General features: G+C 37.3%; 7 protein-coding genes and 1 long non-coding RNA gene across 18 annotated transcripts; 4 read left to right on the top strand and 4 right to left on the bottom strand.

Moving 5' to 3' along the window:
* The first annotated feature begins 16,897 nt into the window (after positions 1 to 16,897).
* LOC117394991 (calbindin-like) lies at positions 16,898 to 37,417 on the top strand. Its single transcript, XM_033993798.3, has 11 exons — positions 16,898 to 17,043; positions 17,700 to 17,776; positions 25,925 to 25,999; positions 28,531 to 28,611; positions 29,560 to 29,616; positions 32,372 to 32,449; positions 32,907 to 32,962; positions 33,111 to 33,150; positions 33,267 to 33,320; positions 34,840 to 34,911; positions 37,054 to 37,417. The coding sequence occupies exons 1-11, from the start codon at positions 16,965 to 16,967 to the stop codon at positions 37,165 to 37,167; spliced, it is 783 nt and encodes a 260-aa protein (XP_033849689.1). The 5' UTR covers positions 16,898 to 16,964; the 3' UTR covers positions 37,168 to 37,417.
* Positions 37,418 to 39,483: 2,066 nt separating this feature from the next.
* decr1 (2,4-dienoyl CoA reductase 1, mitochondrial) lies at positions 39,484 to 59,732 on the bottom strand. Of its 2 annotated transcripts, XM_034058588.2 has the most exons (11): positions 59,644 to 59,732; positions 59,159 to 59,308; positions 58,404 to 58,606; positions 57,913 to 57,970; positions 57,227 to 57,313; positions 55,005 to 55,152; positions 49,442 to 49,541; positions 47,531 to 47,603; positions 41,317 to 41,463; positions 41,035 to 41,097; positions 39,484 to 40,917 (listed from the first exon to the last, which is right to left on the bottom strand). In XM_034058588.2, the coding sequence occupies exons 2-11, from the start codon at positions 59,243 to 59,245 to the stop codon at positions 40,858 to 40,860; spliced, it is 1,026 nt and encodes a 341-aa protein (XP_033914479.1). In that variant the 5' UTR covers positions 59,246 to 59,308; positions 59,644 to 59,732; the 3' UTR covers positions 39,484 to 40,857. The 2 variants fall into 2 exon arrangements, with proteins under 2 accessions (XP_033914479.1, XP_058868569.1); XM_059012586.1 differs by lacking the exon at positions 57,227 to 57,313.
* A 62-nt stretch (positions 59,733 to 59,794) lies between these two features.
* On the top strand, positions 59,795 to 77,521 carry LOC117394840 (nibrin-like). 2 transcript variants are annotated; one of them, XM_033993474.3, is made up of 16 exons: positions 59,795 to 60,022; positions 61,241 to 61,374; positions 63,891 to 64,039; positions 64,271 to 64,430; positions 65,498 to 65,601; positions 68,355 to 68,472; positions 69,415 to 69,605; positions 70,196 to 70,293; positions 70,420 to 70,552; positions 70,988 to 71,299; positions 71,613 to 72,054; positions 72,444 to 72,533; positions 72,628 to 72,780; positions 73,502 to 73,615; positions 73,855 to 73,904; positions 76,615 to 77,521. In XM_033993474.3, the coding sequence occupies exons 1-16, from the start codon at positions 59,989 to 59,991 to the stop codon at positions 76,646 to 76,648; spliced, it is 2,316 nt and encodes a 771-aa protein (XP_033849365.3). In that variant the 5' UTR covers positions 59,795 to 59,988; the 3' UTR covers positions 76,649 to 77,521. The 2 variants fall into 2 exon arrangements, with proteins under 2 accessions (XP_033849365.3, XP_033849367.3); XM_033993476.3 differs by lacking the exons at positions 68,355 to 68,472; positions 69,415 to 69,605.
* On the bottom strand, positions 77,218 to 88,013 carry LOC117394841 (oxidative stress-induced growth inhibitor 2-like). 2 transcript variants are annotated; one of them, XM_059012585.1, is made up of 6 exons: positions 87,724 to 88,013; positions 84,482 to 84,621; positions 84,053 to 84,189; positions 82,462 to 82,653; positions 81,901 to 81,992; positions 77,218 to 79,674 (listed from the first exon to the last, which is right to left on the bottom strand). In XM_059012585.1, exons 2-6 carry the CDS (start codon positions 84,546 to 84,548, stop codon positions 78,621 to 78,623), a joined length of 1,542 nt encoding a protein of 513 aa, XP_058868568.1. In that variant the 5' UTR covers positions 84,549 to 84,621; positions 87,724 to 88,013; the 3' UTR covers positions 77,218 to 78,620. The 2 variants fall into 2 exon arrangements, with proteins under 2 accessions (XP_058868568.1, XP_033849369.1); XM_033993478.2 differs by lacking the exon at positions 87,724 to 88,013 and adding an exon at positions 85,703 to 85,770.
* A 3,124-nt stretch (positions 88,014 to 91,137) lies between these two features.
* On the top strand, positions 91,138 to 112,505 carry LOC117394309 (cilia- and flagella-associated protein 69-like). The gene is made up of 23 exons (XM_059012584.1): positions 91,138 to 91,481; positions 91,908 to 91,970; positions 92,301 to 92,366; positions 93,284 to 93,393; positions 93,770 to 93,846; positions 93,937 to 94,035; positions 94,879 to 95,031; positions 95,273 to 95,450; positions 97,018 to 97,141; positions 97,849 to 97,897; positions 98,225 to 98,346; positions 99,356 to 99,572; positions 99,699 to 99,863; positions 100,159 to 100,274; positions 103,086 to 103,204; positions 103,718 to 103,799; positions 104,034 to 104,226; positions 106,116 to 106,253; positions 106,979 to 107,055; positions 107,387 to 107,584; positions 107,864 to 107,950; positions 110,163 to 110,264; positions 111,385 to 112,505. Exons 1-23 carry the CDS (start codon positions 91,371 to 91,373, stop codon positions 111,559 to 111,561), a joined length of 2,823 nt encoding a protein of 940 aa, XP_058868567.1. The 5' UTR covers positions 91,138 to 91,370; the 3' UTR covers positions 111,562 to 112,505.
* Positions 112,506 to 113,125: 620 nt separating this feature from the next.
* On the bottom strand, positions 113,126 to 116,468 carry LOC131710325 (uncharacterized). Its single transcript, XR_009312202.1, has 3 exons — positions 116,353 to 116,468; positions 114,628 to 115,041; positions 113,126 to 113,669 (listed from the first exon to the last, which is right to left on the bottom strand). It is a non-coding gene; the product is annotated as an uncharacterized LOC131710325 (long non-coding RNA).
* Positions 116,469 to 129,014: 12,546 nt separating this feature from the next.
* On the top strand, positions 129,015 to 142,749 carry LOC117394217 (GTP-binding protein 10-like). The gene is made up of 6 exons (XM_033992298.3): positions 129,015 to 129,056; positions 130,007 to 130,204; positions 134,917 to 135,021; positions 135,824 to 135,892; positions 138,626 to 138,746; positions 141,949 to 142,749. Exons 1-6 carry the CDS (start codon positions 129,015 to 129,017, stop codon positions 142,164 to 142,166), a joined length of 753 nt encoding a protein of 250 aa, XP_033848189.3. The 3' UTR covers positions 142,167 to 142,749.
* A 630-nt stretch (positions 142,750 to 143,379) lies between these two features.
* Positions 143,380 to 256,795, bottom strand: LOC117435478 (disintegrin and metalloproteinase domain-containing protein 22-like). 8 transcript variants are annotated; one of them, XM_059012583.1, is made up of 32 exons: positions 256,215 to 256,795; positions 255,792 to 255,949; positions 253,807 to 253,883; positions 234,783 to 234,849; positions 222,079 to 222,161; positions 213,484 to 213,547; positions 204,108 to 204,159; positions 203,789 to 203,856; positions 202,666 to 202,740; positions 202,102 to 202,173; positions 201,775 to 201,941; positions 200,304 to 200,388; positions 199,713 to 199,803; positions 199,307 to 199,358; positions 187,907 to 188,006; positions 186,010 to 186,081; positions 185,568 to 185,660; positions 184,463 to 184,543; positions 183,530 to 183,580; positions 183,369 to 183,432; positions 183,132 to 183,237; positions 181,341 to 181,460; positions 179,702 to 179,867; positions 176,822 to 176,936; positions 164,977 to 165,067; positions 162,568 to 162,585; positions 159,979 to 160,179; positions 156,684 to 156,784; positions 155,938 to 156,004; positions 154,143 to 154,229; positions 146,385 to 146,508; positions 143,380 to 145,391 (listed from the first exon to the last, which is right to left on the bottom strand). In XM_059012583.1, the coding sequence occupies exons 1-32, from the start codon at positions 256,300 to 256,302 to the stop codon at positions 145,371 to 145,373; spliced, it is 2,877 nt and encodes a 958-aa protein (XP_058868566.1). In that variant the 5' UTR covers positions 256,303 to 256,795; the 3' UTR covers positions 143,380 to 145,370. The 8 variants fall into 8 exon arrangements, with proteins under 8 accessions (XP_058868566.1, XP_058868561.1, XP_058868560.1 ...); XM_059012578.1 differs by lacking the exon at positions 154,143 to 154,229 and having other exon boundaries at positions 255,792 to 255,946; positions 256,215 to 256,788; XM_059012577.1 differs by lacking the exon at positions 154,143 to 154,229 and having other exon boundaries at positions 256,215 to 256,787.
* Between the last annotated feature and the right edge of the window lie 488 nt (positions 256,796 to 257,283).

Genomic DNA, 257,283 nt, shown 5'->3' with positions numbered 1-257,283 from the left:
CAGCAATTAGTATTGACAGAATACATACAGTACAGAAAAGCCTTCAGGTTAAGACAACAGTGTTGAGGAGAGGAGTTTACTATACAGTACCATATCCTTGCTGAAGAAATAATCTCATCTGAAATCCATAACACTCCCTGTGTCTCACTGTAGTGCTTCATGATTTCCAAATCAAAGTATACTCCGATGGCCTCATGGAAGTGCAATGTGATAGTAATGAAGATGTAAACCTCTACACATATATTGGAGACTGGACAAATTACAGTTTTGAAATCATTGCACCAAAAGTAATAACAACAACAATATACTAAAGAATTACACAACATGGGTCTAATACGTTTAGAAAACCACTATCACAAATCGTATTTTGCCAAGTTATGTGTACAAACATCATACAAAAAAAGAAATAAAAAAAATAGACAGGATACAAATTATGACAAAAAAAGAGCAAAACAAAATACACACTTGTCCCATCTGGTGTCTGTACGTTGGCCCACAGTTGAGAGTCCAGTCTGTCTATTCGTAAAACATGTGAAAGGTAAATATTGATCATTTTGAAATGTTTAACATTTTCTGCTATCATATGTATACCATATATTTTTATTCGTTCATTTTCAGTGTTTCTTAATTTCACCTGTAAACTTATACACTAGTGCAAGTAAGGGACATTGAACAGCAAAATGTTTTGTTCGTAATGTTTATTTACACGATAAAGGTTCCTGCACTAATGCAGGAAAACAAACAATGAAGCTTTTCTAAATGATACAGCAATACATTGCATTGTGAATAAACAGTATGGCATGAAAGGGTTCTCACATTACAAGCCACTGGTTTTCAAGTATTATTGTCTGTCATGAATTAAAGCAAAAAATAAAACTCAGAATGCATTTAAATAATACATAATGGAACTTTTTAAAATTGCAGTGAGTAGGCTGTTTGTGTTCTCATATCACATGTGCTGGTTTAGCAACACTGGCAACTACTGTACTGTCCTCCATCTGTTCAAGTTCATCTCCCTTCCTGCTTCTGTAGCTTGTCTTTTTGGTTAAAAGAATACATCAATTTACACAATTTAATTTAATTTAAGGTTTGTGAGATTGCTGTAATACTCCTAGTTTAAAGAGACTAACATTCAAAAGGTACATACAGTTATATCACAATGTTTTTAATGGCTCAAATAAAGACGCAGAAGCTGTGTTCAAGTTTTTGAGGGAACCGTTATTAGGCAGTAACATAGTACAGTGGGGACCAGAAATCAAAAGGGGGGAGGGGGGGGGGGGGGGGGGGGTCTTAATCGTAAGGCTGGATTCATGGGATTGATAAAAGACAGGTTTGTTTTATTGCTCCAATCCCTGCACCCAGTCAGTAAAGCAGTGTTTGTGTAGGAGTCCCAAACAAACAAAAGGCTCAAATTATTCAAGACTTTTTTTTTTTTTACACTTACCGGTAACTGTCTTGGTCATTCACATTTCACACTATAATCTAATATTTTGAGAATGGTCATAGATCTATTAGAAACTTTTAAGTATGTTACATAATATGTAACCAAACAAACAAAAGCTAAGAAAGTTATGAAAGTTCACTTGATGACAATTGCTCTTTATTGTTGGCTTCAGAGACAAACAGTCAGTGAACCTCATAGGAGGCAGAGGAGGCACTGCCTACTAGAAAAATGTTATGTATGCATTTATTTATATGTAATATGTAATATAACAATAAATATATAACTTTAATGCAGAGGCAGCCGTCGAATCCAAATTCTCCACTCAGTCACCGATGCATGTTCGTAGGAGGCAGATACGTTCTTGTCCCCTCTGTAATTATGATTAGCATGTCTATTAGCCAATCATATACTTCCATTTCTTCAGCTGGCTTGCATGGAACGATGAGTAAAGCCATCTAAAAAAATAGCCAAGGGTGGCATGCCTCCCCTCCCCTTGTGTCTGTTTTAGCCAATCACCAGACATGTGCCCTCCCACAATGATGACCTTGGATATTATTACTGACAAGAGTGAAAGGGTGAATGCCTATAGATTGATTAATTTACATTTTATACATTTAAAAAATATGTATTATTAAGAATACTGTGTGTTTGTTTCTTCGAATTGTGATGTACCTTGCTCAGGAAATAAAATTTGGCTGAATTGCTTCCTTTTTATTAAATAGATACGTTTCATATATAGAAATTATATATAATTATTTTGTTGATAATTTATTTAAATTTTGCAAATTAAGTCGATAGGATGTGCTTGATTTTTGTCTGCTTTTCTCCTGCCTTAACAACTTTGTTTAGAAAATATTTTATGCAAAGTATGTTTAAGTGATGTGGTCTTGAAACCTGTTTGAAGTTATGCAGTTATGTAAATTTTATACATAAAATCTGTCTTTAAACAAATCTAAAATAAACTTTTTTTTCCTGTGAGGGTACAGAATGCAAAATGATGGGGATGTACATGTATATGCTCTATGTTTTATTGAAATATTTTTAAATAGACTAATATATGATTGCTAGTTTATTGTGCATACTGTATATGAAGTACCTTTCTAATTTAATAATCGAATCAGTTTGCATTATGCATTAATTGGGCAACCACATTTAAAAATATATAATCTATTAGGAATAACATTTGTACAAACAAACATACAAAACTAAAACAAATTTCTCAATATTTTATATTTTTTAACAGATTAGTCAATTATTTTAGCTTTATACATTTCACATTTAAAGTTACTGTGATTGCAGATGAGTAAGAAGAACCTTGCATTATTTCAGTAGATCAGTCTCAACGTGTGTTATTTCTAAACCAATAAGGAAAGGTTAAAATAAGAAATACTGTACTTTTTAAAGCAGCAGTATATCAGTATATTATTATTATTATTATTATTATTATTATTATTATTATTATTATTATTGTATCAGATTCGGTTTATAGGGATACATCTTTTTATTTTTCTAAACCCTGACATAAAAGTATTGAAGTAATCCTTTTGACCATTTCAATAGAATAACAACATAGCCAGCACAATATTGCTTTTTGGAGACATTTCATTGGGATAATGCCACAGAATAGATAGTACTGTCCTTCAGCAAAGGTAAATGAGATGTTCATTAACCAGCCACCAGTCTGTATTTATTTAATGTGATACTGGAAATTCAAATGAATTGAAAAATGGCAATGGTAATGTTCTGATATTAGAAACTAAAGTTCTGTAGTAGTAAAATGGCAATGCTATGGTTATCTACTAAGGGGCAATGGTAGCACAAGGACATATTGGCATTCATATCAAGCCGAAAGGTCTTAGGTAACAAACAAACACTGCCAGGGATGGATTTGGACCCCTCTTGAAAGCATTAAGGTTTTTACTGGGAAAAGTAGAATAAAACTGGCCATGCAATAAACAATACTGCTACTTAATCTCTCTTAATTATATAATTATTAACGGCTGGGCTTTTTCATGATGTGTTGTTCTATCTTTATATAATGTGTTGATGCATCATATTTGTTGACGGCATGCAAATTGAATGACATTGATTTTACTTTGCTTCCTCTCTTTGCATGTGGTCTGCAGCTGTTTGGACCTATGCATCCGCTTGACACTGTTTTCCACCATTGCCTCATTGCTTACCTTCTGGCTTACCTCCTTACAAAGGCTGTGCAAACAGCAAGTTCTGCTATATATATATGGTATGATCCATTCTCTGCTTCTTACCATTAGTATCAGGGACTCTTCCCAGTATACTTGCCTGTATCCTGGCTATGCTATTGTCCCGATGAGCTGACTGCACAAGTGTTTTTGTGTTCCTAAGGCTTTTTTTTCTTTTTACCTACCGCTGAAGGAACCTAAAGTGCAATTTTGCTTTATTCTGGTAAAAAGTACAACGTAAATAAATAATGTGCCTTTTTATAAGCTCCTGCAGGCTAATTCCATGCCATTTAAAGATGATGTCTCCTCATGTCCCTTATAACATTTCAGGCAGGTTAACATATTACTTTTTCCAGGACCTGCTTTTATTTAAACCAGCCAAACAGAACAGATGACCCAAATGACCATCAATGCCAATGCAGAGGCACTCTGCAATGGTCCTGTAAGGCGCAATGGTAGTACAAAGACATATTATAAACAAGCAATGGTTTTAACTAACAGGGAAATCCATTGCAGTATCATGATACAGAATCAGTATCGGTGTGCTACTAAATCTAGATCACTGTGAAGTGTTGGTTCAAATTCCACTGTTTTGCCATTGCTGGTGTGTTTTACTGGTGGTCCTGCTAGGCATTCTTCGGGATAGTACACCAGTATTATAAGGATATCCCCATGTTTTTTTGTCAAACTTTTCTGAAGACTAAGGCTTTTATGACTATTGCTGTCACATCCAGCTGTAGAATGTGTTTTACTGCAGACAGTGAGTCTTCTGTTTAAAAGACTCCATAAGGGCAGCAGTGTGGAGTAGTGGTTAGGGCTCTGGACTCTTGACCGGAGGGTCGTGGGTTCAATCCCCGGTGGAGGACACTGCTGCTGTACCCTTGAGCAAGGTACTTTACCCAGATTGCTCCAGTAAAAACCCAGCTGTATAAATGGATAATTGTATGTAAAAAATAATGTGTAAAAAATAATGTAATTGAATGTACAAAATAATGTGATATCTTGTAACAATTGTAAGTCGCCCTGGATAAGGGCGTCTGCTAAGAAATAAATAATAATAATAATAATGATGATTGTCTGTCTGTGCACTCATTTTTTCATAGCCATCTGGGTTGAAGTCAGCTCAGCTCACAGCTCACAGCTGACTGCTTCAAATATTAAAGTTTTTAGTGTTCAGCTGTGTTTACCATTTGTAACACTTTCCCAGACAGTGATTCTGATTATTTATTTTTAAATAACAGAATAAGACAATTGGACCTAATCTACTAGCAGATGAGTACATTTTGAGTCTTGGCTGGGGATCCCATTGGGAGTGTTGTGAGGAAGCCTACTGACCTTCAAATCACCTGAGCCATTGTGGGGAGTTTTGGAGAGGAGAGAAAATAATTGCCCATTGTAAATTGGATGGTAAAATAATTGGACGCTCTAATTTTAAAAATAAATAAATAAATACATTTGTAAAACCACTTTTAATTGGATGTGTACACAATTAATGAACTTTCATGTTTTAGATGACTAAAGAACACTTAAAGAGTTGTTGGAAATGTATTTCTTACATTATATACTAATTGCTAGTTTTACAATTAAAATGAGCTGTAATCTGAGTGCTCCACCAACCTAGTGCCATCTTGCTGAAAGATCTTCATTATTCAAAGTGGAACAGGTTCATTTCTTCAAAAGCAGAAAATTATAAAGACTGCAGTATCCAAATTAATATAAAGCTTGCAATGTTTTCAGGCAGGCAATCTATAGTATCATTTTATACAATTGCCTAGTACATGCATTGGTCAATCTACAAGCCAATTACCGGCTAATTCCCATCAATTTATAAGGTATTAAATCTACTTCACAAACTCAGTCCTGTCATGCTTTAGAATTACCACCTCCTCCCCAACCAGCGCCACCTCACTCCCCAACCAGCACCACCTCCTCCCCAACCACCACCACCTCACTCCCCAACCAGCACCACCTCACTCCCCAACCACCACCACCTCACTCCCCAACCAGCACCACCTCAATCCCCAACCAGCACCACCTCACTCCCCAACCACCACCAACCTCACTCCCCAACCATCAGTACCTCACTCCCCAACCACGAGCACCTCACTCCCCAACCACCACCACTTCACTCCCCAACCACCACCACCTCACTTCCCAACCACCACCACCTCACTCCCCAACCACCACCATCTCACTCACCAACCACCAGCACCTCACTCCCCAACCACCAGCACCACCTCACTCGCCAAACACCACCACCTCACTCCCCAACCAGCACCATCTCACTCCCCAACCACCACCACCTCACTTCCCAACCACCACCACCTCACTCCCCAACCAGCACCATCTCACTCCCCAACCACCACCACCTCACTTCCCAACCACCACCACCTCACTCCCCAACCACCACCATCTCACTACCCAACCACCAGCACCTAACTCCCCAACCACCAGCACCACCTCACTCCCCAACCAGCACCACCTCACTCCCCAACCAGCACCAACTCACTCCCAGCCTTGATTCCTCTGCCTAATATTTCTTGTTCACTGGGATGAACATGTCGCATAGATTTATTATTATATTCTTTGTTTTTTAGCAGGCAGCACCAGGATACTCCAAAAGATGAGGCTGTGCTCCAAGTATTTTTACTCTATTGCATTTTCTTCACCCATTGCTTGGGTTCAATGTTTTTGTGAAATCTGTAAGATTTTGTTTTATAATAAAGGTGGTTATTTAACGCAAGATTGTCCTGATTGAAAATCATTACAACGTGTACTGTGTACAACACTTTTTAGTATGTGGTTAATGTTAGTTTTTAACTTGATAAACTCACCTTACCATGTCAAAATGACATTTTCATAGTAGACGCCTTTGAATTGAGATGATAAAACTGACCCTTTATCGGTTTCTCATTACAAGACGGAATGCATTAAATTAAAATCAGCTTGATATTAGTGGAAGTGCATTACACAAAGTCTTCAGGCTCACTTAGCCACACAGCAGCTTCAATCACTTATAATGATGTGCAGTGGGGGGGGGGGGGGGTCATTTTTGTATTTAAAATTATTAACTTACTGAGATGAAGCATTTAGCTTTGAGGGAATAATAAAGGTTGTAGTATTAAAAAAAATAACAAAACTCATACCGGCCATATGTGTACTCTTAAAGCTGTCTATATAATTTTTTTAATTACATATCACCTGGGGTACATTATTTTGTTAATACTTTAAATTAAATGTTTTGTATTTAATTTAATCATTAATGTATTTTCTTATCTATGCATATATTTTCTCATTTATGTACTTTTTACTTAATGTAAAGCGCAATGAGCCGCCTTTATTGATGTGAAGTGTGCTATAAAAATAAAGATTGACTACCATTTTTTACTCCTATGTTACAAAAGGAGAAGCTATTAGAGATTGCTAAGTGACTGAAGCTAACACATTTGTTTCCACAAGTCCTACTTGTCATGCAATTTAATTTGCTATAGAGATCTCAAATGTGCGGTTGTGAAAGAGACATGTGCATTTAAAAACATGATATCTAATGCTACACTTGGTTAAATAAATCTCTGTTAGCCTTTCTTTCTTGTAATACTGCACCTCCTTGGTCATTTCATATGTGAAATTGACTCCACCACTTCACACCATCTTTACTGTCATTCACCAACCAGCTCCTTCCCTTATTGACTAACATGCATTGCACCCAGTAACATGCTTTGATTCAAAGACACTGCTTAGGTAAAATGATCTAGAACGACCAACAGACTTCCTGAGAGTAAGCCAAGGAAACTGAGAATTTTCTTTAGCCCATTGCACTGGCAGACATCTAGATGAATGGATGTGTGTGAAAGGTAACATTTTGGGAATGTTGTTGCTTTCTACAATCACTTTAGGAGGCCTTGACTTACACTACTTTGCTGTTTGTCTCTACTACCTTTCCAGTACAACAGGTATAACAACTAGAGAAAATCTGGAATTCGGCATCATTGTTCCTGCGAGGGTCATGTCAAGCTCATGTCTAGTATCATGTTGTTTTCCTGGTATCATTGCCTCTTTTTAAAATTGGAAATTGCAACTTTTGTTAGAGCCTCTTGACATTACAAGATAGCGGTTTAAAATGGTCACTTTGCCAAGCAATGATTAATGCCACAGTGGCTGTGACTTCTGTGTAAAAGGTACCACCACATTTCCCATCTCCACCCCCACCCATGGGCTTCAGTCAGGTCATTGATCAAATAGAACTGTAAGCAGCTGGTCCTGTATATCTACAGGAAGCGTCTTGATGTAGAAGAATAATACCTGATAAGAGATGAAACACAGAAAGCAGACTATCACAGTAAAGCAGCTTGCAATCTCTCTCTATCTGGAATAGAGTTTGCTACCCCAATCAGATTAGCCTGTAATAAACCATTGTTTTCCTACACATGTTCAGGACTAAAGTATTTCTCAGTAGCTCACTATATGGTGCACAACTATTCCTGGTTCCATGTTCTGTGCTCACACGAGTGCATAAATAACCCTGTGACAGAGAGAGAAGGAATTCGAGCTGTAAATCTCCCTCCCAACCAGAAAGGGCTCTGTGTAAGGTTGGTGGTATGCTTCCTTCTAGATGGGCAGATTCGACGGTAGGCAGAACCTGAAAGATGACCATATTTGGGGGACTGCATAGCTGCTTGTACCCAGAAGGACTCCATTGCAATCAGCTATGGGGTAGACAACGATTGGAGAAACCATGGCACCGGGTTGATTGCAGGCAGGAGTTTAGTGGTACAAAGGGGAAGCAGCTACGTCAGTACGGCCCCTTATGCTGAAACGTAACATACGGCCGGAGCTTTGTTTTATTTTGGTGGGTTAAACGTTGTTTGGTTGTGCATTGGAGAGGACTAAGGATATAGGAGCTGCTGCCACCGTGCCAGCATTCACCCCTGAGCACTAATAACGAGGTACCTGTTTTTTGACATGATACTGGTGGCTCCTTTGAAAAAAAGAAAAACTCCCCCCTCTTTGTAGGTACCCAGTACAGTATCTTATCTATAATGCAGTTCTTTTTATTGCCATTTTACTATTATGCTGGTAATAGTTCATTTCCAAACAGATGTTTTCAGAAGTGCATGTTTTCTGTTGTTTCTTGTGCTGAAATACCAATCTTTCACATTAATGAGGTTTGTGTTTTTTGTTGCATTGAGACAAAATTAAGGCTTTTATCACCCTATTATACATCTAAAGTAGTAAATTCTCAGTTCAGCGATTATGCTTTCCCCAAGGGATTGCCATTTTAAGCATAATTTGGAAACAGGTTATACCATCACTGATAAATGTGTCTTATTAGTTTCATTCAGGAATGTGAGACTCTTAACCACATTGTTTGCTCAGCTCCTATGGAAGTGGTAGCTATGGATTACCTATCGTTAGGGCGCCCTGCTGACACAAACCAGTACATCTTAGTGATGACAGATCTATTTTCTAAATTTGCTTGGGCGGTTCCCACACATGATCAGATGGCACATACTACGGTACGTGCATTGTGGTGCACTCTCATCGAGCCCTTTGGTTGCCCAGAGAGGATTCTTTCTGACCGGGGTGCTGGATTTGAGTCCACCATAATGCACCAGTTGTGTGAATTGCATGGATGTAAGAAGAGTAGGTCTTCCCCTTACCATCCTCAGGGTAATGGAACCTGTGAAAGGTTTAATCAGACCCTGTTGACTTTGTTAGGAACACTTGAGGAGGAACGACAACCTAGATGGGCTGATATTCTCCCTGAGGTGGTACATGCTTCTAATAATACCATACATAACAGTACCGACCTCACCCCATTTTTCTGTGGTGTTCAGGAGAAACACTAGGTTATCTGTAGACCTGATTATGGGAGCACTCCCAGGTAGGCCAAAGGGAGATTTGGATCAGTGGGTACGTACCCACTGTCAAACACTGGGCCGTACTTATGAGGAAGCAGAGAGGCGGGCAGAGCGGCAATGGGCGAAAGATAGGTGCCTGTAGGGAGGCACCCTTATTACCAGGAGCAACGGTTTCACTCTGGAGTTTCCATCGCAGAGCTAAAGGGACGTTAGCTGCAAGGTGGAACTCAGATCCCTGTATAGTCATTGCCCCATTGAAAGTTGGAAGTCTTCTTTATAGGCTTCGCCCTGAAGGGAAGGAAGGACCGGAGCAGATGGTCCATTAAAATAACTTGTGAGCATGCACGTTTGTGTTACTCCAAACCACACCTAGGTTAGAGACGGCTTCTAGGTCAGAACAGCCTTTATTTCAGGCTATGGATTGGCCCCCTTTTTGGAGATGTACTGTACCCCAACAAAACCCTAATGTGAGGGTAGACCCAGCTGAACCTATCCCTGACTTAGTTGATGCCCCTGAAGCTGTATCCCTTAGATAATCTCAGAGAGAATAGAGGTAGATGTCCAGCTAGATATCAAAACTAAATCTGTATATTGTTGGGACGACAATCTAAAAGTGGGGAGGAATGTCACCAGGTGACAAATCACTGTTTGAGTCTTTTTTTTTTAATTACATTTTTTCTGATCACTATATGTAGTTTTCGTTTTCTTTTTGTTTTTACCATCTGACTGTACATTTTTTTCACAACTCACTTAATTATTGAAACTCTTTTGACTGTTTGTTAACTACACACCGGGACAGAATGAGAAATGAAGAATAGCTTGTGTTATAAAAAGGTAGTTTAAGCAAATGGAAAGGAGAGCTGGAATGAAATGCTATGAGCGTGGAATGTAATGCAGTAAGAAACGAGAGCTGTGCAACGCAACGTAGTAAGCAACAAAAAAGCAAAGAAAGTAAAGGAATGGGGTAAGAACTGAGAGGGGAAACGTTTTAAATGTGGATGACTTGTTTAAAGTTTAAGGAAAGCTGAATCAGAAAACCTGCAAAGTAATAAGTGTGAGTGCTCAAATTTGAAAGACTGGTCTCTTGCTGGATTGGATTACTTCCCTTTTTTCATTTTTGCAACTTTTGCTGTTTTAATGCTGTTGTACTGTTTTTAATATTTTTATACATTTTTGTGGACTGAGATCTTTGCAGTGGATGTGTTGGTTTTTTCTCCTTTCTCTTTTTTGAAAGCGCTTTTCACCAGGCAGATGTGCTGGGGAAGCTGATAGACAGAAAACAGAGAACCAACACTGCTCTCCTATTCAGAGACCATTCCTGAAGCAGGCTACAGTGCAATGTGGGCTGGTTGCAGTGTTCTTGTTTATTTTTTTTCCTTTGAGGATAGCAACACATAAGATCTGAATTGTTTTCTTTTTTTTCTCTCACAGATTCTGAAGGACTGCATACAAGCAGTGATTGGGGTATTTGTTTTGTTTGTTTGGACAATTGTTTTTTTGATCCAGTTATTTTTACCATTTTTTTTATTGTTTTTTATTATTTTTTTCTGCATACAATGTTTCCCAGTTTTAATCTGATTCCCTCTATTTAAATTAAAAAAAATAATAATTTAAATTACTTACCTGTGTTGTCTCTCCTGTTCGATGCCTAAGGTGTGGATCTAGATAAAGAACCTGAAAAGAGAAAAAGTAGAGGTTAATGGTAAATGTTAAGAACTGTACAGTCCCTGCAGTGTTTGGTGGGAAGTATTTTTCCCTCCATACTTTAATGGGACCTGGTGCCCGTAGTTTCTCCACCATGTGGTGTAGTCTGGCTTTAAGTGGTGACATTTACTCTACCACACTGTATGTTTATAAGGGAAGTTTCATTGCAATATTGATTTTAAACCATGTGCGGTGATGCAACTTCTTGTGAGACCAAACAGTTGTTGTCCTGCATCAGAAGGTCAGTAACGTGCCTCAGTTCTGCTATTCCGGTTTGGGATCCCAAGATCTCACAGCATAGGATGCGCATCTGCTAGTGACGTGTGTCTGCTGTCTCTGTTGTTCTGGCCCAGCAACACTTCCAATCCTGCCTGTACTAGCCCTGGCCCTCTCCTAGATAGGGAATACAAGTACTGGATACAGGTAAAGAAAAAAGCCAGACAGCAACATACAGTAGTATTTTATAGAGTTTAGCACTGAAGAATATTGAGAATGGTAATAGATTTTATTGAGGACAGTATGAGATTTATAAATTCAGAGCCCTCGCTAAAACTAGACATTGTAAAAGTTCTTCAATAAAAACTCCTGATCATCTACTACAACTAATCATACAATATTTAAAAATAGATCTATCAAAAGGCATATTTGTACTGAATACATGTTTTGCTGTTTTTAAACACAAAATGATGCACTTCATTCGTTTTATCAGAAACAACTTACAGAGGTGATGTTGTAATATGTGAATTATTTTTGTAATTTGTTTTTAGCTTCTGTTTTGTTTTCTTTGACGTATAAATGATATTTTAAGTTAACAGTCTTGTTTTCTCCATGACATTTTTATGTGTGTTGAATATGGGCGATGCTCTTCGGAGGTAAGATCCTTCAAGAACGGCTGTGAATCCTAATCTCAACCTGTGACAGAGAGCGAATGAATCCTAGTCAACAATCTCCCTCCCGACCTGTGAGGGCACGGTATAACAGGAACAGTGTGCCTCGTACTGGATTGTTTGACAGTTCATTCCAGGGTCAGTTAGAAGTCGGCCATCCAGAAAGAGGGTGGAGCCATAATAAGATAACCATGAGTGCTGTATTTTGTTTGTGTTTATAGCTGTTTATTTGTAATTATTAGACGGCTAAATACCTGGGTGCTGTCGCTGTCAAGCCAGCATTAAAACCCAGATTACAACTACTGCACCAAGTCACTAATCACTGTGTATTCACCACCAGCACGGGAGCACCGCGAAAGGATGCTGAACCGTGCCTGGACATTGCCTTTGTTTATTATTTCGCTGTGCAACCTACACATTGCTGTGTAGTTGCCAGTGCTATTATTGAACGGTGCAAAACCAGGAAAATAAAATAACTGTTTGCACTGTAAACTCTGTCCGTGTGTTATTGTTGGAGGACCTCATCACCTCAACACCTGCACACTACAAACCACTTTGCCACACAACCCTATTTAGTAATAAACCACTGCAAACAAATTAAATCCTCCCAAACTGCCAACTGTATCAGCCTCTGTCAAACTTTGAGTAGTTTAAAAGAAGAAGGTGCTCAGAAGTTGAAATACTGTTTTCTACGGGTCAATATTTTAGTGTCAAGTGCAAGTTTATAATTGCAAATATAAAACATGCAACAATACTCTTCTCAGCTATTTCTTAAGCATTACTTCCTGCTTTACTTACTTCACTTACTCTATACAAAGGCAAACTGTAAGCTATTTTCATAAATGTACCTATACAGTAGGTACACAGCTGCCTGCCAAGAAAGTGGTATGAATCATGTTATCTTTACCCTTTGCATGCAGGTGTACAGCTGTCTTCTATTAGCACAGATACAGTCTTCATCATGATGTCTGTCTGAGATTTTACAGACAGCCGATCTGATTGTGAGTGGCCTACTGAATGGAACATTTTCAAAAATTGTCATCCATTATATGGGCTAGTCACCTACTAACCAACTCTCAAGTGCTGTAGGTCATTATCAAAGATGTATAGTGATGATCAGTACCACAGTAACAGAGTAAGGTAATAAACATATTTGTAGTAATAGAGAAAGTATTTTTAGTAATAGAAAAAAATATTAAAATCCCAAAACAGCTGTAATCAACATCCACCTTTATTTAACTTGACTTTGCTCATGTTAATCATTCTGTTGAACAGATAATGCCTGGCATGTATCATTTAAAACCATAGTAACACAATGCTGTTCATTTGCCTGTGAAGCGCAATATGAAGATTCTCAAGAGGAAAAAAAAAACATTTAGTGCTGGTTTTTTCCTGCAGCAAATTGAGAATGTTGATCATGATGAATGACAATTGAAAGCAAAAGGAAACTACATCAGCATGTCTGTCAAGGTCACTGTGTTGTTGAGTTAGCCATGTAATTAGCTTGCAATTGCCCAAAGATTTTTAGTGTTTAGATATCTGCATGTGGTTATGGATATGTTCCTAAATGGTTATTGTAAATGGATAGCACAGTGGCCAAGGCTTGTTGCCTTTTGGAAGGAGACTCAGAAACGGGATTGCTGAAGTTTAAGAACCGGCGCGCACTTTTATTAAACAAAAATAAAGAGTTTAAACAAACAAAACAACAATACAAACAAAAAGAAACCTGTGCCCAAGCAACCCTATCTCTGTGTGATAGCAAAGAGCACAGCCTCTCAGCCTTTTCTCCTAAACTACCTCCTCCTAAATGGAGCATTTGGCTCCCCTTTTATATGTGTGGCCATTCCCCAATTAGCACTATGATCTAATTCAGGAATGGCCACATTCTACACATGTTTTTAATGAGCATAATGTAAGGTTGTTAATTACACTAGTAAAACTGGTACTTTTATTTGTGTAACAAACAATATAAAGCACTTTATAGTGCCGAAAAAGTACTGAAAGTTATTTTAAGTAATCCAGGAAGATAGGAAACAGCACAGCAAGGTCCAACACATCTTACAGATATTGTTATAACTTATATGGACATAATACTGGCTCTTAAAGTGAATACTAGGAAAGGCCTTAATTCTGAATATGTCTGTAACTTAGATTTAAAGGATTCAGTATAATAAAAGATGACAAAATGGCTATGTTTACAACAACTTCTGGCAACCACAATGGAACGTTCTTTTTCAAGAATTCTGAACGTATCCATCATCGTATTATAGTTTTCTAGATTTTGGAAATGCACATTCCAAGTGTGGAACACCTGGAGTAAATTAATTGATTTGAACTTAAGAATTGTACATCTTTTACCAGTTATATTTTTTATGAAGTTCATGTTACAGTCTAGTGATTTTGAGTTATGAGGGAATCTTAATAGAAACATTTAACAAATAATTACATGTAACCACCCTTGGATATATAAAGGAACAGAGATGACCAGTAGAATGCTCCAGTTATATCTGCTGTAAACACAGATGACCACGATTAGGTAAGTAAAATTGGAACGTTTCTGTAATATCATTCTAAAATCTGTAAGCACCCTTTTTAATGCAATGCACGTTTAATTGTTTTTATGTTCTTATGATGCGTGCTGTATGAAATACTAGCATAGCCCCTCCATAATTACCACAAAATGACACACACTGGCACAGCACTTAGATGTTTGTTGTAAACCCATGTCAAAATAATAAGAACAGGGACATGTGCATAGCATGCTGCTTCTATTTTATTTGTAAATGTTACCATTGTGTAAATCATTGAAAATGCTTGCTTGTGACCTGGAACAAGGAAGGCTGCACATTCATAGAACAGGTTTCTGTAAAAGACAACAAACAATACATTCATAGACAAATACCACACATAATCCAGGTAGTGTGCAAACACAAATCACAAATACATGATAGTTCACATTTCATTAATGCTCAATCCATCCAATCAATACATAACAATCCCAAGCTCTGTCCAAATAAATGGCTAACTGACTTTCAACATTTGAAAGCTGTCTTAAAACCACAGAATTATCATTCCATTGGGAGGGACTAATTATAGGCGAGGAATTAAAATAATAAAACGTCCTAGACATTATACATTCTGAACATAAATTGGATTGAGATAAATGGTTGAGCTAATGCCATCATCACTGGTGCTAACACCTCACCCAAACAATATAGAAATCTTGATGCTTTTTAACCAGATTATCCCAAAATCTTGAAAACTCTGATGAATGATTTTGTATTTGTTATCAGATGTGTATGTCTTAAAGGACACAAGTGACTTGTATAACATTGTCATTACCAGTACTTATTATTTTTGTTGATGTGCTTATGCAACATTTTCATGCAGATCTTTGTAGTATATTTGTATCCACTTCCTGGGTCATTAAACAGTATTACTTCAGCTCCTGGAATCAGTTTCCTGCCCACCACTCCACCACTCCAGTTTATTGTCTTGTGCTTTTATGCAATTATGCAGATATTGTTGAGACAGAGAAAACAATTGTTTGTGTAAATAAAAAAAGAAAACACAGAAACCCCCCAGCACCTGGTAATGAATAATGTATCTGTATGAAATATGAACTTAATTTGTTCCTGTTAGTTAAATTGCTAAAGGAAATTAGACGTTCCTAGTTCTTTAACTCTCGTGGCTGGTGTCACGGACCCTGATTAGCACTAATCTTGGACTATTTTACCTAAGGTAAGATTAAGTAGATCAAGATTAGGGCTAATAAATCAGGGTCAGTGAAAGCTGTCATTAGATTAGCCAAACCATTGTCAGAGGGTTTTCCCTTGTATTCCTATTATTATTATTATTATTATTATTATTATTATTATTATTATGTTTATTTGGCAGACACCTTTATCCAAGGCTACAATATTATAATAACTTGATTAGCGTACTGTAAACTAAACATTAACTTTTATATTTAATTTTGCCTGTATTTATCCTTTTATTCTCAACTGTGACCAGGATCACAGTCTTGAAAACACACCTCACACTTGTCATTTCCAATACATGTCATGATGGATCACAACTGCTAATGGGAATTATTGATGTTTTAATAGTTTTTGGACATATTTATAATCCATTAAAATGATAATCAATAATTACCCTATTGTTTTATTAGATTATTTTGCGACATAATGCATCTACAATACTGCATATGACTGTCAATTACAGCTAGGTCACTCCCACATCCACTACCCTGCTTACAAACAGCGGTATTAAATATGTGTGCATTTTTAACAGAAATTGCTGCATGTGCGAAAACATGCGTTTATTTTATTCTTTTGTATCTACTGTTCACAATTTGAACTGGATTGGGTTGGTATTTAATGATGACAACACTTACCGGCAAAGATTAGTCCATTAGTGAAACTGGGATTTAATTCAGTAGTTACACTGTACATAACTACTAAGTCAGCCTTGTGCCACACAATCAGCAAAATATTGTCAATAACGCGGTCACTTGTGGAACAAAAATATAAATGGCTCGCTTATTGTTACTGCAGCTAAAAGTACTACAGCTGTTAAAGGGTTAGGGATATTATATATATTTTTTGTGTTTGTTTGTTAGTTTGTTTTTTAATTAAGCCATTTTCACTGAGGTTTAGACACAGTCTGTACTGGTAGCCCTACCTGCTGAACGCACCAAAGCTCTAGTAGGCTGTGGTCTGGCTCGTCTGTGCAATCCTCGCTTTGGGAGGCGGGGCTCTGAGAAGGGACGGGGTGTTAAATACTGCGCCCCACCACTGATCAAAACACACCAGTCTCAGAGAATCTGCTCAAAGTCTGTTCTGCAACATCCTCCAACTGTAACATCATGGCTAACGCTTACCTGCAAGGTGTTGAGATCTCCGCAACACAGTTTCTGGATATCTGGCGCCATTATGATAATGATGGTAACTATTAGCTATTTTCACGAATACTGGATTCAAATAATTCAGTTTATTAGTGTTTAACGTTGTCCTTTCATAACGTTATTCACAACTTTGTATCTTGTCAATGAGATGCTTATCTCATTGTTTTTGTGTTTTTGTTTCGAAGTTTATTTGTTTATTTTGTTAAGTTTGGTAGTCAGGTCATGCTTGTTTAAGACGTAAGTATAACAACAGTTACATCTGTGGTTTAATTTTCTGTGTTTGGGGGCTTACTAAAGCTATTGAAGTTTTAAAGAATCGAGATGTTCTGCTGAGGACGTATTTAAAATCAAGAAACTATTTCTATGACGCTATTTGATTAACCTCGCATGTAAAATGATAATAATACATACTCACAGAAATACCTAATTTGCTATTGTTGCTTGAGTTTTTCTTACCCAACTAACAATGTATGTTTTCAATATCTTAACAACGTAAAATATTTTATTTTTGTTAAGACGAGATTTTGCAATCTTAATGCATGAACAACATTATTGATACTATTTTTAAATGGGTGAATATTGGTGTGGTTGCTTGCTGCGCTACATATCGAATTTGTGTTATTGGTTGATTATTTATGTATTTGTTTATGTATTTATTTATTATATCTTTTATTTTCTTGTATTATTTCTGTTCAGGTAATGGATATATTGAAGGGAAGGAGCTGCAAAATTTTATCAAGGAGCTTCAAGAAGCTCGAAGAGAAGCTGGATTAGTAAGTACAGAAGTACCTTTTTCAACATTTTCTGAAGTTTAAAAATGTTCTCAACATAAATAGTCAGATGGAATAGTGTAATTGAATTACTGGAACCTATCATCGTATATGTTAGGTTGTAGGAATCAGATTTGTACTTCTTTACTTTTTTTATATATAATAGACTGTCGATCCGCTGCCTGGGGTTTACCTTGACTTGAGTTGTATATGCGCAGTGCATGCCGTTATTATTGTATAACGGTAGTAAGTACACTGGTTGAATTTATTGACTCACACTCGGCAGATGGCTTAATTTGCAGTTTGTGTTTTCCAATAATACAAGCATGGGGTTAATGTCAGCTAGTGGCCAATCATCAGATTTGCAGAAACACAGCAAATGTGCCGAAGCCTTAATTGCATACATTCAGTGTGGGGCAGTAAAGATTCGTATTCTGGCTGCGCGTCTTAATGAAAAAAGGTTGATAAAATGTCATAAAGAAATAAAATAAACCAGAAACACATGAAAATGAACACATTACATGTTCCTTAACGTCTGGGCTGAAGGGGGAACAAGCTAAATATTATTATTATTGTTGTTGTTGTTGTTGTTGTTGTTGTTGTTCATAATAATAATAAAACATTCTTATCGATTAGCCCGTTATAAAAGCCACGCTGTAAAAACCCATGCTTAAGAATAAAACAGTAGCTTAAACATGTTTTAAAAAAATGTAGTGTTGGAGAATGCATTTTAAACGCACAAAAACAAAACTACCAAAATGAACATAAGAACATAAGAACATAATAAAGTTTACAAAGGAGAGGAGGCCATTCAGCCCATCTTGCTTGTTTGGTTGTTAGTAGCTTATTGATCCCAGAATCTCATCAAGCAGCTTCTTGACGGATCCCAGGGTGTCAGCTTACACTTCTAAAACCAGTTGCTTTACATGTATGTTGAACATTTGGACGATCCCTATATATCAGTGTAACCTACAGTATCCTCTAATGAAGTTCACTTGGCAGAGAGTTGTATGTTTAATTGTTTTGCGCAACCTTTAATGATTTTTAAAAAATTGGAATTTCAATGAAAATAGGTGAGGTGTTAGCACCAGTGATGCTGGCCTTAGCTCAACCATTTAACTCCAAAACTTAACATTAGGCAGTCAGTTAAGTTATAGATCTGTAGCAATTATATACCAGCAATTACCAGTTTATATATATATATATATACCAGTATATTTTCATATTCGCTCAGGAAACGAATTTGGTTATATTAGTAATTTATCATGTTATGCAGATGATACATGCAAATTCAGGGGATTCAACTACAGTGCTTGAACAATAAACAAAAAATATGCAAATAATCATGCACTGATTACAATTAATGTAGACTACATCGTTGCCTGTGAAATATGTGGGTTTATGTGTCTGGTATCCTTTTCGGTACAACATGCAGTGTACTGTGAAGTGCTTTAGTAAATGTACAACAATGAAAGTAAAAATGCAGAAGAAAGTCGATATGTCAGAGTTTGAGGGATGTTATAATGGTGGCCATGTTGGCTGAAACCTCCATTATGAGAATATCTGTTGACTGGGAAATGAAAGAATTGTTGAAAATGTTCCCCATTTAACACAACTTCCATCTGAAGAAGGTCCTGTTGTCAGAACATTATCAGCTGTGGCAAGAAGCCTGCAGTACATTTAATAGAATGGGTCCAGCACCAGTTATCACAGAAGAGATTAACTCTGCACTATTAGCTGTCTGGCTGTTCAATTCAATGGGATAATTCAATGGGATTTTACACCAGCTGCTTTTCTGTAGATTCCAGATGCCAACAGGATTGTTCACGTTCAGTGGTGTAACTGGCAGGAGACATGCACCATCTTTGGCTGACTAAGAGGCCAGTGTATTCGTAGCTGCTGAAGCCTGGAGTGCAGGCTCTGATATGGTTGGGGGAGCATTCTGCTGACAGACTGAGTCCACTGATTACTGTGACTGTTACTTGTGAAGCGCATGATAAATCTTTTCTTCTGGCCACTCCTGTCTATTAATTTGAGTCAACTGTAGGTGTTACCAACTTCCCTCACGGGGTTCAAATAGCAGTAGTGTAACAGAAGAGTTTACAGACTACACAGTGTAGAATATTTTATAGATTGCAAGCACATGGAGAACCAACGACCCCACATTAATAGTTATCAAAATGTTTATATCCTGTTCTATCAATATAGATGCATGAAGACCTCCAATATGCAGTAGGTATCAAATGCCTATATGCATATATCATAGTTAAATTTGTATTTATATCAGTATAACTTTTTGACCAATTGAGATTATTCTTAGTAACACAATTCCATAGCAATATTCTCGCAGGTGTCAGAATCTAGGTCACGGTGACCTTCTTAGAATGTTTGGCCTTTGATTGCTTCTGCTAATGAGGGTTACCGATGTTATCGTGACTTTTTTTTATAGCATGGACACGTGATTGTCTGAGCTATTAAGAGCTATCTCTTGAGAATGCTTCTCCAGATCTGATGAAACTTTGCAAGCAACATTTTAAGTTAATCCCCATACTGGGATTCTGGAGAAGCACCTGGTTTTGATGGCAATGTGCATGGGCATTTGTTATGAGATGTTCATCTATGTTCTGTGTGCTGGTCATGTCATAGTTAGCAGTGTTATATATTCTTGGTGGGGGTTATGTACATTATGTTACTTACTATTTAATAGGATAGTGTACACATTTTTAATAGACAATGTTTTTTTAGTACCCCAAATATGTATAACAGAAAAAATACAACAGACTTTTTTATTGTGGGCCAGAATTATAGTCAGAACAGGATACATCAAAATGATTCCCCGAGATATTATTATATACAGTTTGAAAGTGTCAGGATCCACTATGTTCAACGACATATGAGAAACTGCATGAGGAAAAATCTTAACCAGAAGAGAGATCTATTTTAAATACAGTTGTAATGGAACTAATATGTTAAATGTCTTCTATTATTAAACAGCTTCATGTACCATCTGTGTTTTCCATTGGAGACTTCAGATTGAAAAACTAAAAAGTCATTGTATTATTCTGAAACGTCTATTAATTCTAGGATGTTTTTAATGTGTGTGGTTGTACCGGTTTAAGATTTAACTATAGCCTGAAAATGACTGTTGAGCTAATTATGGAATTTCTATTTGAACCCCTCTATTATTAAAATGTACTATAAATCACATTTTATAGACTTCGATATACCTTGCACTTCCCAAATTAGAACTTCAGCATTGGACCGTAGACGGAAATGTTCTAATACTGGTCGGTTCTCATCATGTGCTGAAAATGGAAATGGTTCCCTTTGGGGGGCTATTTGGTGCAGAGGGCTACTACACTGGTATTTCATGCCTTTTACCTTTGGAGGCCTTGGGTTCAAATCTGTCTCAGGTCACAATACAAATGGATGTGTTGGTTTGTACAGCCTAATGTAAACAAACCAGTCTTGTTTCTTTAGTTTTAACATGGAGCACTTACTTGCTAGAATAAATTAGACAGGATAAAGGTTTACTGTGACATAAAAAAACTTTTTTTGTTTTAAATACATAATTTAGGTACAAAAATTACCCATGTCACTACCTATCTTTTTGTCAAAGTATTGATATTTGTCCTAATCCATGTTTTGTCATTGCTTCCATTTGTTGTGATCTGCTAATGGTTCTGCCAGGATTTTTTTATTGAAGGAGTGTCTTGGTGAAATGACATTTAAAATGGGAATCACTCATTTTGTTCAGAAAATTATGGTTCTTCACTTGAACACTTTGCATTGAGGGAAAATAGCTATATTGGTTCCACCAACAAACTTGGGGTCAAATTCTATAAACCTCTACGTTCCCTCTAAAGCTGCATCCACACTGGACGCGAGCGACACAAGCAAATAATTTAGAAGTTACTGCAGTCAGATGGGAGTGTCCACACCAGCAGCGAGCGATGCGAGCAACGTCGCTTTGAGAACATTTTGCGTCACTAAAATATAACCTGTTTCTATTTTTTTTTTCATTGTGCGACTGGAATGAAACTGACCAATCAGAAGCAAAGTTCCACCTTTTACACACGTGACACGCGCCTCAAAACACATCACACCTCAAAACAAGTTAAACATGGACAACGAAAACTTAATTTATGAGCTGCAGCAGTAAGTGGGCGGCAAAGAAAGCTGTGGAAGATGCAAAGGCTGCCCTTCGAATTGGTGATATCATGGGGCAAGTTCAGCATGGAAGAGGGGGTCTTGGTTTCAGTTCAACTCCTCCTACATGGCACAAGGCGGCCCCAGCTCAAAGAAGGAAGCTGGTAGTCAACGAGGTGCAAAAGCAGGAGGAGAGGATGAGGTGTATAAAGGCCATTTCCCAGGCCAAACAGGGAGAATGGATGAGATGGGAGAGTGTGGAACAACGCAAGATTGGCTGGCAAGACCTATGGTCAATGGAACAGAGCAGGATCAGTTTCCTCATCAGGTCAACATATGATGTTCTCCCATCACCACAGAACCTAAACCTCTGGGTAGGAGAGGATCCCTCATGTCCTTTGTGTTCATCACCTGCAACATTAAGGCACATTTTGACAGGATGTAAGGTGGCTCTTAGCCAAGGACGGTTTACTTGGCGCCATGACCAGGTGCTGCGATGTTTGGCCTTAGCATTGGAAGACAAGCGTAACATGACCAATAAGTTGCCACCTGTTCCATCAAAACATTACACACAAAAGACAACATTCCTCCGCCCAGGAGAGCAACCACCAAGAAAAGGTGTTAAAACCAATCCTCGCCCAGGACAACTGGAAGCTGCTAGAGACTGGAATATGCTGGCAGATGTTGGTCAACGGCTTATTTTTCCACCTGAGATTGCCACCACTAACCTTCGACCAGATATTGTCTTGTGGTCTGGATCAGCACGCCTTGTTCACCTGGTAGAGTTAACAGTGCCATGGGAGGACGCTGTAGATGAGGCGTATGAGAGGAAGAAACTGCGGTATGCTCAACTAGCCACTGAAGCGGAACAGCGAGGATGGAGAGTTCGGGTTTACCCAGTGGAAGTGGGTTGTCGAGGATTTGTGGCACACTCTACAACCCGGTTTCTCAGAGACGTCGGATTCAGTGGCCAAGAGTTGCGTCGCACAGTGAAGAACTTATCTGAAGCAGCAGAGAGGAGCAGCAACTGGCTGTGGTTGAGACGGAAAGATTCTGGCTGGGGACAGGTAAGTAAGCTGGGCTGAGTTGAGTGGGGGACGGAGGGGGGTGATGCTGGGACGCCAGAATCACCGTCGAGCCCTCTTGAGGTGTCGTGGGCTAGTCGACGAAACACTGAGGATGGAAGGTGCCCACTTGAAAACCCCAGAGATGTACCCTACTTAGCTCAATCCAGACGGTTGTCATGCTGATGCGCTGGGGAGGCCGCACTTTGGTTGATCCCCGGAGCCAGCATCGCAGCCGTTGTGTGTGCTGATGCGCCAGGGAGGCAAAATAAGCTGATCCCTGGAGCCAGCATTACACTTCAGCCATTAACACCAGACAGAAGGATATCTACATCATCATATGGAAGGAAACGTAAATGGATGGAGACGCATATGGATCACATTAGTTTACTGTAAAGCTACGTCTTAGTTGGTGCTTATCTTGGCGAGAGCCGAGTTCAAATCAGCATGAAGTTTTAACATCTACTCTCGTGTAATGGAAATCATGATTGCAAATTGAACGATTACAAAGACATCCAGAAGAAAGTGAATGCCTGGGTGGCTCGCAGGTGGTGCATTTAGCAGCACCGAGATATTTTCTTTCCGATCATGCAAGTTGTATAAAATAGGTTTATTAATAAGCAAAAATAAACCGGAGCATACATGCAGTCTACATATCCAGCATTTAAATGAGGTCCTACTAGTCTATAAGTTGTAAAACAAAGCCAGCAATACGTTTGTATTCTATGTGACTCATCCCAACATCACCAAGCTCATACATACTGTAGTTTTGAAGATTATGAGCCACATTTATAAAGCATTTTCTGTCAAGGTCACTGGACTGTTTTAAAAGGAAAAAATAAATAAAAGTAAATAATAATACAAAGTAAGTGGTGACCTGCGCATAATAACACAGATTTTAATAATAATAATAATAATAATAATAATAATAATAATAATAATATTTAGCTTTTTCCCCCTTCAGCCCAGACGTTAAGGAACATGTAATGTGTTCATTTTCGTGTGTTTCTGGTTTATTTTTTTTCTTCATGACATTTTATCAACCTTTTTCAGTAAGACGCGCAGCCAGAAGACGAATCTTTACTGCCCCACACTGAATGTATGCAATTAAGGCTTCGGCCCACTGGCTGACATTAACCCCATGCATGTGTTACTGGAAAACACAAACTGTAAACTAAGCCATCTGCCGAGCGTGAAACCCTACCCTTTACAATACACATGAACAGTATATTTAAAGTGCACTATGATTCCCATTTAATAAATGCCAAACTTAGTCCCACATGAAAAAAACATCATTACAAATTTCCAAAATTATGAATAGGTTTGCAGAGATATTCATGTACTGAATAATCATTTACATTATTTTGACTGTGGCGTGGTTTTCTTTCCACTGAAGGACAGTGCTAGTGTATGTTAATATTAATGCCTAACTGACCAACCGCAGGTCTACTTACACAAACTTGTACTAATGTGATTAATAATATTAGTAGGATTGTACAGCCACTACTGTGTTTAAAAAACTTTTTTTATTGTTCTTTCACCTGGGACTACTGGCAGTAATATTGCACCGATTCTGACATTAAAACTCAATATATCATAGTGAGACGAATCCTTCTTTTTAAAACAATAATTGTGTTTATTTTTTTTACTAAATTGTTCCTCTTTCGAATCCACTCTGTTTCTATTTCCAAAATATATTTCAACACATTTTAAAGGCAACGAAAGCAAACAACGAAAAAAAAAAAAAACTCAGCTGTGATCTTTAGAAGCTGTGTGTTTCTGGCTTGCCGTCGGTGAAAATGTTCTTTTGGGACCAGAGGGTATGTTTGAAGCCATGACTGCTTCACCTCCGTGTGACTATCACGCTCATATTTTAGTTGTGTGTACATGGTTGGTATTCCTTGGGCTACATCTTTCGGAACATGATTCTGATAATTTGTCTGTACAATTTTTAAAAAAAAATATGTCAAGAATTTTTCTGTTTAGATGTTGTGTTTTTTAAAAAATATATTTTTTACAAGCAGCGCCGTCTGCTGACTGTTTCTAATTAGAACCTCTGTCCTCCTGCCAAACACAGCGTTTGTGGCATACATTTTACATGACCAAGCTAAAGGGCTTTGATTGAGCGAAATGAAATCAAACTAAGCAGTCTGTATTGATTCATCTACCAGCACATGTTGAAAGTAATCATGCTGGCAGTCTTACCCAAGTACATTTTTCAAAGCCTTTGCCACCGTGGTAAACTTGGTGAAAAATAGTTGCGGCACAAGGGAAAATGTTACCTAATTAACTTACCTAATTACCTAATTGTCTTTCTTCCTATCAATATTTCCCCATGATGAGTGGCATGGGTTAGTGCTGTAGATGCAATTTTAAGGTGACTCTTTGAGGACATGGACACAAACAGCACAGAGATTACCAACAGTTTCTTAAATTCTTAACAACTCCACATCAAAATGCATCTTAAAACAACACCACACTGTAATTATCTTACTTTATTTATTAGAAGAAAAAAAAATGTTCTGACTTTAGATTTAATGTCATTGTTTCAAGTAAGAACCTTGGGTTTGTCGGATTTGGTTCAGAAGGCATAGGGGATTTAAAATAGATGACAGGTATAGAATAGACTTATAAAATGAATACAATGTCTATGACCGTCTGTCTGTTTAACTTTATAAATTTGTAGTTGCTACATGAATTTACAATTTTCCCCTAACCAAATCATTTTGAGCACAGCAATTTCCTTAAAGTCTGTCTACTTGGCAAAAAATACAAGGATCATGTTTATGCCCTCTATTATAATTCTGTTTTTCAAAAGCAATATTGAATACATGTTGATAAACGAATACACCATTGAAAAGCTTCAGACGGCTTTTCAAGACCATTCATTTTAAATTATTTAAGAAGTAATACTGTTCTTTTTAATAACTGTTACCAGGAATTAACAGAGGCAATGAAGGCTTTTGTGGAGACGTATGGACAGAATACAGATGCCAAGATAGGTATGGTTGAGGTAAGAAACTGAATTCAAATATTACTTTAACGTATTGCTGGCCACTTTTAGTAAGTAGCTTCAAATGTCTTTTTCATTGTTTTTTTTTTGTTATATTTCACCACCTGATACATGGTGATTGCAGTCATTCTCAATGGTTCTGGGTTCTGTTGCCCTACACAATTCAGTTATCATTTTCTCTAAATATGCCTTTACATGGCTTGGAGCTTGCTTTGAACTTGTCTATAGAATCCTAAGTCTCAGGACTCAACATCCTTTCACATTCCAATCAAATCATGTGACAATATGACCTTTTAACTCTTCCAACCAAAGGTCATAGTACTACATTTTCTTAATTGACAGAAGGCGGCTCAAAACCTGGTAAAGTTAGATTTAGGGAAAAATATTTGGAGCAACAGGTCCCAAAACCACTCATATTGATTCAAACACCATAACATACGAAGAGAATTCTAAATAACTACAAATAAAAATAAAAAACAATTCAAATTTGAACCTACTTACTCTTTTTTTTATAATAGCCTATTTGAGAGGAATGCTGTAGGCTTCTTAACATACATTCTGAGCTACCTGACACAGTCAAACATTATGTAACAAATAGATACCCAAAACCTTCCAAGCATATATCACATTTCATTTCATCAAGTGAATTTTGCTTTTCATGTTTTTATTGTTTACTGTACGATATCTGATTCATAACCAAAGAGAACTCACACCATTTTGAGCATTATACCAAACAAATGTCTTCTAACATAGGGGTTAAGATGTAGTGCAGGTGAATCGACATGTATCATGGAAAACAAAGCATGAGAATAAAGCTGTTCAAGAACAGAATTGACAGGTCCTGCTCACCCTGCTATGGACAGACTTGAGTTATTATAGCTGTATCTTATTTGTGGGGAGCAGTCTTCATACTTAACCTGAATGGCTATATTAACATTACTGCACCCGTTGCTCTAGTTGCTGTTTATAAATGTTGCCAGTGTAGCTACATTTCCAGCCACATCATTTTTACAACAGTGTTGCTAGTTTGGGATTTGTGGAGTACTTGGACTAAGGCCAGAAATAAAGGCTTTATTTCATTCTGTAGTGCACTCCTATCTTTTTAAAGGAGAACAAACACTTTTAATTGAATAACCCCATCCTGGGTTCCAGGGCAGAAATCTGTTAGCACTGTCCAAACGTCCTAATTTGCACTATAAACGTCATAATTTGCACAATAAATGATATAGAAAGAGCTGAGAAAATGAGAAATACAAATAAGGAATATAGACCTGGATCGAAGCTTTCTAACACTGTATGACATTTTTGTGTTTTTCACATAGCATGCAGTCTGTTAAGTTAAAGTTTGAACTTTATCCAAATGCGATATAGAAAGTGATATACAATAAACTTCTTGCTGGAAAATAATAATAATAATAATAATAATAATAATAATAATAATAATAATAATAATATGTTGTTGTGTGAATCATGGCTGAAAAGCAAATCCATGCAAAATAAATGTAACTTTTATTTCACCTTTTTTTTTACAAAAAATAATCATACTTGGCAAAAGTACCCAAAAGAAATGAAAAGAATATTGTGAATGCATTTTTTTATAATTCTGTTGGTGACAAAATCAATTTTCAATGCCTGTTGAAATTGAGAAAGTATACCTTGTGTCAGTATATATGCACTATCAACCTTTCACTTGTTGATAATTGTATATATTGTTCATACTGTGTGCATTATGTAACAAGTTTGAAACAAAAGTATTTTAAATAGATTATATACTGTACAGATGCCCAAATGTAGAATGAAAAGGTTGATTAAGTGTCACAAAAGCAAGCTGTTTGAAGTGTCCTTGGTATTGGCTCAATAATCTATGTAGCTTGAAACTCATTGTTCTCGTAAGAGATGTTCAGCTGTGTAAGAGATGAAACTGTGTGTAATCATGCGGTTGGCGCTGCTATAGAGTTTGTATTGTCACTATGTTTTATTTCCGTTCTTGTTGTACAATCATTTACTGCAGCTCAAACAATGCTGTAAATAAGTAAAGGGTGCATTAGTCTACATTTTAATATTCATACAATAAACAACAATTGAGCCTTATTTTGTAAGTACCATGACATTTTTAAATACTTATCTAAATTAGTTTGGTACACTGCTTTTTTTCTCTATTTTGAGCAGCCGGTTGAAAGCCTAAATCACCATCATTTTTAGGTTATTTAAATGATCACAAGAAACATTTCCCCTGTTTAAATCTTTAGCAGCTTACTGTGCTCTCTATTATGGAGAACAATATTGAGACAAAAATGAGAGACAGGACATCATGGGAGAGTGTATTTACATTGGGCTAAAGTAATTTAAGGCATGTCCTCTGTGTAACTGATTGATTAGACAGATTGGTCACCATTTCTGAAAGGTGTATGCATGAATGGTTTTTAAAGTGCAATCGAAATCAAAATGTTATTTAAGTTAATTGTAAGGCATATGGGGATATAGTAGAGATATAAAACAAGGATGTTTTATTTTCATTTTTTTCTGTACAGCTTGTACAGATCTTACCCACAGATGAGAACTTCTTGTTGTTCTTTCGGCAACAGCTAAAGTCGTGTGCAGAATTCATGCAGGTATGTGAAAAACAACACTGGACCTTACACTGTTACACCGGTAGGGTGTTAAGTAGGGAAGAGTCAAACAACGGTCAGTCCCAAAATTATAAATTGTGTCTCAAACTTTTAGGGAAAATGTAGCTGGACGATATCCTTTTATAGTTTTACCATCAAAAAGAAGAAGAAAAAGCACCTGCCTTTCAGCAAAATCTGCGGAATAGTTTGAAACTTTTTTCTTGTGACGCATCAGCAGTTCATGCAATCTTGAATATGAAAGCAGTGATCTGCTGTTTTACACATTGTAACCTAAATGACTTACAGCAGGGAGACTCTACTTTTATATACAGTCAGGAATGCAATTTATATACAGTCAGGGATGCAATTTGTATAAAAATGAGTCATTCGAAGCACAGTTAATTTACATGCAAGTGTTACACATTGCAGGTCTTTCTATGTTGTTGTCCAATCACTGGACTTCTGATACTTTCTGGATTTTTTTTTAAATGAATAATGGTAATAAAATAGCCGGCGGGTTCTGTAGCTCAGTAAGACTATAGTTCAGAAATTGATAGGATCTTCTGAGGTTCACACATTTTATACTTAGGGCTTCTGTTTTTCTGTTTTTATTAATTTCATTTTTCGGTGCTTATTTTTAGCTGCATGGTGAGTCCGCAGTGTGAAAAAAAGCGGTCGGCTGACGGCACACACTTCGGAGGACAGCGTGTGTTCGTCTTCGCCCTCCTGAGTCAGTGCAGGGGTGGTAGCGGTGAGCTGAGCCTAAAATATAATTGGCCATTCCAAATTGGGAGAAAATAATAAAAATAATTGGCAACGACTAAATAAAAAAAAAAAATAAAAAAAAGTACATGCTGTGTCCCTATGATGATGGAGTCTGAAGAACAGCTGAGATGTATTCAGCAAATTAACAGATACATGCAGTAATTCCCAATGTGTCCTCTCCTGCAGGCCTGGCGAAGATATGATGCTGATCATAGTGGCTACATCGAGGCAGATGAACTGAAGGTGATTATCTATTAAGAGATTGGACATTATGGGAAGATTGCTAGTACAATTAACAACTAGTGGTGGGAATACATTTTATAAAATGGCTTGCAAAATGTCCTCCATCCTGAGTCGGTGCTGATATTCCAATGAAGTATGGTTAAAGAAATACAACAACCAATGGCTCAGATCTCATTTTATTCCAGCCATGCCAATCACAGTTTCAAAATAACAATGACACACACAGTATTAACTCATCATGAGCGTCAAAAGACTGTATTCAGAAACTGACACCTGTCACACCAGAGTATTAACTCATCATGAGCATCAAAAGACTGTATTCAGAAACTGACACCTGACACACAGAGTATTAACTCATTATGAGCATCAAAAGACTGTATTCAGAAACTGACACCTGACACACACAGTATTAACTCATCATGAATGTCAAAAGACTGTATTCAGAAACTGATATTAAACATCAAAGGTGTTTTTTCATTTTATTTAAAGTTTTACAATAAAGTGTTTGTTACGCATAAATAAAATACATTTAATTTTTTTTAAAAGTTTGCAATATAAACCCTGTGTGGGAATCGAACCCAAGACATGCTTCTAATGCTGCTTGCAATGCAGACGCCCTAGCTTTCATGCCACAAAGTTTGCAAACTATCATAATAAGCTTAATCCTTTCATTTAGTATATTGTAACGTTTTCATGTTTAGGAAGTAGTACTCAGGAAGACGGTGCTGAATTCTCAAAATGTTCGTTTTATTTGAAACTACAGAGAATTCCTTTCAGGGGCCGGAATTCACGGCACCAAATTAATAACTGTACATTTTAGTCTTGGCACTTTCACTGCATATTCTCTCCAGTCACAGCTCACAAACTCGCTCAGTCACACCCACAGTTTCTCATTCAAGTTCAACGCTGGACTGTCTCCAGTCCCCAGGCTCATGCACCCCCTTATTATTATATAACCTTCCGTTGTTTTCCTGCCACTGTCCGGCTCATCAACCAGTCACATCTATGCTCTGCAACCCCTGAAAACAGCAACGCACATTCTCCCCACTCATTCACTCACTCCCCCTTCCCATGCTAAGTAATGGCGTGACCCATTCCCCTTACAATACATGTAACATAAAAGAGAGACGAGACAAACTGAACAGACAACAAGTCCTGCAACAAAGCAATTGTCCGGGTTGTTACAATATATTTTTTTATTTGAAAGTTAAAATATATGAAAGCATGACAACCTTTATGTACAAAAATCTTTACTAGCATGACAACCTTTATGTACAAAAATCTTTACTAATATACAATTGAACAAGAACTATTGAGTATTTATTTTCGTTTCATACATTATTAAATGGCGGTGTTTATATCTGATAGTGAAAAATAAATAAATAAATAAATAAATATCAAGATAGATAAAGAAAGAAATACATGTCTGTGTATTGAGTTGTGTATTAATTTATTTCAATGTTTATTGTTCAATGTATATGGTTTTTATTCCCCTTAGGAGTATGTCCTTACTTAAAGCACTCACCCCAAACGGGGCTCGTGATTTACTGGGACATCCTCCTGCGGTGAATCAAAACCATATACAACGAACGACCATTCAGTGACCTCTATAGATACATATACAGTGCCTATAGTAAGTATTTACCCCCCTTGGACGTTTTCACAGTTCGTTGTGTTACAACCTGAAATCTTGATGTATTTAAATGGGATTGTTTTTCCTTTGATTTACACAACCTACTCAACACTTTGAAGAGGCAAGAGATTTTTTATTGTGAAACAACAGTTAATGAAAAATAAAAAAAACTGAAATGTCCTGGTTAGATAAGTATTCACCTCCCTGAGTCAATACTTGGTAGAACCACCTTTGGCAGCAATTACAGCTGTGAGTCTTTTGGGGTAGGTCTCTACCAGGTTTGCACATCTGGATCGTGCAATATTCGCCCATTCTTCTTGACAAAATTGTTCAAGCTCTGTCAAGTTGGATGGGGATCGTTGGTGGACAGCAATCTTCAAGTCTTGCAACAGATTCTCAATCTCCCACATGCCTTTTTGCAAATTCCAAGCTGGATTTTACATGGGCTTTCTTCAGAAATGACTTCCTTCTTGTCACTCTTCCATACAGGCCAGATTTGTGGAGTACCTGAGCTATTGTTGACACATGGACAGTTTCTTCCATCTCAGCCATGGAACACTGTAGGTCTTTTAGAGTTGTCATTGGCCTCTTGCTGGCTTCTCTGACCAATTGAAATCTTTCTATACCCCTCCCCTGATCTGTGCCTTTCTACAACTTTATCCCAGAGTTGTTTTGAAAGCTCCTTGGTCTTCATGGTAGTATCTTTGCTTTGAATGCACTACCCAACTGTGGGACCTTACAGAGACAGGTGTATTTAATCTGAAGTCATGTGAACCACTTTTATTGCACACAGATGGACTCCATTTAACTTATTGTGTGAATTCTGAAGGCAATTGGTTGCACCTGAGCTTATTTAGGAGTGTCATAGCAAAGGGGGTGAATACTTATCTAATGAAGACTTTTCAGGTTTTTATTTTTAAATGATTTGTTCCCCCCCCCCCCCCCCCATTTTTTCACACATTGAAAGTGTTGAGTAGGTTGTGAAAATCAAAGGGAAAAAATCCCATTTAAAAGCATCAAGATTTCAGGTTGTAACACAACAAACTGTGAAAACGTCCGGGAAGGGTCAATACTTATTGTAGGCACTGTATATATACTGTATATATATTGTTTCCAAAACAGAGTTTTCTGAGAGATCTACTACAGAAGGCCAAAAAATCATATGATGACAAGAAATTAGAAGAGTATACAGAAACAACGGTAAGTCTGTCTTGGATTTAGATTCCTATTTTCAGTCAGCACTCATTTTTAGAGGAAGCATGAACTTCCTTCCATAGTGGCTTACATAGGCTCCCTATGAGTTTTCAATCTTGGCTGGGGACCCATAGGGAATGCTGCATAGCCTTTAGTATCCTGAAAGCACCTGGGGTTGGTTCATCTCACTCCACCACAGCACCCCCTACTGATCAGGAGGAACTCTGCCTCATTAAGTATGAACTGAATGTTACACAAGTTTATCCTTTAAATAGTACCATTTAAATAATTAGCATGCTGTGGTTCATGTGAAATGGCCTTTACACCCCTGTGAAACAGAGAACTGACCCCCATATAATATTGTATTTCATAAGCCTCCTTGCCCAAATAGCCCATATTTAATATTTATGAATATGTATCGTATTTTATGTTCATTTTATACTGAAAGGTTTCTCTGTTTCAGCTGAAAATGTTTGATTCCAACAATGATGGGAAGCTTTGCTTGGCAGAAATGGCAAGGTTTGTTGTTCAAAAATGTTATTGGATAAAGGCGTCTGCCAAATAAATAAATAATAATAACATTTTTTTCTTTCTTTCTTTTAGTATAGTTTTACATACAAGTTAAATGGTTGATATAATTAACTAAAACAAAATGTCCTTCTGACAGATTACTACCTGACCAGGAAAACTTTTTACTCAAATTTCAGGTAAGTGCAAAATTAAATAATAATACTAAAACAGATACCTTTTGGTCATTTTTTTTTTATTCTCTGTCCTCCGATGAGTGTCAGTCAAATTAAAGCTCTTATCTTTTTCTTCATAGAATGTGAAAATGCCAGCCAAAGAGTTCAATACAATTTTTGAATTATATGACCAGGTAAGCCTTTAATTTTAATTGAACCAGACATTCAGTATATTAGTTGGACCACCCTGACCCCAGTTTTGCAATGATGGTGACATAGTGGATCTGCCATATGGACAACATGTCAAAACGTTAGTTAATATAGACATTCATTATACAATCATAACATTTAAAGACATTCGTGTTAAAAAGTTTGTCTAATTATTAGAGAATTTTTTGGTGTACTTTTTCACAAGTTCTGTCTTGGGTTTGACAAATGGAGACAATGTGACGTGAACCACACACCGAAATGGAAATACAAATATGGGCAATTGATACAAAAAGTTATTCCACATGCTGTGGCTATACTGAACTACTGGCTGTGACTTGATTGATTCTGATGAACCTGTGCATGGACATCCTTCTCCACCTGCTGTGGATCTAGGGAAAGGGGACCAGTTTTCCATGATACTGACACCTGTCATGTCTTCTTTATATTCTTGGCAGAGGATGTGTTACTTGCCTGCCTTGTGTCTGTGAAGTAAGGTTGTGGCAGATAGTACAGTATGTGATTTGGACCTCTTTGTTTTATGGAAATAAGCATAGCTAAGATAATTAATTCATTCAGGAGATATACATTCCATTACCTGCTGAGAATATCTAGAAAATAAATATTTAATATAAAAGTGTGGTAAAAAAAATATCAAGAACGAATAACACAGAATAAAATATGTTTTCTTCCGTCAAGGTGCTTGTTAACAAAAAGCACAACTGAATTGAACATTGGATGACCTTTATTAAATATGTGTCTCTTTGTCATACAACACCAGTCAGGTACTTGGCCTCAACGCTGTCTAATCTATTGCCTCGTCCCTGAATGGGATGGATTCTGTGGCACAGATGACAGTCTCGTTGATGCATATTGATTAGCAAGTTCAGGTTGCACACAAAGTCAGACAGTTGGGGCCATGTTGATAAGCAAATACTCAAAAAGGTCATTGACAGAGGAAATTTCATTTGCTCACATTTATGAAGCTGTTTGATGTGTATAACCCTGCAACCAACAGTAGGGTGACATCTCACAGCTTTTAATATGTTCTATAATTATATCCCCACACACACTTTTAATAGTGACGTTTTATGAAACATACATGTTTACTTTTGAGGAACAGTTTATACTTTAAAAAATAAAATAAATAAAAAACACTCATTTAGTGTCAAATCACCCAAACAACAATTCCATAAAAACAAAGTGTACGTTTCTTTAAAGATCTGATAACATTCAGTGTCAAAAATATGCAAAAATGTAGAGTAGAAAATCAGACAGGGGGCAAATACTTTTTCACGGCACTGTGTGTATATATATATATATATATATATATATATATATATATATATATATATATATAGCTTGTATCTCATTTTGTAACACAGAATTTTCCAATAATTAAATATTTAATAAGCAAATCTCATTCTGTTACATTTGCGTGTACAGAATTGTGTTTTGTTTTTTTGCTGAACGCAATCAACAATCTTTGCATTTCAATGTTTTCAGGATGGTAATGGATACATGGATGAGAATGAACTGGATGCCTTACTTAAAGACCTTTGTGAAAAGAACCAAAAGGTAACTGTTTTTCTTCATCATATTTGTAACATCACACTAATTCACATAAGCTTGTGGCCATTATGTTTAAGTTTGACCCATTTGGGAAACTGCATTACACTATGCAATACGTGGTGGTTTTAATACAACATAATTTTCTAATTCATTAGTATAAATCTTATACTTTTTCATGGGAATGCATTAATTCTGTTGTTAAAAGTGTTGGCAAAAACCTCTTTAACATTTATTTTTGCTGCTGCATCCAGTGTTCAACCTGTTTTGGAAACATATTTTTTTAACACAGACGTGATTGTTTCATCCACACTTCCTGTAGGTTATTTTAACTTAGAAATCTCTTCCAAAGCAGTTCCACTGCCTGCCACTGGCTCTGTCTTTATAGAGCATCTCAAGTTTGGGTTGCTGTCGGCTTGTCTGTAAATTAAATCCTCTCTTTCACAATGGTGTCTGTTTTAACAATAGCCACTACTTTTAGGGATTTGGATTGTTTGACACAGTAAACAGTAATATGACAAAGGCAGAAACAGGTTGGGACTAAGCATTCTAAACAATAATGTTTTTTTTTAAAAGTAAGAAGTAACATTGTTGTTCAGTGTACTTAATATGTACATTGGTACATATTAAGTACCAATCATTTTAATTGCAGTGTACAGCTATGGCCGGAAGCTTTGCATCACCCTATAGAATTAACATATTCTGCTTCATAAAGTCAAATGAAACCTGCTGAATAATGTTACGTTAACATATTGAATTACATACCGCTTTGTAGTTTCCCATATACTAAACGACAAAAACTGACAAAAATAGAAAAATGTGACATTTCCAAATCATACATGAAATACTATACTACTGTTATGGCTTCCGATAGACGTTTGCGATATCATTTTGTAGTTTATTTAATTACATAATGTTAAATAAATTATCTAAATTGTGTGTGTGTGTGTGTGTGTGTGTGTATACAGTGCCATGAAAAAGTATTTGCCCTGTCTGATTTTCTGCAATTTTGCATATTTTTTACACTGAATGTTATCAGATCTTCAACCAAAACCTAATATTATATAAAAGGGACCCTGAGTGAACAAATAACACAAAAAATTGATACCTATTTCATTTATTTATTAAAGAAAGTTATGCAACACCCAATGCCCCAGTGTGAAAAAGTAATCACCCCCTTAGACTCAATAACTGGTTACGCCACCTTTAGCAGCAATAACTGCAACCAAACGCTTCCTGTAGTTATTGATTAGTCTCTCACAGCGCCGTGGAGGAATTTTGGCCCACTCCTCCATGCAGAACTGCTTCAACTCAGTGACATTTGTGGGTTTTCAAGCATGAACTGCTCGTTTCAGGTCCTGCCACAACATCTCAATGGGGTTTAGGTCTGGACTAGGCCATTCCAAAACTTTAAATTTCTTGTTCTTCAACCATTCTGATGTAGACTTGCTTGTGTGTTTCGGATCATTGTCTTGCTGCATGACCCAGCTGCGCTTCAGCTTCAGCTCACGGACAGATGGCCTGACATTCTCCTGTAGAATTCTCTGATACAGAGCATAATTCATGGCTCCTTCAGTGATGGAAAGGTGTCCAGGTCCTGATGCAGCAAAGCATCTCCAAACCATGACACTGCCACCACCATGCTTGACCGTTGGTATGAGGTTCTTACTGTGGAATGCAGTGTTTGGTTTTCGCCAGACATAACGGGGCCCATGTCGGCCAAAAAGTTCCACTTTTGACTCATCTGTCCATAGAACATTGTTCCAGAACTCTTGAGGATCATCTAGGTGCTTTTTGGCAAACATATATATATATATATATATATATATATATATATATATATATATATATATATATATATATATATATATATATATATATATATAATATTTGAATTATGTCTCAACCCTAAAATTCTGGGTGATGAAAACGTTTGGCCATAGCTGCATTTATACTTACTAGAGGGTAAAACAGGCACAGGTAAGAGACTAGAATTTGACACTTTGATGTCTCAATAAGGTGGCTCTCAGGTTTTTAACATAGCTCATTTAATGTTGGAAATTGAAAGTTTATGCAACATTCCCAAGAAAAGAGACACATGCATGTTTAACTGACTGAAAGAATGATTTGTAACTTTCTTGTTACTAACAGGTATTAGACATCAACAACATTGCAACGTACAAGAACGCCATCATGGCTTTATCTGATGGAGGGAAGCTCTACAGAACGGAGCTGGCGCTTGTCCTTTGCGCTGATGAAAACTGAGAAACAATCTTCTGAAATCTCCGCTCACTAGTGATCTGTGTAAAGATAGCTGTGTAAGGGTGTAGGGTGTGTTATTTATTTATTTATTTATTTATTTATTGCTGGTCTGTAAGTTTAACTGACAGCGTATAGATACATCACTGGGATCTGTGGCATATACTTTTCAATCTGTTGTTTCTATACTGTTTGTAATGTACAGCTTTTGTAATTATGAGATGAATACAATAATAAAGGATATATGCCTTCACTATATTCTGTGATACAGTTACATTTTTTTGTTTCTCTATTGCTTTAAGATGGGGTATTGGAAAAGCTATGTGTATTGCTGAATACTATATCATCGGTAATATCTGCTGTATTTAGAAGTTGTATCTTATTGACACCAGTAACAATTTTCTGCCTGAGAATCTTTTAGCCAAAGCAATAATATCTTAAAAATAAAATGTAATTAACAGGGGCATCTGTGGCAAATATATATATATATATATATATATATATATATAAGTAGCGGAAGGTTATGTAAACTGACAATATTATGTATTTTGTAATGCACAGCCTTGCCAAAGGTTAGGCCTAATCAGTAATTATTAATTAGTCACACATTCTCATAAATATCTGAAGAATTGGCTATGACATGTCACCTATGAATAGCCCAACTTCCAAAGTATTGTCAAACCATTTGCACTGTACCGAGTGACTAGCTGCACTATGTTTTACACCAGACTCACTGTGTAACCTGGAATTAAATATTGCTCAACATAACATTACAAAGTCTGTTGTGTTTTGTGGTGTGTCTTTACTATTTTCTTTTTTTTTTTTAAGCATTGATTGCTTGAACCTTGATTCTTGTACCAGTGTGGAGTGTGGTTTATTTATCGAACAGAGATTTAAAAAGTGAAGCTTCAAAGGACTTCTGAGGTGTATATTTACTTGTTCGGTCTGAGTGTTCTACACCCACATATTTCTTTATCTGCTGCATCTGTAGCTCATTCATTAGCAGTTCCACTTCCAACATCATAATGGAATTATTGAATTAGGTAATATACTAAGAACTTGGTATGACTACAGAAAACAAAACACTTACACTATTATTGAATTAAACATTACTAACCATTTGTACAGGACACAAAGCCAGCTGTAAATGTTTTAAACAGTAATCACAGAACTATGGTATGGTTTTGTTTTCTACAGCTGATATCAATGTGCATTTCATAGCAACAGCATGGTTCAGATGATACAGAAGTTCAATTTGGTTTATTGTGCTTCGGATTAGCGTAAATCTGTAATAATCCTTATTCTGTATCATGGATATGCCTGTTCATGTGCATTGACCCCCACAGGATTTTACTGTGGGATCACCTTATCATTCTCCAACACTAATAAACAATTACTTAAAGAATGTCGGACCTGTTTATGATTTCTGCTTTTGAGCCAGGGTTTGTGTGAATGAGTTCTAACAACACCCCTAGACACACAAGTAACAGAATGTAACAGGCTTATTAACAGATACAGAACGACACGATTTTTAATGGAAAAAATAAACTGTTGTTTCAGTAAAATGCAAAGAAAGAAATTAGGCACACTATTGCAAACTTCATTTAAGATTTTGAGTTGCTTGTTACTATTTATGTTAATGTTTTATTTTTCGTTCCAAAAAGTAGTGAAAATGTCTCTGTAGAGAATACCTTGATAAATCTGGCTCAATGTTCAATCAAGCTTGTGTAGAACTTCAGGACAATGACCCTTGATAACCAAAAGAACCCAAGCCAAAAGCAGTATAATGGGGAGCTCTGCCAAAGAGCATGATTATATAACCTGACTAATAGTATTGCAGCTTTTTCTGGGGGACACAAGTACTAAAACTACAATTATGGGTTACAAAACAGCAAGAAGAAATATACACCGACCCTGCATTTCACTGGTCCAGCTTCTCTGTTGTGGACATGTAATAAAGTACTAATAAAAGGACTGAGGATAGCACACATTTTTGTTTGTGTTGCATTTTATAGTTACTGTATGCTGCCTTTCAACTGTTTTCTATTATAAACTGTATGATATAACAAAATATTTTAATTGTTTTTTTAAGATGAATAAAATAAATTTAACCATATACAACAAGCAAGTAACATCAAACAACAATTATTTATAATTTATTTAGGACCTCCACCAGTATAAACATTTCTCCAGCATGATTTGTAAAATAGAAGCATTGTGTGTATGACTTTTGCTAAATCCTGCCTAACTTATGGTGCTTATTCTCTCAAGCATGAACTTTAATACAACAAGAAATAACTATGTCAGTCACGACAACTCCTGTGATTTTAAAAACAACATTTTATTAGAAAATTCATGGTACAAAGATATGACAGTTTCAATATGTAATAGATAAGGTACTCATCAGAACGATCAAAAACAGCTGTTTAATATTGCAAACTTTTATCACATTATATATATCACTATTTAATAGATTTAATCCCATGCCTGTTATTTTTTCAAAGCTAATATCATGTCACAAACATCTAGCCAGTAGAGCAGAGGCAGTTCCTCCTTTTTCAATAGGATTGAATGAAGTGAAATACAACCCAATGTATTACTTGTTTATGCTTGTTTGGAGTCCCCAAAGCATGCTTGCCGATAGTGAAATAAGGGGGTCAAGTAAGTTCTGAGAATTTTCTGGTCAGTGGTTTGTTGTTTTTTGTGATACTCAGTGTTGACTTTGCGAGTAGTATACCACAGGTTAGGCCATTAGGCAGGCCTGATAAAAACAGCTTCAAGCTCAGCCCACATTATATAACTTAATGAGGCCTGATGACACTCATGGCAATTGAGCTGTGCCAGAGATACTGCATCTTACTGGATCTAACCAGCATAAACATCGAATGCACACTTCATAAACCATGGTTCTGCCAAACAGATATGAAATGGTAAAATTCTACATGTTTTTTTGTTTTTTTCTCATCATGTTACATTTTCCCCACAGAAACCATATTATTACATACTACACAGCAACCAACTATTCACTGGTAAGTTAAAAAAAAAACAAACAAAAAAAAAAAAACAAAAAACATATGAAATGATAAAGGCTTCAAGAAATGTTTGAAAGTACCAGTTTTGGGAAAATAATTAACAGATTACAAAGTGTTTCCCAGTTAGGGTTATTATTATTTATTTATTAGCAGACGCCCTTATCCAGGGTGACTTACAATTGTTACAAGATACCACATTATTTTTTTTAATACAATTACCCATTTATACAGTTGGGTTTTTACTGGAGCAATCTAAGTAAAGTACATTGCTCAAGGGTACAGCAGCAGTGTCCCCCACCTGGGATTGAACCCACAACCCTCCGGTCAAGAGTCCAGAGCCCTAACCACTACTCCACACTGCTGCCCATAATGTTATGCATTATGTTCTTAAAATAATAACAATTAGTAGTTTAAAACAACCTCCATTTAAAAGTTAGTGGCTGACATGTTAAATGTAAATCAATGCTTACTTTCACACAAAAAGTAAAGAAGCAATCCACAATTATTTAACAAATATGAGGTTAAATGAGGTTCTTATTTAAAAAATAAAAATGTTTTAAAGGTTTGGGCCTTTGATTAAATACACACAAACAAAAGAACAATAATCAGAAAAGTGTTTATTAGTAACATGATGCTCTTCACATAGATTAAAAAGGCATTGTTCTTATGAGTCCTTGGTTTTTCTGATCATTTGCTCCAACATAGCCCACTGTTCAGTCGTTACCTTAAAAAAACAAAAAAATTAAATAAAATAAAAGCACAAACAATATGGTTAAAATCTCATTACGTCTGAATTGAAATTGAAGTCATTTGTGTATAATACAAACAGAAACTCCATTACCTTTCTAAGTTCATTGAATTCACCAGCCATGGAAACATATTCTCCACCATCCATTCTAATCACCTATAAAACACATTACAAGTCAATGGTATGCCATTTCCTGGAAGCATATAGTACAGCTGTCACTAAAAATATGCATAAGATGAGTGTCAAGCAATGCTGTCAAGTGAGATAAATATCTGAACTGGAAAGAACTATTTTAGAATACACCTTATTCAATTTCTTTTTAATAGATAATCAACGTGATCAAATCTTTCAGGAGGAAAAACAATGGGAACTTACTGCTCCAGACACCCAGCTGGCATAGTCACTGCAGAGGTATGTAGCCAGGTTTGCTATTTCTCCAGGAGTACCCAAGCGCCCTGTTGGTATCCTATCTATCATTGTCTTCTCAAACATTCCAGTTGGGTCAAGACGACTAAAGGCACCCTTCCAAACAAACAGACAATCCATAGTAGTAGTAGTAGTAGTAGTATTAATAATAATAATAATAATAATAATAATAATAATAATAATAATAATAATAATAATAATAATAATAATAATACTTTTAGAATACAAGTCTTTCTTATTGTTTTCAATGACAGTGAGAAAGACTTCATGTCAAAATAGCTTTTGAACAATTGTATAAGTTTATTTTAGTATTACTATATACACACAAACAAAATCATTGATGTTTTTGTTTTTTTTATAGTTCTGGATAAATAAATAAAAAGTTTAAAACACAAAAATGTAATGAACTGATATTTGACTTAAAAAAATCTAAAGAAATACTATATAAAAGTAATAATTAGTCTGTATATAGTATCCAGTAATATATACTGCTTTCATGCCATTAAAAAAATATATCTGTATCCGTATACTTCATTTGTTCATTTGTAAAATTAAAAAAAATTAAAAATAAATAACTAACTGTTCACCAAAAAAGATATATATAAAATGTTATTCACTATGGCTATCACTTGGCCAGCAGTATGTTACAGTCTTTGTAATTAGAACGAGTTGGTACTGGACCCTGTTCTGATCACTAATCTGTTCAGAGTATTGACTCTAATCTGCACCTTACTCAACAAGCCTTGTCTAGTTTTACACACTCATCATAGAAGGATTTTGTTGCTACAGCATCTAAAAGCATGCATTTAATTGAATTGGAATGGTTTAGAATGGTTTAGTCTATAGTTTAGTTTGAGACTACTGTGGTTAGGTTTACAGCAAATTTCTATACTTTCCATAGGAAATTCAAGGATCTGAATCTTCCATTTGATTAGCATTTCAATCATGGGGTACCCATGTGCCATGGAGTGGCAGTCTACAGCTATGGCCAAAAGTTTTGTATCACCTAGAATTTTAGGATTGAGAAAAAAAATACAGACGTGCTCAAATTTGTTGGTACCCCTCCACAAAAAACGAAGAATGCACAATTTTCTCTGAAATAACTTGAAACTGACAAAAGTAATTGGCATCCACCATTGTTTATTCCATATTTAATAGAAATCAGACTTTGCTTTTGATTTTTTATTCAACATAATATTGTAAATAATAAAACAAATGAAAATGGCATGGACAAAAATGATGGGACCGCTAACATAATATTTTGTTGCACAACCTTTAGAGGCAATCACTGCAATCAAACGTTTTCTGTAGCTCTCAATGAGACTTCTGCATCTGTTAACAGGTAGTTTGGCCCACTCTTCCTGAGCAAACTGCTCCAGCTGTCTCAGGTTTGATGGGTGCCTTCTCCAGACTGCAAGTTTCAGCTCTTTCCATTGATGTTCGATAGGATTCAGATCAGGACTCATAGAAGGCCACTTCAGAATAGTCCAATGTTTTGTTCTTATCCATTCTTGGGTGCTTTTAGCTGTGTGTTTTGGGTCATTATCCTGTTGGAGGACCCATGACCTGCGACTGAGACAGAGCTTTCTGACACTGGGCAGTACGTTTCACTCCAGAATGCCTTGATAGTCTTGAGATTTCATTGTGCCCTGCACAGATTCAAGGCACCCTGTGCCAGGCGCAGCAAAGCAGCCCCAAAACATAACGAGCCTCCTCCATGTTTCACTGTAGGTATGGTGTTCTTTTCTTTGAAAGCTTCATTTTTTCATCTGTGAACATAGAGTTGATGTGACTTGCCAAAAAGGTCCAGTTTTGACTCATCTGTCCAAAGGACATTCTCCCAGAAGGATTGTGGCTTGTCAATATGCATTTTAGCAAATTCCAGTCTGGCTTTTTTATGTTTTTCTTTCAAAAGTGGAGTCCTCCTGGGTCTTCTTCCATGGAGCCCACTTTCGCTCAAAAAGCGACGGATGGTGCGATCAGAAACTGACGTACCTTCACCTTGGAGTTCAGCTTGTATCTCTTTGGCAGTTATCCTTGGTTCTTTTTCTACCATTCGCACTATCCTTCTGTTCACTCTGGGGTCGATTTTCCTCTCGCGGCCGCGCCCAGGGAGGTTGGCTACAGTTCCATGGACCTTAAACTTCTTAATAATATTTGCAACTGTTGTCACAGGAACATCAAGCTGCTTGGAGATGGTCTTGTAGCCTTTACCTTTACCATGCTTATCTATTATTTTCTTTCTGATCTCCTCAGACAACTCTCTCCTTTGCTTTCTCTGGTCCATGTTCAGTGTGGTGCACACAATGATACCAAACAGCACAGTGACTACTTTTCTCCATTTAAATAGGCTGAATGACTGATTACAAGATTGGAGACATGTGTGATACTAATTAAAGAAACTAATTAGTTTGAAATATCACTGTAATCCAATTATTTATTATCTTTTCTAAGGGGTACCAACAAATGTGTCCAGGCCATTTTAGAATATCTTTGTAGAATAAGCAAGAATTCATCTCTTTTCACAGCTTCTTTGCTTTATTCTATGACATACCAAAGGCATGCAAGTATACATGATAAAATAGCTTTTAATGTCATCACTTTTCAGGAGGAATGAAGCATTATTTCAATGAGCTGTAAGGGTACCAACAAATTTGAGCACGTCTGTATATATATATATATATATATATATATATATATATATATATATATATATATACACACACACACACACACACATACACAGTGCCTTGCAAAAGTATTCAGACCCCTGACCAATTCTCTCATATTACTGAATTACAAATTACATTGAAATTTCGTTCTGTTTGATATTTTATTTTAAAACACTGAAACTCAAAATCAATAATTGTAAGGTGACATTGGTTTTATGTTGGGAAATATTTTTAAGAAAAATAAAAAACTGAAATATCTTGCTTGCATAAGTATTCAACCCCCACACATTAATATTTGGTAGAGCCACCTTTCGCTGCAATAACAGATTTAAGTCTATTGGGGTAAGTATGTACCAGCTTTGCACACAGTGTCAGAGTGATTTTGGCCCATTCTTCTTGGCAGATTGTTCAGGTTGGTTGGACGACGCTTGTGGACCGCAATTTTCAAATAGTGCCACAGATTCTCAATGGGATTGAGATCAGGACTTTGACTCGGCCACTGTAGGACATTCACCTTTTTGTTCTTGAGCCACTCCAATGTTGCTTTGGCCTTGTGCTTGGGATCATTGTCCTGCTGAAAGGTGAATTTCCTCCCAAGCTTCAGTTTTTTAGCGGACTGAAGCAGGTTCTCTTCTAACAAGATGCCCAGTCCCTGTTGATGAGAAGCATCCCCACAGCATGATGCTGCCACCACCATACTTCACTGTAGGGATGGTGTGTTTTGAGACATAGGAAGTATTAGGTTTGCGCCACACATAGCGCTTTAAGTTTTGGCCAAAAAGCTCTATCTTGGTCTCATCTGACCACAAAACCTTTTCCCACATCACAGCTGGGTCACTCTCATGCTTTCTGGCAAACTCCAGACGTGCTTTCAGATGGTACTTTTTGAGTAACGGCTTCTTTCTTGCCACCCTCCCATACAGGCCAGTGTTATGCAGAGCTCTTGATATGGTTGACTGGTGCACCATTACTCCACTCCCAGCCACTGAACTCTGTAGCTCCTTCAAAGTGATTGTTGGCCTCTCTGTGGCTTCTCTCACAAGTCTCCTTCTTGTTTGAGCGTTGAGTTTTGAGGGACGGCCTTTTCTTGGCAGTGCCTGGGTGGTGTGATGCAGCTTCCACTTCCTGATTATTGATCCAACTGTGCTCACTGGGATATCCAAACACTTGGATATTATTTTGTACCCTTTCCCTAATCTATGCATTTGTATTACTTTATCTCAAACTTCTGTAGAATGCTCTTTGGTCTTCATTTTCCTTCAGATTCACAGCCTGACCAATGATCCTTCAACAGTGGGGTTTTTATCCAGAAAATGTGACAGCAACTTTAATGGTTCACAGGTGGAGGCCAATGGTAAGGTAATTGTGTCCTCGTTAGGGCAATTTCTTTCATCGGTGTAAACTGGGAGCTTCCACAGCACAGGGGTTGAATACTTATGCAAGCAAGATATTTCAGTTTTTTTTTTTTCTTAAAAATATTTCCCAACATAAAACCAATGTCACCTTACAATAACTGATTTTGAGTTTCAGTGTTTTGAAATAAAATATCAAACAGAACGAAATTTCAATGTACCCTTTGTAATTCAGTAATATGAGAGAATTGGTCAGGGGTCTGAATACTTTTGCAAGGCACTGTATATATATATATATATATATATATATATATATATATATATATATATATATATATATATATATATATATATATATATATATACATATATATATATATATATATACATATATATATATATATATATATATATATACAGTACTGTGCAAAAGTTTTAGGCAGGTGTGAAAAAATGCTGTAACGTAAGAATGCTTTCAAAAATAGACATGTTAATAATAGATTATATTTATCAATTAACTAAATGCAAAGTGAGTGAACAGAAGAAAAATCTAAATCAAATCCATATTTGGTGTGACCACCCTTTGCCTTCAAAACAGCATCAATTCTTCTAGGTACACTTGCACACAGTTTTTGAAGGAACTCGGCAGGTAGGTTGGCCCAAACATCTTGGAGAACTAACCACAGTTCTTCTGTGGATTTAGGCAGCCTCAGTTGCTTCTCCCTCTTCATGTAATCCCAGGCAGACTCGATGATGTTGAGATCAGGGCTCTATGGGGGTCATACCATCACTTCCAGGACTCCTTGTTCTTCTTTACGCTGAAGATTGTTCTTAATGACTTTCGCTGTATGTTTGGGGTCGTTGTCATGCTGCAGAATAAATTTGGGGCCAATCACATGCCTCCCTGATGGTATTGCATGATGGATAAGTATCTGCCTGTACTTCTCAGCATTGAGGAGACCATTAATTCTGACCAAATCCCCAACTCCATTTGCAGAAATGCAGCCCCAAACTTGCAAGGAACCTCCACCATGCTTCACTGTTGCCTGCAGACACTCATTCGTGTACCGCGCTACAGCCCTTCGGCGAAAAACTGCCTTCTGCTACAGCCAAATATTTCAAATTTTGACTCATCAGTCCAGAGCACCTGCTGCCATTTTTCTGCACCCCAGTTCCTGTGTTTTCGTGCATAGTTGAGTCGCTTGGCCTTGTTTCCACGTCGGAGGTATGGCTTTTTGGCTGCAAGTCTTCCATGAAGGCCACTTCTGACCAGACTTCTCCGGACAGTAGATTGGTGTACCAGGGTCCCACTGTTTTCTGCTACAGTTAAATATTTCAAATTTTTTGTCTGCCAATTCTGAGCTGATGGCACTGCTGGACATCTTCCGATTGCGAAGTTTTGAAGGCAAAGGGTGGTCACACCAAATATGGATTTGATTTAGATTTTTCTTCTGTTCACTCACTTTGCATTTAGTTAATTGATAAATATAATCTATTAACATGTCTATTTTTGAAAGCATTCTTACTTTACAGCATTTTTTCACACCTGCCTAAAACTTTTGCACAGTACTATATATATATATATATATATATATATATAATATATATATATATATATATATATATATATATATATATATATATATATATATATATAAAAACATTTAACATCATGTAAACTACAAAATGATATTGTAAGTGTCTACCGGAAGCCATAATTGTAGTACAGTATTTTATGTTAGATTTTGAAATATCACATTTTTCAGTTGTCATCAGTTTTTCTTTGAGTATATGGAAAAGTACAAAGCAGTATGTAAAGCCCCTTTCACACTGGCACTCCTACCCGAGTCTGGCCCCAGGTTCTGGCTACATGGGTCACAATCTCTTGTAGTATGAAACCACGTACCTGGGTCGTACCCAGGTCCCAGCGACCCACCTCAGGGGTTGACACGCTTTGAACTGGTTGACGGAGATTTAATATGTTAACGTAAAATTATTTCAGCAGGTTTCAATTAGTTAATTTTATAGGGTGATGCAAAACTTTTGGCCACAGCTGTACATACTAACAATAGTATACAAGTAACATTGACATAATTGATATGATCAGTTTAAAGTGTGCACAGGAACTCTTAAACATACCTTGGTTGGGATTGGCCCAGGCTGTATCACGTTAAACCTCATACCATACCTCCCCCATTCTGCAGCAAGTGATCTGCAACAAAAATACAAAAACATTCAGTTTTTCAAACTTTTCCCCCCCAAAGTACTTATTATTGCACTTGTCAGCAGAGGCAAATAAAGATTGACAAAAAGGGTCATATTTTCAAAGAGTATACCTCTAGTCTTTAAGGAACTTTTTTTTTTTTTTTTACAAAAATAGTATCAAACGTCTATGTAATGTAATTGAAGAGTGCAGTAATCACTTAGGAAATATTGGCTGCAGGCCAAGATGCAAATCCAAAACTTTTCAGTTTAAAATAACAAAAAATGTACTGTTTAATCCACTTGCAATGTATATTTGTGGTGAATCATCAACTGGGTTCTTGATCCTTAGGGTTTCTCAGCACCATCTTAGTCCCCCTCAACCTAAACTACCAATTTACCTATGCCAGAATGCTATCTATTGCTATAGCAATATGATCAATAAGCAATACAATATTATCATTCCTTTATTTACATTAGTGCAGTAACGGTACAGTTTTAAAAATATGTTTTTGGAAAGAGAGAGAGAGAGCACAAGAGACTAAGAAAGGAAGATTTACAGAAAACTATAAAAACGAACAGCCTAGTACTAGTGGGAGGAGGTTCGGTGAACGCAGTCGCAGCTAACTGCATCGAGAGGAGAAACTTCGCAGACTCTAACATTATTAAGGCAGGACTAAACGGCTATGAAAAAGACATTGTTGATTTTTTTTTTTTAGATGGAAAATAAGGAAAGGTAAGTTTTTATTATAAGATCAAGCTTTTGTACTGTAGTTCAAAGTAACATAGCAGTTAAAATGTGAGGATGTAGTTAATGCATACCCCATAAGTTAGCATTAAAGTATGTACAGTACTTATTGAAAGTATTTATGTCTTCAAGGTTGCATTTTTACTCCCCCAAAATAAATTTTACTCACATCGTGTCTAAATTGTAGAGTAAATTACTCAATGACCCAAAACCTTATCTGGAGCACTGGGTGTGATACAATGTTATATCAACTTTCTCAAACTCAACATGTTTAAGATTTATAGCAAAATATCTGTATCCTAATTATTTTTTTGAGGCATAGGCAAAATCCCAATTTATGGGGACCAATTTACCTTACAACCCCAAAAAGCCTAAATGTAACCTTTTCCACCTTTATGCAGCAGAAACCTGTCACTGATTTCCTCTAAGGAACAATTTGATCAGGTGTGGTAGATATGAGAAAAGTTGAAAGTGTGTTTTATGCTCTGATATTTTTTTTTCCTCTTAAAATGTAAAGTAAATATCAAGCACGTCTACAAAGAAGCAAAACATCAAAGATTACCTATTTTTTCAGAAGTGAGGATGAAAAGGAAAGAACCCAGTCCTTACTTCTGTCAGGCTAAATTTATCTCACTCTATAAGGTGTTAAACTACTGATAATAACAATCTCTTTTCAATATCTAGTCTCACCAGTTGCCCCAATCCAAATTTAGCATACAAGATAAACTGTAATTCCCAAATGAAAGTTCAAAACCTTAGCTAGCTAATGACTGTAAATGTGACATTAAGTGGACTTCAAATACAGTCAGAATAAAAAATAATTTGGTCTTGTACACATCTTTGGTTCTATGAATAATCAGTACCTATTTTGTGAAGTAGATTTACTCAATTTTAGACATGAAAGAAAGAGAAGCAATTGAGCACATGTTATTAATAAGGCTCTTATTGGATGAAGTTAACACACGCTTCCTAGAACTTACTCACATCATTAGTTTTATGTGTTTCTTATTTAATGACACAGAACATATGGTGACAAAGTAAGAATGAAAGAGATTAAAGTAAAGCTATTAAATATTAGTGTTTATTTGTTCAATACATACTTGCACAGACTTTCAATTCCTGCTTTTGCTGAAGCACTAGGTACCACAAAACCGGAGCCACTCTCTGCATAGATCGTTGTTATTGCCAAGAAAGCTGCACCTACAAATCATAAAAATCAACAGATGTACACTTTTCCCAATGAAAAAAAAAAACCCTCAATACATTTGGATTGATTTATTATAACCTTACGCTGTAGCTAGAGTACATTGTTTGATATATGTTTATTTTAAATAATTCGATACAACAGCAAATATTCCTGTGCCAATGTTTTTAATACTCTTTTCTAATATAAAGATAGGAGTTAAGCAGTCACATCCTTTATCACTTAGCTGGCTTACTTTCATTTTTTTTTTCCAGCAAATTAGAGTAGCTTTGAATTGCAACCCCCTGGACAGTAGTTGTACCTAATAAACAAAACCTGTTTCAAACTCAACAGAAATATTAACTGAAATCCCCTTACACACAGTTATTGATTTCAGTGAATAATATATCTGTATTAAAGTTTAAATAGGACCACTTTGTCATTACTTGAAGAGTTTATTTTAGTGCTTTCGTGGTTGCTTATTAAAATGGGGAGCACGATCTCAAAAAAAGTTTAAATAACACCATTTTTAATGTGTGAGTTGGTGTCTAGATTAGGTTTCTTTGTGAATGTTGCACTGCAATTAGTGTAAATATTTACTAAAAATGAAAACCAAAAAATCCCTACTATTAATCTGAAATATGAGTGCTGAAGAAACTTGTAGATTGTGGTGTTGTTCCAGAGGGCAGAAGCCAAAATCCATGGCATACGAATACCTATTTTTTTCATCTGCAATCAAATTAATTCCATCCTAACCCCATAGTAAATCCGTGTTCAAATAAAACTGAACTGCTTAAATGGAACTGGCGTGTGTGTGATGCATATGTCAGAGCATTGTAGTAGTTTTTATTACTTGCGTGTTGACGCATATGATATGCTTTACTTCCTATTGTCATAATCATGCTGATAAGTTAATTCAGGGCAAAGGCTGAAATTCATGTTTGGAAAAAAATCCAGCAGATGGAAACATAACCCCAAGTTCAACTCAGGATCATGAATGACTTGTGGAAAAAGGCATAAAGGGGTCAGCAGATGATCCAATCTCAGGAAAGACAACAGAATACAGTAAAGAAATAAAATCATGCAGAGCTGGACTCTCCGTTGTTATTTATCTGGGCTGCCTGTGGGAGATAAAGGAGCCCAGGTCACTAACTTTGAGTCACTAGTGCTTAATCATGGTTTAAAAAAAATTAAAAATCCCTGAAACTGATATTCTTATTTGGCCATACTGAAACATTAGTTACTGCTGTTATATCAAATGCGGTAATCCTAAAGTTCAGGTATCACTATATACACAGACACTGGACTGAAATCTAACAGTCGCTGCTACAGTACAAGCTTTCACCTAAAAATAATAAAAATAAAAAAACTCTCAAACTTTACTGACCTCTGGTTGTATAAGAATATTCCCAGACAAAATGTATTACAGTACACCAATTGAATCCACCACCTAGATAAAGGAATCCAATGACACACGAGCATTCCATGACCTACACACAGCATGTTGAATAACCTTGCCCAGGGTTTTTTCAACAAGGGGTACGTGACTTCTAAGGGTCATAGGGGGTACGCAGGACGACTCAGAAATGCAAAAATAAAAATTAAAGTAAAAGAAAAGAATTATCTTGAATGTATTTTAACTATTTCATATTATCTCTAAACCACTGTGCATAAATATTTCATTTTTGTTTAGCAGCTCATAGTTTAGTATGACTAGTTTAAGAATTAGCATCCACTTGTATGCATGTGTGATTCTGACGGAGTGTTTCTGATATTATGGCGCGGCTGCATTTTAGTAACAGTAATAGCGGTTGGTTGAATTATTTTCTTGTGTTTGATAGAGTAAATCTGTGTACAAAGAAAAAAAAACAAAGAAAGAAAACACAAAATAGCCTACAGAAAGTGCAAAGTTATATCGAGCCTCTTTGGATCACTTTTATGATGGCTTTAATAAAAAGGTTATTATTGTTTCATCTTGAAGTAAATGTTTTTGATGGAAACATTTTCAATAGCACACAATTATGTTCAGATGGGAAGTAAATGGTAACGTAATAAATATTTAGGCTACAGCGCAGACTGTTTTGGATTATTTATAACTTTGCTGAACAGAAAGCGAATAAATGTGTTTCCGAAGAGATTCCCAAGTACTGTCTTTATATTCTGTGTGTCCAAGGACTTGTAATTAAAAGTATTAAGAATTACTGTTTGGTATTCTGCCTTTTATTGAAACTGTGGTACCATTCAGTAGAATGAAAATTGTACAGTTTTAAGAAAGGTTAAACCACTGACCCAGCCCAACTAACCACAAGCGAGATCCAGTTACTAAAGGAATGCAGCATGGTTAGAAACTCACACTAGCACTGCATAGAGTCCTGCAGAGAATAAGGTATTTCATTTAAATTATAAGGACCAAAGAGTTTAAGCAAACTTGCCCCCTTTTTAGTTATTCCCTATAGCTGCATTTAAAACACCTAATAGTAACCCTGCAGACTCAGGTAAGACACACTTATTCACACTCAAACATAGGGAGTTCTAGAGCCCAGCACTGGGTATGACTAGTGTGAGCTTCTAACCCCAGTACAGTATATGCTATGATGTATGTGGCAAATAAATCAGTGAAAAATATAACAACATTTTCTTTAGCTTTGTATCTATATGTTATACGTGACAGGTTTGGTTTATTCCATGCATAAATCTGGAAAGAAAAGTTTCCATCCCCCTTCCCACTCACAAAACCTGTTCTTAAAGTATTATAGACCTTTAAGAACAGGTTTTGAGTCCTGCCAAATATTTTGTTTGATGTTGACAGCCTCCAACCTTTTAAGGCTGTTCGGAAGGTCATCATAATCTTTCAAAGCAGGCTATTTTTCAAAGCTATTTTGATCACTGAATTATTGTTGCATTTTATAAATGAAAATCATGAAAGCCAAACAGTTCTAATTTATTAATTATCTGCTGTATTCGGAAATGTACAGCATGCACACCACTGGCCAACAAGCATTGGGGAGGGTGAATGCATTGGGTTGAGCATGTGTTGCCCATTTCTCCCATTCAAACCAATTTTGTATTCCATGTGTTGGTATGAAGACAGCAGTCTGAAACATGCAAATTATTTTAATAAGCAAGCTGTCTTTCAAGTGCAGCGGTACCTCCAAAATGTGTTGACGGTATGCAAAACACCTGGGGGTGGGGAATGTATCAATTTTGCCATTTCTACCCACTCTGACCCAGAACTTAAAATGTGGTTGTAGTTGACAGTCATCATTTCAGAAGCACATTTGTCACTGTGTCTGCAGTCTCAGCCTCTATTTCTCGCAAATGTAGACGAATAAATCAAACCAAAAAAGGCCACTTTCAAAAAGTTAACACAGCATACATAAATCTACACAGTGATGATACCCTTCTATAATACTGATTAATGGAAACTGGAAATTTGTATTCCTCACTACAATGCAAGAGGCTGTCAATGTCATGATGCCTTCTCAGACTTTTTTTTTTTTTTTTTTTTTTTTTTTAATAGAAACTGACAAATGACACTGATAAAAATGCATTTTCATACAAAGCTGATGCAGAGTACAATCACTATTCTAATGGTCCCAGGAGAGAGCAAGACATTCATAACTTCTAACACTGTTAATCACATTCTAAAATTCACATTTGGTGAATTGTCTTTTTTGAATTTGCAGACATTTTTTAATATGCAGTACACTGTACCTCTGAAGAGGTCTAAGAAAAATAACTTGGTTATGGTAGGGCGGTATTTTTGGTCAAATATGAATGCACACAAGGGTAAATTAAATCCTACCCCAATTACGCAGAAATGTTTCATAAATTATTTACAAATGGGTTTCTTACAATTACTGGAGATATACCTTTAACCCTCATAAGGACATGTCGGAAAACTGACTTTCTTGGTAACCTGGGGTCCAACCGAACCCCAGCAATAAAACAACATATATCTAACTGGAGTAAATGAATGAATGAAAATGTATATATGAACACTTTATTTTGCTTTTTCTTTACTTCTAGCCATCGTTTGTTATAATGTGTTGTTCATGCTATGCAAAATGGATAAGACGCCCAATGCGCACAGCTGTCTCCTAGCAAGTGAAGGCACCACTGTATTCTGGACGCTGTAGTTTATTCTAGGAACATGTCATCCAGGCACATGAGATATCATTGGAAAGGACTGTGTTCCTAACTCTATTTTGGAGTTACAGGCACTTGAACACACCTACCGATTTGCTGTGCGTCACAACGTTGGAGCACTGAAGCACTGGATGAGGGGGTGGTAGAAAATATGCATACGGACATGCCTGACATCAATGCCCGCCGATACACTACGCCTAGGGTCCATACGGACCCCAAACCTAAAACAATTTGAGAAATTCAACCAGGCTACCTGGACTAGAATTATCCTTTGCATAGTGTAACTGGATGGGTACCTGACAACTACCTAAAAGGAAGTCACTAGATCCACATAATAACTGATACTAAAGCACCGTGGGGGTTGAATGGACCCCAGGTTACCTTATGAGGGTTAAAAAAAGATGTAACAAAACCCTGTATTTTTTGGAAAATGTGTCAAATTTGGAGATTAATGCAATGTTCATTTTAACTGGTCACGCTTAAATACAAATAATATTATGGGTTGCAAGGCTGCAAGGTATCACAAAAATGTATTTTAGCAATAATTAACTAAAATCTTTTTAAAAATCTGTTTTTAATAAATTTAACAAAGCTTGGCAACCAAAGTCTGGACTTGCATGAATTTCAAACTTCATTTAATCCAACAAAACAGACATACATTCTATAAATCTATAAACTCCATGAATGTAATCCTTGTGAATAGATAATAGACAATACCTCAAAACCAACAACAACATTTTTTCAACAGACTTGGAATTACATGTCAGGAACTCATGTATAACCAAATTGTAACAAAAGATAACTTCAGGTCCCTACTGCATCATATTGGTTTATAATGTAATCCAGTATCATTCTACTGCAAAACAGTGATTAAGGATCTGCACACACACACACACACACACATTATAAAATCGATCATTGTCTTCCCCAGTAAATATGTTTAAAACTGTATTACTGCTGTCATTCTTATAGAATTTAAGCTAGCGCTATAGCCCACAATCCTGTCAAATTGAATATTGGTTTAGATATAACAAAACAGAACATTTTTCACAGGATATTTGCTTTCATGTCACTGTGTGGGAGGCTGTGTGGTCCAGTGGTTAAAGAAAAGGTCTTGTAACCAGGAGGTCCCCGGTTCAAATCCCACCTCAGCCACTGACTCATTGTGTGACCCTGAGCAAGTCACTTAACCTCCTTGTGCTCCGTCTTTCGGGTGAGACGTAATTGTAAGTGACTCTGCAGCTGATGCCTAGTTCACACACCCTAGTCTCTGTAAGTCGCCTTGGATAAAGGCGTCTGCTAAACAAACAAATAATAAAATAATAATTTACCTTTTTTAGCTTTAATCAACTGCTTTCCTATCCCAAGTGTTACATAAGCAGTGCCATTAAGAACAATATCAGTGATGGTTCTCCAAGCATTTGGGGAGAGTCCTTCAGATGGGGAGATGAAATTGCCAGCAGCATTATTTATCACCACCTATTAAAACGAGGTATAAGAATTTAAAAACTGAAACTGAATAATCAACACCAAATATGAAGAAACAAACTATATATGAAAATAAAATTTAAAAAATTACAGATTATATAACTAAATAAAATATTAAAATTGTAAGGCACTCTTATAATATTGGTTAAAAAAAAAAAAAAAAAACGCATCTTAAACATTTTGGATAGTTCATCCTCCCCGTATCTATCAGTGTAGCGACTACACAAATGTAAAGGCTGGTTCACACTGGGCATACGATTCAGACTGACGCAACGAACGCACCACCTTGCATTCAAATCGTAGACGCTGCGGACGAGTTGGTAGATTTCAACTTCTCAGCGTCACTGTCACTCGAGTTCAACCAATCACACACCTTTCTCCTTCCTTTAGAATTTTACAAGTAAAATACAATTTACTGTTTAATATTTGAAATAAATTATAATTGTATAGATGTAGCAGTAAATGTCTAAAGAACTAATAATTAAGCATATACGGTATCATAAATAAACAGATAAATAATCGGAATGAAAACTAACAACTCAGAAATTTAAACTGTGTTTGATGTGTGTCTCTCAGCAGCCTACGTACAGTGTTTACTGAAAGCGGGATGGTTAAATTGAGCAGGTCAGCTCAACAAAGTCTGAGCGAATGTCAGTGATTTTACCATGAAACTGAATGGTGGTATTTGCTGTCAATCACACAACAATTATTTTTTTAGGATCAGCTGTTTATAAAAAAGAGGCGCTGCAGTTATACAGTGTTAAGTTAAATGCGGCTGTGTGCATGACTATTAAACCAATGAGAATGAACTAACGCAGGGAAAAGATCACTCAGTGTGAACTACAGCCTGCGTCCATTCATAGCATCTGTCTGAATCGTATGCCCAGTGTGAACCAACCTTAAACGTCACACACTCCTTCAATTTTTATACTGCTTAGCAGTTCTTGTGTGAGTATTCATTTGATGATGCACACCGATTTTTTTTTAAATTGTCAAAAAACTCTGGTTTGAAGATCACCAGACTAAGCCTTAGTGGTGTTTTACCCGGTGTTTATAACGTAAAGCCCGAGTCATAATTTTTGGTGCCGGTGGTGTTTTATCGAGTTTACAAGTTAAAACCGAAAACCCTAATTGTAATTAGAAATGTTCCTGTGTAATACAAAGCTATAGATAAACTACTGCAACATGGTCTGACTGCAGCTGAACCACTGAAGTGTGTTTACCAAACAATACATTACGTGATTAGGTACCAGGAAGTTTTGATCCACAGCCTTCTTTTATATACTGTATCTGCATATTCTAAATTGAAGTATACAAGTCTAGAAACATACCAGACGATATTATGGTAGTTCGAATAGGTAAGAACATTGATTTGAAATTATTATTTTCCACATGGATAACAAACATGCAGAAGTATTATTATTACTCTAAGATATAATTGCGGTTAAATCTATTCTAAACGGAAATCTGTTTTAATGGCAGTTAATGGGTTCCATTAGTGCAATTAGGCCTATATATGTGGATCAACACCTTAACATAAAATGGCATGATCTGCATTCATTAATACAAGGGCAACAAAACAATTTAATGTACAAATTTGAACAAACTCCATTAACTTTTAAATAAAGTGGCAGTTACATTGAGGGTACTGATTATTAACACTTTGGTTGTAATTAGAGACACAGATTGACTGGAAAAGAAAACTGCATATTAGAACAGCTTTTACAGTCTAAGCACCATAAATGATAACCCAGTGATTTGAGTCAGATATGTTTCATCATTTGCACATATCGATCACATAGGCAAGAGTGGTAAAAGGCAAAGTAGATAGATAACAAAAAGGTAGAAATAAATAATACAAGGATGAGAAAAAAGTTTGATAGAAGAGGGAAATAAAATTAAAGTGACAAGATGAGAGTGGGGTAGGAGGAGATCGTAGATAGTGTGAGATCTTAGGTGTTAAATATTTTCTGATACAACCTGTTTATAGACAAACAGTGGTTTCAGCAGTCTTAAAACGTATTAAAAGCAAAAGTGTGACATGCTAAAACACATCAATACATACATCAGGAAGTCCCGCAACCTTAGTGAGTTCAGCTATAGCAGCTTGTACAGAATCTGGTTCTCGCACATCACACTGAACTGCATGAACCTAAAATCAAATAAAATCCACACATATAAAACAAAAAACAAAATACTAATTTCTCAATGCACGTTTCTCAAATAAGACACAGAATAAGTAAGATTTGGAACGGATTCCAACCTCAGTAGTAAGATGAAGCTGTGAAGCCTATGGCAAAAAGCACTCTCCTGATACCAACCACAAAAATGCTAAAATATGGCAATATAGTGGTTAAAGTTATTACTACGTACAGGGGTAGCATATACTATACATTTACTACTTCATACATATTTTTGTTTGGATGTTTGTTTCTATTCATTTCATCCTACATCAACAAGGTGTCCTGAACACGGATTTACCCTGGAATGAGAATTTAAAAATAAATAAATAAATAAAAATACAGCAATGGGAATTTTACTGTGTGTTCAGAGCCACCTAGTGGCTGAATATTATAATGTACTATTTTTAAAATATACTTAAATCTTTGGTTAACAATCTAGTTATTATTAGCGAGTGAAGCCATGTTTGTGTCTGGGGGAAGTTCAAAGTTTTCTTATGACAGTTCCCTTTTGTTTATATGCATGATGTATATAAAAAGTTTGGCCTTTTTATTCATTGAATTATTTTACTTTGTTTCCCGTCTGCTTGGAAATTTCCTCAGCTGTCTGCTTCAAGACATCCAGTTTTCTAGAGAGGGAAGAAAATGTTTTATACTTTTGACATTAAAATAACTATTACAATTACGTAGATATCAAATATACCTGAACTACAGCCCCAAATAAAACTTAAAGTGTAACTCTGTAAACTTGAAACTCAAATCAAGCTATTGCCACCGATAAAGGTTTAATTTGAGCTGAACAGTCATGATATATTTCCATTTCCTTTTTTGATATTAATGCTCGAGTCTAGCGTATATATTTCTATGTGAAGTTTAATAGGTAAATTATTAGAACTTAACATATAAGGCTGTATCTGAATTTAAACTATTTTTTCTACCAAAAAAATAAGAAAGAAAGAAAGAAAGAAAGAAAGAAAGAAAGAAAGAAAGAAAGAAAGAAAGAAATGATGCGGGGTCCACAGAGCTCTCTCCTCAGTGCCTTAAAAGCGACATTTTACCCACCTACTGGCAATCACACACTCTGCACCCAAACTGGAGAACGCTGTTGTCATTGCCTTCCCCAGCCCTGTGCCTCCACCTGTGATGAAGGCTACTTTATTCTTGAAAGCCTGAGCCGGCAACATAACTCCATCCGCAGGTGGAAAGAATCTAGCTTGGGGCCGGTCATTGCTTTGGCATGCAACCTGTGTTCCACTGCTAAAACACTAAGGACAAAAAAAACAAAAAAAAAAAAAAAAACAATAATAATTGAAACGCTTGTTAAAAAAAGCTTTTGCTGTCAAAATGTGTGATACAGTAGAACCAGTACTGTTGGGCCATAGCAAAATCAACTTGGACTAGTGGAATCACCGGCAGACATTTCCTTACGCAGACAAAGTAAGCCAAATTCGTACGACTAACTACAGTATACAGAAAAGTTTGTCCGTTAGATATCACAGTTCTACATTGATCTGGAGGTTTCCCACAATCTTTTTATGATCTAGACCTCGTTTGTTAGATAGAGTATAAGGACACCCGGGAAGTACTTCATACAAGGGGGTTAAATTAAAATACGACTACGACTACGACTACTACTACTAATAATAATAATAATAATAATAATAATAATAACAGTAGGGTGCAGGGAGACCAAGGACAGCACTGACTTGACTTTGAACTTTAATATTGGCACAGCCTACGACCTCACTGTAAAACGTTTAAAGTGTTAGAAACCTTTAGCTTTCATTTTTGGGGGAGACGTAATACTTAAAACGTACCTTTTTGTTACAGATAATTCTTAATCCTGCTGTTGAATTTACATTTAATGAACAACTCGAAATCCTTCCAAACAACATCGCTGCCATGTTTTTAAACTGTTGATGACTTTTCCCAGAAGCCTTCAAATTTGTAAAGCTTTATTAGCAACACTGATGAAACAAAAACACAGATTAGAAATATTATGCTTTGCACAGCTGTAGCAGTATTTGTTACGCGAAAAATAATTATGAATATCTAAAGGAAATTAGGTTTCCATTTTCAGCCACGTTTAAGTTAGTGTTTCCTGTGGAAATCAACAAACTCAATTATTGAGTCAATATCAGCTAGTGGCATAGGCTCTTTTATTCGGCGCCTCCCCATGGGCATAACAATTTGCACAACAATGGCGTACTATAACCAAATGTAACCTTTATTGTTAAAAACTGTTTACAAAGTGTTTGTGAGCGAGTGATTTTTGAAATCCAGTAATTTATAATAAAATTACCTTGGGAACATTGCATTGTATTGCTCTTGCCTGGACATTTTGCATTTTTCTTCCAGCAAGCGGCGCTGTCGAATTACTGGAGAGTTGTTGGAGATCACCGGAAGGAGGAAGCCAGGCCCCTAGCATATAGAATAAACTAAACAAAAAAAACCCGCGGCAAAATTTCTGGTGTCCACAATATTGTGTTGGTCAATTGTACAATGTATTACTTAATTTAGTATTATTCAATTAAAATATCGGTTAAAGAGCAACTCGTGTAGCAGAGCAAAATATAGACATATAAAACTATGTGGGTTATACGAGTACATTTCATTTGGCAAATCTGACTGACTTCCTGTGCATGAAATGTGGAAATTGATTCCTTTGGCCGCTGATGGAGGTATGAGAAAACATTAACCGGTTGATTAATCGTGGCCTCGCCTCTTATCAATCAATCTTTATTTTATATAGCGCCTTTTCATAGTGGACCACCACCACAAAGCGTTTAATAGCTCTTATTGCAGGTGGACCTGTGTGTAATTTAAACAGCATGCAAAAAACAGTGAGGTTATTTCATATCTGATAACACAGATTGACAACTCTGTAGTGTTATGTTGTTCTTTGGAGGTTTTGTAGATCTGTTTATTTATTATCAACCAAGAACAAGCACCTGCAGATTCCCCAGCGACTATGAGGTTTACAAGTGTGTGTAGAAGTGGAATGGCACACACCACCCACAGGCGTGGGGGCATATTTTAATTTCAGTGGTTTTCTTAGCAATTCCAGGAACACTGATGCGACTTCGATGGACATGTTCAGCAATGCAACAACTGCAGTGAGGGAAAAGTTACTTGCAAAGACACATCATACCCCTTGTGAAGTTATTGAGATCCTTCAGTTTTTAATATCATTATTGTTGCTGAATAGTTGCACAGGCTGTCTTGTATAAGCTAAGTGGATCACATGACACAGGTCTACAAAAAGATTTTCACACGTTCTGGATATCCAATCACTATCATATGGGGAGAAAAAAAACTGTAGGGCTCTATTCACTGAAATTTAAGCAGTGTTTTAAGGATTTTTTTTTTATTATGATATATACAGATTGTTTTTTGTAGTGTTTATAAAAATGCTTTGAAAAATTGGATCAAACTAATAAACCCTTTTTTGAAACAGTAAACTTTCTTAAAACAGACCTTACAATGTTGTGAACAGGGCCTATGCTTATCAATATCGCGTTCATTTAGATGCCTTGTCAAGTTATTCATTATGTATTTTATTCTTCTAAGCAAACATTTTTACTATAAGTTTACTGCTCTTAGTCAAATTCTCTCTCAAGTGTAATTATTTACTGTATCCTTTGTTTTTCTGTTATTTGAATTTGATCTTACTGTACTGATTTTTCTGTACTTTATAACTGCTTGTATCTGTAATGTGATATTGTGTAATGTGAGATTTTGCAATGTGATACATTGTATTGTGATATTTTGCAACAACTGTAAGCCTCCCTGGAAATGGGAGTCTACTCAGAAATAAATAATAATAATACGTAAATACATCTAAAATCAGTTTTTCAGATTTTTTTATGAGTCTGTTTTGTTGTTTGTTTTCCTTACAGGAGAGCCCTATTATTTAACAGTGGGGGTGGAGTATGTGGTTGGCCGCAAAAATTGTGCAATCCTACTTGAGAGTGACCAGTCCATTAGTCGAGTGCATGCTCATCTGTCAGTTAACACCCCTGCTGTCGTCCAGGTGAGTACTGCACTGTGTACTCCTTAATTACAGTATTCATTTCATAATTGATGTGTTTGAACACTTATCTATCAGCCTAATAATAATAACTTGTATAATACTGTGAAAAGTACAAGGGTGTATAATATTCTGTGTTTATACCACTCATGTAACTACATTCCCATGACTTATTTTTATGTTATGTTATCTCATGAAAAGTTCAGTGACCGGATCGCTGAAATAATATGAATGTTGGGTATAGTGCTCGTGGACACTATGCACTGGCTCCTCACTGCTTGCTTGTAGTGACCCACCCTGAAGAAGCAATGAGTCGACTTGTCAAAACCTAATATCGTCTGATTATGGGCACTCGTCCTCACTGATGTTTAGAGGATACCTGTCGCTGGAGATCTTCGCATCCTAGAATTTCAATGCATGCTGCTAAAACAAGCAAATTGACAGAAAGTCCTCCCTGTCCCATTCACAAGGTGTCATTGTTGCCTTACTTACTGCATTTGCAGCCTTGTTTTGTTGATTTGTCCACAAACATAGGGGCTGACATATTGTACAGTATTTCAAAATGTCCTTGATGTTCATATGTTCACTCAGTATGAACAAATGCTGACTTTTTATTTTTAATACTAATTGGTATTCTTATTGTAAAAGTATACAAGATGCATGTAAAAGGTGGTTGTTCAGTTGACCACTTTACAATACCCCAATCTAGCCGATTTGAAGGATGACACCCATCAAGAGGTGTTTTCTGGGTCCCTGTGAAAAGGCTCAGAGATGGAACCCTTTAACATGGTGCCCATATTTAACAGTTCTAATAATAAAAGTGAGTCACAGGGCCATTTATGACCCACTGATACTCACATATCGCTCTCCATTGAATAGTTGTTGCATTGCGAAGGGGCCAGTTGTCTCTGTAACCATCCTGTACATGAGTTATTCCACAGCAAACAGTTTTTTGCCAATACTCAGGGCAGCCGTCTAGGGCCCCCACTGTTTAGGGGACCCCGCTCTCAACCGGACTACCTCGAGATTTAGTGTGTTCGTTACATGCGCGTCAAACACTTAGGGGTGCATATTTAGTTTACGTCATATAGCGCCAGCACCATTAAAATCTGGTGCCAGTAGACAACCATAGAGGATGATAGTTTCTCATTGGGTCTGGACTACTCACATGACCCACAAACACTCATCCACATACAAAGGAGAGAAGGTTTGTGTCGTGTGAGAAAGTGGTAGCAAACATGTCGTAGTGCACTTTTATAGTTATCAATTCAATCTTTGTTCAGCAAGTCAGAAAGCTATGTGGACAAAAGTATACTTAACAGTTAACACAATACATTGTAAAATAATTCGCAAGCCTTCATTTACCATGAAAGTTAAGCTTTGCTAGTTTATAATAAACACAAAAAATACTCATGCTTTGGTTAGATGCATGTAATCACAGATTTATGTTAAAACCAAATCAGCTGTTGCAGCGAATGTAAATCGAATCCATTAGTACAATTCAATGAATTCATGAGCTATGTTTCGTTAATATGTCGAACGTTTGGGCTACTCAGAGCAGCTGTTTTAGGTTTCTTAATACTGTTGCAATTTTGGTGTTAAGCGATTATATAAATATACAGCACGATTGTTTCTAATACCGGTCGGCATGTTGTGAATTTTTTTTTTTTTTTTACCCAGTAAAATACCCTATTTCTAAATGGAATAATATAATAATAATAATAACGACGATTAAACTACATCAACCCAGGAGCTCCAGAGTGGCGCATCCAGTAAAGGCGCTCCACATGGAGTGCAGGATGCGCTCTATAGTCTGGACGTCGCGAGTTCGAGTCCAGGCTATTCCTTTGCCGACCGAGGACGGGAGCTTCCAGGGGGCGGGGGGGAGGGAGTGTTAGGTCGGTCAGGGTGTTCTCGGCTCACCGCGCACCAGCGACCCCTGTAGTCTGGCCGGGCGCCTGCGGGCTTACCTGTAAGCTGCCCAGGGCTGCGTTGTCCTCCGACGCTGCAGCTCTGGGTGGCTGCATGGTGAGTCGGCAGTGTGAAAAAAAAGCGGTCGGCTGACGGCACACGCTTCGGAGGACAACGTGTGTTCGTCTTCGCCCCTCCCGAGTCAGCGCAGGAGTGGTAGCGGTGAGCTGAGCCAAAAAAATTGGCTCTTATATACTAACTTTAAGATACGGTTGCTACTGTAGCATTCATTCGATGTTCTGGACCCTGCGCTTAATCATCACCGCCTAGGGCCCCGCACAGCCTAAGGCGGGCCCTGCCAGTACTGGATTACAGGCTGTAGATAAATATGGAGGCAATGCCAGGGAAATGTTACCAAATGAGAAAGTAAAGTGGGTTCAACAGAATTTGCCGTCATTCATTTTAATATTTTATCTACCAGTATTTTCATTTTACATTAGCTAGTCAGTATTTTTTTCACTATGTTTTTTGGATGTAAAAATTCGAAATGTAAAAATTCGAAATTGCAATGATCTGTATTTTTTTTTTTTTTTTTTTTTTTTTTTAAGAGCCAAGCTTCAACAACACCAACATTAACACTAAAGGACACTTCGAAGTATGGAACATTCGTGAATGAGGAGCGCCTACAGAATGACACTCAAAGATTATTGCAGCCTGGAGACAGGGTAACATTTGGAGTCTTCCACAGCAAATTTCGGTGAGGCGTGCTGCCTTGGATGCACGGTTTATTAGTTCTTTCTGCAATGTATGTGTATGTATATTATATAAAAAAAATTAATTACAAAATTAGATCTAGTAGATCTTTGGAGTTATTACGCAAATAATTTGGACACTTTTGAGTTATTACCCAAATAATTCCCCCCCCAAAACCCCCAACACTAATCATTTCTCATTCCTGTTAAAGTATAAAATGTTTCTGTCCCTCCAGAGTAGAATACGAGTCTCTGATTGTCTGTTCGTCCTGCCTGGATGGTCAGGGGAAGATCACACTCAACCAATCAGTCAAGCAGCTTGGGGGTTGTGTTGTTAACAGCTGGACACAGGACAGTACTCACTTAGTCATGCCATCAGTGAAAGTTACAATTAAGGTAAGTGAAAATAAATCTGCATTTTTTTTGGCACACTTTCTTTACTACTACAAAAAATATTTTGCCATGAGTTTACTTACCGCCAACAAATATGTTTGCCATAGCTTAAGTGAAGTGTAAAATTCCAGGGTATTACAGTTGGAAGTGTGTCCAAATTTGTGAATGTCCTAAAATATTTTGCTCTTGAAATGAAAACAAAAATCCACTCATGTACAAAGTTTGGGACAAAGCTTCAGTTACAGGATTTATCCGAGGTCATTTTTTACTTTTTATTTTGCAGATATTTAGTCTTTTATTGTTTTTAATTGGTGTGCAGCCCTGTAAAAGGGGAGCTCATACGTTTTCGTAAATCTGCTGTCACTTCCTCTTCAGCCATTCATTGGCTTTATAATTTCATTATGAAACCTCCTTAGGCAGAATATGTATTCTGGCTGCCATATTGTGGTCATGTGACTTTTTGGTTTCCAGGTGCTAAAACTAACGGTTAGACACATAGGCTTTGTAATCGGTACACAGCTGTATACTATGATTCTCTGTCGTAGAAGAAAACGTTTGTGGCTGTAATTTTACAAAGCTGACGCCATCACCTTGTTTCTGTTCAAACTGTCAAGTCTATGTTTTGAACAATGTGTAGTTTTCTAGCCCACATTTCTTGATGTAGCAATTTGTCATGGAGACCATATGCTTTTATGTGATCCATTAGGAAAGCTTTAAAAACTTACAATAGAAATGCACAAAAAATTATAGCAATTCCTTGATGTACTCTCTTTCCATCTTTGATTCATGCTGCTTAACAGTTCACCCAGGTCAGAAGAACACAGACTTTCACATGTTCTATCCCCAAATCACTCTGGTAGACTATAGAAGTAAGACTGACACAGTAAGAAATACTGTACCAGGAAGTTTCATTTAATTTCTAAAGCAAACAAACTTTAGCATAAATATACAGGCATCAGTGGTCATTTTTAAGAAAATTGATTTTAGGGCTTAAATTAAGGAGAATAATACAGGTAGTTGAACATTTTTTGTGTGTGTGTTGGTTAAAACAGTATTTTTCCTTGTTTCAGACCATCTGTGCCTTGATTTGCTGCCGGCCAATCGTGAAGCCTGAATATTTTACCGAACTCCTAAAAGCTGTGCAGTTAAGACAACGCTCACCTAAGACTGATGGGTACTATTTTTTGTTTAGTTATTGTCATAGAAATTGAAATTCCATAGTTTGCCTTAAACTGGCATGTAAACCCTTTAAATGCGAGTTACATACATTGTTGTAGGGATTCTTTTTTTAATATCCAAATCCTGATAAAATGTAATATGTCGTAATAGAAATATATTATGAATGGTTCATTGTTTCCTTACTGTAGTTTACTCAAGTTCAGTGGTACTCAACTGTGGCCCTCGAGATCCATCCCAGTCCTGCTCTTTATTCCAAGAAGTGATGAAACGATACGATACATTTCCACAATACGAATAGTTGTGAGCCCACTCTTTCACGATACACTGATTATCACGATAGTAGCAGTTATTTTTCAATTACTTTAACTGAATAAAAAGAAAAAAATAACAAGTTATGTTTTTTGTTCTCTGTGGTATATGGTCTGCAACACAAGGAAGCTACATACTTTAAAAAAAGATCAAGATTCTAGCAAGTAAGAAAAAAATTACTAGCACACAGGTGGAAGAAAAAGAATGTCCTTATATGACCATTATTAATACAGTAGATGCCGGTTATTAGCAACCCTGATAAAGACAACTTTCGGTTATTAACAACATTTTCACGGGAACCAATCCCATCCCAGTAACTTTAATGTTAATGGATTTCGGATATTAGCAACTGTCTGCCGTTTAATGACAACTTTTTTTACAATTTCTATGGCTACGGCACGCACACGAATACATCGCGTGCACGTATCGCAGCGTCTATGTATTTGTTTTCATAAGGCAGCTGTACATTTAATGAGTCTGATTGTCGTCTGTCATCGTGTAGACCTTTCTATAGCCGATAAAGTTCGGATTCTGGAGGCACTACGTGAACCCGGTGCTAAACAAGTACGGGTAGCAGAAAAGTTTGGCATCTCAAAATCTGTTGATCCCGCATTTTGAAATTGGCTACGAAGCTGCACGCAAAATTGAGATTGACTTACAACTGTACGTGTAAAAAAACATTGGACAACTACTTCTTTTAAAATGATGACTGTATACCAAGTTTGTTCACTGTTTTTAAGGATATTAATAGTATGTTGTTGTAGTACTATGTGTACAATACAGTACTGTGTATACTTTTTTGTTTTACACATCCGTGTAGTATTAGTAAACAGTTGTTTGTTCTGATATTTGGTGTTTTTCGTGTTTATTTTTTAATACCGTTAACTACAACTATAGTTTACATCATTTTTCATATACATACACTTGAAAAAGTAGCTTTTTGCTTAATAACAACATTCAGTTAATAACAACTTTTTGCTGGGAACCGAGTGGTTGCTAATAAGCGGCATCTACTGTAGTTACAAAAAACGATACCTTCATTTAAGTCTGTCAAAATGGGACTGCAAGCTTTTTTCTTCCTTATGCTTTATTTACACATTTTATTTATTTAAATGTACTTAGAAACAGTACATAATTACAAAATATGAAGCATCTGTATTAATTTCAGTTCATTTAAAGTTATTGCTTTCTGTAAGGCACACACATATACTGCTAACTATTCTCAATTATTTTTCAAGTAGTCTGCAAAATAAATAATTTATTTTGTACTATACAACCTGTGAATATGGAATAGAGCAGTATGGGCATGATGTCCTTTTTTATTCCTTTTTTTTATTCCTTTTTTTGGTATTATCTCATTTATAAAATGTAAGAAAACACATTTCATTTGACCCGTGGTAGCCTGTTTTTCTGGTGGCATAATAGCCTATAACGTGTACATTTTAACGTATTTCAATAACGTATTGAAATTATATACTGATAATTGAGGGTGGAATGGAGGACAGTATAGAGAGGGCGCCACACTAAAAAAAAAGGATGTTATTAAAGTTACCTTGTTGACGTCTTTTAACTCCACTGGGTGGTAAGTATGTAAGGGCATGTTTGAAGATGTTCCTGCTTTCGTTGTGTTTTTGCCACATTCTGCGGATTGGATATACATCCTATGGTATTTCCCCATTATATATATTTTGTACACACCGATGGTTTGACCCTTATTTGGAGAGAAAAGCATCTGTTCTGTTTCCAGACATGTTTAGTGAGTATGTGACTATCGTTTGCTACTATGGGCAGCGGTGTGGAGTAGTGGTTAGGACTGGACTCTTGACCGGAGAGTCGTGGGTTCAATCCCCGGTGGGGACACTGCTGCTGTACCCTTGAGCAAGGTACTTTACCTAGATTGCTCCAGTAAAAACCCAACTGTATAAATGGGTAATTGTATGTAAAAATAATGTGATATCTTGTAACAATTGTAAGTCGCCCTGGATAAGGGCATCTGCTAAGAAAGAAATAATAATAATAATAATACTATCGTACTATCGTATGTTCAGGATACGATTATCACGAATATTCTTAATCACGATATATCATACTATCAAAAAATTGTTTCATCCCTAATTCCAAGCAGGTCCTAAATTAGCAGCTTCAGTTAACTACATTAGAACCTGTTTGGAGTAAAAAACCTGGACTGCACTGGATCTTGAGGACCAGGGTTATGTACCACTGTTCTAGGGGATACTTTGAAATACTAAAAGTGTAGTTTTATTATTATTATTATTATTATTATTATTATTATTATTATTATTATTATTATTATTATTATTATTATTATTACAGAAATAACTGTTGCAAATGATGGTCAGCATTATTATGTGTTGATTGTTGCCCTGCAAATTAAGGCAAGAAATATAACATACAGTAACAAGGCTTCATCTGTCACAGTTTTCACCCTCCAGTTGATGAGCCCAGTATAAATTCAGGAGACCTAGATCTAAGTGCAAGGCCAGTCCGTAGAACTGTGTTCAGAGGGAAGACTTTCCTTTTCTTAAATGCCAAACAGGTACAAATTTTTGTTGTTGTTGTTGTTTTTTAAACCAATTAGGACGTTATCTCACAAACCTTTTATTGGCTTGTCTACTCTTCCAAATAAAGCATTTTGTATTACTAATATATATTTTTTAATTGTATTTATTTATTTTATTGTACCATAAATAGTCCTGTCACCCTGAAGCTGGCTTCTTACACTGTTTTATGATTTTTTTTTTTTCTTTTAATTATCGTTATTCATATTTTATTTACCTGCCATCTGTCCAAGTTTGCCAAATGGGAACATTTGCTTCCCAACAGGTGTCCATTTTGCCAAAGAGAGCATATTACTTAGGCTAAGAAAAGTTGTTTATTAAAAACTATTTTCAGATGTGTTACTTTAGGAAAAACTAAATGATTAAACATACAGAAACACTCCCCAAAATGTTTAGATAGGTGGTGGTCCTGTTCTAGTTTTTACTGTTTAACGTTTTTTTTTTTTTACATTAAGAGAACATCATTAAAGTATACTGAACAACAAAGTCTTAAGGAAAATATTTAGATTTGTTATTAAACTGTAGCAGAACAAGAAATTTGGACTTTTGAGGTTAAGTGGAGCAGTCATTCTGCAATAGGAATCGATAGGTTTTGTGGTTCTTTGTATTTTATACTTCAATATGCAGATATTTCTAAGACAGTGCTGTAGATGAAGTTGCTGCATCTTGTTTTTACTTTGTGTGTTGTTGTTCAAACTCACTTCAGTGGTCTAGCTGCAATCTCTCCATGTCACCTACAGCAAAGGCACAAGGATGCAGCAATTTATCCATAGCATTGTATTTGAAAGATGTCCATATACTAAACTAATCGTATAACTTATTTTCTATAATGCTTTTTGATGGCACTTTCAAAAATCTGTATTTCAGTAATAGAGAAGGTTCTGAAATGCATCGCCCTGATCTGTCCAATTTGTCTCCAGCACAAAAGACTGAGTTCAGCAGTGGTTCTGGGGGGAGGAGAGGCCAAACTTCTTGATGAGGGCATTTTGAATACATCTTTACTGGAGTCAGCAGGAAACTGCGTTATTGATGTGGGAATGGCAAACTCACAGATGCTTGTCTCTACATCATTAAAGAAGTGGATTGGTTCTGTAACACAGATTGTACAGAGGTACAGTAGTATGCTTAGATAGCAACATCACAGTGCAATTCTATATCAGTGATTTTCATAACTCTAGTGTGTACTTAAACTAGGAGTTTGCTGTTTTCTTGGACTTGGATTTATTGCTCAGGTATAGTGATGAAATCACATCATTAGTATTGTCACTCTACGCTTATTATACCATAATTCACGGTAACAGATTGTGAATGTAGTGCTGATTGCTTATGTGATATGGCCTGTATTTGTCTCCCAACCTTCTTGAAGTATACAGTGCAGTTATGCACCTTGAGTAAAGGTTGTTGAACTTGTTAGGTATGTTCATGGTTTGACGTAGACTGGTAGATTGACCCAATACCCAGTGTATTCTCTTTAATTTAGCAGGGCAGATGACTTGTTACTATGTTTTACAGCATGAATAGTTGAATTGAGAATAATGGTGGGGGAAAAATGGGAATAAAATAAGTACTTTTTTTTTTTTTAAGTGGTATACATTAGGACAGAAGCAACACACAATGCTGTCTCTCTGTTTGGCCCCTCAGCTTTCAGTTAAACTTGCCATCAAGTGCTGCAGCTAATTTATTTACTTGTGTTTCAAACAGAAAAGGTCTAAGGCTCATATCGGAAGCAGAAATTGGGCTAGCAGTCATTTACATGTCAACAGATACGTACTGCAACCCACTCTCTCAAACGGATACAGGTCAGAATATTTCTGAATAAACTCTTCAAATGTGTTTGTGTTTAGAAGTATTGCATTTCTTTGCATACCATAAGCTAGTGATCGAGTAATAATATTGCAATAATTATTCATTATTTTATTTTATAGAAAGATCCAAAACAACCATTCCTGGTGCAACACTTTCTCAGAGCATGGCAGTGGATGAAACTGTAATGCCTGCAGCGATGTTAAACATCACAGCTTATGCACCTGATACGGAACCCTCACAGCAGTATACCAGGTAACCCAGAGTTAGAACTGCGCATCTGTATAATTAAAAAAGATAAACAAAGGCCAACATGCACACTTACAAAGGGAAAAATGTGATTTGTTAATTAAGATGAATAGAATTAGGGCAACACCTCGCAAATCTGTAATTCATGTTTCGCTGTGCAGTCATTATTCATTTGTTTTCATAATTTAAGGGACTCAATCTTACATTGGAAACATTTATTTAAGATATTTTTAGGAGTTTATGTATGTCATTTTAATTATTTTTTTTTTTTACCTTCCTGCAAGTAACTGTTTTATGTGATGCATGTTGATTTCAAATTATGGTAACATAGGTATCTTTATGGACCCCTAAAACATTTCAATACAATTTAAACACTGATGATAATTGAGCATGGCGATGATGAGACTCCTGTACCGACTTCATGCTTTTATTTGTCTATAGAATGGAAACCAGTGGTGTAAGGCAAGTAAATGAAACGCCAGAAAAAGACTTAAGAGGCCGCGGACAATCACGGCTGAAGGAGACTTCTACTGGCACATGCACAGTGGCAGAGACGGCAGCAACATTATTCACCACTGATTGTGGCTCAAGCACTGTGGACGAGAGAGAGAAGACAATACCTTCAACTAAACTGGGCAATAAGAATAAACCATCTGCAAGCAACACCGCTGTGACGAGTGGAAACAAAAAGTCTTCTTCACAGCAACAGTCAAATTCCCTGGCAAATTTCTTTCAGCCACTGAGTAAAAAAAGGTGAGCGAAAAACTAGACAGTAGTCACTCGCTAATATGAACAAGTTGGGAACAGACCAGGATCAGATCAGTGATTTGTTTGGAATACTGATCATAATTTGTATCATACTAAAAATGCCTCCTCTAGCCTTTTTATTTAAAATGGAACCTGATTGTTATCTTAGGGTTATGCTACTTTTGTGTATTGTATGAACCCAGATTCATCAGTCCTGACGGTTTATAAGCTATGCAGAAGTAAGTCCAAATAAATGTGGCAAATAATCAAATACACATATTACACTATTGTATACATTGGTATTTCCATTTTGTTGCAGGGAAAGAGAAGAAAATGAAATGGTTGACTTGTGTCAGGCTAAACAAGCAAGAACAGAAGAAAACCAAAAGAAAGTACCAGCATGCCCAGCGTCTCAAAAAAGCCAGACCAGGCCAATGACTGAGAAAAGACAGTCGCAGATCCAGTTTCCTATGGAAACCTCTCTAACAAAAAGCATCACAGTGGCAGAACACTCTGGGATGGTCAGTACCAGAATGACAGAGCTGACCCGTGGCTCTGGGGATTCCAGCCCGAGGGCAGCACCCAAGAAGAGAAAGGACTTGGATGAGTTGTTTGCAGAGACAGTAGCAGGGATTGAGGACCTTGAAGACATCATGTCTCAGCCCATGGAGCAGGGCCAGGAAGAACCACAGAGCGTCAGTAAGAAGAAACGGATAGAATCTGCTGCTGAAGCAGTGCAAGTCAAGCAGGAAGATGTAACTGTAAGTGAATATGGACTCAAGCCAGCGATAAGCACATCTCGTGTCTGCTGATACATGGGAATTCTCTTATTAGCTAATCATCTCCTCAATGTGAATAAAAACAATGGGACAAACTATAAAGTCTTGGTCCTCAAATAAACTGAATAACACTATGTGTCGCAATAAAAGTTGTCTTTTATTATACAACCAGACATTACCTTCTGCAAAATCATCTGTTGTTGTGGCAGCCCACCATAGCAACAGGATTGAGCGTGGTTATTTTGCAGTTGGTATTGCACATCCTTGTCTATTTTTATATTTTCTGTAGATCAGTGAAATGATTTAACATGCATCTTGCTTTTTACACTGTATGTATTTATTGTCAATATTTGTATTCTGTTTCCTCATAGGGTTCTGTGAGAGAAACTGCTGATCAAACACAACAAAAGGAATTTGAAGCCAAAGAGAAAATCCCATCGTCTCTAAAGAAAGAGAGTCACGTATGTTATGTTTTTTTATTGTGTCTTTATGTAACATTGTGCTATGTGTTGTGACTTTGTTCAAATCTAACGATTCCGGTTTGGTCTGTTCCAGCCTTCAGGCTTAATGCTTAAAAGTGATGACAAAGATGACATCCCCCGCAACCTCATACTGACAGAGTTCAAGTCCTTGGTTGTTAGCGTGCCCGCGCGACCAACTGCAAGGTCAAGCCAAGCAAATGTAAAGAACTTTAAAAAGTTCAGAAAGGTAAGTCCTGGTTGTCTCATAGTAGGTAGGTGTCTATCATGTAACATTATTATTTGTTTACTTAGCAGACGCCTTTATCCAAGGCGACTTACAGAGACTAGGGTGTGTGAACTATGCATCAGCTGCAGAGTCACTTACAACTACATCACACCTGAGACGGAGCACAAGGAGGTTAAGTGACTTGCTCAGGGTCACACAATGAGTTAGTGGCTGAGGTGGGATTTGAACCGGGGACCTCCTGGTTACAAGCCCTTTTTTTAACCACTGGACCACACAGCCTCCCAACATGTTCTAGGATTGATTCATGATTTTACTCACAAATCGTTCCTAATAATATGACCATGCCCTGTACAGTGTAATTTTAAATTAACAACATTCAGTCATTTCTCTGGTATTTTGAAGTGTGTTAAGGGTTAACAATAGATAAATGCAATGTAATAACTTCAACTGAATTATGTTACTGTTGCAATCTATAAACATCAGTAGAATTGCTGTATTACTACTGGAAGAATTAATAACTTTAATATAAAAGCAACGGCAATACTGGTGTTGGTGCTGGTATTGTGGGCTTCATAAAATCAAAGTAGCAGGATTTGTTATTCTGCTGTTCATAAATAAATACAAATAAAATAAAAAAAGGTCCCATGGTAATAATTAATCAAATCAGTATATAAATTACAGCATCGTAATTCATATTTACAGTGATGCTCTCGCATTGCAGATCCCTTTTCCTGGAGCAGTGGGGCTCCCCAACATCATTGGAGGCTCAGACTTGGTGGCACACCAGGCAAAAAAGAACTCTGAATTGGAAGAGTGGCTAAGGCAGGAAGCTGAGGTGTGTACTGTGCATGGGGTTGTGGGAAGAAAAATACAATTCAGGTTTTTTTCCAGTTGCCCATAATACCTTGCATGCAGCAGGGTTCCAGTGTTAAAAGAATTATGTAAAATCTCAATATTATTGCTCTGAAAAAAGTCTATTCCAGTGAAAAAGTTAAAAAAAAAAAAAAAAAAAAAAAAAAACAGTCTGGCACATAAACTTAAAATGTAAATAAATGTATATTGTTTTCTTTGCAGGAACAGAGCCAGTGTGCCAGAGAGGAGTCCATTGCAGATGATTTGTTCAGGTATGGTTTTCAGTAATCTATGTGAAAGCGCAGACCTTCTGTTTTGTGTGTTCTGTTTACTACATTTGTGGCACAAAACCCTTCAAACCAGAAAGTTGTAAGATACATTTTAAGTTATTCAAATGACAGGTGTGCAGATAATTATGCACTCCAAAATCACAATTGGACAAGTTGTTCTCTATGTATATAAAAAAAACTTCTAGCGACATACGTATAGGCTTGCGAATGTAAGCAGTTCTCCACTACAGTGTATTCTGGTTGTTGGGGATATGCATCCGCAGTGGGGTAAACTAAAATGTTATGCCTTCTATATAGAGATAATTATTCCACTGTGTTTTGCAAAAATTATTGATAGAATGTAAATCATACAGCATGTTAAACTTGTTTTTAAAGTAAATACAAATGAAAACACATGCAGTTTATTGTTATAAAAGTTGAACAATTGAATATCAAAGATTTGTTGGATTGTATTTAATTAGACATGCTTGTCAGAAATTGACTTGTATGGCAGAGTTTAAAATTGTTTTTAAAGTAAATACTAATGAAATGCATGCAGTTTATTGTTATAAAAGTTGAACAACGGAATATCAGAGATTTGTTGGATTGTATTTAATTAGACATGCGTGTCAGAAGTTGACTTGCATGGCAGATCCAGCCATGGGAAGGTGTATTAATAGGATTACAAAATGGAGCACCAATGCAATCCCCATCTCAACAGTACAAACACAAGCCAGACACTTTGTAGGCTACATTATACACCCAGAGGCATGTAGGGCTCAGTGAGTAGGACAGTATTTCCATTGTACAAAGTTATTTCCCAAGGTATTTTTTAAGCTGTCTTTCCCATTTTACATGCTACTTGTCGCTAGACGCATATGGTGGAGCGACAGCATGGACAAAAGAATTGGGGCAGACAGTCTGGTTTATCCAACCCTCACTTGATCACAGACTGCAGTCATCGGGGCATATAATCAAACTGTGTACTGGGACATGTAGCTATGGACTGGATTTCAGTTTGTCTTTAATCACTTGTGGCAGCTCTTGTAGGGAGCTGACTGTCATGCAGCAGATATTTGAAGAGTTTTCAGTCACTTCTTTCTCCGGAGGGGAAGTATGTTTGTTTTTTTTATGTTAAAAAAATGTAAACCCCAAAATGATTTTGTAGTAAAGCTTGTATGATTGACTAGGCAATTTGGCGGAAACAAAACATCAGAATCTATAGCCCTGTGTGGCTCAGAAGTGGTGTGCTGGGTGAGTCATGCAGTCAGGGGAGTACAGATCTGTGTCCGGGCTGTGCCAAGTTTCTGATCTTGGCTGTGGATCCCATGTGACGCTCCACCTGTGCCTGACACTCACTGAGGTTGGGAGGGAAAATCAGCAGGGACTGCTCTTCCTCACGGTGATCCATCAACCCCATGCTAACCAGGTGTGCGGTGAACTTGAGCTGACACTTGCATGGCTGGCCTTTGTCCTCCAGGGTCCAGAAGCTCTCTGCCATCTGCTGTTGAGCTCCTGGGGGTAAGGAGGTCATTGGCTTGGTGGGGATTGGAGGACAGCCACTAACTTTAAGATTTCCTGTGCCCCTGTGAAGAATACTAGCAGTAAGAAAATGTAATTGGGCATTCTAAATTGAAAAAATGCGGTTGGATGCTGAAAAACTTGCATGGCAGTTAGAAATACAGTATAAAACAATTGATTAAAATGTCATGTTATGCAAACTGTTAAAAAAATATATATATATACTGTATATATATCAGAAATAACAATTACATCTTAGTATTCTGATCCTTGTATACATTTGTCCTGCACCAGAATATTTCACTTGGTCCATTTGAATTACAACACAGAAATTGTAATTAAAAATCATTTTTCACAAATATAATCCTTTTTTTTCCCAAGGCAGTAAAAAATAGAGAGTACTAATTTGCGGCACCGTTCAATTTCATTCATAAATAAAGGAAAAGTGTAAGTAAGCGTCAGCCATGAAATATTGCTAAAGAATATTTATTCTGTTTTACTGAAAACCTAGGTCATTTCAGATACTTGTAACTAAAATAGCTAATGCAGTAATTGTTGCTTTTTATGTTGTAGACATTTACACTGCACTGATTGATTTATACTTATCCTTAATATCTTTAAGCAGATGCTGGGAAATTGCTAGCTGTGTACATGTGATTTCTTCCTGTTCTATAGGGGATAAGTGAGTTGCTTAGATACAGTGTTAGCTTACAATTGGAGTTCCAGTTAGACGGTGATGTCATTTGGCTCAAAGGCTGTGACATTTTCCTGCCAAAAACATGTGAATGGCAGTGAAGCAAACATGTTTGATTATTGAGCCGTAGTTCCCAGCCATTCATGCATGAAGAAAATATAACACTGGAGTTTCAAAGAAAAACAACATACTGTGTTTTTGTTTTTGCAGAGTAAAAACATTTAACACTACTGTATTTGGAGGGAAGACCTTTCCTCCTAAACCATCAGCTATTTAAAAAGAAAAGATGTTTTAATCAATCATTTTTCCTCTAAAATAACAAAAACATTTTGACCAGTAAACTTTTTTTTAATAACTAGAACATTATGCATTTATTTTTATGTCAAATTTACAATAAACTAACTGAAGTAGACCAGCATCAACTTGTGTTGCCTTCAGGGTAATGACACTTATTTTAAATTTCAATATCTTATTAAAACTCCTTTTTTTTGTATACAGGTACAACCCCAAATCAACAAAACGAAGAACATAAAAGACAAAATGGACCAGCACTCCCATAAAAGTTTTTTTTTTTTTTGGTAATGGAAAAAAATAAATGTCCTGTTGCAATTGTATACACACAAGGGCTATAAAAAAGTAACATATTCTTGTGTAAATTAACTACATCAGCATGTGTTAATATACCCCCATCAGACTTTATGCTAGCCTTGTATGTAGATGATAGTCATGATGGGCAAGGCAGACACACTTTGACTGACAGGAGGTGTTTGGTTGGTAGATGCCTCTGTACCTCCGAGAATAGACTTTTCTGCATAGTTTGATCCCACCTTCTTTGAATGAGTAATTATTGTGTAATAGTCAGTATCCCACCAGAAAAATGTAACCTTTATGACAGAGTGCTGTCCTAGACAATGCTGGCAGTGTTCTGGCTGGTGTTTCAAAAAGAAAAATCTAATATGTTTTTGCAGTAGTGAATGAGGAAAGGGTAACACAAAGTTGTAATTGAAAAGGAATGTGTTCATGTTGCATGGAGAGATTGGGATAAAAGGCTTTTAGTTAATCCAGCTCCCCTGATGACCAAATGTGGGTGTAATGATCTGCGTGCAAGAAAAATGTTCGAATGGAAAAAAAGTTTTGTTTTTTTTTTCTTTAAAGATTTTATTTGTTCATCATAATAATTAAAAATATATATATACAAAACAAATATTTGCTGCTTCTTTTAGCATGTTGCAGTACCATTAAAAATGAAAATGTATGACAGTTTCATTTTTGTCATGAACACTTTTTGCATTAAAAAAAGAACTTGTTACAAAGCAATCTTGGTAAACTCTTAGCTTGTTAAAGTATTTTACACGCTTCCTAAAAGGAGAATTAAGCTTTTCACTAATAAACTAAATTTATGCAACCTTGTCTTGCAGTTTTACTGTCTTTGCTAGATTTATGTATAATTTTTACCTCGGTAAGCATTAACTTCAGAGCTGATGTTTCCAAACATTTACATGGACAAATGGCACACCTCTACAAGTAAAACCTTTTTTTGTTTGTAGATTTCTTTTTTAAAATAATGTTGGAACAAACTACTTTTCAGATTAAATTAAGCAAAAAGCTATGGATGTATAATGCTATGGAAAGTAGACATTGTACATTAATATTAAACTTAATTCTGTTATTTATATCAAAGTTACAATACAAATAAATAAGTCTACCTAATAATAATTGTTGAAGCCTCTATTGTGTACTGTAGCTATTTCAGCTTACAATTAACTATTGAGGACAAAAACATTATTTTTCAAATTTCAGTATGTTTGATATAAATATGTATTCCCCATTTAAGAAATCTATGTCAATATGATATTTCTTGTTTATAAATTTTTTCAATAGGTTTTGCATAGGAAGCTTATTCAGTAATTATTTGAAGCACTACAACTGTCCATTTTGAATGAGTACAGTGAAATGTACAAAATACACTGGAGCTTAAGATATCAAAACACCATCATGAAATATTGGTTTTATGTTGTTATGGCACTGATCATGTTTAATAGACTTTTGTTAAGCATGCAAATCAGTTTTTTAAAAAAAAGTGTCCAGAATTTATTTTTTCCCACCAAATAGTTAATGTTTGGCCCCTATATTTTCAGTTGTTTTTTGTTACAATTTAGATATTAAGCTGTTCAGTGATACATGTTAAACAAATATAACTTTCTCATTAACATACTGTAGCAATTACAGCATGGTTTGGTTCCCATACACCTTTGGTCTGATCAAATAAATGTATTTGAAAATGGCACTTTTTATGTAATTTTTTTTAATAGCAGCTGAAGATGAAGAACCTGTTTTAGTGCATATTTGTCCCCATTATTTTAAGTCGGTGAACAATTACTAAAAAATGTAAATGTCTTGTAAAAAATACAGTATAGCTTGTATCACTGAGTGCAAGAACATTACGTTACTGCAGTTGACTACAATCAAGTATGCCTCATGAATAGGCAAGAGTGCAATAGCCCTTAGGCTATTCCACCCCCACCTCCCCCATCTGCAATCAACTTCCCCTTCTTCTTAAGCCTTTTTACCAAACAACTTGTGATGCCCAGTGCACCTCCTTTAAGAAAGCGTACAAAATTATCCCCAATCAGTGGGCCCATAGAGAAAAGATTTGCCTCTTTTGTGCACTCAAACGTGTAAGGATGAATGTCTAAGGGATTATGTTTACAAGAGATTGCCTTCTTGGTGTCAAGGCCTAGGTATTTCCCTTGATCTTTCATGAAAAACAGGTTGGGATGGGTGCCGATCAGCACCAAGGCCATGGAGATCTTGAACACCTGAAAACTATTGGCACTTTGAAGGACACACTTCATGCCGGGTTGAAATGAGACCACACAGTGTTCAGGGAAGCTGCTGTAGTCTGGATATAAGATGGAAGCGGCAGCAGGAGACTGCGTGCACATCATGTGGTAGACCTTGTGGTACTCTGGATAGAGCATTTTTGGAAGCTGCTTGAAGATCAAGCTGGGGTCATCCACCCGTTTTCGAAAGACATGAAGGATAGAGATGTTATTGTTGTAGGCACATAATACTGCATCTGCTGCGCTGAGTCCTGCCCCAACAATCAACAATGGATCAGAAGACTGGCTTAGGCTTCTTTTGCTAATGGCAGCTCCCAAGTCAGTGATGCAGTGGGATACAAAAGGTAAGTCTTCTCCTTCTACATCCAGCCTGGTGGGAGAATCGGAAGCCCCTGTTGCAAGGACCACATTCTCAGCACAAAAGCAGAAAGGCACGTGTGAACCATCTTGAACTCTCTGATAGCCTCTCACTTCCCAGGTGGTCTGAGAGAACTGTGTTGGGCCATTGTCCTCTTTCTCTGCCAGTTGTGGTTTGGACTCAACTGCTTCTCCTCTCCTTTCATTATCAATTTCTTCCTCCTGACCTCGATGAAGTTTCAGGATAGACGTGACATAGGTGTTGTTCACAAAGTTCTTCTGGAGACCCATAAGCTTTATGTAGTTCTTGTAGTAAGATGAGATTTCCTCTGGAGTTGCTCTGTCATTGATTACATTTCTACAAAATGAAACAAGCAAGGATTAGCCTTTAAATAATTACACATATCTATCATATTTCCTACCAAAATTCCACTGGTTTTACAAAGGGTGTTGATTTGCTAATAAACGAATAAGGCAATTTTTGATTTTTAAGTCCCCATGTTTGGAAAAATATATTACTTGCTATCTGCATTAATGGAGTGCAGCGATGATTTAGGCCCTGTCCACACTATGCCTTTAAACTGTATTAGTTGCCTTTAAACCGGCTTAAAAGTGTTAAATACGGTTAGCGTCCACATTACGCAGTGTTTAATACCGTACTCGAGGGGGTCGTCTCGAGTCCGGTTCTAAATTAGATCACATCAGGTAGTGCGGTTTGTCACAAGTATGGATGCTGTAATACCGAACTACATTTTTTGTGTATCCTCCAGTATCCCAAAATGCTTTCTGATATGTTTGGTGAAATACTCAGAACAGAAGCCTGAAGGACTTGCTATCAGTGTACACTCCGCACTAGGTATTTATTTTTATGCTTAAAAAGAAAATTGTGTCAGGACATCTCTGTTAAACTAGTGAGGAAAATAACAAAAGCACAACATTAAATTAGGCGATTAAATGTGAGTTAAAAGTAGGATCGGGAATGAACTGTAACCAAACTATTTTAATAGTGTGTGTACGGATTAAACTGACTAAACATGACATGGTACTTCAGTGTGGACAGTTTTGAGTACAGCTCTCGAGATCGGTTATGTAGTGTGGACAGGGCCTTAGATACAGACTACACGTGATGTTGAAAGACATTAAATTAGTTATGAACATAATGTAAAACCTGCTAACATCACAGATGGATATAAGATTTCTATTGCATTGCAGTTTCCCCCATTCCAGGTTTTAATATGAGCTTGGTTAGGTAATAAGCTCATGTGTGTCTTCTTAAACTCATAGTTTACCCCGTTACACTGTTTCTTTGTTAAGTATGCAACTAACATATTTGTTCATACACAGTGTGTGTGTGTTTGTGTGAAATTTAATTATTGATATGAATAACTCGTGTTTGGTTGTGCCAATCAGTACAGTACAGTGTTTTAAAACCTGATTTCATGTCTTCTTTCAAATACCCGGTAATTTAAATTTGACCAAATAACTAATCTATTCTGAATTTTTTCTAATTAGTCTATTTTAATTTTAAATCTTACACAACAGGCAACTCTCTAAATCTAAATATTTTATCTAAAAAAAGCTTTTTTTTAAAAATCAATCTGACCTATTTTTCTGTTGCTCTAAGAGAATGGCTTCATGACAAAATATGCATTTTTGATTTATGGTTTATGACCTGCAGGCAAAAAGGTTGTACAGTTAGGATAGACAATTTACATACATGTTGCATGTTTTTCTATTACAGTTTAAGTCTCTGTTGAATACCATGTATATTAATAGCCATAAATATATATGGTATTCATAAAACCTGTGGTGGTATAAAATTTGAATAGGTGAGTAAAACTTATCATCCAGTTTTAACAGACCTGTAACCTGCTCGACATTGTAATTCTGTTTCAAATAAAAAACTATGTGTATTGTATCTGTGCACTTGTTGAAACAGTTACAATTATATGTCATTTGAATTTGCTCAACATAAAATATTTTTTTTAAGAACCATGCCTTCTTTGGCCTTTGTAATGTCTTTGTTGAGAGGTCTCTTCATTGCACTCTGTTTTGTGACAATGAATATGAAAAATGAATATGTGTTTTTAAAAATACACTGCTGCTTTGTGGTCACGTGGGCTCTCATTTTGATCTCCAGTTTTAAGTTGTAATCTCACAGCAATTTGAGTTAAGGCAGGTTTAAAATGTAAATGCAGATGGAAACGCAATGTTACATCTGGGGATGTATTTTTAGAAGATGGCATCAGACTGATAACTGTATAAATGTATGAAACGCACTGTTTCTGAAACTCAAGATCCAAAACATGCGCAGGTACAGTGTGAAAAACTCTTCTGCAGCTACTGTTTCTAAAATCCAAAATGTGTATTTTATCACTGTTCCGTAGTGTTTTCCCATAGATTTTAACAATTATAGTCTGATATTATGTGCGTGTAAAATACTTTAACAGTGATTTTAATAGAAGCCTAAAAAAGAAATGCAATTTGTACAGTGGCACAGCAGGCACCACCGACATTCTATGTACATTACAGTCAAAAAGTTAAAAGCTCATGAAGGGTTATAACTGCATAACAGCTGCTGTACCTTTGTTTTCCTTGTGCCAGGTCTCTGTAGTTGAAGCCAGGGAGCTCCATCCAGATACCCAGACTAATGGTCAACATGGAACCTTCCATTGCCTGCAAACAGAGAATTGTTACATTACAGCTGTAACAAATGCAATTCTGATGATTTTCACCAACTAATGGGGTTGGATTAAAATCCAGTCTTGTTTTATGATTTCCATATCTCTGTCCTCAGTGAGAAATTGTGGACATTGCTTCAAAAGTTTCCTGCTGATCGGATTTCACAATTTGGAGGCTGGAACTACACTAGGACCTACATGCTGCTTGCTTCAGTGCAGTTCTATGAAAAGGTTTTAGCATGTTTTCCTGGCTACGTAAAACAAGGTTGTGTCTAGTTCTAATAAGGAAAAAAAATCTGATATTTATTGTTTATATTAAACCACCGCTACTATGTATAGAGAATAACATGGGCAACATGTAACTGCATTGCAAAGCAGCCAGCCTGAAAACTGTAATGACTTCATACCCCAGTTTGGGACACACTTTAGTCACTATTCATTGAACATCAAGTCAGAGCACTCACATGCCAGGCTCCTCCGGGAGTACCTTTCCCCAGCACCAGGTGAGGGATGTGTTGCTGTTTCTCCAGTCTCCACTGCAGGACTGACGGGTACTTGTATCCAAAGTCAGCGTTTGGGTGCAGGAGTGTGTCAAAGAGTACAGCCACAGGATTGGACGACCGGCCCTCCAAGCCTTCACTGAGGTATTCTAAATCCTGAATCAGACACTGCTCGTTAGGAGATCAACTTTATTGAGATCTTGAGCAGAGATGTTAAAAGATTTGTTAATCAAATTTGATCTTTTAAATACCACTGCCTAAAAACTGGGGGAGCGCTGGCTGACTCACCAGATAATGCTTTTGATCATTCCTCTGGTCTGTATCACTCTACCTGTTCAACCCTTACACCTGTCAATATTAGCCATCCAAATGCAGTTGAATTATGCAAGAACAAAATGTCAGGTTGAAGATGCCTTTGTGTTTGTTGTTGTAATAGTGTATGAATTATTAAATAGTTGTACAGGTGAGTTGGTGTATAATGTTAAATTCAACAAAAAGTTTTAACAAATGAAACATCGTTGTGACAAGTGTTACAAATTACATACGGCTGTTTTCATAGGCTCTGATTGGCAGGCTTTCAATATGAGTGCTTTCTGGGGGTTTTGAAACCAGCAGGTTGTATTCTAAATCTTTTTAAAAAATTAAGAAATTATGTTGAACTTGAAATTCTGTTGAACAGAGATAATGGATAGGGTGGCTTGGAAATGGAAATGTTGAATTGAGGAGGCTCATCAGAATAAACATTATCAGCATAAACAATACTGGCTTCATTGGTTAGTATTGATCCCTATTCTGGAATAATTACACTCATTTGATTTTTCAATGTCAAGCTTGCCAGTAGCAGGTTGCCATTTGAGCCCTCGTCCTTTGTAGCACTATAGGAGCTGTCACTGAAGACAGTGTGTTTTGTATTTTGTGCTGTGATACCATTTGAGTCATTATTATTATCACATTGCCATGTTTCTTTGCAGTTTCTTTCTGAATATATCCTTTGACATTCACTGTAAGAGGATTAGAGGCTGGTGTCAGTATACCAGCATAGTGATGTGTATTGTGTCATTTTATTTATATCTATTATTTTCGTTGGCTCTGGACATGCCAGTGAAGCAAGTCCTTTCATGAGAGAGGGAGGCAGGATACCACCCATCCACATGAATAGCTTACTTAAATGTATGGTACATACTGTACATGAGAAGAAAATCTTGTCATAAACATCCAGCCAGTTAAGCAAACTTTATCTTGTTTCAATGGGCAAATCACAACATTACAGCTCACTACCTGCCAGTATTGTTAAAATAATATATATTTTTATTATTATTATTCAGTAAAAACTGAAAACTTTAATGTATCCTATACAGACAACTCCAGGGGTAATAGATGGTAAAGGGAACCATGTTTATATTTATGGTAACCTGTAATTACCACATAGTTATTATTATCTACATACAGGTAAGTGAATGCAGTTAGTTGTTATTCATTATTATGTTATAGTGAAAGTTAGAATGTAAAGTTTTACTGTAATTTATGTTTTGTTATAAATATATTTATATCTTACCTGATCAATAATAGAAAGATGTTTAGCTTCTTCAAGTTTACTCAGGAGAATAGGGTTTGGATGCACAGCTCCTGCAGCTAAATAGGGCCGGTACCCAGAGAGCAAATAAGACAAGCTTATTCCCGATGGACCATTGCCTTGAGAAGAACAAATATGTACGTTAATTGTACACACCAGCTTATGTGGTTTTATCTGAAGCACCTCAAATAGACTTTAGAGGAATTCCTAGAAACAATAAAATGAAAGAACTAGAGACTGTACTGTTTACAGGTTGCAAGTCTTGTCTGGCAAGCATGTGAGAAGCTGTCATTAATAACTACAGCCTCAGAGGTGTGCAGGTAAAGTAATACTTGATGTTGTAAAACACAAATGCAAGTCCCAGAGAGCCTGTTTATATTGCAGATGAAACAACACCACCACCACACTCACCAATAATCACAACAGGCACAGTCAGGGGCAGGTCCCTGGGCAGAGGGTTTTCTTCCAGGAGAGGCATTGTAGCAGCCAGAGCTGGAACTGTGAAATACTGATCCAAGAAGCTCCTGTGCTTCTGTCTTTGGACTTAGACACTGTGTGCACAAGAATACAAGCTCAGTTAGTGATATATCCTTTATCGCCTTAATCCTTAACAGGTAAAGTGACACAACCGTTCTTCTGCTGTAGTTGAGATGGATTTATGTGTTTCTGTAAAAAGTCAATGTCCTAAAATCCCATAAATCAGTCCCAGATAAAGGTAATGTTTTGAGCCTCTGGTGACATTCAGTCACCATTTCAAAAACACATTTTGCGGGATAAAATTAAGAACAAAAGTTCCACGCAATCATTCTGTATTGGTAGTAAATAGATAATATTTAGGTATCACTGCACTCTTGTATGTATCAAATGATAAGACCATTATATATTCAAGAATATCAAGGTATTTAGTAAGAAAGTGTAAGAAATGTACAGTATCATATTCCCCTAGTGTATGTACCTATAAAATTGTGAGAGAGAAAAAATGTAAAGAACAAAGTGGTCCTTAGATATGTGGATATAAATGGAACTGCCCCTAACACAGTTGACAAATTGGCAATTGACAACTGAAAATCACTTTCTAATAAAGATGCCAGAGAAATTGTTACATTAAATCATTTTTTTAAATTCCAGCTCGAGGTACTAATGCTGATGCTGAGATACTAGTGTGCTAAGCCTGAAAAGTGGGTCTTTATTTGTGGAGCAGACAGACATGACTTTATATAACTTAACCTAGTCAACTAGCGGAGAGAGTTGATTAAATACCCACCGCCCCCCACACACTTTAATAAACTTGTCCCGAAGGAAACCTCGCTCTTATCCATGTCCCATGGTACACAGTAGATTATGATTATACCATTGTGTGCCATGAGTCTGATTGTGCGGGTAGAAGTATAAATGACCTCTACAGCTAAGATGAGGCGATATAATGTGTCTAGCTTATAACTGCTCCTCTGGACAGCACGGCACTTTTGTGCAGTGATTAAATCCTCTGGTCTGAGCACTCCATTATACCGAAAGAGTCAGGCTCCATTTCTGGAACAGACAGACCCGACTTTATGTTACTAAACGCTGATTACACTAAAACTCTTCCCTGGTCCCTCGTGGTCCCTGTTGTTGTTTTCAATAGTTGCTGACCTGTGGCAGTGATTGAATTACTTGGTCCGTTGTTGTCCATGACCACTAAAGCATTGTCCTTGATTCCCATGGCTCTCTGTTTATCTTCCTGTGCTAGAGTTCATTAACTCAGCCGTCGCTCTTTAACAAAGGCGGATCTTTCAAGGCTCAGATTTTTTACACTCATGGTTTGTCCCATTGTGCCATGACAGAAACAAATCCCTGTGCTCACAAACTGATTTGCTGGATAATCCTCCCTGTGGTGTTTATTTCTTTTTTCTTTTTAATGTACGGTGAAAGTTTGTACAAACCCAATGACAAGTGTTTTTCTTTGCCCAGTTGTTTACCTTTTTCCATTCAAAGGAGGAGGCTACTGTACATGTAAAAATGCTTGGAACTGCATTATCGATAATCATTTGTAAAATGATCATCCCCACATTTAAATATGAGAATAATGTGTTATTTAATAAAACTAAACCCAAGTTTGCAGTGTATGTGATATATGCAGTATATCAGTTTCTAGAAACTGGACGAAAATAATCATAACTGTGTCATCTAACCCCAACCAATAATACAGTCAAAAATTACAATGAACAATTACACCCTTGTATTAAGAACGTCAAGCTCAGTTTCAATTTGTATAGTGTTTTTCACTATTTAACATTTAACTAATACTGTTTATTTTAGAACCTCCTATTTTGGGACATTGTCTTAAATGTGTAATATTAGGAAAACACATGGTGGTGTCTTAATTTACCTTTCTGCATACTGCTAACATTTGGAAACTGTTCAGCGGGATGCTCGTCTACAGAGGGGGGGGAGTGGGAGGGGGTGAGGGGAGGAGTCATACGCAAAAAAACACTCATTGTCATATAATAGACGTATCCCTGTATCATGACAGTAAAAATACACATAATAAAGTGTTTTTACCTTTGTATAAGTTAGTGATCAGCAGATGTGTCAGCCGCACGAAGAGAACAGCGTGTGGTTTTCACTAACTCTACAGTGCAATTATTATTATTTGTTTATTTAGCAGATGCCTTTATCCAAGGCGACTTACAGAGACTAGGGTGTGTGAACTATGCATCAGCTGCAGAGTCACTTACAAATACATCTCACCCGAAAGACGGAGCACAAGGAGGTTAATTGACTTGCTCAGGGTCACACAGTGAGTAAGTGGCTGAGGTGGGATTTGAACCGGGGACCTCCTGGTTACAAGCCCTTTTCTTTAACCACTGGACAACACAGCCTCCTATATATATAAATATCGGCACTTTCTTCCTATGCATCAGGAAGCGGGACATTTACTAGGAAATCGGGACTGTCCCGGCCATATAGGGACTGTTGGCATGTATGTTTCTGTTGCTCTTCTGTAGTGTCTATGAATTAAGTTTTGTTTTTTTTGGTTTTTTTTTGGGGGGGGGGGCAAGCAAAATAACTCAGTCAAACGTTTGTTTCCCTCCAGAAAAGTCTAGATTTTAATAAGTAAGGTGGATCTGCAAACTCGTCAAAACAATCGTTATATGTAAACTATGTGCAATGTCAACGAGAATAAAAAAAAAAAAAAAGCCAGATGAACGTAGTCATTTATTAATTGGGTTCCTCTTAATTTCATATTAAATTAAGAGTCCCAGACTCTTTTTTGCATGCAAGTTTTTTTTTTAAATTATTTTATGGAATAAAGTATTACAATTATTTGGATTTGTTTTTTAGTACAGCAAACTAGTACTCACAAACTCATAATAATAATAATAATAATAATAATAATAATAATAATAATAATTACAACACACTCCAGTGCTAACTTGTCATCCGATTGCATTTAAAAGAAACACGGAAACAGACAAAACAAAATATATCTATTAAATATTTTCAAATAAACGTGTAACTGTGATTCAATTATCATTTTTTTAAAAATCGATTGCCGATATTAGTCACCATTTCTACACGATTCAATTTAGGTCACGTTCACGGTCACCCTCCGCTATGATTTGCAATCGAGTAACATAATAAAAATGATGCTCTCAGTCTTATCCACTTACCTTGGTAGTATTTATTTCCTTGCAAAATCCAGGTATCCTCTCAAACTAAGCCTCTCATCACAAATTCTAAGCTGTATAAATAGGCATTGTCATTAGTGGGTGGACCTATTAGAAGTCATGAGATGACAGCTCTTCTTGAAAGAGATGGTTGTTCCGGCGGTGTGCAGCGCAGTGACTTACAAATTCTTCACCTACACACAATATTGAACAGAACCAGGGGTTCAGCGATCCAGGCAAGGGCATCAAAGAAGGACAGGGCCCTGCATGTTCTTCTTTACGAATACAGAACAATTAAAACGGGGATATGGTGCTTTAAATGAAGGCGTTTCACCAGCAGACACCAAGCATGAGCACAGATTCACAGAGCTCTGTTGCGGTACTGCAAACACCAGTGCATCAGACTTTTCGAGTTCTCACTAGTATTTTGATTCTGCACATTTGTCTAAACCCTGTTATTAAAATTTGAACGATCCCATCCCGGTGCTAGGATTGAGTTTAATACACATAAGCGTTTAAACAAAAATAAGTGGTTCAGGAAAACGTCAGCGTGATCTGTAGCAAAGTCTGTTATCTAGAGAAATGTCCTATAGTTATACCGTTCTTCCTTTAATAATAGCAGTCTGGGGTGGGGTGTGGAAGCATCTGCCAAGCGAGCCCCATCCATCAAAACCCGCCAGATCGCCTATCTTGTCCATTGTTACTGATAAATACACCTCTTGTAATTATAGGGGATAAATTAACTTATCAGTGGGAGTAGTATATATATATATATATATATATATATATATATATATATATATATATATATATATATATATATATATATGTTCATGCCTTCAACCACAATAAAATGGTTACATTGTTTTTGGCTGAATGGCAATGAATGATAATAGGAACAATCTCACTAATGTCCATTAGATGGCAGCATTAAACTTCTTCAGACCCTCGGGTCTCCACATGGCCAAAAGTTTTGCATCATGATTTCCATTACACGAGAGTAGATGTTAAAACTTCATGCTGATTTGAACTCGGCTCTCGCCAAGATAAGCACCAACTAAGACGTAGCTTTACAGTAAACTAATGTGATCCATATGTGTCTCCATCCATTTACGTTTCCTTCCATATGATGATGTAGATATCCTTCTGTCTGGTGTTAATGGCTGAAGTGTAATGCTGGCTCCAGGGATCAGCTTATTTTGCCTCCCTGGCGCATCAGCACACACAACGGCTGCGATGCTGGCTCCGGGGATCAACCAAAGTGCGGCCTCCCCAGCGCATCAGCATGACAACCGTCTGGATTGAGCTAAGTAGGGTACATCTCTGGGGTTTTCAAGTGGGCACCTTCCATCCTCAGTGTTTCGTCGACTAGCCCACGACACCTCAAGAGGGCTCGACGGTGATTCTGGCGTCCCAGCATCACCCCCCTCCGTCCCCCACTCAACTCAGCCCAGCTTACTTACCTGTCCCCAGCCAGAATCTTTCCGTCTCAACCACAGCCAGTTGCTGCTCCTCTCTGCTGCTTCAGATAAGTTCTTCACTGTGCGACGCAACTCTTGGCCACTGAATCCGACGTCTCTGAGAAACCGGGTTGTAGAGTGTGCCACAAATCCTCGACAACCCACTTCCACTGGGTAAACCCGAACTCTCCATCCTCGCTGTTCCGCTTCAGTGGCTAGTTGAGCATACCGCAGTTTCTTCCTCTCATACGCCTCATCTACAGCATCCTCCCATGGCACTGTTAACTCTACCAGGTGAACAAGGCGTGCTGATCCAGACCACAAGACAATATCTGGTCGAAGGTTAGTGATGGCAATCTCAGGTGGAAAAATAAGCCGTTGACCAACATCTGCCAGCATATTCCAGTCTCTAGCAGCTTCCAGTTGTCCTGGGCGAGGATTGGTTTTAACACCTTTTCTTGGTGGTTGCTCTCCTGGGCGGAGGAATGTTGTCTTTTGTGTGTAATGTTTTGATGGAACAGGTGGCAACTTATTGGTCATGTTACGCTTGTCTTCCAATGCTAAGGCCAAACATTGCAGCACCTGGTCATGGCGCCAAGTAAACCGTCCTTGGCTAAGAGCCACCTTACATCCTGTCAAAATGTGCCTTAATGTTGCAGGTGTTGAACATAGATATTTAGCATTGAAACATCTTTTTTTTTTTTTAACTATATTATTATTATTTATTTCTTAGCAGACGCCCTTATCCAGGGCGACTTACAATTGTTACAAAATATCACATTATTTTTACATACAATTACCCATTTATGCAATTGGGTTTTTACTGGAGCAATCTAGGTAAAGTACCTTGCTCAAGGGTACAGCAGCAGTGTCCTCCACCTGGGATTGAACCGACGACCCTCCAGTCAAGAGTCCAGAGCCCTAACCACTACTGCACACAGCTGCCCTAGTATGAATACAGTGTGGAGTACGGTTAGGGCTCTGGACTGAATACAGTTGAGATCTTTTTATAATGTCTGGTGAGCGTTTTATTCCTGTCAAGGTTCAAAAGTTCTGTGTTGCTTGTTGTGGATTTGTGGAATTCCTTTTGACAGCTCAAGCAGGGGTCGCGTTTTGTTGCAGGTGTTAATGAGTGTGCTCACCATTTGCAATATGACCCGACAGGGTGGGTGGCATTGGACCGCCCAAGGGTGTAATGAGGCCCGACGCCGGGAAGGTCCGGTATTTATCAATACCGCTCACCCTGGAGGGTCTTATTGTGCTTAGAAAATTGCAAATGTTAAGAAAAAAGATAGAAACAAGTTTTGTGGTTTAAAACTCGAACATTAGGTCGCTCGAGGATATCCAGGTGAAAAGGCACTTATGCTGGTATTTTTTATTTCCTGGTTTATTATCTATTGGAAGTTAACGTACCCCAGCCATGGGTAGCCAATGTGATGCCAGTAAATAAAATAAAAAAAAAACATTTCAAACATTTTTGAATGCATGGAAATTAGGTGGTGATGTTGAGAACTTTAACGATCATCATTTTTTATGAAATTGCTGTTACTTCTTTATAGTAAAGCATGGCTTTTTTTTTTTTTAAATTGCTCAGCAGTATGTTATTTTTAATTTGGGGCGGGAAGGAGTTTTTGTTTTTACAAAACGTTTTCCCCATATGAGCAAAGGATAGTAAAAAGCTCTGTGTAAAAAAGTGCCACCTATTTTCTGTTCTGAACGCCCCTTTATCTAATCTCCACTTGTGACCCCTGGTCCTTGTTTCTTTTTTCAGGTCAAAAAAGTCCCTGGGTTGACATTGTCAATACCTTCGACAATAAACTAATAAAAATACTGAAAGAATAAGTTGATTTTTAACAACTCGCCTGCTTGGCTCCGCCCATCTGTGACATCATTGTCCTATCCTTCTTTTTAGTATCCTTGGATCGGAGCCGCCTTACGTAATAAGGTATCCCAGGAGCCTTCTCTCCATAGCAACGCGACGCCGCTTGTGTTGGTAACGAAGACAGGAAAAGCAAAACGCTCTCAATTAGCAAATACTGCAGATTTTAACCACCGGATTTTAACGTCTGCCTAACATAAGGAGAGATGTATGTCTAAGTGATTGTATCTGTTCCACTGACAAAAGTTTTTGCTTCGAGATTAAAATAGACCAGTTTACTTTGCGTTTGAGTGGTGTTCGCTGGTGAGACCATGTTAAACGCTAGTGCCTCCTTCACCGTTGGGACTAAAGTGGAAAGTAGGAAGCAAGTTGCTCCAGTCGTAAAACACATCATTACAGACAGTGATTTAGGAATACGTGAAGTAAGTGTTATTATTATTATTATTATTATTATTATTATTATTATTATTATTATTATTATTATTATTATATTGCCTTTGTTTTTGTAGCTGTTATGAATAGTTTGTGAATACTATCACCTAGATACAGCATCTCAATATAAAAATAGTGTGAATTTTATAAATAATGTGTTTATTTTGCATCCTGTTATTTTTAGGTACGGTTACATTTTCCCATAGGTAACAAATGGTTCATATTTCCAAGTAGTCTATTACTGTGTTGATTATTTCAGACAAATTTACTTGAACATTTTTGATTTTTTTTCCTCCCAGTCTTTTTGCACATGAAAACGTGCTCAAAGTACTGCAATACTCCATGAAAGCCTGTCATGACAAAAACAAAATCTGGGTATGTGATTCAAAACTGATTGTACTTTCATTGTAAAACAGGGGGTTCCCCTTAAAGCTTTGGAGCTCAGCCATGTGACAAGGCTAATAGAAGATCCTTACTCTGTGAGTATAAATGTGCATATGTGGTATACAATTTAAAAGGAAAATATGGCAGTGTGGATTAGTGGTTAGGGCTCTAAACTCTTGACTGGAGGGTTGTGGGTTCAATCCCAGATGGAGGACACTGCTGCTGTACCCTTGAGCAAAATACTTTACCTAGATTGCTCCAGTTAAAATCCAACTGTATAAATGTCTAATTGTATGTTAAAATAATGTGATATCTTGTAACAATTGTAAGTCGCCCTGGATAAGGGCGTCTGCTAAGAAATAAATAATAATAATAATCATTTTGTACACAGACAGTTTACATTGTATTAAATTGCTTTTTTTTAGTGCAATTTGAAGGAAAGACATCTTATTGTGCTCAAGAAAGTAGTAAAAACATATCAAAATGGCATTGTATCCTTTAAAGAAAATATTTAGATATGAGAGCAGCTTTACCACCTTTCTAAGTTGTGTTTTTAATGAAGAGATTTAGATTTTGTGGCCTCATTTAATTTAGACGTACAGTATGGTTATGTTATCCCTACTACTACTACTCCTACTCCTACTACGACTACTACTACTAACTAATAATAAAACATATAAGTACCTGATTTAAACTTTAGCAAAATGTCAGAAGCCATCTGGTTCTGTGTTTTTGACAACATAAAATAGATGGAAGAAAACAATGGAAAATTATCCACCACCTTTATAATTATGAAGTGACAAATCATATGACTGGGGAATATATATATATATATATATATATATATATATATATATATATATATATATATATATATATATATATATATAAAGCCACGAGTGAATTTGATGAAGATCTTTTGTTTGCTTCATTCAGAGTTATGTTGATTCAGATGGGATGCAGCAGTGATAAAGTGCTTCTCATTTTTGAATAACCTGGTTGACATTATATGTTTCTATACAGAATGTCAATGAGAATACTGTCTTATAAGAAATAAAGAGTATTAGTTTCAAAATAATTTTAGTTTCCAATGATTTTGTTCCAATTAAGTGTTATATGAAAAATAACATATGGATCCTTTATGTTTACATTTTTAGTGCTCTTTCTTCATAATTGCAAGTATGTTTGTTTGTAGGAACTAAAAATAATTTAAAATGGGGTCATCTTTAGGGTTATTTAGTTCAAACAAACAGGTAAGAAATGGTTTGATGTAAGGTAAGTGTGTTAGCAATAAACTATAATTATGGTTTTTGGTAAATAAACTTTTTAAAGATGTTATATTTTGGATATGTATTTAATCATACAGCTGTTCAACTTAAGTATTATTTCCCTTAACATATTTTTAAAGCCTCTTAAAGATTTGGTAGAATTCTTTAAAATTCTGAATCTCTGTGCAGAAAAAGTTAAGGAGCACCCTGACTACATTTTCCCTCTTTGTGAATTACTTAAATTGTGTGGGTAAGTAGCTATGCCAGTTCCTTACATCAATCTTCAAATTGTCCACCTGGGGCACTGGCAGCATGCAAAAGTAATTGTAAAAAAAATCCAAGGGACATAAATGTTGGCTGGTGTTGAAGTGCTTAAATATAATAATGTTTTTTTTTTATACATATATAAATATTTTGATTACATTTTTAAATACTCTACATGCAATCTTATAGACAAACATATTCTCAAATATGTCACTTTAACATTCATATATATATACCCACAACCCATACGTTCAGTAATAATTATTACAAAATAACCATGCTTTTAGGTGCACAATTTTGCTTATATCTTTAATAATATGTATACGTATGTGAACCTTTAACAACTTACAATATTTTATCAGGTTACCATTTCTAAAGGAAAGGTCTTCAGAGGAGACCACCTTTGTCCAAATTGTGACAGAATCAATTTCACAAATGGGTATGATTTAAATCATTATGAAAAAGTAAACATTTGGGGTAAGCAAAGAAAAACAAAACAGGTAAATAATAAAATGTTGGTCTTTTGCAGGTTTCTTGATGAGAGTGCCAAGTAACCAAGTGAGAATCCAGATCTGTGATTCCATTATTAGTTTTTATAAGCCAAAGATTTCAAAACAGCATGTTGAAGGTAAATAACACCAACCTGCATGACATCTTTGCTTATTGAGTTGATAATCAAGAGTATATTTTAGACCTATGGCAATTGTCTTCATATGATCAACAGGTACTTGATGTTGAGTTGGTATACCTGTGACTATCCTGTATAAACAATAGAAAATAAATACACCCTTCCATAAATATCATGGATAGAGGACATCTTCAACTCTTACCAGTGTTAAAAGCAAGATTTCTTGACAATGTTAGACACTCAATCCTTTGGATTTGTTTTTTAAATTAATTACTTAACCAGGAAGAATCTTATTGCACAGGTGTCAAGAACAGGCAGCAGTTATAACAGTCATATATTACAAAAAAGTACATAAAACATGACAGCAGTAAAATCAGTACCACAAACAATGTTCACTATACTTTTGTTTCTCTAGTTACATTATATTAATACATTATTTTGATGTTTTCTTCGTCATTTCATAATTGCATGATGGAAATTTCTGCTTAGCTAACATTCCTACTGTAAAGTGTCACCTATGCTGTATAAATTAATAGTGTTAATACAGGGTAGGATAGATACAAAACTTAAGCAAATAAACCACCTGCTGTAAATAGAAACATGTCTTTAGTGCTGCTCATGTGTGACTCATTGTGATTTAAGTAATTTGATTTATAATATATGTCTCACTACATATGTTACAGCACATACTTTTCTTTTTTCCTGTCCACTGTTTCAACTTTTGTATTTTTTGTTGCTTTCTTTACAATGTTATGTTAGGTTGAAAATCAAAAAACAAAAACCTATATTTTAAGCTTATTTGTGTACAATATGTTGTCAATTTTCTTGTGTTTATTTTTGAAGGTTTCCTTCCTACCAACCCAAGTTATAAGGTACAAATGGCTGAGCAGAGCGGTTTGGCAGAGACCCTGGTGTTGTCTCTGGCCTTACTGGAAAATCAGTTTGAGGTGAAACTCAGAGTACTTCAGGCATTGCAGATGCTTTCTGGCTCTTCTGGTTGGTAATCCTTATCATAGTCTGTTTTCAAATTAATTATTCTCTTATTATTTCTAACCTAGTTAGGTTTTCACATGTGGTCCAGTTTTGATTCTGACAAACACTGACATGTAATGATCTGTATGTACAGTACTTTTCATAGAGAATTGTGTACTGGTATTTTAGATATTTTTTGTTTTTGTCCTATAGGAATTTAGAATATTGTTTTTTGAAGTCTCAGATTTTTGTTTTTGTTTTTCAGAGATCAACTGTAGCCTAATGCTGAAAGCAGAAGTTGCAAGCAAACTTTGTTCTCGACTGAATGATCGTGATCCTTCAGGAGAACTTTTGTTTCTTTCTTCTGAAATATTGTGGAACTTACTGGAAAAAGGTTGCAAAGAAGAAGTAACTTCCCAGCTTTGCAATCTTGACTGTATTAAGTATGTATTTTTTAAAGTAACTTCATTGAATTTTATTTACAGTGTCTAGAACAAATATTCTTTTCATATTCCTGCAAGTCTTCACTGAACAAACAATTCTAGTGCAGTGATACCTCAAATATTGTTATTTACTACCAATACAGAACAACAGGAAAGATTCTGGTGATTGGTTAAAAACACATTTCTGAAAGAATGGCTACCAGACATCCCTGAAGGGACCAGTCAGGTACAAACCAGGCTGGAGCTGGTAAAACTTAATCTAGAAGATAATATTCAAATTTAAGATAAACCTAAATCTGAGTTTATTTTTTTAACCACTAGAGGGTACCATTAACTTGCTAGGGATATAAATGTCACACTACAATTAAAGCTGGGAGGTGCGGTATGCTAAAGTCCTTGGCTTATTTGACTTTAAAGAAAGAAAGAAATGGATTATGATGTTTGAGCTGTTTTTGATGGATATAGTGTAATGATACCAATCTGATATCCTTGACTATTTTGATGACTTATTTTACAACAATGTTTTTATTTTTTCTACATTGCCATACTTGAGAACCATTCTTTTAATGTTGATGAATGTTGTATAGGCATACCTTAGCACTATGAATGTTGCAATGTTAGTTATACCACGTACTGAGAATAAACAATTGAGTAAAGTCCCCACACTGTTTTTAGATGGAATTACTATTAAAGCTAGTTTTACTGTTAGAAATTTGGGTGTTGTTTTGGACCCTTCTCTATGCTCAGTGTTACTAAGACTGCTTTTTTCTACCTTCGTAATATCGCTCGTATACGTCCTTTTTTGCCACTAGTTGATGCCGAAAGGCTAGTTCCTGCATTTATTACATCTAGATTAGATTACTGTAACACATTGTTGTGCGGCCTTCCAAATAGTACTCTAAGAAGGCTCCAATATGTTCAAAATGCTGCTGCTCATGTTCTAACTAGATCAAAATCCCACGACCACATGACACCCGTTCTCTCTAAACTCCATTGGCTGCCTATAAAGTTTAAAATAGATTTTAAAATTGCTCTTTTAACAGAAAGCCTTACATGACATGGCACCTGCATACGCTGTCTCCTACGCCCCCCTCCCGAAATTTACGTTCTTCAGAGGCTGGTTTGTTGGTTGTTCTGAAATCTAGGCAGCGCACTCAAGGGGATAGGGCTTTCAGTGTCTATGCTCCCAAACTCTAGAATTCTCTCCCAAATATTGTAAGAAATTCAGACACTTTAGTGATTTTTAAAACTCGTCTAAGACGTACTTATTTGATTTGGCTTTTGTATAACTGTCTTTTTTTTTTTCCCCCTCTGTGAAGCGGCCTGGGATACTTGTTGTGAAGGGCGCTATATAAGTGAAATGTTGTTGTTGTTGTTGTTGTTGTTGTTGTTGTTGTAAAGCTTGCATTTTTATAGTACTGATACTTGTTTGGTACTTGAAAACTATATCTTCGGAATTACCTCTTTGGTTTTACTAAATTATATTATATTATGTATGCATTTTATTTAGGTCATGGGGACTGACTTTGAAATCTGACAAATTACATTTTTGTCTCTTTTTTTTTAGTGCTTTGAAAGAAGTATTTCTCAACCAGCTTTTAAATGGCTTCCGGCATTATGACCTACAACTTAGAAATGACCTGCTTGTGATCGCAACAGTAATTACTGAAAACCCCAAAGCACCAATGATTGTAAGTTAATTGAGAAATGTATGTTGTGTTAAAGAACACACTGCAGTGTTTACAAGAATCATATTATTTTACCTCTGCTGTATCCTCTGTTCTTCATAGCAATATATGTTTAAACAATCCCGATTTGGTTTTATATTTTCATTCGTACATGGGTCATAAATCACACAACGAATACATTTCTGAACTTTAAGTCACAAACATTCACCAGGAGAAAGAACATTTCAGTGTGCCCAAATAATTCTACGTCCTGCAACAATGCTGGCGTATTGTGGGAACAAGAAATGAGCCTTGTTGCAGGAGGGAACATGATCTATATACTAGCCGATGGGCAAGGAAAGCACATTGTATTGTGTATCTAACTAAAAGCCATGGCGATCAATACTTAATTAATTGCTGCATTCTATTTAGCACCCAACATGTGTGAATAAAATATATTTAAAAAAAAAACATTAGGATTTTGTTGAACAATAAATACAGCAAGGGTAAAGTAATGTGTTCCTGGTTAACACTGTAGGGTGTTCTGTAGCATTCGTCTTTCTGTTCTGGTGTAATTTAAAAAGATTAAAATTCAATGCATTTGATGGAAAACATATTTAATGATTCATACATTTACAGTATACAAATGAGCTGGCAATTTGTATTGCATTGTGTTGCTAATTTCTTCTCTAATGACACAGATTTTTTTTTAAATTTTTTTTTGGTGCCAGGAAAGTGGGTTTGCTAAACAGCTCATCTTGTTTGCAACATTCCCTGAAGGTAAATTTTTATATATAAATAAATATATATATATATATATATATATATATATATATATATATATATATATATATATATATATATATATATATATATATATATATACATATGTATGTATGTATAATATGTAACTATAATGATTATTCTGAATGTGAATCACTGACTTTTCTGCTTAGTAATAGTGATAGATTATTTCATGTTGCGTATGAGTGAGTACTGATAACAGGATACTCTGGAGTGTTTTCATATTTCAGTAAGCTGTAGCACAACCATATTAATTACAAACCATAATTTATTTTTAATCAATTACTGCATGTTTTATCCTAGTTAAAAGCCACAACCCACTGGTCCGCAGTCTGAAACTTTCCTTTAAAAATGAAGACTTTGAGATGAAGAAGCTGCTGTTTAACCTACTTGTTGTCATGTCCAAGGATCTGTCTGCTATACAGGTAAGTGGTGACAGAAATTATTATACAGTTCTTGTCTTTATTACTGTACAGACAGGATAATCTGTACTAATGGCTAATAATGCTTTTTATATGTTTTTTTCATCCTTATATTCAGGATTATACCACAGTGGAACTGGCCCCACTTTTATAGGGTTTTCAAGTTGATACGTACAACAGAATCATACAGTATGCTGCAATATTATGTTGAAATACACTTTCAGTTTCAGTTTGACTTCACTGGTCACCAGTCCCTTTTTTAAAACTTTAAACCCAAAGCTTTTTATGTCCAGCAGATTATACTGTGGAATGGTGCTGATGCAAATTACATCAACAAAGTAGTTTTTTTTAAAGGTATTTTACAAGCACTTTTCGCATAATTGCTATAACTTTAGAGCTGGTTGTGTGTAAATCGGTAAAATTGTCTCTAGTACTATATAAACAGCAATCAATGAGGTCTTGACGTTTATCCACTTGGGTGTCGAATCATTTCCTAGCACACTCAACCAGCCTTAAAGTTATCGCTTAAAGAACTATAATTCTCTTAATCAGGGACATTGTTGGTGGTGCACATATTTTATTTAACTTGAGTTTGTTGTATTGCTCTCTTTCCTGCATTGGCTCCCACCAAGTGCTGTGCATGACTTCCACCAGAACATTTTAATTTATAAATGTCTTGAAGAAATAGCCTCCTGTGGACAAGACACACAAAAAAAAACTAAGAAGGTTGCTCCTACCGTAATAAACATGGATTTAGAACTGACTAGGTGCTTGCCACGTTTTGTGTTTATGAGGCAGCCATGTTGCAAACTAAAATAAATGATAGACCTAAAACTATATTCATATTTACATATAACAGTTTTAGACGAGAGGTTAAAGTGATACTGCTTCTAAAACTGTTCTTGATTTGAAAGATTGTGAACATTTAACCTTTACTGTTGATGTGCATTTTTATTTAAACTTTCTCTCCCCACTACTATAATTCTATGTGATTATTTTTTTTTTTTTGCAGTTGTTCACTGAGGGTAAAGTCCTTTTGTCACTGTTTCATTATGTTAAACCAAATGATAAGCCTGGACCCCGAGACTGGTCTGCCGCCCAGTATGAGGAACTGCAGCTTCATGCATTGGCTACACTGGCCACAGTTGCTCCTTTGCTGATTGATGACTATATGACCTGCCAAGGAAATACTCGTCTGCTTCTGTTACTTGAATGGTGTGTAAGTCAAGGTAAAAAATGTTTTACACTTACTTATTAAGTAATCACCATTAACAATTAATTGTACTGAAAACAAACGCAAACTCTGGCTTGAAAAGATTAAAAATAATACATTTTAAAACATTTATGTCAAACAGATGCCTTCTTTGGTCAGGGCAACAGCTTTCATGGTACTGGTGGCCGGGGGAACAAGAAATCACAGATGCGCTATTGTCTTAGACTCCTGAGGTCTGTGGTGTCTCTGAGTGATGAGACAGTAAACCACGATCTATGTGATCAAGGAGCATTGGACCAGTTGCTGGGTAAAAAACATAACTGTATACATTGTTATTTTATGCTTGTAATATTGTTATAGAAAGAGCATTATTAGTAGTTTATTTTTTTTATAAATCTCAAAATTTTCTTTTTATGAAAGAAATCATTGGCAATAATAATTATTTAAAACAAAGATACAGCTATAGGTAGAGTGTCAGGATTGTGAAGCTGTGTAGCTTAGAGGACATCTACCTTTGAATAATGACCACTCTACTCAGAACATTTTTTGCCTGAGACTAAAATACATAAATAATATTCAGTTGTATACATTTGTTTTACTAGGAATCCTAAAGAAAACAGTAGGGGACTCTCAAGAGGAAGATACCATTTCACTAGAAATTAAGACTGACATTTTACTGATTGCGTCTACACTTTGTGAAAATGATCTTCATAGAAAGGTGGGTTCAGATGTTATTTTCAAATGTTTCAGAGTAGAAGGTCATCAAGTCATGAAATACTGTATACAGCAATTTACATTTAAAAAAAATATCAGTTATAGATTATAGAAACCAGATTATTATTATTATTATTATTATTATTATTATTATTATTATTATTATTATTATTATTATTTTAGCTAAGCTGAAATAACTAAAATGTTGCACTGTAAGTAGAAACTGTTTATTAAGGACTACACAGATGTCATTGTTTTTAGTAAAAACACTGGCAGTACTGTTTTTGTAGAAGCATTGCCTCCTGAGCACATGTGTAGAAGGCACTTGGTAACCAACTGTAGCATTAGTTAAGCTCCCCAAGTCAAAATTAAGAAACAAAATGTTTTTTAAATGTGTTGTTTTTTTTACATGGATTGTACAGATGGTACAATTTGATTGGCTGCCTATTGTACACCCAAAGTGGGTTATTTGCAATTTGCCTTACACTGGTACATAGTAGATAATATTATTATGTATTCAATAATACATATATTTAATTTAATATTAAAACAAAAACACACACACATTACATATTTACTGTTATATTTAAAATGTTGTGTACGGTTCTGAACAATAGTTATTTTCTTTCCACAGCTTTCAATTAAACAGTTCATAATAGCCTGTAGCCCAAACAATGTTTCAAGAACATTCAGTTTACAAAGAGAAGCACAAATTAATTAAACATAACACAAATCTGACTGAGCTAATGTTAATGATGATACACAGAGTTGTCAGAATTCACACATACTCTTTTTATTTATATATATATATATATATATATATATATATAAATATATATATATATATACTCTGAGCACACTCTTAAACCCAGGGGAGACATTTAAGGAGGAAAGAGATGCTCAAAACTCCTGTAAGTGGCTATATGTCAGGACAACTTTTTAATAATCAAGAAAAACACACAGACTCATTTAATTTGAAGTTTTAACGAATCAGAGCAGTAGTAAAGCCCTTTCGGTTTATTAAATGCTTTAAAAATTGGATAGGTTGGTTGCGCAGACTACCGTAAATCCCAAGTAATAAGCAATCTGGGTGATCCAGTGCCTTAACAGGTTTAATAGCATTAGTACTTCAATATAGTAATACAGATATGGTTAATTATATGCTTAGCCCTTAGGCCAGCCATGCAAAAAGGAATCCATCTGTGTGCAATAAAAGTGGTTTACATGATTTCAGATTAAATACACCTGTCTCTGTAAGTTCTCACAGTTGGGTAGTGCATTCAAAGCAAGGATACTACCATAAAGACCAAGAAGCTTTAAAAACAACTCTGGGGTAAAGTTGTGGAAAGGCACAGATCATTGGCATTGAATATCCCTTGGAGCACAGTCAAGTCGATCATTAAGAAATGTAAGCACCACACAGAATCTGCTTAGAGCAGGCCGTCCTCCCAAACTGCGCAGCTGGGTAAGAAGGGCATTGGTCAGAGAAGCCAGCAAGAGGCCAATGACAACTCTGAAAGACCTACAGCGTTCCATGGCTGAGATGGAAGAAACTGTCCATGTGTTAACAATAGCTCAGGTACTCCACAAATCTGGCCTGTATGGAAGAGTGGCAAGAAGAAAGCCATTTTCGCTTGGAATTTGCAAAAAGGCATGTGGGAGACGCTGATAAGATGTGGCAAAAGATTCTGTAGTCAAATGAAACAAAAATGTAATTATTTGGCCTAAATGCAAAGCGTTATGTCTGGCGCAAACCCAACACAGCACATCATCCAGGTAACACCATCCCTACTGTTAAGCATGGTGGTGGCAGCATCATCCTATGGGGATGCTTTTCATCGGCAGGGACTGGAAAGCTTGTCAGGGTAGAGGGCAAAATCGATGGAGCTAAATACAGGCAAATCCTTGAGGAAAACCTGCTTCAGTCTGCAAAAGACCTAAGACTGGGACGGAGATTCACCTTTCAGCAGGACAATGACCCCAAGCACACAGCCAAAGCGACACTGGAGTGGCTTAAAAACAAGAAAGTGAATGTCCTAGAGTGGCCCAGCCAAAGCCCGGACTTGAATCCGATTGAGAATCTGTGGCAAAATTTGAAGACTGCTGTCCACTAACGATCCCCATCCAACTTGACAGAGCTTGAACAATTTTGCCAAGAAGAATGGGCGAATATTGCACAATCCAGATGTGCAAACCTGGTTGAGACTTACCCCAAAAGACTCACAGCTGTAATTGCTGCCAAAGGTGGTTCTACCAAGTATTGACTCAGGGGTGTGAATACTTATCTAACCAAGACATTTCATTTTTAAAAAAAATTTCATTAACTGTTGTTTCACAATAAAAATTATCTTGCCCCTTCAAAGTGTTGAGTAGGTTGTGTAAATCAAAGGGAAAAAAAGTCCAGTTTAAATGCATCAAGATTTCAGGTTGTAACACAACAAACTGTGAAAACGTCCAAGGGGGGTGAATACTTACTATAGGCACTGTATATGTGTAGTAAAAGAGATGTTGTTTTACATATAACATAATCTTTCTGTGTGATTATATTAACCTGGGTGTACAATATATTCCCTTTGAGCAGCATATCTCATCAACGTTTCAGATTAGTTCACTTTCATATACAGGTATGTTAACAAAGTATGGGACAAAGACTGTAGGGGTTTATCACAAGCCTTTGAATAAGCATACAGTGGTCAGTTCAGTTATTTTCATTAATTTTTTTTATTAGAGGATACATCTTTTAACACAAACAGTAGGTAAGAACAAACTAAATTGAGGTCTCCCATGAATGATTCACATTTTGTTTTTATTTAAGGAACTGTTTGGTTCTGGTGGAGTAGAAATAATAATTACACTTTTAAAGATGGACCCAGCAAAGTTCTACAGCGGCCTTGGCCACAACAGGCTCATTCTTTCAACAGTGGATAGCATCTGGTAAGTTTCTTGTGTTAAGAACTCTGATACTGGATGATGTATCACACTGTGCAGCATGAACTTGGAATAACACATTCTTGTTTAGGATTAGAAATACAGTGTACTCTTTTTATGTTCATATCCATCCATGATTTGTTGGTCTTTCCATATCAGTGGTATTTGATAGTTTTTCACAGGTGATGTGTATAATACATGCTAGATATGGAAAACACAAAAACATACATGTATGTATAATGCTACATTTTTTTACTAGCATGTCAACTTTGTATACTGGATGCTCATGTTACAGTGAATAGTGACTATCATTAACTGTAACTAAATACAGTGGTTACATTTTACCTATAGTGATCCATTAAAGAAAAAAGCTAAATTGTCTAAACTATCATTATAATTCTGCCACTACTTTATGTGTTGCCTTAGAATTTCTCACAAATAATAGTAATTATTTGTAGTAAAAAGGCTGTGGCAACAATGTCAGGACTAACCAAAACAAATGCATTTGGCAATTTATAGGTCCTGTATTGTTGGGTGTTATACCACTGAAGACTTTTTTTTGGAAAAAGGGGGCATTTTTCTTCTCCTGGATTTACTTGCTGTAAGTATTTTTTTTCTATTTAGTTTGTACAGTTGGTGAAATTATTGTAAAATATAGGTGAAAAGTATAAATTATAGGCTTTGTGTATCCACTCTTATAATTATATTATCCTTTATGTGGGGTGGGATGGGTAGTGGAGTTCTACATCTCAAGAACTGCTCATCCATTTGATTTTAAACTTATATTTACTTATTTCCTTGAATTTATTTACTACTGCATTTTCACTCAATGAAGTCATGTCCGAAAACCATGCACAACGTGATTCTTGGGACATTGCTTGAGTTTTGTGATAATCCCAAGATTATTTCACACATCAACGCATGGAGGGGGAAGAAGGACATGACAGCAGCTGTCCTCCTGGTGCGTCTCTGGAGGGAAGAGGAGAATGAGCTGGGAGTCAGACGAGATGAGCATGGGAGAATTGTAGGCAAGTAAACTACATTGGGTACTGTACTATCTACAACTAAAAATAGAGTGTTCCTGTATAGTTGTTTACACCCAAAAGGTTGTGTAGATTTAAAATGACAGTATAATACAATTAGAAAGTATATGGTTATTGTATTTAGTGATATGATAAATCATCCTTGGGACAACACCAGCCACGGTTAAGATAAATAAATTAGTCTCCATACTATCATAAAGTGTCATGAATATGGACCATAATATATATTTTTTGTCAATTATTTTTTATTACTTTCCACATATTACAAATAAAACAGAAGTACACAAATTCGTCACAGATAACAGAAAATATATAAATACTAGCTGAAGTACCCGGCATTGCCCGGGGAAATTCAATATTTAAATTTTCATGCATGACAAATTGGGGAACGGTAGCCTTATGGTTTCCTATAGCTTACCGATCTTGGGTGTCGCACAATGCGCTTGGACCCCTTTCCCTTTTTTTAACTTTATTTTCTTTTGGTTTTTGCCATTTTAAAATGTTTTTAAAGTTTTGTTCTTTGTATTTATTTTTTGGTTTTGTGGGTTTCTTTAATTTGAGATACATGGCTACTGTAGTGATCCAGCAATTAGGTTACTAAATAAAGTATCCCAGGAGTCAAAATTTTGGATCCAAACATAGCCCTCGACCTTCCCCTGGATGAAAGAGGAGGCCATGCAAAGTTTGGTTGCACTGGCTCCTGCAGGGTCCGAATGCATGGAGGAACAGACAGACAGACAGACAGACAGTTTATTCTTTATAAATTAAGATTATAATAATTAGATTGATGTTTGCTCTGAGTACAAATCCCCAAATGTGTAATCCCTCTCTTCTTCCATATAAAATAAACCTATTCCTAAGTGCTGGTGGCTTCTTCCGATTGCCCCCAAATGGTGCCAGAAGAGCTAGACAAAGATGTCCTCAAATGTATATGTATTTCCTCCCATACCCACGTAATCTGTTGCAATATCTGTATCAGTAACTTTAACTATAGGACAATAATATCTTAAGAACATAGTACCTTTACTAAGAACACATAGCAAATCAAGCCCAGCCTAACTTGTATATAAACAATGGAAATTCATGCAACTATCCGTCACAGACCCATTTCCCTGAAAACAGGCAAAAAAATACTTGAAAACACTTAATTATATTTTTCTTTTTATAATTGTGATCATGTTGAGTATATGTCTTTGATTCTTTTTTGATCAAAAATGAGGGGTTGTTTTAAGGAAACAGTGTATGGTTTAATAAGGTACCTCAATATGTGATAAGAGGTAATTTAATTTTTTTTTTTAAATACCACCCATTAGAAAACCCCTCTGCACAAGATACGTGTATCAAAACGCATCTACTTAACATACCCATTTTAAATTATGATTAACAGGAAATTATTTTTAGAGGCCTTAGTTACCAGTGAAATTATGAATTTGATATCTTCAGACTTAAATGTATCTGTTTATTCCTATAAGTAGTTGCCCAGTTTATACTTCCCTTTGATGTACAGTAGACAAAAACATGTTGCTTAGGCATTTTGCCTGCAGTTTCAGGAAGCTACCAGCACAAGATGATAAGAGCTTTCAAATGATAGGTTGTTTTTAAGTGTTTTGCAGCGCAAATGCGTAAGTGATGTCGCCATTGTGTTTTTGAATAGTTCAAAGAGGAGTTTTATAAGATAATAAGACCCTGTGACAATATGGAGTGTTGGTGTCTTACCTGACCACGGTGCAAAAAAATGGTCTTGTGTGAATGCAGATGAAATTATATTTTCCATTTTTTGGAGGAGTAAAAATAATGATCATATGCTTTTACAATGTGTTGTAGATTTTATCAAGCTTTGTAATCTGTTCTAAACATGTTCCATTAAAAAATAGATGCCAAGAAACCTTTACTCTGCTCTTACCAAGAAGAGGAGAAAGTGGTGTCTTTACCAGCCAACAGTGCAAGTGCAGCAGTGATGGATGTATCTGAAAACATGAGGGCAAAGATTTTTTCTGTTTTTTGTAAACTGGGTAAGCGTTTAAAATAAAGAATGACCACTCAATTTCCAATTTCAGTATTATCAACAAATTTAATTAAGTAAGGACGAATGATCGACAGGTATTCCATTTTTCACAGTTCCATATACTTAGATTTCTTAGTTCTGTTTTCTTGTACAGATGCTTTTGTCCATTATAAAAGTTTAATGTGGTATGCCGTGATAAAAGTGTATAAAGCATAGTCAGATTACTGATTAATATTGTGTAACGTATTGTAAATATGTAGTATAAGCATGGGAAAAGAATGGTAAACTGCAAATTGCAAATTCAGCAGAATGTGTGCGTGTATCAACCTTACTGTCATTATATTAGCACTCGTATTACATCCCTTGTTTGCCCTCTCCATGTTTAATCTCAAGAGCCAAATAGCCATGTGTAAACTCCAACAGAAATCCATGATCTAGAGCACTCTGCAGTGCCCTGAGAGCACCAGATCAGGTTTACGAACGGACACAAAAATACAGCTGTAGCTTACCCCAGCGGGTATACAGCAGGATGATCAAATCTGTCCCTTAGTAAGCTATAGTTTTACAATTGAATTAAGAAATTAAATAATCATATAATTGTGTGATTTAAACAAAGTATGCATTATTTTTGTTTTAACTGAACAAATCCATTATGGTTATCTAAGGATAACACTGTGCCATATTAACTACTGTATTTTTTGTCTGAATATTGACTTTTAAAATTGTTTTCAGGGTTTGAAGACCTGGCTGGTTTAACAACAGAAGATTATGTCACACTTGCTATCATAAGCAGATATCTGGATTTTAAGGTAATATAGATGTTATGCCATTGTGTCAAGTTAAAGTATGATTAAGTATACCAGCATAATGTAATATAATTATCAATTGAATTCAATTATTGCATGCATGCACTGTATACTGTACATCTACTTCTTAGACACCAAATAAAGTCGTGTCCCATGCTGATCAATATGTATACATGCTTGAGATCTATTTAAAATATTATTATTGTTGTGAAAATGTATTGTTCAATCATTAATATATTTTAAATGTATTAGTTTCCTCTGGAGAAAATTCAGGAAGGGACAAATATTATTATACTGTGGTGTTTTAAGTACAGTAAATATATTTTTGTGACAGCTTGGAGAGGTGTGGAATGAGATTTCTAGAGAGCTTGAAGAAGAAGGTCTTAGACCTGTCACCCCTGATGTGGAAGCATTGGAAAGCATTGCAAAGGCTGCAGAAGACGTGGGCAGGAAAGTTGCTACCCTGCAGGCTGACATGCTAGAAAACCAGCAGCAACAGGACCTCCAAGATGAAAAGAGAATATATACAGAGGTAATAAGAGACCACAAGGGAATATTTCAGCTTGCTTTAACTGTGTGCTCTGAATATTTAGTTTATTAGGTTACAGCAAAATTATAGTTATCTTATCCACATTTAAATATTATTGTTGTAAAAATGTTCTGGTCTTCATAATTCTAGGAAAAAGTATATTTTATTAAAAGTTCATTTTGTTCCACTAAGGTGCACAGACCTCCATCAAAGGGGTATCTTCTTGAGAATAAAATAAGTGGTTTCTACAAATGACTTTCATATTTTATTATTCTTCTACAGATACAGATGAACCACCAACAGTACGAACTGACTAATAAATCATGGGACGCGTATGTAGCAAGAACATCAAACTATGAAATATTGAAGGTAAGATTTTATTGTTGAAGCACTACATGGTTCCCATGGATAAATTATAACCAAAGTGGTATTTTTAATAAAGCTAATATGAAATAAAAACTAGGGCTATTATGTATTTTATGAATACATGTATAGTCTATTGTTTTCTATTATTTAACATTGTTATGTTCACTCTCAAGTCTTTATAGTTATTATGACTATAATTGATCTAAAGCAGTGGCTCCCAACCAATGGGGCGCACCACTTTGGGAGGTTGTGGCCACTTTCTAGTGGGGCGCAGTGAGTGTTCTAATAATACAGTAGTTATAGTAATAATTACACATTTAAAAATAAAAATGTACACAAGTCTAAATGTGAATTTTGCAAACAGTTTTGATTAAAAAAAAAAAATATATATATATATATATATATATATATATATATATATATATATGTATGTTTTTAGTTTACCTATGATACCAGTAGTTCTTCTACATAAAATGGATCGGATTGTGCTATGTGAAAAAAGAGCAATTGTGCAGGTGCATCATCTTCTAAATTTTTTTTAAACAAATATGCAAATACGAACAAAGTTGCTTGGAAATTTGATTTACCTTTGTTGACCGTGCAGACGAACCTCGTCCTCGGTGTGTCAGCTATGGTGATGTACTGGCTAATGGCAGATTATTTATTAAAAACAAAAGTAAAGAGAGAGAAGCAGGTGTTTTTAAAAGTTTGTAGTGATTCCGGTAATGTTTTCTTTGGGAAAATGATTGGCAAGTTCAAGAAAGTATGTTAATAGGGTGATCCATTAAAAAAAATACCAGGTATGTGTGTTTTTATTTTGTTCTAACTGGTAACGTGGGGCGTAATTCAAAAAAGGTCGAGTACCCTTGATCTAAAGACAGTTAGCATGCCCTAAATCTCACTTCAACTTAGGTGATGTACAGACAAAAAAAGCAAATCATACCTAGGGCTTCAGATTTTCTGTTTTACCCGATAAAACCCGACAAAACACCCCCGATACAAAAAAAAAATTAAGTCAGTGAACAGCCAATAAACACCGGAAAACATCGTAAAAACTGTGGAAATTTTTAATCTATTCACGTTGACTTTACCCTTTTCACATTTAAAAAAATAAAACCTACTACAAAAATAATAATAAATACATTTCCCTGTGCTACTGGGCAATGTCCCGCCTTTCTCACTTGTATCTATCATTGATTAGTTCTGAATACTTTAAACCCTCCCCAACTACTGAGTGACAGCACTTTTTTTTTTTTTTTAATGTAGTCGTTGCCAATTATTTTTTATTATTTTCTCCCAGTTTGGCATGGCCAATTATTTTATTATGCTCAGCTCACCGCTACCACCCCTGCACTGACTCGGGAGGGTGAAAAAAACCCCAGAAAAATGTGCCTGTCACCATAGGGATTTCGTTGTGGAAGACAGCAAAGGAAACCAGGTACAACTTAAGTGTGCAAGTACTGTCGAGTTACTATACATATTTTGACACACACACACAAAAAAAAAAACGCTCAAGCATTTTGGAAAGTAACCGAAAACACTAATTTCATACAGTATGTCAAAAACGAAAGCCCTGAAAAAAACGATTTACATAAAACTCGAAAATAGCTAAAAATAAGCACCGAAAAATTGGAAACAGACAATTCATTTCTCTAAAAAGAAAAAAAAATCACAACGAACAAGACAAAATGAGAAGTCCACCTCAAAATTCCAGAAGTAAAAAAAATGTACAAGACTCAATGTATTGCATGTGATACATACACCCACCCCTCGTTATATCGCCCCTCGCTATACTGCGGCTTCAGATATATCGCGGTCCTGGAGTTGGCTCCCCATTTTTACAGTCTAACTACGCTTGCCTTAGCTGCGCTATACATAGACAATTTCACTTAGAATTACTGTTCGTTTTATTTTGTACTACACATCACAAACTAAAATATACAGAACAATTACAGAAAATAACCTGAGATAAAAGAGAAATGGACGGTTCACAAGGGACTAAATTTCACCGATGTCGGTAAAAATTCTGAAACCGTCTGTTTATATGGAGATTTTTAGTTCTGTGCAAATCGGGCTTTAGATTGCATTACTGGTACACCTGGTGGCCCCTGCTGGAAACACTGGTACTTGAGATGAAAAGGTTGAAAACCACTGGTTTAAATAAAGGCAGTAGGACAAATGAAATATATTTTATATATTTTTCGTGGAATTTTAGGATGCTAAAAGTCTTCAGATGAAAGCCATAGAGTCATCCAAACCCAAGATGAGACAGCAAGATGCAGTTTTTCACCCGATTCAGGATACAGGTCTACATACAGTAAGTGAATCATATTGTGCCTCAATCCTGTGCATAAAATGATCTTTTCTTCTTTTCTGAAAAGTGGCATTTGAAAATGAGTAGGAATACATTTTGATTAGTCTGAATATTGCTGAATTGCCAATACTTTTCAACTCCCAATAGCATTGGAAATGTACAGTATACCTATGGTAGCGAACCTGAGAGGTAAAAGAATAGGTGTCTAAATCTTGGTCATGATAATATAAATTCAGTTTTCTAGCCAAAGTAACACTAAATCTTATGTTGCTTTCATGTTACATTTAGGTTTTATGTAATTGTCACAATTTGTTTCTACCATCAATGTATTTTTTTTTTCTTTTTTCAGATTAAAGAGTTAAGGTCTCCACACAATACCTTTCACACCAGTGGCGATCTGTGTCTGTATGAGACAAAATGAGTTCAAATGTATTCAAATTAGTTTCGGGTTTTTCAATATAATATTACAAATAATAACTGAGTTACATGTATATGTAAGCATGCACACACGCATTATCTATGGTTAAATACTGTTCCTCATTGGTCAGTTCCCTAGCTGCCACGCGACACAATTGCAAACTTAGACACCAATCCTATTTTTTTCGCATTGCTTCTGTGTCGCTTCAGTGTCGCCCCATCATTGCAGGCAGTGTGAACGTCTTGTATCAAAAATACATGTCATATTTTGTTTGTCATGATGCGGTGTGTGGTACAACACATTCGCTTGTCGCATCGCGTCTGGTGTGGAGACCTTTATGTAGCTTCAATTACTTTTTAAAACATGATACAGTGCAACATAATGTGAAACAACACCATCTGGTGTACAGCCAGGTTTCATTCTAAAGTTCTAAAGAAAAACGTGTCACCTTTTGGTTCTTCAGGATATTTTTCACAAATGTAGTTGACACATGATTAAAAAAAAAAGTGTTTCCGCAGCACCTGAGCGATAACCCGCTGTATCAGGTACCGCGCCCACCGCTGGACTGGGAACATTTTCCATGGAACCAACATTGCACACTGAAATTAGTTTGAGAGTATATTTGAGAAACAAACAATAGCTTATTGTTAAAAAATTAAAACCAAGAACAGTTCTGTAAGTGAATTTCATTGGTTTGCCTTTTAGAATTTCTGTGGCCGCCTGGTGACGGTGGACAGCACGCCAGCCCAGCTAACAGGAGGACCTTTGGCAAACACAGACCTTGCACTGGAGCAAGTCTCCATCAGAGGAGGGGCTCTGCAGAAAACTAAGGCAGCAAAAGAGATGGAGCAATACCAGATGGGTTCGATATCTGTCAAATAAATGATGTATTGGTAATCATAGAATTCTTAGTATTGTATATCTTTAAGTACTGTATTTTGTTGTCTCAGTTGACACTTGTGTATAATGAGTCTTTGTTTAGTCATACAATTATTTAATTGTTAGTTCAATTAATAATGAGGAAATTACTCTGTGTTGTGATTCAACACTTATACTTTATGTGAATATTAAACCGTGTGAGCTTTTTGCCTCTGGGTAGATTCTGTTTCTGAGTGATTATCCCAAGGTTATTTATCCGTCAATTCTGGATGTATCTTTTTTCATTTGTTGAACAGCTGTTAAATAAGCTGGCATAAATGATAGTTGTAAAAATATGAATTGTGTTTTCCACATAACAAATATGCTTTTTTCCCCCATTGTATAAACATTTGGGGAAAGTAAGCTTTAAATAATCTTTGAATATGGTAATACATTAATAAGTACCACCAGGATAAGCCTCAGCTGGATTTTTCTTTTAAAGCCTTTTTTTGAAAGCAGTAACCATGAATTCTATCAGACACCTCTCCATGGTTATTTGGTGGTTGATGCAGTTCAGGTAAACAAAAATAACTGACAAACTTAATGCAATTTAATTCCCATTTCCCAGTGATGAAGTGTATTTAATAAATACAGCTGGTTTTTTCTATCAGAAGTCTTTGGAGCCGTTTGTGAGTGCACATTTATTCTGTGGCAGTGGGATATCATTCTTGCTTGATGACTTTAAATAATGTAGGGTTGCACGCTACACATTCTCAAGGATCCTTTCAGGTCATTGGCAGGTTTTTTTATATGGTACCTCACTGATAATTAGATTTGCTTTATAATCTAGCTAGTATTATCTTTTAAACATTTCTACTCTAGTGTGACGGAGTGTCCCGCCCCTATTTATTATTATTTGTATTATTGTTTGCGGCGCGGATAACAGCGCCGCGTCTTTTGTTATTGTGATCAGCCACGCATCCTCACAGGGTTTTAAATTATAAAAACAATAACAAAAGACGCTGCTCTGTTATCCGCGCCGCAAACAATAATACAAATAATAATAAATAGGGGCGGGACACTCCGCCACACCTAGGTTCAATGTTTTATGGATGGTTTGGTGTTAGCCTTTCTATTGTATAATATGCAGTTTGAAGATAGCCACTACAATGATAAACCACTGTTTTGTAGTTTACCATATTTTCCCCATACCTATACAATGTATTTACCTTAGTTTATCATAGTTCTGTTATTTACTGTGCATACCTTGTTACCGTGCTTTTAATATGCCTTGCTTTGCATTTACCATGGTAAACCACAGTAATCTTTTGCACAGGATTAAATGTGCACAACAAATGAATGAACACTAAATCTGATAGAAAATGGGTAATATCACATTGTTTATGCGTAAAGGAGTACATTAATTGTTCCAGCTTCTAGTCAGATCTTTTTAATAATCCTGCAAATGTGAAGATACACTTATTAACTTGTGTGATACTTTAAATAGCTTTTGTCTTGCATAGAAAAATGAATTTTATTAATAAAATAAAAAGTAGTGATGTAGTCTCACTGCGTTTACATGGTACTGTCTTTGTAAACATAAAAAATGATAGATGAAAATGCTTACCTCATTAACAAAATATACATTTTTACTTTTAATTGTGAAATACATCTATACAAAATATGTTGGATCTGCATTACAATGATCGAATTACAGTATAAAGTTAAACTCAAAAAGGGAGTCTGTCTGCAAATAATACTGGTGAAATAGTCTAGTTTCAACTTTGGCAGGTTTCCTGAGAAATGATGTCTGCCTCGAAGTATACAAAATATTTTTTTTTTTAATAAAACCGAACTTACAAAGGGCATAGTAAGTTTGCATTTTTGTATTATTGATGTGATAATTAAAAATAATTAATGCGCTTAATACTGGTATTCACTGTTCCCTTGATATTAATTGTATGCAGTACCAACTCAGGACTACTTTAATGAAAAGGTAAGGTGTCTAGTCTACAGTCCCCTATGTATGAAGCAGACAGTCATCCTTAAAGAAAATATATTTTCACTCATATTTATTTCATGTGTTTTTTTCAGTATTCAGACCATATGCTTCCCAGTAAAACCTTTCAAATCTGAAAAGAGAAAAGGAAAAAAAAGGCAGTTAGGTCCAGTAACGTTTACTTTTAAACAATTGCTTATAACATATGTATTTCAAGTGGTTTATCTCAGTCTCTTACATAAATAATACTTAAATTAGCTGAAGTAAATTTGATTTTGAAACCATGAATAGTTGATTAACTAAACATGTTTGCTTTAAGATAATTAACACAACAGTAAGTCTATTCAATATTAATTTAAATAGTTGTAGATTAAATTGAGCCACTATTTAAATTTGGTTGAAATAGGGCCCCTGTGTGCAAAGTGTACGAACCTCAAACATATGTGTTCTTTGAGTGTATTTCAGAACGAGATATGGTAAGAGTTACTGGTATGCTCCTCTTGATTGAATTGAAAGTGGTATATTGATCTTTCATCGTTTGGAACAATTGGTTAGACCCCAGATTGTTTAAAGAACGTGTAATTAGTGATAAATATTATTTCTTAGCAGACGCCCTTATAAAGTAGTAAATCAATATACCATTTTTTTTATTATTATTATTGTGATGTTCATGGCCACATTATGTTTACTGTGCATTCTTTAATTCTTTAATACAGATTTTAAATTTAAAGTATTAGCTGCCAATATTGTTTTGGTCAGGAAAGTTGGAACTTAAAGAGAAGAAGAATTTCATTATAAAAACCAGTGCACCCACATACAGAGGTCCTCATAATTGCAGACTACATTAATCTATCAACAGTAGATTGAACAGTTCAAGAAGTATTACATCAACAGTTTATCAGATTATAACCAAATGCCATACAAAAGTTCTAGAGGTTAGGATTCTCAGGTAAAAAAATGTTTACCATTTAAAGTGTTAAAGACAGTCAGACGTACACAATCAGTGCATACTATTGGTCTACATTTAAAATGAGGCCCTAACAAGTTAGGTATGTACTGAAGAAAGGGAAAACAGAAAACAAAACACATACTTTATGTAAAATTCTGTGTATATTTTGTGTATTTCTTTGACACAATGTATCGCCTGCCAATTCCATGGGACCGTGATAGAACACAATCCACATAGATATCCCAGAATAGCTGGGCCAGGTCATTGAAGAGGGCATTATGCTTCGGATACTCAGACATCTTCAGGAAGATCATGAAGTCCCAAAGACCATTGACAGAATCTGCTACTCTGAGTTTCTTCACTTCAGCAAGAGCAAGAGATGAGGAATCCCAACACTGTGGATCGATCTCACCCAAGCTTCCTGGGTCATTGTTTCCTCCTACTTGGTTACTTTTTAAAAACCCTGGCTTGGCACGTGCCACAGCAAAGATCAGCATGCAGACAAGCTGAAGGTACCATCTGCAACTCAGAGATTCCATCATGTTGACAGGTAACCCTGAAGACAGAAAGAGCAGGAGACAGGTTATAGATTATCTGGATACAAGTAAATCTCATTTCTGGGGGGTGAATTAGCCAAATTAAGTAAGAAACATGGGCGATTTTACACAATAAACGTGATTCATATGTGGTGCTACTGAAGGGGATACGCCTACCATACAACTAGAATTATGTCATAGAATTTCATAGTGTAGATTTCTGTTAATATTATTAACACAGTGTTATATATATTATTTACTCTTTAGACACACTTGAGGGTTTAGGGTGTACCATTTGACCTTTTATAGAATGAATATGACACGAATCTGTTCCAACTTCCTCCAAGAGGGAGGTATACATTTATAAATTAAATTAGCACATACCCCCTACCATCAATCCCAAGGTGTCGTTTTAATTTCTCCCTTCAAATTAATTAATTAACTATTTTTAAATTAGATTTTACCAATTCATAATTCATTCTTCCAGGCTGACTAATCTCTGCAGAACAGATTCCTTAACATAAAAAGAATCAGAGGATTATCCTTAAGGCTTTAGTCAATTTAAGTGGAGGATGGTACTAAGTAAGCTCACAAAAAGATGACAGAAAGCACTTTTTTTCAATCCAAAAAACATGATTTTATTTATATATATATATATATATATATATATATATATATATATATATATATATATATATATATATATAACTAGGAGAAGGCATACAGACTGAATATTTTTTTAAACACACGTTCAAGAAAACAAAAAAAAGCTTTAGTAACTCTTTATTTTAAAAATACCAGGATCATAAAGAAGAATATAATAAATAAATATTGAATCAATTTCCTTGATAAGTTTTGATTAATACATTACGCATTATTTAAACTTCATGCAAATTAATTTGCGGAATAATGATTTTCATATTTGTAATTCTGTACCTTGAGACAGTCAACACTTTTATTTTTTTAATGACACCTAACTTTACTTATTTATAGTCACATGTAAGAGTGAATTGATCACACAAAAGCAAGTGCAAAAAGCTTGCTGATTGTCAGTGGTTATTTCATTAAACCCCCAATCTGACGTAAATTCCACACTGTAAATCATTTTTTTGCCATTTACAGATTTTTTATTTCCGTACTTAAATTCTGTATAATAAAATCTGCATTTCAATCTATATCCCTACCCAGCCTGACAAGATGCACTGATTAAAAGGATCACGTATACCTGTAAAACAAAAATGATGTTTGTGCGTTGAGTATAAAAACACAACAATTGTGTCAAGCACCTTGTCAAATTATGGTGAAACACGAGTAAAAAGTTTTTTACTTACTGTAGAGTCCGTGTCTCCTCTGTGTGGTAAACAGCACCAACAGCAGGAAACTAGCGTTGCATGAAAGTCTGTTTCTTTAAAATCCCCAGTTACTCCTCCGGGACTTGTACAGTAAAACCCTGCTAGTCAAAATATGTGTCATTCTAACTGACCGTGTGGCTTTATAGTGGCTCACGCCCACACTCCCACCGTCACCGTATGAGCAACGGGTGCAGGTTTATAAACAACAATCGGTGGAAATAAAGTGTAGTTAATTTAAAAAAAAAAAAATAATAATAAAACTGAAACGCGTGTAAATCTGATAAATCAGCTATTTTATTGAACTAGCGCTATTTCATGTGCTACTATGATTCTAATAGGATTGAATAGAAATATTAAAAAGCCATATGTAATCCATATTACTTAAAATGCAATTACTTGGCAAAGTCAGTGATGCAAGATCATAGTATTGGTTGAAGTGTTTTGTGCTTTTGTAAAAAATAAATAAATACATAAATAAAAATAATGTATCTGTATGTAGCCAACAATGGGTGAATAGAAATCGATTATAATGTGGGTAGAAGGGGGTCGTGCTAAAAGGGAGATCGGGATGATTGGATGACTGGGATGATGCCTGCAATTACTGTGACAGACACTAGAGGCCACTACAATAATGTTTACTCTTTATTTACCATGTTACTGTGTTTTGGTAGAAACCTCTTTTAATCGATTTGTAATTGTGCAATAGGCAATTACATTTTTAGGAGAAATAATGTTATTAATACAGTCTGCAGTGGGAAAATGGCAAAAAACACAAAAAGACTATTTTCTGCCAATTCTTACTGATATGATGGGTATTAAAATATATTTCAGTAATATGACAAACACTGTGTAGTTACACAAATCACTGTTTTCTATCTGTTTTACTGTGAAGATGACTATTATAGATGTTTTATTAGAGAAGACGGCCAAGAAACACTGTCAAGTTACTCATATCACTGCTTTCTAGCTATTTTCAGTGGGAAGATAGCTATTTAAAAAGTTTTTATAGGAAAGTGTTTTGCAGTGCACAGGTGTAGAGGTGATGTGATTATGAAACAGAAGACAGTCAACAAAGTTCACGATCCAAACAGTGGTTTATTTTTGTAATCCCAGTCTGGCGACCGCAAATAGTAATCCCAGTGTGTACTGCACTGTTTCAAACAACAGGTTACAGTCCCGAAATAATGAACACTGTATAAATACACACAAAGACACACACACAATCACAAGTCCAGAGTGAGTGCTAACGTGCAAGTGGTGAAATACATATTTGTGTACAGTTGTGAAGTGTTGTCGGGGTTGGTGCTGGCCTTAAGCGACAGCTCCCAGTATGTGTTAGCCGTCTAATAAACAAACAAGTTTATAATTAGACACGACAGAACAAACAAACACTCACGGTACAATTATAGTTCTCCTTTAGCGGTTGGCTCTGCTCTATAACAAAGGAAAAGATCACGTCCCCACGTACCCTTTTGTACCGTCAGTCACGCCCCCTTGGTTAACGAGTGCAACCGTTTCTCCTCCAATCCGCGGTTGCCACATTGCTTCCTTTCTGGGGCGATGACTTGGTATACCGTGGCACCGCCCCCTTTCTACATGGCTGACTTCCACCTTTCCCTGAAATGAATTGTCAGACCATCCAGTCAGGGGCACTCTATTCCCTTTACACAGCGCCCTCACAGGTCAGGAGGGAGATTTATAACCAAGATTCATTCTTTCTCTGTCACAGGAACATGGCCAAGAAACCCTGTCTAGTTACTCATATCACTGCTTTCTAGCTGTTTTCAGTGGGAAGATGGCTCTTATAAAAGGTTTTGTTGAGGAAGATGCCAAACATATACTCTCTAGCTATTTATCTCTCTCAACCCATATCTGTCTGTTTTTGCCTCCCTCTCGACACCACCCTCTCCCATAGCCATTTATACTCCCTCTCCTCTACTGATCCCTACCATGACTAACTTTAATATCCCCATTACCCTCTCCTCCCGCTCCTGGCTTCTCCCTGCCGCTACAAATTTAACTCCTCTAACCTGATCCCCCCCGTGCTCTCTCTGGTGCCCTTTGGAATTGTCACTCAGCTTCCAACAAAGCTGACTTTATCTCTGCATTTGCCTCTCACCTCTCTCTCTTGACTTCCTCTATCTCACTGAAACCTGGATCTCACCTGATAACACTACCACTCCAGCTGCCCTTTCCTCTCTCTACATCCTCTCCCACTCTCCTCGCCACTCAGGACGGGGTGGGGGAACAGGACTTCTGCTCTCTCCCTCCCTGCTATTTTCTGTCGCCCCTGCTCTCTCCTTTCTCTGTTAGCACCTTTGAGCTTCACACTGTTGAACTCACCCCTTGTCACCTCCTCATTGTTCTCTTCCTCCTCTCCTCCCTCCCCTCTCCCTCCATCCCTGTTGTTCTATTAGGTGACTTCAATATCCACCTCTCCAACCTTAACCATGCTGCTGGATTTCTTCCCCTTCTTCACTCCTTCGCCTTCAGTCTCTCCCCGTCCCCGTCCCCCCACTCACACAGCGGGCTGTTAACTGGACCTCGTCTTCACCAGGGACTCCTTCTCTTCTACACTCACCTCTGCCAAATGCTCCTACTTCCAGTCTATCATTCAGTCTTCCACTAACAATCCCTGTAAACTTTTCTCTACCTTCTCCTCCCTCCTTAACCCCCCCCCCTTCCACCCTCCTCTATCTCGTCTGATGACTCTGCCTCCTTCTTCTCCTCCAAAATCACAGACATCTTCACTACCTCGCCTCCTTCCCCACCGCCCCCTGTCCTCTGCTCACTCACTCCCCATCACCCTCTGCAACCCCTACTATTCTACCCTCCTTCTCATCCCTCTCAGACTCTGATCTTTGCTCCCTGCTTCAGAGTCATAAACCCACCACGTGTGCTCTGGACCCCCACCCCACTCACCTCTTCCAGGCTGCTGCCCCTGCTCTACTCCCTTCCATTTCCTCTCTTCTCAACACCTCTCTGCTCTCTGGTTGTTTCCCCTCTGTCTTCAAACAGGCCTGCATCACCCCCATCTTAAAAAACCCCCTCCCTTGATCCCTCATCCCTCCAGAACTACCGTCCTGTCTCCCTTCTCCCTTTCTGCTCTAAAAGCTGAGGTCCTCTGACTCTGGCTTGCTTGTTATACCCAAGCAAAAGTGCACCACACACTTAGCTTCATGGCTCCAACTCTCTGGAACTCTCTCCCAGCTTTAGTGGTGCAGCTCCCACAGTCGCTCACTTCAAATCAACTCTCAAGACCCACTTGTTCTCTCTTGCCTTTGATGCTCTTTAAGCCTGATATCTGTTATTAGCTGCTGTCTAAATTGCTATTTCAGGTTTTTCACTCCATCTTAGTCGTATGATTCTGTATGACACATGCATCTACAAGTTTAGAATTGACATCCTAGCCTTGTATTTAATGTATTATGCCTGTATTTAATGTATTTCCATTTTTCTCTTACTGTTTGTATTTAATGTACTATGCCTTGTATTTCACTGTACTTAATGTATTATGCATTGTTCCTCACTATCTTGTAAAGTGCTTTGTGATGGTGGTCCACTATGAAAGGCGTTATATAAAATAAATATTGATTGATTGATAAAACCCTTGAGTGAGCGTTACATTGCCAGCTCTCTGCTTTCCTATTTACACACTCTCTGCTCGACCCCCTCCAATCTAGTTTTCTCCCAGCACACTCCACTGAACTGCTCTTCTCTCCGCCACTAATTCTCTACTCTCTGCCCGTGCTGCCTCCCTCTCCTCTGTCCTAATTCTCCTCGACCTCTCTGCTGCCTTTAACACAGTCGACCACTCTATTCTCCTGTCCTCCCTCACTGACCTAGGACTCTCCAGCACTGCTTTTGCCTGGTTCTCCTCCTACCTCTCCTCTGCCTCTTGCTGTCTTTTGACAGGTGTCCCCCAAGGCTCAGTCCTGGGACCCCACCTGTTTTCTCTCTACACCCGCTCCCTGGGTCCCCACATCTCCTCCCATGGCATCTCGTATAATTTCTATGCTGATGATGCCCAGATCTTCATCTCTTTTTCCCCCTCAGACTGTGACATTTCCTCCGGTATCTCTACCTGCCTCTCGGCTATCTCCTCCTGGATGAACTCACATTATGTTAAACTCAACCTCTCCAAATCAAACATATCCTTCTCCATCTTCCTCCCCCACCGCTGATCTCTCTACCTCTATTCCTCTTGAATCCACCACCCTCTCTCCCTTCTCATCCACCAAGAACCTCAGTGTCACCCTCGATCCCTCCCTCTCCTACTCTCAGCACATATCTGCTCTGGCGCGCTCCTGTCGCTTCTTCTTCAGCAACATATGCAGAATACGCCCCTTCCTCACAGACTACTTCACACAGCTCCTAGTTCAGGCCCTGGTACTGTCCCGCCTTGACTACTGCAACTCCCTCATGGACGGCCTGCCTGCCTCTGCTATCTGTCCACTCCAGCTCATCCAAAACTCTGCTGCCCGCCTTGTATTTCCCTTCCTCATTTCTCCCACACTACAATGCTGCTCCACACCCTCCACTGGCTCCCTATTGCTGCTTGCATCCAATTCAAAACACTTGTACTCGCCTATCGCTGTCTCAACCTTTCTGTTCCATCCTATCTCCAGACTATTCTTTCTCCGTACACTCCCTCTTGCCCTCTCCACTCTTCTAGCTGTACCCCCCCCTCCCTGCTTCCAGAGCCCACTCCTTCTCCTCCCTTGCTTCTCAGTGGTAGAATGACCTACCCACGGATATCAGGACTGCTCAGTCCCTGACCACCTTCCGGTGCCTCCTCAAGACACACCTGTTCACATCTGTAAACCTCACAACTCTCGACTATACAGGACTATATGGCACTGTGGCGGAGTGTCCCATCCCTTTGTTTGTTATTTATTTTATATTATGATTTATGTTTATATTACAGCGAAGGATGCGTGACTGATCAGCTACTGATTATTTAACTAGCTGACAGTCACGCATCCTTTCTAAACTCGTGCAGACTGTGGCTAAGGGGTAACAAGATAATTAACAGCTAGTTAACCCCTCGGCCAGAATATAAAAGCCTCCAGCTGTCCGCGCGGAGTGTACAGAGGAGAGTACGGGAGAGCGAGCAAGGAGAGAGCGAGATATAGAAAGCGAAACAACTGCTAAGCGTGCTGGTTTTACCCCAGCACGATACTTACTTGTTTATTCTATTTGTTTGGCCAACGTGCCCTTTTGTTTGTTTAGTGTGTTTGTTTTGTTTAAATCTTTTGGTTTATTATTTAATAAAATAGCTGAGCGGCATAGCGCTCAGTTTCACATCCGCCATTCATTGTTTGGTTTCTGTTACTTCCTGGTCCTTGACGTCACCACCCACACACTCAACAACAGCTCTGCCACAGGCACCCAATTGTACCAGTACTTGCATCAGCTTGTACTTGTACTGAACTGCTACATACCTTGCCGTATTCTACTACTGCTCTTAATTATAACTATTCACTGTAACTTGTAGTAGATTTTACTCTTATCGATATCCATATTCAAGTTTTTGGTAACTGCTCTTATTTGAAATTGTTCTTATCCATGTATCATACTTACTACATGCTCTTAATGGACTTTACTATATTTTTACTATAAGTTAACTGCTCTTAGTCGAACTCGCTCTTAAATGTAATTATTTACTGTATTCTTTATTTTGCTCTTATTTGAATTTGATCCCCCAGGGCTCTGTCCTCGGACCCCTGCTTTTCTCACCCCTTGTAGTTCTTATTTCCTCATTTAACTTCCCCAATCATTTCTTTGCTGATGACACCCAGATTTTCTTTTCATTTCCCTCCTTTACCCCCGACCTTGCCACGGGTTGCTTGGCTGCTCTCCAATCTTGGATGGCGTGCCGATACCTCATCAACCCATCAAAAACTGAAATGCTTTTCTTCACGTCCCCCTCCTCCCTATTATTTGTTAATTTAGCAGACACCTTTATCCAAGGCGACTTACAGAGACTAGGGTGTGTGAACTTTGCATCAGCTGCAGAGTCACTTACAATTACATCTCACCCGAAAGACGGAGCACAAGGAGGTTAAGTGACTTGCTCAGGGTCACACAATGAGTCAGTGGCTGAGGTGGGAATTGAACTGGGGACCTCCTGGTTACAAGCCCTTTTCTTTAACCACTGGACCACACAACCTCCTATGCAAAATGTCTCAGCATCTGCTTTCGGGTCTGATTAAAGTGTTCCACCAAACCATCCGTCTGTGGATGATAAACAGATTTCCTGATGGGACGTATTTTTTATATTTTATAAACTTGCTGTAATGTGTTAGACAGAAAGTTGGTTCCATAATCAGTCAAAATCTCCTTGGGGATCCCTACTCTAGTCATAATCTGTACTAGTTCTTTGGCAATTGCAGCTGCTCTAGTGGACCTCAATGGAATTGCCTCCAGGTGTTGCGTTGAATAATCTACCACCACTAATATATGCGTATACCCGGAGTCAGAAGCTAGCAAAGGGCTCACTTTGTCCATTGCAATGCATTCAAAAGAAGTGTAAATAATTGGCAGTGGGACCAAAGGGACGGGGCGCACTCGACCCGGCGCTACTCGCTGGCAGTCTGGGCATGTGGCAACATATTTGACACATCTTTATAAAGTCCTACCCAATAAAATCGAGCCCCTTTTTCGCTCCCTTTTTCCTTTCTCTGCCACATTTACGTGTGTGGCTGAGACTGCCATTAATTTCAATTATTCTTTAAATTTTGGCCAGTCTCAGCCCAGAATAAATGGGTGTGGTAGCCTCTCCACCACACCTACTACCAATAATACTACCAATTATTATCATTATGATTGTTGTGATTTATGTATTTATAAATGTGAAGGCGAAGAGCCGTATATTTTGTATTGTTTTGCAGCGTGGATGGGAAGTGGTAATGTGTGGCTGTTGGCTAGTGCATTGTTAAACTAGTCGGCAGTCACACATAATTAATAAACTTGTGCAGATTGTGGCCGAGGGGTAATAGAATAATTACTAGCTAGTTAAACCCCTTGGCCACGGTATATAAACCTGCAGCGCTCTCAGTTCAGGGTGGGTGTACAGAGGAGAGTATGGGAGAGCGAGAGGAGAAAGGAAAAAAGAAAAGTTAAAAAGTATACAGGATCAGTGACAGCATCTGCCCAGCCTGACCTGTGTGTTTTGTGTTTGATTTTTGTTTTTGTTAAAACCTTTATTTTGCTCTGTGAGCAAGTGTGGTTTTTTGTTAAACCTTTTATTTTTGTTATTTTTTAAAATAAATGGCACCATGCTCCTTTTGCCCTGCAGAACTGCGTTTGTTTTCTTCCTGCATCTGGCCTGACATCACCACTCATCCATTCCTGTTACACGGGGACAAAGGGAACAGTGGTTAAGTATCTGTCCCGTTGCTGGTATGGCAACGGGGCAGGGGCAGCACCTCTACCTCAGTTGGGGGCCACCCTTGGTCTCCATGAAGGGGAGGCAAGGTGGCCCATTGGGGTCGGAGGTCTTGGAGGTCTCGATCCCGGTGCAGGTGTGGGTGAGGGTGGTGATGGGAGACAGAGAGGAGGTGGTGGTTGGCGGCTCCGGTTGGCGGGAGCCGTGAGTATGCCGGTCCGGGCGGAGACTAGGGAGTCTTCGAAGTCCTTGGCTAGTTTCACGGCTTCTTCCAGGGTGTCGGGGCTGTGGCGCCGTATCCATGTTTGAGTGTCGGTGCCGACCACATGGCAAAACTGCTCCACCACTATCTCCCCATTTTCAGATAGGTCTTCTTGGTGGAGGTCAGCCTGTGTACCATGTGGTCACACAATCTTTGCATGACCATCTTGGAGCATGTATCCGGGGACCTACTGCCTGAACCGTACCCGGTAGTCTCGGAAGTGTTATATTGAGGCGACGGAGGATTACCAGCCTTACCAGGTCGTAATCAGAGGCTTCAGCGTCGGTCATCGCCTGGTATGCTGCCTGAGCCTCCCCGATCAGGCAGGGTCCCAGCTGGCTCTCCTAGAACTCCTGTGGCCATGATGTGGTGGTAGCCAGCCGCTCGAAAGTGACCAGGTACGCTTCTCGGTCATCCTCCATCATCATCTTCAACGTCTGTATTTTTGGCGCCGTTATCACAGGTTCTGTTGGATGGTGTGGCAGTATTGCCAGACCTACCCTCTCAATGAGCGCTGTGTACCGCTCCTCTCTCCTTGGCATCCCGTCTGTTGTCCAGCGCCTCCAGCAGCACCGCCAATGCAGTGCGATCCATAATCCTGTTTTATGACACCACGTGTGGCAAAGTAGTTTGCAGTGTGCAGGTGCAGGAGTGATGTGGTGATCAATGAAAGACAGACAACGATAATCCAAAGTGCAATGAGTTTTATTTTATAATCCTGGTCTGGTGACCATAAATAATAATCCCAGGCAATACACAGGTTTGCAGGCCCAAATAATAAACACAATCAAGTTACACACATAATATACAAACACGATCACCAGTCCTGGGTGCGTGCTGTAGTGCTCGTGGTGCAAATACAATATATATTGTGATACAGGTGCAGTGATGTCCGGGTTGGTGCTGGCCTCTGGTGACAGCTCCGGAACGTGTTAGCCGTCTACTAATAAAAATAAGCAACAATTAGAGACAAAACAAAAAAAACACACACAGTATGATATATAAACACTGGTCCTTCCGGGTCATTCCTTAATCATAAACGAAGGAACAGATCATGTCGCTACGTCCCCTATTTGTACCATCACTCATGACCCCTTGGTAAACAATTGCAACTGCTCCTCCAATCCACGGCTGCCACATCGTTTCCATTCCGGTTCGATGAGTTAGTGTACCGGAGTTTCGCCCCCTTTCTAGATGACCGACTTCCTTTTAACCCTGGGAATGAATTGTCAGGCCAACCAGTCCTTAGAGCCCTCACAGGTAGGGAGGGAGATTTACCACCAAGAATCATTCTGTTTCTGTCACATCCACTCTCTCATCTTCACCCGCCTCGACTACTGTAACTCCCTCCTCCTTGGCCTCCCCTCATATGCCTTTACACCATTACAACAAATTCAAAACACCTCTGCCCCACATCATATTTAACCTCCCACGCTCTTTCCATACCTCCCTTCTCCTCCTCCAGCTACACTGGCTCCCTGTCTATTATTGTTTTCTGTTCAAATTCCTTACCCTTGTGTACAGATCTCTCCATGGTGTTGCCCCACCTTATCTGGCTGCACTGATCACCTACTATGTTCCCTCACGTTCCTTACACTCCCATTCCCTATTGTCCCTCTCGGTCCCACCCTTGTCCTGTGCCCAATCCTGTTTTCAATCCTTTTCCCTTTTTGCTCCCCTTCATTGGCATAAACTCTCAGTTGACATAAAACTGTCACCTACACTACGTAGTTTCCGCTCCTCCCTCAAAACTCATCTCTTCTCCCTAGCTCATTCTATTGCTACCCCTGGTCCCTGACTTCCTGTTATGACCCTGCTTGCCCTGACCCTGACTTAGCCCCTGGCCCTCTGCTCTCCTAAAGCAAAAAATGATGTTGGTGTTAGATCCTAAAAAAATTGTGTGATTAGAAATTGCCACATTGTTATGATCATAATTTGCAGAATGATCAGGTGCAAGAAAACAGTGATACTAGACAGGGATTCTTGGTCATCTTCCTTAAGAAATACTTTTGTAAAACTCATCTTCCCACTAAAAATATTTTTTCCCCCAGCTTGCCTCATAAAACAATGTATAATACCCATCTTCTCAGCAAACAAGCTGGCAAATTTCCACATAAAATCGAAAAATAATAAAAAAAATGAAATTAAAAAAATCTCATACCCATGTTCCTAGTAAAAATAGCTAGAACACAGTGATTTCAGTAGCTGTAGTGTTCTTTGGCATATAACAGAAAATAGGCATGTCTAGTTACTCATATTACTGTGGAATTGGTTCCAGATTCCCATGATTCTCTGTGTAAAAAAGTGCCTTCTATTTTCTGTTCTGAATGCCCCTTTATCTAATCTCCACTTGTGACCCCTGGTGCTTGTTTCTTTTTTCAGGTCGAAAAAGTCCCCTGTAACCAAGTCTTATGCAAAATAAACCAGCAAGCCTTCTTTGATTCTAACCAATATTGAAAAATAATAACGACAGTCAGGTCTAGGCTAGCTATCTGTTGGAATGGGTTCGGCCTACCGTGGGGAGGGTATGAGTCGTGTTGTGAACAGCCGGATTGTGGATGAGTTCTGATTCCAGGCTGCAGCGCTTGTTTTGGGCGGCCGACTCACCAAGAGATTCCGTGCTCTCTTCCTATCGACGAGCAGGTTCCAGAGAGCGAGTCTGTCCCCGAGAAAACCAACAAGATAGGCCAGCCACGCCCCTCACTCTGCAGTGCGCCAATTAGTAATCAGAAAGTCCCGGAACAAAGATATAACCTCGTTACACCCCTGAGTCGACAGTGTCAATACCTTATAGAATTCTGAATACTTGAATCACATCGCCGCATAGTCTTCTTTGTTCAAGACTGAATAGATTCAATTCTTTTAGCCTGTCTGCATATGACATGCCTTTTAAACCTGGCATAATTCTGGTTGCTCTTGTTTGCACTCTTTCTAGAGAAGCAATATCCTTTTTTGTAGCGAGGTGACCAGAACTGAACACAATATTCTAGATAAGGTCTTACTAATGCATTGTAAAGTTTTAACATTACTTCCCTTGATTTAAATTCAACACTTTTCACTCTATATCCAAGCATCTTGTTGGCCTTTTTTTTATAGCTTCCCCACATTGTCTAAATGAAGACATTTCTGAGTCAACATAAACTCCTAGGTCTTTTTCATAGATTCCTTGTTCAATTTCAGTATCTCCCATATGGTATTTATAATGCAAATTTTTATTGCCTGCGTGCAGTACCTTACGCTTTTCTCTATTAAATGTCATTTGCCACGTGTCTGCCCAGTTCTGAATGCTGTCTAGATCATTTTGAATGACCTTTGCTGCTGCATCAGTGTTTGCCACTCCTCCTATTTTTGTGTCATCTGCAAATTTAAAGTTTGCTTACTATACCAGAATCCAAGTAATTAATTTAGATTAGGAATAGCAGAGGACCTAATACTGAGCCATGTGGAGTGGGTTATTTTGTTTATAAAATGGCTACATTTTTTTTCTTTAAAATAATTACACAAAATAGCTTTTTTGAGGAAAAAAAATAAGAAATATTATGATTATTTATTTCTTAGCAGATGCCCTTACAAATACATTTCAAGAATCACAGTAGTGAATCACAGTAGTCAAGAATCACAAAATATATTATGTATCCTTCCCTGAAGACTGTTTGATTGTAACATATATTTTGTACTTTTTTTTATTTGCAATAAACATTACATTGAACATTACCATTTATAGTAACATTTTCGAGATGCAATGACATTTGTGAATTGAAAGCAGACTGATTTCCCACATCTGAGGGATGGTTCATGTAACAGCCAAACACTGCACTTGACATCGAGGGAGGGGCTTCCGAGTGTTTTTTTGTTTTTTTTTTAATTTTGTTTTTATTTTGTAGGAAATGTTCCTACTCAGGCTTTGCCGTTTTCAAGAGAAGCTGACCAATAATTTCTGAGGCTGTTTTCACACCAATGTACGGTGTAACCGGCATAATTTCCCTAGCCGTCCGCGGCGAGCACAATAGAATTCTATACCGAACCCGACCTTGTTTAAAAGCCCAACGGTTGTGTCTGCAGAGAGCAGGATAGATTTTAATTTTGTTTTAAGTATGCTTCTGAAATCAGAGGGTAGTGGTGAGATGTTGAGATGTATCTGTTGTGTCTAGTGTAAACATTGCATACTCGCTAGTCAGTTTTGTAAGGCGATATTTAGTTTAATAAGTAGATGCTGCTGCTGCTGCATATACCGTATATTACATGCTGAGTGAGACTTGCTTGGTGATTTAAAATGTAATTCACAGTTAAGTACTTGAACGTTACAGCGGGCATCTATGCAAAATAGAAGCCCGCTAAATCTGGAAGATGAATGACTGTTCGCACTCTTTATCACACAAATCACACAGAAGGTTGAGGGAGAATGTTGTGAACGACTGTACCTTATTTTAATGTAAAATGTAACATGACTGCAGCTTTAAAATGCGAGTTATGTTCAGCCTATACAACTTGTCAGTTGAAAACAGAACATGCGGTTGGTGCGTTTATTTTTTCTTAGTTTAGGTGGGATTGACATCCTTGCTATCCAATAGAATTTTGTTGAATGTGGGAATTTTGTTTTATGAATCAACGTGCTGTTCATGTCATGCGGTTACATTTGGATATACCTTATTTAAAAAATAAAAAAGCATATTTTCAAAGATCGTTGTTAATTAGTTTCTACGGAAGCCGAGAAGTGCAACTCTACGTTTTAAAGACTACACTATTTAATGATTATGCTACTGCAAGTGCATTGGTGCTGCAGGATTTTGACAGAGGGGACACGTGACTTTTATTTATTGGTGGAAAATAAATACGGCACTGCACTTTCAGTTCACAAATCTCAGAAACCGTTTGAGAAACAACTTTAATATGTGGGCAAATGTGTTGTTGGTGATGATAATATTGACCTCATACATAACCTCATACATATTTTGTTCTGTTGACATTTTGTTGCTTTACATTTCATAGATGGGTATTCTGATGATTCTCTCCTTCATGCTGGGGATGCAGGTAATGGTAACCATCGCTACAATGCGAATATCACAATAAATGCAACTTTTAAAACTCCATTTTACGTTAGAAATTGTATGATTTCACTTGGAATGACCAACATTTTTAGTTCTTTTTAAATTTTGCATTCTTACCTGGGAAAATAAAATCAGTAAGTGAAACATTACATTTTTTTCCATCTTCAGAATGCATAGAAAACAAGCAGTTGTCACAGGGATGCAAAGACCAGTGTGTAGTGGAAAATGTGCGTTTTTTAAAAAAAATACAGATTAGCATGAATAACATCGTTTTGTAATAGAAATGTCAGCCTTGTTTAAATCCCAGTGCTTTGGGGTTGAAGTAGGTATCCTTATTGAGAGGGTAGTAGAAGTGTATCCCTTGGGAGCCTGCAGGAGGTAACTTATTATTCTGAGGCTTTCACTGATGAGTTTTACTGTTTATTTTCCAATTTACTTTTAATTGCACCCTGGCAAAGCAATTACCACAGAGTGATTTTTTTTGTATGCTAAAAACAATAGCTATTCAGTGTCCTGTACAGTATGGTTAGTAAACAACTCTCAGCAATTATTATCTTTGGCGATGAGCATTTGCGCAAAGCCTACGAAATGATGTGAGTAATGCTGTGGGGAATGGTTTGCTATCCAACAATGTGAAAGACTACTAAATAAATATACGTTTCTAATTAAAAAAAAAACAAAAAAACAAAAACCATAAATATTAACTGTTTTTATTGTCAATGAAGAAAATGTAATGACTACTTGCTGTTGTTTTTTTTTGCCAGAAATATATGTAGTTGGGAGAATAAAGACAACCAGGTTCACTCACCTCTCCTCAGACTTCTCATAGTCAAAGGGACTGACCATAAATTTGTCACAGGCCAGTACCAGTCCTCGGTCCGACCATTGAGAATCACTGTTGTACCGTAGCTGCCTGTTTTCTGTCTCTTACAGTATGGAAGCTTTGTGGATAATCTGAGGCTGTATGTCAGTCGTGGCAGTGGTGGCATGGGGCTGCCACGACTGGGTGGACAAGGTGGTAAAGGAGGTGATGTCTGGGTTGTTGCCAAAGATGGTATATCCTTGAAGAAAATCAAGGACAAATATCCACAGAAGAGTTTTGTAGCTGGTGTTGGAACAAACAGTGGGTATGTAGGCAATGTTTTCAACATTGTGGGGCCTCTTCACAAAGTTTTAACTCAGGAGTCTTGTTTTTGATTAGTAAAATACAGTTTGATATTCATGAAAGTGTTATAGGCTGTTGTAGTCTTCTTTAAAGAGCCAGTATCAAGTCCAAATAAGTTGTAACAATACCTGTAAGATGTATTGGACCTTCAGCGCGGGATCCGCAGGAATCGCGCATTTTCCAGGTTGTTCCCGCATATCTGCAACTTTCAGTGCGGGAAAATCCTGCAGAGATATTTTAACACACCACCAAGCTACTGTATTTTCCCATGGATGTCAAGTCTCAAGGTTTACCCTTGAAACTCACAGTTTTTAACAATTTTGAGAGTTTCATGGCCATGCAATGGATTCTCACGTTTGTGCATAAGTTTGTTATTGTTTGCAAAACCCTTTATACATGATACAGCGGTAAATCCAATACCACTGTCCAAGCGTATTATTTCATTTGGGGAGGGGGGGGGGGGGGGGGGGGGTAACCATGAAGAATTACCATTCTATATTCCTGTAGCTGCTACGCAAACTCCCCCCTTACTCCAAAGATAGAATTGCCTTGTTGTCTCAAACTGACGGTTTGTCTGCGCGAGCGTGTTTCTGTACACAACACGTCATTACTCGGAGAGAGTCAAAGAGGCTCTCAGACTGTTACTGTCTCGTTCACGCAGAAATTACCACAGAAATAAGAAAAATGGACATCACTGAGATTTTAATTATTAAAGTCGAAAAATAAAATATAATGTTCTTTATGATGCCAGTGTCAGTTGTTATAAAGACAATACAAAGAAAGATGCCATATGGCAAGAAATAACAGCAATTGGAAATTGATGATATGTCTATCACTTTATTTCACCGTAATTTTAGTCAAAGTGATGGGGAGCGCCACACACTGGTTTCGTATTTCTGTAAAATGACACTTCTTTGTTTTAATAATGTTGACCAATAATAATAATAATCACATTCTCAAACTAACTGATGAATTTATTAAAACTGAAAATCAATTTAAAAAAAAAGTATATTAAACTAATTTTCTCAGTATTTGTAAAGAAATATGTGTAGATGTATTCAAATGTCATTTTTTTTAGTGTGTGGTGTACCCAGGCTATTTCTTTGTTTTATTTTCTGTTCATGACTAGCTACAGTTCTGTTTTTTTTTGTATGTAATCGTGTTGTATTCTTGTCATTTGCTTCGCTCCCGGTGTGCATAGCCCTTAATTGTAGGTCAGTGATGTAGCTGTCAGCCATGTGCAAAAATCTTCATCGGTTACCAGCACCACCCCCCGTCCCGTCCCCGTCCCCGTCCCCGTCCCCCTTTCCTCAAAAAAACAAAAATATATATATATATATAGTGGTCTAGGTTAAGGTTTGTCTTCAATCCCAAGGATTTTCAGCAGGGGTCTCACTAGTATGAACACTTAGGGGTTGAGATGTCTGTTTTCCATCCAATTTAGAATGCCTGAAACGCTACAGCAATCTCTAAGGAAGTGGGTGTCAGTGACGAAACCACTATGAGCTGCATTCTGAGTAGTTCTGGTTAAAATAAATAAATAAATAAAAGTAGTGCTGGATATTTTAAGTGCCGCAAAACTATTCTCTCGTACGAGATTCTCGGCCGCTATCTTTAAGCATTATAGAAACTCCGTACACTGCAGTAAGTAAAGTTTTTAAAAAAAGATGATATTAAGTCTATCTAGGTGTTGTTTTGCAAGCAGTGAATTTCGCTTTAACTTTTAACTTAGTTGTTGCCAATTATTTTTATTATTTTCTCCCAATTTGGAATGGCCAATTATTTTTAGGCTGAGCTCACCGCTACCATCCCTGTGCTGACTCGGGAGGGCGAAGACGAACACACGCTGTCCTCCGAAGTGTGTGCCGTCAGCCGACCGCTTTTTTTTCACACTGCGGACTCACCATGCAGCCACCCAAGAGCTACAGCTTCAGAGGGCAATGCAGCTCTCGGCAACTTACAGGCAAGCCCGCAGGTGCCCGGCCAGAATACAGGGGTCACTGGTGCACTGTGAGCCAAGGACACCCTGGCCGACCTAGCCCTCCCTCCCCCGGGTGGCGCTTGGCCAATTGAGCGCCGCCCCCTGGAAGCTCCCATCCTCGGTCGGCAAAGGAATAGCCTGGACTCAAACTCACGACGTCCAGACTATAGAGCTCATCCTGCACTCCACACGGAGTGCTTACTGGATGCACCACTCGGGAGCCCCCTCAAACACATTTTTAAGTCCATATATTGTTACTAGTCATTTTAGAAAAACATTAACCAGAATGGTGTTCTGCTCCACTGACAAGGTGGCAGTATTTGAATAACAGGTTACTTCTATTGCGGTGAATCCTGTTTTCGGGTGAATCGGTGTTATATAAAGTTGCACTTTGATTGTTGGGATGTAAATCGAAAATGCACGAAGGATTCGCTCAGCTAACCCAACAAGAAGAAGGCTGGTCTCTCCGAAATTGGAAAATGAGAGAACGGCAAAACACAGCATGAAAACTTTTTAAGATAAAATTGTTTATACTTGAAAAAAATTACATGTACAACACTATAGCCTGATTCACACGGGACTAAAAATCACTACATAAATGGGTGGTTTCTGAATTTCTAACGACATCTGTGAAATTTAGTCCAGATAATTTTCTCAGAGGTCCTCTGATTTGTTTTATAGGACTTTGGGACCTTCTGTAAAATTTAAAACTCCAGCATCCTGTGTCATTTTACTGCCATGAGAATCAACCATGTCAGAGTTATGTTAGAATTTATATAAGCATTTACAGGGTATTCATAATACCAGCCTTTATAATAAACCATAATATAATATTCAAATTGTTACACGCTGCCCTGAGATTCTACAGTTCAGTAATACACAGCGATTGGCCATAACCAAATTGGGGACTGGTGAAAAAATACAAAACATAATTGGCAACTCTTAAAAATGAATGCTTTGAACAATGTATTTGAAGGTATGTTACACATATCACTCAAGGGACAAAATGGTTATTGTAGCCTTTGGAAAAGAAGATACAATGAAACAAAAAGGCACTCAGTTAATACGCTTTGTTCTTCCTCCCATTTTGCACAAGATATTTACACATTACAACCTGTGAATGGCAGTTACAGTATTTTTTTATTTATCATCCTTTCAGACTTTTGTCATCCACGAACATCAGCATTTCAAAAATCTTAACATGTCACGCATCATTTCCAATGGGCTTCTTATAAATTTCCATTTGAGTAGTTTAAATAATTAAAGCTAATTGGCGAAATAATCCTGTAATGTTGTGAGTTTTGACTCTCAGTAGGATTAAATGATGTTGGGAGCACATATAAAATTACATTTTATTGTTAGTTGTATACAGCTGGTTTCACAGACCCTAATTGTCTGAGTAACCACTTGATAATACATTTTATTATTTACAATCTGTCTTGTTAAAATGTTAATGCTGTCTTGACATTAAGGTTCACTCATACATTAATTCTAAACTAGGCCACAGAAGGTAGCTCAGTGTCTGTTTTCTTGTCACTTGAATAAAGGCATTCTCGGTGAGCAAAACAAAGTACTTCAGGCTGTGCATTTTTGGTCACATAAAATGTGTTTTTCTGATGGTTGGCTGTTCAGTAAAAACACTGTTTCTTAGAAATGTATGGTGTTTTTTAATGTGGTATTACATATTGCTCTCTCATTTATAGTAGCTCTTTTCTGTTCTATTCATGTGTACCCTGCCAAGTAACCTCTCCTTTATTTAATCTTGCTTAATTTTACTCACCCTTATATTTACTTTACTCTCTCCAGCTTTACTTCTTTACCATCGTTTGTGCTATTTTCTCATGACTGGCCAACATGTAATGACAATTGACCCATTCACACCTCTGCAGTCCAATACTGCTCACTGAACTTCTTTTTAATAGGGCCATTAATGGATCTTTTGAAAGGTTGACTTTCCAAAAAAACACCCCTGGTATCTCTATCACTCTGACGCAGTCGACTGTGTGATGTCACAGCTGCAGTTTTGAATGACATTTCCATAATAAATGTTTTCATCTGTTATCTACAGCAACAGCAACTGTTCAGTTAATAAAACATGCCCAGTACATATTTAATAACTTAACAATACACTGTGGGGTGTCATGTTATTGTGAGATACCAGAATGCCTGAGGGGATAGAACTGTGCTCACTCGCTCAGAGGGCATTGTATTGAGTAACATGTAGTACTGAAAACAACACTACCAGGAGCGTATTACCACTTAATGGTGTTCTCAAGGATGTTGGTTTGTATGTTGAATATCTAGTAAAGCAGCTATATTTCTAAAATGTAATAAAGGAAAACAAACCTTATAATAATATTTAGCTCTGACTTTTTACTAGGTATTGTATGAAAATATTCAACCAAATTGACAGTAGCCAAAAGTTTACACATTTAACTCATTCAAGTAAAATATTTTTTACATTTCGAAGATTGCTGTTTTGATGAAAGTTGATTAGGACATCTTGTGGTTTCAGAATCTGGAGCTACCTGACCCAATTGAGAACTGAACCAGTTGTGTTAAATACTTGGTTACCCCATTATTTGCCATAGTTATATAGGGTATAAGAATGTGGGGATATATGTAGGAGTCTGTCCATCCATCCATACAGATGTCACACCTACATTGCTCATATTTACAATATGTGTTCTTCCACAGATATCTGTAGCTGATTTACCAGGTTTGATTGAAGCCCAAATAAACAGAGGAATGGGTCACACATTTCTCAAACATGTTGAGCAAACAAAGCAACTGCTCTTTGTGGTGAGTAGAAGCTGTCATCTATTCTTGTTTTGTCTGAAATGAATATAATGACTCATCATTTATGTCACTTGAATTTGAGAATTACATTTTTTCCCCCATTTTTCTATGATTCTTTGTCAAGTTCAGGCATTGTGGTACTTATACAAACCTACCACGAGTCCTTGACATTGAACTGAGAATTCATGGTTTCTGCACGATGGATACAGCATGCTGTGAGATACAATCTTTTCACTGCCAAAGGAACCTCTGGCCATATCAATGACAGACCATTTCACATTAAAAATGTTCCATAGAAAATGCTTCTCTGTGTCCTTTCTAGTTAAGCATCCTAATAAGTTTTATTTTTTTTATATACAATAACACCCATGTTAAAAGTATGCATCTGTTCCAAGCATATCTCCCTGTTAGTATTCTCTTGTGATCCGATGCATTGTGACATTTAATGTAAGATGCAAAAATAGTCATGTTGCCTCTAAGGTTCAATTTGTAGAAAAGATTGGACAGGATGAACATAATAAAAAAAGGTGAAAGGGTAATTCACTGCTAAATCATGGTTGTATGTATGTAATCCATTTTCTTCAGTATTGAAAAATGGGGGTTACTTTGAAGGCCACTGTGCCATAGACCACCAGGTTCATAACATGAAATTACAATAATGCAGGCCTGTCTTGTGTTGAATCTAGAAATAAACTTGACCAATTACCCTTTCTATTCAGGAATTATTACTACAAGTCAATTCAAAGCTGTAAATAGAAAGCAGAGCTGATTAATTAAGATGGGCTTTATCATGTCTGTATTTCAGGTTGATGTCCAGCTTTCTTACAAAACACCATTTAGAACAGCCTTTGAAGCTATACAGCTCCTAATGAAGGTAAGATGATTCATGTATATTTTAGGGCTGTCAAGCGATTACATTTTTTAAATCTGTTAATGTTGGTTTTAATCTCATATTTAATTGATACAATTACTGCATCCATCTCATTATCATTATTATTATAATTATAATTATTATTATTATTATTATTATTATTATTATTATTATTATTATTATTATTATTATCCAAAAAAACAACCCAGCATAAAACCCTGTTTTCCTATTTCTGGATTCTCTTAATAGTTTTGTATTTATGTTTACAATCCAGCATTGTTGTTCAATTGTTTGAATCATCTTAAAATCACAATGGAGTCAGTTTATTACTCACCTTACTGCATTTACAATTATCAGTTTCTTTTACATTTTCCTTTACTCATAAACAGTTTTTCATTGCCATTTAAATAATAAAAATAATAATTTTTCATTCTCTTTTATTAATAACTTGAAATTCCCTAAATAAAAAAAACATTCACTGAGTAACGGTTATATCCTCCATAACTGTAAGTATTGTCGTTTAAAAATAAATGTGGTGATTGAAATAAAACAAAGCTACAGTGTTAGCAGGTCTGCAGTCGGTAGCTATGTAACAGCACTGGTATAGTATCGTACCTAGCTTGATTCATGGGTTTGCAGCGATCCTGAATTTATAAAAGACTACTTTGTTGAAACTGACCAGTTTCATTTGTTGTTGTATTTTTGTTGTCTGTTGCAGAAAAAGTACTAGAAAGTGTATTTTGAGAAGTAAAAGCATGTTTAGCATGCAGGTGGTAAAGCAGACTAGATGCACTTCTGTGATACTGGAACTCACTTTTACAGTAGATGCAAGTAACCCTCTTTCTATCCAGTGAACTGTCAGAAAGTTTAAAAAACATAAACATCCCATTCACAAGTCCTTCAGTTTGAATGTTCCCAAAAAATTAATGTGTTAATTTGCAGAAGATAACTGCGATTAATTGACAGGCCTTATATATATATATATATTGTAGAGTTACAATATGTGGATGTTATAAGCATCAACAATTTACTCCAAGGCTCCACTAGTGTTTTCTACTATTATAACAACTTTGACTGTTATTAATGCAGCTTAGTTTGGGTGAGAAGAAACCAAGCTTGTCATTTAGCAATCTTTAATGCACATTGATCAGAATCTTCAATAGCTTGTGATCCCAACAACTCAAAAAGGTGTCTAACAAGGATGAGCAATACTTGAAGATAACATCCTTAAGGAATAGAAAGAAGACAAGCGTTGAATTGACAACAGAATTGGCAGAAGGCTCAGGTGTCGTTGTCCATCCATCAAGAATACGAAGGTCACTTTTAAAATCAGGACTTAAAGGATGTGTTGCAGTAAGAAAACCTCTGTTAAGAAAGGGGAACAAGACTAAAAGGCTAAAATATGCACAAGAACACAGAAACAAAGAACCAATGAATAAGATCACTGCAGACTGGGGCAGGACACATCATAGTCCCAAATTAAACTAAAGAAATAACGAAAAGAAAGTGAATGAGAAAATGGTAAATAAAGCAACTCAGTAGAAGCCTTGTATAAATCTAATAGGTCATGGCCCAAGTATGTATATCAGATTTATTTTTACTCTTTAGCCTGACCTCTTCGACCGCACCTCTCTCCATTTGAATGAAAATATATAATTAGTGTAATTCTTTTTTTCATTTTATTTACGGTTTGCCTTGACCTCTTTTTCTTTGTCATTTGTGTAATTTCTGGTGCCTACTCTGTAAATTACTATGTTGATTGTTTTGAGCTAGTCCGGGACAGGAATAGAATACTAGTCTATGGATACCTATTTAAAATAAGCATCCCAAGACTACTTCATTTTTAATTGTTTGCAAAGGTGTTACACTGTGAAAGTGCATAGGGACATGTTCTGGCAAATAATTGAATTGTAGCTACAATGCAAACACATCTTAAAAGAAAATGTGGCATCCCATGGCTGAAAGGGGTGTGGACAAACCAGGCTCTCATTTTCCACTTACTGGTGTGGTCATCACAAATAGATCTTGTGCTTATAGCAGAAAGGTTACTGAGCTACAAATGTATAGTAGTGAGCTGCTTTATCCTGTAGAAGTAGTTCTGGGTTCTTGATGATTTCATGGCCGGCATTAATTATGATGCCAAGCAAGACCAAGGTTTAGCAATCCACCGGCTGGTTCTAATCATCAGTCCGTAAGGACAAGGGACATTCATGTGGTGAGATAAAACATGTTATTTTTCTTCATAGTACACATGAACCTAAACATTTTTTAAACGACTGCTAATAAAAAATAATTAAATGTAATAATGGTCATGCTGGTTACATGCTGGTCTATTTTAGTTATGGTTAAAAATATTTTATATTTTAAATCTGTGTGTATCATTGTGTACATCATAAAAGATTTATACCTGTTCACCTCTGTTTTTTCACTAAAGCACTGAAGGATTTTTGTCATGAATAGATTATGCTCCTAAATGCATTTGCTGCATTTTACTGGGTCACTTCCTTATTCCAGCGATGCTAAAGCTGTGTAGTACTGCTGCTTTAATACTGGCTGTGTGCCCGCTTATGAAGCAAGCTAAGCATTGTACTGCAGTGTTCATCTTCGTAAAAGCAAAGTGCATTGTTTATAAAGAAAATAAAACCCTACGCCTTTTACCACACTATAGAGACGTTCCCTTTCAGAAATGGGACACCTGTTTTCTAATTAAAACTAAGTGTTCATTTGTGTGTCCAGGAGCTGGAGTTATACAAAGAAGAACTGAGGTCAAAGTCTGTCCTTGCTGTGAACAAAATGGATTTGCCAGTTGCAGAAGACAAGCTAAAGGAACTTGTAGAACAACTACAACATCCTCAAGGTATGGTAGTAAACACTCCTTTTGTGCAGCTACATATAAGCCACCAGATCAACATTAACCTTTTTGCAGCCTCAATCAACTATGCTAGATTTCCTAATGGTCTTTGGGTAGCTGCCATCACACATGTTCGATTTTGTGACAATAACAGGAACTGTATTTGTTTGATACTTTTTTTTTTTTTTTTTAATTTTCATGAGTAGTAGTGTCCAAATGCTAAACCAGGTATGATTTAATATCGTATATTTTACAATACAGTCAAACCTGCTCATGCGACCACCTTTACTTAACGACCACCTGGTCTAAGTGACCACTTTAAATTCATCCCAATGATATTTGTGCATTTATTTAACTATCATGCGACCACCTGTCTAACGCAACCAGCGCCCACAATTCTCTTACCCAGCAACTGGCTCAAACCTCTATTAAGCACCCTTACACAGGGCTATTGGTATAAGAAAAATATGGTTTTAAATGGTACGTCCTAAATTCAAAGGAATACAGTAACCATTTTAGCGGTCTTTTATCCGTAATCATTAAAACAACAGTGCTGTCTTGTAAAGGAAGAGAGAAAATGTGGAGAAACAAAAGGTCCTCCCTAGATGACAGAATTAAAGTTATTAAACTTGTAAAGACAGTAAGTGTCTGAAAAACTGCTGAAATATTCAATACTGGAAAGACGCAGATACAGCATTTTGAAACGGAAAGAACTTGGGCATGAAGTTTTAGGTTTTTATTTTTGTTCACGTGACCATGTTGTGAGTTGATTCAATATCTTAATTAAACTGTTAATTACTAAACAAAGTCACTTCTTTTTTTACCTTGATGTCCTGATTGACTTGCTGATTCTGTTTAACCTTCTTTATTATTTGGACACGAGAGCAAGCAATGACATTAATCACTCCCCCCAGATGCTACTTTAACTTGCATTTCGTTCTCGCACTTGCCTCGGAACTAGGTATCTTCCAATGTGTCAGTTTCGTGTTGTGTTGTTCTTTCCCGCTAATTTAACAGAATGTTCTCATAATTAGGATGTAGTGGCTCAAGACTTAAAGGCAAACCGTTAAAAGAAAAATAAACACCGAAAAATTCAAGTCATACTTATACGAGTATGAAAACATATCAACACGTACCTGAAAGGCAGACACAGGCATTGAAATTTGCAAAGGATTTAAAACAGTTTGTGTGACCTGAGACAGGCAAGCATTCATTACTTTCACAAAATAATTTGTTTTGTAAATGCATTATCTAAATGAATGTTTTTAAATTACATACTTCCTTTTCTTCATATTACATGTACGTCTTACAGTGCATGTAAGACGTACATAATTACAGGAAAGCATGTCTGAGACAAATAGAAAATTCATGTTATGGGCCCTCTGTGGCCACTATAAGACTGTCCCTCGAGTGGTCTCTTAATACAGGTTTGACTGTAATTTGAATATCTTAGGTAGGTATTTGACACTTCAGTAAATATTGGAGTTTAAGCCTCACCAAGCCTTAACAGACAGCCCAAAAGCTGTGGTTATTTCAATTGCTTAGTTAAGTCATTCTGTTAAATAAATAAATATATATATATATATATATATATATACATAAATAAATATACACAGTGCCGTGCAAAAGTATTCAGTATTCTCTCATATTACTAAATTACAAATGGTACATTGAAATTCCGTTCTGTTTGATATTTTATTTTAAAACACTGAAACTCACAATCAATTATTGTAAGGTGACATTGGTTTTATGTTGGGAAATATTTTTAAGAAAAATAAAAAACTGAAATATCTTGCTTGCATAAGTATTCAACCCCTGTGCTGTGGAAGCTCCCAGTTTACACCGATGAAAGACATTGCCCTAACGAGGACACAATTACCTTACCATTGGCCTCCCACCTGTGAACCATTAAAGTTGCTGTCACATTTTCTGGATAAAAACCTCACTGTTGAAGGATCATTGGTCAGGCTGTGAATCTGAAGGAAAATGAAGACCAAAGAGCATTCTACAGAAGTTAGAGATAAAGTAATACAAATGCATAGATTAGGGAAAGGGTACAAAATAATATCCAAGTGTTTGGATATCCCAGTGAGCACAGTTGGATCGATAATAAGGAAGTGGAAGCTGCATCACACCACCCAGGCACTGCCAAGAAAAGGCTGTCTCTCATAACTCGGCGCTCAAACAAGAAGGAGACTTGTGAGAGAAGCCACAGAGAGGCCAACAATCACTTTGAAGGAGCTACAGAGTTCAGTGGCTGGGAGTGGAGTAATGGTGCGCCAGTCAACCATATCAAGAGCTCTGCATAACGCTGGCCTGTATGGGAGGGTGGCAAGAAAGAAGCCGTTCCTCAAAAAGTACCGTCTGAAAGCACGTCTGGAGTTTTCCAGAAAGCATGAGAGTGACCCAGCTGTGATGTGGGAAAAGGTTTTGTGGTCAGATGAAACCAAGATAGAGCTTTTTGGCCAAAACTCAAAGCGCTATGTGTGGCGCAAACCTAACACTGCCCATGCCTCAAGACACACCATCCCTACAGTGAAGTATGGTGGTGGCAGCATCATGCTGTGGGGATGCTTCTCATCAGCAGGGACTGGGCACCTTGTTAAAATTGAAGGAAGAATGGATGGCGCAAAATACAGGGAAATACTGCAAGAGAACCTTCTTCAGTCCGCTAAAAAACTGAAGCTTGGGAGGAAATTCACCTTTCAGCAGGACAATGATCCCAAGCACATGTCCTACAGTGACCCAGTCAAAGTCATGATCTCAATCCTATTGAGAATCTGTGGCACTATTTGAAAATTGCGGTCCAGAAGCGTCGTCCAACCAACCTGAACAACCTGGAGCAAATCTGCCAAGAAGAATGGGTCAAAATCACTCCGACACTGGGTGCAAAGCTGGTACATACTTACCCCAAAAGACTTAAGAGCTGTTATTGCAGCGAAAGGTGGCTCTACCAAATATTAATGTGTGGGGGCTGAATACTTATGCAAGCAAGATATTTCAGTTTTTTATTTTTCTTAAAAATATTTCCCAACATAAAACCAATGTCACCTTACAATAATTGATTTTGAGTTTCAGTGTTTCAATGTACTATTTGTAATTCGGTAATATGTGAGAATTGGTCAGGGGTCTGAATACTTTTGCAAGGCACTAATATATATATATATATAATTTTTTTAAATTTTTTTATTTGATTGGTTTCTTCTAGATTATACACACTTGTTTCCTGAAGGTGCGGATCCAAGGCGCACAGTGCACTTTAAACATATCATCCCAGTCTCAGCATCCAGTGGATATGGCATTCAAGAACTAAAGAAGTGCATCAGAAACTCACTTGAGCAGGCAACTTCACAAAACGAAGAGGACCACAGAGAAAAGCTGCAGGAACTTCACAGCTCAAGTGCTTCCAAAGCTGTGAGGAGATGAGTGGCACGAATGAATGTAGAAATGTACAAATCAGAGCCCTTTGAAGAGATAGGAACTAGAACAACACAGAATCCAGTAGAAGCAACTCTTTATGACCTACTAGATCAGGTGTGAGCGATGAACATGATTGAGAATTTCTGTAAATACATGAAGGCTGACATTTTTTTGTTCAGATTATTTTACTTCACTGCTGGGGAACAATGGCAAGTTTTAAAGGACAAGAAAAACCAAGCTTATTTCTGTACAGTACATTCCAGACACTGTTCACTGTATACATTGTCTGGCTGGTTATTTATAAGGCATTTTTAAACACTCAATTCAAGGATAAGAAAACATCGTGTCTTGAATTAGGACTTCTAGTCGCAATGTTTTTCAGATTTATTTCTATATTTCTAACTTTCTTTTAGGCAAACAGCTTAAGATGGCAAGTTATGAGAACTACCCACACAAATTCCAAATTAGGAATATATCTGCTTTGTGAATCCCAGACTGAAGTGTGATTTATATTTAAATACCCCAAAACGTAACGGTTAAATGGAGGCATCTGATGGAAACACCCTCTAAGGGAAGTTACTTTTAATTACATAGATTCCCTGTGAGTCGTATCAATATGTCCATAGTTTAAATTAGTTCAACTGATTAATTATTCAGGCCACAGTTTCAAGGGAAATTAAGCTTAATGCTGAATAGATAGAGAAGTTGTATTAGGGCTGCACAGTAGCCTAAAGCTACTCCCACCCACCCCTCTACATTATGAGCATGGGGGTGGGTTGAGGTAATTGTATTTCTAATGCCACGCGTACCTATCACGTTCTGTTGTGTCCATCTAGATAGAATTACCCAATCATTTTCCTAATGCTTGCCATAAACACATTTACTTTCCTTTTTACCTGCAACTGACAAAGAACATTGACTTGCCTCTTAACTGCCTGTTTGTGCTTCAAATTACATTTTCATATTTTAAAGTCCTCTTACCTTTTTGTGATGTTTACTCCGCTACTGTGCTGACTGAGCTTCTCTGTTGTAGTTTCAAGCTGTGGGTTTATGTAACACAGGCTAGATAATCCTAAATGTCTTTATGTAAACGCCAGAACTGTCTCGTGAATGACGGCTGTATTGCCAGAAATACCAAAAGTATATGTTCACTAGATACTATTTAACTATTTCTCAGTTGTACTGCATTAAAGTTTCAAATAAGACATAAGAGCCAGGGTGTCACTGAAAGGTACTGTTTTATTAAATATATTACAAGATTGAGCAGTATTAATATTTTCAGAAAAAAATGGTGGCCATTGATTTACAGTGTTGCTCTATTTACAATACAGAAAAAAGAGACTGCGATAACATGAGGTTTACAGTTGCAAATCACCTAAACAGAATAAAAAATGCAGGTCAGCAGATATTAGCAAGTTAAAGATGCAGGTGTTATACCAGTCACTTTGGTGAGAACACACTTTTTAAGATCTTGTAACATGAGTAATACATTCAAGCTCGATGGTTCCATGAGTTTTTTTTTCTAACAATTTATGTCACTCACTTGCATGGTAATCAGCAGGTATGAAAAAATACCCACACTTCCTCTAAAAAAATAAGTACAGCTGTATTCTTGTTTCTAATACTGAAAAACAAAGCATTTGTAACTTACTCTCAAATAGAACAGCAACATATTTATAGTCCATTATAGTCATTTATAAAGCAGTACTCCATCATTCAGCAATTTTTTTCATGTTTATATATTTATGATTAAAAAATGTTATGTTTAGAGTAATACTAATGCTGCCTACAGTATACACAAATCCACATTCTTGTGGAACTGTGCTATAAAGCATATGGTATTACATATATGATGTACTTAAGTTCTCTTGCCATGTTACAAAAAGAATTACTTAATTTGTAACAAAGCAGGTCCTATTAACACAGGATATCTACATATGTTGTGTATTAAATATTTCAAATGCTCTATTTAAAAGGTTGTGCGGTAAAACGACTATTCTATGTGTAAGTGCATTCTCTATCTGACAGTGCAAGATGTTTAACTAACCCAGGCAATAGCATCAAGAAATAGAAAATCAAATTATTTTTCTTATTTCTGATAAACAAGATAATGCCGATTCTGTTACCAAATATGTATCTGTTGTCACATCAGGTTAAAAGTTTAACCTTCCAAGCCAGTATTGGATATGTAAATATCTAACATGATTCCGTATTAATTTCCATTACATATCAGTGATTTGGTAGTAGACTGTATTGTTCTTCAGATCTTGATGCACACTTTCCATCTGAAATCCCTGTTTCTTACAGTACTGTGATATATGTTTCGATTCCCCCCCAAGTTACAATAATTAGTTACGTGCATGAGAAGGGGAAAGCATAAAGCAACAAGCAGTAATAGTATACAAGTTTAGTAATACTGTTTTTTCCAGCTTTTACACAACCCCTAAAGTTTATATTGCCAAATGTTAACAAAGTAAGACATTTCTGAAAGTAGTCATAAAAAAAAAAAAAACAACTAAACAAACTAAAGAATCCATCTGATGATTGTTTCAGAGCTGTACATATTTACAATTTATTACTGATAGCAAAAACACAACACAAGAATAAAACAGAACTGGGCTCTTATCTTGCCTGTAACCGTTGAAATGAGAAAGACTGTTGAGCATCAAAGAAGCGAAAATATGAATTGGGTTTAAAATCCTACATCATTTCCATCTCCCACATGCTACCCTCCAATGCGTTTTGTTCTTTAAAACACTACAGAAATTGATAAACACGTTTCATGCATACAGTGTTTTATTTCTACAGCGATCGCGTGCTTCAAAGTATTAAATAAATCCTTCGCACGGTGTCCTGTTTTAATTGCATTAGATACAACAACAATCAAAAGAGAACCCCTCTATTTTTGGGATGGGGGGCTTGGCGGTCAGAAATATTCCCTCCCAAAATATTTAGTGCCATGCGGATTGTTTTTTATAATGTATTTATATTTATATATAGAAGGTATATGTTCTGTTTCCTTCGGATATGCAGTCTGAAGCTGAGAATGTGTACTCAAGGAGGGCACAACAAGTTAACATAGCATCCTCTCTAAAAGGTTCATTGTAATGAGCAGGTCATTCTTGGACGTCCACAGAGTGATTCTGGATTATTTTTTTTCTATAAAAGTGGAAGCATTGAGTAGTAGTTCCGAAGTAAAGAAGAAGAGCTCTATATTGACGTCTCCCATAGCTGTGTGGGGGCAACAGAAATGAAACACCATTAAAAGAAGTCAATACTTTTACTGGCATATGAAGTGCAGGCTCTGACACTGGCTATTCAGTGTGGTAGTAATTTAACTTTAACATAACAAAAGAGATCCAATTACAAAATTGTTGAATGTAAAATTACATGAAGTGCTTTAAAACAGCAGATCATAATTAGATTGTTGACTTTAGGGCAACAGCTAGAATCAGGCCTTTGTCAAGAGCATATCCAGTATTTAACTAGAATCAGGCCTTTGTCAAGAGCATATCCAGTATTTAACTAGAATCAGGCCTTTGTCAAGAGCATAACCAGTATTTAACTAGAATCAGGCCTTTGTCAAGAGCATATCCAGTATTTAACTAGAATCAGGCCTTTGACAAGAGAATATCCAGTATTTTACTAGAATCAGGCCTTTGACAAGAGAATATCCAGTATTTTACTAGAATCAGGCCTTTACAAGAGAATATTATTATTATTATTATTATTATTTATTTCTTAGCAGACGCCCTTATCCAGGGCGACTTACAATCGTAAGCAAAAGAATATCCAGTATTTTACTTTTTGTCAACTGCTGGCTTCTTATTTATTTTTTTTGGTGGGGGAATTGCAGCTTTCACATAAAAAAAAGATTTAAAAAAAACAGAACCAAGCACTTTAAAACATTTATGAATGTTTTACCTGGATATATTTAAGCAAAAAAAAACCCTGAGGGCTTTACCTAATAGTAGTTGGCTGCATTGGGAAGGTATAAGCCTGTGGCAAGGGTTTTCTTGCGATACAAAACCAGTAGACAGTGCCTATACAGTTTGAATCTTAAACATACGCATCTCCCGTTGCAATGTTTTGCTTTCCATTCATTTCAGTTTTTTTTTTTTTTTTTTAAATAGGCATTCTATCTGAATGTGGTAGTGTCCTGGAATGGAGCTTCCCAATTTAGAGTTCTCAGGTTTGTTCATACAAACTATAAAATATTCTTACCCGGGCACTTTGCCTTTTAGTCTTCCTCTCCTCGTCTGGAAGGGGTGGCATGGGGTATGGATACTTCCTGCTAGATGCAATGGAGCCAGTTGATGAAGTAGGGGATTTGGCTGGTGATAATGTCCTAGAAGGGATTAAAAAAAAAACAAACCAGTGTGTCACTTAGCACCATTGTAGATACCAAGTACATCATAGCCACAGCACTGGTCTGCTACATGAAAGCATTGTTCAATGTTTGAGGATAGGAGCTATATGAAACGGAGCAGTCTGCAATGACTAATGTTCCACCTGAAAAGATGATAATATTGTAAGAGAACTACATGCATATTATATATCTTTGTAAGCCTGCATTTTAAGTTTTTATTTCAAATAAACACATGCATCGAGCACGGTTCTGTCTGATAACTGCAAACTTCTACACAAAATAACCTAGCTCCCTCACAATGTATATAATTCAGCACATGATATTTGATAAACATGTAACCCTAATTATCTTCCTCCCACGTCAGGGGATACTGTCATTAAGTCTCAGCCCTAAGCCTGCTCGTGCTGTAGCTGTAGATAACCAGAAGTCTTCCACCTACTAAAAAAACCATGCCATTCTATACAACCATTATTTCAATGTATTTATTTCATTACATTTAACAAATTGTACTCTGCTGTATTATACCTCACGCTGGGTTAAAATTTAAACAAACAATAATAATTAGCTATAATAACCCCTGAATGGGTGTTTTACAAATGAAAATAAAAAATGTCAATGCGGATACTAGTATTTACCAGCTGAAAACAAGCAGAATGAGGCTTTTTAGATATTAACTTGCAGCTGAAACGTACATTTATAATCAAACCCATATGTCACATCGTCGTTGTTTTTATTTATTTATTTATTATTAGAAATGCTTTTAAAATCAAATCCCATTGAGTTTTTTTTTTCTTGCACATTTCTCGACATTAAATGAGATATGTACCTCTCCAGATCTCCATTCCCAAATGCCCACAAAACACCAGCTGAAATGGCAGGTCCAATTTTAAAAGCTGCTTTGTTTTTAGCGGGGAGTCCATCATGATTCTTTACATAAGACCCATTGAAGTTTATCCATTAACATCCTAGGTGATAGACGATACTGCATTGTTCTTTATGCACTGTAAGTCTAATGAGTGGCAAAGTAGGTGAGACACATTAGTTACAGACCTCTAATGCATCATGAACACCCATGATGGGTTCTTTTTAACACGACTACCACAACTTTAGTTTTCTTTTTTTAAACATGTGATAATCATTTGCGAACACGTACCGTAGCTCCAGAGAAGTTTTTTTTTTATTATTTGTATTTTTTTATAAAAGACATTTTCCATTTCATGGCAAAATATCAAGATAAACTAATGGTTGTTTTTCAATGAAAATGTCAATACTGTAGGATTGAAAGGACCGTTATACATTAGAAGTATTATATTAGTCTCATACTACAACTAAGCGACTGAAATTAGGATAAATTTTAGAAGTAGAACATGTAATATGCTAATAGACTGTAGGGATATAACTTAATACTGTAGATACACTGAAAATGTATAGGTATTGCAATATGCAGATAAACAAAAACATTAAAAAGCATGAAAGCAATAAAACCTGGTACTTTTCACATTAGAAATGAAGGGTTTTGAGTGTAATTTAAATATTATAGAACTGATTACGGCACAGAGGCTAGAGTACTATATTTAAAATGCAAGGACAAGTAAAATTGTAATTATTTAAATAATAACAATATATACACAATACAATTATATATTAATTATATGGTGGTGTATTTGGAACAGTAGGACAAAACAATAGATGCAATGGGAAGATTTGCTTGACAAGAGAGCAGCTGTAGAGTTATCCAGTGGCTCATTAAGGACTGGGGGAAAATAAACAGAAACGTGTTATGCTGTGATCATGTAATGGAAATCTCTCAGGATCTCAGCGTTTCAAAACGTTACGTCAGGATCACGAAAGAAATGATCTCATGACTTTGACATCACTTTTTCATGTCCTCAATGAGCTGGGCTGTATTTACTTTACAGCATTTCAGTCTAAAAATAGGTATTTCACCATTATACATAATATTTATTAAAGCAGAACAAATTAGCATTGTGACGTTCAAAATTGATCATTTTTCTCTGGAGTTATTATACAACAAATGTTCCAAAATATTTAAAGACATTTTAAAGAAATCATGCAGCTCTATGTAGTGTGTTCAAGTATTTACCGGAAGCAAACTAAACAGTGTGTCAATAAGGCAAATGTTTTCTGTATTTATTTTAAAGTGCTAAAAATATGTATATTTACATATGGGGATTTTCATGGGAACTGCATATTACACGGCAATGGATACATTTTACGGAAATCGTACAATGTACATGAACATGAATAATATATGTAATAGATCTTGTACTAAATATTAATTCAAAGAGTCATATTTAGAGAAGCAGTTCCCAAAATACAAATGGCTTGCCAATTGGGTGTTTATATAGTGAAGCCATTGGCAGTGAATATCCAAATCTAAAATGAGCACACATTTATAGTCTTAACCCTCCTATTATGTTTTTATGTTTCGGGTCTATTTGACCTGGCATTAGTTTCCGCTTGGCTTAAATGCCATTTCCCTTTTGTTTTTCTGTATAACATTTTCTGACTTTTCCTAAGTTGAAGAGGAAGTGTCTGAAACTGAAGACAATCGTAATGATGATCCTGATTTTTGTGAATTTTCCTCTGATGAGTATGAAGATGCTGATGATGAATCTGCCATGGTTTCTTCTTGTTCACCAAATGAAAGAGGAGGAACATCAAGCTCTGCTCAACAACCTACTGCTTCTAGAGTAGATAATACATGGTAATAAGATGGTAATATAACATGGACAGCGTTCCCATGTACAAGTCAAGGTAGGCTGTCAATTTCCAATGTCATAAAGTGGTTCTTGGGCCTACTAGATATGTTGTCACTTGCATCTGTGACATAAAATCATCATTTGATCTGTTTGCACCACCGGCAATCAAAAATATAATACTAGAAATGACCAATTTGGAAGGGAGGCGTGTATTTCATGCAAAGTGGAAAGGCCTTGCTCATGTTGACTTGCATGCATATATTGGATTACTGCTGTTAGCTGGAGTGTACAGATCCAAAGGAGAAGCAACTGCTAGTTTGTGGAATGCAGAAACTGGTAGGGCAATTTTTCCAGCTACTATGTCACTGGAAAGATTTCACATGATTGTTAGTGATTTGCTTTGATGACCGTGATACTAGACCCAGTCGACGCGAAAGAGACAAATTAGCTGCGATCGGTTAAGCATGGGATGAATGGGTAGAACTTTTGCCTTTACTATACAACCCAGGGCAAACATTACAGTGGACGAACGTCTTGTCCCATTCAGAGGGCGCTGTCCCTTTAGGCAGTATATGCCTAACAAGCCCGCAAAGTATGGCATAAAAATATCTGTAAACTGTGATGCTCAATCCAGCTATGCATGGAATATGCAAGTGTACACAGGAAGACAAACTGTAGAAGCACCTGAAAGGAATCGGGATGCGGGTAGTCTTGGAAATGACTCAAGGGCTCCAAGGTCATAATGTCACATGTGACAACTTCTTCACATCATACACACTTGGTGCTGAACTACTGACAAGAAAGTTGACCATGCTTGGAACAGTGAGAAAAAATAATCCTGAACTTCCAAGTGAGGTTGCTAAAATGCAGAACAGAAAGGCGCACTCCTCAAAATTTGCTTTTACCAAAAGCACGACAGTTGTTTCATACTGTCCCAAAAAACTAAGAATGTTATTGTGATGAGCACAATGCACAAGGATGCAACACTGAGTACCAGTATGACTGCCCGCTGGCCATTTGTTATCTTCTACAACATTGTTGATGTGTCGGCTTACAATGTTTTTGTCCTCTGGACAGATATCAATAAAGAGTGGAATGGAAGTAAACTGTATCAATGCAGGATTTTGGTGGACAAGGAACTGGTCACACCCCTTATCCGAAGGTGATCGCGGCTGCCTCGAGCCCCAGCTGCAGTGGCTGTTGTTCAGAATGTTCAGGCGGAAGGATCTAGTTGAGCTCTACCTGCTGCAACTACCATCAGCAAGAAATGTTGTCCATTATGTGCAATGTAAACTCAGTGTTTATTTCTGAATGCAACAATCTTGGACAATTAAAAGGTTTTGTTTTTTCACAATTCTTTCTATTTTAGTGAATCCACATAAAGACAGTAAATATAGAATGTACTATAGTTATTAATTATATTGAAGGAAATTAAAGTTAAAATATGCCTTTTTTATTTTATTAACATACTTTTTGCATAATGTTCAATATCGTTGCTTCCATTTTAGTGGAACTGTATAAAAATATTTGGTATATTTCGGCTTATAATAAACTATTTAAAGTTCATATTTAGCCTAAAAAAGTAAAACCTTTTCAAATAAAAACATTTATTCAATTTAAGGCTGTTTAAATTTGTTTGAAATTGCATCGGATCAATGTGACCCAAAACATAACAGACGTACCTAAATTCTCAACATAATTGGAGGGTTAATGCTTCTCCTGTAGTGTCATTGAAACACAATAGCTATGTTTCAAGAGCGCCCAAAGACTAGTAATGTGGGTAAGGCTCTCTAGTTACAGAGCACTGGTACAACACAAAGTGTTCTATGTGAAACACATTGTCCCAGAGATATAAGCAATTCCTAGTGTGGTGGACACAGAAGGATGATGAGTTCTCACACAGTAACTGCTGCCTTGCTGTAACACTGGAAGCCAAGCCCGCAGTCAACCTAAATGCAGCCCTTTTATTTGTAATTACATTGATCAAATAGATAACTCCAGCATCACATAACTGCCCATTACAACACAGAACATGATCAACAGCTAACGTGTATTACCTTCCAAACTGGACAGAGCAAGCACTGTCAATTTCCATAGAGCAAATAACTAATAGAAAGAGAACATTTAAAACCATTCATCCACAACTTCAAAACTTAGAATAGTAGCCTAACCTTTCTGTCTTCGTTATTTAAAATCAGAGAAAGTGTTCATCCACACTTACCTTGAGATTTACAGGTGTGAATATTATAACAGCTCTCAAAATTGATGTTGATTGAATTCCATCATAAGAATACTTTTTCAACAGAGAAGCACGCAATAATAGTTTAATATCATTTGACAGTGCATGCGTTATATCATGGGAAGTATCAGAAAATAACTAATTAGGTCAAGAATAAAGGCTCAAGTATCTGCCATCTATAACAAATATAATAATAATGTTTCATTTTTATTTTATTTTTTTGTTTGGTAGTTTCTTTGTTTACGTCAAAGTTATGCAGATGTTTTAAGTGAGGGAACTTTGCTGCCTTTCAAACTGACACATAACCAACAAGTACTGTAATGAAAACAAAAACACAGAATGATGTTTGTTGACTGCTTAATGGATTTTAAACTCCAATTTCCATGTAGCCAGATATATGTAAAAGTTAGCTCATCAAATGAATGGGACAAACATGTATTAAACAGACCAGGCATGTGAATACTTGCACTTGTTGACTTCCAAAGGTGTTCATAAGTGTTTACATACCTAAAACACCTTTAAAGTCTGACTGACACACATAAACACAAGGAAAGTGAACTTAACAGACAGAGGCAGCCCAGGTAAGCCACAGTGGTGTATGGATTTAGCCGGCAATGACAGCATGAATGAAAGCAATTCAATAAACCATGCACACACTTGATAAGAGCTTATACAACAACATGAGCCACAGCAACCACTGCACATGGTAAACAAACAAAACAGTAGCAATTGTTCTGTGTTTAAAAAGAAGAAAAAAAAGACAAGTACAGTACAAAGATGATGAAGAAGCTAAATCAAACAAATCACATCCCTATATCTAGGCCATTAAACTTTCTAAAAAGTAAATGCAACTGTTTTCACAAATTTACAATTTACAGGAATGTACAATATAAAATAAGTCATTGCTCTGCTATCTATTTATTCAAAAGTTTTATAAATATGTGATCAGCATTTGTCGGCTTTTAATGGCAATTTAAATCACCTGCATGGAAAATTACAGCCTACAGGTTAATATTAACATTTTGTTTAAATTATATCTGACTCACCCAGCCAATTTACCAAGTAAACTGTTTCAATCTGATTGGCTTGTTGGTCAGAATATTAATATAGGGCACACAATCTGAAATTAAAAGCTGCATAAAAGTCACTACTAAAGGTTAAAAATGCAACTCCTCATCCAAACACAGGAAATTAATCAAGTAATACAAATATTAAACAAAACAAAGTAAAGCTCTGTTCTTTTAAACTTTCATGACTATAAACTCACTTTAAATATCAAGAGAACCCCATTCACATGTAAGCATTTTGTTAAGTGTCCTATTCTAGGATAATTTCTGCATGTAGTATTTCACAGTAGACTCTGATTATCTAGCAGGTGCAGTATTTCCATGGACCCTCCCAGTGCTTGGTGGAGTTGATCTAGGCTATATGTATTTAATTAGCTTCAAATACTTTAATTGACCTCCATCCCAACTCCTGCACCCCCTTCCCACCACTGCTATGTTCTGCCGACCCCCTTTGCTGGCATTTGTTTCAAACCTTCACTCTCTGGTCAGGTGTTATTATCTTTTACACATCAAAACCAATATTAATCTTGATAATAATGAATGATATTTGACCAATCTTAAATGTTACATGGGCCAGGCTTCAAATTGAAGAAATCTGCTCATGACTAATCATTTAGAGAAAGACAAATCCCAAACAGATGGTCTTAAGAAGACAGATAAAAAAAACTAGGATGCGGCACTCAATTAAGAAATCTTGGCTTCCAATACAGCTCAAGCAATATCATGTTGTCAACTGTTAGATCCTAAGCAGTATAAAATCAGGGATTCCTTATTTACTTCCATGCACTACACCAAGGTACACAGTGGGCAGGACTGTGCATACGGTAGCATCTTCTCTAAGTTCTTTTCAATTAGGGAGTGCTGACGAAATAGCAAAGGAGAAGAAAAACTGATCTGGTATATACCTGATCAATGATTTAGTATTTGATCCTTCTATTGTAATCATAACTTCACTCAATACAAGTAGCGCTAAAAAATAATAATAATAACTATAAAATTATCCAAAAGTTTCAGTAAAAATTTGGAAAATACTTCAACCTGTAATACACTGTACCCCATAACCTCATTGACACAGAGAATTAAACTATATTGTACGTCTTGGTCTCCTTTTTTTTTTTTTTTTTTTTTAGCTTTGTAAAGCTTAAGGATTCACTGTTTTAATTTACTTACTGATTCTACTATGTACCTTCCTTATTCTGTTGATTACAATATGATAGATTGTGGATAGAGTTAAGTTATGTGATGGGCTGCCATAGTGCTACGTTAACTACCCACAAGACTGCACATGAGGGTTGTAACTTCACGCTGTTAGTGGCAAGTGAGTCACTTGTGTTGTTATGCGGAAAAGCCAATGGCAGTGTTTAGGGGAAGCATGCTTCATTTTAAAGGGGGGGGGGGGGGGGGCTTCAGAATATGGTGCACTCGAAGCCAAGAACATCCTTGCTACCCAGCACATGAACCCAGGACCTTGTATCTGAATACAAGACAGCAGGTCCAGCAATATTAGTATATGTGCTGGTACTGTTCTGGCTAAAACCAACACAAAAAAACAAAAAGAAAATATATACATATCTTAGGAAATACCTAATATTTGGTCCATCAGTGTTTTTATTCACATCTTCAACCCACTTAGCTATATTATATTCTCTTTTGAACCATGGGTTTAAATACCTGCAGAAAGCAAGGGTGAATACAGAGAAAGCAGAGGAAGAAGTTGTGGTAGTGGGGCTCTGCAAATAATGTTAGTTGCTATTCATTTTTGTAAATAATCTTAAGTGCTTTAAATGCAAATAGTTCATACTTGAAATATGTCGTGATTAAAAAAATTAGAATAATCAATAGGCAAATTCATAAGACAAAGATAGTGCGTCACGGTTTTTAATGCAGGAGGGATTCTTGAAGTACGGAACCAACATTCTCAGGATTTTAAGGACTTAAATTCTTCTCTGCTATCTTGTAACAATTGTAAGTCGCCCTGGATAAGGGCGTCTGCTAAAAAATAAATAATAATAATAATAATAATAATAATAATAATAATAATAACTGCATTAAGTCATTTCTGTGGTATTCCAGGATTACTTTTTGCTTTTCTAAATAAAACCAATGCTTTGGACTGCATGCCGTTTTTTGGTTTTTTTTTTAATCTATACCCCATCGTGTTTTTTTTTTTTTTGAAACACTGGGCCGTTCATCACCGGTCAAACCAAAAACTTTTAGCTGCTACATTAATTAGGGCAAAAGTTACAACACGCTTACACAGAACACCTACACAGAGACTGGTAATTAGAAATATGATTTGCATTCTGGTCCGAGGCTTATCTTTTCAAGCAATGCTAATGCATAAAATAATAATAAAAGTTTCCCAATGACAATGTTGTTAAAAAAAAAAATCTCACCATAAAAAATCTCTTATAAAAAGCATTGGACAAACTCTTGCGAAGAACAGAAATTAGCTCATTTTTTCGGTGGTCCATTTCAAATAACTTTTTAGCTGCATATCTTAGATACATGTGAAAATACAGGTACATTCATTGCATGTAGCTCCACGATGTTTACAGTACATGTTTTTTTACTGCAACATTCTAACATTGTGAGTATATAAGTATTACATTTATGAATGTATGTATTTTCAGTACCAATCAAATAATTGTATGCAAAGTACATGTAGTAAATATTAGAAAATTGTAGCTACTTGTAGTTAAAGTACCTGGATTTTGACATATACTGTACCCCGTATCTTCATTGTCACATAGAATTGCTATATATATGTTGTATGTATTGGTATTATTTTTTAAGCTTTACAGAGCTTAATTAATTCACTTAAGCAATAGTTTGATTTTAGACATAGTGTACAAGGAGGTAAAAATCCTGAATTCTAATAACATTTTAGAACATTTTTGAATTTGGAATGTTTACCTTCGATTTCCACTGTACTTAAAAACAAACCTTTGCTATTATGCACTTTTACTTTACTGACAAACACCTTCAAACATGTTCTGTTTACTTTCTTTTTCTTCTTGGATACTTGAATAAATCTGGACACCTTTACTCTCTCTTCTGCAGTGGCCTCCACAGTTGCTGAAGTGTATCACACATATCATACAGCAATCAATGGTGTATAATTACTGATAAATCTACCACTAAGGTTAAACCAAAAAAAACGTTTACCTTCAAACTGGCTTGTTAAAAAAACTTTTTTTCGACAGTTGATAAATAGAAGTTATTATGTGTAATACACGCACATTTGCCTTAGGTTGATTTAAAACACAATCTAATTTGGTCAGGCAGATGTAGACCTAAAATAATTAACTGGCATTCAGAAATACTTGCTCTTGGCTATTCAAAGCAAAACAATTTAGAATTCAAGTATTATACTTACTCAGTTGAGTTTGAGCGTTGCCTGAATTTTTTTCCTTTGAGTTTCTTTCGGTTGCCTCCTAGGTTTCCTAGAAATTGATATTGAAGTTAGTGAACACTATATTATATATATATTATCTTGGTCATTGCAGCTGTAAAATCATACTTCACAAATAAACACTGGCATCTCTGACATGTATTCTGTATTATAAATCAGATATCAGAAATCAACCAAATCACAGTGAAGTATTTGCCAAAACTTTAAGTATACCTTACCCTGTGTACAGATGTCATCCAGTGCATAGAACACCACACCTAATTCCAATGTTCAAAGAAAGTTAGGTTTTTTCAAAAATAAAAATATTTTTCGTTTTAAAGCTATTCCTGACTATGATCTTCATTTGTGAGATTCCTAATAATACGTTGCGTTTAGTGTCTCTCTTATTATATCAACTTTGCTTCGCCGTTCCTCTTGTCCAAACTGCACAAGACGACATCTCTTGTACAATAAGAGACACCCTAGCAGGACGTCTTGACTTATACTGCTGAATCTCTCTGGTGCGAGTCAGTGTCAGCATGGCAGCAGACCTGACAGACTTTGATAGAGGACTGATAGAAAGTGTCCAGCTGCCAACCATTACTTATGCTTACGTATTCTTCAAAGTGATGACACTGGGGCATTCTGCATACCAGACTGCTGCAGATACCCTCCCCCCAGGTGTTTCTATTTTTGTTTTGTAATAATACAATAAAAATAAAACAAATCACCTTGCCAGGAGTTACTTCGAGGGCGTCCGTTTTCACAGATGTCAGAGATGTTTTTGGAGTCTGGGATTCTTTCACTCCATGAATGAGACAATCCATTTGATCTACAGTAAAACAGAACGCTTCAGTCAGTTTTTTGGTGGGCATAATTAAATAATGTAGTTGACATCAAGACACATAAAACATTATCTACAAAGTATGTGTTGTTTTCCTCTACTCATCTTTGAAGATCATTCTGTGGATCCATGAATTTATTATACTTTTGTCATCAGATACATTCAAAATAATGTCACTTTTGTAATGATTAGCACAGTAATTTTCTTAATACAGTGCTAAACCTAAAAAACAACAGTATCTGTGTGTTTATAGCTGCTTTGGCTGATAGGGTTTTCAAGTTAAACAGATGAGCAGAGCTTTCAGATTTGACCTTTTTTGAGAATCGCTGAAGTTCAGAGCAAGTGAAAAATTCAGTTACTCGGGGCTCTATGCAAAATCCCATTTCAATCAACAGTCTTTTTTTTCTGGGTTAGCTAACCAATTGATTCCGAAGAACAACCTGTTTGTTTTCACATTACTTGCTTCTGAGCAAGCAAATCTAATCCCTGAATCTAATGCAACGCATCTGTTTTTGTTTTGCTTGTCCTAAAAACCAACAGAGTGACTACATTTTACTGCAGAAGACATACCAACATAGTCACATGACAGGACAGCGTAGGAAAGTAAAATGAAATTCTGTAATGACGTAATGACAAGCAAAGAAGCCAGGCAAGCTCAATGGTAAGAATACACATACATTAATGCTTCTGTACACAAAAACAAGTTTGCCAGTGTACTCCTTTTCAGCTGTCATGTCTATTACAATCCATTCATTCAATCCATTTAATGTTGGCTTTATATATATGTGTGTGTGTGTGTATATATATATATATATATATATATATATATATATATATATATATATATATATATATATATATATATATATATACACACATACACACACACTAAGTTATTGTAATACAGTACAGTTATAAACATAAAACTTACAATAAGACTGACAACCATTTGCTTCCATGAAGGCTCGTAGTGTGCTGAGCCTCAACTTTTACAGATTCGCTTTGACATTTTCTGTTGTCTTTCTTGCCGGCTTTTCCTTTTGTGATGCCGTTGCTATGCACTCTACAACGTTGCTATTTCTGAAACACTCAAACATTCTTTTTTTTTCTTCTTTTTTTTTTTTTTTAAACACTCGAACGTTCTTTGCATTATGCAGTTATCCGAATTAAAATGCAATGTACAATGGACTTTGGGACCATGCAGCTTTATGCAATTAAGTGAATTATGCATTTAGCCGATACGCATTTAACCGTATCATACAATCACAGAAAATGATGCACTAAAAAACGAGACCATCTGCATGCTATGCAATTAAGCGATTTATGCAATTATCCACTATGCAAATAAGTTGAGTCGACTGTATATATTTATTAAGTACGTCAAAATATAATGGTAGACAGTCCACTTCTCCATTAGTAAGGTCACCATATGGCTCAGTGTTCAGCGGGACAGTTCAGGCTTTTCAACTCACAACCCAATGCATTCTGGTAGTCCTGCTTCTCTTAAAAGAAAGACTGGTACTTGAGACAGGTAAAACGTACCAGAATGCACTGGCCCAAACTGTCCCACTGAACACGGAGCCATATGGTCACCTTATCCATTAGTCTTTTTTAAAGTATTAATAAAATGAGGGTGCCACATATCAGTCCCCTCTTAAATCTATTCTGAACTTAACAGACTTATTACTGAAGTTATCTAACCCATAATTAGTCTGACCTGTAAGTCTTTGATTAATTTCCCACTTGAAAAGGTCCTGCCAACCAAAAATTGACAACTGTAACCACAACTGAACTCAGCCAGGTGTCGGCATAATGGCTCATGCTGTATCATTTTTGTAACACATTTTAACAATACAGTTAGCAAAAAAGGCCGGAAGTAGGACAATTGAGCTCTTCGCAATTGAATTCTAGCACAGTATAATTCCAAAAGGATCAAATACAAAATGTGGATTATTTTTCTAAACTGTCACTTATCCACTGACGGCAAAAAATTGGATTATTAATAAAAATATGTTTTGATAAGAGAAGCATTTGTATATTTTATTGTGAAATGTTTAGGTGTCCCTCAGGCATTTCAATGTTTACATACTGGTTGCCTGACTGGTTAGCTCTGGCTGCCAAGCAACATAATTTCTTAGAATTCCTTTCAGCATATCATTTAAAGATGGATGCGCTTCAAGCTTGTTTTCCTTTTCTGGTTTCTTAGATAAAGCTGTGCTCTGGGCTTAGAAGCTCACCCTTACCCCCACCCGTAGCTTCCTGCACAAGACTTTCCTGAGCAACATTCAATGATGTGGGAGTATAGCCTTGCTGGAAACCCAAGTTACATTAATTTTATATATATATATATATATATATATATATATATATATATATATATAAATAATCAGAAACATCATTTACTTAAAATAATGTGTAATATATAAGATTACAAAATAGTGCATTTGGAGTTTGTGTTTAAAACTTAACCCAAATGTGCTACCTTGAATAGCTTGACATATATTATAATTTAAACATAAAACATTAATGTAAATATTGTTAATATAGCCCGTGGTGGCTAATCAATAAACGGCTTTAAATGTGACTTTGGGAGATGTTCTAAATGCAATATTTTAACGTGTTTGGACTGAGAGACTCACCTGCCCCTGTGATGTCAACACCGAAGAAATCTGTAGTCAATACATTGTCACAATCTTTTGCTAAATACTATTGTACTTCTAAAAATACTTAACTTCTCCAGCCACATTATGATGCAGTCAATAAAATGTGATTTGGTATTTCATTAGGAACTATCACTGTTTTTCAAAGCTTTGTCTCAGTACCAAATAACATACTTTCTTTGCAAATGTGCATGGCAAACTCAAAGTCCAGATCATGCTGTTAAAAAACACATATTGCATTAGTGATAAACATTCCTTTTTCTTGGTGTGAGGGTGTTTTTTAAATGTGTCAGATTTGCTCAATAAAGGCTTTAAGTATTAAAAATGATCCCACTATTTGTTATTCTGAAGAGCTAGTTGATGAATAATAAATAACTATGCACTATCAAACCTTAATTCTTAGACACACTAAGTACTTGACTTGGTCTTACAAGTACCAGGATTCTAACCCAAAGAGCAAGAAAGAGGGATGCTTTTATTTTCAACTCACAAAACAAAACAAAAGGGAATAAATGCTCAAACCTGAGGCCAAACAATGAAATGTTCTGACTAATGGAGGGGATGGAACGAGTGAAGGAACAGGTATATATCTGAAAATGCGACAGATAAGCAGACCTCTTCTTAGAACTAGATGCAGAGTTTGTGCTGACTCCAGGAGGCATGTCACTATAGAAGGAGTCGGCATCCCCAGGCTTTTTAACATAGTCGCCCGGTGGCATTTGTCTACAAACAAGTGAAAGGAAAGGACAGGAGAAGAGACACAGATCAAGACAGAGAAGCTGGCGACAGACAGTTACCCTCCTTGAAGAGAAGGCATTTTAGTTCTTCTCCCCTTAGCTATGTTAAAGCTTCATTTCATGTGGAAAAGAATACAAGCCCTTTAATCAGAACTGCTTTGGGGATCTGAAGTACAGCAGTTTGTACAGAGAGTTTTTTTTTTTTTTTACTTTGAAAATCAATCACCATTCATTGTAAACATTTGAAAGAACCAGACTGATTTTACTCCACACTTGCATGTAAATAGATCCCACCAAAATGTCACCTGATAAAGAACATGTCTTTCAAGTGGATTTCAAGAGTGCAGTTTGGATAAATGGGGTGAAACTCTTAATTTGTAGTATAGGTATTAGTTTTGGTGTTCATATATGAATATGTTTTTTTTTTTTTACATTTCATATTGATAAGGGGGAAAGGGTTGACAGAAAATCCAAAAACAGTTTAGCAAACAAAGAAAAACCATGTTACATACACTAAGGCCATTTGTAAATTATTACATTCATATGTCATTTTGTATAACAGTCAGAACAAAATTCTTTTAAATTGATGTGAGAAAATAGATGGAATAATACAACTGATCTGGAATAAAAGCCAGAAGGAATTTTCTTCTTTTGACAGTACCTGGGAAGCAGTGGAATACGCAGGTAAATTTACTCACTTTTAATTTGGGCAATATAGCGTTTACCCACTCGGTATACAGTTTACCCATTTCTACTCTCCTGTAATATGCAAATCCTGGGTTAAAGACAAAGTATTTTAGCAGTGAGCATCTGTGATGTGTTGCTGCGTGCAACACTGACAACGTAGAGCTTTGTCAGAACTGCAGCGGGACCAGGGGGCGTGGCCATGGGATTGCGTGCTGTGTTTGTGTGTGAGTGTTCTCTGGTTGTTTAAGTTCTGTTAATGTTCTGTTTAAGGCTGTTAATTAATTGCAGTTAACTTCGGCGATAAAGCGTTCATTTTTTTTTTTAGATACATTTTTTGAATACGCGTTAATCGCCGTCTGTCTTGACCCTTCTCAGCATACCGTAATTCATTCCCGTAATTAATTCACTGCGGCACTATTTAATATACTTGACTGCATGCAACGCATTAAAACTATTACTTCTATCTGTTGTTCCAGTATAACAGAATGCACCCAGTATGCTGTACCACCTGCATGCTGTAAACACGCCTCCATATCTCAAAATGCACATTCTAGCAGTTATTTTGCTACAGGCAGCAACAGCAGAACAAATGTCTACGTTGAGAGTGACATTCCTGTATAAACTTTTAGTTTGTGAGGATTCTTGTCTGCCATCATGTGATTATTTATTTATTTATTTATTTATTTATTCGTACGTGGCAAGACTTACTGGGCTACTTTCAGTGGGACACCCTGTACTACCAATGCTGTTGCAAAGCGGATAGCTACCGACTTTTAACTTTATTTCAAAACCACATTTATTTTAAGTTTTTATTTTAATTTGAAATGCAGTGAGGTGAGTAATAAACTGGCTCCACTGTGATTTAGCAGTTGGTTTAAACGATTTAACAGCAAAAGAGGGGGCATCAAAATGAATCCAGAAATAAGAAAACAAGATTTATATGATGGACTGCTTTTTGGATGATAATATAATGTTATTAATAATAATTTCAGTAATAAAACACATTTGGATGAGATGGATGCAGTAATTGTATCAATTAAATAAACGAGATTAACTGAGATTAAAAACATGCAATCCCAAGATTAATCGCGATTATTTATTTTTATTATTGATGACAGCCCTAGTTCTGTTGTCAGGCACACTGGACCTGCAGGGCGGCGCTAGTAGCCTTCATCGTTGGTTTATTGCTTTTTTTGGGCTTCTTTAGTTTTTGCTATTTACAAAACCCAAATCATTCTTAAAACTGTGTTGTCACTGTCCCTGTGAAACGGAGTGGCAGAAATTATTTTAATGGCTTTCATTTATGCCCCTGATGTCCTCTAAACCCAATTAAAAAAACACAAACAATGGTCAACCTAACTTCCTACCATGCCACTGCTTGGCCTGGAGAACCAAACAGGGTTAGGGTTAGGGTTAGGGTTAGGGTTAATGGTTAAGGGTTAGGGTTAGGGTTAAGGTTACCAAATAGGAGTTTACCCACTTTTTTATTTACCAGTACACCACTGCGGGAAAGATACCTTGTTTACCCTTAACCATCAGTAAAACCGACGATTTTAAATCAAAAAATAAAAAGGGAGCTACTGCATACAAAATGTCAACTCATGTGTCTGTTTTTCCTAAGCGTTAAGTATAGCACATATTGCTCCGTTGTTGAAATAATTAAAAACAAAAAATCCTTTGTACGTACCTTCGTTTGCGATAGTTTCTTTCCAAGTTGGAGAACAGAAAAAAATAAGAATCAGTTACCAATGTAAAGACTTTTGAGAGGCTCCTGCATTAATAAAACAGTGTTAGTGCCATGGCAACAGTTTAGTCACATGAGCATGATTTCTAACTAAACAGTTACTAACCGGTCGTTGAGTCCTGAAAACTATGGTTATACAAAAATATCTTGCTCAAAAGTAAGAAACTATGGGTCCTGTTCACAAAACATTAAGGGCTGTTTTAGGAAATGTTTTGCAGTTCACAAAACTCTTTCCATGGGTTAGAAGCACTGTGTGGCAGACTAGGGGGAGGAGGAGAGGTAAATGTAGTCCAGGAGTGGCTAAAGGACTACATTCCCCAGAATGCCACGGGAGGGAGCCAGGATGAGATTCACCTGGCTCAAATAGTTAACTAATATCACCTGCCTGTAATTTGCAGGCAGGCATTTAACAAGGACAAAATGTTTGTTTAGGGCAGTCTGCAGTCAGTGTGAAGGAAAGAAGCTGCCGGTCACAAAAAGGTACGATGTGAAATCTTTTGTGTGTTGTGGAAAATAGTGTTTAACTGATAAACGGCTTAGCAGTCCGATTGTAGTTAGAAACTGGAACAAAAGTATAGTGTAGCATTCTACGTGGGAGTTAGGTTTTGTTTTGTTTATTTTTGTTTGTGTAAATAAAAGTGCATGCAAGTGCTAAAGAGCAATTCTGGTGTCTGGGTCTGTGTTTCAAAAGGAAACACAGCAAAATGAACCTCAGCCGTAACGCTGTGTTACACACTGTTTGATGTAAGAGAATATTTAGAAACGTCCTGTTCACGTTAAACAAATGCAGTGAAACTTGTGTTACATGAATGATACAGAAGTTCACATCAATGTTGGAACAGCAGGTGCACAACCCCATTTCCCACACTTTTTTATTGAATGTTCCAAAACAATTCTAATGCACTGATTTCTAGGAAGGTTTCGTGGTTGCCCAAGACAAATACTTGAATGTATTATTAGTTAAATTCCCTAAGAAAGGAGAGCTGATGTGGTACCTTTTGAACTTTAATAAATATTTCAGAACACTTTTTATATAATAAAAGCTAACAGAATAAATATAATTGGATGTATATCTAATTGTACTGGCTAGATGTTAACACTTGATTAGAATTTACTAACTATACAGCACATTACAGAAAGTTAATAGTAAAGTCCAATTAATAAATTATAGCATTAAAAGGACACAATGTCATTGATACAGGTCTCGATATTATTATTATTATTATTATTATTATTTAACAGACGCCTTTATCCAAGGCGACTTCCAGAGACTAGGGTGTGTGAACTATGCATCAGCTGCAGAGTCACTTACATCAACGTCTCACCCGAAAGACGGAGCATAAGGAGGTTAAGTTACTTGCTTACTTGATCATCTGTAATTGACAAACCCAGGACTGGAAAACCCAAAAAGCTGTCTAACAAGGATGAGCAATACTTGAAGATAATATCCTTAAGGAATAGAAAGAAGACAAGCATTGAATTGACAACAGAACTGTCAGAAAGCACAGGTGTCGCTGTCCATCAAATCAACAGTATAAAAGTCACTCTTGAAATCAGGACTTAAAAGATGTGTTGCAGTAAGAATACTTCTGTTAAGAAAGGGGAACAAGACTAAAAGGCTAAAATATGCACAAGAACACAGAAATTGGACTATGGAACAATGGTCAAAGGTGCTTTGGACTGTTGATGGATGGACGACGACGACACCTGTGCTTTCTGACAGTTCTGTTGTCAATTCAATGCTTGTCTTCTTTCTATTACTTAAGGATATTATCTTCAAGTATTGCTCATCCTTGTTAGACAGCTTTTTGGGTTTTCCAGTCCTGGGTTTGTCAATTACAGATGATCAAGTAAGCAAGTGACTTAACCTCCTTATGCTCCGTCTTTCGGGTGAGACGTTGATGTAAGTGACTCTGCAGCTGATGCATAGTTCACACACATAGTTCACACACCCTTCCAGTCCTGGGTTTGTCAATTACAGATGATGTTTCTCTGTACTTGTTGATTATGCTTCGGATACCACACCTTGAAAATCGAGTGATGCGAGCTATTTCACTCAATGTTTTTCCTTCTTTATGCAAGTCAAGGTTGTTATAATTGTAGAAAACACTAGTGGAGGCTTTGAGTAAATTGTTGATACTCATAATGCATCAGAGTAAAAAATTCCAACATGTCTAAGACTCTTGCACAGCAGTGTATATATTGTATTTTCACTGGTTTTCGGGACGTTCTTAGCATTGGGGGAATAATACGCTTTCCTGGTGAATAAAATGAAAAAGTATGCTTTAGTATTTTCCTTTAAATGACGGGTCAGGCTGTTACATAGCTGAACTTACAGTCTTTTATACTTACTTATAACCCCATGCTGTGATTCCTAAAATGAGAGCCAGCACCAGGATGGTACCTGCAATGGCACCTATGATGATATTTGTGCTACCGATACCTGTGAGGAAAGGGGAAAAAAATCCAGGATTTATTTGAATGAAATGCTTTGACTGGACACACATTCTAGTAAAACGCTATCTCAGCCCCCCCTCATAATAGGTGATTATGGTGGCTCAAATGCAGTTAAGCCCCCCCCAAAATACATCAACACACAAAAGTGCTTTACTGTCAATCTCTCTCTCTATCTATCTATATACTTTTTGGGTATCCTTCTTTTAGGAATGTGCAGAAAATTTTGAAATTGTCCTTTAAGATCGTGCAGCAGTTACATAATTTAACCACCTGCTGGCACTGCATGCTCTGGAAAACTCAGAACATATACTGTACAAATCAATGAAAACAGAGTAAAAAAAATCAATCACTATCAGACATAATATTCAGTTTGAAAGCATAAATAGGTTCTATGTTTTTTAATTTCAAACAGGTTTGTCCACTGAATGTAATCCTGACAAACCAACAAATACTCAACATAAAAAACTGTGTGCAATTGGTATACGTCACAATGATCAAGGGGACGAGAAAATCACATTTTTGTTATTTTTAAAATAAATAATGGCACATAGAGCATTTTGCATTAGAATAGAAAATAAAAGAATCTTAAATCGTAACATAAGACATGGACGTTACAGACAATACAGCACAATAAGCTCACAACAAACAAGAACTTAAATCTAACCTCACTTTTATACCACTCAAGAATTCCAACAAAGACATGCCCCTGTTAACAAAAAATGTATGTGAAAACAGTTAACGTAAAGCAAACAAAAAAAGTGATACTTAATCTCTTAAAAGAATTCATTGGCAGACACAATGATAATACAAATGGGAACTGAAAAATGGCTTTTCTTCAAACTATGATATTGGTTGTATATATGTTACGGACCGTTGCCGAAATCGGGCAGTTGCTGTAATGCCCGGGCAGTTGGCGAAGTGCCGAATTAGCTTCGAATTTTATGTCATTTTGGCATCTGCCCACAGCCACCTGGGCGAAGAAAGATTTTTAACAGATACAGTAAAATACAAATAGAGAGTGAATTACCTTTGTTGCCTTTAAGCACAAAAGCCCACCGCCACCAAGCCACCCATTGCAATGTTTATTTAAATAACTTAAATACTTTCTGATAACGCTATGGCAACAGAACTAAACAAAATATCAACGCACAGTTTATTTTCATCCTGGGTTAGATATAGAGGTTAGAGTAAGTGGGGGGTTGGGAAATGAGTCCAGAATAAAATGCAACAATGTTTTATTTTATTCTTATTGCAGTAATACAATACAAATTTATGAGATCATTCAATATCATCAAGAGACTAATAATCAACATGTAAAAGCCACCCAGTTAAATATAGTTACCTGAAACTCAGGAAGAACGCAGTGCCAAAACTCATTTATCATAGCAATATTAATCATTAATCAACAGCATAAAGTTTGTATTTCTTATTTATAAATATGAACGACAATTTGACTCCTAAGAAAACTAAACTTTTTATAAGAAAATGTTTTCTTTCTGTAGAAAATATTTTTTTACACATTCAAATAATATTATTTCATGTCTAACATCAGTTGAAATCAGATCTCAGACAATTAGACATTTGCCTCAGCATTTCATTAAAATAAATAAATAAAAATAAATATAAACAATTCAGTCAGTCTAATGATTAAATAAACTTATTCAACTACTATTGAGAACTGCAGTAGATACCCAGAAATGACATAAAATTCGAAGCTAATTAGGCATCTGCCCACTGCAGCTGGGCACTTCGCCAACTGCCCGGGTATTACGGCAACTGCCCGATTTTGGCAACGGTCCATAACATAGTAACATACAACTGAATTGCTTAGTATAAATCAGAATACCAGTCCCTCTTATTCTTTCTACACTCACAGATAAAAACCAAAACAAATTAAACAATACTGTGGCAAGGCAGTAGGTGAGTGTTTCACTCTGTGTGCTGTAGTTTGTGTTGGTCAAGGAGAATGCCCAGCCTGACATTGGTGTTGAACATTATTATTTTTGCCCTTGTGCTTGTTTCTTTTATTCCTGTGTTTTGTTCTTTGTTTATTAAACATTTGCAACACTGCTTAAAAGGCATCTTTTCTTGTCTCATTCCTGATGCTATCCTGCTACTTTTGGTGGCAGCAGTGGGATAGCACCCCCCTGGAGACTCTGAGAAGGACTGCAGTTAAAAAAAAGGACAGTGGAGTGGGAGCAGGAGCAGGAGCAGAGGCGTCTGCAAGCTGAAGGGGCTGTCGTTTGCGGGGCTTGCCTGGAGTTTGGGCATCACAAAGAGGAGTGCCCATATGAAGACCTCCACTTTATGTTGGTGTTCGCAGGGGATGAGGTGGAGTCCCCGGATGAGTGGCTCTGCCTTAAAAGCGCAAGACCAGCTGCCTACCCGAAAGCCAGAGATGGGCCCCTCTGTCTCTCAAGCCACCTGGAGCGGTGGTTTGGACGCCTCCTTGTAGGCCTGGAGGACTAAGGTTCGGCCATCCTATGGTGTGCTGCCCCCTTCAGGGTGAAGAGGAGTTGCCACCTTCCCAAAAGAAGGGGATGAGCGGTCGTTCCCAGAGGGGAGCAAAGGAGGTGCTACCTGCCTCAGTGCCAGAGAGGGTGCTGCCTGCCTGAGTGCCAGAGAGGGAGGTGCTGCCTGCACAAGTGCCAGAGGGAGGAGCCACTGCCGTCTCCAGAGCCAAAGGGGGAGGGGAGGAGATGAGTCGCCACCAGCACCCAAGAAGGGGGAGCCATCTCCAGCGCCCAAAAAGGGGGAGCTGTGTCCAGTCTCCAGCGCCCCAGGGAGAGGCCCTGTGGTCTCCAGCACCACAAGGAGAGGCCCACTATCTCCAGCACCATAGGGAGAGACCCCTGAAGACAGTACCTGAAGCAGAGCCGCTACCCTCTGTGAGGGAAGTGCAACGGTCATTCCACCCTCAGCAGCCGCTACATATGCTGCAAAGGGGAGCACAGCAGAAGCCTGCACGTCTGGAGAGCCCCGTTCTGCGACCTGCGCTGCCTCTGCCGGAGTGCCCCGTGCTGTCGCTGCTAGAGTGCCCCATGCCGTCACTGTCACAGCCCTGCTCCATGGCCTGCTCTATTGCTGCCGGGCTACCCCATGCTGTGGCCTGCGCTGCCGCTGCTGGTGTGCCCTGTGCCATGACTCACATTGCCGCTGCCGGAGTACTCTGTGCCGTGAAACCCGGTGTACGCAGCGTTGCCGCTGCCACCTGCCGGAGTGCCCAGCGCCACTACCAGCGTTGAGGCTACCCTCTGTAGATGAGCCCCAAGAGGGGGAAAGTCACTTGGGCTTAGAGGGTAGAAAGGGGGTTAAATGGGCACTCCCGCACAGAAGCTCACGGGTCACCAAGGGGTTAAATGGGCACCCCTGACAGAAGGACCACCATGGCCAAAGGTGGAGGAAAGTGCTGCTGCTGTAAATAGTGTGGGTATGGGAATGCAAGGTTGGCAGGGATGGGGTTAAATCTGCCCCTGCCAGAATTCAGGTGTGCCCATTTCCAAAGTTAGGTAAGTAATGCTGATTGGGGAATGGCCACATGTATAAAAACAAGGAGAAATCCTTTGTTTGGGAGAGGGAGTAGGTGAGTTTTTCACTCTGTGTGTTGTAGTTTGTGTTGGTCAGTGAAAGTGAATGCCCAGCTTGACATTAGGACATCTGTTTTGTTTTGTTTAACCTATTATTTTGGCCCTTGTGCTTGTTTCTTTTATTCCTGTGTTTATTAATAATGCGCAACAGTGCTTAAACTGCAGCTTTTCTTGTCATTCCTGACGCTATCCTGACATCATACCTTTAGCTGACTTATCATATTGTTATTGAACCTCTTGATATTCTCAAAAGACATTTTATTAGTAATTTCAGAATCAAATTCTAGCGGTGGAAATAAGTAGCAGCTCTGTTTAGTGATAAATAAACAAACACATGAACTGATTTTAAGGCCTACTAGTTACTAGACTGCTACAGTATGTGTTAACCTGTCTGTGATTATGCATGCAGTGGTCATTTGTCATAGTGCTTCTGAATCATCTAATCTCACACCTCACTGTATTTTGTTTTGCTGAGTGGAAGTGGTCACTTCCTTGCCTCCATAGACACTTTGACCTATTGATCCTATTACATATGGGTTACCATAGGTGTTTCCATCATAAATGCCTGTGGCCACAACAAGAACAGAAGCTTTTAAAACAGTGGACCCTGTCCTGACAGAAAAACAGAACAAAAACAAAGCAGCTCTAGGTTTGCTGTCTCTCACAATATTATGTATGCAAGGTACAAGGTATTAGGTAAATTTTTTTATATTGGTTCACCAAAGATGCACTTAAACTGTTTTTGCTGCTTACTTAAAAACTTAAGAGGCTAATTTTACAAAGTTATGCAAGAAGGTAGCCTCAACTAGGTGTGTTGGCCTCAGAAAGAAATGTAATATTAAAAAAAAGGGTAAAATAGTTAGGGTGCGCAAGGGGGAGTTGTCCAGGCAAAATATTTATATATGCATGCGCTCAAGCTGAACAAATATACAACAGCAAGGAACATTTACCTTTCAAGATCAGCTCAAACCAGCTTGATGCTTCAGACATTCTCCTTGGTCCTAGTGCAAGTTATTTTAAACTACTGTAAGTTCTTTTTTTGTTTGTTTTACTGTGCATTATTTTTATATTAATACCCATGTGTTTTATATTGCTTATCTACAGCAACAATTCGATAAAGAAACTATTTTGCATTTATATATATTTTTTAAAAACTATAATCAAGTAAGAAATTAACCTTTTAAAGACAATATAGACATTAGCACCCTATAGATAACCTGCTATTGCACCAAGTCTAATTAACAATCATAGACTAATAATAACATAATACCTATACAGTCACAAATCATAACCTCTCAGCATGTGGTAAGATAAGAAGCCGAAACCTTTTGGCAGCGCTACACAGTAAACACTATCAATACTATATAATAATTTCATTTTAATAAATTAATCATACTACTTGAAACAGTATGCAGCCTAATTTATACTCTTGGCCCTTCAGTTAATGGAAAAATGGCATTTGCAGATTCAGTCCATTAGCGATGTTCAGCTTTTAAAAGTACTCGTGGAACTTTCCATCTGTTCTCAGGCTGCGCAAAACCTTTAAATCAGCTATCCACGACACTTACTGCACTAGCAAAATCAATGTTCTCCCTCTCTCTGCAAAAAAAGTGCTAGCATAAAACAGCATCATTTTAAAAATGTGCTATTTTTCCTGATTGTACTGCAGTTGGACTCTTAACGTTAAGTGAATACGAATAAGCGCGCGTCCTAAGGGGAGCGTGTGCAAACCGAGTACATGCGCGTCCATAACTGCACGTTCTGGGGAAATACGTTCAGTTTGTGAGTGTCAGTGACAGAAAGTGCAAACGCAGTACATTGATTAGCAGAAATCAATATTTTGGAGAGGATTACTGGAGGGGCCAGTGCCCCTGCTTGCCCCCCCCCCCTTGTGCACGCCCCTGTTAAGTGAGGAGTGGCTGATCAGAAGAGGGGGCTTGTCAAGGAATGTGTGGGCTGGGGTGGGGGTTACAGACTTTACATTTGTGCCTCATGTGAAACTCAACACAGCTGGAAAATGCAGGAGAGCAGCAGACATTGTGCCAATTGTCCAGGCATAATAGATAAGTATTTTACTTTTGTTACTCTGTATCTTGAACAAAAGTTATTGTATTTCTTGCTCTTATTGTATTACTTGTATTGTAACGCTTGAAATGTTTTTGCTTACGATTGTAAGTCGCCCTGGATAAGGGCGTCTGCTAAGAAATAAATAATAATAATAATAATAATAATTAGGGCTAATTCATAAACTCTAGTCTAGTAGTAGTGAATTTCTCTGTATAATTGTACATGTATGTTAATAATAAAACCTGATTACTGTCATTTGAAATTGTTTGTTGTGTCTGGTAATTTTTACTCTCAGGTCTCAATAGATATTAAGAAAATATTAGGCCTTGTTTTCTTACAACAACTTTTCAGGTGCGCAGCTTGACAAGATTTAACAGCCTTGTTAATTCCAACTGATAGAGTCTGAGTACAGCTGGGGTTAAATACAGGAAATGACATCAAACCGGAGCTCTGCGACTTTAACTTCTAGGCGCAAGAGTCTATTAGGCTTTGTAAAAAGAGGCTTCTAATGTTATAATTGCCCTTTTAAACTAAATGACACATTTAGACACAGCTCTAATTTCATATTCTTACTTTTAAATGTTTGGGGGAAAAGAAGTTTCTTGTTTTCAAATACAAATATTTTTCACCAATAAAACAATTAGCATGCCAACTGTTGTCCACCAACTGGTAAATTAACTCTAGGGTGGTGCAAGGTGGTGCAAGTTCACAGTTCTCACTGTTCACGTGATTCTTGTCTGACTGTGTAATCACTTGGTACAATATTACACAAAGATGTTACCATGTACAATGAATGGCTTCAGCCTCACTAAACACTAAGGGGTCTCTAATCCTATATCAGTTTGACATAGGAGAACACGCTCACCTGAAATCAAAAAGATATTACTTGGCCCTTAAATAAATTATTCCACTTGAATTGTTACACTTTGGTTCACACTTTGCTTAAAAATTGCAGATATAACTGTAGTTATATATTACATTTTGAGGACTATATTACAGGAATTACTTTCTCCATTTAGTAATTCTTAATATCAGCATCATTTAAGGTCTAGTGTTCTGAGCAAAAAAAATATATATATAATTAATTTACTAACTAAGTTTCTTTATCATTCCATTGATTGGTTAACAGGATGTATCTGTTCTTGCAAAACTATATATTAAATAATTTTTGTCCAGACGTTAACAAATTAGGTGTGAACCCACTAATTATTGATTTCAAATAAACTGTTCCTTAACCTTAGATGTGTTTATGGGGCAAAATCAGTCTCTCAGTCAGTCTTTAATCAGTCTATCATTATTCAACTGTAGATTCAGTGGTTTCTTAATCTGGAACCTAATGTGGATCATCTGTTCAGATAATTGATTTCGATGTGGTACTGTATGCTATTACAGTTCGGTATTCTGAAAGCAGTAGGTTACACACATGGTCAATCTGTAGCATACAATATGAAGCAAATTGATAATTCAAATCAGGTTAACAGGTCTACAGGTGCAGAACAACTTGACCTACTGTACGTGACAATTTCAGGAAAGACAGAATTCATGCTACATTGTAGCATGCTTCAATAATAATTGCATACTTTACATAATTTACTTTCACCAATATTTAACATCTTACCTGTTTATTATCATTTAATGTGTGTTCTGTATTATTCTATATTGTCATTTCTGCTTTGATCATTAGTGGCCTTGCTGTTTCTGAAAAGGCTGATTTTCTTATTCGTGATGTACTGTTTCATGTGTAAAATCCCCCTCTGCTTTACAATGTATTTTGACAGAGCATATTACTTGGTAATACACATAACATTCAAGCTCAATACTTCTAAGCACAATTACACATTAGTGCTACCTACTGGTATCTACTACGAGTTATCCTGATCGTAAACATTTTTTTTTTAATGGTGGATCTGGAAACTAGAACAACTGTAGATAACGTTAGGTTATTATCATAACTCTGGTTCCCTGAAATAGAAATGTAACCATTACCTAATGGGTGTTTACCTCCCAAAGACCCCAAAACCTGAATAGATGTAACAAAGCTGTGCGCAAACACCTGTGGCACTGTCATGCCTGTCCCCGAGGGCATAAGTAGACTGCAAGCACAGATACCAGCATGATTTTTCCTTCAAGCATGCTGCAATCTTGGAAGCTGCGATCTTGAAGGTTAATGGTTACATTTCTATTTCAGGGAACCATGGTTATAATAATAACCTATCATTCCCTATCAAGTACGAAATGTAACCATTACCTAATTGGAGAGTGTACCAAAGCTGTCGCAAGGGCAAATTGCATAGTGAATGGAGTGCTACAAGCCTAAGCCAAAGCGAGAAACGCACCTCAGTGTTACAGTATGTTGTAAGGGTCGACCCTGAAGCCGCCCTCAATACTCTAGTTCCAAAGCCAGGGTTTTGCGGATACATGACATTCAGTCTACAGAACCTTGTAAAGGTATGGGGTCTTCTACAGATGCACCCTGGAATAAAGCCCACAAAGTTGTCATGCACCTGGTGGAATGGCAGTGAGCTTTTCTGAAGGGGGCAAGTTGGCTCGCTCATAGGCAGTCTTGACTGTGTCTGTAATCCATTTAGCTAGACTCTGTTTAGACAGGGCTTGACCATGGAACTTTTCCCCATAACAGACAAAAAAAGTAGTCTTTGGCAAAAAAGCAGGATTGGCACGAAGCGTAACCTTTGTCCTGGCTTCTGCAAAAATTAAGCAAGCTTTAGCAATTGAAAATGCTTGCATCTCACTCACCCGCTTAGTGGAGGTGATAGCAAATAAGAAAGCCACTTTGAGCGATAAAAAATTTCAGCTCAGCTGAATGCAAGGGCTCAAATGGAGGCTTCATGAGTGCATCAAGCAACATGTTAAGCCTCCAGTGAGGAACAATATCCTTCGTAGGTGGCCAAAGCCGCAGAGCTCCTTTTAAAAATGGTCCCGCCAGGAAGTCAATTTTGACATGGCAAGCTGAAATAGCTGCCAGATAGACCTTTAATGTAGAGGGGGATTTCCCCTTGTCAAACAGGTCCTGCAACAATTGCAGAGTAACTGTCATGGGACAGATCGTGGGGTTGATGTGGAGACCCTCCAAGGGGGGTTCCATACCCCCATTGCCCCCCTGCCATTTCAAACAGCGCCCCAGCCGAGGTTGTACACATCCGTGGTGATGACCTCCCTTCTGGTGACGCTGCCCATCGCTACGTCTAGGTGTAGATGGGCAGGCTGTCCAACAAGAGAGCGCCTTCAGACAGTGGCGAGACACTGTCAGTAGGCGGCCACGGTTCAACGTGGGCTGAAAAACTGGTTATGGGAAGCTGCTGCCATCAAGCCCAGAAGTCTCTGGAATGTCACTACTGTATGCGCTCTGCTGAGCTGAAAAAGCATTAAACTGGCGGCTATTCTCCACACATTGTCGTCTAACAGTCCAAGTGCACTCCCAGATAGGAGGCTGTCTGCGGAGGCGTGAGCTGGCTCTTTGCACGATTCACCAACAGGCCCAACCGATGAAGGTGGTCGGTGACGAATTCCGTGTGAGCCTCTGCCTGCGCTGGAGACTGGGCACGAATGAGCCAGTCGTCCAGGTAATTGAGCACGCTAATACCTCTGAGTCTCAATGGGGCCAGAATAGCTTCCATGCACTTCGAAAAGGCACAGGGAGAGAGAGAGACCAAATGACAGTACACAGAACTCATACGCTGTTCCTTGAAACACAAACCTCAGGTACCTCCTGTGTCCTGGTCTTATGGGGATGTGGTAATACGCGTCCTTGAGGTCCACCACGGTGAACCAGTCGCCTGGCCTGATTGACTGCAACAGCTGTTGCATGGTCAACATTTTGAACCGGCATCGATTCAGATACAGGCTGACCTGTCTGAGGTAGAGGATTGGTCTGAGACCACCATCCCACTTGGGCACCAGGAAGTATGTTGTAGTCATGACCTGAAACGGAGGGGGACCGGGTCTGAATTACAGAGAATTGCTGCTCTGTATAGTAGTAAGCACCCAGGTGTCTGCGGTGTACTGACGCCAATACTCCAGGTGGCTCTCTGGAAAGGGGCCCTGGGCTTGTGTCAGCAAACTGCTAGGGCTTGTGGCTTACCCTGAGGTCTATGAGGCTGCTGGGGCTTTGGGTGCCAGTTTGCTGCTGGTTTGTGCACTGAAGGTGACCGCTTGGGAAGCAGACGCACCAGCTCCTTTGTGGACTCCCGTGCACGGTGAGTGCACTGCAGCATCTCATCCACCGCAGGACCAAAGGTATGCCCCGGTGTAATGGGGGCTTCTAACAGTGGTGCTTTATCCCCATCAGGCACTCGTGCCTGGGAAAGACAAAGCTGCCGTCTAGCAGCTATCAAAGCAGCAAGATTCCTGCCCACAGCCTGCCTGTTCAGTTTAGAGATACGGAGCAGGTTTTTATTCACCAGCCGCAGCTCCTCTAGCTGTTGTGGTAAGGGTCTATGACTCTCAGAAAGAGCCTTCAATAAACAGGCCTGGTAAGCTACCAGTATACTGTGATAATTAACCCGCCTTGTGGCGAACGCACCAGCTGAGTAAGCCCGGTTCAGAATAACTTCTGAGACCCAACACTGTTTATTAGAGCAGGTAGCGGCCTTGGTCAGGAGCCCTAGTTTAGGTGCCTGCACCAGAGAGGCAGAGTTTCTCCAGCTGCTCTCTTGGACTGGTGACTCTTTCTCTTCCTCTTCTTTGTAGAAGGAGGGGGAGAAGGACAGGGAGGGGCAGAGGATGATGAGGAAGACATGGACTCTTACCTCGGGCAATTGTCCTGCTCTTCCTTGGTACAGAGCCATCTGGAGAGGATGCAGCCAGCTCCTTTCACAGATGATGGAGGAGAGCCCTATCTAAGTGGGATGGACATGGAGTGCTCTACAGAGCTGCAAGACACATGTTTCTCCAGCCTGCGCTTAGAGAAACTTGCACAAAACTTTCAGAAGCTGCGGTCAGCAAGTGCCTGTTTGGCATGCTCTGGCTCCAGGCAGGAAGAGCCGAACAAAGAGGTTGGTACTGCTGTTGTAACCAGGTGGTGATTTTGAACAGAGTGGTTCAGTACTGGTAGGTTCCTTAGCGCTGGGTCGGTACCGTACCCTCGGTACGGTAGTGGTTGTTTCGGTACCGGTACGGTGCCTAAGCGCCGGTTCGGTATGGTACACGTGCAGTGACTTGCACCGGGTTGGTACGGTACCCTCAGTACGGTACACATGCACAAGGGTGGTACGGTACCGGTGTGGTAACCTCGTTCCCTGTTCGGCGGGTACCGGGTCATGAATGGAGCGGGTCGGTGTCCTATAGGTCTACACGGTTCACATTACCGCAAGAAGCAGTATTTAGGGACACCCACTTATATAGCTTCTGGCAAACCCAAACAGTCCGAATGCATACAAGACTGAGGGAAGCCTGCTGTCTGAGCCCTGACAGCCTTTGTAATGGTGCTGCAAGTAGGCACTATGATGGCAACGAGACACTGTGGCAGAGACTGCAAGCAATCTAAGCCGAAGTGGGTATCTCAGTCAACGCAGAACTGCTGAGCCCAGCAGCTGTGCTCATGTTACTGCCTGTGAGGAGATCACAAGTCAGCCGACTCAAGTTGCTTGGTCCCTGGGAAGGGGTGACGAAAGCCGTCTGCTTAACATGGGGCACAAGGCCGCTATGGGACATAACAAATAACAGACTGTGTGCAAAAAATTATGTATAATTAGAAAATGAATGTTAAAACTATCGTAATAATTAGTGTAATTCACAATTTGTGAGTAAATATACACATATATAACAGGTACTTATCTGTGTTATGGTTCCCCGCCAGGTTCATTTCAGTGAAAGGAAAAATGATGCTGGTATCTGTGCATGCAGTCTACTTATGCCCTCGGGGGCGGGCACGACTGTGTCACAGGCGCTAGTGCACAGCTTTGGTATATCTATTCAGATTTCGGGGTCGTTATAGTTGATAGGTTAATGATGTTTACATTGACCACCTGTAACTTTTGTAAATTCTCAAAACGGGTCAGTTTTGAAAGTAAATAAATAATAGATGATCAACCTTACTTGTGTACAAATTATTAAATGAATGTACCTACCTCTGGGTGTAACTGCTTCATTAATGGCTAAAGAATTTTTGAAGGGGGAGTAAATACCACAGTCATCCTCAATCCAGTGTCTGTGACAAACACACCTCAGCTCATTACTGCAAATCTGGAACACACATTGAAAACAAGAACGTCAGTAACAGCTGTAAATTCAAAATTATAGCTTTCAGTATGATGACAAAAGTTGATGACCATGGCATACATCAGCAGTATTACAGAACTCTCAATAATTTATGCTAAATAATACTATTACCAAGATCATGACAAATGGATAAGCGGTTCACCAGATATATGCAAACAATGTAGGCCTAAGTGTCACATAAAGCCGGACAGATTCAAGTTCCATGACAATTGGTTGAGCTGTTCTCTGGATATATTGAAAAATGTGTGATGTGTAACATACATATGTTCATACAACTGCCTCCACTATATCCAAATCACAGGGGATAAGAAGAGAGAGAGAGAGAGAGAGAGAGAAAGAGAGAGAGAGAGAGAAATAGTATGGATAATGGAGTAAGGGCTTTTAATTTTCTTAAAGGACTGAACAACAGAGGATACTGGATAGATGGTGTGAAAAAAGACTTTAAAACTAAAAAGTTAAATAATAGACAGTATTGTGGGTTTATCCATTGCCTTGCAGAAATGGAAGATATTTCAATGTTTTGTTTTTTTTTTGTTGTTTTTTTTTACTCCTTAGGCTGTTTCTTGTTTCCAATTTTTTACACACAGGAATATATAAATTGTATGAAATAAATTTGTGTAAAAGAAGCTTTCAAATGATATATTTTATTGTTCCCCTCAAATAATTGTTTACAACCCAATACCCAAAACAAATAACACCAGAAAGTGAAAACGAGGATTTGGTGTGGTCAATAGAAAGATAATTCAAAGACCACCCTTTGGTAAGGGTTAATATGCCTTGTCGATGATATGTGTATCATACAGTACGTGGGAGTTCACAAGGCAGGAGCATTGTATACCTAACCTTTTGTTTCTTAAGCCTTTCAAACTACATCCCCACTTAAATGAACTGTCTGTGGTTTTAATATAGCGTCAATAGATTTAGTAGTGATGACATTTTAAGTTCCTTTTATTAGCAATTTCTGAGATCTTCAAAAAAAGCATATTGATTGGTATCCTTGCTAATGAAAAAGCATATTAGTAATGTACTTCCTCTTTTGATGTTAATAACAGGACAAATAAGCAATGCAATATTTCTGAAGATCAAACCAGTCTGGTTCACTTTGTATACCTAATTGGCAACCAATTAAATCTAGTTCAAACCTGACATCACAGAAAATCATAACTGACCTAAGACAGGCAAAGCAGGTAAATTAATACGTTTTTTTTTTATATTACATTTTTTTTTATAGTCCAACATAGGACACAGGATTAGTGAAGACATAAACACGAAACACTTAATTAGTCGACTCTTAACAGACCCTTTTGTGTACAGCACTATATGATTGGTATGACGCAGATTAAGGAGCAATTTAGGTTACTTTTCTAAATGAATAGTATCCAATGTATAGTTTCTTCAGAATACTACAGATGGACAGTCTCTATCTTCCAATTTGAAACAATATTTTATTTTGCAATTAAAAGAGCGAATATTAGAATTACCTTTGGGGCCTGCTGCAACCTATATTTGTTGTTACTTCAAGTAATGGCAACAATGATCTGTAACTGCCAGATTGTATTTTAACAGTACCAAAACTTTAGTGTAGTATTGCTAATGAATTGTGTACCTTAAGGTCATGCCCTGCCATTTTTCTTGGGTCTATCACCCTCTAAACCAATAGAAGCATAGAGCACCTAATCCTCTACAGTCCATGAGTTATCACATGCAGTAGATGGAGGAGAAGAAAGAGAAAAAGAAGGCTGAAAATATCATTTCTTCTCTTGCTGAGCTACAGATAAATAATCTATCCCCAGAAAAGTCATTTTACTGTTAAGAAATAACATGCTTTAAAAATTGCATATGATGCACTTGCACTGCAAGATATGACGTTCGTGCATAGTATACAGTAGTCCTTCATGACCTAACCAGATGCTGTCTCATTTACCACTGCGCTTGAGCCTCAAAAATGTTAGTCAAAAGCATGTTTTAACTGTATTTCCAACTATGAGCGGAGATACATGTCTCAATTAGCTTCAAGTCATTTAACTTTACATGACTCCACGAATCAGGTCAGAGAAGCTCTTAGCCCTTGTTGACACCACTAGCTTTGCTGACATGTACATCCTTTTAGGTTTTACAGAGAATTTTCAATCTAATGTTGCATCTCAGAATATTGTTTTTAACTTAGAATAAAGTACAGTAAAGGTTCAGTCAATAAAACTGCTTTACACCTGGGGAAGAACTAGGAATTTTGTTTGGAATACTGCTTGCAATATGTCAAGAACATCAGAAGAAAATGTTACTTGCGTAAGAAATGCAAGTGGAATTTCCAATACTTTGTAGGCAGTGTTTATGAGAGAAAGCAGAGCATAGACTTTTTTCACAAAAATACTGTCTTTGAATTACTCATGAGTTGCAACTTCCAGTTATACAGTAGCCGAATAAAGCTTGTACAAAATATGAGAAAGAAACAACTCCAAACATCTTCAAGTCAACTATAGCAGGTGGCTCTTTTAGCTCATTCCAAACCATACATATATAGCCGTGGTGCACAACAACGGCCATTCGAGCTCAGGTATTTCCTTAATTACTTCATTAAACCAATTGCACCTCCTATTAAGTGTTTCATCCATTAATTATAAAACTGATAACCTCGAAAACCGGATTTGTCTACCCCCAGATCGAAAAGTATGTAATTTGTTTCTACTTTTGTAAAATAGAATAGAGTATTAATAGTATATAAAACATACCCCATGCCCTGAACAGATTCTCGTATCAGTGGTACCAGGGCAAGTGCTGAAATTAAACGCCTTTACAGAAACACATCTGTGGTCAAAACACATCATATCCGCTCCACAAGGTGTGCCATCTTCCACATACCCCAGGTCAGTATCGCCATCAATCACATGACCACCACTGTAGAAACAAAAAAGGGGGGAAAATCAAACGTATAAAATGATCTCTTGAATTACATTTCTTTCCTTGCGTAGTCTCTTTTACTGTTTTAAAATAAAACTGTGGTGTGTACATAATTGCACAGTGTATTACGGTGCTTCATTTGGGACTGCTTTTGTGAGAATACAGTCTATAGATTTACAACTGAATCTCTCGGCGCAATAAGATTAAATACGGATTGTAAAACGTGTTTAGGTATATACTACTACTTAATGGATTATAATGCATTTTTCAGCACCTGGCAAACTGCTGGATAGCACTGACCACCTACCTTTCAGGGTCAACTCAGGATAACCATGGGCAAGTGGTAGATGCAACCCAGGATAACAATGGGCCAGTGGTAGATGCAATCCAGGATAACAATGGGCAAGTGGTAGATGCAACCCAGGATAACAATGGGCAAGTGGTAGATGCAACCCAGGATAACAATGGGCAAGTGGTAGATGCAACCCAGGATAACAATGGGCAAGTGGTAGATGCAACCGAGGGTATTTCCCCAGTGCAATAAAATGCTCTAATTAAATCCAGCTGTGACCCGGCATAGTACAGGTTGATCAAATGAAACCCAAGGTACTGTTACTTAGTAGCAAATGTGTCTGTATCTTAAGAGTGTGAAAACACTGTTGAATGAACATGTGGTAGGGTGAAAGCCCTGCGCGTAAATAGTGTGTTATTAGGTGTAAATAAAGATTTACTATTTTGAATTTAAGTTTGACAGGGATGGGGTTAATTCTATCCCTGCCATTGCCCCGCCTGAAGGTACCTGTTGTTTCTGACTTGTGTTTTGTTTGAACCTTTTATTTTGGCCCCTGTGTCTTGTTTATTTGTTCTTGTGTTTTTGTTTGTTCATAAACATTTAACTTCAGCTTCCTGACTCCGAGTTGCCTTCCTGGTGGTAAACAGCCTCGATTCTACCCTTGCACAGAACTATATATTACTGTTGTGTTCTTGATCCTAAACAACCAGGTCTAATTGTACACTTAACTGATCAAGCTATTATATATTCAAAGCAGGGCCTGGTCAAAACTCCCAGTCAAAAAACAAAGGTCTTTTGTTTATTTTTACATACGCACCAAGTCATGTCATAACTTACAATAAACAAGCTGTCAAACAACAAATCGATAAGGAAAATATCTCAGACTTGGCTTAAGCCATTTAAACTTATTTATAACATATTTCTTAAACATGATCTAATTATTTGAACACACATAATGAGAGGACACAAATGGAACTCTGCTCTACTGCAATTAGTGACTTGTTTTTAGATTAGCCAAATTCTTGTCCGAAAACAGAAAAACTATTTTTCTGAAAAGTTATAATCAATAGGTTACAAAGGTTAATGATGCAAATGTACTTCACTGCAGCAGCTAGATATAAACAGGAACTGTAGAACAGTGTTGACCATGCTTTCCGATCTAAATGAAAGTTAATTACCTGCAGTCTAAAGCTGTGCTTTGTTGTACTACGGAGAAGGAAGTCAAGCCGCCCTGAAGCTCCCCCAGCCTGGGAGCAGGTGAGATATTGGAACATAGGAGATATCCACAATGCACATCTCTACATTGAAAAAACAAAACAAGACATTGTTTTCATCAGGTTTGCGTCACAATACAGAACAGTATGAAGAAACACTTGCTGCAAATGTTCATTAAACCAATATAAAAAAGCTAAATGATGACATCACAAGATTGAAATAAAAATTAGTGGATGTTGTAGAAGCCAGGGTAAGTCACCAAATCTTTATCATCTTCATGAAAAAGGTTTCCTGATTAAGATCTTATACAATACAAAAATAATACAAGTACAATGATGATTAATATAATTGAAAGCTTTGGTACAAAGTAACACAAAATTCCAGTAAAATATAATCATGGGCCATGAGTTAAGGGGTCTGTGTTTTTATCAAGATGACCTCCCAACCACACCCCTGCTCATGTTCATGATGTTCAGGCCCGGGAAAAAGGTCAAGGAGGGGCTGACCTGCTAGCTCTAAGTCTATTAAACAAATCTGGTAGTTTTAAATAAAGGTCTAAAAAGAAGTATCCACCTTATTTTAACCAAGCTGAGTCTGGATCTGAGCGTGTATGTATATATATATACAGTATATTAAACACACATGAGACAGAATAAATGTACTAATATAATTATAAGTCAAATACATTAGTGTTTTAGTGTTTACCCTTTTTTAATAGCTCTAAACAAGTTCCTTTGATGTTTTGTTTCTGCTTTTGTTTTTGCGGGCTGTAAACTGTCTCCGCCATTTAGACACTTAGGGACTCATTCACTAAACAGCGGTAAATGACCAGAATTACCACGTGGCAGGGGGATACCACACCGCAAGCAAAAATGAACCAGTGGTAGCTCTAATTCAATAATCTAATTGGTGCTCGGCCAACTGAGCGCCGCCCCCTGGAAGCTCCCGTCTTCGGTCGGCAAAGAAATAGCCTGGACTCGAACTCGCGACGTCCAGACTATAGAGCGCATCCTCCACTCCACGTGGAGCGCCTTTACTGGATGCGCCACTCGGGAGCCCATAAATCAACAATATCTAAACAACCATTTTAAACTTCCCGCCTCTGACTCGCATGTTATGTTATTGTACAGTATGAGGAATTCACCAATCATGAAGCCGTCATTTGTTTGTCCCCATTGCCATAGTAACTAAATGCACAGCATTGACACTGTAGCGCTGCTTCTACTTGATAAAAGTATGAAATTAATAGGGGAGGTGAAGAGTAATGTAAAATACTATAAGGAAAATAAAATGCATTTTTTCACTCTAGGCAGTCAAATACACGGTTTCTGTGAAATTTGTGATATAGTGAATTTTCCAGGGCTCTACATATAAGGCTAGTATGACCTGTGCTCAGTCTGTACCTAGTTATTACCTCCTCCTCACACAGCCCTAGTAACATCTGCCTGGTCCGAAATACTCTCTCCCTGACTCCTCTTCTCGTTCTCCTGTGCAGCTCTTCTGCTGGTTCTGTGACACCGCCTGGTTTCAGTAAGCAGTCCTTTTAACACATGCTGAAGCACCTAGTAAAGTTAGCGCCTTTAAGTAAATATGGTTTGCATATCAAATACCTCCCTTGTGGTATTTTGTGATGTAATTTACATACATTTCCACGGTGGCCCTGTAAGTCATCAAAACAAAGTGTTTTTTTTTTTTTTTTTAAATGTGTTTAACCGATCGCAGTCCTAGAAGCCCACTTCAGTATGATTCCTTACTGTTTATTGCACTGAATCCAAGTGTCTTTGTCTTTGCCACAATTTCCTTTTTCTGTCCCTTCTATGTTCAATTTCTCGTAACAAAATTTGTCTGCAGATGTTGCTTCTGAAGAACAAAACAAAAAACAGCGTGTCTTAGAATTCAAATGTACAACCACATCCTAGCAGTTGTTTCTAAGGTTTTTGCTAGAATTAAAAAAGACATATAATAAAAACACAGAAAGCTGTTGTACTTACTTTCACCCCAAATATATTTGCATTGACCATCTTTAGTTTTGCATCGCCCATTAAAACAACGACCCTGATAGAAAAAGGAAAATGTAATTTGTGTACAAACAGAAATATCAACAAAACTGCCTTGAAAAAATAAGATATGTAATGAATCAGCATAACATTACCTGATCTCTCTCACAGGTGTACCCATCCATTTTATGAATGTTTAGAGGACACTACAAAACAGAAAAATATTCCATATATTATATTCTATTATTAAAAACCTTGACCTTAAATTGTTGCCATTCGGAACCCACTCTAAATACAATTGATGTTCCCTATAGTTATCAGTAAAACAAAAACTTAAAATAAATAAATAAATAAACAAATAAACTAAATAAGACCAGAGATTTGGCTGCAAATATGACACAAAAATTAAATCAAAGGGGTTGAGATTATCTCCTAAATTGAGAGACCAAATGTCAAGTCAGTTGTGAACCTTATCCCAATTTCTGTAAATTACTGCCTTTGCTGCTCAGCCATCCTTATAACACTTCTTGGATGTGTTTGTTCAGTGGTACTGTGTTTTTGTTTGTCATCATGGTTGTTTTTTTGCAAGTTACAACTGTTACAGCAGAGACATTCTATAAATACTGCTGCCTCAATCGATGACCTATGCGGACTGGCTAGCGAGGTGGATAAATCTCAGAGGTGATACCGGTTGACTCACCACACAAACTACATTTGAAAACTTCACTCCCAGAAAACTGTATTGACTATAAAAAAGGCTTTCAAACCCAGCTATCACTGTACATTTTCAAGGTGTTTCAAGAATTGTGCTTTATAGGTACTGTAAGTCCATATGCAATCGTGCACCCAACAAAGATGGACCACCTGTGTAAGCCACAGTACAAAGAGGGTTCAGTGTTTGAGGGGCACCAAGATAGCGCCGATAGCGTTGTAGTTATCCAGTGATTGAGAATGGTCGATTCAATAAACACAGTGCTTCATGTACAGTACGTTCCTGGGGTATTCTGTTTATGTAACAAGTACATTGTCTGTTTAAGCCTAAATTAAACAACTGAATTTGCAAATCTGTGTCTATAAAAAGGTATTACCTGGCTTGAATTCCCAGTGCAGTTCTCTGGAATGTCACAGTCGTTCACAGCGTCCCGGCACACAGCCCCCATTCGTTCCAGCTGCACCAAATAAATAATACAATTCAGTGTAGGCCTGGAGGATTTTTTTTGTTGTAAGGCAGAATGTTCCCACAGTAGAATATTTTTTAGTTACATATTGTAACAAGGTGTGTGTTATAGCAGATTTCAACAACAACGTGGACGATCAATGCACAAGTTACTTCTCACATGCCATACCTTCAATACAAAGCTACTTTACCTCGAGTCCCACAAATACGACTTTAGCACAACCAACACTACACTGCAACACAGAACAAATGAACACATGAAATGCTTCCGGCAGCCTTAGGCTGAGCAGGACGCATAATGCTTTTGTTTTTGAAGCAATATACAAATAGATTTAAAAAAAAAAAAAATAAAGCTTTCAGAGTTTTCGGAAATGACATAAGCACATTTCATGTTGTACATCTGCCCTAAACTGCACGCTGAACATTAAATCATGACAGGCCTGTTAATGGACTGATTAGTTAAGAGTCTAAAGGGTAGCGGTGCACATGCTTATCCATCTAAATGACTTGTAGAAATCGGACAGGAAGTCTAGCGGTAATGGAAATGGAAAACAATATCCTGAATATAATCCCTTTCTGGGTAGCTGTCAAAATTACCCAATTTTAAAAACACTCCATACTAGCCTGACTTTAATATTTATCCAATATCAATGTTGAGCATACCCATATTGGGATACCATTAAAATACCAGTGCTTTGCCCTGGGGAGTCTGTACTAGATCACAGCATAGCCAGAAATGGATTTACAGTGGTCCAGATATTGCAGCACTCTGGTAGTGATATTGTAGCATGACGCTGCAATAAACTTTAACGAAGACATTGAAAAAATGTCTAGTCCAGATTTCAATATATTTTACGAGTGACCTTGAGCTATAATTGTCCCTTAGAATCGAACCATTGTATGCTACAGTAGTCCTACTATATTGCTGCTATACTCAATTGGTAAGGGCATTGTCCAGGGTACCCTGATGTATGTTAGTCAAGATTCACACATCACAGAATTGTGATTACTATTACCTGGCAGTTCTTACAACAGAGGCCATCGCTGCATTTTGAGCCCTGTGTTAGTGTGCACATTTTGCAGCAATCTCCTCCTTCCTTCAAGCATTCCTGTAAATGAAAAGAAAGACAAATGTATTTGGAAATGTAAGTCACTGAATAGGAGTCGTATAGTAAATCAGTTATTAACTAGGAGTGTGCCCGAGTCTGAGCACAAACGAGTACTCATAACAAGTTTTCGGAGTAATCGGCTCTGGGCTCCAATAAAGCAGAGATGACTGTCAATCTGAAGTCTAGAGATACAGAGACAATCCTAGGGGGAAGGAGAAGAAACCAGTTTGATACAGTCTCTGACACGGTGTAGCTAATCCAGAACTAGTATTATTATTCTATAGGTATTACAGATATTTGATAATTAGGTATTTGATCATTTTGATAACAGCCTATGTAAGCTCCTTACCGCAGGACTGCCACAGTCACACTCTTCCCCTGGTTCAATGAATCCGTTACCACATTCAGGAGGGTCTAACAGCTGCAACGAGAAACATTTTTATTTACTACATGTTAAAGTGTTAATGAACAGGCTTCATAAACACATGCATTACGTGCTCTAATTACCTGATTTGTTGTATGTGTTCCTACAATATCTTTTTTCAATATAATTATGACTGATTTGATATTTGTATTAACATGTCCCTGGTCATAATTCAGTTTTGACCAGTCAGTTATCGGTTATGCTTCAGGTCTTCCTGTCAAAATGTCTTCTGAAATAACGACATTGGCGGCTATAATCCAAACTATTCAATTAGAAACATTACATTGATTCCTGACTCTTCTCCCAAAGTTCAGCATTTTGATTGGTTCGTCTGTCCTACCAGCTTGCTCTGGCACAGGTTCAGAGGGGTGGGAACAGGTTTATGAAAATTGAAACCGCTGATGTTCTGAATTCAGAAGACATTTTGACAGGAAGACCTGATGCATAACCGATCAGGGATATGTAAATAAAAATATCAAAACAATCGCGATTATGTTGAAATATATTGCAGGAATACCTACAACAAAGCACAAAGTTAGGGACAGTCACCTGTACTGTTTTAAACCCTGCAGCCTGTTCAGTAACACTTTAAGAGTAGACTCTGAAAACTCAACCAGTGCACCTAATTAGATAATGAAGACAAAGGAACCCTCAGGTTGGAAGTACTGTAGAATGTTTACAGCATACGCCTTTCATACCAGTTCTTTTCAAATTTGTTTTTCTCTACACGTTTATATAGAACGCATATATGCAACATATATGGTTTGTTGCAAACTGCATTAGAAAAATGTAGAATAAAAAACAGGACTAATAATGTTTTGGCTTCAGCAAAGTGATTTGGAATACAGTAAAACAGTGGCTTTTGACCTGGTAGCTGAACACAAAAATTACATAAAAAATCCTTATTACTTAAAATGAAAATCTAAAGAAATAATATAAAAGTTTCAGTGTTTGTTCTACAACATGGCATATTTACAAACTACATTTTGAGACAGAAAAACAACATGCTTGTTACTATCTTCAAAAGCATTTTAGAGCAGAGATTCCATTGGTTCTGATTTAGTTTTGGTTTTAAGATCTGTTTTCAATTAACATTTCTCCATGAAATATGTTCAGTAAAGATACAATGCATTCACTATTTCAAGCTTGTAGGACTTTGTTGATTCGATGCAAGCACAGATTCAAAGATATCTGTTTCCAATTAATTTGTCTGGAAAGTGCTTTTCCCTTACTACTTTATGAAAAGGTTTAACTAAAGAAATTAATAATGACAAGAAAGCAGGATCACCAGAGTTAAGCAAACACTTAAACCTGGGTTTCTCTTTGATTGGGCTAATGGCATACTCATTAAATTAAGTCTCTCTCCATTGATAAGAGCACTTACTGGAAGTATCTATTATGAGATGGACAAAGGAAGATGTTGCTAATTGCAATGAAACATTCCTTACAAATGCAACGTACAATCAACAGTAGGCTGGTATTGGTCTTAGTTAGGCGAATATGCTTCCTCTTCCTGATCCATATTTAGATATTTTTAAAAGCATCCAAGCTGAATCAGTCTTAACTAATTGTACACAAGTAGTTAAATGAATCATAAGCTCATTTGCCATTTTAATAACCATCACGAAAAACTAAGAAATAGCATCTGCCTTCCAGCTACACATGAAAATTACAAATATATACATATAATATACACTGCAGTATACTGTACAAAAGAACCCTATTTATCCATGTAGTAAAGGCAGGTGTTGGGGGGGGACTCCAGGGAAGTTTGGAGAGAGAGTTATCATAGAATAAAATTTTAAAGTACATTTTAGTTTACCTTTGACGGTTTATTGAAGAGACAGGACCCGCCTCCACTGTTTAAGAAATTATTGTATTCTTCCATGTTACACTGGGAGAACTTTTTAGGAAGGTAGTAGCTGTTTCGAGCAATAGAAAGATAATCTGGTAAGCAAACAACATTGTTGGTTTAAAAATATATATATATATATATATATATATATATATATATATATATATATATATATATATATATATATATATATAATTACAAGCATTATAATTAGAACAATATGACACTCATAAACTCAGGTTCACCAATGTATTAAAAACTTACAGGCAAAGTAATACATTGCAAACATATTAACATGTTGCAAAGACCTGAAGCCTTTGGAGTAAATTTATATAGCATATGCTTGAATGAAGCAAAACCAGAAACAAATGTGAATTCTAAAGAACAATCAGGGGCCATTCTAGACAGTAAAGGCACTACCACGCTGGTGGGAGGGTGAGTCATAAGTTCAGAAGCTCACTGATCTGAATCCTGGCCATGCTGAGTTTCTGATCTTGACAGGTTTATAAAGAGAGAGCTGTATTGGCCTTTGTGCTCCTGTGGGTTGTGGAGGAAAATCATCTAGGCATAGTTCACATCTCAGCTCATCAGCGATCCCTACTGGTCAGGAATCCTGGCAGAGAATTCCCAGACTTGGCACTTGCCTCCAGGGTTCAGGAGCTTGATACCTTCTGTTGCTTAGTTTAAAATGAGGCAACTGGTTTGAATGATCTTCAAAGCAACTTTTGGATTGGCCATTTCAAATTCGGTAGAAAAATAGGGCTAAAATTGATGTTAAAAATAATCAAAGTGCTGCGCAAGGAACAGTCAAGAAAATTAATTAACAGTATGGAATTTGACAATACTTAAAATGATCCATGTTTTAGATCATGCAATGGATCCAAAGCTAAAAAATATTGTAAATAAAAAAAAATACATAAAAGTGGTCTAACCACATTAAAAACATTTTGGTTTCCTTCTTTTTTGATCCAGGTAGAATAAGAATGCATTTCAAGTGAGCAAAACAGTCGCTTGTCATTCTGTGCATTTATTGGTCATTGGAAATGGCACTCCTTCTTACAGTGCCAAGATAAAAATATAAAACATGTATCACAATGCAATATATAGTGAGCTCAAAAACAAATAAACAGAAACTGAACACTAGTGACCATGCACAAAAACTGAAATCTGGTATTAGTACATCAGTGCCAGAAAGTGGTAATGCCATTTTCTCAGTGAAAGCAGCATCTGGGAGTCCTATAGTTACAGGCAATATAGCATTGCGTGTGTTGGTTAAAATACTGTGCATGCAACTTATTTCTTATGGTGCCCCTTATACAGGAGGTGTTAGGGCAACATTTATTTAATTCAGCATATAATGTTTCAACACAAGGCAATGTCAAGTTTGAAGACCCTTCTGGCATTACTGCTGTAACTGCTGAATTATTTCCCTTAACAATATTTGCTGGAACAGGTGTCCGAAAAGTTTTGTTACACATAACACCGTGTAACAATTATTATTTTTTTTTTGGTTCCTGGGTAGTAAGTGTTATTTCCTAATTGCTTATCCCTCAAAAGTATAGAAAATGGCTATTATTCCCCACAAACTTTGCTTTTGTGACCAGGGCAGTGATATTTTGAAATTTACCTATTTTCCAGAACATTCCAGATAGTTTCAGTGCTGAGTAAACTTGGAGTAACTTCTAGAACTTTCCAGTAATATAAATAGTAGTATAAATACAGGGGCCTTAAGCCCACCGGTTCAGTTTAGTTCCAGCTGCCTAAGTATCTGCCTATATCTGCATTTTTCTGAGATGGCATCAAGGTCATAGGAGACTTCAAAATGGTGGCATTCCTGATGGGTCTCCAAGGCGGTTTTACCAAGTTTCCCTGCTATCTTTGCCTTTGGGACAGCAGGGACACCAAGGCACACTACCACAGGCGGGACTGGCCACAGCGGACCGAGTTCTATGTGGGGAGGAACAATGTCAAGTGGAAGCCACTGGCGGACCCCCGGAAGGTGCTGATGCCACCACTGCACATCAAATTGGGCTTTATGAAACAATTTGTCAGAGCTCTAGATAAGGAGTCGGCAGCCTTCAAGTACCTTCAAGACTTCTTCCCTAAGCTGTCTGAGGCAAAGGTCAAAGCCAGTGTCTTCGTCGGACCACAGATAAAGAAGATCCTGGAGTGCAATGAATTCCCCAAGAATCTCACTAGTAAGGAGAAAGCGGCTTGGAACAGCTTTGTCGCAGTGGTTCGGGGCTTCCTGGGCAATCACAAGGCCGAAAACTATGTGGAGCTGGTTGAGACTCTGGTGAAGAACTACGGCACAATGGGCTGTAGGATGTCTCTCAAAGTCCATATCCTTGATGCTCATCTTGATAAATTCAAGGAGAACATGGGAGCGTACTCGGAGGAGCAAGGCGAGCGCTTCCACCAGGATATACTGGACTTTGAACGCCGCTACCAAGGACAGTATAACGAGAACATGATGGGAGACTACATTTGGGGGCTGATTCGTGAAAGTGATTTACAGTATAATCGTAAATCTCGAAAAACTACTCACTTCTAAATCTTTTGTAGTCATTTTTGTATTACTTTAGTATAAATACATGTTAATTTGGATTCATATGTTGTTTTTTTCTGACTATGTGAACGAAAAGACATAAATTCACCCGTTTTCTCATTGGAAATAGGTAAATTTCAAAATATCACTGTCCTGGTCACAAAAGCAAAGTTTGTGGTGAATAATAGCCATTTTCTATACTTTTGAGGCATAAGCAATTAGGAAATAACACTTACTACCCAGGAACAAAAATTGTGTTACATAGTGTAATCAATTAACTCCTGTTTAATCAATTACTCTATGTGTATTCTCTTTAAGTCTCCATTGTTGTTTCTGCTTGGATTTACTAAGCTTAGTAACTAATGTCTTTTTCAGCCACTGAGAAAGCTGAATTTCTGAAATGAGAATAACCATTAGTGGTGTGTGTGACAGGGAAAGAAGGCATCTGAGCTGCAAATCTACCTCCTGACCAGGAAGGGGCACCACGTAAGGTTGTTGGTACGCTTTCACAGGGATGGGCTGACTCGATGGTAGGATGGAACCGGAAGTCTTCCATCTAGTTGTAAGACTGCTAAACAAATCTATTGCGATCAGCTGTGTTATAGAGTGTGGCGCCGTCCTGACCACTGGGAGGAGTTTGGCAGTACAAAGGGGACGCACTACGCGAGTACAGCCCCTTACGCCGACAAAAGTTTAACTCAAGCTGGAGCTGTTTATGTTTGTTTTTGTGTGTTGTAGCAGAAGAGGACTGACTGGGAGCTGAAGCCGGTAGAGACAGTGTGTGTGTTGTCACACCATGGAATTAAAGACTTGTATTGGAACTCTCATTTGGACATTCACTCATTCCTGCACTCACATCCTGACTGCAATTTCTGCCACTTATGCAACGTGAATTAGTAGTAAACAGAAAAATTTCAGATGGGATAGAAATAACAGCTGCACATCCCTAGTGAACATTTTTCAAACCAGTTCAGCTTTTAGAAGTGTTTGAAAAAGAGAATAGGTAGTAAACAGAATAAGCAACAATCTAAGCAGGAACAGCAGAGAATGATGAAGAGAACACATAACAGGATATTAGACAGGCAAGAAATGAAATGTTATGAACATGTACAGTGACATAAAGTATCCCTTTAAATTGCCAGCTGCACACAGCACCCAATTGGTTGCTTTGAAATCAATGGTCTGTGACATGGCTAGTATTTACTGCATTTTAGTTTTTTGCTTATTAAAGACATCAACATTATCCTCTATAAAACTTTAAATAAAAAGGAGCAATTTACAAGCTCTATCAAAGCAGCACTTACTGACCAAAAAGTACTTAATACCTTTATTGTTCCTTTATTCTTTTATCTTTTCACGGAAATAAAAAAAAAACTTAATTGCTGTCCTTAACCTCTTGACAATGTGTTTGAAACATGAACAAACCACTTAATATAACAGTGATTATCTTATTTTAGTATAGGAACACAGTGCTACTCTATCTGAGCTTGTTTACAAACAGCGTGAACTACAAAGGCACAAGGAATTGTCAGCAACTTTTTTTGTGGGATATTTTTCTTGGTTCTCTCAAACAAAAATTACATTTCTTTTAGTGTTTTTAGGTTTAACCCTTTCCCTAACAGAGGTATGTTGCTTTCTGAGAAGTAAAAGCTGTATTATATTAATGTACAAATGAAATAATCATTGTGATTCTACAGAAAACTGTGATAAAAATGTATAATAAAAAAGCAAGAGAGATGTACAGAAAATTTGACTGCACCTGTTTTGTATTCGCAAGATTGAGTGTCACACTAATGGTTGGCATAAACTGGATTTTCTGTGTTTACCTAAAAACTAAATTTAGGACTTTTGTGTATTCAATCTATAAAGCAAAATGTAGACAGGGATCAGCAACTCAGCAATAATTCTGTTTTATTAGCGATTAAAGCTTACAATGTCTGTCTATAGTACAGTACAGTACAGTACATGAAGACACAGATGGCCACATTCTTTTATTTAGTTTGTATTAGATAAGTGGAATAATACATTAAAGAAAAAATTCCACTTGCATTTATTTCAAAGCCAGCAAAGAAATATGTATGAATACCATTACTATAAGATAATGAAGAGAAACTTGAAAGAACTGAAACTTGGGGTAATAGCAGCATGGTTAGTGATTACTTTATTACACAGCAATAGCACAAATCCAGTTCAATCAGATAACTGTACAGACCAGCAACCACATTGTAATTATATATCAGCCAACAGCCCTGGATGACCTTGCATCAAAACTGAACTAGAAGTCACAGGATGTCATGGTTTATCTGTTTGGTTGCTAAAGATACAGTAGTTATCCATTAAGTTTATTTAATACCAATAACACCAGCCACCTTCTACCCAACTACCAACACCAGACTAGTCACCACACAGCTCTACATCACTTTCTGAAACTGCAAAAGGAAAGGAATTGTTTATTCCAAAGTACTGCATAAACTTCATTATATACACAAATGTTTCAGTTCATGGTATAATCAAGGAGGTGGTAATTTGGTCAAGCATTTATAGGCAAAGAACCACAGATCCCAATCTGTGCTCACCAACTGGAGCCAAAAACGTTTCCTATAATAGCACATTGGTGACACCAGCTGGACAGTAAGGAGTACGTTAACCAATGGAATTACTGAATAGTGTTTTGGCTAGTGCTAAGGTCTCAGTAAATTAAAGTGGCTTAAATCGCAGACTGAGAACTACAGTTTCATATGTCAAGGCAACAAATCCTTAAAATAAGTATTAATGGTATTATTAAGGGGAATAACCCATATTACAGCACCTCTTATTAAAATCCCAAACTGTCCAACATTTTTTTTTTTTTCACGGTTTCATAAACACACAGAATTTATCAGGTACTTTCACTCATGGTTACAAATGACAAAGATTTGTTACTGTAGGTTGCTGTTTTGAGGGTTTAATGGTTGCCGGAATACATTTTATAAGAGTGTGAAATAATCTGAATTAGAAAAATGATAATAATGGAGTATAGAAAAGGGATATTGGCTTAGCAAAATTAAAACATCTGATTATGTTTAGGGAAAATGTGTCTCTTGTGCACCATACTTCAGCTAGAGTTTGTGTCACATTAATAGATGAATACATTTTACATTATTATTTTTATGGATTAGCTTAATTTGCATGTCCAATTACAGCTTGATAGCCAACACTATTGTCTTTCTGTCCACTGCATGTTGATTAATGTGTCCCCCAAACTGTTCAATTACAAATAGGACAAGAAACCTGCATGTCATTCATTTGGTGTGAAATTTGTAGTGTTGTGCTGCTCAAGCCAGCTCTGGGCCCAGTTTACAAAGCTTTTTCAACAGTACAAAAATGGACATCTGCAAAAAATTATATTCATGTTAAAAAACTATAAATAATTCAGATGAACGGAGGACTGCATCTGTACTGAATTGTCCTGCTGCAGAAATGTAGTACATTGGGGAAGGTTTATATGTCAATACAGTAAAGGTTGACGCAAATCAATGATGTCCATCGAAATGTAACAGGGGAGGTAATTTAATGGTAATTTAATATTTATTATTTTTTTTATGAACAATGGTTTAAGAAACTACTTTTAACCTTATGTGAATTATTACTATAAATAATAATAATAATAATAATAATAATAATAATAATAATAATAATAATAATAATAATAATAAAATCCAAAGTGCCTTCATGTAGTAACTGGACCCAGGCACCAGGAGCTAATCCCCTTCACTTGATAGACAAAGCTCTGATATCTTTTACATATCTGTAAAGTGGCTTGGATATTAGTATTTTCACTTCTCACCTAAATTCATTGTTCAGTGTACTTGACACTGTGAGTTGTCATATTCCCTTTGTGCCCACGCTGAGCTGGGATATAAACTCATAACTGAGTTGATTTTATGCTGGGCCGCTGTCCTTGGTGCTGGGGTGAGTAAAGGACAGGGATGCAGATGACTTATACCCCGTTTACACTAGCACACCCATACCGTGAGGGCTCCACGCCTTCACAGTACGGGTGTATTTACACTAGCAAATACCCGAGCCAAGCCGGAACCAAGCTGTGAAACTCCAGCCCTGCAACATATCTGAATCTGACTCGGGGCCGAAGCAGGCTGTGCCTTTCGTCATCACGTTCAAGCGTCATTACAAGAAAAAGTGGCAACCACCATGACCACAACCGCTAAATGTGTTCTTAACTCCTTACCTTTACTCCGCAGGACACATAACAACACACATCTGACTAAAATACTAAATAAAATAAAATAACTCCCTCTCTAAAATACGCATATAGTGAATCAAAAATGTAACTTTCCGTGAATTAACCATGCATAAAGCACCATGTAATCAACGCTATATTTTTTACAAAAAAAGGTAACATTCCCACTCAAGGATCATTTGAAATCAGCAGTTTTTATACTATAGCCTGGCTAAACGGCAGTCAGGAGTTCAGTTTGAAGCGACAGTCAAGCAAACCAACAAAATGCGAGAAGGAGAGCGGGTCGGGAGAGGGGACGAGGGAATGGGCTCGCTCCAGGTTCAGCTGCCGGAGCGGGGCTGAAGCGTCGTCTCCCGGAGAAAGCTGCAGCTCCTCCCGCAGCAAAAAAGTTAATAGATTAGAAAGATAACCATGTTACAGACCTAATATTTATTTAGTTATAAAACAAATGTTGAATAAGATGTCTGTGTCATAAAGTGCGGAAGTTACACTGATAAGTTGTTTATAGTTTGAACACTGGTACTGTATTTATTATAGAAATATTGCACTTGTATAGGGAATTGGGGGACATGCTGTAGGAGCACTATATCCGAGGCGCGTTATTATGTATACCTTTAATTTGTCTTTGCTTCCTTTATTTAGGCATGTATTACAACGCCCCCCCCCCGGCCCCACCTCCCACCTCTCCGCAATAAAAAAAAACTCCATGGTAAAAAAATATTTTATTAAATTAATGCTTTGTTCGATTTTTGCAGTCTGTGACATTTAAATGAATCGACTCGGCACGTTCATTATGCGTGACGTCTCTCAGCTCGGCTTGCCTTTCTCTAGCGTAAAAGCAACTCAAGCTAGCCGAGCAGTACCAGGCTGGCTCCACTCTGCACCGGCTCGGCTCGGGTGTGCAGGTGGATACGTAGCTTTAGTTTGCTGCCAGCAAGTGACACTCCATAATGTCACTCCATTTGAAGTAAGTGCAGGCAAAGGCACATTTTCAGAAAGATAATTGTAATAGTGTGAAACTGGAATCTACAGAACAATAACTGAACCATGTCTTGTTAGTTTTATACTGGTACAAAAGGTTTCATTTCTTTCAGAAATGCTGACTTTGCCTTTCCCTGCTTCAAAATTGGGCCCCATCTGTGAGAAAGCTGTTAGCCCTAAAGTTAAGTGCAGATACTGCCGCGTTGTGGGGATTTAACAGAATTACAACAACAAAATCAGGTTACATTTGTCATTTCATCACCTTGTAAACTATAGGTATGTCGACCAACCAGGAATGAGCAGTCAGACCAGCAATATTCACTAATGCAACAGTGAACCATCAGATAATGTCAATTCATGTCTCAATCTTGCTCCTTTCTCACTTTCCCTCCGAAATGAAAATTGATTCCTAAACTGATTTCTTATCCAGTGACCCATCCCTAAATGAGCCGACATTGCAGACTGCATCAGCCTGTTATAAAGGAATAGTAATGGAGCTGGTTCAAGTGTTGTGACATATTGAGTACTCCCCATAATCATAAACAAACAGCAACAACAACAACAGCAAAAAAACGAATGCAATCTCACAGTGTTCAGCCTTATAATCATTCTCTCACACGTGGCATCAGCCCCCAAAAAAATAAAAAATAAAATTATAAAAAATACAGGACTATTGACTAGCCCGTATTTTTTTGTTAATAAAAACAGCATAGAAGCTAGGCAGAGCATCTATCCATGTTGTAACTCTAGTTAATGGAATGAGTGGTAGGCATGGTGCACCAGTCTTGTTAAAACAACACGCTCAAGCAGTTGATAAATCAAGCTGCATGAGGAGAGTTTCATAGCAATGCTTCAGCTCACCTGCTGTCCCATTTGGGATTTGGGGAAAATGCAAGAGGCATTATTAAAACAAACATACAAACAAACAAGGAGAAACTGTGGTGAAAAAGACAATCATATACTTAGGAATTAGAGGCTAACATCTAACCATTCATATATACCTGATTGGACAACCAACATTCCAAAACATGTTACACGTATTTATTTAGTTTTAACTGGCAAGGTTTTGTTACTGTTGGGTTTTAAGATGTTTTATTAGAAATCCATATTGTATGATTACAGTAACTCTTTCAACACTGACCAAAAAAAAAAGGAACACGGCCTGCAGTATTACAACTATTTAAATACCTTCAGTGCCTTACAGGAACATTAGTCATACAACAATGATAGACCTGGCGCAGATAATTACTGCAGTGCTAAATTAAGAGTTATTTTTCCTAGAGTTTGGCAGTGTTGAAAGAGTTAATAATTATAAAGCTGGAACCGAGTTTTGACTGTTATTCTATACTACTGTCTTTGACAACCAAATCTCTTGCAGCTATGTAGCACTCGGTATTTGCTACAGCATGTACAGTATTACCAGTACACATACACCAATTTAAAGTATCTACTGACCTCTTGTGGTTCGAATTATGAATCACAGTACAGAAAATCGATCTCATTTACTGAGATATATTCCTGTTCTGAAAATCTTCAAAATCTAGGGCACTATTCTCAAAAAACAAATCTGCGTGTTTTGTAACCTGCTTTTTACAGTTTATTTTACTAAGGCTTTTCTCATTTGAGAATAGTATGTTAAATGTATAAGTGTGTATATATATATATATATATATATATATATATATATATATATATATATATATATATACATATATATATACATATACATATACATATACATACAGTGCCTTGCAAAATTATTCAGACCCCTGACCAATTCTCTCATATTACTGAATTACAAATGGTACATTGAAATTTCGTTCTGTTTGATATTTTATTTTAAAACACTGAAACTCAAAATCAATAATTGTAAGGTGACATTGGTTTTATGTTGGGAAATATTTTTAAGAAAAATAAAAAACTGAAATATCTTGCTCGCATAAGTATTCAACCCCTGTGCTGTGGAAGCTCCCAGTTTACACCGATGAAAGAAATTGCCCTAACGAGGACACAATTACCTTATCACTGGCCTCCACCTGTGAAACATTAAAGTTGCTGTCACATTTTCTGGATAAAAACTCCACTGTTGAAGGATCATTGGTCAGGCTGTGAATCTGAAGGAAAATGAGGACCAAAGAGCATTCTACAGAAGTTTGAGATAAAGTAATACAAATGCATAGATTAGGGAAAGGGTACAAAATAATATCCAAGTGTTTGGATATCCCAGTGAGCACAGTTGGATCGATAATAAGGAAGTGGAAGCTGCATCACACCACCCAGGCAATGCCAAGAAAAGGCCGTCTCTCAAAACTCAGAGCTCAAACAAGAAGGAGACTTGCGAGAGAAGCCACAGAGAGGCCAACAATCACTTTGAAGGAGCTACAGAGTTCAGTGGCTGGGAGTGGAGTAATGGTGCGCCAGTCAACCAGATCAAGAGCTCTGCATAACGCTGGCCTGTATGGGAGGGTGGCAAGGAAGAAGCCGTTACTCAAAAAGTACCATCTGAAAGCACGTCTGGAGTTTGCCAGAAAGCATGAGAGTGACCCAGCTGCGATGTGGGAAAAGGTTTTGTGGTCAGATGAAACCAAGACAGAGCTTTTTGGCCAAAACTCAAAGCGCTATGTGTGGCGCAAACCTAACACTGCCCATGCCTCAAGACACACCATCGTGCTGTGGGGATGCTTCTCATCAGCAGGGACTGGGCATCTTGTTAAAACTGAAGGAAGAATGGATGGAGCAAAATACAGGGAAATACTGCAAGAGAACCTGCTTCAGTCCGCTAAAAAACCGAAGCTTGGGAGGAAATTCACCTTTCAGCAGGACAATGATCCCAAGCACAAGGCCAAAGCAACATTGGAGTGACTCAAGAACAAAAAGGTGAATGTCCTACAGTGGCCCAGTCAAAGTCCTGATCTCAATCCCATTGAGAATCTGTGGCACTATTTGAAAATAGCGGTCCACAAACGTCGTCCAACCAACCTGAACAACCTGGAGCAAATCTGCCAAGAAGAATGGGCCAAAATCACTCCGACACTATGTGCAAAGCTGGTACATACTTACCCTAAAAGACTTAAAGCTGTTACTGCAGCGAAAGGCGGCTCTACCAAATATTAATGTGTGGGGGTTGAATACTTATGCAAGCAAGATATTTCAGTTTTTTATTTTTCTTAAAAATATTTCCCAACATAAAACCAACGTCACCTTACAATAATTGATTTTGAGTTTCAGTGTTTTAAAACAGAATATCAAACAGAATGAAATTTCAATGTACCATTTGTAATTCAGTAATATGAGAGAATTGGTCAGGGGTCTGAATACTTTTGCAACGCACTGTATAATAAAGGCTAATTAATATATATATTAATTAGCCTTTATTATATATTTTTTTTTTACTGCCTATGTGTAAAAGATCTGCGTGTTTTGTTTTTTTTAACATGCATAGATTTATTCTTGAATAAACTGTAAAGCCATTACTCCTAACAGTTTTATGCTATCATTCCATAATAACAATAAGATTATAATACATTTTTAGACAAAAGGGACCATACAAATGTGCATAAGCTGTCACTATGGTGATATATTAGATTTAACAACTCACCCAATGTCTTCCATTATGCAGCCAGACCATGTATCTTCACACTTGCATTCTCCTGTGAAATGTAAGACAAAATGGATAATGGTGACATATTCAATAAATGAAATATCCAGCAACAAATGACAAAAATCTCTTCCAGATTATTTTAAAAGATAGTATTCACACAAAATATTAGTTATCTGCCATTCTCATATGCCATGAAAAATGTGTTTAATGGGACTTTACTATGTGTAAAGTAAAATTACTAACTCAAATCACCCGTCGTGAGCCTAAATAAAGTACATTACTTAATATGCCCAGCAGTGGAGTTTCCATTGTTATTTTTGACCAGCCGGTCAAGCGATTCATGCCATGGACTTTATTTAAAAATCATGTGGGAAACATTTCGGGAACTTCCACAGACACTTACCATTGATCATTTTTTTCTTGTCTGAAAAGATTCCAATGTTTTGTCCCAAGGTCTGTGCCAGTGTAATAGCCATTTCATCTGCTTTTCCATACTGAAACAAAACAAGAAACAGCCATTTATTACAGATACTGTAGTGAATGGGAGGGGAAGTGTCCATATTGAATGTTGTATTATTTTACATTCATGGTTGGTCCATTGAATGGTAACCAAATCCTTTTCATCCAACGACTTATATTTTCAAATCTACCTGCCAACTGAATTGTACCACTCTCATCTTAGTGGTAGGACACTGACTGACATACTGGGGCCGCCTTATAATTAAGCAAACACTATTCTCCTGTGATGGACTCCTTTTCCTTGTTTGTGGGACTACATTTCCCTGTGTTCCCTACATGTGACTGAGACTGATTAGAACAATCTCCACCGCTCCAGCGGCAGCAGCATGAAGCTGGGCACCAAAGGACTCTGGCATCAAAAATCTTAACAGGCACATTTCAAACTAAAACAAGCAAAAAAAATAAATGATTAGAATAAGATTGTACTCAACACAAAATGTAGAAAAATGTGTGTCATTTGCAGTAATCTACGTACCTCATTTACTCCTCCGCCTTTAGTTAAAGAGCAAACGCCACCCAGGTACGCAGCCCCACCCAGACTGCTATGGAATCGGCTTCCTCTATTGAGAAAACAAACACCATTCCATGAAGAGACGCAAAACATTGGGCTTGTTTTGACTTTCATGATTGTGAAGCTATATAGAGACTGCGGGTGGTTTCAGTGAAGAAATAAGATGAATGCATTTAGAGCTTTATTAAATATATTATCCATTCTGTCCTAGATACCATTTGCTATGATTTTGCAGCAGTATAACGTATTAAACTGTGCATACACTGCCATAAATCACTTAAGTGCCATTATAAATGCACAAAAGGATTCGTGTGGTCAAGCTGTAAGCTATACTTTACCATGCATACAATACATTGATACACATTACATATATATATATATATATATATATATATATATATATATATATATATATATATATATATATATATAGAGCGAGAGAGAGAGATGAGGAGGGAGGGAGGGAGGGTGGAAAGAAGGAGGGAGGGAGGGAGGGAGGTAGTTATATTGTTCAAAGGGAAGGGGACAATGGTTTTTTGTGTTTGTTATGTTCTGTAATTGTATTTCTGTTTTATTATTTCTGTTTTGTATTATAAAAGCTTTGGCAATACCTGAGCGCTCTCGTCATGCCAATAAAGCATTTTTGAATTTGAATTTGAATTTGAATTTGAGAGAGAGAGAGAGAGAGAGAGAGAGAGAGAGAGAGAGAGTACACCAACAGTATATTAAAAACAAAAAATGTAAATACAATGAGGCATACTGTTGTATCACTCATGGAGAAATCTATAGTTTCAGTAGGAAGCAGGGGGTGTGTTATTCTGTGCATATGTTTAATATTGACACTTTTCCAATTATAATGCTGCTTTGGCAGGTTTATTCAACAGTTTCCCTTAATGTTGAATTTCTGGCAACTGCACACTCATAACATATGTACCAATTAATAATAACTGCAAAAGCAATGGACATAGACAAATAAACAGTCTATTCTTAATCATTATTATAACAAAGGATAAAAATACTACTAATACTACATTCAGTAATTACTGCGGTATACCATGGTTAAAGGTAAGTGCTGTATAACAATAGCAAAGCATGGAAAAACACAGGCAAGCATAGCAATACACAGATGCATATTGTAAAGTGTTGTAAACCCCATGCTTAACCATGGCAACGTACTAAAACTCATAGTTTAGGAACAGGAAAATGCCTAAATTCAGGGTTAGGCCAGGTTGAAACTCAATTGTACTGTACATGTACTATACCAATACTTTATAATCCAGAACTATTAAACACTCTATAGTGCTGAATTTGGAAATACTAAAAGCAACTAAAATGGATCCTTATATTTGTAGTGTGTTGATTTCTATACTTATGTTATTTACACACTCTTTCAATGTGAAGTCCCTTGTATGTGCAGATTTTCTCAGTTACTTACGAGAACAGATGAACAGAGTCACACTTTTCTTTGATGAAATCTCTTCTGTACTTCATGAATTCACGCAAGGTTAGAATTGGATTGTCATCGATGTTGAACTTATTGTCAACAGTCCAGGTGACAATGGCAACTAAGACAATCCTTGTGTTCAGCTGTTCTTTGAATATCTAATAAAGGAGAAAAAAATGAGTAAACAAATATTCACATATTAAAGGTAAAAATAGACAGTATTATACGTGGCCATATATATATATATATATATATATATATATATATATATATATATATATATATTAGAGTTACTTTTAAAAAACTGATTATACTTACTATATCAGCCATATTCACAACTGATTTGGCGTAGTTATTAGTATGACCAAGAGACAGGCGATGTTTTTTAAACTGCAAAATATAAGAAAAAGTGGTTTTAAAAGCATCTACTTTTTCTGCTTGGGTCGCTATTTACCATGGTTACTACAGCAGCTATTCCAGCAAAAATTTTCAGCCAATGGGTTTGCTTTTTCGAAGCAGACTCCATGGTTGAAAGAAGACATTAGTTGGTTGGTAAGCCTGGTAATTATGATCAAAGCAGAAACAACAATAGAGAATTACACCAAGCACATATAACAGTATAGGAAACAGGGAAGATTAAAAAGAAAATGACCTTAAAATGTAGGAGAAACAAAGTAACACTTTTACAAGTGTATTCAGAAATGCCATTACCACAAGATTTATTTGAGAATAGCCTAATCACTTAACAAGTGATTACCTCCCCCCAACCAATGTGGGGGCACCTTCATTTTTAGAGGAATCACATCCTACAATAAAACCCAAATACACTGTGCTCTCTGTCCCCTGGTGGGACTGTAACAGAGATATACATTCTCAACTTACCATCAGGTGATCATTTACAATCATTAGCTCGACATATTTCTTCTCATCTTCAACATTGCGAGGAATACGAGACACCTGCAGGGCAGGAATAGAAACCACTAATCAGCTGACTAGCGGACAAGAATTGTGCCCAAGAAATGCTAAACTGTTATACCGCAACTTTATAAAGGGATTTATTTATTTTCCTTTGTCTGAAATATTCACTGTAGTTCACTAAATGAGCTAACTTTTTGAAAACCGGCTGTACGGCTGTATTCAACTAAAAAGACACCAGTAGCATCAAAGATTGACATTTTTTTTGCTGAAGACGGCTGTACAAGAAAGGGACATTTCAGGTGTTTGTTATTCTTACATTTACTTATGTTTTTATTTTGTTTGATAATTCACTGATGATGAAAATAGAATGTCTTTAAAAGTTGGACAAAAAAAATATATATTTTACAATTTAGCATTTAATGTTTTTCAGGTAATCATTTAAAAAAGTAGGAATATTTATAATAACTATAATTATAATAAATAGAGAAAATGATCAAACAACGTTATTTGTTTTACTTTACTAAATATTATGCTTTTTTGTTAAATATCTTAAAATACCTATCTAGACAATGAAAGGCTATGAAATAATGTATGTATGTATGTATGTATGTATGTATGTATGTATGTATGTATGTATGTATGTATGTATGTATACACACACACACATATATGTACACTGGAGCTAGAATATTCAAAAAGCAGACTATCAAACCTATCAGAACTGATTTCTATATTCAGTATTTTGGATACTGTTTGTGTAAAAACATGCATCACCAAGAATTTTTTTTACAGGAAGTTTTTTTTAAATGCATTATTACAAAACAGGAAAACATATTTCACCAATATCAGTGTTCTCTTAACTGAATTGATTTGATACCTTAATAAAGCGCTAACATTTTGAGAGAAAGAAGGCAATGTTCACACTCCTTGGTATACCACGCAATCGGTTAATTTAACTGTTACCTACTGACTGGGTATTATTAAATGTAACAATTATGATGTTTATCTTTACAGGGTAAAGATATTACTGCGAGTTGGGGTGCAGTAGAGATATTAAAAAGAAAGGTGATGATCCAGATACACTTACCTGTCTTTTTCTCCTTAAGCGTACAGGTGTAGCAGAAAATGTTGGATGTGTGTCATTTCTTTGAATATCTAGAGAAAAGCATCACAGATACAGGTAAATGAACGATTATGAAACAATTTTAAAGAACAGGAATGGTATCTTGGTTACTACTCCTGGCTAAATATCAAATCAAGTAAAATGCGTATTGCTAACCCCACAACCCCCTCACTAGGCCGTCTCTGAAAATGTAATTTGTCAAAGTAGGGCTATGCCGCCAAAGCTGAAATATTTGCCAAGATTAACAACTATCACATATTTGTATTATTGCTGAAAATCTTACCCAGTGGTATGTCCAAACTAGCTGTTTTGTAAACCATGTGGAAATTAGAATCCTGAAGAATAAAACACAATATTAGTATAAAATCAATGGAAAAACTCAGTTAACTTGCGGTTAGGCCACAGTGAGAGTAAACTGTACTATACTTTGTGGGGAATTCACTAATTCACGGTCTTTAATATTTCAATTTTTATGTTGAAGCCAGATGGTGAAATAAGACAAACTTCTGGAATTCGTAAAAACAGAGCTATATGGCAATTAACATGTATATTATTTTAGAACTTTATTTGATCACTCTACTATTGTAAGTATTTTAGGTTACATACTAACATCTTTTTTTTTACTCCAATAAAAACCTTCAAACTGAACTTGTAATGATTCTTATGTTCATTTTTTTAACCAGAAGGGGTCAGTATAATCTAGAAATATACAAGGATTACTCAATTCCAGTACTACAAAAACATAACATGTTTTTTCCCCCCATTTGTATGTTTTTTCCACTTTGTTTTTAATTTACAATGATATGCAGTGATACATTGAAGACACTAATTAGGAATTCAAAGAATTTTACAAGTTTATTTTAGATTTTTTTTTATACATATTACAAATGAGTTTTGAATAGTCATTGATAAACTTTTACAAGGAGTTGTCACCATTCCCTTCCTATCACATGTAAATACTGTAGTAATTGTATTTTGCAATGTTTGCCATTCTTTTAAAATAGTCCACAGTGGCTTTTCAGTTTGCAGTTTAAATCCCTGGGTACCAACTAGTCAGACACCAACTGTTGTGTCCCTTTAAAACTGTGATACATTTTTACAGCCAACTAATTAACAGCTACTATATATAGCACAGTCTATGATGCAATCACCACACACAACACGTCATGACATCGCACAATGACATGCCAACTTTGTTTCCCAATAGTTCCTAATGAAGTGACCACACTAGTCACCTACAGTATTAAAAAGAAGAAAAAAAAATCTTTACTTTTGCCACAGTTAGAACAGTTCAAACTGCAAGTACAGTAAGCTGCTGTGATCTTCCAACCTGGCCTGGTAGATAAGAAGAAATGTAGAAGGTGACATGAGTAAATCTGGTATAGGAGCACAGATTCACGTATTCCAAATCCATAACAGCATTAAAATATGACTTACGAATTCATCCTCCAAGTATTCCCTGGACCCTCATCAAAGTCTCCTCTATTGTACTCATCTATTGTGGGTTACACATCGTATCTTTCTTAAATAATGATTCGTGCCAAACTGTTTGCACTCCAACTCCAATTACACACAGCCCCCTGAATGACTTCTATCTTTTGACCGGATTCTGTGGTTACTCGCTCGCTCCCCAGATCTGCAATCACACTGTTCCAACAGGGTAATGGATGAGCTATAACACAGCAGACACAGACTGTTTTATATACCACAGTTTCTTCATGGATTCATTAAATACTATCTGCTATACAGAGACAGTCAAATACAATATGAAGACAGGAGGGTGTCAGGGTAACAGCAAAGAAAGGCTATTGAATAGAGTTTTATAGGCAGTATAAGCAGAAAGTAGATTTTGCTAAGGAAATGCAATTTCAGCTAAAAAAATCAGATAGTCTTAATTGTTGTTTAAATATTCCTGTAACAAAAAAGACATGGAGAGACCCGGGTTTTGGGCATGGCAGACATTTAAAAGGTAGCTTGGGACAGACACTATAAAATGAAGACATGCATTTCCTTTTGAATTAGTATTACTAAATTATTACTTATTTATTCTGCTTTAAAACTTTTTGAACGGCTAATAAAGTCAATATCTTACCTTGTATTACACAAGCACTCACTGTGGCCCTAGTCTCCTTTTTTCAAAATATAACTGTTGATATATATAGTTTTCAATTAGCTAGAAGTGCTACTGACTAAATGCATATGACCTAAATGTACGATAAAATACATGTGGTACTTCTGAAATACAGCTACTTTGGTGTATTTCATGGTTTTATTATTACTACAGGTATTTTTAAGATGTGAAAACCTGCAAAGCTTGTGTTCTCCAAAGAATTTGGCTCCTCTCTGCTTTAGTTTATACACACATACTAACATATTGCTAGTAGAATAGCTTAGTCATTTTTTTGCATTTGTTTGCTTTTTTTATACTTTGTAGTTTATTTTAGGTAAACTTCACACCAGGTTTAGTTCTGACTGTAACTTCGGGGAAATTATTGTATACAGCTCTTCGCGTGAGTGCTCCTCGTTACTTAGCAACAGGGAATAATGTGGTCCCCAAGGAGCGGGCTTGACGTCACATGTTTTCAAGGATTAACGAACGACGCTGTTTTGGGATGAGCCTGATCGTGAGTAAATTCAGACGGGAGCAACAAAAATGCAATAGTTTTATTACTACGAATGGAATATTTTAGGAACATTGCAACAATACACAACGTCATTATTCACTGACTAGGGGGATGTATTTCACAGTTTACTACGCCATGGACGAGCGAAGTGTATGTGATTCAGTAGCTAAAACAATGGAGATCAAGGTAGCAATGTCTCATCTCGAATGAGGTATTGAAGAAAAAACTACACTAGCCTTCATTTTAAAATAAAATGAATCGTTTTTGTCACCTTAATTATATAACACAACCGGTGTCGACAATTATTTTAGAGTTGGTTTTATACGATTATTTGGAAGCTTACCTTCAGGTTTACTGTTTACATACTAAACTTCCGGATAAATACGTTGCCTAATGCTACTACTTTTAGGCAATGCGGGTTTGGGTGTACCTACTTACACTCCCAACCTCTCAAGAAAACGTTGTGGACGGTTACAGTATCTGCTGTACAATGTACATAGTACTAATTACAAATATATCAAAGATGTGATGCAGGTTAATACATTGTACCAAAACAGCAGTCGCTAAATATTTTAAAAGTAAGTGACGTTTACCAAGTACTAAAATGTAGTTTGTTGGGGTTGAAGAAGCAATTTAGGTAGAAACTCAAACTGCAGTAGTGTAGGGGATGGATTCTGGTACTATTCTCTCTCTACACTCGCTCCCTGGGCCCCCTCATCGCATCCTATGGTTTCTCATACCATTTCTATGCTGATTATGCTCAGATTTTCCTCTCCTTCCCCACCTCTGACTCCACCATTCTCTCCCGTATCTCTACCTGTCTGTCTGCTATCTCCTCCTGGATGCACTTGCATCACCTCAAACTCAACCTCTCTAAATCTGACCTCCTTTTCTTTCCTTCCTCCCCCTCCTCTGATCTCTCTATCTCCATTCCTCTGGAATCTACAACACTCTCTCCCTCCTCCTCAGCTAAGAACCTCAGAGTCACCCTGGACCACTGCCTCTCTTATTCCCAGCACATCTCCACTCTGGCACGCACTTGTCGATTCTTCCTGAGCAACATACGAAGAATCCGACCCTTCCTCACCAACTACACCACCCAGCTCCTGATCCAGCGCTTGGTACTCTCCCGCCTAGACTACTGCAACTCCCTCCTGGCTGGCCTCCCTGCGTCCGCCACCTGTCTGCTCCAGCTCATCCAGAACTCCGCTGCTCGCCTGGTGTTCTCTCTGCCTCGCTTCTCCCATGCAACTCCGCTGGCTCCCGATTACCGCTCGCATCCAGTTCAAGACTCTTGTACTCACCTACAGATGCCTTGAGCAGACTGCAACCAGCTACCTCCAGACCCTCATCTCTCCCTACACCCCCACTCGACCTCTCCGCTCCTCCTGCACTAGAAGACTGGCTGTACCTCCTCTACGCTCCCCTGCCTCCAGAGCCCGCTCCTTCTCCACCCTCGCCCTGCAGTGGTGGAATGACCTTCCTACAGATGTCAGGACTGCCCAGTCCCTGACCACCTTCCGGCGCTTCCTCATGGCTCACCTTTTCAGACTGCACCTATAGAACTCCTTTTCCCTCTGGACAGTTATCACTCTTCCTTAAATGAGCTTTACTTGCTCTTATCTGCTCCCTATTTTACTGCATTTAATCCTGTTCTTTAGAGTACTGTAATCTGTCACAAGTGTTATTTAATCTGTAGTATTTTGTATTTAATTATATCCTGATGTAACTATCACTGACACTGTTATCTGCTCCGTTATTGAATCGTATTTTGTCATATACTTGTACTTGCTAGAACCGAAGTAATTGTATTTTATCTTGCTCTTAATTGTATTAATACTTGTACTGTGATTCTTGAAATGTATTTTTGTTTACGACTAAGTCGCCCTGGATAAGGGCATCTGCTAATAAATAAATAATAATAATAATAATACTGTACAACATTTAATTTTGCACATTGCTTCTACTTAGTCGACGACTAAGATACTGTGCGATATGCTTCTGGTACGTCATTCTAAAATTAATAAATTACACAGAATATAATTACATTCATTAATTAATTGCCTTTAACAATAGTATCTCCAGAAATACCAAATATGTACAATTTGGAAATTCACAGCTTTCTGTAAATTAAGCAATACATATTTAAAAGCCTACTAGATAAAGTAACAAATGTTCACTTTTGACTAAGCTTGGTCACTTAATGTGTTCTCAGCTTCCATTTCCCTTTCTTTCAAAATTTCAACTAGAATGGCGCAACATACATGCAGCAACAGTATTTGCATTTCTATTTGGAACGGTAGGAGGACTCATTGCATTGCCTGCATTGTATACGACAAGGAGTGGTATTCTACAGTGGACCAGTTGGATCTACGAGTTCTTCAATTTGCCCTTCCCATCAGCATTTTGATTGCCGTCTTTTTGCGTTGATGTTGTGTTTTATTGCCATGTGTAACACAGCTTTTGCCCCAGAAGTCCCCAACTTTAATCTTGCCAAGTGCCTTGTAAACAGTGCAGGGTGCCACCTCATAGCTGCTTTACTGTATCTACTGGCAGGTGCCTTAAGCATAACACCTTCAATCTGGGTCATTTTTCATACTGCCGATCTCAGCAAGAAGTTTGGCCCTTTGTTTTCCCCTGATATTTCTGTTTATGTGGCAATTGGCAGCGCGGGAGGAATGCTTCTCACATCCTGTCTCTTGTTTTTGTGGTATTGTGCTTGCAAGGCTTTGCCTTCGCCATTCTGGCAACCACTTTATTCACCGCTGGCCAGCGTCTATAGCTACCCAGCTCATTCTTACGTTTCTCCTCGTTTTTCATCACCCTCCAGATTGTCAACTATTGAAATAGACATCCCAGTTGTCACACAAGTCCCTTAAAGATAATGCAGCCTTCAGCCACTCCTTAGGTCACAGTTTAAAAAATGGGAACAGGACTAAAGGTGATTTCAGTGCTGAAAAAGAATAACAACATGGATTCTATCTGTCTGTATACCCAAAAGAATAGTCTTCAAAAATCAGAAGCTTTGGCATGCTGCCAAGATCTTTGTTCAACAACTAGCAGTTTCTAGCCTGATATGTGTAGAAACCCATAAAAAAAACATAATTTTGACTAACCAAACAGACCATATGTAACTTCAAAAAGTAGTACCTTGCAACAAGAAATGACTCATATTTATATTTAAAAATATCCTGAATTGTACAGCATATATCCTGGGACCAGTTCTATCACAATAGACTTAGTTATGTACAGTGATTTTGTGTTACTGAGACCAGTAGTTTTATTCTGTGGACATATCTGCCCAACTGTTGTATGTTTCAGTGTCAATAACCATTGCATGTTATTTGTTCCAACTATATGTTCTTATCTAGTGTTGAATCACTGATGTGTTTCATTGATAGTTGATTTTGCCTTGCTCCTCCAGCTTTTTTACCATTGAATTGCTGGTAATTATCTCTATTTAGCTGTACTGCTTTTTAACATTTTAAACCAGTTTTACTTGACATTTAACATATAGCTACTATTTTTGTTTGGATTCATGGGATGTTCATCCTAAAAACTAAAGCTTATAAACACTTATGATTCTGAAATGTGTAATCTATGCCTTAGAAGATATTAAAACATGATGCTGCATAATTATATTTTTATATGCATTTATATCAACACTGTAAACCTGGATGGAATCAGATACATTTGTTAATTTTGTGGTTATTTATTTTTTAACTGTTTTAATGTCATGTGTGTGTGTATATATATATATATATATATATATATATATATATATATATATATATATATATATATATATATATATAATTGTTTTAAAGATTTAGATTTGCAGATATCCTTTTGATTTTGTCAATATTTGCACAGTAACACATGTATAGCAGTATACTAACTATTTATTGTATCTGAAAGTATGCATTTTACTGTGTGTTGTGATGCGCAGTAAAGGCTGGTTCACACTGGGCATACGATTCAGACGGACGCTATGAACGGATGGAGGTTCGAGGAGCCGTGCACACAGCCGCATTTAACTTATACACTGTATAACCACAGCGCCTCTTTTTACAAACAGCTGATCCAAAAAAATAAAAAATAATTATTGTGTGATTGACAGCAAATGCCATCATTCAGTTTCAAGGTAAAATCACTGACATTCGCTCAGACTTTGTTGAGCTGACTCGCTCAATATAACCATCCCGCTTTCAGTAAACACTGTACGTAGGCTGCTGAGAGACACACATCAAAAGAAAAAGAAGAATTTCTGTTTGCTTTGTTTTATTTTTTTTCTTATTTCTCTAGCTTATCATTCAGGAAGGGAGTCAATGCGATTGTAAAATATTAGATAACCTTGGAAGCAATTCATATGACTAGTGATTAAAGAATCATTGCAGAATGTGTGTGCAGTGGGATGGCATCATGGATACCCTGCAGGCTTATGAATATAAAACAGGAGAGGCAGAGCGGCTTCACACAGCTCTGAATGTTCTGATGCTGTAGAGGCAGGCTCTGATACTGAAAGCATTCCAAAAACCAGTGGAGGCTTTGAAGTAGCTGTAAATACTGCTTTCAACTTGTTAGCAACCAAGCTTTCTATGTTAATCCCTAAGACAGAAATTCTAAAGCATCTAACATTCTTATATTTGTTTATACTGAAGCCAAGACTTCCCAGCTTATAATATGTAGAAAATGAAAGTTTGGAAGCATTATATTTAGCTTTTTCTTAGCCTGCAGACCAAGTCATATGACCAAGCAAGCATATAGTGCAACTGTGTAATGGACAGCTGCACCTCACGTTGTGCTGAAGAACATTTTTAGCTCTGTCACTAGATGGATGTAGTTTGATCAACACAGTTAAATCCAAAATGGGAAGAAAATGGGATCTGATCCGTGGTCACAGGAGCCGGATCATGCGGTGGTGTTTTTACTTCGAGGACCTGGATCAGGCTGTTTTCCTACGAGGATCTGGATCAGATCTGTAATGTTGATCCGATTCTGGAGCTGCGCACACCTTACAAGGGAAACTGACCAATGAGAAGTGAACATATGTGGCTAGTAGTTTAAAGACCACGGCTGACAAATTTGTATACAGCCTGAGATCACAATAATGTTGGGATAATGGTTAACGGGTGGACAACGATAGAGGAGGATGCACTACGTTGCTGTATCCAAAACACAGGAAAATGGTTAAAAGTTTGTAATTCACCATAGCTTGTGTTGTTTACTAATGTTATCACACTGAGGTTTCTATCTATTTACAGTTTAACTTTTCAATTTTAAATTGACAGTAAACTTAAAACAGCAAAATGAACTTTGTGCAAATAAATAGACATCAATACATAAACAGAATACATTAACTAACTTTTTACACAATTATTATACCAAATTAATCCTGACATATTACTGATTCTAAATTAACTTGCATGTTTAGATACATCACACAGACTCTCGCATCTCTATCAATGTTCCAAAGACTCACATTTTACAAAACATTTTTAAACTAATAAATAAACAATTACCATACCGAACATTATCGTATTCGTCATAGTAAAGTTGAGTTCTTACCTGTAAACAGAAACACGTTTAAAGTTTGAAACTCATTGTCTGGAGCTTGGTTTTTATTTACATTATCGTCGATACACTGCGGTTTGAGGTTCACCTACATCTGGATATTTTAAGTGGATGGAAGCTGAAAATACTTTTTTTTTTAAACACACTTTTCTTATACCAATACAGTACTAGCATAATTTATTTTAATAACAAAACTGTATTTATCTTAAGTATTTCAATTGTGGGGAAACCTCAATGTTTCTAGAAATACATTACAAGGGCAATTCTCATTGCTCTCATTAAATCTGCATTATGCCAGACTCGCTCTAACATTGAGCAGGGGCCGTTTGTACTAAGGGATCTGATCCAGGCTCCGATCTGAGCTTCATAATTCCATGACTCAGAAGCGACTGAATAATATAGCTATTTGCCACAGTTATCACTCATAACAACATTGTGCCAACAATGTATGGTTTTGAATGATTGCCGCAGGAATATCTTCAGATCTTTTAATTACATAGAAGGGATGCAATGTTTGGTTATACTGGTTTGTAACATATTTTATTATTTCAGATAGAATAATCTTCATGCATGCACCAGCTACAGAAACTGTCGTCGTCCCCCCCCACCCCCACCCCCCACTCCCGATACCAAAGTGACGCCACTGCTGCCAATATTATATGTTTTGAAAGCAGGACATACTGAACAAACAGTCAACAATGTTGTAAACAGAACCATTACAGTTGAAATTCATCATCATTTCAAATCAAATCATAATCTTTCAGAGTCAATGTGTATAATGTAAAATAGATAATATTCTTTACAGAACTTTCCTTCTAATGGATATGAAAGCCATTATTTGCTCCATTACTTCGACCTAAAGTATTTTGCACGAATGTTAAGCTACGATATAGTATTTCATTATTGATTGTTCAATACATAAGCTGAGTGGGCATGACCTGCTCTAAAAATAGCAGAGTCAGACCTTTTTAAACCATTACCAGCACAGTCTTCTGTGAAAGCTAATAACACATTTCTTAAGCCAAACCCATCCTTTAAAATGTACTAACCCTTATATACCTATATATATATATATATAGGTATACACACACACACACACACACACACACACACACATAAAATGCATTTGTTAATCAATTTTAAAACCTGTTTTAAACTGCAAACCGTAACCAGCTGAATAGATTTGGTTAGCCAGAACCTGTCCATAGAGGTTCAATGTTGTTGATACAGGGCAGTTTTGATGTTTTGTCTTAAATGAAACTACAGGTAAGAAGTGCACTGTAGGGGGCAGTAACAGTAATGTTAATTGAGAACTACAAGCAATTAACCCAATTCACAGACTTATGGATGTTAGCCAGTGTTTCCAAACACAAAAACAAACTTCAAATTGACTTTAGCAAAGGGTCCAATGGGTGTTGATAGTAATGAAGCGCTAAACTGCAAGTGCAAAGTGAAACTTACAGCAGAGTCGTTGCTTTCACCTGGCTCGATCATATAGGTGTGATTTCCATCAAAGAACATCCCACTGTTGAAAACAAAGAACATTAGGAAAATGCACTTGTGGTTATAGTAAGATGATGTTTACCTAAATAAATCATGCAATACCCTATATTGAAAAGGCAAGTTATGAGAAAGGAAGAACGTTCTATTATTCAATCAATGCCACCTCCACCTGATGAAATTGCATAACTTCAAATGTTTTGTACCTAATATCAGTACACATTTAACAAGTTACAATTTCAATTGACATATGAAGCAACTTCATATTTCACTGAAGGACGCACTAGCTGGGACTTGTCTCCAGCACTTATTCCCATATTCAGAACAAAACCTGGTGTGTTGCTACTCACAAACGTGTGCCTTAAGTGCACTTTCTCAATATGACAAACCATTCAGTGACCACCAGCTGTCTGTGGCCAGTATGATCTCTGTGATAGTCGTGCATAAATGTCTTTATTTGAATACGCTTTGTGTGAAACAAATATCGCTGCATTCTTTTTCATTACATTGCACAATCAATTTCCTTCTGAATGTTTTAGCTTGGGCGCTCTGATAACTAGAGTTAGTGTTGAAGGACTCTGAAGGTGAACAGTAAATTAATTATGTACTGCCTAGAGCTGGAGAAACTGTCAAGAGACGCTCTGTGTTATATTGGTGAGGGATGACCTCAATATTCAAAATAGTTTTAAACAGCTTAAATTATGTTTAAAAAATAAATAAAACGAAACCTGCCATTTCTGATGCATGTTCAGAAAATGTTCGGAAACAGATTACATAGTAAAATCTGTCCTCTTTTTAAGTGACATTTGACTTTGCCAGTCACCATTTTACCACTTGTTGTAAAAGCCCACGGCTTTTACTTTCACTTGCACATTAATCACACTGAAATTCATTAATGTTAATCATTCCAGTGCTGGCTCTCTCCTCCTGCCTAATTTGTGTTAAATCTAATTTTGACGATGGGCCCGTGAGACCAATTCAAAATAGTGCCAGCACACCCAGTAATTGGGGTAAAACAGCTCTGACAAAATAAGCAAATTTTGGATATTCCTGATGAACAGGATTTCTGGAGGGTGCCAGCATTTCCTGTACAGACAAGGGTGTGATCAACAGGGAGCCCCAGTGCACAGGCACAGGACCTGCAACCAGTACCACCAGAGTCCGCACTGGGACAAGGTCACACTGCAGTCAGCGGCAACGAAGGGACAATGGGGGCAATGGAGCAGCCTGGCCATCCAAGACTGTCCTGCAGCGGTGGTGACGAGAAGTAGCCAGGTGGTGGTGTCTGACACCCTGAAGAAGGCAGTGCTCCAAGCCCACCATGGTACCCCGGTCTCGGGGTATTTCGGGGTCGCCAGACCCTCCAGCAGATATTCTACTGGGTGCGCTGCCGCTGGGATGTAGTGGACTATTGCAGATGGCCGTGACGAGTGCACGGCACAGAAGGGGCCCCCAGGCCGGTCCCGCGATCCCCTTCAGCAGTTTCCTGTTGGCGGGAGGGCGGGCGGGGGGGGGGGGGGTCGACATACTGGGGCCCTTTCCACTCTCTGACTGGGGGAACCGCTACATCCTGCTGGCAATGGACTGTTTCACCAAGTGGCCAGAAGCTTACGCTATCCCCACCCAGGAGGCAGAGACGGTCGCTGAAGCCTTGCTAGAAGGCTTCTTCTGCCACTTCGGGGTGCCACAGGAGCTGCATACGGACGACGGGCACAAGGTATGAGTCACAGGTATTCTCGTTGCTGTGCCAGTGGCTGGGCTTTCACAAGATCCGCACCACCCTGCTACATCTCCAAAGCGATGGGCTGGTGAAGAAGTTTAACCACACCTTCTCTGCCCAGCTCGCTATCATAGCTGCCGATGCAGGATTGGGATGTCCTGCTGGCTTGCCGCTGTGCTGTGCAGGACTCCACCAGCTGTATCCCTGCTCTGCTCCTGCAGGGCCGGGAGTTTCGGACCCCGGCTGAGTTGTTGTTTGGCTGACCAGGGAGATACCATCGGACAAGAGAACGCCAAGCAGGACCACCTGGATAGGGCTCATCACTTCGCCCGCAACCAGCTCCAGGCTGCGGGCATCTGTCAAAAGCGGAACTATGATGTTCGGGTGAGGGGTAGGCACTTTTGTACAGGGGAGCTGGTTTAGGTCTACAGCCCACACTGGAAGCGGTGCACAGGCACAGTACCTTGTAACACTTTTGTGCAAGCCTACATGATATTACTTGCAGCTAAAACAATATACTTATTAGTCTGACAAATTCATGCTTAGTGTATTAACTATGCGACCTACCTGTTCTATAAACGATTATGCTGACTTGAAAGCAGCCTATTTTTTTTAAATATATATTTTTTGGATTTCAAAACTTGAAAGTAAATGATCACAGAAGTTTTCTAATGAGTAATGTGAGAATGAATTTAATGTTGTGGCTCTGTACCTTGTGCTGTTATGTCTAGAATAAACACAAGTCATATAAACTATATTAAAATGCATAATGTATTAGATATAACATTATTGTTTACACATATTTGTTTAGATATGTCTTTTATATACAGTACACACACAACACACACACGATTGACATTGGGTGTATATACAGTAACACAGGGGATACCCAATTAGACAGCTGACAATATCATAGTCTATGGCTGTATTATTTTGTACCCCCAATATATTTCATGCAGTGGGGCTTAAAAATGTCAAACTCACACAGTAGGTCTACCTATGCCCCATTATCACACACAAATGGTTTAATTGACATTGGATGTATTTACAGAGAAACACATGGGATTTTCTAATTCGCTAGAATTTAATGGGTTGATTACTTAATTATTCTTTAGATCAGTTTAGCTGGAGTGGCTACACGGACATCTTGCGGTTTAGGGCTGAACTGCAGGTTAGTCACATTGTTCTAATTCTGTGTTTTTCAAATGGCTGTAGTTATGAACCATTGTTCCTTAGTCCAGTTTCTGTGTTCTTGTGCATAGTTTAGCCTTTTAGTCTTGTTCCCCTTTCTTAACAGAAGTATTCTTACTGCATCACATCCTTTAAGTCCTGATTTCAACAGTGACCTTCGTACTGTTGATTTGATGGACAACGACACCTGTGCCTTCTGCCAGTTCTGTTGTCAATTCAACACTTGTCTTCTTTCTATTCCTTAAGGATATTATACACACACACACACACACACACACACACACACACACACTTGTAGTCAAAACTTTACATACCTTTATGGAAATTTATAAATTTCTAGAAATTTATTGAAAACAAATAATTATAGGAAAAAAAAAATTGTAGCAAAAGTTTAGCTTTTGTGGATGAGGAAAAGTTACAAGAAATAGAAATGTCTACAATTATTTATTTCAGCAATTTTTTTGCAAAACAATGCTAATTGAAAAGTATTCATACCCTGACAAGGAAAATGACATTAATAGCTAGTTGAGGCACCTTTAGCAATAATAACCTATTTTAAACAATTAGTATATTTGTCAGTGAGCTTTTGGCATGATTGTTTGACCAGTGATTTTTGACCATTCCTCAATGCAAAATTGTCCCGGTTCATTCAAATTCCAAGGACTTGTGCACAGCCTTCTTCAATTCATACCAAAGATTCTCAATTGGATTTAAATCAGGACTTTGACTAGGCCATTCCAGAACCTTGATTTTATTCTTCTTTAACCATTCTGAAGTAGATTTTAATGTGTGCTTTGGATCGTTGTCGTGGTGGAACGTCCAGTTGTGCTTTAAACCAAGTTTGTAGCAGAAGGTTTCAGATGATTGGCCAATATCTTTTGGTATGCTATGGAATCCATTTTACCATGTATTGGAACTAAATTTCCTGTGCCATTAGAGGAAAAACAGCCCCATTGAAGGATATTACCACCTCCATGCTTGACAGTAGCTATGGTGTTCTTTTCTTTGTACGCCTAACCATATTTTCTCCAAACGTAACGACTATCAGAGTGACCAAATAGCTCGATTTTTGTTTCATCACTCCACAGAACCTTTGACCAGAACTCATATCCCTCATTCAAATGGTGTTTTGCAAACTTTAAGTGATTGTCCTTGTGACGTTTTCCTAAGAGGGGCTTTTTCCTTGGCCTGCGACCATTGAGACCATCACCATGCAATACTCGACCTATGGTTGAAATGGAAACCACGGTCCCACTTGCAGCCAATTTACTTTAAATATATTTGGCAGTCAATCTTGGACTGTTAGTAACCTTCCTCACAATTCTTCTACTTGTTCTTGGTGAAAGAACCTTCTTTCTTCCAGACTGAGGGAGCATTGTGACAGTACCATGGGTCTTGTACTTCTTGATAATAGAAGCAATAGTTGAAATTGGGATACTCAAATCATTTTCTGCCCAAGGTCTTCAGATAGCTCTTTACTTTTTCCCCATATTGACTTATTGGTAATGACAGCAATCATCCTATGCCTAACCCTTTATACTCTCTAAGAATGTTCACCTACAATCCAGCATTTTCTAGACTTTTCTAGAATTAGGTTCTGCATTATCATATTGAAATTTCTAGCACCTTGTAGACAATACTACCATAGCATCGAAGGGTATGAATACTTTTGAATTAGTTTTGCAAAAAAATGCTGAAATAATTGTAGACATCTATTTCTTGTAACTTTTTCCTCTTCCACAAAAACATCTACAAAATATTTTCCCTAAAATTCTTTGTTTTCGAGAAATTTCTAGAAATTATATATTTCCATTGGGGTATGTAAACTTTTGATTACAACTATATCTTTAAAAACACCTGATTCAATGCATCTTGTTAACAGCAGCACTTAACTAGCCATTAGAACACAATATTGCCAACAGGGATTACTCACACAGGTGTTGAAGGTGGGATTAATGAAATCAGTCTCACTTTGATTACACAAAAATACCCTGCTAGAGCATGGACTAAGGCATCTTGAGCAGCCAGGCTGGAAGCCATGAAACTTGCTGAACTTTTTTTTTATAAATAATCCTTTGATAGAAACCATTTTTATTCTACCTTGAGGTTTACAAAAAAATGGGCAATTTTTTTTTAAAATCCATACTACATTGCTTCTGAGCATATGAACATAAAAAACAACAACAATATTGCTAAAAGAAGCTCTGTAAATGTTCTACACAGTAATTTGGTTGCTTTTCATATGTTTTACAATAACATAAAACATGTAATGAAACTTGTAATTCTTATTATTTTTATTTTCCAGATTGCATGTGATGTCTGCAAATCACTGGTTCCACCTTGCTTGAGTGGGAAAGCTAGAACTGAGCAATGCTAACTGCTATCATTGGGGAAGTTTCCATGTGTGTTCAAATTTTTCTCGAGACATTGTTCTCGAGCCAAATGAAAAATGACCCTATACATATTAGGTTTCCATTGGCTCAGTTTATTTTACTTGAGAAGACACTCTTTTCACCCGACGTCATGCAAATTAAGGGGAAAGGAGGTCAATATGCAAATTAGCCATGTGTAGCGTTCTCGTGCTGTTTTTGCAGAGTAGTCGGGAAAATGTGGTTTCCATGCACAGAGAACAGGTACAGGAGAGACTCTTACCTGGAAATCCATGGTTGTCAGGTGACATCTTGTTTGAGTGAAACTTTAAAAGTATAGTGTTAAGCTCATGTAATAAAGCTGTGATTTGTAAATGCCTCGTGCCTGGTTGTTTAATAATGTGTTTTACTGCTCTTGCCCAAATAGTTTTTCAAATGTCCATTGGTGGGGTGGTATATCGTTAGTAGTGAATAATATTTCAACTAATTTATCACATGACTTATTAATTAAAGAAAAAAGAAAATAATTAACCCGGAGGTATACAATTAAACTGTCCAACCCAGCTATTGCAGATCACCGTGGCTGAAAACCAGTGGAGACATTATAGAGATCTACGCCAGACACCTTCCATGTATGCTTCCAAGGCTGTCTGGACTGGGAGCAGTGGACGTTTTCACATGAAATGTGGGTGTCCATGTGAAAATGGGCGTGGATTTCCCGTGTTTTCCGTCATTCTCACGAGTAAATGAGATTTACCCTATCCCTCTCTGTGGCTGTTATTTTCGGCCACAAACCTGATCCTCTCGAGCTGTTCTCCCAAACATGCACTCGCATAGCCACATCACGTGTAAATAACCACACATGGAAACGCCCCCATTGTAATGTTTGTAGGAGGAAACACAATGTTGAACCCTTGAGTTTGCGGATTGCATTCCACTTTTGTTTTTTTTCCAGAATTTTTTGCATTAATCAGAATTGGTACCCAGCTGGTACCCAGTTGTCTTCTGTGATTCTCTCAATAAAACTCTATTACAGGTGGTGTACTGTAAACATTAACTGTTTCAATGTCACATTAGTTTAGCTTTTTACCATGTAAATAGACCCACTCAGTGTTTTTACTGCTGTATTCTATGATTCTCTTAATTAAGTTACAGTACAGCTAGTGTTCAGTTGAAATTTATCGTGCCAGATTATTTTTCTCTGGACATATCAATGATACAGATTTTTTATTAAGATCTATATTAATTCATGCTTACAAACCATTTGATCAGATAGGACATAACCCTTAGATTATGGTACCAGAAACAGTTTGGTTTTGTTCTGCAAAAAAACAATACTTTTGATATGAATCAAACAATTTGTATGTGCGAGGACATCAAATAAACATATTTTGTGTGTTTGACATTTCTAGGAGCCCCACTGCATGAAATATATAGGGGCACCAACTAATACAGCCATAGACTATGATATTATTGGCTGTCTAATTTGGTATCCCGTGTTTCTCACTGTAAATACACCCAATGTCAGTCAAACCATTTGCTCCGCAGCTCCACAGAGGAGGCGTAAATAAGGGTGTTAAGCTCTTCTAAAGCTGCTTATTTGGAGACTAATTCAATTCTGGGCATGTTAAAGAGCAGACTGGGTGGAAATAGATAAAGGAATCCATTTCAAAAGCAGCATCATTTCTATAACATTACAGCTGAAGATAATTATGAGGTGATTTATTTGGAAAATGGGTCTGTGAAATCTTCAACGTTAGGCAACTCTTAATTAAAAACAATAGTGTTTATTATTTAAAGGTAACAGTAAAAAGACAAACTTAAAAGCTGGATGAGAGTTATGAAGAATTATATTCAAGGCTTTTCCAATCTCTCTTTTTGTACTCCACAGGGAAAGGTTTGCTATCCAAAGCTGGTGACAATGGATTTTTTTTTTTCTTTTTTTTCTTTTTTATAAATTTAGTCGTTGCCAATTAGTTTTTATTATTTTCTCCCCAATTTGAAATGCCCAATTATTTTTAGGCTCAGCTCACCGCTACCACCCCTGCGCTGACTCGGGAGGGGCGAAGATAAACACATGCTGTCCTCCGAAGTGTGTGTTGTCAGCCACCCGCTTCTTTACACTCTGCAGACTCACCGTGCAGCCGCCTCAGAGCTACAGCGTTGGAGGACAACGCAGCTCTGCACAGCTTACAGGCAAGCCAGCAGGCGCCCGGCCAAACTACAGGGGTCACTGGTGCGCGGTGAGCCGAGGACACCCTGGCCGACCTAACCCTCCCTCCCCCCGGACGACGCTCGGCCAATTGAGAGCCGCCCCCTGGGAGCTCCCGTCCGCGGTCGACTGTGGAATAGCCTGGACTCGAACCGGCGACGTCCAGGCTATAGAGCGCATCCTGCACTCTAGCGAGTGCTTTTACTGGATGCGCCACTCGGGAGCCCTGACAATGGATTTTAACCTGATGTTTTCATGTATAGTTAGCAGCAGTGTTTGAAATATTATACCACAGGGGTCAGTCTTAGCACTTTTATCACTTCGCAGTCTGCCCGCTATAAAACTACTTTATACCTGTCCCACAAAACAATATTTCAATTTATAAAAATGGCAAGAACAAAGGGAGCAATCTCATTGGCTAGTGAGTGTTCCAACCTGTGCAAATATGTCACCATACCAGCACAGCGTAGAACTTTCAGAACCACTGCCTAATTCACCTGACAATCATTTCACTTTGGTAGGTTAGGGTAAGGTGGGGGGCCATTTTCTAAGTGCAAAATCACACTCCAGGGTGTTTAACTATAGTCCAGGCCTAGACTATTTAACAGCCTTCAGATATTTTTGTACACTGTTGTGTGTTAGTGCTTTTAGCAAATTGTATAGTTATGTAGAAATCAGCTCAGCTAGTTTAAATGATCAAAATCTCAGTATTATCCTTTCTTTTGATTTATTTTGATTTATGTTATTCTATAGAAATAAACTGGTAGTAGTCTGCTACCTAGAAGCACTTTGTGAAACTGAAGCCACAGGACTAACAGGATTGGCACAGGACAATGTCAGGACATGCTCAGGCCAGGAAAATGCTAGATATATGTTAATTTCTGATTTTTTTGTTTGTTTTGTGGGTGCCTTTTTTTTAAATTTCTGCAGCTTGACTATACAACTATGACTTATACACTAAAAATGAAGTATTATGGATATGTGAAAACAAACAGTCTGCATTATGAATAAATTGACTAAACAATTGGAAACAAAGAGCAGAAATCTGATAAATAATAACTCACTGGAGTCCATGACATGTTGAAAGAGCCACAACCGATCCTGGCACCCCTCGGATTGTGCCTTGATAGTAACAGTGCTCTCCACCCTAAAATTGGAGACAAATAACATGATCAAATAAAACGGTACATTTTGGGGCATTTAAACAATTAAAGAATAATCAGTGATCACCAAAAAAAAAAAAAAAAAAAAAGCCCTTTCATTCACCAGTTTAAAAAAAAAAAACAATTCCCTGTCTCTGACCTGGTATTTCAGGGCTTTGTTTTACAATGAGGAATGCATTTACAGCTACCTGTCTCTGACCTGGTATTTCAGGGCTTCATTTTAAAGTTACTGGCTTTGGGTTGATTGTTAATACAATTTAATATTGGAATGTATGTAAATGTCTCCATTCTCTAGTTTAAAATAAAGGAAAGAATGAAAAGGCAAAAAGGCTATAGAGAGAAAAAAAAATCCCTTCCAGTTTCCTTAAAATGTATGCACTTACTGGTAAGTGAAATGTAAGACTCACCCAAATTTCCAACAAACATCTAGGCCTCCTGAGGGGAAAGGCTATTCCTTGAACCCACTACCCACTTCCCCCACAACCAATTCAATTCATATTCTTACAGTAGGATGCCGTTTTGAACAGTTTCAGTCTTGACTGTATTGCTGGGCTTGAGTCCCACTGAGCCGATCATAGAAAAGCACCCCGTCTTGGAGAATAAAGTGTGATAGTCAGTCTGTCCACCAAGGACACAGCTTCATTGGCTCAGTACAGAACATGAAGACTATAACCATGTCCAAGGATAAAGCACAGAGGAGGTAAGAGCTGGAAACTACTGCAAAAGGAAAATGTAAGGACTGTTTAAAACGTAGCCGCATGCACTGAAGCCTTACTTAATATTTGTTTCCAATTTTTCCGTAGATTTGACCAATATGAATTCTATATGGCGTGTCTTTCAAAACCACATAATCCTTTGTTGATAAATAGGATTTTTGTAAACATAAACAAAGTTACCCATGACAAATTGTGAATGTTCAAAATACACGCACATACAGTATGCATGTTCCCCCTCAACTAGTAAACATAAGATATACCCCGCCACTATAGAAGTATTTTGTAGAGTAGTAAGAACTCTTAGTTAAGAAACACAATCTCCGGGTTTCATGTCTAATCTATAATGAACACATATGATTGTTTTGCCCTTGATCCTTGACACCAGATCTGCAACTAATAAGAACATAAGAAACTTTACAAACGAGAGGAGGCCCCATTCAGCCCATCTTGCTCGTTTGGTTGTTAGTAGCTTATTGATCCCATAATCTCATCAAGCAGCTTCTTGAAGGATCCCAGGGTGTCAGCTTCAGCAACATTACTGGGGAGTTGGTTCCAGACCCTCACAATTCTCTGTGTAAAAAAGTGCCTCCTATTTTCTGTTCTGAATGCCCCTTTATCTAATCTCCATTTGTGACCATTGGTCCTTGTTTCTTTTTTCAGGTCAAAAAAGTCCCCTGGGTCAACATTGTCTATACCTTTTAGGATTTTGAATGCTTGAATCACATCGCTGCATAGTCTTCTTTGTTCAAGACTGAATAGATTCAATTCTTTCAGCCTGTCTGCATACGACATGCCTTTTAAACCCGGGATAATTCCGGTTGCTCTTCTTTGCACTCTTTCTAGAGCAGCAATATCCTTTTGTAACGAGGTGACCAGAACTGAACACAATATTCTAGGTGAGGTCTTACTAATGCATTGTAAAGTTTTAACATTGCTTCCCTTGATTTAAATTCAACACTTCTCACAATATATCTGAGCATCTTGTTGGCCTTTTTTACAGCTTCCCCACATTGTCTAGATGAAGACATTTCTGAGTCAAACTCCTAGGTCTTTTTCATAGATCGCTTCTTCAATTTCATCTCCAATATGATATTTATAATGCACATTTTTATTGCCTGCGTGCAATGTATTGAAGACATTTTTAGGGATAGATCCTGACTCAAAAAAAGTACGATCATTTTGAAAGGCCACTTTCCTACTGCCCCATGTTTTTTTTTATTTAAAAACTCTAAAGTACTATACAAACCAGGCCCAACCTTGCAGGAATGGCTCATTTTCCATCACACACACACTGGGAACACAAGCTACATCCTAAAACTTAGAAAAGTTTTAACTGCAGTAGAATATGATATCTACCCCCTCTACTCCCCACCACAATAACATTTCTGAGTTGCTGGAATTCCAGAAAAAACGTTCTACTCTCATGCGATTTACATTTTTGGCACCACACTCGCAGCCTTCTTGTCGACAAATAAATCTCCTGTGTTGTTGGGAGGTTCTGTTTGTTGAATAATAATCTCAAAATATGGTGCACTTACTGAAAACCATGTGCGCTGTAATCTTTTGACCTTTGAAAAAATAATGTGTAAATTCATTGCACTGAATAATAAGCAGAAGGTAAAATAACTACTTAACTGGGTCACAGCTGTGGTGCATTCAGACTGTAGTAAACTGCTATTTAACTTCAGATTACAAAATGATATTTCTCCAGTTTAAGTGTATTTGTACCGCAGTACTTTCTTATATTATCCTTTGTAGTTACAGTCGATGCAGTTAAATTGGGATGGACAGGGTATGCACACATTTACATAGTTTATATCCATACAAAGATGGCAATTAACTGTTTGTTTATAGAACTAGACTAACAGACAACATTTGAAAATAAAATGCTGGAGCACAAAAAAAACAGAAAAATTGTCAATATGGTGTATCGCGAACATACATACCTGGAAGCGGTGATAATATATTGTACATTTGCAGTACATTAGGTACAGGACAAATAGATTGATAAACGGAACTTGAAGTAATGTCTAACAAGTACATCATAACAGCTGTAAATTCAAAATTATGGCCAACAAGATGCTCGGATATATTGTGAAAAATGCTGAATTTAAATCAAGGGAAGTAATGTTAAAACTTTACAATGCATTAGTAAGACCTCATCTAGAATATTGTGTTCAGTTCTGGTCACCTTGTTACAAAAACGATATTGCTGCTCTAGTGCAAAGAAGAGCGACCAGAATTATCCCGGGTTTAAAAGGCATGTAGCAGTTCGACTCCAGGATATTCCTTTGCCGACTGAGGACGGGAGCTCCCAGGGGACTGTGCTCAATTGGCCGAGCACCACCAGGGGGGAGGGAGGGCTAGATCGGCCAGGGTGTCCTCGGCTCACCGCGCACCAGCGACCCCTGAAGTCTGGCCGGGCACCTGCGGGCTTGTCTGTAAGCTGCCCAGGACTGCGTTGTCCTCCGACGCTGTAGCTCTGGGTGGCTGCGTGGCGAGTCTGTAGTGTGTAAAAAAGCGGTCAGCTGTTGGCACACGCTTCTGAGGACAGCGTGTGCTCGGCTTCGCTGCTCCCGAGTCAGTGCAGGGGAAGTAGCGGTGGGCTGAGCCTGAAAATAATTGGACATTACTAAAATTAGGGAGAAAACAATAAAAATAATTGGCGACCACTAAATTAAAAAAAAACAAACAAACAAAAAAAGGCACGTGGTATGTAGACAGGCTAAAATAATTGAATCTATTCAGTCTTGAACAAAGAAGACTATGCAGTGATCTGATTTAAGCATTCAAAATTCTAAAAGGTATTGACAATGTCGACCCAAGGGACTTTTTCAACCTAAAAAAAGAAACAGGGACCAGGGGTCACAAATGGAGATTAGATTAAAGGGGCATTCAGAACAGAAAATAGGAGAGACTTTTTTACACAGGGAATTGTGAGGGTCTGGAACCATCTCCCCAGTAATGTTGTTGAAGCTGACACGCTGGGATCCTTCAAGAAGCTGCTTGATGAGATTCTGGGATCAATAAGCTACTAACAACCAAACGAGCAAGATGGGCCAAATGGCCTCCTCTCATTTGTAAACTTTCTTATGTTTTTATAACTATAGGTATGATGGAAAAGTTGTATGACCATCACATATATCAACAGTATGTCAATAGCTTATGCTAAATAATGTTAATACCAATTTCTATGACCACTGGATAAGTGATTTCCAGATATATGCAAAAATGTGTATGTTAATAAAGAATGATGCCACTCTAAAAAAACGCTGGTAATCTGCAATGTGCAAACTTCACCTCCTAATGTTGTTTAACCACAATTTCATTGAAACACAACTTGCAACTACATTCAAAAAGAGTATTCTAATAAATAATGTCTATGTGTTTGTAATAGACACAAAGAGGAACACAGGGCAGCCTCTTTGAAACAAAAAAAACCTGAAGAGTGTTCAGTTTACAGAAGAGTGAAGCAATAAAGTAGACCCTGAAATTAATGATACATTCCCATTGAATTTATTGAAGAGGACAAGCCTGTTCTAAAAGACTACTACTGTCATAAAATCAGAACATCAAAATATTCTTTCAATCAGTGACAATGCATATTTATGCAAAAATGTGTGACTTGCAGACGATGGTTATACGGACAGACCGATCTGATTTTCCAATATGGCACGCTAAATAACGCGACTACCAAGTTTCATGACTACTGAATAAGTGGTTCTCCAGAAACACGCAAACATGTACATGTTACATACAGAGAAACAGGTATGTGGATAGACAGACACCCTCTTATATACTCAGAATATATTTTCAATCATTTATGTTAAATAATGTTAATACCTACTTTCATGATATATCTCCAGATATATGTAATAATGTGAAGTGTGACATATGTACATACTTACATGAGTATGACTGTCTCCGTTGCAGGAAATTTTGAATAAAAACCATGTATGATACTCCTCTAGAAATCATTTTGCAGGGCTTATTCTTTTAAGTAACAACCATTTACAGTCTTTTGTCGACAGAAGACTGACATCAAAAATATGTACTGTACAATGGTGATGCTCCTGAGGGCAATTCAATTGATCTAAAGAGCATTTAATCTAAATATCATCACTGTTAGAACTATAAAAAGGCCCTTTGTGTAACAATGATGTGAAAACAACATCTCTTAACAGTGCAGTTGGAGTCGTGTGTATTTTTATTTTTTTTGTAAGTGTGCCATCCCCATTTTAATGGACCTAAGGGCAACTTAAAGAGAATGTTACGTGCAGATTCATAAAGAAAATGTTCTGTGTTACAAGAATATTACAAGAAATGCTGGAAGGGTTAACCAGTATACCCCAGTGAATGAGATCCTGTTACCTCTACTGATTAGCCATTTGCAGTATCATCTTATTCTCTGTGACCTGTCTAAAGAATAGCATACAGAGGAATCGATCAACAGGAAGCAGGAGCAGCCCTCCACCTTGCTTAATGGCTGAATGTCGATTCAGAGTCATATATATATATATGAATCATCTGACAGGTGCCCACACCCACCATTTACTGTTCCATTAGGCCCTTGCACAGGATTTGCTTCCTCTTACGTTCAATGCAACATCTGGGATGCCTAAATGCAACTATGTTAGCCAAAGAGCAAATACTGTGTTTTCCCCTTGGGCTAATTATGTCAGCGGCCTGCCATTGAATTCCACCTCTTCCTTTTATTTCTTTGCAGGATGAAATGTAGCCCTCTGCAGCTGAGGACGCCTCTGCTCTACATCTGACAGAAGCAGCTCCTTCACAACTGAGTGAGCCGGCTCCCATTCACTCCACAGCCTCTCCGACAGCAGCAACGTGACAGAAAAAGACATTTCCATTCTGTGTACAGGCAAGCATTGTAATAGCGACCTCTGCCACAAGAGGTACCACTAGGTGAGAACTAGTAAAATGAGTCCAGTACTGTATAAATATACCGTAGGTCTCTAGTCACAAAGCTTTAACTCGTGAGTGAGGACAGGGGCATCCACAGCAGAGGAAGGGATGCAATCAACTAAAGCATGGTACACAATGCCTTCAAGATTAGACATAAATAGTACTTCATACACCCCTGCAGTAAGTAAGGTGGAACAAAAACTCTGCAAAACAAATGTGTTTCTGTGGTAGAGAGCATTTGGGCACGTACTAATTTGAATAGAACAAGAAGTTTAACTTCACTCTAAGTTTCATCAATGCTTGGTGGATTACCTCAATTTCTGGTAGCATAAGTAAGCAAACTCACAACAAATCTTAAATTTGACTTTTCCCCAGAGTGTCTTCTGTAACCAGAAAGTTGACCATAACCATTTGTCCCAAATACCTCTGAATTCAGTTTCATATGTTTCTAAAGTGGAAGAACTACGAAGTTACACTTGCAAATATAATTCCATTGAGAATTATTATTATTATTATTTATTTCTTAGCAGACGCCCTTATCCAGGGCGACTTACAATCGTAGGCAAAAACATTTCAAGCGTTACAATACAAGTAATACAATAAGAGCAAGAAATACAATAACTTTTGTTCAAAAAAATGCAATTAGATGTTTAAACTACTATGCTGTGTTTGGGCTATTAAAAACAATAATAATAATAGAATAAGCATTTTACTTTGTAGTATTCTTCAGATATTGAAAAGCTAATTATGTATCAGAAAAATCAATTTTAAAAACGGATTAAACTCATTTTAATGCGATGCATTCAGGTTCTGATTATTTTTTTTAAAAAATGAAAACACACATATGATCTTTGGCTGTTGGTGCTATAAGAAGATCACATTGTTTTTTCATACTGTTAGCACATAGATAAAGCAAGGTGCGGTATATCTTGGCCCTTGTTAGATTCCATCTGGCCACACTGGGTTTCTCTTTTACTGTTTTGCCATAAAGCACCTAATATTAACTAGCTACAAATTGGAAAGGACAGGATATTAAACTGTTAAGTATTTCATCACCTGCATGTCTCAGGTCAGTTACTGTAAGACTGCAAAGCATAGAACAAATATGCAAAGGCATGGATAATACTGTGCTTGTCATGTGACATGTAAAAACTTTTTATTTCAGCAACGACATGCAGTAAAGTCAGCACTATCTGCAGCAGCAGTCAGGGCAGCTGTCTGGGGAATTCATAGTGCTTCTCGAGCAGACTGCACCTCAAGCTTCTCCATGACAGCACAAGAGCTAATAAGAACAAAATAAAACTATTTATAAAGTGGTGTGGAGCACAATGCTCGTCCAGTGCTTTCCAGTCCTACATTGCCTTTCATTATAAATCAGTATAATACATATCTTTTTTATTAGGCTTTTTTTTTAGTTTTTTTTTTTAGAAAAAGTCATGGTTTATCAACACCTCACAAATGTGTAGTCATTTTCACTGCTGCTCCAATAGTTCTGCAGTTGAACTGTACATACTGACAGTCTACAAGTTAAAGTTAAGTCTAGACTTTTTTATATCGCAACAAATCTTGTTTTACTCATTCTATGAAGTACATTCTACTTCAGACGTCAGTTCTCCCCATTCTTGATTATGGTGATGTCATTTATAAAATGGCCTCCAGATTCACTCTTAGGAGGCTTGATGTCTTTTACCATTCAACGTTAAGACTTGTGACTGGAGCGCCTTATCATACTCACCACTGCGATCTTTATTCTTTGATTAAAACAGCCCTCTTTACATGCAAGGCGTCTGACCCACTGGTATTTATTAATTTACAGATCTCTGCTTGGTATAACCCCTATTTATTTGCATAATTTGTTACAATTTTCATTGTCATCTTATAATTTAAGATCAAATGAATTTATAATTTCTAAGGTTTCTACAGTCTTTGGTCGTAGCTCATTTCAGTTTGCTGCAACTAATGATTGGAATGTGTTACAACTTAGACTAAAGTTAAACAGTTTTCTTACTGTGGATGCCTTTAGGCTGCAGGGTTAAATCCCTGCTGACTGATATCTCTGCCTGCTAATACTGATTTTTATTGTTTTAAATATTATATTATATATATATATATATATATATATATATATAATATATATATATATATATATATATATATATATATATATATATATATATAGTATGTTTTTTTGTATGAATTGTATTGTGTTGTGTATTTTTGCTGCTACAGTGTGAGCCTCTTGGCCAGGTTGTTATTGAAAATAAGGTTTTACAGAATAAAATAACAGTGAAAAGTACACCTCAATAATAACAACTGCGGCAACTATTCTTCTCAGGCACTAAATCGGAAAGAAAACAACATATTATTATTATTATGTATTTCTTAGCAGACACCCTTATCCAGGGAGACTTACAATTGTTAGAAGATACCACATTATACAGATATCACATTATTTTTTACATACAATTACCCATTTATACAGTTGGGTTTTTACTGGAGCAATCTAGGTAAAGTACCTTGCTCAAGAGTCCTCTGGTCAAGAGTCCAGAGCCCTAACCACTATTCCACACTGCTGCCCATAACATATGTCAATACCCATTGTTGGGTAGAGTCAGCATTTATCATTTCACGGTCTCAAACCAAGGCAAAGAAAGAAAATAAAGAACTGATTGAACCATAACTTTGTGTCTATCATTCCTGAACACCACATCACCTGTGCACTGCAAACCACTCTGCCACAATCATTCAATGCACAGAGCAACTACTTCTAGGCAGTTTTATCTATTCACATGAGCCGCAATATCTCCACTCAGGCATTATTTGTACATAGTTATTAAAAACCAGAAATAAATGGTGGAAATTTGACTTTCAGCTAAAAGTTGGGGTTGGCAATCGTTCATACAGGGGCGTTGACTCAGCAGAATATATATATATATATATATATACACACACACACACACACATACACACACAGTGCCTATAGAAAGTCTACACCCCCTTGAACTTTCTCACATTTTGTTGTGTCAGTGAGTTTCATGCATTTAAATGAGAATTTTTTCCACTTATCTACAAACCATACTCCACGCTGTTAAGGGGAAAAACGTTTTTATTGAGAAAAAAAATAATATATTAAATACAAAACTGATAGACCATAACTGGATAAGTCTCCACCCCCCTGAGTTAATACTTGGTGGAAGCACCTTTGGCAGCAATTACAGCTGTGAGTCTGTTGGGATAGGTCTCTACCAACTTTGCACACCTAGATTTGGCAATATTTGACCATTCTTCTTTACAAAACTGTTCAAGCTCTGTCAAGTTCCTTGGGGAGCACTGATGGACAGCAATCTTCAAGTCATTCCACAAATATTCCATTGGATTTAGGTCAGGGCTCTGACTGGGCCACTCAAGGACATTTACCTTTTTGTTCCTTAGCCACTCCAGTGTAGCTTTGGCTGTGCTTTGGGTCGATGTCATGCTGAAAGGTGAACTTCCGCCCCAGTTTCAAGTTTCTTGCAGAGGGCAGCAGGTTTTCCTTAAGGACTTCTCTGTACTTTGCTCCATTCATTTTCCCTTCTATCCTGACAAGTGCCTCAGTCCCTGCCGATGAGAAACATCCCCATAACATGATGCTGCCACCACCATGCTTCACAATAGGGATGGTGTTCTTTGGGTGGTGCGCTGTGTTGGGTTTACGCCAAAAATAACGCTTTGCATTTAGGCCAAAAAGTTCCATTTTAGTTTCGTCAGACCACAAAACTTTTTGCCACATGGCTACATAATCTCTTGACTGTATTTTTGCATACTTCAAAAGAGATTCAAGGTGGGCTTTCTTGAGTAATGGCTTCCTTGCCACCCTACCATACAGGCCAGATTTGTGGAGTGCTTGGGATATTGTTGTCACATGCACACTGTGACCAGTCTTGGCCATAAAAGCCTGTAGCTCTTGCAAAGTTGCCATTGACCTCTTGGTAGCCTCCCTGATCAGTCTCCTTCTTGCTCAGTCATCCAGTTTGGAGGGACGGCCTGATCTAGGCAGGGTCTTGGTGGTGCCATACACGTTCCACTTCCTAATAATCGACTTGACTGTGCTCCAAGGGATATTCAAGGCCTTTGATATTTTTTTTTATACCCATCCCCTGATCTGTGCCTTTCAACAACTTTGTCCCGGAGTTCTTTTGAAAACACCTTGGTGCTCATGGTTGAGTCTTTGCTTTGAAATGCACTACCCAGCAGAGGGAACCTACAGGAACTGCTGAATTTATCCTGAAATCATGTGAATCACAATGTAAACAGGTGGAGACCATGTAACTTGGTGTGTGATTTTGAAGGCGATTGGTTACACCTGAGCTAATTTAGGATTGCTATTGCAAGGGGGGTGGACACTTATCCAACCAAGCTATTTCAGTTTTTATTTTTTATTCATTTTCTGCAAGTTTCTAGAATATTTTTTTCACTTGAAAGTTGTGGGGTAGGATGTGTAGATAAATTATATATATATATATATATATATATATATATATATATATATATATATATATATATATATATATTAATGCATTTTAATTCCAGGCTATAAGGTAACAAAAAGGTGAACATTTTGAAAGGGGGTGTAGACTGTCTATAGGCAGTAATATATATATATATATATATATATATATATATATATATATATATATATATATATATAATAATAATAAGAGTGTATGTACCCAAGATATAAAATCAGACAAGTTAAATTAACTTATTGTAAATAATACTGATACATTTCATAATTTATTCAGACAAATGGTTCCACCATTTGCATAACCACAAGTTTATCGCAAGCTACAAATCCTGAATGATAAAATCAGAATACTGTACTTTCAAAATAATATAGTTGAGTTAATGAATGTCTGTACCACCAGGGGTTATGTGATCTTATAATTAAGGAAGAGTGATGGCATTTTTGTTTCTAAACCTAATGTACTGACCTCGATTTACAGTAGCTGCCCTATATGCTTCAAGTTCCCATCTGCTTGTTGGTCACGTGCCTTGTTGCTGGTGTTGGTAGCAGCATGTCGACCTTTGCCTGGCCACCTTTTGACAATCTTCAGGCTTGAACAATACCAGTGGCGAGCCGACTAATCTAATGAACAGGTGCGACAAGCACTAGTTTTTTTGCAGTTTTAGCGTTTGGGTTGTGACAAAAACAAGTCATTTTCTCACTCTAATGTCGCATCCTAAAATATATATTTACAGAGCACTTTTGTCATTCAGTTCATGGAACAGGAAACCTTTTTTTTTGTTAACTGTTCATCATTTGCAAACTCTATACTTCTCGTCCTTCAGACAAAAAGAAATCTGGGATCCGGTGCAATCTGAGACAAATGAACCTTTGCATACCATGGTTCATCACTGATATATTACAGTCTGAGCCAGGCTTATCTGTATGGTAATTCAGAGCTCACGCCTCTTCTTGAAAGCAAGCCACAGGGACATTTTGTTATTCAAGGATCACTGTTTAACATCACACCAGAAAAGTGCGAGAGAGAATGACCAAAATGGAGATTGCATCTTAGTAAAATCTAACACTACTTTCTATAGTCATCCAAAATGGTAAAAAGACAATGGAGCAAAGGTAGCGCTGTGAATGTTGGTCAACAATTGTACACGCGTTGTTTGTTGTTGTCTATTAATGGTTGCTCATTACCCCGAAATGTTCTCCCATTTCTATGAAAACAGTACAACTGGGGATGAGAACTTGTGGGAGACGCTGTTCATTAACATCTCTTGCATATTTTTAAAGAGGAGACGATGTTCTATTCAGGGATATCAAGATATTTAGGGCCTCATTCACTAAACAGCGGCAATATGTTTTGCATGCAGAAGCCCCTTTGGGGCAAGCAGATATCCCCCCACCCCCTTACTCATATAGAGCGCATTTATTTTGTCCTTAATGTTTTGCCAGATGGTCCTCTTCATTGAAGTTAATGTTCTCGCTGATTCAGCACCAAAAAGCCTTTCCTTATTCCCCACCACTTCTCCTAATACATTTAGCTCCTGGTCTACAAACTTTAGACTCCTCAAGCTGTCCTCCTGGGTCGATGTCATTGTGACAAACTCAGAACCATACTTACCTTTTCTTTCCAGCATCCTTATATACTATAATATTATTATTATTATTTATTTCTTAGCAGACGCCCTTATCCAGGGCGACTTACAATCGCAAGCAAATACAAATAATAGTTTTTCAGAATGGTTGACAAAGTGTTTGCAGGAATGTTGAAATCTGTAGCAACATCTTTTTTCTAGCACGGTGGTGCATTATCCACCTCTTTCAAGGACAGTGCACATCACAGAAATGCGAGCTTTATGGCAACAGCACTAAAATTCAGAACACAGACGCCAATCTGGATGCAATACATTTCCCAACATCCTTTAAACTCAGCTGTTTGAATGACGGCAATTCATTTTATGAAAAATGTTCTTCCCTGGGAGGGTCTCCACAATAATTTACACAAACAGGAAATTCACGTTCAGTGAATTCGTATTTTAAGAAGTAATTTACAGTAAGTGACTGCTAAATTTGTCTTATTTGTCTGTCGTCTGAAAATTAGCTTAAAATCGGGGTTTATTTTAATATGTACTGTATACAACACTGTATGTAGTCCTACCAGCACATCCAGTACCTGAGGGAAACATCTTTAATGTTTTATGCTATAAGAATAAGTACATTTGCTATGACATTTTTTATTGATGAAGAATGTTTTGTAGATTGGAACTGCTGTAGCAAAAAAAAAAAAAAAAAAAAAAAAAAATGTAAATCCTCCTTATTTGAGATTTGTACCGCACATTTTTAGGATCAACATCAAATGCTTGTGCACCGACATCAACACCATATACAATACTTCAAACAATTCTCATATCCATCATACAAAACCCATATGCCCAGAAGGTGAGGCTTGTAATGCTTAAATTCGCCCTTACCTTAGAACTTACAGACTTTCCTCCTTCTGCAATATGCCTTTCAACGTACTTGGAAGAGAGCAAATCACTAAAAGACAAAAACATATAAGATACTATTACAATAACTGCAAGAAAGAATTACACATGGGTTACTTAACATAATTATATGAAAAATACTAATACTCATTTTGCCACCCATTTGATCTACATTATACAATAAAATATGATTGTCTCCTAAAATTACTAAAATATTAATGAATATTATAGGATTATCAAATCTAATACAACAGCAATTTTGCAAAGTGTTTCTCTGAGTTTTGCAAGTGTCAGTGGCGCTGGATTTATGATTTTGACTATTGCAAAAGATTTTTGTGATCTTGAAGGCACTAATTGTCATGAACTAGAAAAACAGGCAAGAAATACATTTAAAAAATATAAATACTAAATTTGTGTTGAACAGCCTGTATAAAATGTCTTGGTTGCCTAAAACTAAACGAATGTCTCTCACATTCAAGTGTTATTATTGCACACCCAACATGTTACGTTACAAACTTATCACTCAATAAAAGCAAGATCAAAATCAATTGGCACAGAGTACAGTATTGCATATTTAAGGCATGTGAAAGCCAAATGCAAAAGAGAACAAAATGTTCTGCATCCACTAGCTAACCATCAAAATCTGCACAGTAGTCCCTCGCTAATACAGACACTGTTATGACCTTTATTCGGATATGCCGACCACAAAGTACAGTGCCTATAGAAAGTCTACACCCCCTTGAACTTTTTTCACATTTTGTTGTGTCAGTGCCTCAGAGTTTCATGCATTTAAATGAGGATTTTTTTTCCCACTTACCTACACACCATACTCCACACTGTTAAGGGGAAAAAAGTTTTTATGAGAAAAAAATTATATATTAAAAATACAAAACTGAAAGATCATAACTGGATAAGTCTCCACCCCCCTGAGTTAATACTTGGTAGAAGCACCTTTGGCAGCAATTACAGCTGTGAGTCTGTTGGGATAGGTCTCTACCAACTTTGCACACCTAGATTTGGCAATATTTGACAATATTTGACCATTCTTCTTTACAAAACTGTTCAAGCTCTGTCAAGTTCTTTGGGGAGCGTTGATGGACAGCAATCTTCAAGTCATGCCACAAATTTTCCATTGGATTTAGGTCAGGGCTCTGACTAGGCCACTCAAGGACATTTACCTTTTTGTTCCTTAGCCACTCCAGTGTAGCTTTGGCTGTGTGCTTTGGGTTGTTGTCATGCTGAAAAGGTGAACTTCTGTCCCAGTTTCAGCTTTCTTGCAGAGGGCAGCAGGTTTTCCTTAAGGACTTCTCTGTACTTTAATCCATTCATTTTCCCTTCTATCCTGACAAGTGCCTCAGTCCCTGCCGATGAGAAACATCCCCATAACATGATGCTGCCACCACCATGCTTCACAGTAGGGATGGTGTTCTTTGGGTGGTGCGCTGTGTTGGGTTTGCGCCAAACATAACGCTTTGCATTTAGGCCAAAAAGTTCCATTTTATTTCGTCAGACCACAAAACTTTTTGCCACATGGCTACAGAATCTCCCGAGTGTTTTTTTGCATACTTCAAAACGGGTTTCAAGGTGGGCTTTCTTGAGTAATGGCTTCCTTCTTACCACCCTACAATACAGGCCAGATTTGTGGAGTGCTCGGGATATTATTGTCACATGCACACTTTGACCAGTCTTGGCCATAAAAGCCTGTAGCTCTTGCAAAGTTGCCATTGGCCTCTTCGTAGCCTGTCTGATCAGTCTCCTTCTTGCTCGGTCATCCAGTTTGGAGGGACGGCCTGATCTAGGCAGGGTCTTGGTGGTGCCATACACCTTCTACTTCTTAATAATCGTCTTGACCTTGCTCCAAGGGATATTCAAGGCCTTTGATATTTTTTTATACCCATCCCCTGATCTGTGCCTTTCAACAACTTTGTCCCGGAGTTCTTTTGAAAGTGCTTTGGTGCTCATGGTTGAGTCTTTGCTTTGAAATGCACTACCCAGCAGAGGGAACCTACAGGAACTGCTGAATTTATCCTTAAATCATGTGAATCACTACAATTTAACACAGGTGGAGGCCACTTAACTTGATGTGTGATTTTGAAGACGATTGGTTACACCTGAGCTAATTTAGGATTGCTAATACAAAGGGGGGTGGACACTTATCCAACCAAGCTATTTCAGTTTTTATTTTTAATTAATTTTCTACAAATTTCTAGAATATTTTTTTCACTTGGAAGTTGTGGGGTAGGATGTGTAGATAAATTTAAAAAAAACTATTTTAATGCATTTTAATTCCAGGCTATAAGGCAACAAAAGGTGAACATTTTGAAAAGGGGTGTAGACTTTCTATAGGCACTGTATGTTCCAAAATAATATCCAATTAAGTGTGACGCTCGGTCACTGTGAATTGCATGATCCAAAGAGACACCCTGTTATACTGAATCGAAGACAGGATGAAAATAAAATGGAAGAACTTATACAAGAAGCTACTAAATCACTACAATTAAGAACATGAATAAAGAGGGCATGAAAACTCAAGAGAAGCTTTCAGAAATACTGATTGACTCCAGTGGTTTGAATCACAAGATGTGGACTACAATATTCTGAATTTGAAGTGTTTAATTGCTTTTTCAAAACAAAGTCTGACTCATACCAACAGAAAACAAAGGTAGTAGGTAGGCTATGTGTTTTACTTGCAGCCACACGTGCACTGTAACATGTTTTACGTACATTTAAAAAGCATGTATTTCTGTGTGTGCAGTGTATGTGAGGAGGATCTAGTTTGTGTTAATTGTGTACAAAGTAGGTTACGGTAAAAAAAAAAAAAAGAAATGCACTAAAATAATTTTGTTAAATTTTATTTATTATCTTATTATTTTCGCATTGCACAGTAATCTGTACAATGCAGCAGCATGATTTAATTGGTGTTACCGGTAGCTTATATAGGCTAAAGTAAAAAAAAAAAAAAAAAAAAGTGTGCTAGGTATTCAATTGATTTTACTGTATACTGTATGGCCAACTGTACAGATTTATATTTTTACATAATATAATGTGTACAGAGAACACATTTATGTTATTTCAGTGCAATTGTTTATACATTTAAAATAAATCGAGGAATATAAATGTATGTGCATTTTTTTTTTTAAACCAGACACCTCATTCCAGACAACCGCCCGGTTTACTATAAATCGACTCTGAGCACAGAAATGCAGTTTTCATTTCATAATCCATGATTTGATTGTACTACTCCTTAGAAGAGAATATTGACCAGTTTGAAATCAGGTTAAAACTTGACGTAGATGCCTTTGCTACATCTGCTACCCAATAGCTATAGTGTCCTTGCTTATTGGGTCTGACACTTCTGCAAGGGAGACTGAAATGCTTCCTGATTAACCCTGTGTCCTTGAAACAATTTTGTCTGGCTTTTCAAGTACTAACGAAGAAATGGTCAAAAAAAAAAAAAAAAGATATCATACTTAGTCAAGGTATGTTGCAAATTCAGTTTTGACATTACCTTTAAAATCCTTCCTGTAATTAAAGCATTTGGTAATCCCAATCAAACATAAATACAATCACAACTCTTGCCAACAGGTGCAACTGTGAACTCATTAGCAGCAAACACTGAGTCTGGTTGAGTCTGATTTCACATAATAACAGTGGACCCTATTTTCCAAATTTTACTTCACTAGTTACTTCATTTTATTTATTTATTTATTTATTTATTTATAAGTCCGTTTTAAAGACTGATTTAACCCAAAAATACAATCAAAATCAATTTTACTTTCGTAAAAAAAAGTTAAATATCGGGTCACAAAGTGGTACCAAGTAAAAATCCAAAGAAATATTCTGGTACCCAACAATATCTTAAAGGTGTGTTGATTTTAGCCACACATTGATAACTTTCTGCACATGCCTACAGTATATTACACCACAGTACTACAGTACCAGTATATTACATTACAGTACTAGTTTATAAAATGGCTTGGAGTGCTGTGATTGGCTTAACAGGATCACATGACAGTGCAGTAAGAATTGTCTTACTGCACGGTTATGACATCAGAGATCAACGTACTTACCTGATCTATTAATATTACTACACCTTAATAGTAACAATTATCTAAACAGTGTTTCTGTTGGTAAAAATGTCAACATACAACTGAAGAGGTAAGCAGTAGCACTTTATTCAAAAGCCATCTGAGAAATCACCACACAAGTCTCACTCAGCATGTACTGTATACAATTAAACTAAATATATCGCCTTATAAAACTGACCGGTGAGTATGCAATGTTTAAATTAGACACAACAGATACATCTCACCACTACCCTCCGCTTTCAGAAACATAATTAAAACAAAATTAAAATTTCTCCTGCTCTCTTCTGACACAACCGTTGGGCTTTTAAACAAGGTCGGGTTCAGCATAGAATTCTATTGTGCTCGCTGCGGTAGGGAAGGACTGCACAAACTCACACGGAAGTCGTTTAGTCCGCATATCATCTAGTGCTGGTTTACAATCTAGGGAAATGATGCCGGTTACCAGCCATCGATGTGAAAACAGCCTCAGAAATTATTAGTCAGCTTCTCTTGAAGACCACAAAACCTGGAGTAGGCTCATTTCCCCCCCCCCCCCCCACACACACACACACACACACACACACTCGAAAGCTCCTCCCTCGATGTCAAGTACTGGTGCAGTGTTCAGCTGTTCCGTGAATCCTCCCCTCAGAGGGAAATCAGTCTGCTTTCAATTCCCAAATGCCATTTTATCTCGAAAATGTTACTATTAAAAGGGAATGTTCAATGTAATGTTTATGGCAAATAAAAAAGTACAAAATATATGTATTCAGGGACTATTTTCTTTCCTCAGTGGATGGATACATAATACATTTCTAATTTTTTCCTTAAAAAAAGCTAGTTTGTGTAATTACTTTCAAGAGCCATTTTAAAAGGGAAATAACCCTCTCCAGGGTGTGCGGTAAGACAATTCTTACCGCACACCCTGTCATGGGTTATGTCTTACATATTACACTACAGAACTACAGTATATTACACTACAGTACTACAGTATATTACAGTACTACAGTATATTACACTACAGTATATTACACTATTGTACTACAGTATATTACAGTACTACAGTATATTACACTACAGTATATTACACTATTGTACTACAGTATATTACACTGTACTACAGTATATTACAGTATATTGCACTATAGTATATTACACTACAGTATATTAAACTACAGAGCCCTAACCACTACTCCACACTCCGCATTCACGTTTTAATTCACACAATTAAAACATTAATGCATTTCAGCTGGTCACAGATTTAAACATCTTGCACTGTTTTACATGCCTCATCCAAACAATTACATGGAGTAACTGATACGTAGCAAATGAATGTGTATTTAAAATGTGCTGCGTATCAGTTTACAAGAGCGTGTAGAAGATGTCTTGACCCTTTTTGATGAACTCTGGTGCACACATCTGTTCTGCCTGGCCTGTGCCATTATTTATGTTTAATAGAGCCATTTTGGCTGAATAAACTGCAATTGTGAATTCCTATCAGCACTGCTTACACTAACTGCAAGATGCAAAATATAATGATGTGCATCTGGCCTATTTTAAAATGTAAAATCTGTTGAGACAGACACCAGCGATCGTTGCAATTGACAATTGAACATTATAGATCTTGCTTTTTATGATCCTTTACAGCTTTAACTCAGGAGCATGTAGACTCCAACTCAGATTGATATCACATCCATACTCTTATCAGCTCAGCACTCCACGACTTCTTCGTATCATTTTTCAATATGAAACTTAACGAAAAAAGCAAACCTAATTAAGAGGAATTCATTATCACTACAGAAGGTACAGGCTTTGATTAAGAAATGGAGATGTATCTACTGAAGAGCACTCTATAATGATGGCTAAATCTGTCTTTCTGTCAGTGCATAAACAGACCGCAGCTGAGCCTGCCGTCCTCATGCTATCTAATATACAATAGTGGTTTCATGTGTGCAACAATCTTTTGCTTTCTACAAATAACCACTGCTTTGTTTTACAGTATCCTCTTCCAGTTTATCAGCAGTTTTCTGATCTAACCCTTTCTGGCCTCCTGTCTTGGTATTGCTGAAACAGCTTCTTATTATACATGATGGCCTATAGCATGGCAGTTGGAAGCAGACATCAGGGAGCAGGAATCTCCTCTTAAGGGTCTGATGTGAAGACACTTTTCAACAGTGTTAGTTCAAATTTAACAGTTTTTGGTTGACATCCTCAGTACCAAGGGGATTTGTGCTTTTAATAGTTTGTAGACAAAAAAAAGTGAATGACAAAAACAAGAGAAAGAAATGCCATAAACTACAGTCTCCAATTAATCCAGTTGATTTCATGAGTAACTACGTACAGTAAGTATGTTATAATGACACTTCAAGACCTAAAGTGCCTGGAGGAATCTGCGGTGACGTCAAAGTATCCAGGTGGCTTATGAAACTCTTCTTTTTACAACACAGTCGGATGTACACACTGAACAAGTCCCTCTCACTTGGATCAGCAAGTGAGCAGCAGGAATAAATGTATTATACACCTTCTCTGCACTGCTACAGTGATACTCTTGAAAATCAAACAAAAATCTTATTGCTGGTGTCAGATCAAGATTTTTGCACATGGCTGACAGCTAAGCCACCGACCTAGACTTAAGGGCACACCAGGAGCGAAGCAAACGACACGAATACAGCACGAGTACATAAAAAAAAAAAACACAACTGTAGCTAGTCATGAAAAGAAAATACAGTCTGCTTTTGCTCCTTCTGTGGAGACGAAATAAAATAAATAAATAAAACAAAAAAATAGTCTGGGTACACCACACACTAAAAAAATGACATTTAACAGTGAATGTTTACATGTGATCTGGTTTAACATGTAAATTATTCAAAAATAATACATCTACACATTTCTTTGTAAATACTGAAAAAATTTGTTTAATATACTTATTGATTTTTCAGTTAATAAAATCTTCTCGGTGTGTGAATGTGATTATTATTATTGGTCAACATTATTAAAACAAAGAAGCGTAATTTTACAGAAATACGAAACCAGTGTGTGGCGCTCCCCTTCATTTTGACTAAAATTAAGGTGAAATAAAGAGAGATACACATACCATGAATTTACAATTGTTCTGCTATTTCTTTTAATTGTCTTTATAACCACTGACACTGGCATCATAAAGAACATTATATTTTTTTACTTTAAATTCTCATTGATGTCCATTTCTCTTATTTCTGTGGTAATTTCTGCGTGAACGAGACAGTGACAGTCTGACAGCCTCTTCTTCGACTCTGTCCAAGTAATGACGTGTTGTGTACAGAAACATAGAAGGCTCGCGCAGACAAACCGTCAGTTTGAGACAACAAGGCAATTCTATCTTGGGAGTAAGGGGGGAGTTTGCATAGCTGCTACAGGAATATAGCATGGTCAAATACACCTCTTCTTGGTGACCCCCACTCCCCCAAAATTAAATAATACGCTTGGACTGGTCGTGTGACTGCACTGCAACTGTCTGAATCTACGCTCCACACCGTTGCAAGCTTCGCGCTGTTCCTGGTGGTGTGACTGCAAGCAGCCCAGACAAAGACACACAGCTCAGTGCCTTGGTGCTTTAGCTCTCTGTGCTTCGGCCCCAGTGTCTAGGCCTCGACGCCCGCGGTACCCTCAGGTCCCAGCACTCCAAAGCCTCGGTACCTGGGTGCTTCGATACCCTCGGTGCCTCAAGGACTATACGCCTCAGCACTTCACAGCTCCCTGAAGCGGTGTCCTCGGTGCTTTCAGTACCTTCGACCCCCAGTACCCCGCCCTCGGTCCCAAATCACTTATTGCATCAACACACTCGATTCCCTCGAGGTTTTCGTTGCCTCGGTGCTTCGGCTCTGTCGACGCTCCAGAGCTTCGACGATTCGGCGTTTGTCGGCCTCAATGTGGGGCTTTCACCCGTGCACATCCTGCAAGTGGAATCTGCCCCCATAGGACAAACACACATTGTGTGTCAAGTGCCTGGGCATACAGAACGCCTCTGCTGCTTTGGCAGATAGGACGTTCTGCACTATTTGCGCCGGGTCCAAGGAAAAGACCCTGCAGAGTAGAATGGCGCAGTCCACAGACAAGACCTCTACGGCCAGACTGGGAGAATCGTCTTTGGCCTCGGGGTCCCAGCTCTCACCCCTCCGCCTGCCTTTGAGCTCAGCGCAGAGTATATCTTGTGCAAAGGCTCCAGCCCGTTTGACTCGCAACCACTCTAGATCTCCCTCGAGGGGTAGGAAGTGAACGAGAAATGCGGACCAGACAAGGGACATTTCTGAGTTAAAGGGCCAGATGGCCCAAATACTCAAGCTCTTGGCCAGGCAGCAGGCTCTCTCCCCTGCGCCTGCCCCAGCTCCACCAATCAGCGCCTGCCCTGGAGCATGGTCATGAGTGAGGAGGAACAGGACGCGCTTTCTTTAGTGGCTTCCTGGGATGAGGAGTCTTTCCTACGGGGAAGATACTCAAGATCCAGACCTGATCCAAGAAACGGTCCCCAGCTCTGAGGTTCCAGCACCTTCGAGCTCAGTCGGGCACTTATGGAGAGAGCCGCAAACTTCCTCTAGGTTCCCTGGAAGGCAGTCACTGAACAGCGTAGGTCTGTATTCAGACCAGCGCAGACTTCGAACCCCCCAGCCTTTTCCGGTGTTCCCAGACTTTCTAGAGGAGGTCAAATCACCCTGGCAACACCCAGCCTCACCCTGGACTCCACCACAGCAGCCCTAGTGCAAGCCCCCAAAGTAGGAAGCCTGTCCAAGTATCCTGTATGCCCTAACGGCCAATGCAGGATCACGGAAGCTCACCTGAAAAAGGCTTACGTGGCTGAAGCGCAGGTGACGCGCCTTGCCAACACAGGAGGCCTCTTGACGGCCTACCTGGATGGCATGCTGCGCTCTGTTACCCTTCCTGAGCCGCTAGCTTCAGAGCTACGCGCGGTCTTGGGCACTTTATTACAGATTTTGGGTTTCCAAGGGCAAGCCCTGGGCAGAAGCCTGGCAGGCTTAGCGGTGGCGCGCAGAAAGCTGTGGCTGTCTCAGGCAAGGGTCCCAGACACGGACAAGTCCGCCTTACTGGATGCGCCTATCTCCCCAGGCCATACTTTTGGACCAGTGGTAGAGGAGATACTGCAACACTCTCACAATGAGCGGGAGGCGTCTTGACAGATGGCTGCAATGCTCCCCTCCCATGCCTCAGCACAGGGGAAGAGGGAGGCAATGGCGTCCGGCACCGCCTTCAGGCCATCACGGCAGCTAACACACGGGGCCGTCAGCAAGGAGGTGGAAAAGCCGGACGTGGGGCCCCAGCGCACCAGTGCTCAGGGAGACAGTTCCAACAGAACTGCCCCAGGCAGCCTCCAAGGCAGCTTCAGCCCCAGCAAGGGCCCTGAAGACTTGCGGCCTCAGACCCACCCATTTTCACAACACCAACTGCAATACTGGTGCAACTGCAGCTCAGACTCCTGACTGCTTGCCACCATAAACACCGGCTACGCACTGCAATTCCACTCGGGACCTCCTCCCGCACACCCATGAACGACCCTCTCCAGGTCTTGGTTCTCAAACAAGAAGTAGAAACACTACTTCGAAAACAAGCCATCCACCTCCTAGAACACACCACTCAGAGAGGTTCTACTCGAGATACTTCTTGGTGCCAAAAAAGGACATGAACTCCCTGGGCGACTGGTTGACTTGTTCCCAGTCCCAAGAAGGAGCAGTGGCCCACACAGCGATTGTGACCGTGCGTCTGTCAAGGCTGGGTCTCACCCTCAACGATGCAAAAAGCCAATTAATACAGGTGCACAGTATGGTCTACTTGGGTCTCCGGCTGGATTTTCCTTGGGATTTTCTGTGGTCAGTGGTCAGAAGTCTGTCTTGGCTTCCCGCCTACACATTTTGATTCCGGGGCTCCCTGCTGCTTGTGACGTTATGATCACAGAATGGTGCTATAGACTACAAAGGTATTTTCTTTTTCCTTAGCAATGGTCTTAACAACCATGGCAGGAACCTGTTTATGTGCAAAATGACAAAATGACTGTGTGTGTTAGAGAGGGGCTGCATGTATTGAAAAGTTTGTTATTGATAATATCATAAAGACAATGACTCGAGTCAGATGGAGACTTTTTTTTGCTTGACTCGAGTCACGTCTTTTGAGCAGGGAATCGAGTCGAGTCTTTGCTTACAGGGACTCGAGTCAAGTCGAGTCATTTGATAGCATCTAAAACCTACCCGCATTATAAAATGGCTTTAACACAAGCTAAATATGAAACCAAATTTAATTCCAGATCTCTGGATGTTTTGAATTTGCTGACAGCTCACTCAGGGAAAGACATCACATATGTTTGTATATCCAGCACACGTTCTTTAAGTGGTGAATCAGAAGCCAGCCACATGAAATGAATCCTTAGTATTGTGAAGTACAGAGGTTCTGTGATACAATTTTGTGTTGCTTAGCTGATAGCTACAGTACATCAATCTAGTCTGGTTGACTTATGCAGCAGCAATCGCCATATCTGCAATTCTACCTTCTTTTAGGATTATTTCCTCAATTAATCTCTTTAGCTGCTAGTTACACAGTCACTACTGGTATAATGCTTCAGTTAAATAAATTCTGCTTCATCTATCATTTTTTTAACAATATATGTTGCAAATATTTCGATTAGAAAAGAAGTTACGATAGCACAGATAAAGTATCCTGTTGCTTTTAAATCATTACATAGCTGCCTTATGTGAGTAAACACCTTCCTTTGATATTTTTAAAGCCAGATTACAGACTTAATGGTGAATACCAGTCTTTAAAATCAGTATACAAGTGTGTTTGGTATGTTATGGTGTGGTATTCCATACTTCTGAAAAGCTTAGGATTGTTTTCTATAGTTGCTATGTGGGGAAAGCACTCTTCTTGTCAGTCCGGTAAACAAAATGTCTCTTAAGCAGTTCCTGATGTAGACATGCAATAAAAAATGTTTTAACACATGAGCACTGGGGTTATTATGGCATACATTCTTGATATCCTCATACAACCTGTGAAGTGCAGATGTACCCTTAAAGTCCTGGTTTTCAGTCCAGGTTTCTCTCGCTGTTACTAGGTCAAAGAGAATCGCAATGATGCATATGACGACCCATATTATGATGATTACCGTCTGCTCAAGAGTGGCTTTCGTGCGCTATGTGATGCAGAAAGATCTGAGATCAAATCATTACAATAATTAAACAGACAATCAGCCTCTTCATTTTCTATGTGAGCTCTCCAACAGAGTCCACTAGAACTTTTTTTTTCTTTTTAAAAAAGCGTTTTTTCATGTCTTTTGAGGCAGGAACCGCCCCCTGCGTTTATCCCTTTTAAATGCTATTTGACATTCTGCTCGCAAAGCTCCATTGGGAGTGTTGAACAATAACCACTTGGTTTTCACAGAATCACGTGAGAAAAGCAAGGTAAACAGATGCACTGAATAAAATATGGTAGCTGTTTTCAGCTCAAGCTCTTCATCAGTGACTGGTATTAAAGGACACCTTTGTTCTGCTATCACTTCAGAAGCAAAGATTGCATATCACACATAAGCTCCTTCAAAGGCTACTTCTATAGCAAACAGCAGCTAAACGCATATCCTGCAAACAGAAAGGACCTAGAGGGCCGCTGAAACCTGAATAGAATGTATTAAGTTGTACCATATGCACCCTTTATTTCCGACCCTCCCCCACGCCACACTGGTTAGGTGAGGAGTTAGCAAGGCACTTCTGCATTTTACACTTTTCCTACAGTTCTCATTTAATACAGACCAGCACTGCAATAGTTTACTGTGCTATTTAAGATTTAAAACTTTAAGTTCTGTTTACATTGGTATGTCAATGACTTTTTTTATGACTAGCAAACCTATTATTTATCTAACCATTTTTAACTTCCCTTCCAATGTAGATTTAGGGAAAATATAAGACAAATGTTGGGTTGTAAAAGTATTTATGTTCATGAAAGATATTTATTTTAAGCAGTTTTCCTAAAAAAAAAAAAAAAGAATAGGGAGGAGGTACCACTTAATAGGCAAATTAAGTCAGAAATGATTTTTCCACTTAGATCCATCCTTTAATTTAGGAATGCCTTTATATTTTAAATGTTCAGTTCAGCAGGAATTTATCTAAGACAGAGTTTATGACCTAGTTGGGAACTGCATGTTAAACTGGAGTTCATTTGGCAGTGTTGGGACCTGTTTACGCTCTCATGCTCTCATCCAAGGATTATTGCTTGCCATGGAAACTGTTCTAACGTGGCTTGAAAAGCCATGCTCTTTTCTAAAGGGTCTGTTGACAAAGCCTAGCTAACTGAATGCAACATTTGTAGGAGAAATGGCAATTACAAATCTGTGATCCACAGAGTTTTCTTTGTTCAATTGCTGGATCGAACACTTTTGATAAAATGCGCAACAATAAAAAAAATTATATTCCCTTACTATCTTCTGATGCCTTTATTTAAAGGATCAAGGTGTAATTCAAACTTGAATGCATGCAAGCAAGCAGGGCAAGTCCAGCCCCAGAATTCAACTGCAGATGGAAACCAGGTTTATGGAGTCCCGATTTACTACTGGGAGAGACTGTGAACCAAACAAGCAAACCTCTTCAAGCAAGCAAAAAAACAAAATCAGTTTTGACAGGTGTCAAAGTCATGCATAAAATTGCTGATGGAGGCATTTTTTAGTTCTATCCCATTCTATCTTCTCATGTGGAGGATATCTCTAGCCAGGGATGTCCATCTGGACTCGTTCAGAGAATCCCATCTGGCAAGAAAAGCCATGTACCACAAGCAGCAAGGTTATCTCTCCAAGACAATTACACAGCATAGCCCTTTGAGAATGCATGTTCTTCTCCTGTAGACTCTTGCTAAGCGAGATGTGGAATTGGAATTTTTTTTTTTTTTTTTTTTTTTAGAGGAATTAGGTTAGTGCAACAAGGTTAACACTGCTGGACTATTCGATCTAATGCGTGAAGATGCAGATGGCCCTCAGTTTCACATGTCAAAGCTACAGCAGAGAGATCCCTTGGGAATGCATCACAACCAAGCACTTCAGGAGAAGAGGCCCTTTCAGCGCATGTTAAACGTGTTTTTATAAAAAGGCATTATTGCAACCACTAACCCACCTCCTATTACCCAAAGCTAAGGTATTTAAAGAGGAAGTAGCGGGGTTCCAAAAAATATAGCATTATACATCCCCATGTTTTACTAAAACTGTTTAAATAACGTACCTGTAATTTTTATTTCCATTGTTAACTTTATAACTTTAAAGTCGGTTTCAAAGCTCTTTTCAAAATGGCCACTCTAGTGCACTGGGGTTTGAGATCTGTCCTCTAAATCACTGCAGGAAGAGCGATTATAAAAAACAAAACAAAACAAAAAAAAAAAAAAAAAAAACACATAAGTAGTGCTCTGGCTTTTCTGTTCCATACCACATCATGGATTGTTATCGCTGTGTTACCTGTTTGACAATGTAGGCAATAATCCTTACACTATCAGTGCTCTAAAGCTGCCATTTTGAAATGAGCTTTGAACAGTTATAGTGTAAAAAGTTGTCAGGATGTTAATAATAATAAAAAAAAAAACTACAGGTAAGTTCATTATAAGCAGATGTAGCAACATGTGAGGACGTGAAACACTATATTTTTCAGAAATCCCACTACTTACTCTTTAAGGCACAGATTGTTTTCAACCGAGTGCCACCAAACTGTGGAATTCAGGAAGACAATAAGCAAGTAGGCCTGGACCAGCAGCTTAAATGAATCAGTAGCCCAGGTCACATTAAAACCCAACCCTCCAGTGCACAGAGGAGGACATTAAGATCACAGAACCTCATTAGTCAATCCATAAATGTGATACTTCCTAGCCATCTTAAATTATGTATAAAGGCACCACATTTATTACCAGACCACTATAGACATCTAGACCATTAGAAGCATTTAAAAATATGTATACATATATTGTTGTTAATGTATTTTCTTTGGGCTGTTCCATCTCTGATGTTTCCCTTGCAGCTTTAAAAGCCACTGCATAACACAGCAGCATTAATTAAAAACAGCACAGCATCAGCTTATTTAGAGGTGTACTAAGGACAACAGAGAAGTTACACATGGGGGTGGGACCAGTGGCGGCTGGTGGCCAAAATTGTGGGTGTTCACACCTCAGATGCAGGTGAGGGTGTGGGGTCCAGGGGGCCAACCTCAGTGGTAGAAGCTATGTCCTGTGGATCTGTTTCTTGTTGGAAGCGATACAAGTTTGCTCTGCGATGTCTTACCGTGGCAAATTTTTTGATTACTTTATTATTTAAATTTAAGTTGTCCCTGAATCTAAATCAAGACCTTAAAATGGAAGTCACAATTAAGGACAAAGATAAAAAAATAAAATAAAATAAAACTAATAATTAAAAATTAAAAATGAAGTAGATTTTTTATTTTTATTTTCAGGAACCAGCAGATAATTCATATAGACTTAATAAAAGACTGATAAGCAATAAAAAAAAAATTGTAATTTAAAAACACCTAGAAAAAAAAAATTCCTGATTCGGCTATCAACAAGATTAAAAAAATAATAATATAAAAAGTGAGATGTTGAAAGAAGACAAATATATTAAAAAGCACACCGAAATACTCTGTGTAGCTGTCAGAGAGAGAGAGAATATTGAATGAGCGTTCGTCGTATTCAGTTTTTATTCGCCCTGTCGGGGCTCGTGGTTTCTGCAAGGACATCCTCCTAAGGCAAATAAAAAACATACCACGAGCAGTTATTCAATATTCAAGAACATGACTAAACGAGGGCATATAAACTCATTGAATACTTTAAACTAACTGCCATCGATCGATTGGAAAAGGGTGAGAAGCTTAAAGAAATACTGAAGGACTGTACTGGTTTGAAATTGCAAGAGGTGGACTACAACAAATTACAATTCTGAATTTTAAGTCTTTAATTGCTTTTTGCAAAGAAAAGAAAGTCTGACTCATACCAACAGAAAACAAAATGAGCAGATATGCTACGGGTTTGACTTGCAGCCACGTTCATACTGTAAAATGTTTGATGTAAATTTAAAAATGATTTATTTCTGCGAAAAGTATGTATTATATGTAAGGTGCTTTATAGAATTACAACATGTTAATGCGGCACCATGTTCTATTTTGTGTTAATTGTGTACCAAGCAGGCTACTGTAAAAAATGTTATTTTTCTTCCGCGTTGTAAAGTGTACAGAGAATGCCGAGGCAGGATTTATTTTGTGTTACTGGTATTACAGCAGCCTGTAGACTAAAGTAAAAAGAGAGGGTGCTAGTTATTCATTAGATTTTACTACTGTACTGCATACTGTGTAAGTCTACTGTACAGATTTATATATTTTTTTTACATAATATAATGTGTATAGAGAACACAATGTTATTTCAGTGCAATGATTTATACATTTAAAATAAATTGAACCTTTTAAATGTGTGTGATTATGCGAGGGGCTAGTAATTGTAGAGAGATAGATATAGATAAATAGATAGATAGATAGATAAATACAGATACATAGATAGATAGATATAGATAGATAGATAGATAGATAGATAGATAGACAGACAGATAGATGAGGTGTCAGTGTCATGGTAAAGAGACAGAGAGACTTCATATATCCCCACAATGTGATACTCTCAATAACTAATGCTAATTAATGTTAATATTGAGTTTCATTACAATTTAATAAGCACTTTTCCAGATATATGAAAGAATGTTAATTGTGTACAACCTGCTGTACTATATCCCCATCGCCCAGGGAAACTTAGTCACTATGCAACGTGGAAACCTTCACATTTAAAATAAATCATTACAGATGTAGAATTCAACAAGTTCAACCATTAGAAACATATTTCAAAAGGACACTATTCTTACAAATTGTTCAGAACTACAATGATTGTAACAATGGAATTATAACCAAGCACCCTAGCCAATAAACAGCCTATGCCAAATGTTGGTCAATATTTGACATACAAGCAGTGGATATAATTCTACTTTTATGAGCCTGTGTGATTATAAGGTTGCTCAATTATGTAAGCAATAAGACCTGACACAGAGGGCATTACCAGGCAGTATGGACCCTTTGGGTAATGGGGTATTAAGGTTGACATTTACTTTAAACAACATTTTATTACAAATAAAACTAGTGCAGTGATATTGTTTGACTTGTTTTTGTGATGCGGTTACAAACATTCTAAGGGCATATACTAGGGATTATATCCTGCTAGCTCAGCCAATCAGAGTGTAGGGATGTAGGGATATTGTATAAAAATAACTAGAGATAAAACACCTTGAAAACAAGATGTTTATGACTGAATTAACATGGTTATAATTACATTAATTTAAAAAAAAGAAATTGACAATAAACTGATCCATAATTCCTTCTTTACTGAAAATATTGGGTTCATATGCATACTCATCTTAATGTTACAGATTTTAAATTTCTCTTCTACGTACTTAGAATGGCATACAACCGGAAACATTAAGGTCACTTATTGCTTTCAGTTAATTACATTTACAATCCAGTTGGCAAGGCAATGAATTATGCATTCCAATGTTTTCCCATGCTAGTCACTGAAAATGTACAACTGTCTTAAAAAAACCTAAATCCTGACTGGAGCCAATAACTGACCTGCCAAATGTAGCTTTTTGCACTTAATTACAAAGGGAAGGCTGCCAGTCCCAGGTACTCACCAAATACAGTACAGCAGACTTTGAACGATGTTATTTTATCTGGGTTACAGACAAGTAAAGAATTCCAAAACAGAGTGTGTGGGGGCAGGGTGACCAAAAGATGCTGACAGTGTGTTATTAACAGAATCGGCACTGGCGGTAACAGTCTTTACTGCAAAATATCCGTAACAGAACTTGACTGAGAAAATCATAGCGGCAGATATGTACTGTAAGATTTAAAGTTTCATATAACTGGGATAGCAGGACGAGATCTGACCCCTTTGTAGTTCAAAGGACCCTTTTGGCTAATTAAAATACTGATTATGATCACAGGTACAAGTCTCAAGCCTGGGCCAGCTTGATCTTCAAAGACTTCGGCTGGGCGACTCCAAGAAGAGGGGCTGGTTTTGTAATGTATTTAAACCACTGTATTTCTGTATTAAGACACTCTCTTTATCCAAACTGGCACTAAAGGTTTTTCGATCGATAGAGTCCTGTAGGGTTAAACCTACAGTATTGTATTGTTTTGTTTTTAAGATGTGTCTGTGCAGATCGTATGTGGTTACATTCTGTACTGTGTATCATTGGATTACCTTTTTGTCTCAGAATTAAACTGTTTTTATTGAAAATCACATCAAGAGGACTGGAATTATTATTTTTGAGAAATAAAACGAACCTTGAGTTCTTACAGTACTGAATTTGAATACACATTATGTCAATGTGTCTAACAACAGCAAACCAGACTGTCACACAGATTGGTGACATTAGGTCTGAGAGCAAGGTAAAACATACCAAAACAGAAAACACAGGGGGATCTAAGAAATAGAGTAAATGGGGAACAGATATAGTTAGCACACTATAAAACATTATTATTATAACCTCAATATCAATACAAACAAGTATTAACCAAACATCACATGAAAAGCTGGCATGGTCTGAAGTAAGCTCTGGCTTTTGGCCACCAACCATGTCCTCTCAGGCAAAATAAAAAACAGGTTTTATAAAGTCTGGTAGAATATTCAGAAACAAGAACAGCAAAATTCCTGTAAATATGTACTGTGTGTTTCCCTCCTTAACCAAGATCTTTCAAATGTAACAACTCAGCAACTATTTTAAACCTTGTTTTTTATCACATACTGGAATATCTGTGTTTTTACAGATTCAGCAAATTAGTCTGCAATACAAATGCATAATTTTCCATCACCCAACAAAAAAAAAATCGATATTTCAGTCTGACAAAGCCGCAAACTAGCTCAGGCTTAGTCTCCACTTTAAACCTTACATTACGGTAGAATAATAAATCAATGTGTTAATCCTGTAAATATCAATACTGAAAGAGGAAAGTAATGGAATCAGGCATGCTTCCAGGGTGTTGGTTTGGGAGTTAAAAGAAATCCTTTCCCAGCAGTTATAGTTGAAGTGATTGTAGCCAACAAAATAGATTGCACCAGTTGGGCATTTCCAAATGTCAAGTTTTGAAAGAAACTCCTATTACAGTAAACGTGTATTTTTAGTTTAAAGCATCATATCTGGTATTGCACTAGGGGAAATACATCTTTGCTTGCAAGTCACACTTTTAGTGTTGCACTTATTTGCTCCTGCCAGAAACATGTTTTGACCCTGAAGACACTGCTAAGGTGAAATGACCCAGGAAGTGCAAATGAAACAGTTATCCTGAGAATAAGGCATAGAAATTGAGATGAGAAAGCAATCTCTTGTCTTTTCAAATCTTCTTTTATGTTACAATTGATGTACAAAAAACTATGACGACTATAACTAATGAATCTCCACACAGACGATGAATTAAACTATTTGGATTTAAGCTTTTTTTTTTTTTTTTTTTTTTTTTTTTTTTTTTTTTAAACAGCAACATTTAAGTATGATATATTGAAATACTAAAAGAAACCTAATAAATGTAATGACAAACTTTCGACTATGACTTAACGTCTTCAACAAGCAAGATGTAAAGAAAAGCTTTACCTAAAAGCTGAAACTTGTACAGCTAAGATTCTGTATGTGGTATTTATTCAATATACCAGTATGTTTCATCTGAACCCATTTTCAAATGTAAGATTTCCATGAGACCCTTGAAAGTATTTATGACATGTACTGTTTTGTTTTTTTCATGTGGCCAGCATATTTATTTCTTTTTTGCTTTTTTTGTTAAACATTACCTTCTGCTTGAAGATGATAAATTAACACTTTCATTTGCAATGTGTACATGATTGTAACCCCACATACTTACTGGTTTAGTTCCACATCTAGAATAAATGTCGACCCAAATGCGTCGACTTGAAAGCTTGCTTGTGCAACATGTGTAGACTGTAAAAAAAGAAACAGAAAAGGGAGATTAATGTGTCTAAGATGGTTTAGAAGTCAGGTTACAAAACATATTTCACTTTTGACTTAAATACCTTTGGATAATCAAATGTCTACTTGCAGCATTTTAAAAGCATTCATCTCACTTTAGTATCACTTTTTTTTTTTTTTTTTTACTTACCGAGGCTTGTGGAGCAAAACGATTTTTGTTTTGAGTTTGATTGAACAGTTTTGAAGTCTCATATTTGTGAATGAGCAGGAAGTCTCAGAGTGTGTGCTGAACACAGCAGGCACAAGAGAGTTAGAACAGGCTCATTTACTCGCACGCAATTTTAGACACTGAAAAATTATCGAGGCATTGTATTATATGTAGGTTTGTACAGTATATTGTATGAAATAAAAGCCTGTCTTGTCTGTAGATATGTATATTATGATATGTCTCATACACATTCAAATAGGCTGCATAGGTTGAATTATCATTTTTGGTTGATTGTTACAGAAGCCAAAAGCTAAATTCTGAAAATCTTTAAACATATCCTCTGATTATCAAACCATAAACCCCTTAAAGACTAAGTATAGTGCTATTTTACGTCACAAAAATGATTTCAGCTGATCCTAAATTTGGTTTTTGAATTAATAAAATTGATTGATCTTCATGGAACTGTTAAGACTGAAACCAACCGCAAAAGAAAATATTTTAATGATATTTAAAAAAAAAAAAAAAAAAAAAGATTTTTTTGCATCACCATGCTGTTCGAACTTTGTGAAGAGGGCTCCCTGTATGTCAAAAGAAATTCATACTGGTCTGTAAATGAATTATTAGGTATCATAAAACAAGCACTGGTGTAAATTAAATGGAAAGTATATAAACCTTGTGAAACAGTTCATTTTAATCTCTGTAATATATGCTGATTTCCGTGTCTTTGCTTCTCACCTCTCACAGTTCAGAACCTTATGTAGGCAGGTTTTATGGCTGTGAAACAAAAGCTGTGAATGAAAACGGTGGGATGAATGCTAGTCAGCTTTTGTGCTTTAGCCGCTACCTGCAATTGAATTGTAAACAGACTTACACAACAGCATTGATGGTATGCCAGTGGCTTCGCAAGGGTTTGGATTCCAACATGATCCAACAAATCAGGAGCAATGATTTAGTTGTGGAATATTTTGTTTACAAAGTCAACTTTTAAAAGTTTACCACAGTAACTCTGCATGGGAATGTGGCAGTTTTACATGCTTCGCCATTAGGCCTACTACGTTTGTCACTGACAGTGTATTACATTTCTGACATGTTTTACCAATAAATTTGCATCAATGTTTTTTTTTTGTTGTTGTTGTTGTTTTTTAATAATCCGTTAATTAATTGTATTTGCGTATATTTTTAGGGTTACACAAATACCATTAAATTTTACTCTTAAATTAAAGCAATTACGTTACTACTGTTTTGTAAAATAAAACCAACTAACATTTCTCAAAGTCTGCTCTGCATTTTTGTAAATGTATTGTAAAACTAAACAACTCTGTCTATTTTGCTTTATGATAAGTGCTGGTCTGTTTCCAGTTCTTCACACCGGGGGAGCTATACACCGAAATAAAATAAATAAATAAAGGTTTTTATTTTTTTTCTGTGCAGACCTATAACATAAGGGCTCGTACTCTTCTAAAATATGCAATGCAAATGAACCACGTCATTCTATAGCAGTTTTGAAAAAGTAGTTTTTTTAAAATTTTAAATTACAACTCGATTTATGTTACCACCGTATCACTGTGCCTTGAATACATGTATGCAGTGCTTTAGACATGACCAGCATTTTGATGGTAAAAACGTCTCCAAGGGAACAGGCAGCAAAGGCGCGGTGTTGTACAGAATTTGTGTGCAAGCATCTGAGAGGTGATGATAATAGGTATACATACCTGTAAGGCTGAACTTGTTTTTATCCTGGTATTCAGTATATGATGCTCGGTTTGGATGTCGTTGTCCATGCGGTAAATTAAACGGAGAGGGAGGGTATTTTCCCTTCCAATGAACCTGCTATCATTCCGACTCGCTTTTCCATTCAATAAGGCGTCTCCTTTGCAAAAACAGTAATAAACACATAAAATATATTTTTCATACACCACTATAAAATAGTACGTAGAATAACTGCCCCCACAAAAATACATATTGAAATTAATAATAAAAACATTTAATTGGTTCCAAAATTGATTTTTTTAAATAAACAATAAATCAAAATACTGTAAATCTGAACGTTTACATAGGTTATTCGCTGTGAATAACGGTCCGTTCAAAGTCCCCTCCACTCCCATAATCATGTTGTTATGCAGAATTGTGTTTACCTATTTGTCGGGTAGGTTTGTTGGAATGGACGAGGTACATCGCTCCAAAGATGCACAGAAAAGAAACCCCTCTTTTCAGAGACATCATAGCAGGTTCTGTTCTTGAGCAAAAAATTCAAAATGAATATCTTATTTCCCTTGCTAGGGAAAAATCTTAATAAAACACATTCGCGGACGATCGCTGTCTGTGTTGTTAATAGCGCATTCCTCCTCGCTGGTTGCCATTAGGATGATCATGCAGTCTCTGCATTGGGATGCTGGTTAAATCGCTAAATGCATGTGAGCGCTGTCTCCCTCAGCCAACTACAGAGCCACCTCCTTAAAACACATTAATATCCAGCTCACTGCAGAAGCGATTCATACATATACATGAGCAGGGATTCGAGAGACCAGGCAGGATGCTGGGAGCTGTAGTGCTTTGAAGATGCGCCCGACACTTTTTTATTTTTTTTCTTAAGTAGGGGAACAGTTGAAGATTAGACTACGTTCATTACCCGTCGCAGGAGCTTATCAATACAAACGTCACAGAGTAGCACTAGCAGGCAGGCTTCTGCGAAGAAACGTATGTGTTTGCAGCTGAACCATATTTATTGACTTAGCACTTCTGCCCCCAGCGCCAATGTGTTACATTAAAAATTACGTTTAATTTCATTGAAATAATAATAATAAATAAATAAATAAATCAGGGCATTTGCTTTATTTTATGAGAGTGCCAATTAAGATTCCTCAGATTCCTAATACTGAGTAATCCTGCAAGGCAGTATGCCAGCAAATACATCTATACCTTCACACAGACCACCTAGCAAACATGTTAGACCTGCTTATATACCTGCCTGCTTGATCACAGGCGGGTGTCCCTCGCAACTGGGACCAGGTGCGCCTCATTATTGAGTGAGTTCAACCCCAAGGTGTTCTGGGGTATGTAGTCCTGCTACCCACTTAGACCTCAGGACTAAATTTTCTTCATCCCCACTCCTACTCTCTCTCTCTCTCTCTCTCTCTCTCTCTCTCTCTCTCTCTCAAATTCAAATTCAAATTGGCTTTATTGGCATGACAATAAAAATAATTG

The sequence above is a fragment of the Acipenser ruthenus genome, chromosome 3 (assembly GCF_902713425.1).
Source record: "Acipenser ruthenus chromosome 3, fAciRut3.2 maternal haplotype, whole genome shotgun sequence".
Taxonomy (NCBI): domain Eukaryota; kingdom Metazoa; phylum Chordata; class Actinopteri; order Acipenseriformes; family Acipenseridae; genus Acipenser; species Acipenser ruthenus.
Note: the sequence above shows the minus strand (reverse complement) of the source record. Positions and strands in the feature narration are given on the sequence as shown.

Coding starts and splice junctions, on each gene's coding strand:
- LOC117394991 (XM_033993798.3), top strand. CDS start 16,965: ATGGCTAACGCTTACCTGCAAGGTGTTGAGATCTCCGCAACACAGTTT. Junction 28,612..29,559: donor CGTGTGCAGAATTCATGCAG/GTATGTGAAAAA, acceptor CCTCTCCTGCAG/GCCTGGCGAAGATATGATGC. Junction 33,151..33,266: donor ACTTTTTACTCAAATTTCAG/GTAAGTGCAAAA, acceptor TTTTCTTCATAG/AATGTGAAAATGCCAGCCAA.
- decr1 (XM_034058588.2), bottom strand. CDS start 59,245: ATGGCAGCGATGTTGTTTGGAAGGATTTCGAGTTGTTCATTAAATGTA. Junction 57,314..57,912: donor CCAAGCAGACGGGAAACAAA/GTAAAATAATTC, acceptor ATTTGATTTTAG/GTTCATGCAGTTCAGTGTGA. Junction 47,604..49,441: donor GGAATTGAAAGTCTGTGCAA/GTATGTATTGAA, acceptor TTTTTGTTGCAG/ATCACTTGCTGCAGAATGGG.
- LOC117394840 (XM_033993474.3), top strand. CDS start 59,989: ATGTGGAAATTGATTCCTTTGGCCGCTGATGGAG. Junction 71,300..71,612: donor CAGCCACTGAGTAAAAAAAG/GTGAGCGAAAAA, acceptor ATTTTGTTGCAG/GGAAAGAGAAGAAAATGAAA. Junction 73,905..76,614: donor ATTGCAGATGATTTGTTCAG/GTATGGTTTTCA, acceptor TTTTGTATACAG/GTACAACCCCAAATCAACAA.
- LOC117394841 (XM_059012585.1), bottom strand. CDS start 84,548: ATGCCTCTCCTGGAAGAAAACCCTCTGCCCAGGGACCTGCCCCTGACT. Junction 81,993..82,461: donor CTCCCGGAGGAGCCTGGCAT/GTGAGTGCTCTG, acceptor CTCTGTTTGCAG/GCAATGGAAGGTTCCATGTT. Junction 79,675..81,900: donor CTGGCACAAGGAAAACAAAG/GTACAGCAGCTG, acceptor TTCATTTTGTAG/AAATGTAATCAATGACAGAG.
- LOC117394309 (XM_059012584.1), top strand. CDS start 91,371: ATGTTAAACGCTAGTGCCTCCTTCACCGTTGGGACTAAAGTGGAAAGT. Junction 91,482..91,907: donor GTGATTTAGGAATACGTGAA/GTAAGTGTTATT, acceptor ATTGTAAAACAG/GGGGTTCCCCTTAAAGCTTT. Junction 97,898..98,224: donor GTTTGCAACATTCCCTGAAG/GTAAATTTTTAT, acceptor GTTTTATCCTAG/TTAAAAGCCACAACCCACTG.
- LOC117394217 (XM_033992298.3), top strand. CDS start 129,015: ATGGGTATTCTGATGATTCTCTCCTTCATGCTGGGGATGCAG. Junction 130,205..134,916: donor TTGGAACAAACAGTGGGTAT/GTAGGCAATGTT, acceptor GTTCTTCCACAG/ATATCTGTAGCTGATTTACC. Junction 135,022..135,823: donor CAAAGCAACTGCTCTTTGTG/GTGAGTAGAAGC, acceptor TCTGTATTTCAG/GTTGATGTCCAGCTTTCTTA.
- LOC117435478 (XM_059012583.1), bottom strand. CDS start 256,302: ATGATGTCTCTGAAAAGAGGGGTTTCTTTTCTGTGCATCTTTGGAGCG. Junction 213,548..222,078: donor TCAACATGTCATGGACTCCA/GTGAGTTATTAT, acceptor TGTTTTCAACAG/TGGGATGTTCTTTGATGGAA. Junction 188,007..199,306: donor TGCATAATGGAAGACATTGG/GTGAGTTGTTAA, acceptor TGCTCGAAACAG/CTACTACCTTCCTAAAAAGT.